Here is a 285,832-nt window from a genome sequence, read left to right on the forward strand (position 1 = left end):
GAATGTGGATTTATGAAGCTACAGAAGTGGAATACAATCACAGGAGTCACACAGACCTCATGACCAGGTAGATATTACCATACATGTTTTACATAAACACCTGTAAGAAACTGCTGTGTCAAACAGAAGAATATGATAAAGATGAGAGGATGTGTGTAGTATGTGGGAAGTAACTGCAGGAGGAGAGGAGAATAACTTTAGAGAAAAGTAGAGGGGAGAGCAGTCCTGTATTTAATGAGGAAACAGAAGGTAAAGCAGAGTTTAACTGGGGACAGCGGTAAAGTTAACTGAAATAGAAACTAGAGTTAAAACAAACCCAGGTAACTAACTGAAACTGAATTGTGTGTTTATGAATCTAACTAAAACTAACTCAAAATGGAGCGAAAATGTGCTTCTTTATTTTGTTAGACGTGTCTGATGAGGGTTATTTATCATTTTCATCTATGTTGTTATAATCATGTATGTCTTTAGTCTGCAGGCTGTTTGATTTTGACCTGTCACACTATAAGTCAGTGTTTCTCCGCCCTGGTCCTCGGGACCCACACCTGATTCAAATGAATGGCTCGTTACCAGGCGTCCGCAGAGCTGGTTGACGAGCTGATCGTTTGAATCAGGTGTGTTGGAGCAGGGAAATGTCAAAAAACACCATTTTTTTCATCCATCTTCTCCTGCTTTATCCTCCACAACAACCACCCACTCTCACCTACGGTCAATTTAGAGCAAGGGTGTGAAACATACGGCTCACGGGCCGGAACTGGCCCACCAGTGGGTCCAATCCGACCCCCAGGATGGATTTGTGAAAATTTCACAGTATGATTAGAATCTAATCATAATGAAATACTGACATTTTTCGGTTCCTGATACCTATAAGTGATCAACTTAGGCATAATATTGTTGAAATTGCACTTATTTTTCTCACAAAATTCCAGGTTGATCATAATGTTTTGTCAAATGATAGAAGGGAAAATGTTGTTGTTCATAGGTTATTTTGCTATTATTTTACTAGTCCGGCCCACTTGATCAAGTATTGTGCTGTATGTGGCCCCTGAACTTAAAATGAGTTTGTCACCCCTGATTTAAAGTGTCCAATTTACCTAATCCACATATTGCATGTTTTGGACCCCACACACACACACACACACACGGGGAGAGAACATGCAAACTCCATGCAGAAAGACGCTTGATCTAACTGCTAACCAACCTTATGGCGTCTTTTTGCATCTTGCACCTATCACAAAAAAAACTAAAACTAATAAGAAGTAGCCAAAAAATAAGGATTTACAAAAAATAAAAACAAGCAAACCCACTCTAAAAACTAATTAAAACAAACTCAAAACTAAAGAAAATCTAAAGCTAATGGAAAACCCCAAACCATTATAACCTTGGCTTGTGTGTGTATAAACAGACTGTGTGTGACGAGCAGGCTCTTTTAATCTGCATGAATTCACTCAAGTACCCCTGCACTGCACCCAAAACATGTCCCCCCTCTTATGTCATGTCTTTCTTTAATTCTACTCATTCTTCATTATTACAACTCCAGAGAGGACATAACATAATATAAACAAACAATAAATAAATAAATCAATAAATAAATAAATAAATGAAATGAAGTAGAAAATAAAGGTGCAGATGTTTAGGAGGTGCTCTGTTCTCTGCCTGTGTGAGCCCTCATGTATGGATGGATCCATGTTATTCCGCTTCAGCAGCCTTCCAGAAAAACCCCCTTACACAGAGCGCATGCGCGGCTATAGCGCACCACCGCAGACAGGGGGCGTCATCATGGCGCTCTGTACTCGACGACTGACCGCACTGACTGCAACCTGCCAGAGAGAGAGAGAGAGAGAGGGGGAGAGAGAGAGAGAGAGAGAGGCAACGTAGGCTCCCCGTCAGTCAGACCTCCATCCTTTTTCCACCCTTATGAATCCCTACATGTTTTCCGGAGGATAGGGTGATATAAGCGGATTCTTTTTTCCAAAATACTAAACTATTTTGTGTGTTTCCCCCCCCTCCCTGCGCACATCGATGGTATTTGTGCGGCAGCAGACGCCCGAGCTTGCAGAGCAGGTGTGAGAGACAGCGGCGGCCGCTCCTCTCCTCCCTTTTTCCGAGGGGAAATGTCGAGCGAGAAGCCGGTTTCAGCACCACCGGGCTCTGCTTCTTTGCTTACGGACACCGACCCGCATCTTCCGCCGGGCTCCTCCTCCTCCTCTGCCGCCGCCGCTCAGGAGCAGCAGCAGCAGCAGCAGGTCGCCGCGGGATCCAGCTCCGGCGGCGCCACTACCGGGGAAAGGATGGTGTCTGCAGCCGGCTCTATGGTCCTCCCGGCCGGGGTGATCAACCCCGCTGTCCCGATCAGGAATATCCAGATGAAATTCGCCGTGCTGGTGGGCCTGATCCAGGTCGGCGAGGTTAGCAACCGGGACATCGTGGAGACCGTGCTGAACCTGGTGAGTGGGGAGCAGGTCCACGCAGAGGTTAGAAAACACAGAAAAGGCAGAATCACTGCGCCCTCAGCCGCTCTATGTTTTATTTACGATGCTTCACTCTCCTGGTTTGCGTGGCTTTTCAGAGGATGATGTCATTTGTCTGTTACGGGGGATCGATGTGGGATTTTCTTGTATTTATTATCATTTCCTTCACATGAAAGATGAAGTCTTATACTGGAGAGTGAAATAAAGCAGTGATGTTGTAAAGAGGAGCTGAATGGAGCATGTGACCCCACCAAGGCACGCAGGGTTAGACCGTAATCACCGGCCATTGTTGACTAAATGACCCGCTTGCGGTGCGACAACAAGGGAGAAGGGAAAGAAATGCATTAAAACATTGAAGCAGCGGCGAATGATCAGAGAAAGTGTTTGACCTCGTTCCGTTCACGGTGAAGTGATGCGAACGGTCACAATGTTGCGCACAACACGCGACATCAAAACGGACATTTGTTTTCCTCTCGCGTGTGAAACGACGCTTCTGTCACACATCTGCGCGAGACGGACAAAGGCCGACGAGCCATACGCTGGAATCAATCGACATATTATTACATGTGTGTGTGTGTGTGAGAATTACGCACGGGCCTATTGTTGAAGGCAGGCCGCTGCATCCTGTGCGCAGAGGTGGAGATGCTTGTAGGGTATATATATATATTTATATTTATATATACACACACATATATACATGTATATGTAAGAGCTGCAGCGGTGGAACGGTCAATGCTTTGTAACAGGGATGATTTTTATTTATGGATCATATATGTACGTAAGCTGCATCTTTACGCGTCTGCATCAGAGGTTGTGTGTCGGTGATGTTGGGCCTGCGCTGCACAAAAACACCACAGGATTTAATTCTAAAGCCGGGGGGTTGTTTTTTTTTGTTTGTTTTTGACGTGACTTGTGTTTCCCGTTACGAAACAGATGAACAACATTTACAGCAAACAGACACAGGTCTGGAGAGCTAATGCCTTATAGGAGGATATGAAGTGTGTGTGTGTGTGTGTGTGTTGGATGCTACCCCCCCTTTCCTTTCCGCCCCCCATGCATCAGGCGATGGCGTTTACTGCATGATATTAAATACCTGCCACACAAAAAAAAGGAGGGAGGGAGGGTGATGTTCCTGGTGATGATTATTAATTTTCTTTAAGGAGAGAAGTAGGAAGATATAGGCTGTTCTCAGCTGCAGTACTTTGTATGTTCCGTGTTGTCAGTGGCCTATTTTACTCACTGGATGCTTTAAGAGCAGGACAGTCTACACACACACACACACACAGCTGGGCTCAACCATTTTCCTCTCAGTCAGACTGATGAGCTATCCGGATTCAGGTCGCCTCTCATCTCCCAATCGATTATTGGTACTACACGGAGGAGCAGGGGGTCTCTGCCGCCTCACGCCGACCTTGTCTACCTGCCTCATACACCATCATCATCACCTCGCCATGGCTTCACAGGAAGTGTGATAACCATCCGTCCTGCTCAGCGGCCTCTTCCTCCTCCTCCAGTCTGGAGGTGCTGGACACAGAGAGAGAGAGAGAGAGAAAGAGAGAGAGGAGTGCTGCTGCCTGCATAGACCGGCCTGGCAGGGCAGCAGCATGCATTTAAAAGCAGGTGGAAAAGGAGGAGGAGGAGGCGGTGAAGGGGTTGTGAGGGAAGGTGGGGGAGGAGAAGAGAGAGAGTGGAGGAGGATGAGGTGGTAGGATGCTGCAGTGGCTATGTGCTCAGAAATCACCAGCTGATGCAGCGGAAGAGGTAAAGGACTTGGGATTGGTCTAACGTCACATCAGTGAAAGCTCATCAGAGTGTGCAGCCTGAAATGTGCTCTCTCTCTCTTACTCTTATTTAAATACCTGCTGCATTTTTTCTAGATTGTTGTCCTGATGCATTAACACACAAATAACCCCGGAATGAAGCGTGTTTTTGTTTGCATTCACCTCTTGCCCACCAAATTGAACAATCGGTGCTCGTTGCGAGGCTGTCAATAAGCTAAAGTCTGTCAGGGAATTCAGGCCAGGGCCCGGCTCCTTTTTTAATTAAAAGAGTTGAAACAAAGAGGTGTGGAGGCAGGAAACCTCAGTGGTCACCGCTGCCGGTACAATGAGTCCACCGTGACCCAGAAGCTGATCTATTATTCCAGTCGATGTGAGAGACCACAGCAGCCACATTCTCCGTCCATGCTGGCTGTATTGATCCGATCCCGCTGTGGCTTGGAAGAACAGATGGTTTGTTGGCTGGATCAGATATGCTCCCTGGACTCTATGGCATGATCCTGGCCTTTGGCAAGTGATGAACCATAGTGTGTGTGTGTGTGTGTGTGTGTGTGTGTGTGTGTGTGTGTGTACAAAGAACAGGAAAACCAAGGACAATGGAAATAATCTTGGGCCAAAATTGGTGGCTGTGCTGATGCTGATACTGTGGCTGTGTTTGTCTCTGAGGTTAATAATAGTAACTTTTAAATAAACATGAACCGGTTGATGCAATAATAAACGTGTACATTTTGAGCTTGTCATCTGTGTGTGTGTGTGTGTGTTGGGGGTTGCTGGTGGTGATGTGCTAAGCTATTACCATCAACAAGGCATCACTGTTGTCAAGGCAACACTGCTCTTTGACTGCCTGCCTCCAGACTCTCCACCACCTGCTGTTGCTCTCCACTTCTGGGCTTCTGTTACTGTACTGTGTGCCACAGCGCTTATCTCTCTCTCCCTCTCTCTCCCTCTCTCATGCTCTCACTCTTCCTTTGTTTGTCCGTCTCTTTTGTTTCCTACCTTTTTTTTTTACTATATATATTTTTTTAAATGTTTGAGGAAGTCACAGAGAAACTGAACAACAACAACAGCAGCTCGATTTTTAGTGGGATCACCAGGGAACGAGCTTGTTTTAAGAGCAAATGGGCGACAGATCCACACTGGGTCACAACAGACACTTAATTGACACAATATTTTCTCATTTTGTCTTGAAATCAGAAAAAAATCCCCACTTAGATTTGTATTTATTGACCAAATTTGCGCTCTTGTTTCATTTCAGCTCAGTGGCGATCGGCTCTACTGTGTTATTTGTTATTTATGGTGGCTTCTCTTCTCTCTCTGCTTGCTGTTTCTCAGCCTCTTCCCACACACGTGGAGCACAGTTAGGTTTAAAGAAAACAAACAAACAAAAACAATCACTTTTAAAACCAGAGATAGACCCCAAATTCTGCACTGTTAAGACGAGTGGTGCTTCTCAAACATCCACACATTCATGCATTATAGTTCAAGGAGTTTGGTACCCACGACTAGTGATGATGCTTTGCAGCACATGATACTTTCGTATCATTGAGATAAAAGATCTCCTCTTCCAGGAAGTCCTGGTAAAGAACGAGACAATTTCAGATATAAAACGTTAAAAGGAGGTTATTAAAAGAGCGTTAAAATAAGAGAGGTATAATAAAGTAAAGTGCAGGAGTGTACAGGCCATACCAACACGTAAAACAACAGCAGGTTTCTTTTTAAACCTTTGAATGTGTTTAAAGTTTAAATGCCGTGTCTGTAGTGAAGTTGTGTCCACGGTACGACGGTGCTTTTCTGTTTTCCCCCACTTCTGTTTAAGTTGAAGTCAATGGTGAAATCACTTCTATGCTGTACGTCCATCTGGCTAAGCAATGTAATGCTTTTTTTGGGGATCAGAACCGCATGTTAATCTGGCAGCGAAAGCTGGTACGGTCTGTCGACCCCCGTCTGAAAACCTTTTAGAGGTCCCACCGAGTCTTTGTTGGCCACCGTCACTGAGGTCACCTGACGCGCATGCACCGAGTCCACGCACGTCCCTGTAACTTCTAACATTTACATGGTGACATTTAGGTCTAACTATAGACTATTCTTTGTATCATGATGTATTGAACACTCAGCTTCACGGACCCCTCCTCCCCCTGCTCCTCCCCCTGCTCCTCATTTCAACACACATTACGTAACTATTTGTTATTCTGCCCCGAGGTGGGTTTAAATGTCAGTACAACACTGTTTAATTTCACTGTTCAAACCACAGCTATGGCTTTGGCTTTGCAGGGGAATCACTTTCCAAGTGATGTATGTGCACGATGCAGAATTCTGTTGTTTTACCTTTTTTGTTTGTGTTGTTTTTAGCGAGCGCAATCCTGGTTTTTAATGCCCGAAACCATGAATCGATTCATTGCAGACGCTAAAGATGTTCCAATCTATTATTTAATTGTCAATTAACTGAGGAAAATAAGGAGAAGCATAATCAATAATGAAAATAATTGATGGTCGTGTCGTTCCTGGTCCTGTTGTGTACACAGATGTCTCGTATAGAGTATTAATCTATAAAAAAACTGCACAGTCTATACTTTCCTTTTATACTTTAGTCGGTAAAATTGTTAAAAACAGCCTCAACAAAGTCAATTGATATCCCATTTCTCCCCCAGTGTGCAGTAAAATGATGGAAAATAGTGTCGTAGTAGTAGTTTTATCCATTTCTAGCCCTAAATATGATATTAGCTATATCGTAACTATGTGTATTCTGGGGGGATTCTGTGTATTCTGTTTGTATGTGCGTTGGAGATTTGGAGGACAGAGGGTGTGGTTTCCTCAGCAAGGTCACCCATGACTTTGCGATCTATCACACAGCTGGGTTGTCTTCACCTCTGCATGAGCCCGAGAGACAGAGAGAGAGAGAGAGAGAGAGAGAGAAATCCTTACCTCAGTATGAGCGATGAAGAGTGAACTAAAGGGAGAGGGAGGTGATGATGGGAAGTGTCCAGAGAGTTTTAGATGGAAAGATTGGAAGAAAGGGTCCTGATTGTCATTCAGGTGCTGTTGTCCTTCTCGAAGGCGTCACAGGTCCAGCTGTAAGGTGTTCTGTGGGGGTTTGATGAGCTCCAGCTTCCTGTGGAGCCTCATCCTGCTCTCTGTGTCACTGTTCTCCTCCCATCTGCTGCCGGTCACTGCACAGCGATACAGGACGACGCGTGTTTGTTTAGGAATTGCTTATTTTTAAATTGTCAAAATGACCACCATAAACGGAGACTTGGCACCATTTTGCCATATGCCGATATATTTGGAATGCTTGAGCCTATAACTGATATATACGTCTTTCCTTTTAGTCTGTGACATTTAGGAGGCTTTTTAACATTTAATATTTCCTTTGTGTTGTGTATGAACCTCAGGTTCAGGGTCACACACGTGTGGCACATGTTCTACATGTGGAAGCTGGTAATTCAGTGTCAGTGGTAATTACAGTTATTTCTGTTATCCCGGAATAATACACCTCCAAATATTTTAGGGACCTGAAACCAGTGAAGTTTGTGGTGTTATTATTTGAATGTGAATTTCTGTTTTATTTACTCTCCTCTTTTGTGTTTTTGGTTCCTATCCACCTGTGTTGTCAGGTGGGAGAGATTTTGCTGACGGAGTGTGCGTGTTGTACAAGTTTTCTTTGGAACTTTCAGCCTCCTGTTTTAGTCATTAGTCATATTGGCGGATCTCGGCATCTTTGCCAACAGCCAATAATTCACATTAAAGCCAATATCTGCTGATACCGATATCATGCGTCCCTACATGTTCCTCAGAAACTCCACACGACCTGAATGATTCCTGCCGTTTTGTTTGTTTGGTCCATAAAATATCAGAAAACCTTAAACAATGTTGACCGGGAAATGATGATGTTCTCAAATGTCTTGTTTTGTCTGCAAACCAAAATGATTCACTTTTAATGATTTCTTTGTTATCCAGAGCAAAGAAATGAAGATAATATTGACATTTAAGAAGCTTAAACATTGGGAAATCTTGTTTTAATCATGAAAAAGGCTTCAAACCGGTTAATCGATTATCAAAATAGTTGTCGATAAATTGAGCCAATCACCACTGCTGTGCATCCACAAGACTTGAATGGAATTTATTTGTGAGTTAAGCTGTGTTGTGCTGGTGCGACGTCTTTCTGTTCACAGCTGACGCAGCTTCCTGCCTTCTTAGCCCCTTCGGAGTCCCGTGGTGAAGAGGAAAGAGTGACATTTTGAGGTTTAATGGGTCATTTTTCTTCATCAGTCAGTTGCGTCACACTGGGATTAGCTTCTGCGCGCTCACTCGTACCTGGTAAATGTTCCGTATAGTTTTGGTGCTCTGAGACAAATGTGTGTTTTGTTTTTTTTCATCTTCATCTGAGACTTTAACCCTTTTAACACCTCAGCCTCAAAATCTTTTTATCTTTTGCTTATTTAAACCACAAAAGAGCCAGAAAATGTCCTGTAACTAAGTGTTTTTACCCATTTTTCCAGAATAACGTTCAATACATGGCAGTTATTTACAATTGAATACAGTTTTAAAATGAAGGAAAACAAAAAAGTTTCTTTTAAAACAACACTGTTTTTGTGTGTTAAATGTAAAATTTGAACAGTATAGAACGTATTTAAAATAAGGTTTGTTTGAGTTTTTGTCTCATTGTCCAAATACAGGCCAAAATAACTATTTTTTTCCACCTCTTTCCTCCCTGTGTGTCTAGGCTTCCTGAAATTACCGTAATAACCAACTTCTCATCTTTCAGAAACCGTCGCGTCATTACGGTAATGCAAAGTGCGTTTGCGTAAATGCGTCATCTGCAGTACGCTCGGTGTTAAAGTTATTAATATGCTGATTCTTCTTGGTTTCATTTTCATTTCCATTGTGGGCTTAGATTAGAAAGTGACTTGTGTTAGACAGTAACTGGTCCGAATTATGTGAGATGTGTTAAAGCGTCCAGGGTAATGTTCAAAAGAGAGAGAGAGAGAGCCTCAACTCTGCTCCACTTCTCTAAATTCCTCCTCATCCATCGTCAGCTGCTATTTCCAGGTGCTGGGATTTCTCAGAGGGATAAATTGTGTCAGATTTCGGGCGAGGGCACCTTCTGGGAATGGGCGAAAACAGAAGAAGAAGAAAGAGAGGGAAAAAAAATGGTTCTGTTCTTGCTTGATGACACATTTTTTTTTTTTACCCTTTACTTCTCCATCACGTCCTCCTCCTCCTCCTCCTCCCACTCCCTTGTCTTTATCTTCGTCGAGCACATCCATCTCTGTAACCTCGCGGTGTAATCTCAGTCCTCCCTGGTTGGGGTAAAGCGGCTGCTGGATGAAAGTGGATGATCCCTATTGTAAGGAGGTAATGGAGCCATCTGTTGTACCGTTCCTCTCCTGTTCCCTTTCTCCTCTCCACTCATCCCCGCGCTCGTCTCCATATTTTGACTTAAATCAGCGACTCTTATGTAGCTTATGTAAAATGAATTGTGTTGAGTGGAGTAAGACGATACCTGCGGGGGCTTTTTACTGCCCTACATTTTCATATAAGAATGTTTTTGACCCAAAATGAAATATTATTTCGGCCATTTTCCTCGTCTTTCTTTAAGAAATCAGAGAAATTATACATCATGTAAATTATATAACCAAATATAACCATTATTCCTTCCCATGGTTATCCCAAATACTGACTTAAAAGTTAATATTATTTTTATATTTTAAACTTGGAGCTAGTGAAGCAAAAATATGGCACCTTTTTCTAATATTTATGCATCAAAAAAAACCTAAAACACTGAAATCTCTCAATAATTGGTCCTAAAAACTAAACCAAGCAATGGAATTAAACAATTGACAAGAGCTGTGTGTGTTGACTTTGTTTAACAATAAAAACTAAATTAATTTAAAAGCTCACCATTATTTTTTACTCAAAAGAACAATTAAATGAATTTGCTATTGTTCTCCTTATAAATAGTATAGGAGTCTAGTGTTGATAATGTTCTTATTTTCTCTGCCTGCTATTGTGGTCCCAAGTGATTTATTTTTAATCGTTCAAGTGTGAAAGATGGATCGGTTGGTCGTATCTATAGAATCTTCAATCTTGATTTATCACATTTGGATCAAAACACTGCTCCGGTCGGCTGTGTGGACCATTTTGACCTTGGGAGGACGTTATTTGGCTGCTCCATGCAACTTTATAGGCCTTTTTGAGGATTAAGACCTGGTTTTAGGCTTAGTTGGGATGGTTGAGGTTAGGGTAAGGGGTTAGGGAGTGTATTCGGTCTATGAGAGTCCACACAATAATGCAAAACCAGCATGTGTGTGTGTGTGTGTGAGAGAGAGTCTGGCACCCATGCAACGCACTGATCTCCCACCTGTTACAGGCTGCTTTGTTTAAATTACCTGCAGTTTGTGTCCCGGCGAGCGTCGACACGCCCCTCGACATCCCCGTGAGCTGATAAATGACTGTTCCTACAAAACCTCTTGCTTTAGTCTTCTACACCTTCATCTGCACATTTTCTCCAGAAACATCTCACACACACACACACACACACACAGTGCTCCCTTCCCTCTTGTATCCCACATTATTGCCTGGCAGGCGTGATCTTATATTCATGCTGGCCTACTTCGCCTCTCTCCCTTGGCTCCTCACACACACACACACACACACACACACACACACACACACACACATCTGCTTTACTGTGAAGTATAGCTAACTGTGTAGCTATTCATCATGCTGTATACTGCAGTGGCTGAAGGTTGCGTTGTGTTATGTGTGTGTGTGTGTAACGTCAGTATTCAGCAGCTGATGTGATTTTGCCATCCAGACATCTTGCATCTCAGCGTCACGCTCCTACAGGACAAAGTCATTTAACCCTTTAACACCGAGCGCATCGACGTCGGTTAATGAAAGCTGAAAAGTTGCACGTCAAAAACCAACATGTGGTTATTACGGTTCACTGTTTTGAGGAATCAGCGTCTTTTGGCCCTTTTCCACCGACGGTCCCCGCTCAGCACGGCACGGTTTAGGTTGGTTTTCCACTACAAAAATAGTACCTACTCAACGTGGGCGGAGTCATCACAGCACGGCTGCATGAAACTGCCGTGACTGCGTTTTACAAGCAACACAGCGAGTGACTAGTGACAAAAAAGCAGTTGTTTTCGGTGTAATGGAATCATTACACTCAACTATTTGTTCAGTACTTCCTCCATGACCGGAGCACAGACTCCGTCTGATTGAAGTACACCAGACTCCTCTGTTAAATATTGCGATTTTAACAATTTCCCTGGCAATTGTTGGAGATTAACCCACATTTTTAGGATTGTGAAGTCTTTTTAACTGATCTACAGTTCGGCATTGTTCGGCTTGATTCTTGTGTCGGACGTCGCTTCCTGTGACGGCTCTCTGACCAATCAGCGGCCGGCAGTCTGGCGACGTTGCGCATAGTATCGCCTCAGCTCGCTTGGCGGTACTAAAAGTACCTGCTCTACTATGCTAGTGGAAACTAGTGCTGTGCCGAGGTGGAGAGTTGGAGAGTAGTTGGGACAAAAGCTCAAACAAATGCTACTTTAAAATGTTCGTGTACAGCTACAGTGTTTTTATTATTTTTTTTTAAATAGAACTTTTTGTTTTTCTTCATTTAAAATTAATTAAAAACTTCTATGATCATGGTTAAAACAAGCAAAACAAAAGTCCAGACGGACATTTTGAGGCTATAGGTGTTAAAGAGTTAACACTATATTAAACTGGTTTGTGGAGACACTCTTTCTTTCAGACCAAAAAAAACAGCTTCTTCTTCTTCTTCTTCTTCTTCTCGTTATTCTCCTTCTTCTCCTCCTCCTCCTCCTCCTTCATTTCTTATGACGCCACACTGAGTGAAGATTGTGTCAGGACTGCGCGTTCTCACCGCGAAACAAGCCTCGACTGTAGCTCAGCAGACGAGAGTTATGATCGCTCAAGGATTTCGTCTCATAAATCCACTTCATTGGTGTCAGACGGTCGCAGACGGAGCGGAGAGTTAAACAAGGATGTTTGAACTTCCTGGCTGGGCTTTTTCAAAAGATGACACGGCTCGCTCAGAGAAGAGAAAGGCCTTGGTTACTGTTAGTGTGTGTGTGTGTACGCTCCAAAAACAACTCGTTAAACAGAGCAGACAGTGACACAGTATGCTCCTTCACTGTGTTGCTTGGACATGGTAATGTCTATCTCTCACTGCAGCAGCATTGGGTTTAACCAGTCTTGTATAAAGCACCTTAAAGGGATACTTGAGTAAAAGATGGGGACGGCACAATGCCACTTTTTTGTGTCCGATACCGATAACAAAAGCTTTATACCGATTATTATTCTGATTCCCAGTCATTTTAGACCATTTATGAACGTATGAAGCTGTTCACGACACACTGTGCCGAGTCAGAATTCTCCAGCTGTGTCACAAATACTGTTCTCCCAAAAAGAAGAAAATGAACAGCCCAAACATGACTCGACTAAAATGGTTTGGCTGGTTTTTATTTACATTTTAATAGTCGTGAAGCATGCGATTAGAGCTACAACTAACGGATACTTTCCTTCGATTTATTTCCGTGATGATTCACTTTTAATGATTTTGCTGTTATATGGAGCAAAGAAAGCAGAAAATATTCACATTCAAGAAGCTGAAACAACCCGAAATCTTGTTTTCATAATGAAAAAAAGCTTCAACCCGATGAATCAATTATCAAAATAGTTAACAATTAATTTAATAATCGATTAATAATCGATGAATGGAGTTATTGTTTGAGCTCTACATGCAATATATAGGATTTGTGAACTGCAACGGATTCTACGTTTGTATCTGTCCGATATCTGATCCAGTGATTTTGACCAGTATCAACAAAGATACCAGAAAATGAAGTAAAAGTCTTAAATGATGACATTTACTGTACTTATGTGTCAAAAGTATAATCTTCTGATATAAAATGTGCTTAAGTTTTAGAAGTTAACGTATTAAAAAAGTGAGTAAGTACAGACCATAATACCAACTCTTCTTCTTCTGATTTTTGGAAGTGTAGTTGAGTAAAAGCACCAGTTGCTAAAAATACAAATAGTAAAGTAAAGTACAGATACGTGCCTTTTGAACTTAAGTACAGTAACAAAGTATTTGTATCGACGCTGCTTTTAGCTCAGGTTTGTGTTCCGCTCTTCATTGACGAGCGAAATAAGAACATTGTGAAGAGTCGACTCGAGCGTTGGCTGTCATTTAGTCGTGTCGGCATATTTAACTACAGCGTCTCGTCTTTCATTTGGAACCTAAATCACCAAAGTGACTGCTGACGGATGTGCGTGTTTACCGTTGTACTAACACAGCCAGAGGCAGCAGAAAAAAAAACAACCCAAAAACCTTGATCTTATCACGGCAGAATGTTCTGGGGAAAACGTCAGAGATCCAATAAAAGTGAGAGTGACAGTATGCAGAGCAGTGTTTTGTGTCGAGGTGTTCATCAATCATGGCGCAGAAAAAAAAAAAGGTCGCGTTGTCAGAATGTCAACAGCAGCTCAGTTTGAGGGTTTTACCTCAGACGAGGTCAAACGACTGACGAGTTCTTAAAAAGACGAAATATCAAAGGGAAATTTAAAAATGCGCTGGTCATGAAACGTGGTTGAGGAAAGTGGGAAAAAGAAATCCTGGAACAAGCATTTAAACGATATTTTCGCCAAAATTGTGTGGGCCTATTCTTCCCAGGCTTAGATGGAAATCAGTTTAATATTGATTAATGTGTCACTGGTTTCCTCGATTAATTGATCGTTTGGGTCTCATTTTGTTAAAAAAACAAAGATACTTTTACTGAGGAGCAAAAAGGCAAAAATATTTACACAAATCTGAAATGGCGATTCATTCAGTGGTTGATTAGAAAACCATTTCTCTACACCCTAAACTCTGCTACTTAATCGTGAAAAGATGCTCTCAGCCTTTTCCCGAGGTCATCTTTATAACAAAAGTAATAATAATTGAAGACCAGTATATATTTATAAAGATATATATATATATGTATATAAATATGGGTGATTCTTGAAGGGCAGCTTGGTCCGGGGCTGATGTGACCGTGTCTGTGGCACCACGTCACCTGAGACGAGGTTTTCTCACTCAGAGACAGTGGTGGAGGAAACAGTTGTGCAGCCGGTACCTGGCAGCAGCGGTGACTCACTGTGCAGCCCCACCTGACATCACACTGCTCTCTCCTCCCTCCTGCATCCCTCCCCCCGCCTCCCTCCGCCTCCCTTCCACTTCCCTCGCTGTGCTCAGGCTCCGTTTCCAGGAGAAATATCAGGTTGAAATACAGATTATGGACAGAGTGCGGCCTGTAATCAAGCTAACGTATGGAGGTAAAAGTGTCAGCTGTTTAAAACATAATTAAACTTCTTGATCAAGAAACTTGATTTACACCGTTTTTTTCCCTCGCTACATTTAATATTTATAGTTTATGAAGGTCTATATTTGAATTGAGAATATACTCATTAATCTTCCTCGCACTTGGAGATTGTTTTCTTTCTTTTTAAATTAAAATCTTGTTTGTGAAATCGATGAAAGATTTGTTTTCCAAGGTCACACACGAGCTGCAACACTTACGAATGGGTTTCATGTCGATGACGATGTGAACGTCGTCTGAGAAGCCTCATTTTTATATGGTGGATATATAGTGATAAAGTCTACATTTACAGAAAGGGTTGGGTGGTGTCGTTTATTGCATCAGTTGAAATGCAAGCTTTTAACTTCAGCTACAACTCTTTATCCTCAGAAAACTTTCTTTTGATTTTAACCCTGAGATCACGGAGCATTTCAGCTGCTGTTTTCCCATCACTATGTTAAATGTACAGTACATACAGAGGCTATAAGAATGAACAACATAAAGTGTATTATATCCTTTTTTTCAGCACAATCTTTTGGCAAAATGATAAAAAAAAGGTAGCAAAAAGTGTTCAAAATGTTTAAAATCAAATTGGAATTGAAATTTGAAAATGCATCACGGTTCAAAGTTCACTCGGCTCGTTTTATGAACAAAAGAAAAGAAAAACAGTCTAATTTTGTCACAATTATCACTACTAAAAATGCGATATAAATACGTGAATTCATAACTGTGTCTCAACAACACATAAGAAGACACACAAAGCCTGAATATGTGACCTATGAACACACACACACACACACACACACACACACACCCAGGATGTCCATATAATAAGGAATTGTGTATTATTTCCAAGGCAATTTACCAAGAGTGCAAGGAGCAAGTTTATAATATATTTGGATTTTTCATGTTTTCAAATTGTAGTTTTAATTTATTTTGGTTTTTATTTCCTGTAAATGCTTTCATTTTAGTTTAGTTGAACGTTTTCATAAAAAAAACAGCAAAAGCTGCCATTTTTTAAATAAAATATACAGTATTAGGAAAAATAAACAACTAAGAAAGTAGACTGAAGAGCAATAGTGCTCAATAATGTGCTCAATAGTGCTGAGGTTGGATACAGTTAGTGTGAAAGGTAAACATCTAATAGCTACACATGAACATAAATAATAATTGAGGAAATGACGAAAAACAATCTGAGGAAAAACATGAGCAAAAAAATAGGTTTGATTCACTTGGATAAACCAACTAAACCCAATAAACCACATAAGAAATGTTATGATTGACATGCATCACCTGATGTCCCACATTGTGAACATTTTATTATGGATGAATGAATGAATGAATGAATGAAAAAGGCCGTTTAAAAAAATCCACTTCATATGAACCCGAAAGGCTCATTTGAAGTATGAAATACATTTACAAAGACGACATTTTCCCGACAGTTATTATAGCACAGTTAGTCGTTGGTTATTTTGTTACCTTTCTTTCACTCTGATGACCTTGGTGAGGAGGATTTCAACAACTGAAATGATAGACTTCCTCCACGTTATGAATAATATATGCTTTTATTTGTTGCAGATGTGAAGCTTTCACATCGTAACCAATTTAAAGTCACACTGAGCGACTTCAGACCCATTTGTCATCCATTAGCATCCGTGAACGCGTCCTCCAGGACGACGCCACCGCTTGTGAATTACACCAATGAAGTAGAAGCTGCGTGATCAATTATTAATGTTTAATATATTCCCCCTCAGGGTTTTGCAAATAAGGCAAACTTCAGAGTGGAAACAGTACCAGAATGAGCTGATGAGGGAGGGATTTGTGGTTTATGTACCAAACACACATGCGGAGAAGATCTGAATCTCCAATTGGCCGTTGATCACCGCGAGTGCACAACTTCAAATGACTCTTTCAGGGTGTGACTTCCAAAGCTTTGACGACTACTTCATGTCCACTGCTTCATGTCCACTTCAAACGAGCGCCAGCTTCAAACGCCTGCGTCCTCACAACTGTCCCCGCGCGGACAACGCGGTCTGACATAAATAGGATTGAAATGATAAGAACGCTCAGAGCCAAGTTTTGGTTTTCTGTTTCATCGCTTTGTCTGACTCTGTGTTGTCCAAGATGTGTGGTCCTTTTTTGAACAATAACATGCTCCACTAACTTTTACATACTGTGTGTGTGTGTGCGTGTGTGTGTGTGTGTGTGTGTGTGTGTGTGTGTGTGTGTGTGTGTGTGTGTGTGTGTGTGTGTGTGTGTGTGTGTGTGTGTGTGTGTGTGTGTGTGTGTGTGTGTGTGTGTGTGTGTGTGTGATTTGTGATCCTGTCTCATGATGATGGATTACTGCGTCTCGTTGGAGCTGCGTGCTGCCCCTTATCCTGCATCAGCTGTGACTCAGAGCAACAGTGCTCGCCATTGTGCGAATGGTGAACACATACACACAAAGTGTGTGTGTGTGTGTGTGTGTGTGTGTTTATCTATTGCAGAATATATAATCAACCGGACAGAACAAACAGATTAGTGATACTGAATTGCCACCAGCCTGGCCTGAGTCAGCTCTGCTGGACTGAGCAGCAGCTATGCAAACGCTTTATTCTTTTACGATGACATGTAAAACCAGTCGTGTACCGTACAGATGCTGTACGGTACACGATAACATTAATAACATTATTCTCTGTTATTAGAATAATGAAGGGTTCAGACCTGATGTGCAGTTTTAATTTAGTTTTAGTTACAGTATTAGTACAAAAAATAGATTCAGTAATCTCAGATGTTTTAGTCGACTAAATATAATCCTATTTAAAAAAAAAAAAAAAAAAATGTAATGGGGTTTGCTTGTATTATTGTATTATTTATGTTTCCCTATTGTCCTGTCTATTAATGTATTTAAGGTTTGAATTTACAACACAGATACGACTGTTTTGATATGAAACATTTTTTATCTGCCTTAATCAAAGCATTCAAATACAATTATTACATGTTTGTTTCCTAAAGCCATCATTTCTGCCACTTTCCTCGTGTTTCCTCCTCCCTGTGGACATCCGGGTAGATCAACCATCAACTAGTTTTTTTGTCACATCAACTTTATTTTTATTTACTTAACGAGGGTCGTGGACAAAGCTTTTTCCGTCATAGTTTCCTTTAACGAAATTGACACCGTTTTACATAGAGTTTACATACAGTTAAATACTCTGAATGCTCCTCCTTCTCTATTAAATGACAGGAATAGTCCGTATGAAGCTGCACATCTGTTGGTGCTGCAAATATTTCACAATAAAGCCTCCGTTTCCTCCACCAGTGACTCCGAGAGAAGCTGAGCTTCCCTGGAAGTGACGTTTTTGCTGTCGAGCTCCACCTATTCTGTGCCGTCCCATAGAGAACATTTGAAGCTGAGCGGCACGGTGGCACAGTGGTTGGTAGTGGATAGCACTGTTGCCTCACAGCAAGAAGGTGCTGGGTGTGTGGATTTCGTTCGGGCTCTCCGGTTTAGACACATTCGGTCAGGTCGATCCATACGTTTACAATGAAATCCTAGAGATGTGCGTCTCTCCACTGCCCTCTCCAGCGTATACTTTGATTTCTGATACGCCCACTGATGTGTTTGCAACATGCACGGTTCCCTGTAGGGGTTCAGTTCCTGTCAGGTTCTTTTGAAACAAGTGTGTTTGAGTGGAGACAGGATGAGACCGGGCGAGAAGGCCTTGTTAAAAGTGCCTCATCTCAGCCTCGAGTCCTTCCCTCCTTCCAAGGCTCCCGTGACATAACACACAAGGAAAGAAAATATGAAAAGAGAGCAAAATTGAGCTGCCTCTTGTCCTCAATAACACCTTGACACCACACTCCTACACTTCACCATTCAACTTGTGCTTTCTCCCCCTGTCTGTGTGTCCAAAATTTCGGCAGCACATCTCATTTGTTTTTTGCCGTCCTATGAACGCTGCCCTCTCCGTCACCGCCTCTCACTGATGCCGTTTCTCTTCCCTGCCCCTCGGTCTCTTCTCCCCTCAGTTTTTCTTCTTATTCCCTCTGTGCGATGCCTTTGACAATTTTGATGTTCGATGTTCTCTCACTCTGCTCCTCTGGACTTCTTTGTTCCCAGCTGACAGAAGTTGCCTTTTGGACTGGTTCCAACACGTTACTCGTAGCAGTTGCTGGCCCGGTGAAGCGTAGACATCGTGCTGTAGTTGTCGCCCTGCTTACCACCTTGGTTAGATTCCAATCAGAGAGGTTTGGTTGAGCTTATAAAGAAGATTGATCCGTGCTCATCGAATAATTGTTGCTGTATTTGACTCTCACTAGACCTGGGGTGTCAAAATACGGTGCATAGGCCAGAACCGGCCCAGCAGAGGGTCCAATCCGGCCCGCAGGATGAAGTAGTTACATTTTTAACTGGAATGTGTCATGATTAGACTCTAATCATAATGTGAAATACTATATTTTTATAGTTCCAGATAATATTGTTCAATTTGCACTTAAATTTGTCAAGAATTGTCAGGTTGTTCATAATATGTATTCTAAAAAGAGACTTTACATACATTCCTGGTCTGATCAATTTGAGATCAATTTGTGCTGTTTTTGGCCCCTGAACTAAAATGAGTGGACACCTCTGCACTAGACAAAGATAACTGTAGTTTTTTTATGAATACAAATGTGTTATTTTTACCATGAGAGTTAAATTTTGGGAGGAAAACTTACAATAAGTTCCTTTTCTCATAGTATCTCAACATATTGCATTGCCAGATTCTTGACAAATGACAAAAACTGTAGTTTTTTCAGCACGATATTATAGTAACTAATACTTAAGATGTTCCCTTTATCATTTTCCCCTAACGCAGGTTCCACTGTATGACTTATCAGCTACGATGACAATCGCTACTATTAATAGAAGTGTTAATGTCAAAGCTCTACATATATAATTAGCTCTTATTGTTCGTCCTTTCTGAAAAGAAAATCTTATGTGAGGCGACCGGTTGAACTCAATTTGAAAAGGTCTGTCGCTGGAGTCAGTGTCGTGTCACGTCGGCAAAGATGCAAATTTATTCATGAGAAATTTATTCAGTAGTTTGTTATGTTAGCTCGGAGGCATGATTCGAAGAAATCCGTTAATGCACGTCGTCTAAAGCACACACTTTACATACTTTACATACTTTACGTCGAGGAAAAATGAAATACTTTCTGCAGTGGATAAATGACTCAGATTCACACAATTCATAGAATTTACACTAGATTCAGCTTCTTTGTTCTTGACATGTTTCATACATTAAAAACTATTAGAAACTAAACGATTCCCCTCTGAATCATGGACCATTTATTAATATTAGTATTTTCTTATCCATTTTTCCAATTAAATGACAGTTAACCCTTCTGTTACCCTTCTGACTCATGTGTAGGATAAAGCGTTAGATGGATACCGGCAACTAACGATTATTTTCATAATCGATTAATCTGTCGATCGGTGTTTGTCAAACTTGGAAATGATGATGTTTTCAAATGTCTTGTTTTGTCCACAAACCAAAATGATTCACTTTTAATGAGTTCTTTTTTATATGGAGCAAAGAAAACTACATTTTAGATTTATTTCTCCATTTTTAACAGTAACACATTTATTTTGCATCAGAACTGTGCTTTTATTGTGAAGTGCACATTCCATATCAAAACAAACACTCTTTATTTGGAATTCTGTGAAATATCTTCATGAATATCTTCAAGAAGATATTGCGTTATAATTTTAAGCGACTATGAAACAGTTTTGTTTTTTTTCTAGACTGGCTGCCTCTTGATCAGACGAGACACTCATTGGCCCACAGCTCATTTGAGTTTGACACCCCTGATTTAGAGTGTTCAATTTAATAATAATAATAAATGAATAATCCCCATACTGCATGTTTTTGCACTGCGGGAGGACGCCGGAGAACCCGGAGAAAACCCACACACACACACACAGGGAGAGGACATGCAAACTCCATGCAGAAAGACCCTTGTCCCAGCCGGGTCTCGAGCCCTGGTCTTCTTGCTGCAAAGGCAAGAGTTCTGCACATTCTGTGGCGTTTGTGTGACGTTCACAGTCGGACGACCGGGGAAAAGCACATTTTTTTGTTTGTTGTCCAAAAGCATGTGACGAGGCTTAACCGCGAGATCCGACGCTAAGCCTCTTTGTCCAATCAGGCGGTCGACATTTTAGACGAGTGTTTCCTTGTGGTCCGAGTTGTGATCACCTGCCTGCAATCCCTGCAATCCCACGCCAATCCCCGCGGTGCACGTGCCCGTGTGTCTGAATGGCATTTTCCCTGTGAACAATGTGGTTCTGTTCTGCTGCGTCACCGTGGAGCTGCTCGCGCAGTATTTGCCGCCTCAGACTTGAAAGACTTATTGCCGTCATTAAAAGTGATATTGTTACAGTCGCCTGTTTGACAGTGAATTTCCGGCGTTCTTTATACAAGGGATTTTTCTTTATTCTAAGTGTCAGCCGAGAAAGAAAGCAGGGGCTGAGACTGTTGTGCTGAAAAGATGTCATTTCTCCCCCCTTTTTGCTTTCAAAAGCAGACGCCCACCGATCGTGACGGTGACCGCAGCTTTCTTCTCGGCTCAGTTTGTGACATCGCACTCTGACCTCACTCGCTCTTGTTCTCGTTCTCTGTGGTTATTGTTCTAATCCCTTTTTACATTATTACATTACTCCATGGATTTGCATAGACCACGTCCTTCAAAGGATGCGTCCCCTGAACCGTCTTCTCCTTCTTCTACTTCCTCTGTTCTCTCTCGTCCTCCCACCCCAGTAAACAACCTTTTTTTCAAAATTCTCTCCTATGCGAGTGCAGCGCTGCCTCATTATTATTATTATTGGATTATTTTGGGACAGTCTGCCGTGCTCGTCTTCTGTTCTCCTTTGTGTGCACTCCTTCTGTTATTAATGTAATTGCAGCTGCTGTAAGCATGTATGAGTGAGTTAGTGGTGAACTGACACACAGAGGGAGAGAGAGAGAGAGTGTGAGAGCAAATGACTAAGAACTACAAGACCCTTTTTTTGTGATGAATTGCTAGAAAGCTTTTGCCATTTGGATGCTGAGTGTGTGCGTGTGTGTGTGTTTGACTTTTTCAAGTGTGTATCAGTGTGGGAGTGTTGGTGCACGGTTTGTTTTAAGCTTGCACAGCACAGGACATGCTTTGAGTGAGATGACGGAGGCGTGAAAGAGGCACACTTTAATTGGTTTGTGATGAAGTGGAGAGAGAGAGAGAGAGACAAGGCTTTTCACAAAGACAGATCTCAGCAGGTATTACTCTGGTATCTCACCTTCTCTCGCTCCCCTCTTTTTAGGTGTATGGCCGTGGTTAAGTCAATCCATGGGAGCGCTCAATATCTTCTCCCTTTTTCTTTGATGTGTACTGATGCATGTTCATGGTGCTTTCATATTTCTTTGGGGGGGAAAGAGAAAGGATGTGCCACAGGGTGCAGCCAGAGAACACATTTAATGTCTGTTTCCAAGTGAAGAGCTTACAATTTCTTGCTAAATTGGCGGCCGTGGTTTGCTGATTAATTGGAAATTTTCATCTTTCCGACATGGCACCCTTGACGGGATCACTCAAGCTGATTGAAAAGTGAACCGTCTTTGCCCATAGGCCACACTTTTTATGCACACATTTCATTTTTGAAATGAAATGTGACTCACTCTTCGGCTCGTGCATAAGATACAGTATATTCTTAGCGTTGACCTGATTTGCAAGAAGGGAAACATTTACAATGCCGACGAGGAGTCTGAATTCATGTCTTTGCATTTGTGCAAATCACAAAACACTTATCATGTATGAAAAATGACACTTCTGATGGTGGTGAGTACGCGTTATAATAATAAAAACTGTTCTCCTGCTTTTTTTTTTCTCTGTTTCTCAATTATGTTTCTCACTTCTTTGAATGGGCTCGGTGTTTGGATGGCGTGTGTGTGTGTGTGAGTAATGAGAGCTGTCAAAGAGGGAAGTAAGTTTGCTGTGTGTCGCTGACAAATCAGCTTGTAATTAAATGCCATCTGCACTCTTGCAATCCATATATTATTATAAGAATGCAGTGTATCGTGCTTGTGCTTCTTGTTTTTGTTGGGCTCTGTTGCCCTTTGGTGATTTTTAATCTTTTGATAGTTGTTGTTGATAAAAATCTATAAAACAAGAAAGTCTCAGTCTAATTACTGGAAGTGGTTGGATCAGTCGGATTCCCGTATGGTATTAGATTTCTGTCATAAATCCAGGTAGAGCTGTGTAATTAACCACGTTTACAATGAAACTTGTGTTTCAATTACAGTTTTTTGGCCCAAAACAAAATGATGATGATGATAAAAGGAATGCTTTTATTCTGAGAAAAAACGTTGTAATTGTTTTTGACTTCCTGTTCCGGCGTTCAGTGGAATCCCTGTGTTAAACACGCAGCGCGAGTAAAGATATAATATACAATAGAGCTGCAATTAATCTGTTGATTATTTTCTCGATTAATCGACTAATTGTTTGGTTCAGAAAATGTCGAAAAATGTTGGTCATTGTTTGTCAAACCTGGGAATGATGTTTTCAAATGTCTTGATTTATCCACTAACCAAAATGATTCACTTTCAATGATTTCCTTGTTCTATGGAGCAAAGAAACCAGAAAAAAAAATCACATTTAAGAAACAGAAACAATCAGAAATCTTATTTTAATAATGAAAAAGCTTGAAACCAAATCATCCATTATCAAAATAGTTGACGATTAATTTAAAAATGGATTATTCGAGTAAAGTAAAGCCTCACTAATACTGTTTGACATGATATATATGCAGGTGTTGGCGGTCGATGTAGAGACAACAATGTGTTTTTTCTAATAATTAAAACAATCATTTTGGATTTTTCAGCTTCTTAAATGTGGAATATTTCCTGGTTTCTTTGCTCCATATGACAAAGAAATCATTAAAGCAAAATAATTTTGGTTAAGACTGGTACTCCACAAAAACACGACTCCAAAGCATCATCATTTCCACATTTTTCAACATTTTACTGCACAAACAAGTACTCGATTCATCGAGAAAATAAACCCTAGTGTGCAGCAAACTTAGGCTGAAAGTTTTATGGCTGTAATCAAAGTGTCTAACATTGTAAGATGATTGTCTCAGTGTTTCTTTTGTATTATAACCTAATTATTGTGATCGTGACATGCACTGAGGAGGCGGAGGCCCATTCAACACTGCCTGCACCCTAGGCTCGTGATTATAACCTAATTGTTCCAATTGATTCGTCACCATATCCATAATGAATGTAACGTTGCCTGCAGTATGGATCCATAATGCTGAAAAACACTCTGTCTCTGCAGATGATAGGATCTGCGATGTTTGTTTGAGGATTACTCACAAATCTGAGCAGCCGTGAACAGTTTGGCCTTGCATCGCTGTGGAGTTGCGACATTATCGGTGCATTAGTATTATTATTAGGATTATTATTATTATGGATTATGTGGAAAACAATTACGCTGTTGACCAACTTATACTGAACTGTGCACTCTGCTTGTGACAGAGTGCTGAAGTCAACTGTTTCCTCTGTTTTTGGACATTTGCGACAAAAACTCCAACAAATGTTATTTTAAATATGTCTTATGCCGTTTAAATTTGGTGATCATGTACAACTACTTTGTTTTTCTTGTGTAAATGCCAGGTATTGAAAGCTATTATGGAAAAATGTGCACAAACACTTACTCACAAGACATTTTCTGGCCCTTTTATGGTTAAAATAAGCAAAAAAAATGTCCAGATGGACATTTTGAGTCTGAGATGCCTATAGACAAGCACACGCCTTATACACAAAAACCTGCTTCTGCTTACCTAAACAAACTTTAGTGTACAGTTAATTCCCTCGTGAGGTCTTATATAATCACTGCATTTTTGCAGTGTCTAATGTGTGGGTGCATGTGTGTTTTCCACACTTTTGTGCGGTGTACCTTCTCCTGCTTCTTCCTCCTCCTCCTCCTCCTCCTCCTCCTCCTCTAAAGTCTACACATTATGCTGAACTCCATCCTCTTGGTTATTTTACTCTCTCGTGGCTGATTGTGTTGATTTCTGCTGACTCTCGCTCACGTCTTTTGTTAGAACACTGTGATTGTGACGTCGCCGCTCTGAAAGGGGCTGTTATGAGTGGGGGGGGCTGTGTGTGTGTGTGTGTGTGCCATCTGTGCAGACACTGGTACAAAGGCCCATGGGAAATGCAGTCCCAGGGGTGCCACCCCCCCTTCTCCCTTTCCCCCCGTGTGTCTGCAGGCTGCAGTCACTCGACATGTCATTTCAGATCACAGTCACAGAGCGAGAAATGCACACACACACACACACACACACACGCTTCCTGTACAAGATTGTACCATTATTTCTTGAGCCAGTGATTATTCCACCGATCATTAAGATTTAAAGAAAAAATGTCAAATCATGTCATTAAAGTGCTCTTAAGATCCCGCAGACTGAATTTACGTGTTACAATTGCTCGTTCTGAGCAAATTCAAAAGAATGTGATGTAAAAGCGTTTACGTTGATGTCCAAATTGCACAATGTATAATATAATGAGAGATGGACTTTTAAGAATGTGAACCCAGTTAAAGTAAAGTAGTTAAGTAAATGATCAAGTAAATCGTTTCAGTGCCTTAAATGAATCTCTCTATAAGGTCCTTGCTTGAAATACTCACATCAGTCCTCGTCCTTGAAACACACAGAGATTATAAGAATTTAATCCTGAGTGTAAATGAACTGCTGCTCTTATCAATGTTGTTTACAAAAAAAACAACAAGGCCGCGGCGGAAGGAGAATGTGGATGGTGGAGAGTTTTGTAATCCATGTAATCCATATCTTATTAGAGATTTGCTATGGTCATCATGGAGGGGACAGTGGCTGAGGGGAATGAAATGACTTTGCTGTTCTGATAAGAAAAGCACAATAAAGGTGCATTCAGCCGCTTTCTCGCCCTTGTTCTCGCTCCATCTCCTCAACACACTCTGTCTTACGCAAACACTTTCTAATCACCCTTTTCTCTTCTTCTTTTCTCTTCATCGTGCGTCCCCCCTGCCCCCCTTTTGCAGTTTACACCGTTCGTTCTCTTTGTTGGTTTTTCGTCCCCCTTTATATTCCCTCTCCCTCTCTCTCTCTCTCTCTCTCTCGCTCTGCTTCAGTTTTGCTCTCCTGTGCTCGGCTGAGCCCTCTTGGCGAAGCGTTAAGTGTATAATCTGTGATCTCATGTCTAGATGGGCCTCTCGTCTCCTCTCTCGCTCTGCACACAAAGGGACTGAATAGCCACGACTCACTCAGGGGACACAAATGAGTAATGAGCCCACCCCAACCACACACACACACACACACATGCTCGCACCTCTCCAGCACACTCACTCCCAGAGGCTTTGAAGTTGCATATTGATGATGCTGGCGGCTCCAAAAGGCTCCGCTTGAATGCGCAGAGGCAGAGAAGACCAGGCTATTGACCGTCCACTCGTCTCGCTCTGACCTGTCATCTCTGATGACTGTAACGAGCAACAGGTGCCTCTTTTGCCAGCGTCGGCCTTGATAGTCATCCAATATTCAGCAGCATCAGTCAGTCAGTCAGTCAGTCAGTCGCAGCAATCAGCTGTCGTAATTGCTCGTTTGATGCACCATCACAGCTTTACATAATGGGCTGCGGTGGGTCTGCCAGGGATCGATCTCTATTAAATAGGAATAATAATTATTATAATCATTTGGAATTGGTGCCACACTTCTCACTAATTCGAAAACCAAAAGAACAACAAAACAAAAACATCTCTGATTACAGTATTTTAGGCCCCTACTCCACGATCCCTAGGAGAACGCCAGTTCCAGTCACGACTTCCCAGCTTAGACTTTTTTCGGTAATGATAAAGTTTAAAGACAAGTACGTTACACATTATGTTTCACCAATTACCAGGGATGTGCAATTTATTTCCCAGCCGCTGACGGACACTCGGTCAATCATTAATCACTGGATAACGAGATCCGGGGGAGAGTTATCATGTGTAAAGAGCAGTAAAACAGTCGTCGTCGTCATCCCAGCACCTTCTGTCTCTGCCTCTCTGTCTGTCTGTCTGTCTGTCTGTCACGGTTGACTATCAACTGACCACGTCTCACTTAGGGTCACGGTTCTCAAACTGTGGTACGTGTGCCGCCAGTGGTACGCAAGCTTCCTCCGGTGGTACTTGGAGGAAAGTCCAGGGAATGTGAACTGGAGTGTGTAGAAAATGAGACAAATAACTAAAAAATAAATACATACAAATAACTAGTCGCTGTATCACTTGCCCCATCTTAATATTCTCATTCTAATATACCAGTGATAGTTATCCTAGGAAAAGTCCGTCGCTGATTTTGCTCGTTGGCGTTACTTTAAGCATCTCAGTGTTTTCTCAGGTGGTGCTTGGTATAAAAAGTTTTAGAACCACTGAACTAGGAACTCTTGTGCTGCACTTGTTTTCGATGCACCTGGTGTCCCATATTGAAATGAGGCAGAGTCATTTACCACGTTTCCATAACACGGTTAAGTCAGGTCAGTTGTAGCTTGACTATGCAGTTTAATCGGACTATCTTGTCCCAGCATACGAGCACTAGAGGGGATTGAATTTATTGACCGAGGTGTCGATATGCCCTCTTTCAGCTTGTTGTTATTCGGCCGTTTCTGGTTTAGGTTGCAGGCTTACTGTTAGTATGCCGGGCGCCAGTCCAAGTCTTCCATCCATGAAGTTTTAAAATGTTCAATTCCTTAAGCTGACAGTGCATCAGTCAGAGCATCAGTGCAACAAATGTACTGGTCTGACATTGGCCATGTTTTTGTCACTGTTATCCTCTGTGGAGCCACATGTGCAAGAGCAGAGTGCACAACGATATGTCAAGGTCAGATACCTGCCCTATCGCATTATTAGGTGTGAGTCAGACTGTGAGAGAGATTCGATTTTAGCTGCACTCACATGTTAAAAGTCTGGACTTTAAAAGTCTGCCTTTAGTCGGACAAAGACGGTCATTTACTTTTGTATATATATATATATATATATATGTATGTGTATGTATATATATATATGTGTGTATGTATATATATATATATATATATATATATATATATATATATATATATGTATATGTATATATATATATATATGTATGTGTATGTATATATATATGTGTGTATGTATATATATATATATAGATATATATATATATAGATACATATATATGTATATATATGTATATATATACATACATATATATGTGTATATATATATGTATACTGTATATGTATACTTTTGCACCCCCATTAGAACATGGTAAAGTTGTAAACTCAGAGTAAACTCAGATTTCATGTGATAATAAAAAGAATCATGGGTTCACGGCTGGATTTTCTGTGGCTGCTTCACCGGCTCACTGACACATGATGATGGTATAATGGGACAATCAAGAAGCATTGTTATCTTCATCAGTGCTGTTCACACTCTTCACCAACGGCAATCTGTAAAAAAGAAGCTGTGACCTGTCACATGGTGACAAAAAAACAGCTCACTTCCTGGGGCAAAATAAATATAATACATGTGTATTTATAGCACGGGCAACTTTCTGCTCATCTCTGACATTCCCAGTGAGTTTCTCTACGACACACAGCACAGTGGAGACGGTTCTCACCAGAAAAATGACAGAGAATTGTAATCTAACACTCAGTTTGTAGCGTCGTGACAGACGGCAGCGTAACACTCAGACATTTAATTATGCACATCATCATATTTTCCTGACCATCACTACTTACACTCAAATCTAACCAAACTGCACAGTGGGGCAGAATTGATATTTTTCCAGCAATACATCAAATGATGACGTTAATAACTTCATTGATTAATAATTCAGCTTGATGAAGCTTTTTAAAATAATTCCAGCTTGTTACTTAGCAACCTGGCCAAAAAACCTTTCGGCGATTCCGAGCCGAGCTGGTCTTTGTAAGCGTCTGTCAGAGAGAGACTCAGAGAGAGACTCGTAGACATCAGAGTCTTATACATGCTGCTTGATGTCATTTAATTAACAATATTGAGCTAATGCTGAATTAGACACGTCTCCTCCGTCGTGTCCTCGTCTCTTCAGGCGTCCTTGACTTGCGCTGTCTTTGACCATGCACATGTTTAATGTATTAAAATGCATTCTGCTTGGTTTTTTGTAATCAAGTGGGACATTTGGAAATTTCCATTACACAACAGAAAGCTTTAGGGTCAAAGCTTTAAAATCCAAAGTACATTACTTGCTCGTCTTCAAATGACACAGGCGTGAAGTAGAAAAAGAGCAGTTTTTGCTTCCTGACGGGGAATTGTGTTCCCACATTCAGCTAAACATCCAGAAATTCAACTTCACGATTATGGCGAGTTAAAAAGACTAAAAAACATCCTGAAAACACGTGTTAGTCCAACATTTAGCAAGGAAATCTCTAAAATCGGAGAAAAATAAACAATGAATATATTCACATTTAATAACTCGAAATATTTGCCAATTAATAATATATTTAGTAATCGATCATTTCCAGCAAAACAAGCTTTTTGGGGCCATTATGATGCGGTTTTTATCTTTTTCAAATAACTGTCCGATTTTCGAAATTGCGATTTTCACTATTTTGCGATGAACCGAGCGGCCCTAGTGTTGGTGAGGTTGCACATCTCTAACTAAGCGAAATGCCAGCTTCTGCTTTGTTGTGTTGCTCAGGTGTGACAACTTCCTGGAGACACCTATGTTGACACGCCGCTGTGAAATGCTCTTTTGTCCTCGGAGTAACTCGAGGCTTTTCCCTGAGCAGTGCGGCTGGTGAGAAAGGGTCAGCTGGACAGAGGAAGTGTTTGTTTTTCCAGCCTCTTATGTGAGCTGCTTTTGGCTGGATGAGGTGGCTCCGGTCAAATAAGCTCTTTTGCGGTGTGAATACGGCTTTGGCACTGACCCCGCGCCCTCCCCAAACCCTTTTCTTCCCTCCCTCCCTCCCTCCCTCCTCAAAGCACCCAGAGCGATGCCAAGATGAACACCAGCTTCCTTCAGGGTGTGAATGAGCAACACTGCAAAAGCTGCTCAGGACAGAATTAGGAGCAGGAGAGGAAAGGCAGCACAGAAGTGTGCGTCCACGGAACAGATTGTTTTTGTGAGTCCAGGCAAGAAAAAGAAGTGATACAAAGTCTGACAGACTCATTTTTGCACAAGCTGATAAATAATGCACAATATGAGGAGATTAGTCATCAGTGGGATATTAGAAGTATAAACATGAAAAGTTTTGAAGCTGGAGGTATCATTTCTATTAATAATAAACACAAGGGCAAATTCTCAATACAGCAGGCATGAATGTAAAAAAGTATCTAAAAGCAAAAACACAACCCAGCCTCAAGATCTCCCACAGATGCTTGGACGAATGAGCCTCATTCAACGACCTTAAACTCAACTGACAGGTAGTAACTTGTATGTAATGTTATAAATAAACATAAATAGACACAATTGTTGAATTTAAGCCGTAGGAGACTGGTTTGCACCAACATTTCTGTGATCAAATGTGCATAAATGTACTTTTGAGTTGAAGAGAAGAAAACGGGTGAATTTCAACGTCTTTAATAACTATGCATTATTTATTTATTTATTTTTTTTTCCCCCAAAAAATTCAAACTATTGGTCCATTGTTTTGATGTAGGAGCTCAAAGGTTTGGGGAGTCGGTGTGTGGTGGACAGTGTTGTAATGTAACAGAGTACAAATCATTTTCACATATCTGTCCTTCATTATTTATATTTCTCACAACTTGTACTTTTACTCCGATACATACCATCTTCATTACTACAAAATAATTTGCCGCTCGTCTTCAGCCCGTTGCCAAGAAGCCGGTGAGGTCATGGCATCAACAGTGTCCGCCTTATTTGTGTGTTCTTTACCACCAGTGAAGATCTTGAGGTATTAAAGTATCCTTGTGTGTGTGTGTGTGTGCTCATTGATGTGATTACAGCTCTCCCAGTCACAGAACGGAGGTTAAACGAGAGGTCGGAGGTCACGGGTTTATGCAAAAGAATCGTGTTACCGCGTAAAAACCTAATTAGTTACCTTTTGTCCGTGTGCACGGCGACACGGCGCTCGGGCCGCTCATGATCGCCCTTATTGCCATTTATGCATCATGTTTATTTATACACCAATTAAAGGCCCCACTGGAGCAAATAATGGCCACGGAAATGCTGAACGCACTTATCATTTTTTATGGAAGTGGCATGAAATGGAGGGAAGTAAATTTGACTTCTGTCTGAATGTCCTTCCCCCGTTTCCCCTGATGTTCTTGGTCCAGGCTGTTCTTGGCAGCGTCTCCCAGGTTTAGTTCCCTCTTCTTTTTTTTTTCCAGATGCTGCCTTTGCTGGAGGAGAGATAATAATGATCTGGGCACGTTATTTTTCTCCCATTCCACCCTCCCCCCCCTTTTCTCTCTATTGTTGGTCACAAGACTCAATTTGTTGCCGTTGTTTGCATCATCGCCCTCCTCAGCCTGCTGTGATGCTCTGTACATGGGTGGGAAATGCAGCAAGGAGAGACGGAGAGAGAGAGCGAGAGATTTCAACTCGTGCTGTTACTTGAGTTTCTTTACCGAGATAATTCATCGGTGGGTCCAAGCATCTCTAGAGCGGCAGGTCGTATACGTACATAATGTAGAACACCGCAGTCCCAAGTGGGTCCTGTAATGGGAAGCCTCAGAGGAGAAGGAGGAAGAAATTCGATGTAGGATGAATTCATTCTTCCCTCTTTTATTCTGCACCTTATTCAGTGGTCCACTCTAATCTGCGTGCTAATGCGTTCACAGAGTGCACTGGATCAATCCATTTTACCCAGAGAGAGGAGAGAAAGAGGCAGAGTGTGAGTGGGAAACGAGAGCACGTTAGAGTGTTTAAGGACTGAGAGGACGATCGGATGAGAAGGGGAGGGGACAAATCTAAAACCTGATCTAAAACCACAAGCCCACATTGTCGCAGCAGTAGAAAGAAAGGTGTTGTGGCTTAAAAAAGGCCTAACCTTTAACCTTTAACCTCAAAAGTCAAACTGGAGCTGAGAACAAGTCAGTCAGCTGAGCAGTATGTAACGTGTTCTGCACCACTGATAAGGAGCCAAAGTGCCATATTAGGGCTATATCACAATAGAACTACTTCGATTTCCATCGATATCGATAGTTATTGATCATTTTTCATGACCTATTAAAAACTGATAATAATAATAATAATAATAATTAAAAACATTTAAACCAACACTTTTATTCTAAACTTCATACACTTTCCTGTTATTTCAATCACTACAGGGATCAATCAGACCACACAGAGGAAAATAGTAACGTCAAGCACGTTCATGAGGTTTTTAAAACCATACTTCTCAACAAACCTACAGAGACGACGCTCACATTCTCACCTTTCGTGTCCAATTAACCTTAAACTGCATGTTTTTGGACTTTGGGAGGAAATCGGAGAACCTGGAGGGAACACACGCAGTAACAAACCCGGGTGTTTTTGCTGTACTGTGAGGCAACAATGCTAGCCAGTTCTCCACCACGTGAACCCTGAACTGAATCAGAAAATAGTTCTTATATTCAAGTACTTCATACTATTAATGGTTAAGTGCTCGACCGGCATTGTGTCATTGTATAACGTCGTCCTTAAAATCTTACAAGGCCGTGCGTATGATTAATGTTTCCACCGTGTCGTCATGTACATGAATGGTGTTGTAAAAGTCTCATAAAAAGGTCTATACGCTTGAAAATGAATGACATGATAATTATATACTTGCATGATTGTGTTTGGAGACAGTACAGTGCATTTTTCTCTCTCCTTTACATCCTGTTACTGCCTCTCTTTGGATTATAGATTCATTTCCTTCTTTCAAACACAGCCACAGTCGTACAGACACACATCATCACGGCCGTCGTCTTCATTTAAACTTGTAATCTTTCAGCTGACAGCTTTTATTTTGTCTCTTTTTTGTCTTTTTCTGGGTTGTTATGGATACTGTGTACCGGTGTGAGGTACAGTGTGTCGCAATGACACGAAGGCTGTACTTGCACAAGTAATTACAGCGCGTCCGCCGTTAAAAGGCAGAGCGTTTGCACTCGACTTTGAAAGAATGGTGTCCTCTGACTAATGCCGTCGGAAGTGACAGCAGCTGAGAGGTGTGTTATTCATTACCTGTGTGTGTGTGTGTCGGAGCAAGTGTGTGTGCAGCATTTTTAAAATGATTGTAGTTCACAGAGGAGAGTGATGCATTTCACACATTGCACAGAGAGAGACAACAGAAGGGAAGATGGGGTTGTGTATTTTATGCGCATGTGTGCACAGATGAAGGACGTTGATCTGTTGCCGTATGTGTGGCCCCTGGCTGAAGAAATTCATGTTGAACTACAATCAGCATCCATCAGAAGCCAGGTTTAAATGCTTTACTAAATCATTTCCTCTTTTTTGTTCTCTCCCCCTCCCCCCCTTTTCCTTCCCTTCACGTCAACCTCATTTCCCACCATCCCGAATGATGTCCTCCATCGTCTCCATTCTCCCCCGTCCTCCTCCTCCTCCTCCTCCTCCTCCTCCACCAGCTGGTGGGCGGCGAGTTTGACCTGGAGATGAACTTCATCATCCAGGAGGCGGAGAGCATCGGCTGTATGGTGGAGCTGCTGTCCCACTGCGAGGTGACGTGCCAGGCCGAGATCTGGAGCATGTTCACGGCCATCCTGCGCAAGAGCGTGCGCAACCTGCAGACCAGCACCGAGGTCGGCCTCATCCAGCAGGTGCTGCTCAAGATGAGCACCGTGGACGACATGATCGCAGGTGAGCGACGGGGAGAACTGTACGTTTATGAGCGTGTGGTGGTAAAGGCGCTGAATACTTGGACACACGGTGACAAAGGAAAGCAACTCTGATGTTAACAGTGTCAGTTTTAACTCCATGCAGGAAGGAAAAGAGTGCGAACCACTTGTAATCTATTTATAATCTAGATTAAACACCTCTTGATTGATATTTAAAATGTATTTAGCTCTTGCCATAGTTTTATAACACTTAGAATATTATTCATATGTTATATTTAACCAGGTTAAAAAGCCCTCATTGAGATTCAACAAATCTCTTTTTCCAAGAGTGGAGTGAAGGTCACGCTTATATCAGAAATAGATTTAACTGCCCTGCATCTTTACACTCACAGAATAATATATGCAATATGCCCCCGCACCCTCTTCAGTTTATGACGTTAAATACAAATAAAGACAAGTTTAGATGAAGCTGTTACTGCTCTATACGCTCAGCCTGATTAGCCAGGTAGTGATTCTCCATCAAAGAGAATCAGCGCCGATGTGTGGGCTGTGTGTAGGTAGACAAACTATTTAAAGTGCAATGTCCTTACGTTACCTCCTAACCTCATACTACTTCATCAAATACTGTAGTAATAGTTCAATAAAAAAAGGAGCAGAGACGACGACGACGACGCATTACGAGGTTTTGCTTGCACCAATCAAAATCCTTTAAAGATGTGTTGCCCTCTCGGTGTCCTCTCTGTCCTACAGTCACTGCCTCACCACAGCAGTTTATGCATCACCCAAATCACTTGATTGCTCGCCGTGATTTCCAAGTCTTTCCCAAAACTATTTAAAATGACCTACATGGATTTATCGTACCAAAAACAGAGCTTCGGGGTTTCAAATCTGGGACGTTGTGCACTGCGTTCTTCAATTTTCTTCCCCTCTCATAGCGAGCACCTCGGTGAGCTAGCCTTCTGCTTTATTCCCTGTCGCTGGTTTCTGGCTAATTAAATATTGTGGGAAGACACTATTCATATCTCACCAGCCTAAGAGAAAAGAAGAAGAAGAAGAACCTCAGTGAGCAAGATTACCTCACTCTGCATCTGTGCCATGCTGTGTGAAGTGAGAGTCGCAGTGTAGTCTTTTAACAAGCTGCTTAAATATTCACTGGGAAATCTTTCGGATGCCTTGTTTTTTTTTTTGTCGGTTTGTGGCATGTAGTCGCTAAACAAGAGCTTATGAGTCGCAGCCTGCTGTTACAGAGTTTCTGACTGCTCAGCATTAACTATACTGTATGTTTGATCATTTTAAATAAGAGTTTTTATGCATGTGACACGGATTAGGAGCAGCTGTTTGTGTCACATCGTATTCAGTGTACAAATTAGGAATGAACAAGCCATAGATATGCATTGGTATTGGTTTGATTCTGGCCAAAATCACTAGATTACTGATAGGGCTGCAGCTAACGGTTATTTTATTCGAGTAATAGTTTGGTCCATAAATGTTGAAAAATATTGATAATTCTTTCTCAAACCTGGAAATGGTGTCTTGTTTTGTCCCCAAATCAAAATGACTCAGTTTTGAATGATTTCTTTGTTTATATGGAGCAAAGAAACCAGAAAATATTCACATTAAAGAAGCTGAAACTGGTTTAAATCTTAAAAAAAATCACTTTAACCGATTCATCGATAATCAAAATAGTTGACGATTCATTTGGTAATCGATGAATGACTGATTAATCGAGTAATTATTACAGCCTCAATCACTAGATTGCAAAAGTAAAAAGAAAGGGGAACGTCTGCCACAACTGTCACAGATGTTTGCAGATGCCGCACAGTGGTAGCATTGTGTTGTAAACACCTTATTAACAGCTGTGTTAATTAAAGAAGGTAAGAAGGAGTAGATCAGACTGATGTCAGTATTGGTAGACGGTCATCGTCTTTGGAAAATAACTGTTTCCACTGAAACTTTAAATCAATTTGTCAGTTTTTAATTACACGTCCATGTTGACAGTGTGCCGCGTGAACTAGTCGCAGTCGCCTGTATTGGCTGTAAAGTATTTAACTCCGTCTCAGTCCGTGTTTTGTGTCACATTCCCTGATGTATGTATGTATTGAGAGTGTGGAAATAACAAGGTTTTACATCGTGATGAACTGTACGCTGTATTGTAACGCTGACTGCGGCTCTTTCTCCCGCTTCAAGGATGTGTTCGTTTTGTGCACAGTGGAGGAAAAAAAAAACCAGACCGAGTGCTTTAAATGTAACACAATTGACATGCAGTTTTTGTTCAAATGGAATAATGCTGACTCACAAAGGTACGTTTACACTCACTTTCTGTGTGTCTCTGCTTTCTCAGACCTGCTGGTGGACATGCTGGGAGTCATGGCCAGCTACAGCATCACAGTCAAGGAGCTGAAGCTGCTCTTCAGTATGCTGAGAGGGGACAACGGCATCTGGGTATGTTGGTGGACACCTGAAAACAAAGTGTTATGGAGATTCTGGAGCTGTGCAGGCTCATGAGTGGAACTTGTTTTTATGTCTGTGGAGCTGGAAATAGTACATATTACTGAAAGATCACTGATGTCACATAGTACATGGGGGTCACTGACCTTTTTGAGCTACCTGAAGGGTAGAGAATAATATATATTTATGCAATTTATCATTTAAATGATGAATATCATGCATTTAATTGTGTACACATTTATTCCAGCGCTTACTCCTAGCAATTATTGCAGTTTTTATAAATTATATCAATGATATTTGATTAAAAGTGATCCTATGGATGCATGCAGTTATCTTATGAAAACAAAACATGCACAATTATTGTTTTATTAAACCGTCTCTCTATGTCAGTCTTTCACACACAAACACACACATCTCAGTCGGGTCATGTAGCGACGGTAGCTTAGCGATAGAGCAAGTCGTCCATCAACTGGAAGGTTGTGGTTCCGCTTCCTAGCTCCGCTAGTCTACGTGCCGACGTGTCTTTGGGCAAAAGACTTAAAAGAATACTTCACAGATTTGCATTTAGCTTTGTATTAATAGAGTTGGGGTAGTATTTTTGAAAAGTTGAGAAATATCGTCATTATTTTCTGTATTACGTGCCCACCAGTGACACTTGGTCCTGTTAGCGTAACTGTTAGCAAAGATGGCGGCTTTAGGATGTCACGGTAACTGCCGAACGTGATCCGTTCTACAAATTTGAATACGCCAGCGCAATTATTATTTGTCGGGACGAAAAATGTGTTTCACACGGGATTAAACGCTGCGGCCTGAGTTTGTTTGCATGTCATTAGTCTGGATCGGATTTAATCAGATGAGTGTTAATAGAGCAGATTTATATAGTGCGTGTGTGTTTGTGGATTGATTTGGGATTGACTGTCAAAACAAAGGCAACTGTGCTCAAGCTTAACTGTTTCTCTCTGTGTTGTGATTGGCTTAATCATTGCAAAGGAGGTTTGACTGTGTTGCATTTGTTAGAGTCGTGAGTAATGGCCTCATCAGCTGCCATGGTAACACACACACACCAGATATCACCAGATACTCTCGCTGTACCTTTAACCACTGTTAATACATTCATCAGCTCTGGAGGAAACGTCTTGGGCGAGGGTTTTTATTTTTCTCTCCGTCTCCTCTGTCAAACATTTTCACCACTTGATCCCAGTTGACCGCATCATCGGCTCATTCATGACTTACTGTGGTGCTTTATTCATCTGATTTCTGTTGCTGTCAATGAGCCTTGGACAAAAGTACCAAAGTGCAGATTTGTTTCTTCTACTTTCCAGCAGATTTTCTTTAAAACCACAGAGTAAAAACCTATTTTCAACATATTAATGTTCATCTTATCTTTTACATCACATTCTATTCCATCTATTCCATTTCAAACATCGCACATTTGATCACTGAAAATGAGTTTTACCCTCGTAAAGGACTTTGCTGTTTGCTTTTGTTGCCGTTGAAATGAAATTAGCGGTTTGAGATTAAGGAAATTATCCTCGGCGCTTGGCGTGCTACTCGTTGTTGTCGTATTATCTGCTCCTTGTAGTTTACGGTCACTTAATCAAATCAAAGGGGACGTTTTAAAGAAGAACGGTGATGTTTCAGGTGGTTTTTAATGCGAGCGAGCCTTCAACTGCTCACTGTCGGGGTGCGCGATTCATCCTCGTCCACTCGCTAAGTCGATACACCCTTGGTCCTTCTCGTCAATCTCTCTCCCCTCTACTCAGGCTACAGGGCGACCGCCATCATCATCAACAACCTTTGGTCACTGATCACTGGTCCACAGTAAGACCATCATCCCTCCCTTCTGTCCACCTCGATCCACCTCACCCCTATTTCCACTGGCTTTTCCAATTTCTCTGCCGCAGCTGCCCTCTCCAGCGACCGATCAATAAAAGGGTTACCATGGTATTGATGAGGTGTCGTTGAGGGAGGGGCGGGCCGGGGTGATTGAGGGCTTATTGATCCAGTGGGGTTGTGGTAGAGATGTGATGTCACACCACCCATGTCTCTGATATGCAGCAACTGTCACATAATAATAGCAATCACATCTTTTTCCACTCCTTCTCCTTCTCCTTCTCCTTCTCCTTCTCCTTCTCCTTCTCTTCCTCTTCCTCCTCTCAGCCAAGACACGCGATCAAGCTCTTGTCCGTGTTGAACCAGATGCCTCAGAGACACGGTCCTGACACCTTCTTCAACTTTCCAGGACGCAGTGCAGCAGTGAGACACACACACGTACACATACACACACACACACACACACTTAAGCCTCATTAGCTACTTATTATTAGCCCAGTTTCACAGAACTCAGAACATCTCAATTACCATTTGGTTGTTTTTAGCCCAAACATTGAAACAGAAGTAAAGCTGTTGACTTATCGATCGCTGTGAACATGGAACGCCCCGCTCTGATGTGTTTCTCCTCCCTCAGGCCATAGCGCTACCACCGATTGCCAAATGGCCGTACCAGAACGGGTTCACTATCAATACTTGGTTCAGACAGGATCCACTCAACAACATAAACGTGGACAAAGACAAACCGTACCTCTACTGGTAAGTAGAAGGCCAATCATGTGCATTACAAAATGACATAAATATCAAATCCATGTAATAGGAAACTGTGACTGCATTACATTACACACTTAGATATCAGGGAAGCCAGCTCACGAGATATTTTTAAATCCTTTTACTCTTTTTTATCCCACCCTGTGTGGGTATTTTATTTGTATTTTTAGTTTATTTTAAAGTTAAAACAGGGTTTTAACCCCCTGACTCGAGACTTTTCCTATTTTAGTTGTGTTTTACTGTTTTAATTGGGTCTTTTGTTTTATTTCAAAGTTAAAACAGGGTTTTTACACTACTTGACTTTAGCATTTTTCCTTTTCATTCCACCCTGTGTTGTGTTTTATTGTTGTATTTGCATCTCTTTTCTTTTTAAATGTTATTTTCTTTTATTGTGGAGCACTTTGAGCTGCGATCCTTGTACGAAAGGTGCTATACAAAAAAAGTTTACTATTATTATCATCATTATTATTATTATCTGGTCATCTCATCCAAAAATGATGTGTTTTTTTTAGTTGCACTAAACTTATGTAATTTTGGCTCTAGCTGGTTTGTCCAAGTACATAAAGTATTTAAAAAATCTTTGGAAAACCAAACTATTTGTTCTTTTTCAGTGATTATTTAGTTATACATACATCTGTGTTTCTTCTTCTGCATTTTGCCAATTCATAACTTACATTACCTCTATCTATTCTATACATCTATACATTATTACTATCTTTACATCATTATTAAGGTGATGACATTACAATAGGAACACAATGAGGAAACACTCGGCAACAGTGGCGAGAAAGAAAACTTTGACAGAACCAGACTCGGCGTGTACAAACATCTGCCTCGACCGGTTGGGGTTAGGAGAGAGGAGAGAAGGGTAGGGGGTTAGTGAAGGAGAGGTGGGTGAAAACGGACCCTTGGATATTCTTAAACACATCAGGACTATATACGATTTTTGGTTTTCTGCCCTGTTTTCCTGACCCACTGACAAGTCGATATTTTCAACAACGCTGTTCTAGAGGAGTTTAAATAAAGGGAAAGTGTATTTGTGTCAGTCCTTTGACAATCACAGAGGCAGCAGGCTGGAGAAAGTGCAGTCAAGTTTTTCTTTACAAGGCCTTTCTGGTTAAAATAAGAATAATAAGCAGAAGTGAACAGAAAGAATGAAGGTTAAAGGAGAGTGCGCCGCTGCACTCAATCACACAACGAGGAAGCACTCGACACACTGCGAGCACAGGCGACTTTAACTGTAAGGGTAATGAGAAATTCACCTGCTGATGGACTCTCCAAGGTCAAACTCTTGCTTTGCTTTAGGGTTTTTGAACCGCAACTAGAAAAATAACAACGCTTTACATTAAACTGGGGCAAAATATCATTTTATTAGATTACTTATTGTCTTGATCTATACACGTCTTATGCTCCAGACCGACGAGAACATCTTTGCTACTCACAGATTTGCACAAACATCACAGAGTAGTCATTTTAAATATGTTTGCCTGAGCGAAAATGAGAAGAATGATGCCGTCAAAATAATCACAATTAAACCAGCAGTACGTGGAAATGGTTTAAAGGTTTCTTACAAGGTGATAGGTCTGTATTTACGCAGCACTTTATGCTACAGTGCCATTCAGATCTATATGTAGCACATAATATTTTGTCACACATCATTCACACCAGTCCACCGACACAGCTGTCGGAAGCAATTTGGAGTCTTTGGAGTATTTTGCCCAAGGACAATTTTTTTGCCACATGATCTGAATGAGCCAGGTATCAAAGACCTCACTGATCATCCCAGAGATCTGAAGTCATCACAGCAGCTGTGGTAAATAAGAATAATAAGAATAATAAGAATAATAATAATAAGAAGAATAACTCCTGGGATTCCTTTACGAGTAATCCAATATGAAGTTTCTCGACATAATAAAGATTTAACTCCGGACAGAGAGTGAATAGATGAACAGATAACGAGTTATAATTTAAGATGTCTGGGTGCTGGTCGTACAGCTCTGGACCTCACTGGCCACAACGTTAACACTGTAGGTCCAGGCTGTTAGCCTCATTAGCTTTGACCTTTAATTTAATTGCACTCCTTTACTTCGCTGCTTGCCTTCTTCCCTCCACGTTTTCACTTGGCTCCCCCCACCCCCATCTGATGCATCATTATTATATATTTTTTTAACCTGAATATTAAAAGAGGAAGTCGTCTACGGGAAGGTTGTCATACGTCCACATATATAAATTCTCTCATTACCGTCGCGGAGAGACATGCTCAGTCGTCAGAAGACGTTAGCGTGTAACCCTGTTTCCTTAGTGACCATTTGTCAGGTTGTCATGGTAAGCAAAGAGCCAGAGAGAGAGAGAGGGAGGGGGGAGGTGGGGGTGCACCTCCTCTTCTTCTTTGGCTCAGGTCTTATCATCCCTCCACAGCTGCGACTCACTCCGGCTACCTGTCTGAGACAGAGCCTCCGCGGCTGCCACGAAGGCGACGATAACGCGCCGTACATGCACTCCTCACGTATATCAGAGATCCACTTTAGTGGGATTTGTGTCTTGCCTTGTGCTCTGCGTGTGATCCTTGTGGGAAGTGCATCTTGTTGTTTCATGACACAGCTGTGAGACTGGGTTTTTACATGGAGGCTGCATGCAGCATGTGGGAAGACAAAACCTATAGGAAAAGAAGAGAGGTAAAGGGATTTATAGCGTGGTCCAGGACCCCCCGCTGCTGCTGCTGCAGAGGGAATTATGCTGCTGTGACTGATGTTGGCTTAAACAAAGTGATATGTGTAGGTGGTAAAGGTGTCGTGTTTGTTTGTTTTTGGGTAAGCAAGGTTTCACGAGATACCGTTTTCTTTGTTTAACTTCCTTTAAATGCAGTTGCAGTCGTAGTTTACAGAATCAGAAATACAAAGTAAGCCAGACACTGCGGTTTGACTTCATTTAACAGGAATACTAGTTTAAAAAATGTTAAATGTCTCAATTAAATATATTTCGCTGTACATAAACTCAAATAAGGGGCCCTCCATGAGGAAGTTTCATCCATCCATCTTCTTCTGCTTCATCCTCCACATGAGGGTCAAACGACCACGCACTCTCACTCTCACACTCACAGTTTAGAGCAGAGGTCCCAAACTTGCGGCCCTCCAATCGATGTCCTGTGGCCCCACACACAGAAACTAAAGTGATCATGAAAACTCTAACCTGATGATGATAATAATACATTAGGTTACATTAATTACCTTGTGTTTCTGTCTGGCTTTTTTTCATTTTGCATCATAATTGTGTTCTTTTTTACATATCAAAACAAACACTTTTACTTTGAAAGGGTGAGCAACATCATCCTGGAGGTTTTCAAATTCTGCAGTGTCATAATGGATTGTCAGGATATCATTTGAAGTGAATTTAGTTCTGTGGAACTTTTTTTACTTTGACCGGAGCCTGGCCCCCGTCCTGACCAGCCTAGAAGTTCACTGGCCCCCAGATCATTTTGAGTTTGAGGCCCCTGATTTACCTAATTCCCATATTAAATGTTTTTGGACCCCCCCTCGTGGAGTCTTCTTGCTGAGTATGTTTCATAAATAGTTTAAATGTATGAGCTTTATTTTAAACTCTTCGCCTCTTTGGTTCCCCCTTCAGTTTCCGCACCAGTAAAGGAATCGGTTACTCCGCTCACTTCGTGGGAAACTGTCTCATCGTGACGTCGTTGAAGTCGAAAGGAAAAGGTTTTCAGCACTGTGTGAAGTATGATTTCCAGCCGCGCAAGGTAAGCACACAAGCGAGCAACTCGGCCAAATGATGGAGATTTTTATGCGTTGCTTACGTTTCAGACGAGACAGCACCGGGGATTGTGTGGCTGCTCTCGTCCCTCTATCTCTCCTTGCGCTCACTCGGAGGGTTATTGAGTCTAGATAAGGTCTGTCAATTAAGGCCTTAAACACTGCCCCTGTGCTGCACGGTCAGCATTTTTGCTCAGGCCCTGCACCCAAACAGGCACATGTGCACACACACACACACACAGACACTTGATGAGATAGCCTTCCACAGTATTTGCTGACCCAGTGGAATCTCCGAAGTGCCTAACAAAGTTCCCAGTGGTCTCATTTGATCAATTTATAAGTCACCGTGTCGCACAGCACTCGCTGTGCATGTGTTAATGTGTTTATGTGCACATGAGCCTCCACGTAAGTGCGACTTATTATCCATTCACCAGCTATACTGTACTTGTATGCGTGCGCCTGGAAAATTTGAGCCAGCGTGACACCAGTGTTCCCCCCCTTCTTCATTTAAACCTACCTTCAGGCAAACCTGTGTTTACTTTAACCCGGGAAGACTTTTAATCAAGTCACACAAACAGACACGTTCATGCTCATGTGCTGCTGTAGACTCTTCAGTGTGAGGCGACCCTTAAAGAGAAATGTTGCATGGATTTAATCCACATTTTTCTTTAGTAAAGACAGAAAAAATGAATATGGATTGTTGCACAGTCGGGGGAATTGTCTCTAAACCCACAAATATTTAGAAATGCTAAAAAGTAAATGAGTAAGGCAAGACAGAGGCAACTTAAAATTCTTCACAGAAGAACATAAGTAAGGAAAATAAGACGATTTGAAATGGGATAATTCAGATCTTGATGGGTACAGCACTGTTTGGCATCAACATTTAAAGAAACAGACAAAAGGACATGCTACCATCTTGGATGGTTCTTTGATTTGTACCTTTAATTTCACTGAGAAGTGCTTTGTTGCTTTCTGTTCCATATGCCCGTGCCAAATTGGGCAAAAGGGCTTTCTGTTGCAGAAAGACTGGAAACTATTTCATTTTAAATTCAGTTTTAATTCCATTGCATGCTTTCAAATCCAAACTTGAGAGTTCTGGAGGTTTGGACTCCACAACATGCACTTGTTTTTCCATAATGTGCTTTTATATAAATGTAATCTGGATTCTTTTTTATTGGTTTTCCGCTTGTATTTTAACCCTATCTTGGCCAGGACTCCCTTGGAAAAGAGGTTCTTAACCTCAGTGGGATTTTTCTGTTTAAATAAAGGTTAAATAAATAAGAAAAATGGCTGCAGTTAATATAAAATGACAGTTTCTCCTAATGGTAATGTTCAAATGGCAACAGCTTAAACACAAGAATAAGAGATTTCTTTGTTTTAACATCATCATTCTGACTGTGTTTCCGTGTTTTTTCTTCAGTGGTACATGATCAGCATCGTCCACATCTACAACCGCTGGAGGAACTCTGAGATCCGTTGCTATGTCAACGGTCAGCTGGTCTCCTATGGTGACATGGCCTGGCACGTCAACACCAATGATGTAAGAGCACCGATACTACGTCTCGCCGTTAAAGTGGCGCGATGTCAGTTCTTTTATGCACTCATTTTAGCTTCTGTGGCAGCCTCAGAGAATCCAGTATGTGTCTGCTCTTCCTCCACGTTTCACTCCCACTGAGATACTGGCAAACAGTTGAGGTTTGTCCTCTGTATTCATTAGCTGCAGCAGATTTGCCCTTGGGCCTCCCTCCAGCACAACTTGCTCACAACTCCAAACTTCCAACTTTTCGATTTAGCAGGGGACAGGTAGTCTGACCTCTCAGTGGCAGCACAGCCTTCATTATACTTCCTGGCTGGCTTCTTCTTTTTTTTTTTTTTTTGCTGCCTTCACTGAAGGCTGGTTTTTTGCTTATGTCTAAAAAGCTCTTGAGTAAATATTATTTGACATCTTGATGAGCAGAAATGTCAATGATGAACGGCAAGTGGACGGACTGATTGTAATTGTAGGTGACGGCAAAGCAGAGTGCTCACTGTCAGCTGGAAAATGAAACATGTATTAAGTTTTCTGAGGTGATTCAACAAAGACAAGTGTTTTAACACAAGTTGGTGCACCTGTCATTTATACGGAAGAGTGCTCGGGCCACACGTAAAACAAAACAATTAACAGAAAGAAAGAAAGAAAGAAAAATCTGAATTCTGAGATTAAATTCAGAATTCTGACTTTCATCTCTCAATCCTGACTTTCTTTATTATCAGAATTTAATCTCAGAATCTCAGAATATCAGATCCTGACAGAATTTAATCTCAGAATTCTGACATAATTTAATCTCAGAATCTTGACAGAATTTAATCTAAGAATTCTGACATAATTTAATCTCAGAATTCTGACTTCCATTTCAGAATTTAATTTAACGTTAGAATTCTGACTTTAATCTCAGAATTATTTTTTTTTGACATGTGGTCCTAATAATTTACAAGTTCAGCAAAGCTTGAATTTATTTAGTGTCAGACTTAAGAATAAACTGAGTAACTTTGGTTTCTAATAATCCCTCTTCCAAAATGTCTCTCTAAAGAAAATGACTTTTTTTTTTTTTGCCTTCCATAATGTTAAATTATTCATGGATCCTTTTAAATGAACATGCTCTGAAAATGTTAATGAAATAAATGTTTAATCCGTGTTTTTCATCGTTATCATTTATTCCCGTGCTCCGCTTCTTTTCCGCAGAGCTACGACAAGTGTTTCCTGGGTTCGTCAGAGACGGCGGATGCGAACAGGGTGTTTTGCGGTCAGCTGGGAGCCATTTACGTGTTCAGCGAAGCTCTCAACCCGGCTCAGATCTTTGCCATTCACCAGCTCGGCCCGGGATACAAGGTGAGACGGAGCCCGTGTAGTCACCTCATCAACCACAGCGCAGTGTACACAGTATTCTCTGCTGTGCACCACAGTGAATCAACGTCACGCTGCATTTGCCTGACCGAGAGTATCCGGTGCAAACCGAGGATTACCTTGCCAGTGTTAGTTTTTGCTGCAGGTTCATATTAAAACATATAAAAACATAAAAAAATATATTAAAAAGCCACGGTGGTACCGTAGTTGTTTGTAGGGTTGAGTTTATCCTGTCACTTTCACATCCTGCAAAGTGTCCTGTGTGTGTTTCATCACAAATTCTCAGACACATCATCCATCTGCTGCTTCTTCTTTTTTTCCCATTTAGTTGAGTTACAGTTTTTAGGTTGGTCAGATTTGCTTTCCTACCACAGCAACATTTTAACTGAATTTAAATCAGCGATTAACCCTTAGAACACTCGCTTCTTTCCGTTTTTATGTTAAAACATACAGTATATACAGAGGCTGTGAGACTGTTTTCATTTTCACCAACTATATGAACACACCTGAGCAAAAAGTACTCAAAATGTTTCAATTTGGATTGAATTTGCTTGTTTTATGATCAAAAAGAAAAGAAAAACAGTCTAATTTTGTGACTTCTGCACAATTATCGCTACTTTATGTCACTACTAAAAATGCGATACAAAAAACGAATCATAACTTTGACTCAACAACACATAAGAAGACGAAAAAAAAACCACACTTTTTAAAACCTGAATATGTGGCCTATAGACACACACACACACACCCCAGGATGTCCATATAAGGAGTTGTGTATAATTCCCATGGCAATTTACGATGGATGCACCTCTGTTCCGCGTGAGCACTCAGGGTTAATGTGAACTCTTTATCTGTTTTTTGCTCTTTTAATTGTTTAAAATGTAACCAGAAGAGATTTTTGTATGTTGTTGTATCATCTGCACATATTATTTTAGCCAATACGGTTTGTTGTTATGAGAAAATGTTCTTATGCTTCTGCACTGAACAAAATATAGTAAATAAAAGCACCATGTGTCTATTACTGATAGGTATTTGTTTAAACCTACCTACGTTACCTTTATCAATAATCTAAAACAGTCACCACTTTAAACTTAACCAATTATGAGCTACTGTTTTGTTATTCTGGCCAGTATTAAACACAGTAATAGTTAACGTAACATATGAAACATAACTTTCTGTACAGGTCAAAACTATAACAATAAAGCTTTCCACTGTAACTATTAGACGACATCATGGTTATGTAATAGGTGCAGAGCTGTGTTTTCTTTGTCGTCACTTCTGTCTCTGTCAGAAAATATCACAGTGATTCATTCATGTGTATTTTTAGAAACGTGAAACCAGCCCTTGCACGTTGCAAAATCTTCAGATAATCTTAAACTACAGGAAGCCATGAAAACAGTAAACTATTCCACTATCATTAACCACTTCCTGGAAAGTCCCAAGTTGAAGTAACGACGCTTGTTTCGCCGTTAAACCGTCGTCTAGACTCGCAACACCTGCGGCAATGACAATTAATCAAATGAGGCTTAACGTTTAAGTCGGCGATAAAGCGCTGATGACTCGAGAAAATCCTCGTCGTCGACGCCGCAGCACCTCGCCGGCGGCCTGCTTCTTATTTCTGGCTGACTGACGCGCCTCGGGCCACTTGTTTATGAAGCTGTCTCTGTGAAACTGTCTGGATACGCTCAGTGAAATGACACGGGCTGCTGTTGTGTGTGTGTGTGTGTGTTTTTGAACAGCTCCCGGTAAAAGATTAGAATGGAATGTGCTCTAATTTACTCAAACAGGTGACACTGATGGAGACATAATGTCAGCATGCACAGTGTGCACTAGTAGATTGTCTGACGTAGAGTATGACAAATCAGCACTGGATCATACTTTTCTTTTTCTTTTTCTCCCGAAACTCGTATAACGGAAGGTGCAATAAAACGGATGGATTGTCCTCACATGTTCCTCCTGATGGTCACATGCTTGTGATGTGATTTGATCCGTCTGTCTGTCACAGCTCACAGTTTCTCGGGACAGATCAGTCAAATGATGGCCTCACTACTTGGCGCGGAATGGGCTCCTCTGATGCCCAGAAGAGACCATTAAACGGCTCGGTTGTTTCAAAGCTGCGGGGCCTCTGCGCTGGCGATGTCATGATGAGTGCACTGGGTTTTTTATTATTATCATTATTCAGTTGAGTTCAGGAGAACGCCAGTGGAACATAGCTCCTCTGTGTATGTGAATGTTCTTCACACAGAAGATGGAGTTTGAGGAGAGTTGCGTCAGTGTACGCTTGTATACAACATCTCTTGGACTCAGCCGCTGTCTGCTCTTCAATAACGATACAAAAGGCAAGACAGGGAACTCTGCTCACTCTGCTAAACAAGCCTTCAGCATATGCACAGCGAGGTTGTTCGACGTCTTCTAACTCGATGTGACTCATGATGGCACCCGGCACGCTTTGTGCTCTGAATATCTGTCTGTCTGTGTATGTGTGCAGCGCGTCGCTTCCATGCTCTTTAGTTTTTGCATTATGTTACGTGTTTTCCTCAAGTGGCAAGATATGTCGTCTAAAATAATAATTACAATAATAACAATATTGGGATTGCTGTTTCAAAGATGTGCAAATTGACAGTATTGAGAATTTAAATGAGTGAAGCCCTCCTTGCTGCAGCAGTGAGCAGGATTCACATGATCACATGACCACTAGTGGGCTTACGTGATCACATGGCCTTTACCTTACAGTAAAGCATCTGAACGTTTACCCAGAGTTCAATGTTTCTACGCTGTAGTTTAGTTATAAGTCTTTGAGTTTTGACTTGAATGCTGAAGTTTAAAGGCTGATCTGTAAGGACATTAACATCCTGGTTTTCAAAATAAAATACTGATAGCACTGTGTCTCTGAGTGCACGTCTTTGAATTGGAAAAATAATGAAAATCCCCACAGTTGTTATGGAGACCGCATAACTGGACTTTGACCAACGGTATAAAGCGAGTTCTCTAAAGAGTTCTACTTAATAAGAATGAAACCTACTAGTGTACTGGATACAAGACATTTTACTGTACAGTTTTAGAGAAAGTTCAAGTTAAAAGTCCCATATTTGCACTTTTTAATCATAAAAATGTTTTGATGTTTTTATAAGGAGCACCCCTGGTGGCTATTCAGTATATTTTAAGTTAATGTAGTCTTCCAGTTTGCCAAATCAATCAATTTGGACACCTGTTTTGTACGTCTCTTTGTGTGTATATGCCCATACGAGTTCATGTTAAGTGAACTCGTAGTAGAAGTGAAGTCAGTACTCGGTACCTTCTACACTGACCTAAAAACTGGCCTCAGATGTCTCGAAAAGCATTTATTTAATTTGATCATATGTTATTTATTGAAATGTTCAGATTTTATTCATGCACAGACGCACAAGCTGAGCTAAATTGAATAAATGTGGGTGTGTTGTTGTCGTTGTTGCTGCTGCGAGCCACCGCCGTATCTGCTGCTGTCAGGTTTGAGATGGGCACGAGCTGTTTTGTGACTGTGAGGACACGTGTGTGTGTGTGTGTGTGTGTGTGTGTGTGTGTGCACGTCCCAACACAGCAGTGTCAAAATTTACATTTTTTTTTCACTCTTGCAAATTCTTGCCACTTGAACGCCACCATACATCTTTTAATATGGTATTTTCACGGAGTCAGCAAAGCTCTTTTACACTTGCGGCTACCTGCCACACACACACACACACACACACTTCATAAATGCACCACAATAAATAGGCTTACACTGCAAAAAAAAATAAAAAAAATGTGCATCTTAATCAGAGCATTAATTTTACATTCAGACTATTCAGTCTTTTCTTTTTCATGCCGAGGGCCCACTAACCTTGGTAGAAAAAAAAATAAACCAAAGAGCAATTTGTTTTTGTGTTTGATTTATTATCCCGGCACATGGCTGCTGCACTACACTCTTTCCTTTTATAAACACAGCTGTTTAATGTATTATCTTTTTAACGCTGGGTCATCATCACCCCTTTATATAACGAATGTAATTTGTTTTGGAGTCTGTAAATGTAAACTTAGACAAGGGTTATTATGATGCCATTATTTACCATTTGCAAGACAAGAGAGTGTGCGTAGGTGTGAAGGAAAGTGTGTTTCCGAGGAGGGAGGAAAGTTGAGGCGAGGACGATGAGGGACGAGGATGTTTGACTACAGGAAGGCTGCTGTTTTCAGACGTCTCCACATTGTGCCTCACTGTGAAATTTACTTCTGTACGGTTCAAACAGCTCAGGGCACAGAGAGACCACAGATGAAAGGTTTCAAACAAGACAGGCCTGCAGGTCTCTGAGCAGCGGGCATCTGGGGAGCGTTGGGGTGGGAGTGTGGGGGTAGATGGGTGAAGGGCACACCTTGCCGGAAGAAAGTGCAAATAGTAGCAGAGCAGCGTGCTCGGGCGTTCATTTTCTGGGCTGTTTGTGCACGTCAGCATTGCTGCGGGATATAATTACGGTTCCGCACACGGACAGATTTAGACGTAACAGACTATTGTGAATACCGGCACAAGACATGTAAGACAAAATATGGGACTTAACTAAAGATTTCTCTAAAACGGACAGCTGTGTGAGGGAGCACATTGAATATTACATTAACCGCTAGTGTGGTAAATTGCTGTGGGAATATTACATAACTCCTTATATGGACATGCTGGTGCATGTTTGATTATAGGTCACATATTTAGCCTTTGAAAAATTTGTTTTTGTTCATCTTCTTACGTGTTGTTGAGTCAAAGTTATAATTAATTTTATATTGCATTTTTAGTAAAGGGATATAAAGTAGCAACAATTGTGCAGAAGTCTAAGAAATTAGACTTAGTTTTCTTTTCTTTGGAGTTAAACATTTTGAGTTTGACTTTTTCCTAGGTGTGTTTATATATTTGGTGAATATCATAGGATATAAGACACTGTATCCACACAAACATGCCCTCAGTCACGTCTGATAGTTTTGCTTGACAGAGGCCTGTCTTTTCAGATGAAGGACCCGGCATATAAGTAATAATGCAACATCAATATAGTGCAAACAGACAAACAGAGGCAAAATAAGTACACCATAAATCAACACGCGCCCAAAGTGACGCACTGCAGGTTTTTACATTGAAAATGATGAGTACAGTGAATGTCTGTAATTCAGCTATTTTTGATTTAATATCACATAAATATTTAGCAGCTCCCGGTGAAGGATGATGTTTTTTCTTTTTTTTTGTTATGGGCCAGAAAATTGTAACATGAGACATTTAATTTCACTGATGCGTCATTTTGTGTCTGAAGTACTTTGTTTTTTTTGTTGTTGTTGGCCGGCGACGGAACGAGAAGATAAATTTGAGGCTCTGAGTGTTTCTCTCCCACACATCTGCTCCCTCCCTCCCTCCCTCTCTCTCTCCCTCTCTTTGTCTCTTATTGTGGCGTAATTGAATTAGCGCTGTGTTCATTAAGATAATGCTGTGTTGTTTACACGGGACACATGCTGCAATTAAGCACTCACCATTTCGGGTGTAATGTGGACCCCGTGCACACTCTCACTCACTTCCAGTACTTTTTGGATAAGTCTGTTGTCATTTTTCCATTCCTTTCCTTTACAGAGCACTTTCAAGTTTAAGTCAGAGAGCGACATCCACCTGGCAGAGCATCACAAGCAGGTGTTGTACGATGGTAAGCTGGCCAGCTCCATCTCCTTCACCTACAACGCCAAGGCGACAGATGCACAGCTCTGCCTGGAGTCGTCGCCCAGGGAGAACCCGTCCATCTTTGTCCACTCACCACATGCGCTCATGCTGCAGGTCAGTGTGACTTGATTCTTCTGAGTGGTTGTTCATCACTGCGCGCAGGCTCCAGACCTCTGACTCACCGACGCTGATACCAATCTGATTTGTTATAACGATCGCATTAAAAGGGGAAACGGTCCAGAGTCTGATGATCGGGCTCCTTGGTCACAGGCTGAGTCACACGTTATTATGGGAGGTATAAATATGCAGTAGATGTAAAGGGAACATGGGCATCCAGTGACATGGGTTCAGGCTCTTTTGACATTTAGTTAAAAGCTCTTAAAATAAGAAAATATGGCTTTACAGTAAGTTGTTAAGTTGGCTCTCTGTTTTGCTTTTTTTTTTGTCTCATCTGGATTTGTAAAAAGTGCTGGAAGAGACAGTGGTGACTGTATTTCACTGCTACTGTACAATGAGTCCTATTATATTATACATTAAATAGATTTTTCTTCTGTTTCAATCAGCTCTGGTCATTCAAGAGTGATTTGAAAATTACAGACGAGTATTAGGGCCATATGTAAAAAATAAATACATTATAAAAATTAGAATTCTGACTATATATTCTGATTTCAGAATTTATACTGGGTTTTTTTGTTTTGTTTTTTAAATGTGGCCTGAAAAAAAAGTCAGGGTTGACCTTTTGACGAAAAAATGATTTAAAATTATAATTTTCCCCTGGATTTTACAGCATCACGGCGATGAGTAGAATCTTTCAGTTCCTGAGAAAGTCTGCTCAGAGCTACTGAGGTACATTTATTTCCGTGTCGTCACTAACAGTACGTCCCTGTTCCCACAGGATGTGAAGGCAATTGTTACCCACTCGATCCACAGTGCCATCCACTCTATAGGAGGCATCCAGGTTCTGTTTCCTCTCTTTGCTCAGCTGGATTACAAACAGCTCAACGACAGCAGCGTGGACACCACAGTCTGGTGAGTGTTCTGCAGAAGCAGTCGCACACGACTTCAACCGATCTCATAAACAAACCGGACCAGGACCTTAATGCAGCTTTTAAATTAGGAATATTAGAAATAAATGGTGGTGAAATGTTTGTGTTGTGTTGCAGTGCCACTCTGCTGGCGTTCCTCATGGAGCTGTTGAAGAGCTCAGTGGCCATGCAGGAGCAAATGCTGGGAGGAAAAGGCTTCCTGGTGATCGGGTACCTGCTTGAGAAGGTCAGTATGGGTTTTTGAGTTTTGCATTTGCTCTACAGATTAAAAAATGTTCAATAATGTTGGGTTTTTTAGGGGATGGGTAGCTACCGATACCGATGTTAATCCGATACGAGTCATTTTAGACCATTTATGAACATATGACACTGTTAACGGCACAGTTTTTGTGCTGAGTCATTTCAAGGACATAATTCTCTAACTGTGTCCCAAAAAGAAGAAATACACAGCTCAAACATGACTCAGCTAAAATATTTTTGCAGATTTTTGTTTACATTTTTATATTTTTTAACAGCGACGTTTAGAAATATACGTGGGAAGAAAAAAGATGTCACATTCTGTACATTTATTTCACCACTTTTATTGCTTTATTATTAAATTACTGCCACTTGGCATTTTCTCACATCGGCACCGAGATTGCTGAGAACGGAAGTGATTGCTGGTTATTTAATTGTCTGTGCTGTGAGTCGACGGCAGTATTTTTTGTCTAAGTTACACTGTATTTCCACCGCTAATATTCCTTGTATTCGCCTCAGTCATCCCGGGTTCACATCACGAGGGCCGTGCTGGAGCAGTTCCTGTCCTTCGCCAAGTATCTGGACGGTTTACCTCACGGGGCGCCGCTCCTCAAACAGCTCTGCGACCACGTCCTCTTTAACGCCGCCATCTGGATACACACCCCTGCCAAGGTCTGTTTATATACTCTATGTGTGTCTGTGTGTGTATGAGATGGTGATATTGAAAACAGCAGAAGAGAGTCGCTCTGTACTCTTTGTTCGAGAGCTTCGTCAGTATGCATGAGGAGAAGCGCCTGGCACGTCATCCATGGAGAGGATGGAGCACAAAGACGGGATGTGATGAGATGTGTAGTTTTTTTCTCGATGTAAGTATTCCTGGCATTCCTGCAGGGTAAATCAGCTTTTTGCCTCCCTCATTTTCACAATTTCCTGGAGTCCCTGTGGTTTCCCACTCTGACCCCGAGCTGTGATCGGCTCCCTCGGCACATTCACAGTCAAGACGAAAAGCACAAATGTCAGAATCCTCCATGATTTGGGTTAGGTTGTCCACTTTGGCTTGACATAAAAAACACAATACGCAAAGACAGTGGACAGAGATGGCAAAACGGTGGTAACTAAGCGCTTCATCAGATCAGATCAGGGCATGCTGGGTCATCAAAGTGTAAAGAGGCAGTTAAAAATGTGAGTGCAGTGCACGAGAGAAGTCCCTTGTTATGTCAAGAGCGAATGAGTACCTGTCACTTAGCAACATCAGTGGTTTCCCTTTTAATTTGACCTGCCACATGGATCTGTGCACTCTGAATAGAAAAGAAACCTCAGTTAACTGTGACACCAAGCAGTTCAAGTGTCATTTTTGGCTAATTTAGTGGCAAAAACGGGACATTGAATGTATTTGTTAACATTACAACAATTACACAGTGTAATAATGATAAAATAGCATAGAAGAAGAGTTCAGTTAACATAGCAACAGGATAAAAAAAAATCTCTGTACATCCCTGTGTTCCGCTGAGCTTTATTATTTTTCTGCCCTCATGGTGTTATCATTACCACTATTATTCGCCAGAATAACCTTGCTCAGATGTTAATGAAATCTCATCTCCCGTCTTGCACAGATTCTTTTATCTAAAAAAAAATTAAAAAATGCAGCTCTGGTTTTCTTCCGTCCGTACTTTGGTGCCCGAACCTGTTGCACATCTCTCGTGCAAATAAACATGCGCGCTCAACACATGAAATGCAATGTAGTGAAGGCGATTTAATCCCGCTGAGTGTGTTTTCCCCTTCTACACGAGCTGTGGTGTGGTCGGGCTGCAGCACTAATTTCATCCGCTTAAACAGAGCTGCCTCATTATGTCAGGTCCTCGGTGTCATGGTCACTGTGATGAGCTCAGAGGTTTGTGCCGCAGACTGGGATCTGTGCACAGGTGATGAAGAGGAGGACCGCTCCCAGAGGTAGAGAGGAGACCGACAGAGGCAGGGAAACGGGAGAAGAAGAAGAAGAAAATGAGCAATCGGAGTACACTCTCCTTAAATGTCAGCGCTGTGCACGGAGCTCCTCGCATGCCTCTGACGCCTCCAGGCGAGGAAACATCAAAAATAACAAAAGGAAAACAGTTTCCTTCCATTCCCCCCGTGGCTACCTTTTCACAATGATTTTGTTTGAACACCGTGAACACGCACGGATTATTGTGCAACGAGCAAAGGTTGCAATTTAGGACAAAACCCGGTGTAGCATAGGGTTTATATTTTACTGCCAATCAAAAACTATAAAAATGTAGTAATGTGCTTTCATGTTTTAAATCCTTCAACCCTTCTACATTGCGTGCAGTGTATAAATGAATACGTGTCAAACACAGGTGCAGCTGTCGCTCTACACGTACCTGTCGTCGGAGTTCATCGGCACCGCCACCATCTACACCACCATCCGCCGCGTCGGCACCGTCCTGCAGCTGATGCACACTCTCAAGTACTACTACTGGGCCATCAACCCGCTGGAGTGCAGTGGAATCTCCCCCAAAGGTCTTGGTGAGTTCACACGCGCACTTGTAATGTTCTTGCAGAAAGGCGACGACTCTTCTCCTGGTTCTGGTTCTGGTTCCCACTTTGTTCTCTCTTATCAATTCTTCTTCTGCACAGTCTCTCTTTTGCTCTTGTGACTCAGCGTTTTTTCAAGCGCGTCATTGAGAGATATTTTAACTCTGCATTCATCACGGACACAAAAGTGTTGCTGTTGTTGTTGTCTGTCTCTGACACACTGACAAAAACTGACATTGCAGAGAAATATCAAGGCTTTAGCTTTAATTACATCATTACTTCTTGTTATTCCCCATATTTAAGTCTTATCTGTGTTGCCTCTCAATTAGTTCACTTCCCAGTGTGGTTTTTAAAATCATTGGACCGTAACTGACGTGTGTGTGTTTGTAGGAAATTGGGAGAAATCACTTAAACACAAGCAGAACATGCACATTTCTTTAGCCCAATAATCATAATTATATTAAATACACATTACATATTTATATATGTGTGTGTACATAAAGATAACCTATATTGGTCTTTTTATTTTATTTTATTTAGACTTATTTGTCCACCATTGTGAGCCAATGAGACACTGCACAAGACTTTTAAAATAAAATAAACTTGAAGTGACTTACCGTGCAATTCCATTAAATCAGCAGCTCTTTGAAAAGTAGCCGTTGTCCTTCCATTAGTGTAATTTACAGGCGCAACTGACCTTTTCTAAAGCAAAGATGTAACCGAAAGAAAGGTTTTCTATTGATTAATGCGTAGTGTAGAGCATACGAGTTTAGCATTTTTGGTTGTGAATGTTTCTTGGCTTTGTCGACGTTATGTATTCACATCGAGGAGGTCAAACACCAGAGGATCGCCCCTGAAATCAAACCAAAGACCAGTAATGTTTTCATGCATGAAGTAAATAAGAATGTACGTGGTAGTTAGAGTGCCTGCCTGCTCAGTAATGCTGTTGTCATTGGTTTGCATTGCAGGATCCAAGATGATGTGCTATGACTTTTCTAAGCGTTTCAAGTAACCATGGCGACAGAAGTTGCCACATACACATGAATGGGAAATGGTCAAAAAATGATCACAACCCAGTCCATTTTGGAGCCTCACGGTGTCGTCATACTTTAACGTAGAGACGTGGTTGAAACTTTAAACGGGTCACAAGACTCGGGACTTTTGTCGCCTAAGTCAAAGTTCTGATACCTAGTATGTTTTGAAAAAAATCTCAATTTAAGTTTTTTACTTTTTTTGGACGTTTTCAGTGTGTATTGGGCCACCATGGGAGTGCCACCATGAAAATAATCACAAAAATCTCTAAAAAAATCTCTTCTTCTGCTCACAATTTCCAACGTACTCAGCCAATTTTTACATAAAAACCTTGCTATGGTTGTTGTCTAACCCTGTGTTTTGTTTTCATTTTCATAGAACTTGCAGTTTTTCTTAAAATCAGAGTTCTGGTTGAACCTCCCATTAACCCCCATGTTAAAACTCAGCTCTCTTTAAAAAATGAAGACGAGGGTGATATTAAACCTGTCATTTCTCTGTCAAGTCACACTCGTTTTTCCACAAATTTAAATAGGGAACCTCCAGACGCTGACAAACCAAAAATGTAATCTCTATCATCAACCGTTTTTGAAATACGACAACTTTAAAACACGTTGCTTTGTCTGTTTTTTTTACCAGTTTTGGACAGTTAGAAACACAGGTGTTTGGAAGGGGGAGGGGGGGAATCGGGGAGGGGCTTGTTAAAGTTTTAAAGGTTCAATCCACCCAAATTGGGTAGTTCTATCTGCATCTAAAATGAGGTTTACAGAGATTAAGCCTCAAATCAATTTCAGTTTTAGGTTAAAGCATAAAACCAACCTAAATGAGACCCCAAGTCAATAATCAATAAGGTAACGGCTCTGAATGTGTTTGCAAATTAGCACAAACCCCTCGGGTGTCGTAAGGTAAGAGAAAGATGTCCTGATTCTGCCAATTCTGCGTTTTCCCCTGTAAATAACATTTAGGTGTTCCGATTGAATAAATAAATACATCTTTAAACATTTTTGATTTGAAACGCGAGTCCACGATGACTGAGAATGCAGTCGAGAGAAAATGTGCCCGCGTGTTGGAAGGAAAAATTAAGCAATTAAGTGAAGAATCATCGTCAGAATGAAACACGGCGCAGAGAGCGGCGTTAACACAGCCGCACATCAGAGTTTCAGAAAGGTCAGAAAATGCCTTTTGCTTTAATAAACCTCTTCCTACCCTGGCTGATTACATTTTATACCACGTTGCCATGACAACAGACGGTTTGGATTGGCACATTCAAGAGTTTTTTGGGGGGCGAATTTCTAATGAAGAGGCTGCCTGGTTTCTTTTGTGTTTGATGGTATTAAGTGTGATTGCTGTCCCATAAATGTGTATATTATAAAAAATATCATACATAAGATAAACATGAATTTAACTTAGTCTCAGTTTGGAGTAATAAGGTTTCTTATTTGTTTGTACAAGTGTATTTTTGATCTAGTTTTGGTTAGAATAATAAATAATATATGTTCTCTTTGTCCTCCGTATTTTACACATAATTCCATTTGATGTCGGCAGAAAATTGCTTCTAGCGCGCCACGGAAAGTAAAACACTTGAGGTCTTTTGTGCCGGCGCGCCAGTACATTGCTTTTGAACTCGGGCTAAATTATAATTGAACAAAAGCGATGCGATTATTACAAGAAAGCATTTATGTCGTCGGGATTTTATTTATTCATTTATTTATTTATTAATCTATTTCTAAAAAGGTTTTCTTGAGCTCACCTTAGTGACAATAGCGTCCATGCATTGTACTGTACAAGCCTCTCTCCTATTGTCCATATTGACATGATAGCATCACTCAGTGATCCAGGGGATTGAGATCTGCTGAGAGACCACTTTTGAGATGGTGTGGCTTGTGAGACATCATGACATCATTATTATGCAGGGACACTGGGGTCATAAAGGTCAGCAACGCTATTTTTTTATTTATTTTTTCCCATTCTGTGTAAACATTAAAGATATAATAAGCCTATAACCTGCACTACACACACATCTACATGATGAATTGCATACAGTCGGTCAGATCAGACTCACACAAAAACAAGCAGAAAAGAAAACCCTCTAATTTGTTTTTGCATTATCTTAATCCAGGTTAGCTCGTACATAAAGTGCACACGAAGAAGTAAATGAATTCCAAGGAGGAAACCGTCATAATTGCACCTGCCCCTGGGAGGCAATTAAGATGATTATAAGCATTATCCAAAAATCCTCTCTTCACAAACGACTCACAGGAAATTGGCCCTCGCACTTGCTCACCTGGTGCACTCGTCTGACACGAAGCTGCCGCGTGACCGTGACGGATGGCGACTGTCGCCGCGTCCCACCAGTGTGTGTACCACCTTGACAGATACGATGATGAATTGTCTGCTTCGGCGTCACGTTTAGAAGACGGCCGGCCGACTGAAACGTGTTCAGAGTCTGACCGGGGAAGTTTCAAAAACCCTCCAACTTCTCTGTGTCTCTCAGCCGACGTCCGCTGGCTGAGCAGCTTTGGGGTCAGATATCGGGGGTTTAGCGTTTTTATTTGGCGAGCAGTAAAAACACTGAGGCCGATTTCCGGCGTCCTGACGCAGCAAAGTGAGCGGTGCACACTAGCCGAAGATCATAAATGTTTATCGCTGCCTTATAAATCTGACAAACCTCTGTCCGGTACTTAGGACACTGATGAGAGCCGTTAGCTGATGAGAGTCGTCGTGTTTGTTTGTTAATGACATCTGTGGAAGAGCAGCAGAGGAAGGAGGATAGGTGGGGAAAGCAGGGAGGACAAAGTCAACTTTAATGGTCCCAGTGGCCTCTGAGACCATTAAAGGAAGATGCTGCAGACTTTCAGCAAACTCATCAGCGAGCACAAATGAATAAAACACGATTATTTGAATGAAAGTGCCCTGCAAATGTTTGAGCTGTCAGTTTCCCCCTCACATTTTTAAAACGAGGGCTGCCGTGCCGCGGCTCTGCAGAGGTAGATGTTTGTTTGTTTGTTGGAGCCTCCGTTCTTTCTGCAAAATGTCAGAAACCAAACAAAGGTAGTCGTGAAGGAGAGAAAACATGAACGCGAACACGAGAGATAACGCAGGACACTGGCATTTACAACGAGGAGCGACGAGAACGGCACAAGATGTCGGACCTTTAGGAAAGAGCCTATTCAGTGCGTTACATATCTTAATTATGGGAAAATTGCATTACCAATAAGGCCTGCTACCTAATATGTATTTAATCTGAAGTGGTCATTCATCTTCTACCGCTTCATCCGCCACATGACGGTCGCTGGTGCAAATCCCAGCTGACATGGGGCAAAAGGTGCGGTACACCCTGGACAGGTTCGCCAGTCCATCGCAGGGTCAAATATAGAGACAAAGAACCATCTACTGTCACACTCACGGTCAATTTAGAGCGTCCAGTTTGCTGGACGCTCTAAATTGACCGTGAGTGTGACAGTAGATGGTTCGCTAATCTCAGATTATACAATAATACAACTTGTAATGCCTGGCTTGTCAAATTGCCAAATAAATGGACCTGACTGTATTCTTATTATAGTGTGTGTTATGTGTTTCTGCTCTCTCCAGGAAGCCCAATAACACCCGGCATCAGTAAACAGCCTGAACTGCCACCAATGTATTCGTCTGATCGGTATCTCGTGTGAGAAATGGATTAATTGCGGCAGGAAATGATTCTTTTGTTGTGCTTTGTGTCTGTTCAGACGGACCACGGCCGTCCCAGAAGGAGATCATCTCGCTCAGAGCCTTCATGCTCCTCTTCCTCAAACAACTCATACTAAAGGTAAAGCGGGAAAGAAAATAAAAGCCATTTCCGATTATTTTGTTTTCTTAATCTGAAATTGTTTTGTTGAAAGACGCCGTGTCTGTCTGTCTGTCTGTCTCGTTTGTCGCAGGACCGGGGCGTGAAGGAGGACGAGCTGCAGAGCATCCTCAACTACCTACTGACGATGCACGAGGTAAATTCTACCGGTGTGTGTGCGAGCGAAGCGGGGCGAGATTGGAGACACAGACAGACAGACAGACAGACAGAGGCAGTGAGGGAGCAGTTGGAGCTGGTGGCGAAATGGGCATTTTAATTTGCAGGCTGGAGTTATGGTCCACTTAAACGAGCGAGAGTGTGAGTCAGCTTGGGTGCTGTGACAGCATGAAAAATGGTGCAACAATGGACTGAACAGAATGTACTCCCCCTGTAACAATTACATCTATTCTTGCTCTGTAATGCCACATGCTCCTCCGCAGTCTCCCCCCTCATGTCCACCACGACATCTCTCTCTCTCTGTCTCTCTCTTTGTCGTCTTAACTCTCTATTCATCTGTTCCCCGTCCTCCTTTGTTCACCTGGGCAACTTTGCTCCCTTTCTTTTTTTTTTTTTTCCCACTCTCCAGGACGAGAATATACACGACGTGCTGCAGCTGCTGGTGGCTCTCATGTCCGAGCACCCGGCGTCCATGATCCCCGCGTTTGATCAGAGAAATGGAATAAGGTGAATTCTGTGCACGCTCTGATGATGCAACGGCAGATTCCACTGGCAAACACAAGATCTCTTTGTTTATTTAACAGGATTTTACTTATAATTGCAACTACTCGCGCAACAAATGACTTGAATTAATCCCAAAAAAACAAAGCCCTTGGATATAATTTCACCGTGTATGCACAATTTCCTTATTTTATACTGACGTATGTTGATGCTAATGTGTAAAATTGTAATTGAGTGAGGAAAAGCAGCAAATTCACTTGAAATTGAATTGCAATTTCTGTAATTTCTTGATCTTTGGGCTACAGATCATGATTTTCTTGATTTATCATGCAGTTGTTTGGAGTAGAAGACCATGAAATGATGACACTCTCACATGATTCAGTTTTAATGAATTCTTATGTCATATGCAGCAAAGAAACTAAGAAATATTCACATTTAAGAAGCTGTATTTCTGTATTTGTTCACATTTTATTTTAGATAAACCTTCAGGCTATAGTCAACCCTTCTGCTAATATTTTCAGTTATTATAATAATAATAATATTACAAACAGCATGCAGTCTGAATTATTTTGGTATTTCCCCCAACATGACGACTACCCAACGACGGGTCTTTTTGGTAGCTATGGTAACTCTGCTGTTGTGTAAGAAATCCTCCTCCTCCCATGGTGTTTGCTCCTCACAATAATCTGATGTAGTAACTAGGTGTTAACCTTCCACGACATCATCACTGACGTGTAATCCGTGTTCACAGAGTGATCTGCAAACTCCTGGCGTCAAAGAGCGAGAGCATCCGGGTTCAAGCCCTCAAAGTCCTCGGCTATTTCCTCAAGCATCTCGGTCACAAGTGAGCACCTCTTTTTGTCTTTCTATCCCCTTCATGTCCCCCCTTTTTTTGTGGTGTTAACGGATAAGCGGTGAGGTAATGGAGGGAGGATAAAACATGAAAAGCCTTGCAGTTCCGTTCCGTCTGAACTCAGACGCTGTAGGGAGACGGAGAGGCTTCACGTTTAAGGTGCGAGAGAAAAACACGGCGCAGTAATAACGCCAACGACAGCGGCGCCGTCTCCGGTGAGCTTTAGAGGGACTGTTTGTGTTTGTGTGTGGAGATAATGTCCTCATCATCACATCCAAGCGGAATAATAATTCTGACAGCATGCTCTGGCAGGGAGGGAGCGAGGGAGGGAGGGAGTGGGGGAGTGGGGGAGGCGGACCTTGCTGAGCAGCGATGAATGCTGGGGGATTTATTCATCCCATGTGACGCGCACGTCTCTCACTGCACATCATGAGAGGAAGCTGCCGTGCTGCACCTGAGCCCCGCACCATTAGTCCCTCACACTTGATGTCTGTTTTTTTTTTCAGACATGTATGAAGGCTCCTTTTTTTAATTTAGTCGTCATTTCCATAGTATTTATTTATTTATTTATCAAAATACATGTTTTTGCGACAGACTAAAATCATTTTAGATTTTACTACGTCAGTGTCCAATTAAATAAACGCCTTTTATTTTGAAGGAGTACATGAAGAGACTTTAGATGTTTTGTCAATAATTTATAACCAGTCAATATTGAATGAGACATGAAAGGCTTATCTTTACCAGCAGAATAATATTGATTATTTATCTAAACCAGGGGCCACATACAGATCTCCAGTGAGCCAGGCCAGTAAAATAATAGCATAATAAACAATAAACAAGGTCAATTAATTAAATTAACCCTTTAACACACCTGAAGTCTCAAAATCTTCCGGCTTCCTGCAACAGTGCAATGAAATTATCATAATAACCACATGTTGGCTTTGACGCTTTCAGAAACCGCTTGCGCAAACTTGTCATCTGTGTTAGTCTAAGTATCTTAAACTATCCTGAGAAAAATAAGTGGAATTTGTGGAGTTACATTTAGTAAACATTTAGTCACAGGTATCTGGAATAGAAAAATAGTATTAGTATTTCACATCCTGCGGTCCAGATTGGACCCTCTGGTGGGCCTGTTCTGGCCCGTCGGCCGTACGTTTGACACCCTTGAGAAATTAAAGTATACGCAGGTATGTTTTCAGCAGGTGTTCTCGGGCTTGATTGAGTATCAGCCATGCATCACATACACCACAAATGAGATGTCAGGGATTAGAGTCATGGATTAGAGCTGCTCACCAAGTTTAAGCACTCATGAGTGCAAGATTATTCGTGTTTGTAAGTGAAAATAAAACAATTGCCCGTTCCTTTGACAGTTCCAACAGCTCAAATTGACTTAGAAATGTGCAGATTAATGTCCTGGATGTGACAGCTTCTCTGATATCTAATTTATTCAGCCTTGGCCCGTAAGACTCGGTGACATAATACATTTGTCTGGTCGTGTCCCATATACAGTAATGATTTGCAAAGTAAAAAAATTCCATTTTTCTGCTTCAAAGGTCATTGCGTTCGATATAAGTCATCGCGATGTCTGAGCCTCTCAACTTCCACAGTCAGAGTAAACTAATTAGCTGTCATATGTTTTCTCAGCGAGCCCTGCAGTGCAGTGCCGTGCTGCACTTTTGGTTCATTTTCCTTCTTGGTATTAATATCTCCTTGGTCCCATCGTGATTGACAGGGCCATATGTCATCAGGACAGTGACAGTTGATGCCCGCCTTAATTGTCAAATGTTCTCTAATGAATGACAACCTCCCTCCCTCTCTCTCTCTCCCTCCCTCTCCCTCTCTCTCCCCCTCTGTGTGTGTTTGTTTCTCCCCAGGAGGAAGGTGGAGATAATGCACACGCACAGTCTGTTCACGCTGCTGGGGGAGAGGCTGATGATGCACACCAACACCGTCTCCATCACCACCTACAACACCCTGTATGAGGTAGGTGATTGTCTGGCAGCCGCTCTTTCACACTCCCCGTTGGTCACTTTTTAACTCGGTGTTTAATGAAAGGCTGTGGCTCTTCTCTCTGTGGATGTCTGGATATTTGGGCCTGCAAACGATGATGGTTCTCCAATAATCATGTCGTCGTTTGGTGTAGAAAACGCTGAAAAATGTGCATCGGCGTTTCCCAAACCACGAAACGATGACGCTATTATTCAGTTTTTTATGATTTCTTTGTCACACGGAGCAAAGAAACTCAAAGTATCAACGTTTCTATACTAATATCACAGCCTGAGTATAAGGCTGTACAATATGAACATTGTCTTTTTTAAATCATCAGTCAATAGTGATAATGATGGGGATAAATACAAGATGATAACGATAAGATAAGTCCTTTATTCGTCCCACAATGGGGACATTTACAGTGTCACAGCAGCAAAGACAATTAATATAATAAATAGTAAACATTTCATGTCTGTGATTGTACAATATAGAAAAATATTTACAATTAGGCATTTAATGTACATTATAGACATTAAATTACCAGAATATAAACAATATGGGCTTGATATTTACAGTATAAACAGGACTGAACATGAGATTTTGCAACAAATTGCAGCTTTAGACTCTTTTAGAGCTTCAACTAATGATTATTTCTATAATCGATTAATCTGTCAATTATTTTCTCGATTATTCGAGTAATCGTTTGGTCTATAAAATGACAGAAAAAGTTAAAAAAAATGTGGAGCAAAGAAATGAAGAATATATTCACATTTAAGAAGCTAAAACAATCAGAAATTCTGTTTTAATCATGAAAAAAAGCTTCAAAATGATTAATCGATTATCAAAATAGTTGTCGTTTAGTAATCGATTAATAATGGATTACACAATTTGTTTTGCACATCTCAGCACATCAACATTCGTTCGTTTGTTTGTGCAACGCAAACAAACTCAAGATCACTGGCTCGTGTCTTCTTCTCCCTGTACAGATTCTGACGGAGCAGGTCTGCACTCAGGTGGTCCACAAACCCCACCCTGAGCCCGACTCCACTGTGAAGATCCAGAATCCGAGTAAGTAGGACAAATATGTCATTCTTTGTTTTATTTCAATGAGAGCAAACACACAGCAAAGCCTGAATCTTATTATTGATCTTCTCCATTGATTTGTCACTCACATTTTATGAAAAATACTCCTTAAATATAATGATTCTCTGACACTTCCTCGCTCCATGACCCAACGTGTGCCTCCCACTCAGTGATTTTAAAAGTGGTGGCGACCCTCCTGAAGAACTCCACTCCCAGTGCCGAGCTGATGGAGGTCAGGAGGCTCTTCCTGTCCGACATGATAAAACTCTTCAGCAACAGCCGCGAAAACCGGCGGTAAGAGCGCGCCGATGACCCGACATGGTTGTATTTAGTATGTTTCCACATCCCTGTGACTCACGTGACGTGCGTTGTGTCTTGTGCCAGCTGCCTGCTGCAGTGCTCTGTGTGGCAGGACTGGATGTTCTCCCTCGGATACATAAACCCAAAGAACCCCGAGGAGCAGAAAATAACCGAGATGGTGTACAACATATTTAGGATCCTGCTCTACCACGCCATCAAGTACGAGTGGGGCGGGTGGCGAGTCTGGGTCGATACCCTGTCTATCGCACACTCCAAGGTGAGAGGGGACCTTTTTTTTGCTTATTTTAACCATAAAAGGGTAAAATAGACGTTATCCTGTGAGTTAGTGCTTTTGCCCATTTTTCCAGAATAACTTTCAACATCTGGCAGTTATTTACAATTTACTGCATGTTAAAATAGTGAATTAACAATTCAATATTAAGAAAAACAGAAAAGAACACTGTAGTTGTACACGAACACCAGATTGTGCGTGTTAAATTTGAAATTTTAACAGTATAAAACATATATAAAATAACATTTGTTTGAGGTTTTTGTCTCAATGTCCCAACTCTTTCCTCTCTGGCGACAAAGACGCTGAATTGCCGGCTTGAAATTCCCGTAATAACCACATGTTGGCGCTTTGACGTACAACTTCTCAGCTTTCAGAGATCGTCAGAATTTCTCCGATAGCACAAACAGTCCCGTACTTACACTAATGCAAAGTGTGCTTGCGCAAAACGTGTCGTTTTTACGAATGACTGTTGAAAATTTTGACAACTTAAGGTACTGATTTGTTATAATTGTTGAATTTTTGCAAATCGTGACCAAAATTTTTATTTTTTGACTAGTTTTAATGCTAAGTCCACTGATAAACCAGGTCGGGAATGATTAATTCTCGATATACGGAGCTGTTTGGCTGCTGTCCTAGTTTTACTCCTGCTCATGATCTACGAGCCCTACGAGAATCACCTGATGTATTTGACGTGGAGGTTAACTGTCGCTGCTGCTGCTCGTGTTCTGATCGCATTACCAATTACACGCCCATCATCTGTCACAGGTGACCTACGAAGCCCATAAGGAATACTTAGCCAAGATGTATGAAGAGTACCAGCGACAGGAGGAGGAGAACATGAAGAAGGGGAAGAAAGGCTCCGTGTCCACCATCTCCGGACTTTCGGCGACGGCGGTCCCCGTCGTGAACGGCAACCTGGAGATCGACGACAACTCCCAGACGCAGACGCCCGAGAGCGAGGCCGAGTATAGCGAGGGGGCCGCGGGAGACTCGCGGAACCTCCTTGCAGAAGGCGCGGTGAAGCGACCCAATGGAGAAGCTCTGACGCCGGGGGAGCAGAGTGCCGGTCCGGGAGTGAGAGTGGAGGTCCACGACCTGCTGGTGGACATTAAAGCAGAGAAGGTAGAGGCCACGGAAGTGAAACTGGACGACCTTGACTTGTCCCCAGAAGGCCTCGGTGGAGGCGGAGGAGGCGGGCGAGGAATGGAGAACGGACCTCTGGTCGAGGTGGACTCGCTCCTGGACAGCGCTTACTGCGCCGTGGTCCAGAACATGAACGGGAATCTGGCGCCCAAAGATGACACGTCGACCTCGGGGGTCGGGATGGGGACAGGCCTCGGGCTCTCAGGTGTCAGCCTGGAGGACGATGGGAACATGGGTCCGCTCATCACACTGGCTGACGAGAAGGACAGCGTCCCGAGCAACAATGGGTTTCTCTTCAGCAAGGTTAGGATGTTCTACGATGAAAAATAATCCATAACTCTCTTTCTACTTCACCCAAAAGAAAATAAGTTGGAGCTGAAAGGTTTTCCTAATGTTTGGAGCTCTTGTAACATCTATTACACCATTCATCTCTTTCAGGTCGATGAGAAGCTGCTCCCAGCTCTGGCTGCCACAGATCCCCTTATACTGTCGAGTCCGGACCAGCCCGCTCCACCTGGCCCGGTCCCAGCTCACTCCAGCACCAGCGCCAGCGATGACCTCAGCCTGCTGGCCCACATGACGAGCTGCGGCTCTGATTTACAGAGCCAGAGTCACACTTCTGGGGAGCTTCCGGAGGACGGGCCCTTCAAGATCCAGAGCCCCCTCGCTGACATCAGCTCCATCGCTGAGGCCGAGAGCCAAGCCCAGATGCAGGGAGCCTCCAGGCCAGACTTCCCCGAGGGAGAGGGCACTGCCGGGGCAGAGGGAGAGGACGGTGCGCTCAAGACGGGTGGAGACACGGCCAGCACCACCTCTGACACAGAGAGGTCGGATGACGGGAAAGACAAGGACACCAAAAAGATCCAAACTACTGCAACTACTCAGGTGTGTTTTTACTATTGTTTTAGAATAAAAATTATGCCAGATTATCCCCATTTAGATCAGTTCTGCCAGTTAGGTTGGGTCAGAACTCTTGGAAGACTCTCCTGTGCTTTCTTTTACAAAATAGATTGAATATGCTCCAAGTTTTTATGCATTGAAAGACCTAATCTCCCCGTTGCAGGCCCTCCACGGTCGCACCGCGGCGCAGTTGGAGCGCGACCTGCGCGTTGACCTGGGCTTCAGGGGCATGCCCATGACGGAGGAGCAGCGGCGGCAGTTCAGCCCTGGGCCGCGCACAACCATGTTCCGCATCCCAGAGTTCAAGTGGTCGCCCATGCACCAGAGGCTGCTCACCGACCTGCTGTTTGCCCTGGAAACCGACGTCCACGTGTGGAGGAGGTGGGTTCCGGGTGTTTGGATGCGTGTTTCCTGCAAAATGAGGCACAAAAGTACCGTCTGACAGCGTCGTGGTACAATCTTTGATGTCTCCCTGGTTTTCCCCGTTTATTCCAGCCACTCCACCAAGTCCGTGATGGATTTTGTCAACAGCAATGAGAACATCATCTTCGTCCACAACACCATCCACCTCATTTCTCAGATGGTGGACAACATCATCATCGCCTGTGGAGGCATCCTGCCTCTGCTGTCTGCCGCCACCTCCCCTTCTGTAAGTGGCTCCACTACGCCCCTCTGTGGTAGGAAGGGAAACTGCGGGCGCACAAAAACCTGATTGTGTTCCAGCATTGATCTTAACATGATTTAATAAGTTAAAGACTTTGTTTTGTTTTTTATTGCATTTTAAAGCCTTTTTTAAATTATTAAATCATGATAGGTAAACCAACTAATTTGACAATGATTTAAAAAAATATTTGAATCAATTAAAGTTTAAAGAGCATTTATCCTGGATTCCTCTCACTATCAATCTCACTCTAATATTTATAACCTTTATTTGATCCATGTTCTAACCCCGTTTGATTAGCAATAACTTTAATTTAATCCGCTTTCCTTTTGTTTTTCCTTTTCTTCTCTGTGTTACGTGTATTCTCTGTGTTTCTCTCTCGTTCCTTTTCCGTGTCTGTTCCGTCTGTGTCATCTGTTCTTTTGCATGTACAGAGTTCTAAGAACAGTGCCAGCACTGTAAGTTGTGCTTTTCCTCTATTTTCTCCTCCACTAATACGCTGTTTACTGGTTTATTTTTACCATTGTGACCGACACTAACCCTTGCCCGTCATGCCGACATACATTTTGTTTCTGTTTTGTCGTGCAACCTTTTGCTGGAAATCATTGCGTGGGTGTGCATCGGTAATACTGTTTTCTCATTAATGTAATATTCTAACACTGTTGGAATATTATACCAATAAGGGGGATTAAAAAAAGAGGTCGGTCTGTGATAAGATGATGTGTTTAGAGGTTAAAAAAAAAAAAAAGCATGAGAAAAGGTTTGCACCTGCTAAGCCTGTCCCCTTTGTATCAACACTAAAGAAGGTGGGAGGAGCCAGACCTCAGAGGGGGTCAAAGGGAGAGGAGGTGACCCCTGTTCCTGGGGGGGGAGGCACGGGGCAGAGGTGAAGAGCCTGAGACTCTCACCATCACCTGAAGAGCTAAGAGCACCAACCCGAGCCCCTCTGTTGCCACCTTGTGTGTCTGTTATACCCTCTCCCCACCCCCATCCCCCACCCCCCACTGAATGTCTGTGCTCACTCGTGTGGACGAGCCTCCAGATGCTTGTTGCACTTTTGTCAGTTCTCCACGTCTCTGCACACCCCTGCTCGCTGAAGCAGAGACACGGCAAACTACACAATCGCTTTGGGGTGTTAATGCTGCCTTTAGATTTAAGTTCAGTCGATGTCACAAAAGTTGGGTTTTTAATTTTCGACAAACAAGACTTGGCCGTCTCCACGCCGCTGTTAGACCACGCCGCTACTGTCACGATCCCACTGTTGCCATTATCTGTGTGTCATCACGCTGTCCTTCCTGTGCATTGTGTAAAGCACCTCATGTTACCAAGATTATATTAGTGTGTATTTCAGCATGACACGCAAGATTGTGTGTGACTGCTTTCTTATAAAGGGAGGAGACTAAAGTGTTTTAAATCATCTGCTTCCTTGTGTCTCCATGCCTTTGTTTTAACTGGTCGAGCGTGTGTGTGTGTGTACATTTGTGTCCTCTCCCCCTCGTCAGACGGAGTTGGAGAACATCGAGGCGACGCAGGGCATGTCCTCGGAGACGGCGGTCACGTTCCTCTCGCGCCTCATGGCAATGGTGGACGTGCTGGTGTTCGCCAGCTCCCTGAACTTCAGCGAGATCGAGGCGGAGAAGAACATGTCGTCAGGAGGCCTGATGAGGCAGTGTCTGCGTCTGGGTGTGTGCCAGCTTCGGTTATTCTTTTCAGTCGATTGAGTTTTCTGCAAAGTCTTGCCTCGATTTTACTTTTCTTTTCCAAGATACAAATTTCAGCTACTAGAAATAAAGAATTCTGCATTTTTTTCCTGAAAGAGTTTGTTAATAAAACACTAGATTTAGCACTACTGATGCATAGACTTTTCCCAATATGTATGTTTGATTCATTCCTATGTATATCCTTTTTGTCACTCCAAATGTCCCTGTTTTGTGTCTTTTGATCGTTCGGTTTAACATGAAATAGTGGATTTATTGTTATTAGTAGTATTAATTAATAAGTATTATTGTTATCATTGTTGCTGTTGTTATTATATACAAAAATATCCAAATAATACATTAATTGGATAATTATTTGAATGATTTTTCAAGCTAAAATATCAAATATTGCATGTTGCCAGGTTTTAAATGGCACATAATCTATTATTAACATAAAGTATTAGCTGTGTTGCAATCCTGTAGGATTAATCACGTATATATAGTGTTTAAACGTATTCATAACACGCACGTCTCCTCCACCAGTGTGCTGCGTGGCGGTGAGGAACTGTCTGGAGTGCAGGCAGAGACAGAGAGACCGCAGCTGCAAGTCGTCCTTAACCAGCAGCAAGTCCCAGGACAGCCTCCACAGTGCCTCCACCACCAGCAAGGTACCACACGCACACGCACACACACACACGCACACACACGACACTTCAAACCTGACAAATAGAGACACATCTGACCTTCTGTCTTCCATTTTTTTTAGCAGGATCCAGACAGACTGTTGCAGGACGTCGACATCAATCGTCTCCGAGCTGTTGTTTTCAGAGATGTGGTGAGTGCGCGCGCACACACACGCACACACACACATGTGTTTTTATATTATTTGTGTGGTTGTAACTGCAAGACAAATACCATCGTGTTTTGTCTTCGGTAGGATGACAGTAAACAAGCTCAGTTCCTGGCGCTGGCGGTTGTCTACTTCATCTCGGTCCTCATGGTGTCCAAGTACCGAGACATTCTGGAACCCCAGCGGGAGATTGGCAGGTCCACCAGCCTATCAGGGAGAAGCATCCGCCACGAGATCAACTCCCCGACCAGCACAGGTGATTAACATGTTTTTTTCTTTTCCTCTGCTGCAGTATTCCCAGCATTAATAGGGTAATCTCGGGTAGCTGGTGACTCATTACAGTCGCAGTGGTGGAGCTAACCGCGGGCTTCTGTGGGACAACTAAACCTTTGTGAAGAATATTACACAGCAAAACACCGGAAAGAGAGAATTGGAATGACTTGCCAGGGAAATTAAAGCTCAAAGAAAACAGAAAATTTGATTATGAAAATAGACAATTTGTTCATTAAATTAGTGATTATCCCGTTGTAAACTAATTTTGCTCTCCATTGTCTTCCTTGTTCATCTAGAGCACCCGTCCACGGCCTTCTCTGACAAACAGACCCCCACCCCCGTGGACGACTCTCCCAGGGCCGGCCTCCCCCACACAGACTCTGGCATCGGCGACGAGGGCCATGTGGCTGGTTCCCTGAACGGCTCGGAGATGGGTCTCGGGCTCGGCCTGGGCCTGGTCGGGAGAGAGACAGACAGAGACCGAGACAGAGACATGGGAGGAGGGGGAGGAGGAGGAGGCGGGGGAGGGAGCACAGATCTGTTGTGTAGCCTGTCTGATGTCAGGAGGTCGCAGGAGAGCCTTCTGGATTCTCCTCACAACCCCAGCTCCGCCTCCAGCCAAGCCCCGCCCTCGTCCATCTCCAGCATTAGTCAAACAAACAAAGGCATCAATGTCAAGGTGGGTCCGTCCATATACACGTGTACATATATATATATATATATATATATATATATATATATATATATATATATATATATATATATATATATATATATATATATATATATATATATACATATATACACATACATATACATATACATATATATTTATGTATGTATATATATATATATATATATACATATAGTTATAGCTATGCATATATGTATGTGTATATATATATATATATATATAGATATACACACACACACATTATATACTTTATATATAGGTTGCAGCTAATGTGCATCATCTGACTTTTAGGTCAAACATTATCTGATTTAAATCAGAGATTACTTCTCAAAGAAACAGATTTCAGTTTAGTGATCAAACTTCTGCGACATGAGAAATATTAAAGCCTGCATTAAAAACAAATTGAAGAATTTTAGAAGGTCATAAAGGAGCTACTAAACATGGGCTGCTGCTTCTGCTGCTGCTGTTGCTCTCTCTCTGAAACACAGGAGATCCTGAAGAGCTTGGTGGCTGCTCCACTCGATGGTGGGGACCTGGGCCAGGAGTCGGGGCCAACACCCTATCACCCAGACCCGGCTCTGAAGACGCACCCCATGCTGCCCATGCAGTTCCACTCCTTTGACAGGTCGGGTCCCAGCTACTGTCGCACCCTACAAGAAACATGCAGAGATGTCTGTAACAGTAACAAGAAACCACTGTAATGCACAGATGAGTGAGACAAGTGTCTCCTGTCCTTTATTCTTTTTTTATAGGAGTGTTGTGGTTCCCGTCAAAAAGCCGCCACCGGGCAGCCTGTCCGTCAACACGGTGGGCACGCCCACCACCAGCGGAGCGGCCAATGCGGGCAGCACGCCGAACATATTTGCCGCCGCGACGGCAACTCCCAAGAGCATGATCAACACGACAGGTGGGAAGAACACCAGTTGTGCTAATTCTGTATTTTTGCATCTACAAATCTATGTACCTTTTTTATTTTTCATTTTTTATTTATACACACAGTACAAATTTAAGGAAATGAAAAGCTACAAACAGAAAAACTATGAATATACTGTTTGTTTATTTATTATTTTGGCGAACAAGTTCCAAAATGAAAAGCACTCCAGGTAACGTGTTTCTAAGCAGCGGAGATTTGTAACCAAGGCCTTGGTCAGCCTGTCAGACATTTTGCACTGCATCATACTGTACATGCATAATGGACAGAGACAAGGATTTCTTTCCTGGACTGGATTCTGGTGTATTGATTGCTAAAGCTATTTTAGGACACAAACGGCTGCATGTCCAGTGAAATACTCTGCTATTCCCACTCTCTCTTGATTCATCTTGCTGTGACGCTCGCCCCGTTTCTCCCACGTCGCTCATTTGTCACTTCTTGGTTCCCGTCTCAGGTGCGACAGACTCCGCCTCCTCGTCCTCGTCCTCCTCCTCGTCGTTTGTCAACGGCGCGACGAGTAAGAATCTGCCGGCGGTGCAGACGGTGGCGCCCATGCCGGAGGACACGATGGAGAATATGAGGTCCTAAACGGCTTCAGTCACTTACTCTCCTCACACTCTTTCTTTTTCCCCCCCTCTCCTTATGGCTTTTCTTTTTTTTGACACAGATTTGTCTTGTTTTTCTTGGGTGCCTGTCCCCTTTTTCCATCATATATCCTTATTTCATTTTGCACTTTTGGTCATCGTCCTCCCACAGATGTCTCATTAGCAGTCCACGCTCACGGACATTAAGGTTATGTGGGTTTTATCTGCAATTTGCAAACATCTTGCAATAACTGATATTAGTACTCGATATTATCACCTAAGATTATAAGGAGTGATGTAGTGAGACTCAACTCGCTAATTAGAGAGGATGACACAATTAAGAGACACAGAAATAGCAATAACACTCATCCAGCAATATAAAAAGATATCAACTAATATTAATCTGACAGAGTGTTTACGTCCACATTCACGTAAAAGCTGCTCCCACATCTTCTCATCCGTCACACGGCCCCTTTTGTTTTAATGTCACATTTCATAGAACACTGTAAAAAAGAAAGAGATTGAATTCAGTGAAGTGATTCCATAAACCCATTAGTCAAAGATAGTGACCGTCTCATGTTTTTTTTGTATGTTTCCATACTGTTTGAAGGTGTTCAATAACGTAAAGTAAAGAGATAATATCTGACGTTGGCAGTTTGTACTGTAGACTCTCTGTCCATGTTAGACAGTATGTTATGATGTGTGCAGTTACGTGTGCTCTGAAGCAGGTGCGGCGCGTGTGCACGTGTTTCTTAATCAGTGTGCATGTCTGTATATGTGTTTGTGTGTGTGTGTGTGTGTGTGTGTGTGTGGTTTGTATTGCAGTGCCTATTGTGAGGTGGCGCAGTGTGCGCTGCGCAGCGGTCAGACGCCCCCTGAGCTCAAGTCTTTTAGCTCTCTGGCAGGCTTCCAGGCAACCCCCCGAGATGCAGGACAGTGTTTTAGGCAAGGAGATACTCGTCCTGCCCCCGTCCCCCTCACCCCTCTGCCCCACCTCCACCACACACACACACACACACACACACCCTCTGCACGCCCAAGATTCTACTAAAACTAAATGTACCCACAATGCCATGCAAGAAGGGACAGAGCCCCCACCACCACCACCACCACCACCTCCACAGCCCTTAACATCACCTTTGTTTGAGTCCATTTACAACACTCAACTCTGTCACTTCTGGCATGGCTGTCCCCCCTCACACTAACACCCCCCCCCACGTCCACCCCTGTTTGCAAATAACTTGTGACATCTGTTTGCTTAAATGTGACTTTAAAATGAAATTTGTACACACGAGCACGTCACGGCTCCATATTGAAGTCATTTCTTAACTGGAAAAAGCAAGAATTTTCACTCTACACGTGATCTTGTGTACACATAAATACATTAATATAAAGATGTTTAGTATTCACACAGCACGTCACCATACAATACTCTATATTAAAAACAGCTTGTTATTCAGGTTTAAGCATTTCCAATTCCAACTCACGAGATGAGCAATAAGTCTTTAAACTGATACTAACGCAGGCATCATTGTGCTTCCATTCCAAACCACGACACACTCTTTGATTCTCTTTCGTTTTGTGTTTTTCGTGACCATGGTCTCAGCATGCCCTCCTCCCCTCGCACCCCTGTCTCCTTCTCGCACGACTTTGTTTCCTCACTCACTCACTCGCTCGCTCGCCTGCCGTAAAAACCCCCTGAGTTTCCCCCTCCCTCACACGCTCTTCTACCCTCATCTCCATGTTCGCCGTTTAACCTTCACTCCGCGGCCGTTTGCATCTTAAACCTCTCGCTTGTATCTCACACCACAGCATCACCACCAAGCTGGAGCGCGCCCTGGAGAAGGTGGCCCCCCTGCTGCGGGAGATATTTGTGGACTTTGCGCCCTTCTTGTCCAGGACACTGCTGGGTAGCCATGGGCAGGAACTGCTCATAGAAGGTACAGGTGCTGTACACGGCTCCTTTTTCTCTAACTGGCGTCTTCTCTGTGGAGTCTCCCCCCCCATTAAGTGTCCCTCACCGCAGTGTTTGGGTGTGAGTGGGTGAAAGCTGGTGTGCAATAAAGATGTGACTGAGTGACTGAGTGTCTTGCTGCTTCACGCATTCATTGAGCAGGTATGATGTCACGTGATGTTTTTTTATAAGCTAGCGAGGGCCAATGTTGACATGATTTGTAGATCAGATTATTATTATGAATTCTGCCGGTGGTTTAGATTGTGACGCATTCCTCCCTCTGCTCACCCGCTTCTTGGTGTCTTGGTTTTGTGATCCACCGTCTCCATGTTGATCTCTCTCTCTCCTTCTCTCCTCCTCTACCTTTCCTCAACTGTTTGTTCCTGTCTTTTCTGTGGCATGCTTATTTATTAGAATAAACCTGACACTACAGTATATTTCTGTGGGTAAAAATAGTGTGTGTGTGTGTGTGTCCGGTGCATTAGGGGCATTATTGACTTCTCATTTTTTTTAATAGATCGATTTAAGTTGAGTCGTTTGATGACGTCGTCACATCGACACAGCGATGGAACACAGCTGTACAACGATGAGCGACTTTTATTCAAGTTCTCTGTAACCTGAGCGGTCAATACGCCGCGTTCCAAATGATTATGCAAATCATATTTTATATTTATACTTTTCCTAAATAGTCGATGCAAAGGTTTCACTGACAGTCTGCATCATTTTCAAGTCATCAACTGATATATGGGGGTAGGAGATATTCTGACATCCTGCAAAGAAATCCTCCTATGTTAAAATGGAACTCGACCTGTTAAGATGTTTTTGATTTCAGTAAATTTGACCTCCTAATGCTGCCAATTCAACAAATGACCATTTTCAGTTCAGTGCTTCCTCCCTCCCCGATCCGCTTGTCCAAAAACCCTCCACCCCGGGTACAAACCCCCTCCGTACTCGACCTGCTGCCACGCTCGGACCACGGCCCGCCTGGTCTCCGCGCGCCAACCGGTTATCCAGTCAGAGAGATTGTGGAGAGAGAAAAACACTTTCTGTTAATGCCCTAGTGTGCGTGTGTGTGCGTGTGTGTTGAAAAGCACAGGACCCTCCTTGACTGTGCTGTGTGTCTTTCCTTCCTCTGCAGGTCTGGTGTGCATGAAGTCGAGCACGTCCGTGGTGGAGCTCGTGATGTTGCTCTGTTCTCAGGTCGGTTCCTCCTTTCATTCTCTCTGATCCAAATGTCCACGTTCAATATAAAAGTTTTAGTCTTCCTTGCCTCGTCCCCGCGGTAATTGACGGGAAAGTTGACTGCATTTGAGGAAGCGGTTGACTTATGGCTCCGTCCTCCTGTGGCGGGGTCAACTACGCAGTGAGGACACTGCAGATGGAATATAATCTCACTGCATCATCACACCCACAGTTTGCCTCATCAACATGAAGGCCACAAAAACAGCTTTTCATGTCACTCGCGTGCCCACGGCATTTTCCTCCCCGTCCTCGTACACTTTAAAGCATCTTTAAAGGATTTACTCGGATCTTGAACTTGGATTCGAAGCCTGAATGAGCCTTAAAAGAGCAGCAATAGTAGAGAAGCACTTACCACTATAAAGCTTTCCCCTGATGCCAAAGGTGACCAGTGAAGTTTTCTCTGTTTGCATTCAAGAGTCCAGTTTTCTCTGTTGTCTTTGCTGTCTTCTCTCCCTTTCTTCTCTCCTCCACCATCATCGTCCATATCCATCAGACATCTGTGCTTTTCTGGATCATTTCAACACTCTCCCCTCTGCTTTGATCATCTACCTCCCCCTCTGTACTCTGCAGTTTCCTGTCCTTTCACCACTCCCTTTCCCGTCCCACCACTCTCCTGGCTGGCTGCTCGTCAGCATGTATAGTATTACCCCTCCAGTCTTTGTCTGACATTAGAGGCTTCGGGGAGTGAACCCTAGCCCAGATATTGATCCTGCGGATGGGTCGGATGTAACGCGAGCCGCTCCCATGTGTCCTGCGCGGCCCTAAGAGCCAGCGGAGCTAATGGAGCTCTTATAGTTTGTAGGCTTTCAGCAACTCTCTGATTTCCACTCGCGTGTGCATAACCTTGGACAAATGCACTCTTATTGACACGTAGGGAGCTCCTAATCTGTCTTTACCCTTATTAAGGTTTATGCTGTTATATGTTATATGCTGCAATATTTCCCTTTATGATTGAATGAAGCTGTTGTTTTTTTTGTTTTTAACTCCGTTCATATGCACATAAATAAGCTGATTAACCAGAAGCTTACTTCTTTCAACCTGGATTGGATAACTGGGGCGATAAATGCAATGAAACAATGAGAGATTTTATTGGTCAATATGAATCGACATTGCTTTGGTATTTTTTTATCAGTATCATCTTCTTCTCCTTATCATCATCTCTGTTACACCAACTGTCCTCATGTCCTCCTTCACAACATCCATGACCCCTCTTTGTGGTCTTCCGCTTCTCCTCCAGCTCCATGTCCAACATCCTTTGTCCAAACCGTCTCTTCCTTTCTGTCTCCCAAACCGTATGCACACATGTGTCTCTGTATTAATTCCGTTGTGTCCTCTGCACGTAGGAGTGGCAAAACTCCATTCAGAAGAACGCCGGCCTGGCCTTCATCGAGCTCATCAACGAGGGAAGGTAAATCCATCACGATTTACGACGGCCATTATTGACCCCTGCGCAAATTCCTCCCGCGATGCGCACGCTAACGCAAACAACGTTCTCAGTGCTTAACAACTAATGACAGAGGCCTAATGAGAACCTCGCAGGGATAAGTGCACGTTGCCATGTGTGTTCAGTTGGAAGTCAAAACCATTAGAGTGCAATTAAGTTTACGGCTGATTTGTGCTGCTCTATTTTCAGTGCCTGTAATCTTGTTTTTGTTTTGTTGTTTTTTTTGGAATCCAAAGTGTTTACTGAAGCGTTGGCAACAAAACATTCTTCAAACACAAAGAGTGGATATTATTTACAGCCTCTGCAGCAAATGATCGATTGATAGGATTAGCAAAAGGTTTGCAATACATCGGTGATTTCACACACTCTTCTTCCTTTCCCGTCACCAGGCTCCTGTGCCACGCCATGAAGGATCATATTGTGCGCGTCGCTAACGAAGCGGAGTTCATCCTGAACAGACAGAGGGCGGAGGACGTTCACAAGCACGCTGAGTTTGAGGTAAAGCCTCACTGCTCGTCTCCGAGCAATAGAAATGTATACCATGTGATTTTCACTCGGATATTATTAGAGGAAAAAGCAGATTTACAGCTCAACGTATGAAACACAAGAAATCGTCAGCCAGTTTGTTTGTTCTGTGAAGAAAATGAATTATTTCAATCCTTTTTTTTGCACCTTTATGTCCATAAAGAGTGTGAATCTGAAAGTAATAGAGTCTAATACCCTGATCATTACATCACCATAATATTATATAGTTATAAACAATATAATATTTTATTATAAAGCATAACAAAACATCTTAATATGATTTTTTTTGCCTGTGATTTGACTGATTGTCTCCTACAAATACACAATAATGATTTTCATCAGCTGCAATGACGAGGCTCTTTTTTACACTTTGGGGAAAAGCAAATTTAAAAAAGCTAAAAGATTGAAACACAAGAAATCATCAGCCAATTTGTTCGTTCTGTAAATTTAAATTTTATCTTTTTTTTGCGGGTTTACATTCATGAAGACTGTGAATCTGAATCCAATACTCTGATCACTATATTATAATAATATAATATGATTATAAACCAATATAAAATGTTATTATTAAACATAAGCAAGCGTCTTAATATGATTTTTTTCTTTTTCTTTTCATGTCTGTACAATTTCTCCCCATTTTCTTTCTTTTTTCATTAGTTATTATAAAGTGAACACTTGTTTTTTTTAAGGATTCAAAGCGATAAATGAAAGTGGTTTAATATTTTGTCCACGAAATGTAAATAAACATGCGTCACGTCCTATTATCAAATCGTCAAATCATCCCAGAACCCGAGAGTCATTTGTCCATGAAGACGTACACATGTATTAAGCAAGTTTTCTCAAGCATGAACAATATAAAATCCAAATAATCTTTCAATATTTCTTTCAAAGAGGTAAAAACAGTAATGAAATGCATGATGTTGTCTTCATTTTATGGATGAAATAGGTTTTATGGCTCCAGATTATGTCTATTTGGGTGGAGAAAATGAATCTTTTAATACTAAAGGTTGCAGATCCCTACACTAGAACTTAGTCAGTAGGTTTTACAAGTGAAAAACAAAGTAATACTTTAACATGATTCCCTATTTAAAAGCTTTATCAATTATATCAAAAACTCTATTTATGCTGTTAACTCTCGACCCATCAACTCTCCTCCAGTCCAACTGTGCCCAGTACGCCGCGGACCGCAGGGAAGAGGAGAAAATGTGCGATCACCTCATCAGCGCCGCCAAGCACAGGGATCATGTGACGGCGAACCAGCTGAAACAGAAGATCCTCAACATCCTGACCAATAAGCACGGCGCCTGGGGGACGATGTCGCAGAGGTGAGAGGGAGCAGCCGCGTGTCAGATTATGCCAGATTACCATTTATACACAGGATGCCGTTTGACAGGAGGCATTACTCTGGCCGAGCGTGTTTCAGTGCGTGTGTGTGTGGCGATTATTATTATTATGCAGCAGCAGCTGTCCGTCATGTATGGTCAACGTCACCGTGTCATATCACGACTGCATGTTCTTATTTATTTGTGTAATCTGAGAGACCTCTAGTTTAGAGTCACCAGTTTACCTAATCATTGACATATTGCATGTTTTTGGACTGTGGGAGAAAACCCCCCCACACACACACACACACGGGGAGAACATGCAAACTCCATGCACAATATTCCTAATATTGTACACCAGGTGTGGTTATAAACTTAAAGTTGGCTGAAGATTTGCATTTTCTCTCATAGTTACTACCATAAATTAAAATTACCTTCCATTCCCCGTTTAACTTCAACTTTTTCCTTTCTTTCTTTTTATGCCCGCAGCCAATTACATGACTTCTGGCGTCTAGACTACTGGGAGGACGACCTGAGGAGGAGACGGAGATTTGTGCGAAACGCCTTCGGATCCACTCACGCAGACGTGGCGCTCAAGGCCCTGGAGGATTACGGTGCCTCATGTTTACCAACGCAAACATCATGCGTCGTGCTCGCTCTGTCTCAGAAGGGTTTTGGTTTTTTGTTTTTTTTGTCTGCTCATATATGTTCTTCATATCCACAGGTACCGAGGAGGAAGAGGAGGGCGTGAAGTCGAAAAAGACTTTCCGCAGCCAGTCGGTCGTCGCCCAGAACCCAGAGGCGGAGCTGATGCTGGAGGGAGACGACGACGCCGTCAGCCTGCTTCAGGAGAAGGAGATCGATAACCTTGCAGGTGATTGACACACACACACACACACGCACACACACGCACACGCCTGACAGACGTGATACTACAGCACCATTTAAAAACTGTCTATGACTCTTGTTTGTAGTTCGTTTCCGTCGAAGACTTTTTACCTCCAAAGGCAAGTTTTGGCGCCTGCAAGTTTTCCAACAGCTTCTTTTAACCTTGCAGCTGAAGTCCTAATTATTTACTGACAAAAATCAGTCTAAACAACTTAATTTAATCCAGAGAGGGGAACTAGATGAACCAAATAAATAATCAACCATAACTAACATGTGCCTTTTAATTGTCTGTATGTGATGATTGCTCCCTGCTAATTCGAGACGGTGAATAAGTCACTTTTCCCACCTGTGACGACCTATAATATTCCCTCTCCTCCCTCCCCAGGACCCGTGGTTTTAAGCACTCCCGCTCAGCTGGTCGCTCCAGTCGTGGTGGCTCGAGGCACTCTGTCCATCACGACCACCGAGATCTACTTCGAGGTGGATGAAGAGGACTCTGCGTTCAGGAAGATGGACGCTAAAGTGCGGGCAGATCGTCTTTATTCACGTTGTTTCGTCTCAGAAATAGATTTAGATCCCGGTGTCTGTGAAATATGACAGACGGTGTTATTCTTTTGTCCCGTTCTCGTCGTCAGGTGCTCGCCTACTCGGAGGGTCTGCACGGCAAGTGGATGTTCAGCGAGATCCGAGCGGTGTTTTCCAGACGTTACCTGCTGCAGAACACGGGCCTCGAGGTCTTCATGGCCAACAGGAGTAAGTCACTGCGCGTTTATGATTGCTTACTTACATTTTTAACACTCACTCATTGATTGCTCATCTCATGTATGCACACACTGCTACAGGCTATTGATTTTTTTTTTTCCCGCCAACACTTTGATAAGATCGTCAAACCCAGCAGTTAACCGTGTAGTTTTTAAGCCCAGGTGAGTGTTATTGATCCACGAGGCCAAGATAATAATAATAATAATACACTCAGAATTCCACTGTGATATGAGATTATAATTTATTTATTATGTTTGTGAATGTATTGTTTATTTTAACTGATTTGAAGGTGTATTTTAATGTGTTTTCAACGCATTTGTAACTATTTTGATCATCGATTAATTGTTTTAAGTGTTTTTTTCAATAATTAAAACAAGCTTTCTCATTTTTCAGCTACTTAAATGTGACTATTTTCTATTTTTCTTTGCTCCATTTGACAAAGAAATCAGTAAAACTGAATAATTTTGGATAGTGGACAATATAAGACATTGAAGAATATCATCAGATCAACATTTTTCAAAATTTTCTGACATATTACGGACGAGAAAAGCCCTAGATGGTTCGTCGAACTTTTTATCAATGTGCAATAAAATCAATGCACCGGTCCTGACTAAAACATGCCGAGTTGAAACATTGTGAAACATTCGAGATGTCATTATCAGAAAGAGTGAAATTCAAATCAAATACTGTGGATTGTGAATAGAAATAGAAATAAATGTCCAAATTATGATCATAATTAGATGTGAATGATGGTAAAAGCACCAAGTATAATATTGGAGGAATAAAGATTTGGGTTTTTTTAATAGATACAATTATTTGCACTGCCATTCCTTGTAATAGAAGTTTAAAAAAAATAAAAAACTTCATTCATGTGCAAGCCGTTGAAATGAGAGCCCAGTAAAATGTTAAGGTGAGAATAAGTTTTGTTGACATGTTCACTGTCATGTTGCCTCTTCCTCTCTGCAGCATCTGTGATGTTTAACTTCCCCGACCAAGCCACGGTCAAGAGAGTGGTTTACAGTCTGCCGCGGGTCGGGGTGGGAACAAGTTACGGCCTCCCACAGGCCAGGTCGGTGCAGCTTGTTCACGTCCGCACTTGTGTTTTCATACATTTTGTGCAAAAAAATGGAAAGGAATTCAGTGTCGTCGTTATGTTTCTTTACAGGCGGATTTCCTTGGCCACGCCTCGTCAGCTCTTCAAGTCGTCCAACATGACGCAGCGCTGGCAGAGGAGAGAGATCTCCAACTTTGAGTACCTCATGTTCCTCAACACCATTGCAGGTGAATCTCAGTCATTCATGACGTAGTCAAACATTTTCTCCAGGACCAGGAACACGTCCTCGTTTCCCTCTCTGCTTTCTGTGTGATATATTTATTCTTTTTCTTCCTTTTTTTTTTTGCTTCACTAAAAACATTGCTGCTCTGACAGCTCCTGTTGTGCTGCGCTGTTTAAAAATAACTGCAAAGGGCAGAAATTGCAAACTCACTCCATGTGTGTTTTCTCTCCTCGTGGACTCGATGCGTGATACACAACGTTACGTCCATATGTGACAAGAGTTTTGAATTAAAAGGTTAACCGTTTATATCTTTTTACTGTCTTGTTTTGTGTCATTCTAATACTTCTAGTCTGGTGTGGAAGTTTTAATCTGGGATTTATGTGGTGCGTACATCACAGCAGAGTTTGGGTGAACATATTATTTTGTATATTAATCTGGTGACGTAAAACTTGAAGTTGTTTTTCAGTGCGCTCTCATTTCAAGTCAATAATATTGTGTATTCATCCCTCAGATGCAACTTCTGCACCAAATTAAAAGGAGATTAAATGTCACTTTATAGTGTTTTCCTTGTGTCTGTGCAGGGAGGACCTACAACGATCTGAACCAGTATCCCATCTTCCCTTGGGTCTTGACCAACTACGATTCCGAGGAGCTCGATCTCACTCTACCTGGCAACTTCAGAGACCTCTCAAAGGTTTGGATGCTGTGGCACTTTTCTCTCCCCCCCTCCCCCTCCCTCCCCCCCCCAGAGTATTTGTATTTGTGCTTTAAAAACTGTACTTTTCCTTCTTGGTGTGGTGTCCTCTAGCCGATCGGTGCACTGAATCCCAAGCGGGCGGCGTTTTACGCGGAACACTACGAGACGTGGGACGACGACAGCACGCCGTCTCACCACTACACCACCCTGTACTCCACCGCTCATTCGACGCTGATGTGGATGCTCAGAATAGTAAGAGTCGTTCACTTAAACCGGCCGCAGCATTGTTTGAGTGCAGGCTGGACACACAGTGTTGTCCACTCTTGTGCCCGCAGGAGCCTTTCACCACGTTCTTCCTCAACGCCAACGACAACAAGTTCGACCATCCGGAGAGAGCCTTCGCCGGCATCGGCCGCTCCTGGAGGAACTGCCAGAGGGACACGGCTGACGTCAAGGTAATCCTGAGACGCCGGAAGAACCACATACTGAAGTAACATCGAATGTTTTAATTTTTTTTAATGCAGCCAGGCTATATTTATTATATTTGTATTTGTTATTTATTCATTGTTTTATTGCCATAACCTGGCTCTTACAGCTGTTTTCATACAGAAGTTTACTTTTACAAAAGTGCTTTTTAAGTTGAAAAGAATGGTTATTCCATAAGATGTGTGCACCTAAAGTTAGTCTTGAAAAATTTATGTATCTGTTAACCTGTTCCATTACATGACTGAAAAGCTGGTTGTATTTCTATGTTAGAATTTCATATTAAAGGTCCCATGACATACTGGCCTTGGAAAAGATAGAAAATAAATCTCTCAGGTCAAACTCCATGAATAACCGGAATCGGTGCATCCCTAGTTTTTACTGAACGTACATTTGCTGTGTCCATCAGGAGCTGATCCCAGAGTTCTACTATCTCCCCGAGATGTTTGTCAACAGTAACGAGTATGAGCTCGGGGTACGTGAAGACAGCGTCCCCGTGTGTGACGTCGAACTTCCCGCCTGGGCTAAGAAACCTGAGGATTTTGTCCGCATTAACCGGATGGTGAGAGACAGTCGTGCGCGTCTTTCCTGCAATATGAAACAAAGTCTTTTCACATAGAACATATTATTATATTGTTTGTGTGTCTCAGGCTTTGGAGAGCGAGTTCGTGTCGTGCCAGCTTCACCAGTGGATCGACCTAATATTCGGCTACAAGCAGCGAGGGCCCGAGGCCGTCCGAGCTCTCAACGTCTTCAACTTCTTGTCCTACGAGGGAGCGGTCGTCCTGGACAACTTAGATGCTGCACAGCGGGAGGTCGGTTTCCGACACATCGCTCTTGTTTGTTAAGATTATTACTCGTAATTTAAATGACTTCAATTTAGGGATGATTGCATATAGAACATACATGCACACTCCTCTGTCACTGTAACCTTGTTTTCCTATTTAAAACCCGGTTTCTTCTCATCCGCTTTAACTTTTAGTCAAATTTTGTATTCTAAATGTTATTATATGTTCTAATTTTCCCAGTTTCTGATCAGAATGTGTGTGTAACGTCGTGTCTCTCTGACGTACGGCAGGTTATTGAGATGCAGATTCAGATGTACGGTCAGATCCCCTCGCAGCTGCTGATCGAGCCACACCCACCGCGCTCCTCCGCCATGCACCTGGTGAGAAAACCGTGCAACGTTATTAAGATCATTTTATCTTGTTTATTTAGTTATTAGTCAACAATAAAACAAGGTTAAAGGTTGTCGATGTTGTTGAAAAGGTTCAGGTTCAGTGGTGTGGATGTAAAGATCTGAATATTATTTAATCCCATACACCAGTTAATCTACGTAATCCAATATTTGTGAAAGTACAGTACATTTGATACAAGTATGGTGTCAGCCTCTCTGTCCTCACTGCTACTCTCGGGAGAACAAGGCCTCAGTGTGTCCAACTCAAACCTGTCAATCCTGAACCAAAAAAAACAGTGCCTCCGCCCCCCCCCCCAGGCCCTGAGCCCCCCCTCAGTGTGTGCACCTGCTCTGACCCTGTGCTCCCACTAATATACCTTTTCCCTTCCCTCCCTCGGTCTCATCTGTTCTGTCTCTTCCTCGCCCTCCGTGGCCATCCCCCCCTCCTCCAACCCTTCCTTCCTTCATTCCTTCCTTCCTTCCTTGCCCCGCCCTGTCTCTCCTCCCCTCCTCTCTCTTTCTCTCTGTCTGTCTCACCAGTGTTTCCTTCCCCAGAGCCCTTTGATGTTTAAGGATCAGATGCAGCAGGACGTCATCATGGTGCTCAAGTTCCCGTCCAACTCGCCCGTCACGCACGTCGCCGCCAACACGCTCCCGCACCTGAGCATACCGGCCGCCGTCACCGTCACGTGCAGCCGCCTGTTTGCGGTCAACCGCTGGCACAACACCGTCGGTGAGCGCTTGGGCTGCAGCTGACGATTGGTTTCATAATCCATGAATCTGTCGATTGTTTTCTCGGATTTTATGATTTCTTTGTCATATGGAGAGATAGAAACCAGAAAATATTCACATTAGTGAAGCTGGAAAATCACAGAAACTGGTTTTGATTCTTTAGAAAACACAAACTGTTTCAGCCCTAGTGAGCAGCTGTTGTTCTGAGTTGTTTTCTATGATGATATTAAGCCATCTGTACACTTATGGATGATTTATTTATCACCTTTTTATGAGATAGCATGTGATTTTAGCACTTTTCTCACACAATATGTCTCCACTGTTAGTTAATTAGTTAATTGGTGAGTTGGGATTTGTCATTTAAATTGACACACAATTAAGATTTGAGAGTTAATGGAAACCTGTAATGTTTATAACATCAATGAGACACATTCTATGTGTTCTTTGTTGTTTTTGTATTATACTACTTGTAACTAGTAGATTATATATGTATACACCCTGTACCTTGACATCGGAGTATTTCTAATTAAAACCTCAATTAACCCCCGGTTAATGGACTCATTAGCACAGCAGGCTCGGCTTTTAATGAACTGCCAAAGTGATAATTGAGGGTCATGATGCAAATGGCTTCTCTTGTTTATCGCCACGTTTAGGTGTCAGTGTGACTGTAAAATGATTTATATATATGTATATAATGTATATATAACATTTGACCCTGCGACCCCTCAGGCCTTCGAGGAGCTCCGGGATACTCGCTGGAACAGGCTCATCATCTTCCCATCGAGATGGACCCTCTCATAGGTCAGTGCACAGAAATCCCCTCAACAGATTTACTGGTCTTACCTTTTATAATAAAGAATAATAATAATGATAATGATGATAATAATAATGAAGACTTCCACCATTAAAGGGATGGATCATGTGATGTGTGTCATTTTATATCATATATAAATAAGTATATAATGAGAGTCACTCGTGGGACTGCATCAATAACCTGAGTAATGAATAAACAGTAAAGAGTTAGAGCTCTAACCTCATTAACCTTTGACCCCCCCGCAGCAAACAACTCGGGCGTGAACAAGCGTCAGATCACAGACCTGGTGGACCAGAGCATCCAAATCAACACGCACTGTTTTGTGGTCACCGCCGACAACCGCTACATCCTGGTCTGCGGTTTCTGGGACAAGAGCTTCCGCGTCTACTCCACCGAGACCGGTACGTTTCTGTGTTATTCATGAGAAACGTGTCGGATTAACTCTAATTCTGTCAGATTGGAAGATCTAATATGTTAACCGAGAGATGAATGTTGTACATTTTTGAGTAGTATGCTCAAATCAGCCTTCTTTAAATCCATCGAGATTTGTATTAAAGGCAGCAGACTGTTCTTAGCTGCTGCCGTGTATTACATCGTGTTAGCCTGTGATAATCACCATACATGTCGTACTGTTGGTGTTAAATGTTCTTAATCCTCCTCTGATTCTTCAGCGCGAAGCCATGCATCTGCTGCTCCTGCAGATATTTCACAATAAAAGCCTTTTTTGAAAGGGGGGGACATAAATGCTTTTACTTTGAAAAAAGATACAGGACGTGTTGTGGTCGTGACATGTGTCCACTCATGCGAGAGAGAGCGGGAAGTTGGGGGTGTCACTCAGTGTCGCACTTTTTAATCAGCTGAATCACGTAATGAGGAAGTGAGCCGAAGCTGCTTCCTGACATCAAACTAGTCTGTTATTATTGTTTTGAATGAGAGTGAGAGAGAGACCCCTAGCTGCAGTAATTGAGAGTTTAATCATCTGTCTTCCCTCCTCCCTCCTCTCCACAGGAAAGCTGACCCAGATAGTTTTCGGTCACTGGGACGTGGTGACGTGTCTGGCCCGGTCAGAGTCCTACATCGGAGGAGACTGCTACATCGTGTCCGGCTCCAGAGACGCCACTCTCCTCCTGTGGTACTGGAGTGGACGACACCACATAATAGGAGACAACCCTAATAACAGTGAGTGGCTTGAGTGGTCAGGACTTCAGTTCACACAGCAGAATAAACCAGACAGTCTGTGGTCATGTATCTCTGTTGTGTGTCTTCTCTTCCAGGCGACTATCCCGCTCCCAGGGCAGTACTGACAGGACACGACCACGAGGTGGTGTGTGTGTCCGTCTGTGCAGAGCTGGGACTCGTCATCAGCGGAGCTAAAGGTTTGAGCGTCTCCATTATGTCTGCGCTAAAGAGAGAGAGATTTTAAATGTTACATTTGAATGAATAAAGTGCGCATTGGACTGGAGAGAGATGAGGAATGAAGGTCAGAGGTAGAGAAAGTGTTTAATACCTGAGGAAAAGAGAGGAGAAGACGAGTGTCGGGGGGTCTACAAGACTTGAGTGAGGCCAGCTGTGATGTGTGGCTCAAAGAAAGGAGGTAGGAGGCAGAAGATACTGAAGATTTACGTCAGGATTAGACGTGAGCATATTCAAGGCACAGCTCAGGCTGAACGTTTTGGAGATAAAGTCAGAAGAGAGGCGAGGATAAGATGGTGTGGAGAGAAAGTAGTTTTTTATTGGACAAAGGATGCAGGAGGAGAAGAGGAAAAGCACAGAGAAGGTTCCTGTGAGGTGAGGTCCTAACAGGAGAGGACGCTGCGTGTGGTCGCCCCTAAAGGGAGAAGCCGAAAGAAGACGGATTCTTGTGTGGTGATGTTTTGGTTTTATTCACTTTGCGACACAGAAATATAGCAAATTAAAGAAAAGGGAGAAACTATTATTGAAATATTGAATGTTGCATTGATTGATTCAGCACGATATGCTGATCCCTCTCCTCACGACATGTCGCTTAACTTCACGATCACTGTGACTGAAGCTGTGTGACTGTGCACATCTCCCTCCTCAGAGGGCCCGTGCCTGGTCCACACCATCACCGGGGATCTGCTGCGGGCTCTGGAGGGGCCAGAGCTCTGCCAGAGGCCCCGTCTCATCTCGGTGTCCAGCGAGGGCCACTGCATCATTTACTACGAGAGGGGCCGGTTCTGCAACTTCAGCATCAACGGGAAGCTGCTGGCAGAAATGGAGGTCAACGATTCCACGCGGGTGAGGCAATGAAACGACGACACGAGTGCATCCTTTCGTCTTATTTGACAATAAAAATGTTGTTTTATGACACAACGGAGCTTGAAGTTGACCCTGAAATGAACAAATATGCATATTTTATCCTCGATTTAACGGCTTTTTCTCTCTTCCAGGCAATTTTATTGAGCAGCGACGGACAGAACTTGGTGACGGGAGGCGATAACGGGGTCGTGGAAGTGTGGCAGGCGTGCGACTTCAAACAGCTTTACATCTACCCAGGCTGTGACGCGGGCATCCGGGCCATGGACCTCTCACATGACCAGAGGTAAAAACCTGGACAGTCTGATGGTTTTAAGTCTGTTGTTTTATCTGAAACTCCCCTAATGTGACGTCCTCTGTGCTCTTCACCCAGGACTCTGATCACTGGAATGGCCTCTGGGAGCATTGTGGCGTTTAACATAGACTTCAACCGCTGGCACTACGAGCACCAGAACAGGTACTGAGGTGGACCGCTTTGAGGAGAGAGGATAACGGAGAGGAGAGAAGAACAAAAGGGAGACGGAGACGATGCATTCTTCTGTGTGGGGAAACTGACAGGTACTGAGAGAGGAAGGAGAAACTGGATCTTAGGCTCTATTCTGTTAAGAAGTTTACTTGATTTGAGGAAATGCAGCAGCAGCGCTGCGCTGCGGGGCGGGAGAATAACCTCCTCCATCCACATGTGAAAGAACACGACCCCGTGTGTAACCTACAGACACATAAACACCCAGAAGACACGCGCCCCAAAAATCTGCTTTTAAAATAGACAAGACTGCAGAACCCGGAGGTCGCTCGTACTCGCACCACTCGCAGGACCGGTACGCTTTAACGCTTCACAGGTAATGAAAACCCTAAACTTTTGCTTTCTTTTCTTTTCTTTTCTGTTTCACTGTTTTAAAATCTTTGTTGGATACTTTTTTTGAGTTTGAGTAGAGGATTAATTCAAATGGGTGGACGATGAATTTAAAACTCCTTCAACGTGATTTAGAACCGACCCACCCACCATTCAAACATCGGTGCTATTGGCTATTGGATTTTAAATTCCCTCTTGAAAAAAAAATTGCCTGGGGTTTGATTTGATCTTTTTTTGTTTTTTAATATATATACATATATATATATATATATAATTATTATTTTTCTTTCTTTTACCCACAGCAGGGTTAGGTTTTAGGTTGTTTTTTTTGTTTTTTATGTACATAAGGCTCTGCTTCCTTGCAGAGTCTACATTTGTTCTTTCACGACACAAACTGCGCTTATCACCTTTAATTTATTAATGACTTGCTGTATGTAAGATATTGTGTAATAATTATTATTCTAATGTTGACAAGGCTGATGGTAATAACGGCAGTGTCAAAGGATCGGTGATTGTTTTGCCACCCGAGATGGCAACGATGGGGTCTCGCCAGTGGACGACAACCACACAACTTACAACATAATTTCCTTTGTATATTTGGTGATTGTTTTGTCAAATATGTACATATAGTCTTGGTCCGGGCTCGGTGGGAGACTTTAATCAGCTGAATAAGACTGAAACCGCAAAGGAAAAACCTTCACTTATCCACACTTGTTGATTATTTTAAAGAAAAAAAGGAAAAAAAAAAAGAATCACATCAATGTAAGAGTTTGTTTTGTATTTGCACTTTGCACCAATCACATATCATTATTTATTCGCTTAGTTCTTTCTGGTCGGCTGCCATTTTGTTTAGGTCCATTTTTTTCTTTTCTCTTCACCCGACGGGATTATTTGTGCATTGATGTTTGTATTTAAAACGTTGAGCTCATGTGTGATTATTAAGTTTTACAACCTCACCGTTGTAAGCAATATCATGATTCTGTAGCTGATAGTGGCGGAAGGGGGAGGGGTGGGAGGAGTCAGGAGGAGGAGAGAGGAGGGGCGGCGTTACTGTATGTGTGAAGCCATCTTGATCAAATCCACACATGCACATACTCTATCATCACAGGTTATGTATCCAAAAAAAAAAGGTTAAATATTTTTGGATCTATGAAACCCTTAAAAAAAACTATTGTATTCATGTTTTATTGCAAAGATGTAAAATATGACATGTGTGAGCTGAAAAAAAAAAAAATCATGATAAGAAAAATAAAATATGCAAAGAATTTCATGGCTTGACTTTTCTTTCAGGGAGCGCCACGCGGTCGGTGCAGCGGTTCGCACCCGGGTTCGCGTCCTGGTCAGAACAAGGGCCTTTCTGCATGTTCTCCCCGTGTGTGCGTGGGTTTTCTCCAGCCTCCTCCCACAGTCCAAAAGCATGCATTATGGGTATTAAATATTGCATAAACCAGGGGTGTCAAACGTACCGCCCGCGGGCCAGAACTGGCCCACCAGAGGGTCCGATCAGGCCCGCAGGATGAATCTGTTATCTAATCCTAACGTGAAATACTATATTTTTCCACTTCCAAATACCTGTGACTAAATGTTTGTGTCTTTATAGATCCAGTGTGATGCGTAAGTGGTACATTTATGCGTAATATTGTTGAAATTGAAATACTTTGACTACTCCGTAGACAAAGTATTGTCGTCTGGCGGTGCCAACACCCCGCACGAGACAATCCAGACCCTACCAGTCTATCAAGAAGCTCTTGAAGATCCAGCGTCCTATAGCACTTACCGAACCCCTCTCCTTCTGCACTTGGATCCAGCTCTGCACTCTCACCCTCTGTCAGTCCACTGTAATGTGACCCCGTCTATGGCCCTACGTCAGCTGAGATTGGCACAGCACCTCCCCGTGACCCTCATGTGGAGGATAAAGTGATAAAAATGGACTTTTGTGGTTTTTCCCTCTTTTTTACTTGGTGCTGCACAGAGACGATGAGACATCAGTGACGTGGTATTGCAGCATCTTATGACTCATACTCTATGACTTATGATAAGAGGCTGAACGCGTGGCATATTTTTATGCCCCACAAACATCTCACGGTGTTTTATTTCTGTTGTATTTTCTCTGTTGTCTGGCATAGACACAGTGAGAGTGACAGCTTGCACAGAGCTCTCATGCCTCAGATGCCATGTGAGCTGACAGGCAGTAGAGGCAGGATAATCCGTCACGCCGGTGGACCCCGTCTTTCAGGAGCAGAATTTAATCTTGTCGTTTCTGACACTTTTGACCCGCTCTGTCCGTCTGTCGATCGCTCCGTTCCTTTCTCAGCTTTTCGAGTCCACGTCGCCTGCCTTCGTGTCCCAAACCCGGCACGTCAATCAAGCCGTTTGGCATTTACACACTTTTTATTCAAGGTATCTGTCTCTTTTTTTCAACAAGTTTTGATATAAGCATGCATTTCTAGTACAAAGTGATGAAGTTCATTATTATTACGCAGTGTAATCTACAGATATTATAAGATAATGCAGTACAAAGATTTAACTTTAAAACAGGATATAGACAATAAAAGAAGGTAGCTTTTACAAAAAGTGGTTTATCCCTGTGCCACACCTGACTTTCTAGTCCATAGGGAATATTATGATATGCTTGCATGGAGAGTAAAAGCCATGACGTCAGCTCTTTTGTAGCTGGTGTTGTTGTGTTTGTGTGTCACAGTGAGCGATGAAGAGTGTGCGTTCTGTCCTGCTGTTGGCACTTATCACATCTGTCCGTGTCTGATCCAAGCCCATCGCCCTCTCTCTCTCATCTCTCCCTCAGGTGGACAGTGAGGAGAAGGTGGACCGCTGAGATGAGATGCTGCAGATCTCCATGTTGGTGAAGGAGCTGCCGCCCTCGCTGCTGCAGTCGGGGACCGAGGACGAGGAGGAGATGATGTTCTTCAGCCTGTGGAGGGAAATGATGAGCAGGCTCAGCAGGAACACCAGCAGGCCGAGGAAGAGCCACACGTACACGTAGACGTTGCCCGGACGTCCCGGCAGCGAGGCGGCAGCTGAGGTGGACGCCAGGGTCGGGGAGAAAAGCAGGAAGCTCCCATTGTCTATTGGAGAGATTCCAGTGTCGTTACGGTCGACCACGGCGACATCCATCCCAGACATCCTGGCTCAGACTCTGCATGAGAAAAAGAAAGAGCACAGTTAATATAGGTAAAAAGGGTATTTTGTCTCTCCAGTTGCTGACTACTGTATACACTTATATGTACCTACCCCCATTCCTATTACACACAACACGATTTATCGACCACTTTTTGTCCCATCACATATTTACAGTATTTTATACGACGTTCTTGATGTTCTCAGTGCAGAACAAGAACACGTCTGACTTAAAAACCGACCATTTCCATCACCATCCTGGATTAAACCGCTTTCTGTTTATTCAGAAGGTTTATTTTGTATATTCTTTCAAAGTGATTTATAGTTTTACTAATGTTTTAATCTTAGTTAGACACCCTCTCTCTGAAAACAACAAACCGGCACGGCACTGCACGGCACGGCACGGCACGGTGCCGACCCAGTGGAAACATGCCATATGCGTGTCGGGAGTACAGAATCTTTAATTAATTAAAAAGAGTTAGCTAATCAAGTTTTTGGTCTGTAACATCAGTGGAATAATATTACTTATATTATTAGTAACTCAAGTAAGTTGAGTAGGGTGAATAGTTATACTAATGGTGTCCATGTACAGACTGAAACAGAGAGAAGTTCACAAGGAGAGGTTTTGATTGAACACTAACGTCAGCAGCAGCAGGGGGAGTGCTTGCCTCACTAAATGCCTGGCAGACTTGCACCGCGCCCACCCCCCCCTCCCCCCAAGCTGTGTCTGTTCATAAATGAAGGCAACGTTATCTGATGAAATTAAACTCCTCATAATCAGCTTTCACAAAGACAGCAGAGACCCGAGCCTCCTCCTCCTCCTCCTCCTCTGCATATTAAGGCCAATAATAATGTTCCACTGCGAAATTACTGCAAAGCCAAGCGAAGAAGATGAGCCCGAGAGCAGGAGACAGACGAGATGAGAGAGAGAGGAGGGGAGTAAAGCCTTGTATCTTCACTCGATCTGTGAGAAAAAGACATTTCAAAAGGCAGGAATAACTGACCATGACCACAATGAAAGAAAGAGGTCAGCACACACACACACACACACACTGGGCCTCACAGCGGGTGGTTCTATCTCCTGTCTCCACCTGTCATCTCTCTGCTTTCCACTTTATGGTTATGTCTTTCACAGGAACAGTTTATTAAAACAGCAAACATCACACACACCACAAAAACTACTGTAGCACTTAAGCTCTCAGAGAGCTGCTGTGCTGTTGTAGGTTTTGGGCTACGTTTCCTTTAATTGGATGTGAAATGTGATTTGGGGGCGGTTTAATTTTATTTTTGTGGGACTTGCACTTGAGCACAGTTGTGTCTCTTTATCTGCAGAGGACGTGCAAGTAGGAAAAACATGATGCAAGGGCTTTTACTTAGGGGCCGTCATTAAAGTTACCATTGATGAGAAAAGAAAACAGTGTCGCTCTCAGCTTCCATGTGGTTCCACTGATTAGAATCCTGTGACAAACACACATGTCTTTAAACTTCTTTGCTGATTTAGTTAGATAGTTAGTTAGTTAGTTAGTTAGTACTAATTTGGTTTTGTATAGTCATAACTGTAAAATACCGTATCATACTGTAAGACCGTATTTGGACAATCCGCATCAGACTTAAAACTGTTTACAACAAAGGTTCAGTGCTGGCTAAAGGAAAAACAGAGCTGTACCCGTATATTAGGTTTTTTAGCAAGTTTATTGTACTGATTGTGTTTTATATTTATCATTTTTTCACAAATGTTATTAGATATTGTGTAATGCAGTTTCGCTTGTAGTTGTTCTGTGTTTGAGTGCAGTTTTAACGTGTTTGATCGAGAGTTGCAAACTAGCTCTAAACTCTACGTACAGCACATCTGTTGCATTATTTGTACAGTAACTATGTTAACTGTATTGGCCCTATTTAAATAAAAATTCTTATTCAAACACATAATCAGTGATCAATAAGTAAAAGCCATGTGATCACATTGAACGTCTAAAACTAAAAACTTAATGTGTTGTGTATGTACTCGTTCAGCAGTGTCCAATCCCAGCCCTCTCATTATCTCATTAGGTCTCACATGCATCATCCAAGTCCTTTTATATTTATCTACTCAATCTTCCTCCATTTCACCACCTTTTTTGTCATCTTATGCCCACCGTCCTCCTCCTCCTCCTCTCTCCTCTCCCTCCCACTCTCCTCGGCTCTGTATAGGTTAATGATTTGTTGTTTTGAAAAGCTGTTACGAAGCTTGTTCATTGCGAGCAGAAGTGGCTGATAATTGTGCTTAATGATGCTTTTTGTATCCAGGCAACGCGGTACATTCGGCCCTTTTTATTTCTAATCTACTTTAAGAGGGCAGGCCGTGCATTCCCACTGAGGCTGAAGAGGTCAGATGTACACACCCACCTACGTATAATAAATACCAGGGGTTACTTTGTTCAGGAATGTACATGCACGCATTATAGAGAGCAACTTGTGTGCATTTATTAAGGGAAATATGATGATTTCTATCCACATGTCAAAAGAGCCAAATCGCGGACTTCTTAGTTTGTTGTCGAGATATTATCGGTGGGATGTGAGGCTGTGAGGATTGCAGGATTGAAGAGCGGAGCCATCAGCGACAAGTCCAACTGCATCTACACACGTCGCAATAAATGCTTTGAGTGCATATACAGTAACCTCCTGTGGAGGATAAAGCGGTAAAGAAGATGGATGGATGTTGCAACGTGTACTCGCAACTTGTTGGAACCATTTTATTGGTGTTCCAAACTGACAGACTCTCAGTGGGAATAGGCGTGTCATCACGACATCCTTTTTTGGCCAAATTTTTGGTGCATCTCTAATAACTCCATAAAAAAAACCGCTTCATTTTAATCCAGAGATCTCAGAGATCAACACGTCTGCTGCTCTTCTGGGCTCCGTTTACAGCCTCGCTACTAAAGAGAAAGAGCCACAGGGCTTTTCACTGACTGTACGCTTAACTATACTCAGCATTCAGGTGCTTTGTGAGTGTGTCACTGCAGAGGAACCTAAAAAACACAGATCACGTTGCCTCAGGCCGTACCTATAACCCAACAGGCTACTTTGGTCATCTCCCGCCTCGACTACTGCAACACCCTGCTAACAGGCCTCCGGACCTGTGCTGTGCAAGCGCTACAGATGGTCCAGAACGCGGCGGCGCGTCTGGTCTTCAATCAGACTAAAAGGGCACAGGGTTCACATGTCGCCCCTCGTGGAGCTCCACATCAAATTCAAATCACCGCTGCTGGCCTACAAAGTGCTTCCTGGGTCTACTCTCGACAGCTCTGGTGCCAACGCCCCGAACAAGACACAAGCTGGCGGAACAGGGGGCGTCTTCCAAGAAGCATCTTCTGTCCTAGCACTTACCTTAACCCCGCCTCCCCCTAACCATCTCTCACCCTCTGTCAGTCCACTGTTCCTATCTCGTGGAGTTCTTTCCAAGACTTCTTCTTCGTGGCTTATTCCTCTTTTTTAACTCACGTTGGATGTGCTTAAATGTTAAATGTAGATGTAAATATAAATGAAGGAAGAGCGTCAGCTATTAATTGCAGTTAACGCGTGCGTCGGCATCAACAGACATGGAAAGCTTTGCAGAACAGAATCAGTGCCCTGCGTTCTCTCTTTCACTCGCGTCATACGTTGTTTCACTGTCCTTCCTCTTGCTGCAGGTTTCGTCCTTGTCTCGTGACACCCGGCAGGAGTTGTGATCCAGTGTTTTCTTCGTTGTACCCGACAGCGAGGGTCACGTCTCCTCTGACACTGCTGATGAAATGTGAGCATTTTAACAGACTGGAGTGTGACTGGAGTGCTGAGTTTTTCTTTAAAGGATATTCTTTTTCTGGCTGTTTTTACTCGCTCTGACATTTTGTTTCTCTCTAAGATGTCATTTTCTTTTTCTTTTCTCTTCGTTCCCGGGGTGTTTAATCCACCACTCCCCGCCAAGTGCACATCCAACCGATCCTTGCCTCCCTGCTGCTTCCCTCCACTTCCTTTAACGGCATTGCTTTCCTGAGACTGAGGAAATAAATGGTTTTTATCTCTCCCCCTGCACTGTATAATCTCATTTGTTCCCTGAGTCTCTGTTACAAGAGCCGGCTGTAATTTCAGCATGTGCTGCACCCTAATTATCTGCGTTTAGGTGTTGGAGACGTTACTGTAGGTCATCTTTTTTGTTGTGGGTTTCCAGAAAGACTGTTTCCACTTTATTGTTGTTGTTTCGGGAGCTGTGGGGGTCTTTGTCTGAGTGGCTTTAACACTGTCAGCTGAGCCTGCCGCCGCTTTTAAGGTTAAGCTAAAAGAATTTACAGCACCCGCTGGTTCTTATTACTGTCAGTGTCCGTCCCACTGAAGAAAAGACGTCTGGCTTCATTAGTCTCAGCTGCTTGTACTCTTCCCTCGTAGGAGATACGGTGTTTTGAAAGCATGAAAGGCCTCTCTGTTGGTCGCCTGCTCCAAGGATAACTGAATGTGGCAGTGGCCGTTTCTTTCAGGGGCAAAGGCTGACGGCCTGACTGGTCTTTATCATTCCAGACTGGGCATCACCATGGCCTGTGGCTCATATTTAGAGGATGCTCTCCAAGGTCTCCCACTTTTGGAACCAATATTCACTCCCCTTTTGAGCGGCATTTTGCTATTTTTACGTCTTTGTGGCGTACATTCAACAAAGTTTTTGGAAACATTCAGCAGAGATTCTGGTCCACGTTTCCACGATAGCATCGTGCAGATGGTGCCATGCTGTCAGCTGCACGACAACGTGGCACATGATGATGAGGATGATCCAAAAATCCTCTGTTTCGCCACATACCAGAGGAGATAAATGTTCAAGAAGACGATTTGAGCTTTGCGACATTGTGGCACATTATCCGAATGAGCCATCAGAAGGTGCACAATGTTCAGGTAGACATGTGGCATTGGCATTTATTGGAGCTAAGAAAACATCCTCCAAACCATTACACCATCATCTGCTTGAATCATTGATACGTTCTTCAAACCAGGCAGCCAAGTTCCGCTTGTTTTTCTCTGTTTCTACACCACCCTTAGTGTATAACTTCCCCTCGAGTCGAGTGCAAGCCCCTCGTCAAGCGGTCTCAATCGTCTGCTGGTGCTTGTTCAGCCAAACTCCTCCCGAGACTCAGTCGCTTCCTCTGCTTCCACTTTCTCAGTCTGCTCCTCGCCCTCTTTTGATTTTCTTAATCATCACCCTATAATAAAAATGTCCTTTCTCTATAATACTCACAGTTACAGCATAGACAGCTTTATAACCTCACTGCTGTTTCTTTTGATGACAGAGAACAAGCCCTGGCAATTACTGGACAGTCTGGGCGTGCGGCCACGTCAGATATTTACCAAAGCTCAAACAGAGGTGCCTGGTGTCTGCTCAGTTCTGGCGTGATGTCTTCACTTAAATGCATAATGGACAATGGCCAAACGTGTGGCAAAATGTCATGGCATTTAAGCATGTGTGTGTGTGTGTGTTCACCGTCTCATACTTTATTCATAACACGTTTGCACGCGTGCATGCGCTGAGCCACGAGCAAACTCCCGCGGCACAGATTGACAGTGGATAAGAGTGTGAGCCTGAATTTTAAACATGTTTAAATTCTCCTTTCGGAGCCAGAAGAGCCGCAAACAGACCTGAGAGGCTAACCAACATGAATTCCAAATCACCTCTGCAGAGACACATACCACAGATAACCCACACAGAGGTCAGAGATATCCCAGGATCGGGTGTTTTATCTGAAATTCTCACCCGTTTTCCTTTCAACGTTCTATTTTCCCTGCCAGTTTTTGATTGTTTTCCAGTGCAGGCAATGCATGTGATTAACTGTTGAATGAAAGAATACTTCAGTATGAAGAAGTAATGGCTTTATTCAATGGACCCTTACATTGGAGTGACAGGATCTCACACCTGAGTGCACTCGAAGCAACACCAGCGGCCGAGTGGCCACTGTTCGGCTGCTGCTGCCCGTCTGATTCTCTCTCTCCTGATTTTTCAGAGCATGGAAGTGGAAAAGATTTCATTAAGCCAAATAATAAGGGTGTTGCAAAGGTCCTATTATAAGTGGCAGGAAGGTAACGTGATTTCAAACCAGAGCAGACTGTGAGAAATTGGGATCATTATGAAAATTAAGTATGGAAGGGGTTTTTTGATCAGTGGCCAGTGTAGATAATGAGCTCTTTGCTTTGATGTCTCTGTGTGTGTGTGTGTGTGTGTGTACACTGTCATGCTGTTCCTGATCTTTTTTTCAGAGGCTGTGTGTGTGCAGCTCATTTTTACTCTGTTTACAAGCACGGAATAATAAATCTAAATATTGGAATAGGAATATGCTCTAAGGGCATTATCAGTTTTTGTTTTTTTGTACATGAAAATGAAAATGCAAAAAAATCCCAATTATAATCGTGACTCAAATCTGATGTGGGTTTTTTTAGCACAGCATATAAAGCCTTGTATTTATTATGACAAGCAGGGGTGAGTCACACACACACACACACACACACACACACACACACAAATAAGGCTGTTGTTCTCATTAACACGGTCAGCACCGTTCATCTTTCATCTCCTCTCGTCTCGGGGTACAATGAGTCCACTCATTACTCTTAACTGCCACACTGGAAGCCTGAGTGAAGTTGATGAATGAAAGTGTTACCACCACCCCCATCCTGCTTTACTATTAACCTTGTTAACTGGACTTGTCAACTGCCGACAAGCGTTGAAGCATTTATATATTTTAAGCGTCCTTTATTTCATCTTACATGTTTTCCTTTCCTCAATTTGTTTTCTCATAAATCACTGACTAAAGTTTAAAGAGTGATGCCTTCTTATTTTAGGATTTAGCCTTGAGCCCTTTCTGACAGATCAGAATACATACATATCTATTCATTTAAAAAAAAAAAGGAGATAGTTACAGACCTTTTTTTGGGGGGGTGTGAGGGATGCGTCCCCTCGACTGTGCTCACGTCGTGCAGAAATCCATCTCGTGTTTGCTCTTTCCAGCCGAGCAAAACAGATCTGCTGCCCCTGAGATTCTCTCTGTGAGTCTCCCTCCCTCTCCCTCCCTCTCTCTCTCTCTCCCGCTCCCTCTTTCTGTCATTCACTGTGACCCCACACACACACACACACGTAACAATGGCACGACAGCAGCAGCAGCAGACACTGTGGGATGTGAGCAGAGCAGAGCTCCCATTCAAAAAAGGGGAAACATGCATGAACACACATGGCCTGAAAGAGAGAGACACTTTAACTAATGAATAACACTGTTTTTGTCTGTGCTGGAGACGTGAGGAAGAGGGAAAAGAGAGGAGGAGGAGGAGGAGGGGGGGAGTGGAGCTCCTTCTGTCTCCTGCCTCTCACTCCTCTGCTGCTCATCACCTTTGACTGATCATAATGATCACATCAATCGTCCAATCTGTTCTGTGTGGGTGTTTTATACATCTACACACACACACACACACACATATATATATATATATATATATATATAGATTCTCACTTTCTTTGAGAAAATAGTGAATTATTATAGTATATAATATATAATATAATATATATATTATATTATATTATTATAGAACCATGTAAGTGAGCAAATGAACAGCCCAATCAGTGGAGACAGATAAACAGTTTGTGAATGTGACCAATAAAATGAACACCTTTGTCCTCGTGTGTCAAGTGTTCTGTTTGAGAGAGACACAGCCTCACTCTCGCTCTGCTCTCGACAAACTGCGTCAGTAGACAGTATCCAGCAGTGAGCAATAACCCACTGACGGCAAACTGAGCTGTTCAGGCGCGACCCCCAAACCGGCAGATAAATGAGAAAAGGGAACAGCTCAAAATAATTCCCTCTCTCTCTCTCCGTCTTATCTTTCCTCTTACGAGTACGTCTGTAAGCAGCAGCCGAACAAATCTGTTCCATTTGTGAAGGATTTGAATGTGAACATGTGGTGAAATACATGTCTTCTGAGACAATGGTTTGTTTTGAGGAGAACTAAGAGATAAGTGAACTTCATCAACGAGGAGCATCCTCTTTTGTAAAGCTAAACTTACACATGTCGCTGTATTAAACCATGAGGATGTTTTTGAAAATATTTGGACAGATATAATGCAATAGTTTGCTATTCATTAGTATAGTATGCTTATTGTGCTAATTAGTGGGACACACAATGGAGCAACAGCTGTGGATGTGATGCAGTTTTTCAGATTTGGTGTCAATGGCTCTGGATAAAAAAACTCCAAGATAAATGTTTTATTAAAAAAAAACAACAAAAACAAATCCATTCTCTGTGAATCATGAATTTTCTGTGAAATCGGATAGAACTTCACCACATGCATTCACACCTATATTCATATGATCCGATTGCTATCCAATCACGGTCACCTCCCCCCTGTGCACTGCCATATCAACAACAACAACAACAACAACAGCAACAAAGTTAGCTGCACGTGAAGTTGCACTATTGTATGGACTCCATACGATGCAGTGCGGAGACACTTGCATTTACACTTCTGTTCAATGTGGTCACGTCACAAAGAGTCTCCGACCACATCGGACCTGTCAAACCATCTGTCCTCAGGTGTGTTTACACCTGTACTTACATGCTATCAGGTGTTGTCCGATTGCAATCGGATCACAGAAAACACATTTTAATGCCAGGTGTAAAGGGGGCCAAGATGTGGCGAGTGGCCCCCCTTTTCTCCCTCCCTGCTGTAGCGCAACACTGCCCAGCTGAGCTCACCTTGCGCACCGCATCAGCTGATCTCCCTGATCGCAGGGCCGTGTGTCATGCGCAGTTATATATAAAGGTGTGGTCAGCGTGCTCTTCCTTTCTCCCGTTGTGTAGCGTGGTCTGCGCATGTGTTTGCGCACTTTACCTGTTCATCTCCTCCTTTGCATGCGCAAAATACGCATTTTGGTAACTTGTAACCTGTTGCTAAATGGTCCGGTGGTGGCTGTGTGGCTCCGCTGGAGGCTCCTAAGAGTGCAGTCGTCTTGTAGCCGGAACCCGGAAGGTAGGTCGGCGTTTTCTTGCCCGTCTGTCTCTCTGCCTGTCTGTCGCTCCCTGTTCATTGTTGCTGTTCGCTTTCTGCTGCAGTGGTTGAACCATAGCCTTAAAGGCTTCATCCTCCTGTTTCCAGTTGGTGGAGTGGGATGTAAGTGAGTGAGATTGTTAATTACTCAATTTACAATTCTTAGTCATTTATTTTTCAATTAAATAACATGGATATATGCCTTTGTTTTGTCAGAGGCTCCGTACCCTGGATTTGGCTGCTGTTTTGGCTCTGTTATCTTTCCTGGTCCCGGTTGGAGCTCGGGCAAAATGTGAAAATCATTTTCAATCTGCTGTTAATTTTGCTTTTGTGTATATTTTGTTGCAAATTGTAATTTGTTTGTGTTCGTTAATTGCCGATTGTTTGTTGACTTTTTGTTTTTTTATTATTGCAATTGAATATGTCCTCATTATTTCCTTTGAATATTACTTTATTTAATTTGAAGTTTGCTTTGTTTGCTTATTTTTTGTTTGAACGTTTTGTAGTTCCATGTTAATATTTTTTGGTTTGGTGTCTCGTGGCATGACATTTGATTTGTCTCTCTGTGCTGTGGGTCTTTTCCTCACAATCCTGTTTTTGGCTGGTGTGCCATGTGACGAGTCCTCTTTAAATTGTGTACTTTGAGATTGATTCCTTGTGTCCCTCCAAAACCTGAAGACTCTCGCCTCTGCCCAGTGGTATAAACCAACCTGTGACTTTCATTACGTGAATACATTCCCTGGGGTGATATTTTCACACTTATAAACATATATTTATATACAGTATATCCCCGTCTCGCATGAACAAAAAAAAAGTGAAAATTCTGAACTGCAGGTGGAGCAGTGGAGAAATCTGAAGATCATCCTGAGGCTGTGTTTGTGCCGCTTTATCCTCCACATGGGGGCTTTGTGGAATACAATGGGGCAAAAAAGTATTTAGTCAGCCACCGATTGTGCAAGTTCTCCCAATTAAAATGATGACAGAGGTCTGTAATTTTCATCACAGGTACACTTCAACTGTGAGAGACAAAATGTGAAAACAAAATCCTGGAAATCACATTGTAGGATTTTTAAAGAATTTATTTGTAAATTATGGTGGAAAATAAGTATTTGGTCACCGACAAACAAGAAAGATCTCTGGCTCTCACAGACCTGTAACTTCTTCTTTAAGAAGCTCTTCGGTCCTCCACTTGTTCCATGTATTAATGGCATGTTTGAACTCATTATCTGTATAAAAGACACCTGTCCACAGCCTCAAACAGTCAGACTCCAAACTTCACCGTGGCCAAGACCAAAGAGATGTCGAAGGACACCAGGAACAAAATTGTAGACCTGCACCAGGCAGGGAAGAGTGAATCTACAATAGGCAAGCAGCTTGGTGTGAATAAATCAACTGGAGGAGCAATTATTAGAAAATGGAAGACCATTGATAATCTCCCTCGATCTGGGGCTCCATGCAAGATCTCATCATCAGGGAATCAAATCCTGCAGTGCCAGACTTGTCCCCCTGCTTAAGCCAGTACATGTCAAGGCCCTTCTGAAGTTTGCCAGAGAGCATATGGATGATCCAGAAGAGGATTGGGAGAATGTCATGTGGAGGAAGAATGTGTTTGGAGGAAGAAGAATGCTGACTTGCATCCCAAGAACACCATACCTACTGTAATGCATCGGGGTGGAAACAGGACGACTGATCCGTGTTAAGGAAAGAATGAATGGGGCCATGTATCGTGAGATTTTGAGCCAAAACTTCCTTCCATCAGTGAGAGCATTGAAGATGAAACGTGGCTGGGTCTTCCAGCATGACAATGACCCCAGACACACCGCCCGGGCAACGAAGGAGTGGCTCTGTAAGAAGCATTTCAAAGTCCAGGAGTGGCCTAGCCAGTCTCCAGACCTCAACCCCATAGAAAATCTGTGGAGGGAGTTGAAAGTCTGTGTTGCCCGGCGAAAGCCCCAAAACATCACTGCTCTAGAGGAGATCTGCATGGAGGAATGGGCCATAATACCAGCTGCAGTGTGTGCAAACATGGTGAAGACATACATTAAATATTTGACCTCTGTCATTGTCAACAAAGGTTATATTACAAAGTATTGAGTTGAACTTTTGTTTTTGACCAAATACCTATTTTCCACCATCATTATTCTTTAAAAATCCAACAAAGTGATTTCCAGGATTTTCTTTCACATTCTGTCTCTCACAGTTGAAATGTACCTATGATGAAAATTACAGACCTCTGTCATCATTTTAAGTGGGAGAATTTTCACAATCAGTGGCTGACTAAATACTTTTTTGCCCCACTGTAGCTAGCAAACAGAAAATTATAGGCTGTTCTGTGCCAGTGTGGACATTTAAGAGACAATTACACATGCTGTATTTTCATGTAGCCAATTTAAAAAGAAAATGGCAACCGTTGTTTATTGAACTGGCTGACCAGGAGCTCTCATGTTTTCCTTTAAAATCAATTTTCAATTAAGGCCGTTTTAGCTTTTCTTCATGCTTCTTCCTTTTAGGGGGTGACCACAGTCGATCATCTGCCTCTAATTTGACCCTCTCCCTTGTGTCTTCTCTTGCACCGACTGTCCTCATGTCCTCCTTCACAACATCCACGATCCTCCTCTGTGGTCTTCTTCTGTTCCTTCTGTCCAACAGCTCCATCTTCAACCTTGCCTCTCTTTACTTTATCTCCTTAAACTGTTCAACCTGAGCTGTCCCTTGAATATGCTCATTTGTAATCCTGTCCATCCATACTAGTTTAAAGCAATTTTCCAGTGGAGGACAGTGTTGCACATCACTGAAACAGGTTTAGGTGCACACGCATGCCTTTTTTTCGGAGAGGCGTTTTAGGACCTGACATGGAGTGGGAAAATCTCATGCCGCAACACACACAAGTTTGTGTGTCGCAAAGTCACTGCAGTTTCATGCAGCTGTGCTGGGATGACTCCGCCCACATTGAGGAGGTACTATATTGTAATGGAAAACCAACCAAACTGCGTAGATTCGAGCCGTGCCGTGCAGAGGCGGTACTATGTAGTGGAAAAGTGCCATTAGAGACGAGCACAAATTATGCCTCCTGAAAAACTTGATTTTAAATATGCTTTCTGTCTTTCTCCTTCATGCAGTTGGCTTTAACTGGTTCTCCTCCAGGTTCTGAGATTTACAGATGCATCTGCTGAAGATGGGTATCTGTTAAGCGCAGTGCTCGCACTCATAGAGGGAACCAAATCAGTGCTGAGAAGTCCTGTGTCCATAGTATTTTTTTTTTACAAAATATGAAGATATTTTCACTTCAACAAAATACAAAATAATATTTTGTAATTGAAATATGTATTTTAAATACACGCATCACATAGTGTGACATTTTCAATGCCTTGGAATAATAAAGTTATAGTATGACGTCAAAATATCAGTCATCTTTTTTTGTTTATCATCACAGTGTTTAGAACTAAAATAAAAACTCATTAAGTAATGTTCAAGAGCTTAAAATGTTCTCAAGTGTGTTAAAATTAATTATTATTATAACAGATGTGTGTGGACGAATTCCTCTGTATTTTATACACTGCGCTGTGGATCTTAAAATGTAGGTGTAATGAAGTCAAGGGTTAGGGTTAGGGTTCATGAAACCTCATGAAACACTGTAAACATGTCTGAGCAGATAGCTCAATTGATTAAAGTGATTCTAGAAAGTCCTGTGATAGTGATTTCAGTTCTTAGATGAGAAACTTAACTTTAACTTTGTTCAAAACCAAAAGGTTGTTCGACCCACAAGGGGGCAGATTTAATAAGATCAGGGTTATCCATAACCCTGGGGTTGTCCCAGTCTACATAGTGGTACTTTTGGTTTCACACTGGCAGCCAAAATTTCAATAAATAAATCCCAAACTTGTCACCATGTGTACTGGAACAACCTTTTGGGTTTGAACAAAACCACCACACCACTAGTTCCTAAAGAGTTTAGGACTTCAACTTGTACAGCTCTAAATGTTTGACGTGGACTCTGCTAGACCTGGAAACTTGGATTCAAGTTCTGAAAGTGTGAATGACGAGAACCTTATTAAGAATTCCAAGACCAAACTGTTTGTCAAATAGCTTTGTCTACTAAACATTGATTTGAAGGTCTAAAGTTGTAGGTTCAAATCCTTAATTCGCTTTTTTTGTTAAAAAGAATTTGATAAAAACACCTAATAAATACACTGTTACATGTTGAGTTGTTGATCTTAAAATATAGGTGTAATGAAGAGCGAATTTTCAAAACGCTGACAAGGATGAGAAAGTCAAGCACGACAAGAAATGCAGCATGAGAACATCAGGACAAATAGCTCACTCTTGTATCTCTGAGATTATAAGTTTGAATCTCACAATGCAAAACTTCACACCAAAAACACCAACAAAGTGTTATTGAGTACTGTAGTATAAATAGCTCATGCTGGAAAAAATACGATGTGTTATTGAGGTTGTGCGTTCAAATCTCATCATGTAAACTCATTCAATGTAAACAGTTAAAAGCTCAAAGAAAACCTCAGGAACTGTAAGGAGTCAGTAGCTTTGTTGGTAAGAATACTGCTGTCTAATTCATATGTCACAGGTTCAATTCTGATAAAGAGCGACATGTTCAAGATCCAAATTGAAGATTCAAAGGAGACCAAAAGTCCCACATGGCCCAGGAATATGTGGTGTGATGCCTTTGTTCACAAGCATAAGGTTGTTTAGTCCACAGGGTTGCAGGGTCAGTTCCACATGAATGCACAAGAGGACTGAGGTCTTTCCATTTTAAATGTTGGACATGGTTGTGAAGCTCAACCTGGCGGACCAGAACAACCTGGCTGTCGTGAAGCATGTGAGTAATAAGGTTGAGAGCAATGGCACGGTCATGGAACAGAACCTGCCAACTGCCGCATAGGGGACAACCTCTCAGTTGTTAAAGTCCACCAAGTGTGGGGTTGTCCCCTATGGGGCAGTTGTCAGGTTCTGTTCCACGACCATGCCATTGCTCTCAACCTTATTACTGACAAGCGGCTTGGACTGTTTGCATTGAAAATAGGATTCTAAACTTCATCACACAACAGTTGAACCCACATGTTCTATTACACATGACAATATATAAAAGAAAACTCAAAAAGCTGTTGGAGTTGTTTAGCTCAGTGTGTTTGACACTGACTCATAGATTGGAAGACTGGGGTTCAATACCCAGGAAGACCACCTGTGTATTTTTTTGAACTTCAGAAGTCCAATATTCTATGAAGTCCAGAGATCGTGGGGAGATTTTTGAAAAAGTTCAGAATTCTAAAATATCTGACCTAGATGAAAAAGTTAAGAATACCAAGAAGTGTTGACTATCCATCTCAGGACAAACAGCTCATGCTGTTGGTTTTGGACTTGAATATCTGAGGTTGTTAGTTCAAATCTCATGAGAATCTTGAGATTTTTTTTAGGTTAAGATTCAATGTAAACAGTCAAAGCTCCACCAAAACCTGAACAAGTGTAAGACCTGGTAGCTCAGTTGGTAAGAACGCTGCTGTCAAATTCTGACTGTGTGGGTTCAAATCTTACAAAGAACAATACATTTTAAAGTTCAACATGCACAGTTAACATTGAAAGGAGACCAAAAGACCCACATCTGTAAGGAACTTGTGGCGTAGTGGCTTTGCTCTCAACCAAGATTGCGGTTGTTGTTCGGTTCATGAGGTCGTAGGTTCAGTACCACAACGGTTGGGTTGTGGGAATGGTGACTGGCTTGGGTTACACAACGGCTGGGTTGTGCGAAAGGTTGATTGGTTACACAACGGCTGGGTTGTGTGAGAGGTTGATTGGTTACACAACGGCTGGGTTGTGCGAGTGGGCAGGGATGTGGGAACTTGGCAGTGTGGGCAATGGCTGGCTTGTGTACACTGTAGTGGTGGTCAGATTCAAGTGGATGGAAAGAGGGTTTTTTTGCAAGGGTTGCCAGGTTGGGTCCAACAGGCTGCTGGGTTGCATGCAGTGTGAGGGTTGCCATCAGTGGGTTGCCAGCGGCTGCTGGGTTGCGCGCAGTGTGAGGGTTACCAGGTTGGGTCCAACAGTGGCTGCTGGGTTGCATGCAGTGCGAGGGTTGCCAGGTTGGGTCCCACAGCAGGTGCTGGGTTGCGCACAGTGCGAGGGTTGCCAGGTTGGGTCCCACAGCGGCTGCTGGGTTGCGCACAGTGCGAGGGTTGCCAGGTTGGGTTCCACAATGACAAGGTTGGGGGTTTCTTTTGGCCAAGGTTGTAGAACCAGACATGCTGGACCAGAACAACCCAGCGGTTGTAGAACCGAACTTGCCGGACTGGCACAAACCTGCACCACAAATCTGGTGGGTTTGGTTCCACACCGCAGGGTCGTTCTGGTCCAGCACGTTTTGGTTCCACAACCACGGCATTGTTTCAGTCCACAGCGCGACAGTCCCTGGCTCCCCGGAAGTGGCTGAAATTTTGGCTGCATAGTGAAAAGATTCCTGTTCACTAAAATTAGGTTTTGGGTCCAGGTTCTTAGTAACTACTGCTTAAACAGGATCAGCACATGACTGTGTGAGCATCACTTTTACATTGTTAACACATGAAAACTAGTTCTCAAGCTTTGACTCGTCTCAGTTAAAGGTATAGTTCAAAGTATCACTGTTTAGGCAATAAAACATTTTTTTAGCTCCTCCTCCTCCATGAAGTGCACAGACCTCCCTACTCCTATTTCAATTGCAGATAAAGTTTGCTGTCCAATGTTTACTCTTCACAGTAAGTCGTTGCTTGGTCTTTCTTTCTGTTTTACTTGATCCTGGTTTGAAACATTACATTTATTATGTAACCTAGCTTAATACTGAATTTTGTTTGAAAAATCTTATTTCCACAACAGTGTCAATACCTCATTCAATCATGCTTCTAAAACACCTGGACTGTCCCTTTAACTGCAGCCATTTGTAGGTCATGGCACATGATGAGACAAAGTAGTAGCCACTTTAAAATGTGGTCATTGCAGTAAATGAGTGAAGAAACATGAGAAATATATGAAAAAAACTTTTTATTTTTATTAGTCCATATCAACACAGACACTTTTATATCGTACCTGAAGTCCGACATACTATGACTTTTACAGTGATTTTGAATAACATACTATATAGCATAACTTTTTTGTTGTCATTTTGGACAACATACTGTATTATGACTTTTTTGAGTGACTTTGGACCACATACTATACTATAACGTTTTTAACAGTTTGTATTTGGACATTTTTGGATGACATACAAAATTAAGAAACATTTTGACAGTTTATATTTTGACATTTTTGTTGACATACTATACTAAGACTTTTTGACAGTTGTTGACATAATATACTCGTACATTTATGGCAGTATGAAGACATTTTTATTATGTAACCTAGTTTAATACTGACTTTTGTTTGAAAAATCTTATTTCCACAACAGTGTCAATAGTACCTCATTCAATCATGGTTCTAAAACACCTGGACTGTCCGTTTAACTGCAGCCATTTGTAGGTCATGGCACATAAGACAAAGTAGTAGCCAGTTTAAAATGTGGTCAATGCAGTAAATGACTGAAGAAACGTGAGAAAAATATGTAAAAACCTTTTTATTTTTATTAGTCCATATCAACACAGACACTTTTATATCGTACCTGAAGTCCTACATACTATGATTTTTTAGTGATTTTGGATAACATACTATATAGCATGACTTTTTTGGTGTCATTTTGGACGACATATTATATAGTATAACTTTTTTTGGGTGATTTTGGATGACATACTATAGAGCAGGGGTCACCAACCTTTTTGAGACCGAGAGCTACCTGAAGGGTAGAGAATAATATGGAGAGCTACCATATTAACATTTTATGCAATTTACCATTTAAATTATGAATATTGTGCATTCAATTGCATACACATTAATTCTGTGTTTACTCCTAATGGTTATCACAGTTTCTATAAACAATATCAAGGACATTTTACTCAGTGATCATATGGATACATGCAAGTGAGGTGAAGTGAAATGAGCCCGCGGGCACCTCATTGGTGACCACTGCTATAGAGCATGACTTTTTTGGGTGATTTTGGACGACATACTACACCATGACTTTTTAAAGTGATTTTGGATAACATACTATATAGTAAGACTTTTTAAAGTGATTTTGGACGACATACTATACTATGACTTTTTAAAGTGATTTTGGACGACATACTATACTATGACTTTTTAAAGTGATTTTGGATAACATATTATAGAGCATGACTTTTTTGGGTGATTTTGGATGACATACTATACTATGACTTTTTTGGGTGATTTTGGATGACATACTATGACTTTTAAGTGATTTTTGGGACATACTACACCATGAATTTTTAAAGTGATTTTGGATAACATACTATATAGTATGAATTTTTTGGGTGATTTTGGGCGATATACTACACCATGACTTTTTAAAGTGATTTTGGATAACATACTATAGAGCATGACTTTTTTGGGTGATTTTGGATGACATACTATACTATGACTTTTTTGGGTGATTTTGGACGACATACTATACTATGACTTTTTAAAGTGATTTTGGATAACATACTATACAGTAAGACTTTTTAAAGTGATTTTGGACGACATACTACACCATGACTTTTTAAAGTGATTTTGATATAGTAAGACTTTTTAAAGTGATTTTGGACGACATACTAAACTATGACTTTTTAAAGTGATTTTGGATAACATACTATATAGTAAGACTTTTTAAAGTGATTTTGGATGACATACTATACTATGACTTTTTAAGTGATTTTGGACGACATACTACACCATGAATTTTTAAAGTGATTTTGGATAACATACTATATAGTATGAATTTTTTTGGGTGATTTTGGACGACATACTACACCATGACTTTTTAAAGTGATTTTGGATAACACACTATATAGTATGACTTTTTTTGGGTGATTTTGGACGACATACTATACTATGACTTTTTTGAGTGATTTTGTATGACATAATATACTATGACTTTTTTTTCAGTGATTTTGGACCACATACTATATACTAAGACATTTTTAACAGTTTGTATTCGGACATTTTTGGATGACATACCATACTAAGACATTTTTGACAGTTGTTGACATAATATACGAGGACATATATGACAGTATGAAGACATTTTTGACAAATACTAAATTCGTTTTTGAAAACAGTGAGTTGTGACAGTTTCAGTGACAACACACACATGCATGGTTAGACGATGATCGTTACATGCGGACTCGTGTCGTCACATTAGCAGTAGCAGTCGATGTAATCTGAGCACCTGTGATCGGATCACTCGGGTCGGATGTTAACAGCAGGTGTGAACAGAGTTTCAACAGAAAATCTAAGAAATGTGTGGATCATTAAGGCAGCAGTTACCATATGGTTGTCCCCGCTGTTCCTCGTCCTCTTCCTGCCTCTGACTCCGAATGCTCCGACCGTCCATGGCTCTGACTGGTAAACACAAAGTGGAACCTCACAAATAGGTCCACACAAGAGGGGGAGGAGCGGAATGTACCAAGTCATGGAAAGTATACCGTGGCCTTCAAATCTGTGTAGCCTTGTGCAGGAGCAGCTCCAGCTGTAATTAATCAATGTTTATGTCCAAATTGAACAAATAAAAAAATGGCTGCTGAATTTGTAGTCAGTTAAAAAAAACCACCAGCGTAGGAAATGCTGCCATCTGCTGGATGGAAAAAAAACTTTCCCACTTTCTTGATTAACTTGTTTTAAGCCACTTACAGTGTAGTACAGTATATTTTTTAATAACAATATTAATAAAACTGCAAGCCTACTTGTTTCGAAGAGGTGAAAAAAGACAGCACTGCACATCCACAGCTCGTCTGTGGATGTTTATGTGCACTGTGTGTGTGTGTGTCGGTCTCTCTCTCTCCACAGTAAATACAGTTAGATGGATCTCACTCGTGTGGCAGAATTGTGCATTTCCTTCTTGTAAAGTATTTGGATTATGACAAAAATTCAGTAGATTTGTCGTTAGTTGCTTTTTAAAACAAATAAAGTTGCCGGGGGTCTGTAAAGTCGCTAAATATGTACGTGGAAACAGCACCAAACTAAAACAGACATTATTTCCCTTTTATGTCTCCTGGCTCAGTTCATTCTGTCTCCGTTTCTGTTATTATATCTGTAATGTGTCTTTTCTGTTTTTTTGGTGTAACTCCATGTACTCCAGCGTTTTTGAGTTGTTTTATCTCCTGTAACGATGGCGTCTTCACAGGGGAGCTTTTTGAAAACACCAAAGGAAAAGGATGGTTAACGTTTCGTGCCGTTTCCGTCTGGACTTGGCCTCAGTGTGCGCCAACCTTGACGGGAAAAGTTTCAGGAGAAGAATCTCTCTGATCCAAAATGAATCTCAAACGCGAGCTTGTTAGCACGTTAATGGTATTCATGAAAAAGTGTTAATTGTGCAGTGGGTGACACCTGTCCCTGCTCTGTGACTAGGAAAAGGCACCCCCACCCTCTCCTCCTGCAGATGCCACTGTCTTTTTGCCATCTGTGCACCTGACACATGCAGCAGCAGCAGCAGGAGGTAATAACAACAGCAACATAAGACGAGAGACAGTAGAGATGAGAGGAAGATGTTGCTTCACATCTACATATCACGTGTTTCAGGCAGCAGTGTGAAATGGCCTGATGACTGTGCGTCCGTTTGTGACCATTTAAATGTAAATGAGCGTTTTGTTGACGCGAGAAAGAAAAATAAACGTTAAATGTTTTAATGAGACGCCGCTGGCAGTTCCACTGACAACGTCGAGAAGAAACTCTGCACATGAAGTCATTCCCCCTCCCCCCCGAAGATCAATTCTAAACCAACGTCAGGGAATTGACGCTCATACACACACGGTTCGTATTTTGCAAAAGAGGAGAATATATTTGGCAAAGCTAATTAAGCCTTTTTGCGAGTACATGTGCTCGTGTGCGTGCAGCAGACTCAAGTGCCCTTGTGTGCTTTTATGGCGCCCGTGTCTGTGTGTGTGTGTATGCGAGAGAGGACTGCGGGATGGAGATAAGAGCTTTGGCCTCAACTGGCTTTTGTCACTAATCCCAGACGGCAAAGAAGTGGCTGCCGATTCCATGTAATTTCCTGATATCCCAGCTGTTTCTGACTCTCTGCCCTTGCGAGGACACCAGTCTCTGCTGCCGCTGCATGTCAATGAAGCAGCAGAGACTCGGGGAGCAGAGGCGGGTGTGCGACTGCATTTTGGCGCCATTTTGGGGTGGATTATTCTTTTGACAAGTTCAATCTATGAAATTCATGAGAACACCTTTTAAACTGTAGGATAACAGATAGATATTAGTTAACAGATCCTCATATGTTTAGATTCAGTGACACTTTCTGTCTTAATCTGAATTTCCAACACAGTCTACTGAGAAAGTGGCTCAAGAAGACTGAATTTAAGAGCAATGAGCTATACTCCCAATCCAGAATAAATCTGCGGTTAAAGCAGCCTATGCTGGATTATACCCTGGGTATATTATGGCCTAGTCCGCTTTGACCCCAAGAGTGTAAATTAGCCTAGGCCAGACTTTACCCCTCTTGTGTAAAGGTTTGAATTGCATTTACACAAGAATTAGTGTTGTCGTGCGCTTTTGGCCTTGAAGCTAAGTTTTAGATTATATGAAATAATGCCGTCCACCAAAAACTTATTCTAGGGTATATACATGTTCCTGCTCCTGTTTATAAATATTAGTGAGTGACTATACTGTATAAATAGAGGGGTATTCTCTGGCCTGGGCCAAACTATACCCGGGTTTATTCTTGGGCAGGGGTTAATTTGATCTGTTACACCGGGAAACTTAATTTACATTGCACGTCATCTCTTGAAGAGGCCGATGTTTTGTCAGTGCCGAGGGAACAAAACGAGGTGTAACACACACTCACACACTGACACTGTCTAGAATAACAACGAGAGACATGGAAGTTTGATATTGACAAGAGTCTCAGAAACGTCACCCTTGAATAAAGAGAGAACAAAAACCAAGCCCGACTGTATAAAAACACATCTGTGCAAACACTAATAGACTTTTCTGACCCATCTCTCTGAAGACTGCACTCTCAATCCATGAAGGAAGAAGAAGAAAGGGGGGAATATGTCCTCGAAAATCTGATTCATTTGTATAAATGAATAATTCAGTGCACCAAAATAATTTGGGTCCTCACAGTAAATTAAATTGCAAGGTTTTTTTTCTAAGCCTTTATTCTTCAGACATTCATAATTCATACATTCCAATTTTCGGCAATAATATTGCAAATGTGCGTAGACGGTGCGCCGCAATGCCGCAACGCAACACTTTGCCTTTCAGTGAAATTATTGAGTCAGTTTACACATTTGGTGAATAAGTAATGGGCAGAAGCTCTTCCCCCTCTTTCATTTTGCTCCTAACTAAACTCATCAAAACATTGGAGGCTTTTAATATCATTTGTCATATTTGTTCCATTTTTCTGGCGTAAACACGGACGTTGTCGTGACCGGTGTGTGTTGTGGTGTCTTGACTTTAGGGAGATAAATTGCCTGTTGGTTGTTTTTTAACCGGTGATCACTACGCTGCTCATATTTGATGCAGTTTGTTGTCGGGGGGGCTTTGAGAATCTTTCCCCAGCACATTTCTCTTTCGGTTCACTGACACACTGCAGATGATTTTGCTCTCTTTGGAGTTCTGTTCGTTGCTTTGATAACTGGGCCAACTGCCAGCCGCCCTTCTCTGAGACAAAACTGCTCTTTAAACCAAAGTGACCCCACCGTATAACAGTGTTCATGAAGGAAAATAAACAACTAACACACACACACACACACTGGCCTACAGACCCATAGGGAAGGACATGAGTTGGCAGATTTCTCAATCAATCAACATCTTAATAGATGATATGAAATACATTTACAAAGATGAAAAATAAGCACATTTTTTTAGTTAGTTTTATAAACACACAATTCAGTTTCAGGTTGTTTTTTCCATAAATTTTTGTTATTTCATTTGTTTTCATTAACTATAGTGACCTTGGTCAGTGATGCTGTCTTTTCATGAACTTCCTGTCCGTCACTCTTAGCATTCCCCCCTCTCTGTGTCACCTCCTGAACACACCTGGTGAAGCGGCATTTATTTATTTATTTATTTAGACAGATTCTAATAAAAGTATTTGATGGAGAGCAGCTTTAACTTTGGCTACAATCATCTTAGTCTACTCCTCTTCTTGCAACTATACTTAGAACACACAGATGCACTCTTTATACAGTCAAAACTGCTGAAATTCACTGACATAGTATCTTCCCAAACAGCAATCATCATGTACAAGGCAAAAAAACCCAGAAAAACAGAAAATTACCGGAAAATATTCAAAATGTATTTAGGAATCGGGAGGGAGGTTATCAGTCGGGGGAACATAAATTCAAAATCTATGTTTTAGACTCAAGATTTAGACTCTTTTTTATCATGTCATTTCTTTTCTTCTTTTTTCTTTTTCTCTTCATTTCTGTATTATGTTGTGCAAAGAATTTGTTTAGTAGTAATCAGGAAGCCTTTTACTATTTGCACTGATCTTTCTGCTGATTCCTTATTTCTATCCAAGGCACAGGACCATTTCAATGTGGTCACCTTTTAATGACATCATCCAATTAAACCATCTCTAATATAAGATCCGTAACAACCCCCCGTATGAACATTAGAGTGAGGAAGGAGACTTCAAACGAGACAGCACTTCTTTTTTTATTACTTTGACCGAGAGATCCCTAATGGAAGAAAGTTTAATACTGTACGTTTAAATCTCTGCAGGTTGTCTTTTCACCTCGCTGTCCGTCCATTGACTGATTATTTTACTGTTGTCAGCTGTCGCCTCCATCACTTGTAACATTGACGGCTGAAGACTTGAGAGATGTCCATCCTCAGTTGGGGGGATGAATGACACTCGATGCTCAATCTCTCAGCCCATCTGGCCCAAGCGAGCCTGTCACAAGGAATAAATCACGCTAATGAAATGGCACCAGCCCAGTGCTATCTGTCATAAGCAATCTGCATCTACTTAGGGATTGAGCGGAAATGAGGAAGAGAGATGTAAAAAAAAAAAAGACAGAGGAAGATGGAGAGACTGTCTGTGTCCCTCGAGCAGCTACCATGTGTTTTTGTTTTTGTGTGTGCCTCCGTGACCTAGTTCAGCACAGTATCAACAAATATTGATTAATTGTATCTTATTTATAAAAGAGGAATTTGTCACCAAACCTTAATTTTCTTTATTTATTTATCCATGGCCATTAGCGTGACGTTTCCCGCAGAATTATTGTCTTGCACGTCATTAAAAATATATTTAAACAGGTCTCACTAGTACGTGTAAGACAGAAGGGACCTATTTTATTGTAGATTTTCCCTTTATGATTGTCACACTGAGTTGAGATGTTCTTGAGATGCTCTTTTAGTCCTTAAGAAAATAAATAAACAGCAAGTTGCAGGAAAATGTACTTTTTGTAAAAAAAAAAGAAAACGCAGGTTGATTAATACATATACTATATACTATAACATTTTACTTTTGTGAAATAGTATACCCTATATTAGGTGGTGTATGTGACCTTTTCTACACCTTGTTACAATAAAGGTATAGGATGATGTCAAAATATCAAAAAATGTCTTTCTTTTGTTTGTGTTTAGAGCTAAAATATACTCATAGTGAGGTGAAAGGGCTCGATAAATTATGAATTTCACACCAAAAAGAGAGTGTTATGTAGCTCAGTAAGAATAAGACTTGTATATCTGAGGTTGTGAGTTCAAATCTCATTATGATGTTTTCTTAAGTTCAAAATTCAATGTAAACAGTCAAAAGCTCAGAGAAAACCTTGATCGCTGCTGGAGCAGGGAGCTCAGTTGATAAGAACACTGTTGTGAAGTTCTAATGTCACAGGTTCAAATCTTATAAAGAACAAGTCATTTTAAAACTTCACTTTTTAGATGTTGAACTTTAAAATGTATTGTTTTTGGAAAAGAACAAACGTAACCTTTGCCTTACTTTGGACAGACAGATCTTATATTTTGTAATGACATGCTATACTGGGACATTTTTGACATTTGGGTTTGACGTATTATATTTGGACATTTTTTGACGGCACACTAGGACATGTTTGACAGTAGGAAGACAGTTCTTTGTTGACATACTCGGACACGTCATACTTTATGTAATGATATATTTGATACCAGGTCTGTTGTCTCACTGACGACACATGTGCATGGTTAGACGGTGATACCATTGCTTTCAAATCAGTGTAGTTTTGAACAGGAGCAGCTCCCCCTGCAATTAATTAATGAATGTTCATGTGCTTATTGAACAAATAAAAAATGCCAGTTGAAAAAAAAAAAACCACCTCCTTAGGAAATGCTGCCATCTGTTGGACGTACTTTCCACCTTCATCCATCCTCCATTTAGAAGCTGCTGGAAGGATCCAGTTTTCGTTCTGATCGTAAAAATAACAACATGGACAATTAAGTCAGTGTTGAAATTCCATATGTTGTGTGTAAATTGCCACAATTGTTTGCCATGAGACCGAAATGTTAGAGACTAAAATATACGTGTGAATTTCTCTGTCAATCCTAATATTGTACATTTCACAGTTGGACACGAAACAATAAAGCACCCCTTTGTTTCCAATATTTGACTGTAGTTAAATTGTAATTTACTGTACATTTCACCACTTTGCACCGTTTCCATCCATGAGAAGTTGGGCCGGGGAAAAAGTACTTGTGGTCAGTCGTGAATCACAAAGTTATTTTGGGGTTGTTTTTTTCTTTTCTAGGTTAGACGCTGTGTGAGTTAGAGTGGTTACATAATCTGGCGAGCTGTACAATATTTATGTGACATGACAACATGTCAAAAAGTCTGCTTGACTGCACTAATAAACAGGTTACAGAGGCAAGTCTGCCATCTAATGGATGAAAAAGAAATTGCAGGCTGTCACCTTTCTTTTGCTATTATCAGTTGCTGCTTTTGTCCCTCATGCATCAGTCCTGGTACTGTCCAATTGCACATGGACAGTTTGGATTATTTTCATTGTGTGTTTCATTGTATAACAACAAAAGGTATTTGATAACACTGTCATTCTCCTTCATCCAGTGTTTCCTCCACCGAGGACACAATCAAGTCCCGTAAGAAACATCATTTGATCTCGATGAGGTCGGAACCACTGAGTAATCTTTGCTTTGTTGTGATTAATTTCTTATATGCTGCTTTGCGATGGATTGTCATGCTCCTGTGTCCTCTGAAACCATTTTTGCACCGTTGCCTGTCCTCTACAGTACACTGGCAGTGGTGCAATCGACCTGCGTCACCAACAGGCAAGAGTGTCAACAATGCAGCTCACAATTTAACCCCAGCTGAAGACTTTTAGTCAGCAATGGCATTGCTTTAATCCTTTCTTGCCCTAAATGTCCTTGTTTTTCAAGCTGGAGGAGCTGGAAGCACATTATCAGGGGAAAACGCAGCTTTGTGGCCTCACAGCACTAACACGTTGACACAGCTTTGATAATGAAAGCATTAATCTTGGAACTAGTGATGGGGGAAAAGAGGCTGAATTCAAAATTTGTATAAAAGGACAAAAAAAAACACCTCCTGACATCATATTCTAATTTAGTCACTTTCACTGCTCACTTGTGCAAATTTGCCCTCACATATTTTTAGCCGCAGGTCATTCACACTGACATTGAAGAACAGAGTAGAGGAAGAAGCATGACCTTGTGTGTGCATCAAAAAATAAGTAAATAGTAAATAATTGCTTATGTGTTTCGGGTCAATCTATAGGTCACATCTTCAGGCTTTACAAAAATGCGTTTTATCGTGTTCTTATGTGTTGTTGAGTCAAAGTGATGATTAATTCTATATCGCATATTTAAAAATGGACCGTTTTTACTTCATAAAAACGAGGCAAGCACATTTTGACACGTGGCATATTTCTAAATGTCACACAATCAATCAGATTGTCTATAGGTTGTACTGAGAAAAAAGGATATAAGACACATTCTTATAGCCTCTGTAAATATAGCGTTTTAAATGAATAAAGAATAAAGAATAACATGGTAGGAAAGTATGTTGTTGTTGTTGTTGCCTGCGCTGCTTACCCATTAGAAACTACGGTCTCTTGCTGTGGACAAACACAACAACATCATCTCAGGTCGTGAGTGATTTCTGACGCGTGACGTCACCGTGACGCGTTGACTGATCGTTGGAGGCAAACGGCTGATTCACAAGCTGCTTTCATTCGCTCCATCGCAATGAGAGGTCGCTGTTTTTTTTCTCTTTGTTCGTAACTAATAAGTTAGTTAGTTAGATAGATAGTAAGTTAGTGAGTGAGTAGTTTCTCCGGTTGGGTCGTTAATGGACGTTGATCGTCGTTATGGTGAGTTTGTTGTCACTGGAATGATGCAGTTAGTTTGCATCACTTTTTAAAAATCATATGTTTTTAACCTGGATTGTTAGATTTTTTTTGTATTTAATGTCTTGTAACCATGTGCACCTGCGTAAAATGCTGGTTTGATCTTGTACCAAATTATTTGAAATGTTACTTAGTTTGGTTTCTGTTGGTAACAAATGTGTGCAGATCATTCACTTTATTTTGTCATATTCATTTGATATTTATGCTTTCTGAATATGTAAACAAGACATTTGAATGCATCATCTCTGACGTTGGGGAACTACAGTCTGATGTTTAACTTTTACTTTACTTTAAACAACTAAACTATGCTTAATGACACTTTCCAACGTGTATTTTACCTTGAAACCTTTTAAATTTAAGCAAATTCCTCTTGACTTGCTTATTATACAGTGGCTTCATGCTGTGTATTTTTGAAATACAGTTTTTTGAATCTTTATAGTGTTTATAATGTCTAATATTTGGGGGGGCAGAATTACAACAGACCCATATATGCAATCTAGTTATATTTTCATGTCTAACTTTGTTTTACGAAGGCACCACAAAAAGTGATTTTTAAGTGTTCGTTTTCCATATTGACCACTTAATTGTCCCTGTTTCCTTGTGTTGAAGATGAATGCGTCTAACAGCAGCCCCAGGAGCAAAGAAAATATTCTCCCTGTGATTAAAGTGCATGCAGCCCAGCAGCGGAAGGTGCTCGGTGTCTTGTCAGAAAATCAGCAGGTACTGTATGGGACTGAGAGTCATGAGGAGAATAAATCAAGGTTATTTCCCTGTTCAGTTTACACCTAATTTTGTCATTCTTCATCACAGGGAGGCCAGTTTTCGCACAGTTCAGTCTCGGGCAGCTCCCATCACGCCAATGTCGTCTACACCTCCAGCTCCACCTTGGACATCTATGCCGATGAGTCGCGTGAAGTCGTTCTCACAGCTTCGGGTCAGGAAGTGGTGTCGGACGGCTACGACCCTGTCCTGCAAAGGGAAGCCTTGAGCCTCATCTGGGAGTCCATTTCAAGTGAGTGTGCCCTTCACAAAAAAAACCCCCATCCATCTATCAAGACTTTGTTTTTCGTGATAATCATTCAATCCATTACAGGCCCATACCAGGAATCCTCTAAGCAATCTGAACTCGACGACTCCATCTCAGTGGAGGTGCTGGGTGTGTGTGAGTATGCAGAGGACGTCCACAAACACCTGAGGGAGAGTGAGGTGAGGATTCACTCAAACACTGAGTGCATTGAATCCTTTGTCATGTTACTGTCTGCAGAGGCGCTGCTTGCCAACAGGCAAGGCAGGCAAATGCTTGGGGCCCCAGGCCACTGTAATGCCACTGTTGGAGGGGCCCCCTGTGAATATTTGCCTAGGGCCCCGAGAGACTCCAGAATCGCCGCTGACTGTGTGTGACTTATTTGTTTCTGATGCCAGGTGAAGTTCAGGCCCATGTCGGGCTACTTGGAGAAACACCCAGAGATCACCAGCGACATGCGGGTCGTCCTGGTGGACTGGATGGCGGAGGTGGCTCACGAGTACCACCTTTCTTCCGAAACCCTGCATCTCGCCGTCAGCTTCCTGGATCGCTTTCTGTCCTGCACGTCACACGTGAAACGGAGCAAGCTGCAGCTGGTCGGCACAGCGGCGTTGCTGATCGCTTCGTGAGTGCAAATTTAGATATTGAGTTTTGAAACTGTGAAAGTGTGTGCTGTGGTTGTATAAATGCTCTATTTTACCATATTGTCACACTGTTAAAGCCAAATATATATACTGTATATATATATATATATATATATACTATGCTGTGTATATATAGTGTATATATATACTATATATACTGTATATAATATATATAATTCCTGTATAAATATTGTGTCATAAATATATAAACGTACATTTTATGCTTAACAAATTATTTAGACCATCTGTCGTAAAAATTTGGAAATCTTTGAAAAACTAACTAAACTAAAAACTAACATTCAACCACTAAAACTAACTTTTCCGTTCAGGAATGCATGTAAATAACTATAATTTGACATTTTAACCAAGAAATAATAATCTGCTTTACTATTTATTTATTTATTTAGTTTTTTAAATAATAATTATATTTTAGCATTAAAAATAATTTTGGTTAAAGAGCTATTAACCATTACAGATCATTATCAATGCGGATAACGATGGTCTAATACATTTGTTAAGCACTGTATATATAATCTTCACAATAAAACACAAAAATACAGGATTTAATACAAAATGATGCCTGTGAAATGATAATAATATAATTTATCATGACATTAACAGCTGTGAATTGTGAAAATAGCCACCGTATAGAGCAGCATAAGGTCGACTGTCCTCGTGACCTTTCACCTTTTGTAGAAAATACGAGGAGATCTGCCCTCCCGACGTGAACGAGTTCATCTACACCACGGACAGCACCTACACTAAGAAGCAGCTGCTTCAAATGGAGCACATTCTCCTGAGGATATTGGCGTTCAGGGTGGCGGCACCCACCGCGCGACAGTTCCTTCGTCTCTTCACATCCATCCAGTCCGTGTGTGCCGTCACGGAGAGTCTGGCCCTGGTGAGTCAGTTTTGGGGTTTGTGCTCGCTGCCTTTGAACGATGAGGCTCTGACCTGACCTTGATCAACTTTTAATGTTCCCTTCCTCTAGTATGTCGCTGATTTAAGCCTGCTGGAAATAGAACCATTCCTACACTACACTCCATCAATAGTCGCAGCTGGAGTCTACTGCCTCGCCTCGTACACTGTGGACAGATCTCTCTGGGTGAGTATGTAAGGGTCTCTCCGTGTACAGGTGTAGCCTGTACACAAAGTCTGACTTTTAAAAGATCTTTCTTTTCTTCTCTTTTCATCATCATTGATATTATTATTATTTTAGCCAGATTCCTTATCTGTCTTTACTGGCTATACCCTGGCTGAAATTGAGCCCTGCCTCAGTGACCTCCACAAGCTGTACATCAGTGCAGAGAGTTTCCCTCATCAGGCCATCAGGGAGAAGTATATGAGTTCAAGGTAAGATGTGATGTCATTATTTTTAATGTTGTTGTAGCTACACTGATTCATACTGATGTCTTTATTAGTTTATCTTTCTTTTATGGCCGTCAAAAGTTTTGCACTCTTTGGACACCATCTACACCGTGAAAGCTGTAAAATAAAAACAAAAGGTAGACGTACAAAGTTCACTTGTTTTTATCACAATGAACAATATAAACATATCGACTATCCGAGGTTCATTATTAATTACAACAAAAATGAAAAAAGTAAACGGTTGCCACGTGCCTCTTGAACTAACCAACCAAAAAAATGTTTCATCAGATTGCCTATAACAAGGATATAAGACACTTATAGCCTCTGTGTATACTGTACGTTTTAACATAATGGAACGTAATGGAAATACTGTGTTCTAAGGGTTAACTCAAGTGCACAAACTCTGTGACAATAAGCACAAATTTCACAACATTTGAAAATAAAGTTACATATTCGACATTTTTTAATATTTACCACTCTTAAACGTCACATTTATCACAGTCTCTTTAAACAGTTGCAATTGTTGCTGTACATTTTATTATTATTAATAATAATAATAAGAATAAGAATAAGAATAAGAATAATGATAACAACAATAATAACTAGTATGCAGTATGACTGTCCTTCGTGCTAGTCATCATTTTCCATTTTTGCCTTTCAATGCATAGGTACTGCTGTGCGTCAAAGATTGCTCCACCTGCTGTTTTGCCACAGCTCCACCCTTCTTCTGACACATCTGCCACAGCAGAATTCCACTGAGAAGAAAACAAACAAAGCAAATTCCACTGCCTGTCATAGATGTTTCCAGACACGTTTTTTTTTCATACATTTTTGCCCAACACAGTGATTTCTTTAAAAATGAAGACTAATAATACCTGTGATAGTGTGATAGGATGTAAAAGTAATGTGATGTTTATTTTTGTTCCAGATGAAAGAAAACACATGTTAAATCATACATTGCAGAAATAATCATATAATATAAATCAATTTAAAACATTGTGCCTTTTTATTTTATTTTTTTATCTTCCTTGTGCGTCTCCGTGTAATGTACATGTACTTCTAAATAAAGATTTGAATTATTTGAAATGCAGCTTATTGATTTTATTTTGAAAGTCCCTCAAACCTTTGTTTTATCTCACAGGCACAAGTAGGTCTAGCTGCACCCCGGGGGACGACACGCCCCCTTTTTCAGGGCACACCGACACACCCATTCTCAGGTTCCCCTGGGGGGGCGTGTCTTGTCCTGTGTCTGCGGCTGCAACAAACCCGGCAGGTGAGATCGTGAATGCACGTTGACGTGAGAGCCACAGAAATGACAGCACAGAAGAAGTGACGAAAAGTGAATTAAGGACTTATTTATTTGTATTTATTACTTTTTATTTCACATTATATTCCATTTTAGTTGAAGGTAAGTCAGTTTTATGTTGGTACTGTGCCTTTTTATTTAGTTATTTATGTATTTGTATTTGTCAGGAAATGTAACAGGCAGCGTTTTTGTTGTGACGGGACAAAAAAACATGAATACTTTTATTTAAAGTGTGGAGTCCATGTGCAGAATATAATCCTACTCACACACAGGTCCATGGATCTTGTTGTGCAGGTAAAACCTGATTTGTTGTCTTTTTCTGCAAAGTTTTAAAGCTGCCAGCAACACTTAACATTTCAGAGATTTTTCTGACATGAACTCATGTAATTACTGCTCAGTCTGAGTCGTGAGGATAATTCAAGCTGGTTTCCCTGTGAAACTTCACACCTGATTTAAGGCTGCAAACCTCACACTCTCACTGACTGTGTTTACATTGGGAACACTATTTCTCTGAATAAACAGTGATGAACAATAACCAGATTAAAACACATGGAGTTACCTGATCTTATGTCACGTTGTGTTGTCATAGGGCTGCAACGTTTATGTTCTCAATTAATCGAGAAATCGTTTGGTCCATAAAATGTCAGAAAATGTTCCCATTTAAGAAGCTGAGAAATCCAAAAGCGTGTTTTGATTCCAAAAACACAAACATTCAAATTGATTCATGGAGTATAAAATTAGTTTAGTAATCGATTAATAATCAATTCATTGGTTAATCGCCAATCCCAGCTGACATAGGGTGAAAGGCAGGGTACATATAGAGACAAATAATCATTTACTCTCACCTATGGGCACTTTTATAGCATTCAATTGACCTCTGCTGGACAAGACTTCAACAACTATTGGAGACAAAACTTTGAGTGTGTGACTTGAAGGCAGAATAACTTAAGATAATTACTATTAAAGTATTATTTATATTTTTTGTGTCTGTTTCAGTATGGCCGAGCCTGCTGAGCTGCTGATCATCAAGGACCAGTATAAGTTGGCGTTTGACTCCCTGAGTCGTGGGTTGAACGCTGAAGAGGGTGGGCAAACGGACAAAGCCCTGGAGTATTACCGGAAGGGCCGACAACACCTTTCCCAAGGTGTGGAAGTACCCACTGGGGGAGAGAGGCAGCAGGGACAGATATGGGACAAGGCCAGGCAGCTTCAGCTGCGAATGAGGGACACTCTGCGCACTGTCAACGCCCACCTCTCTGACCTCGCAACCTCTCAGCTGACAATAGGAGGCCAGAAGCGGCAACTGTTAAAGGATCTTCCTCCCACTTTTGATCCAGAGCTGGCACCCAACAGTCAGCCTCTCCCTGGCTCCCTCCACCCCACCATACCTCCTAAAACCCAGGACACAATCCTAACCCCTAAGAGAGCCCCACCTCCCAGGCCTCGGTCCCCTGCTGCTGCTGCGTACGGACTCACATCTCCTGCAGTGGCTCCAGCAGCCATGGCTAACTCAGGGGACCATCCTCCAGCATACACACCAAAGCCCACTAATGGGCACAGCTGCCTGGCTTATGGTCCTGATGGACTCTGGTCAGGAACTCGGACTGGGGCAGACGCCGGACGGAACGGGAGTGAGCTGCTTTTCATTCCCGCCGGGGTGCAGTTGTTTTTTGTGGCTCCAAATGGACAGGTCACAGCCCTGTCTAACCCGGGCTACCTTCGCATCATCGCATTTGACAGCGACAACAAGGAGTCAGCCGCCGCTGCAGGACAACCCTCAGCTTGTCTCCATGTAAGTAATACACTGTGTCATAATTCTACATATTTGTGTGCTGTGTCAGCAAAGCATTCTTGTTGGGTGGAGGCGTCCTGGAGGTGAGTAAGGCTCACTATACCCCTTTAGAAACCACGACAATGGAATTAGACCAGTTATGGAACTGACTATATGAGTCACTGTGTTGTCGTCACAAGGGAATTCTGTTTATAAATAATGGCGTTGTCATGGTTATTATCAACGTAGAGTTTGACAATCCTCGTACAGTATAGGAAAGCCGTTTAATGTCCTGTACTGATTTATTATCAGCTGGTTTAGGACATTAAAGTAAGCCAACTTTTCCTTTGCGATTCATCTGATGAATATTTTCTTTATTTATCAATTAGTTTGTGGTTAAAGAAACAACAACAACACACACAGGGAATGGTGAAAATATCTCTAACGTCACAATTTCCCAAATTCATCTCACCATCTCAAACAGGAAGATATTAAATTTATAGAAATACATCAAATCCTCACATTTGGATAATAGGGATCAGTGCATTTTATAAAAAATAACTGACCCCAGTGGCTTAAACATAGTTTGTGGTGGTTTGTTTTGTTTTGACCAGCAGTAATAATGTATTCTGGCACCTCTACAAAGAATGTCTGTCCCATGACTGTGCAGCCTGGTGGGCAGCTCTCTTGTTTTCTGGTCCTGCTTTTGTTTCCGAGCAAGACAATGGTTCTTTTAAGCGATGAGTCTGCACTTCTGTTGTGTTTTGTCGTCAGTGTCCTGCCTGAACCCTCACACACAGGGGTCATTATGTTTGGCGGCATACCGATAGCATCAAAGTCTGTACAGTATGGATTATTATCTGTGTGCATGATGGACATTACAGTAAGTCCTGATGTGGCAAATTCATGTGAACATTTGTAGGATGCTGTCTGTACCTGCTGGGAAACAATGTCCTAAAAACTGAATTAAGATCAGAAATCGTCCTTTCCAGTTCGTTACTTGTGTCTTTGTTTGTGGAGAGAAAGACTCAAAAGACTTTTCGGTCTGATTTCAAAAACCTGAGGTCCCTCGTCAAGAAATGAGGATGTTACGAAAACATAATTTGATTTATTCTCCCACAAAAAGCCTTTAATGCCACTATAAATCAACTCAAACTTGTAAATCACACATTATGTGCCATGCTTAATTGCCTTAATGCTTATCTCAATAGGAATAACTGACACTATGTTAATTGAAGAACACCTTGGATCAGTGACTGAGACCATTAACTCCTCAGGATGTTATTAATTGAGTGAGAATTAGGCTCATTTTTGGCTCACCTGATACTACTTTATCCCCATTTCCTGTGCTTCACTTTTCAAACTGGAAAACTATGGGATTGCATTTTCACATACATTCTTTGACTTGAACTGGTGATCGGTAAGAAGGAATACAACCGGTATTATAATGATGGATAACAACACCTTATTCCAATCTTGTTTTTCCGTGTTTTTTTTAGGTGTGTGACTGGCTTTACCCACTGACGGCAGACACTCCGGTGCTCTTGGCCAACTCTGGGATCTTCATGTTCACCGACCCCTTGGCAGTGACACCAGGATCCTATGTGGGCATTGTGTTGTCCTCTGACTTGCCCGCCGCCTGTCGAGAGTTGTTTCGGGACCTCCTGTCACAGCTGGCTGATCTCAGGATCCAGGTCTGTCTTTACTGACCTCACGTAAGGAGTGATGTGCATGCTGGCAGAGCAATGACTAGTTTCTGACTGATTGTTTGTGCCTTCGCTCTCTATTTTGACAAAACGTTTCCTTCCTGGTGCTGTTATTTTATGATGTTATCAGGAAGTTACAGAACACACCCCCTCTACACCTAAGCCGGAACAAAATAGTTTAGTTGTTGCAGGTGTAAATGTTACAGGAATGTACAGACACATGATCGGGGTGTGTGCTTATTTTTAAATGCCATATAAAAATGCTGTTTTTGTATTTGACACTTTTGTCTTGACAGAATCCTGAGGAGACGGGATCAGAGGTCATCAACCTGAGCACCAAAGTCCCCCTTGGTCCAGCTCTAGAGCCTGGACTGAAGGAAGCAACTGGGGAGAAGGAAAGACCACTGCTTCCTGGATGGAGTGAAAAGATGGCACAAAAAATCTTGTCAGGTGTGTCCAAAAAAAGAAACATTGGACAAGTTTGTTTATAGGCTGTATACACAGTTTTCCTCTTTCTACAAAATGACCACTAGAGGGCAGTGTTAACTGATGCAGCAGGATTCAGTTCTGCACAGAAAATGTTCCACCTCTTGATGTACAGCACATCTTACAACAATATCTGGCTGTTTTTAGGGGCTACGTGGTTGGGTGAAGGGTTACTGAAAGGAGCAGACGCCACGAGTCGGGCCATTCACAGAGGAGGAGGAAAGATTCGAGACAACTTAACACCTGAGGAGACTCCTTCAGAGGTCAGCCCCCACGTCACCAAAAGTCTGCTGGTGACTAAACAGGCCACCGGGGGTGTTCTGCGAGTCAGCCAGTTCTTAGGTAAGGAACTGAGACGTACAAGGACCCATTCCACACAAAATTCAAGATTCTTCACCTTGTGCATACCTGTGTGTATATTTACAGTGAATGGAGTGAGCACAGTGGCAGGACATGTGGCAGAAAAGGTGGCGCCGCATGTGAAGAAACATGGTGCCAAGCTCATCCCAGAATCTTTGAAGAAGCACAAAGAGGGTGAGCCGTCAAACTGGGAAGGAACCAAATATGTGGCAGCCAGCAGTGTACAAGGTGTGTACCTGGGAAACTGTATACGTGATGTTAAATGTTCATTTTCAAATGGGACACAAATCGAATCTACTTGATGGATGAAGATGGACAGCATTTAAAGACACGTTATCAATGTCTTTTCAAAGTATTGAACATTTTTTTCATTTACATCCAAACCAGGTTTCTCTACTGTCTGGACTAGTCTAGAGAACGGAGCAAAGCTTGTTGGCAAAAGTGTTAGAGCAGAGACTGTCACAAATGTGACGTACAAGTAAGTGCTGACATTTTTAACACATGAAATGCATTTTTATTGAGAAGAACTATTCCAGTCATTAATGCTTGGTTGATTTTATTTTGATTCTAAATCTGTGTGCTCACTTTCAGCAACAGAAAGTCTTGAAGTTGTTGACTCTGTTGTCTTTCTTCCCGGTGTGCTGGGGACCTGACCTGCTTTCAAACCCTGTTTCTTTTCAGATTTAGGGGCTTAGAGAGTCTGTTTAACATGCCCAGCAACAAATGACTGCACGGGGGAGCAAAGGCAAATACTTGTGAACTAACTTGTTCAATGCTTTCTTTTAACACTCAAGTCAGAAAATAACCCTAAATAAGACATCATCCAAATTACATGCAATAGCTAAAGCAGAAAGTGTACATGTCTGTATTTTGGGTTGTTTTTTGACAAGTTTAATTCTCTGGTGTGTGTGTTTCCTTGTTGACTGCAGTGTCGTGTTGTTTGGGTGGTGATGCCATCTGTAACCCTCTTTTCCCTGGTTTGTAACTAATAAAAATACAGCACACCCACAATACGATGTTTTTTTTTTTTTTTTAACTCTGGTGTACATACACAAATAATAAGCATTACCTACAAATGTATTTTCTCACACCAAGCCACCATTTCCTAATCCCACCATATTGTTCACGGTGAAGGTACGGTGACCCCACAGGCCAAGCCACAGACACGGCTCTCCAGTCAGTGATCAATGTTGGTGTGACTGCATACAATATTGACAATCTGGGCATCAAAGCGATGCTTAAGACGACAGGCAAACAGACGGCCAAGGCCATGTGCAAATCCCGTGAAGGACAGACAACGGCAACTGAGAGGAAGGAGGACCAGAAGAAAGGCGACGGAGAGATGAAAAAATAGATTCCCAGTTCCAACAAGGAAGAGTGTGTATACCTCAGTAGAGACAGTAGCATTTTATTTCATTAAATTTAATGTGGAATGAAAAACAAAAGGAAAACCACAAAATACAACAGTTAGTCACAATGAAAGTGTACATGTAAGTATTTTTTGTGAATGAAAAGACAAGGTTTTGTGTCAGGTAAATAAGACAAGATTATAATACTATCTACCTTTGACTTATATGTTTAAATCAATGACTAAATAAACATACAATTGTATTATATTGCTACATAAATAAGACGCACCTCTTTTGTGGCCTATAATAACCCACTGGTTTCAAGCCACTACCCAGAAGTAACAGAACATAATTATTTGTATTGGTGTTTACAGCATTGGAGTTTATATATCCTTTAATATGCATATAATAAAAGTATATATTTTTCAATACCTTTCATATTTTTTTTTTCCATTTGCTTCCTGTTTTATTTTGAAGTTGTTCCCTTGTGTGTACCTTATTTAGTTTTCCCTTCCTGTCCTGTCTTCCCTGTTGATTGCTTGCCCCGCCCTAATGTGTTCCACCTGTGTCTTGTGTTTGTCCCCCCCTGTCTCTGTGCTCCCCAGTGTCTTTGTTGGTTAACTTAGGGTTTTTTTGTTTTGTTTTTTATGTTTAATTCCACATGTTCATTCTTTTCTGTTCCTTGTTTTTTGTCTTCCCCGCACTCTGGACTTCATGAGTTCCTGGTCTGCTCCCCGTAGTTCTCCATGTTGTTTTCCTTCGGTTTGACTTTGACCCTTTGTTTAAGTTTAATTTATTAGACAACCGTTCTGTTAATTTGTTTCCCCCCACAAACTGCGTTCTGTGACCCACGGATTCTAAACAATGCCAAATTGGATTACTACCACGAGAGGTAACAGCACACACACACAACACAACAGTATATAAACGCGAATTTATTGACGGTCCCTTGATGGAAGTCGCGTGATCGAGTAGAGTCGAACCGAAACGTAATTTTGTTCTAATTTTTAAACTGAGCAGGAGATTTAACTCAACATTTGAACGTCCCGCAAAAAAATGCTCCGTCATTTCCGACGCAGACGGAAACACTCGTCTCCATGGAAACCCTCGAGGAGACACAGTAAACATGTCTTTAGTGTAATTAGAATCAGAAACATGAGTGGAGAAAGTGACTACAGCAAACATGACCTGACGCGTCTGCAGGCAGACCTTGAACAGGAGAGGGAAATGAGGTGAGTTTGTTCCAAAAATAACTAATTTATCCATCAAGAAGTAAAAACTTAACACCGTGTGGCTCTTGGTGATAGAGAGATGCTTGAAGATTCAGTGTCTGACCTGCGCAGCACCATGTGTGAACTGCAAGGAAGACTTCACAGTGTTGATGGAGAAGGTGAGTACATTGTTGTAGGACACGGTTATCTATAAAGCCTAATTTAATTTCATTAAATGTTGTCTTTTAATATGCTTACAACATGCAGTAAAATACCATTACCTTTTATTTGTCCACACTGGATTCATCTTACAAATGTTCTCAGCTTTTGTATATTTCTTTTGTTTATTTACCCAGGAAATGTCCTTTTTTGAGATTAATAATCTCCTTTCCGGAGATGTTCTGGCCAAAATGAGCAGCAGTTAATTTTGGATAATAAAATACAATCGCTTATAAGCATTAATACCATTTTAACATTAAGTTGTTAAAATATTAAGAGTAAAACAATGCTCCACAGCTAGATGTTACATATGCAACTAGTGACTAAAACTCACATTTTATTCTGAAACCAGACAAGGGGACCTCAAATGGACCTGTGGGTCATTCCAAGACAATGGACTGAATAGTATAGTCTTCTTCCCTGACTCCGTCCTTATGTCAGCACCTTGAATCAGTCAGCTGCTGGGAAGCTTTGTGTTTACCACTGACCACTTTTCTTTGTAATGTGTTGTGACTCCATCTGCTATGTTCCAGGTAATGAGTGGAAGACGAGGTATGAGACGCAGGTGGAGCTGAATGGACAGTTGGACAGACAGATCTCACTCATTCACGAGAGGCTGGAGGACATGCGAGGCAACCCCATGGGTGAGCTTTTATTGTGGTAAATACAGGATGTGGTGAATTTATTAGGTTTTACTGACGTGCATAAACTCTGAGTACAGTATGGTTTCCATTCTCTACACAAAGAGCTGCTTGGTCTCTTGAGTGAACCCATATATGCTTTTATTCACACGATTTCATTAATCCTCAATGTCACCATTTGAAACCTAAAGTATATGTTTGTTAGTTTCTTGCAGCATTTAGTTATTCACTTGATTTGTTTTTGTCTCTGGTTCCTTGTTGCTGTGTAACAGTTTTCTGCTACTTTTCAATGTCTGTTGGTTTTTGCCAGTAAGTCAAATTTGAAGACTGTCCTTTTGAACCGTCCTCCCTTTTATGGTTTTTAAATCTGACACAAGCTTCCTCAGGTCCTTTTAAATGCTTCACACCAGATTACGTCTGAGATCAGTCTTCATTTTCAGTAGTATTAATCAGCAAGTGGAAAAATACAGACTTATTCAAGCGAGGTGATTTGTGTTGCAGGCACACTTTGTTGCTCACATACTCTCTTTGTTTCTCACAGATCGATTGGCCTCAATCCGCTCCTTTGATGACATGCCAGTAGTGAGTGATCTGTCTTCATTTACTGATGTTTCTGTGTAAGGGGTGTTATTTCAAGTGCATATTCGAAAAAAGAAAAACTCATTACACAGAGCTGGGAGTGTGTGTATATGATTGAAACACATACAAACCAGCAGAGAGAGCCAGAGACACAGAGTGGGGGAGAGAAGTCAGCAGTAACACTCACAACACGTCCTCCAACTAATGCAAGGATGAATAAACACATCACAGCACCGTAATCACTGGATTACAATCCATTGGACAGTAATGCACAATAATTACAGTTTTAACACACACATGACTGCACACCACACCCTGAATGTTGACAAAACACAGTCCAAACATGTGTGTGCCTCTGTGCCTTAAGGCAGAACTAACAGATGCTCATTAGTGTGTCCATGAAGACTGAACTGAAGCTCTGTAGGCAGACTGAGTATGTGAGGAGAATATATATCACCATTAATTAATGCAATGTATTGTTTATTGAGACCATGTTGTTGAAGAACAATCATGCCATCTCTGATACTCTGTAATTGTTGAATACTTGTATGTTACGTTGTTAAATATCCTCTATTTTGTAGAAACAATGTCAGCATCATTTGCGTGACAATTACTTATGGGTAGCATCTTGCAAAATATGAATATGTAACTGTAGCCATCTACAAAGTACTTAATACAAATGAATAAACCTGAACTTGTATTGGCCCAATCTAATCTTGTACACATTGTGTTATGGTTTAATCCCAGCAGATGTAATGCCAATTTAGTGGAAATGTAGCTGGTTAATGGAAACACTTCCTTTTTCTTGCAGGAAATTCTGCGGCAGCGTGTGAAGCTCCTGAGTGAAGAGAAGTCTGACCTCCAGAGTCAGCTGATGGACTGTCTGCACAGAACTGAGCAGGAGGGAAAGGTTTCACTCTCTGATGTCCTTGTTGATTGAGCACGTTTAGAGATGTTGTGTTTGTGTACTAATGCGATTCACTGTGTCTGCTGGTCCAGTTTTTATTGTTTCTTTAGACGGGCAACTCTCAGGTGATGCATGTTTACAATAATTAGCGAAAGATTGGAAAATATGTGTTTATTCTTAATCTTGTGCTGCTTTGACTGGGCCAATATGATTTCCTTCTTTTGTTTATTGTTCTGCTCAACAACAAGAGAGATGTTCAATAAATGGAGGTTTAAGGGTAGCATGTGCCACCACTAAATCCGTGTGGTAATCTGCTCATTAACATTGCAGACTTCAGGAATACACAGAGCCAGCACTTTAGCCATGAGCAGGCAGATTACTGACAGCGTCTTTTGTTTCTCTCAAATGTCAGGCTTTTCACAAGACCAACGACGAGCGCCGAGCGTATCTTTCTGAAATTGCTAAGGTAGGCGTTCACGTTAATCAACCCTGGCACGTCAACTGTGTAGCTTTCAAACCAAATCTTGTTTTTTTTACTACGAATATTTTATGTGTGACACACTGAGAAACTGCTGCCAAGTTCTTCAAAAGGACAGTGTAGCATAGAGAGCACAGGCAGCTTTTTATTCACATCTAATTATGATTCTCATTCATCCTCTTGAAGTGCTGCTCTGTCGCATGATGTCACAGGTGAGTCCTTGTTAAATTAAAGTTAGTCAAGGACTTTTACACCATATACTGCATCAACACTGTTTCCTTTAGGACTAAGACAAAGGCTGCTGCAGGACAAACTGTTCTACATTTATCTATCAGCACTTTTAGAGATGCATTTGACAACATGTGACAAAAGCCCCACACATACAAAGTACATGATTGGTATTTTCAAACAGCTTGTGAACTTGCTGTGATAATGAATTATCCACTGCTCCTCCAGCTCTCCTCCACCATTGAAGGCCAAAGAAGACAGTACTCCACTCATCCACAGAAAGCAGCAGAGAGCAAACTGTGGAGCTCAGTGAGACACAGCAGGTACAGGTAAATGCACACAATATTCATGGCGTCACAAATATCAACAGAATATTATTGTGTTCTCTTTGGTAAGATTTGTTTTATGGTTTCCAGATTTCATTTCAAACATTTTATATGTATAACTTTACACTTGAATCCACCTATACAATATTATCACACTACGTAAATCAGGCACAAACTTGCATCACTTGATGAAACTGTTATTAAAACAGAATATTGACTTGCATCGTATTGTAGATCTTTAAAAGCGTCAGAATAAAGTAATGTAACCCGAGATGAACCAAAATCTAACAATCTAACAACTGTTGCTCAAGACACTGAAATGACTTTGTCGACCTCAAACTCAACTGCATCTACTTTGACGTATTACGATTTAATATTGTGGTAGAGTTTCTGTGGTAACTGTGTGTTTTTGGATTAGACTTCATTTTGCAGTTGGCAAAAAAAGTCATGCTGAAGAAATTTACTCCACATTCAATGTTTTATCTTTTGGCAAATAGAGGAAAGCAGACCAGCAGGAATGCAGAGGCTAATTTAAAAAAAGGAAACGAGAGAGCAGAAGATGGAGGAGGAGGAGGAGGAACAGCTGAGAGACGAGAAGAGGAGAAATCCCAAAGGGGGAGCAGGTTACCCACCCTAAAGCACTACCTGGAACACTAACACTAATTGCAGTAGAAAGTGTCCATATATGGTTAAATTTTCATTGTTATATTATTGTTTACTTACACGCCCACCACCTTCCTATGGCTTTGTTTGGCATTTTCTCAAAAGCCAATTGTGGAGAAACAATGCAGTTTTTGTATCTAGATTTCTCAACCCACGTGCAACAGTTCTGTGTCCTAATCCAGTGTTTATTTTACAGCTATACACTGAACTCACTGTGTAAATTGTCACATTTATGATGTGGCAGGAGCCTGTTGAGGCAGTTTTTTTTTTTTTTAACCAACCACCACCTCCAACTTTCATTACGTAAGAAACACCACGTCCATTACTTTGGTTGCACTTCGGTTACCCACCCACTGGCCTCCTTGATACTGTGGGTGTAAGAAATCTCTGTGAAGGAGTTGCGGAGGATGGGTTCACTTTCTGTCAGCTTCGTAATTCTTGAGTAGAAACAATAACTTGTAAAAAAGAGGACGTGGTTTTAAAGACAACCAGTTGGAAGTCATTATTCAGTTTCATGTCTTTTGCTTTAATTTAGCCTTAAATACTTGATTGTTTGCACCTGTGCTCTCCAAATCGTTATACTATATACAGTATAATCACCTTGTTACTTCACTCTTTCCTCGTTTGTCTCATCGTATACATAGCATCCCAATTATTTTTTTATTCCACTTTTTCCCAGTGTATGACCTAGTTTTTCTGTCCCCTAAATCTGCCTTTTTTTGGTCTGGTGATTCTATTCTGTTGCCTTTTTCTCTACTGATTTGGTCTACTGATCATTTTGCATATCCTCTGTCCTTCAATTCCCAAGAGTTCCTGAGACAAGACTGCCAGGATATAAAAAGATAACTCAAAATCAAGCCCCAAGCATCAACTCCTTTTACACTAACAGTGTATTTTTATTGGTACGTACATGCTATAAGGTATAGTTAAAGCTAAACTAAATAACTAAATGCCAATATATCACCTATTTAAAAGAGAGGTGTTTGCCGTCACTTTTTTTAGCATCTAAAATCATTTAAACTGCTCACCATCAGGTCCATTTTACCGTTTGTGGCGTTCTACTTGTATTTCTGTTCCTGCATGCTCGGCTGGGTTGGTGCACCGTCCTAAATGTGCTGCAGTGCCAGTTTGTTTCACTTACAAAAATGACTTAACTTTAATAAATAAAAATGGCCAGTCCACAGACTGAGCACATTTCCCTCACTGCGTGCTGCCCCCATGGTGCTGATAGGTGAAACATGGTAACAAATCACCATGTCAAAACACCATGAATCACAATATTACTGCCTGTCCAGGGTAATTTAGTTGGCTCTTCCCAAGCGTTTACTACAGGAAAAAATGCTAATTTGAGTCAGACTACGTGTGGTTTGAAAGCGATAATTGTAGCGCTTGGATTCTATGATTACAGAACGCATCTGTCAACAAACGGGAAGTTTTTCGATTTGCCACAGTATTAATCATCACATCGTGATTCCACTTGTGAGTAAACCCCAATTATGTTTATTATTAACCTCACAAAAGGGGCTTTTAGTTGGGATTTATTGTGTCACTAAAACGGAATCAAAAAGTGGAAGTTGTATTGCATTGAGAAAGATCTTGGAACAAAATACTCTATGATAAATAGCAGATTGTAAACCTGCCAATGTGCTCTATGTAGCTTAATTTGCAAACTAAATTAATTAGATATGAAATGAGATTAAGCCTAAATGCCGTAATCTATCTTTGAATAATATCACTTGATTTATTTCATGTATTTCATAGTCAGCTGCAATACTGTCACAGATGAAGCTGCAAATAAAACACCTAGATTTGGTATGTTTGTTTACTTTCCACAGAAATGCTACAGATTTGTGAATTAGCAAGGCCAAAATCCACCGTTGTTAAAATACATTGTTACTTTAAAGGACACTGGTAAACGTCAGCACTGACTTATTTTGGAAATTAGACCACTACCTCCCCCTTCCTGACTATGATGCCCTTGTCCTCTATCTTTCACCTAAAGACAGTCTCGGCTGTATGTGTCCTGTTTCCCCTCTTACTTAATTTACACAGGAACTCCTTGTCAGCCCTCAGGTTGTGATGTACAGTACATGGTTTAGGAACATACAATACACCGTTTCCCTGTGTGTTTCTGTGCGTCACTGTCGTACATTTTGATGCATGACAGAAGCAGATCTGCTTACAGAAACCATTTAAAAGATGCAATCACATACCCTGTTTGACCATAAAAATGTCAAATGTACTAATTCTAATACAAGCATTAAATGTCTCCAATGTAATGAAAGGGGGACTTTGGTCGAAACTGTGCTGTGTTCAACACCTAGAACATCTTCTACCTGCTAAAACCAACCAGACCTTATATACAGTGACGGGATATCATTGTAAGAGACTGCGGCTGTCACTATCACTGGCACAGATAAATGCTGCTGGGTAATGCAAGCTCTATGGGTCATGAGGGAGTGGTGATGAAGTGGAGTAGCGGGGTCTCTGGAGGCCGAGATGTAGGTCACGATCTTTATCTAGTACGTATCCTGCAATCGCATGTAAACAAACTTCAGATCTTACGTAAAAGCAAACTTGTTATGTTAATGAAACCGCAGCAGCATCCTTTCCTCTTCATGCAGCTCTGAGCTTCTTTATTGCCCTTTTATGTTCACATAGTGTTTAATAAATCAACATTTTCATTTCATAAAGATTTGCCATCCCTCCTGAAGGCAACCAAGTAACAAAATGAAACATGCATGACTACGAAGCTGCCTGTATCGATGGAATCATATAGGGTTATTTAGGTTTAAGCTGCCTTGATACTCCCAGTTCAATGTGTTGCATAAGATATCACGTGCAAATATTCTTGTGGGTTAATCATAATGCTGCTTTGTGCTGAGTCTCACAGTTTTAGTGTGAATGGCCCCATACACTAAACTAAATCTGGCTACAGCTTATATTTGATGTCTCAGGTATAACTTCCAATCATGGGGTTTTTTTTTCCCTGAAGATTGTCACTAAAATTGCTCAGTAAATGACAGAATTATTGTACATTAAAGTAGGCGACGCGTGTCTTCTGTGGGGGAGAAGTCCACCAAGCTTGGTTTTGCAACAAAATGAGGAGAGGGGGTGCTCGAAAGAAAATCACGACGGATGACGTGGAGGAGGAGGAGAGAGAGAGGAGGTGGGTGAGAAAAAAAAAGGAATGGGAGGGGAAGCAGCTGCTCCTCTGCTCCATTCCCAGTCCATCCAGACTCCAGCCTTCACGGCGCTTACGCACGCACATATAATAACAAACACACGCACACTGGTGCAGCTGGTGGTGGTGGTGTGAGACCACATCAGCCGGACAACAAAGGACAGGGACCGGGAGAGAGAGAGAGAGAAGTGGTGGTGGTGGTGGTGGGGGAGACACTGCAGGATCCAGAACAATCCACCAAACCAGTCAGTCACTGAACACTTTCTACGTCTCTGCGGGGAAATCCACCATCAGTCAAACTGGAGGTGACCGTCAGAGAAGCGTTAATCGCTCGTGTGGGTAAGTGTCCTCTTTTGTGAAGTTATTAATTATTCAATTTTTTTGTTGTCATCCTTTATCATATTTACTTTGAGCATGACAAAGTAAAACTGAAGTGTGATATTTTAATAATTCAAAATCAGTTTAGTATGAAGGCTGCAGTTTACTGGGCTGAGCACGGAGCTTCTGAATATTTATAAAGATGAGAATTAATAGGTTATTATCGACTCGTGACTGTGGCCCTGTCTCCCTCCTCTCTGTCCACCTGTGTCTCGGGACTTCGCTCCTCTGGCGCAGCCGGTGGGTCCTGCACGTCATGAAGCGCACTATCCACTCAGCTTAAGAGAACTTAATCTGTCATTAGGGAGTTATTTTCAGACGCCGACAGGCTTCACTCTGCGGTGCGGATTGTTCCTCCTCCTCGCGTTTCTTTTCTTTCCTTTTTATATATAGTTTTTGGTTACTTACTCTCCGCTGCTGGAAACTTTCACTCTGCTGTTTGTTTTGTTGTTTTTTTTTGTCTCGCAGACAGCACATCCGTACTTGCGAGCTTCGGCATCGACATGGAGATGGAGCATTTCGACGACCGCGACAAAGGTCAGAGGAACAGCCGCTCCGCCGCGAGGATGAACGGCGTGCCGAGTCCCACGCACAGCGCGCACTGCAGCCTGTATCGCACCCGGACCCTGAAGACCCTGACCGCGGAGAAGAGGGCCAAGAAGGTCCGCTTCTACCGCAACGGAGACCGGTACTTCAACGGGATTGTGTACGCCATCTCCACGGACAGGTTCCGGACCTTTGACGCACTGCTGGCGGATCTGACCCGCTCCCTGTCCGACAACGTTAACTTGCCCCAGGGCGTCCGCACCATCTACAGCCTGGACGGCTCCAAGAAGATCACCAGTGTGGACCAACTGGTAGAAGGTGAGTTAATAAGAAGTCTCTGAGGACCACATAGATATTGGGGTCATGGTTATATCTCACCTGGTGCATAAACATAACCAACACATACACTTCCTGTCTGTCTGTACATCTCCACCTTCTCACAGTGGTTCTCAAACAGGGGTCCGTGGGACCCTGATGGTCCGTTGCAAATGGGTCTAAGATAACATTTTGGATCCATTAGTGGCAGGAATGTGGTCCACTGCTGCTGTCAGTGTTGTTGTGCCTTCAGAGATGATCTTCTACATACCTTGGCTGTGGTTATTTATTTAACTGTTGCAACATATGGTCGCCTTTCCATGATTTGATGATGATCTGTTCTGGAAATTCTTCTCCAACTACTGGCATCAACAAGGTCTTGTTCTGCCAGCAGACACTAGATATTTTCTCTTTTAACCTAGAGATGGATGTGCATGAAAAGCCCAGCTGATCAGCAATTTCTGAAAGACTCAGACCAGCCCACAACCAAACTGTAATCACCTTTCTAACTCATTTTGATACTTGGGTGCCTTGCGATTGACCCATTCAATATTTGTAGCTACCAATTCAACTGGTGTACCTAATAAAGTGGCTGGTGAGAGGAACGTTTTGAGGGAAATACATATTGGGGGTCCCTGGATTTTGAAAAAAGTAGCTTGTACTATTGCCTAAAGAACAGTAGCCAGCCTTTGCTGCAATATCTATATTCCTTTACAATTCTGAATTTTCTTCAGTTTGCTGATTCATTTTCCTTTCCCCCGCCAGGTGACAGCTATGTATGCAGCTCCATCGAAGCGTTCAAAAAGTTGGATTATACAAAGAACGTGAACCCCAACTGGTCAGTTAACGTCAAGGCCTCGGCGGCATCCTCCCGCGGCCCCGCGTCCCTGAGCAGCGCTAAGCCTGGCTTTCCGGAGAGCCGCGAAAACAAGGAGTTCATACGTCCGAAGCTTGTGACGGTGGTGCGGAGCGGCGTGAAACCCCGCAAAGCCGTGAGGATCCTGCTGAACAAGAAGACGGCCCATTCCTACGAGCAAGTCCTCACCGACATCACCGACGCCATCAAGCTCGATTCTGGAGTGGTGAAGAAGATCTACACGCTGGAGGGCAAACTGGTGAGAAATCTTTGCACATGACATCAGATATGGCTTTAACTTGGTACAAGAAGGCTGAGGTTTAGGCCTAATCCTGACCACAAGCCTGACTTTTTCTACCACTGTCTTACACGTGGATTTGTATGCAATAGAAAGGTTTCATATCCAAGTGATTACAAGTATTCTTTTGTGAAGGTGGCAGTTTTTGCTCTGGTTTTGCAAGGGAAGGAGTAGAGATCAACAGGCTCATAGAAGGGTCTGAATAGATAAAAATTTAATGACCGCAGGCTCATTTTTCTTTTATGAACGGAGAACATATGTGTTCGAGTTGTGGAAGACAACATGCGACACAGAGAATTAAAAAGAGGCCCGGAGAAGGTGAATGTGAGACGAGTCTATGAATGGATTGCCTGGGTTCTTACCCACGCTGCAGCGATGTGCGCTTTGCCTCCGAACACAAAAATAAATCACAGTCTCGGCCCCCTTGATAGTCCACCCACCTTTTTATCTGGCTTCCTCTCTCAGCTGTGGAGGGAGATGGTATAAAAAGATCTACTATAAGACATTAAGTATTAAACATACACAGTAGCTTATGAGAATGAGCTTGTGCTATTACTGTATGTTTATCGAGGGGCACCTGAGGTCACTATTTATCCCACTTATAAAGATTAATCTTCATGTGTTTGTGCTGGCGTGTCGTGTCTGTCAGGAAGTCACTTGAGATTTCCTGACCTGACCTGACCTGACCCACCACCAGACCAATACAATCCCCCAGGATTGAGGTTTTTCTTTGAGAAAACCTCCTGTTGGGGATTAAACTCACATCTTTGCACAATACCCTCTAACTCTGCGCTTTACCGCTCATTAGAGTTACCCCGAGATTACGTAACAGACGCTGCTCTTGCCCAGTTCACTCCCTCTGCCATGGGAAGCAAGACTATTATGGTGATGCTATTTTTAGTCCTGATATTGATTGGGCCTGTCGGCATGGTAACACACTCACTGCCATATTGGCTGGGCTGGGCTGAGCACCGACTTGTTACTTTTCATGTGTATGAATGTGAGTGTGGGTTAATGCATGTGGGAGAGTTTTCTATTTTCTATTTCTAGCAATGCTACCAAGAGATTTTCCCCCACATTTTTTTTTTTTAGATAACGTGAATAAATGTTAAAGGCACGATGTAATTAGGTGTGTCTACGTGAGACACAATATTTTTAGCACTCTTTAAATCCACAGCAATCGGTATTTATGTTCAGGGTAATGGACCGTTTCACCGAAGCGCTCTCTGGACAAAACCTCCCATGATTCCATGCTGCAAACGATGTCGTCAAAGTAGATTTTGTGTTTTTGTTTTGATTGAGAGACCCCCATAGTGGTAGAAGTCACAGGAGAAGTTGACACATCATCCATCCACATATGTCGATGTAAATTTATACATATATCGTAGACTCGGTCTATTCAAATGGCGGCCCGTCGGTCACATGTGGCCCATAGCCAACTTCATAGTGGTGGTTCCACCAGAAACACTGTGAAAAAACTAGAGAAACACTTTTCATTGTCCCTCAAAAATTCATACATTCCTACTGTGGTATTGACAGGTTTGATAGCATTGATAGTTCTTTTGTATTCTGTGAAAGGCTCTGTGAGATGTTTGTGGGTCATATAAGACATAATGTTTACCTTATTTCAAAGGGAAACAAATGCGAACATTATGCACCTTTTTTGATTTCATGCACTTTTGCAATGCAAGCATGTCCGTCACTGGGCTCGCAGCTGAATTAGGTTTCTGGGTCTGCAGGGCCACCAGTAATGTAGAGTCCCTGCTGTGCTGCAGAGCTCAGAGTGAGCACCTGAGAGCTGGAGCTCACGCTCCTGGCCTTTATTAACCCCCCCGTAATGAGGCCAGAGACAGAGGTGCAGGATGTCTCTGTCATTATTATCATTATTATGACCACTGCTACTTATACATGACTGTGAATTTAGGGATGCGCAATATTGTTATCCGCTGGTAACATGTATTATCCTATATCAGCAACCGGTATGATGAATGACTAATATATGCTTTGCACCCTCTATAACCATTATTAATTATTTTGCTCACTGAAGAACATTTCTATCTACGTATGCTGCAACATGAGTCGGCAAAATATTATGTTACTCTCACTACAGGAGAGACGGAATCACCTCTGCAGTTGGTAAATGGTCTTTTCTAGTTTACGCTACAGTTTTTATCTTTCATACCCACTCTCACGCTGCTGGCACAGCCATCAGGAGCAAGTGTCTTGTTTAAGTGTCTTGCCCAAGGAGACATCGGCATGGAGACTGGCAGAGCTGGGAATCAAACCCACTGAGCTACCGTCACCCTTTGAAAATCAAACCGTGATTTTTCTGCCAGATATTATGTCAAAAGTTAAGCTTTAGTATAATTGTATTGTGTAATAGATTAACTGCAACAGATATGTTTCCAACATGTATTAAATATAATGCTCTAAGACAGGGCTGTCAAACTAATTTTTGTTCAGGGGCCACATACAGCACAATTTGATCTCAAGGGGGCCGGACCAGTAAAAATAGTAAAATAATAGCATAATAACATATGAACAACAAGAACCCCTTTGTTTTTTCTCCTTTGTTTTACATTTACTGAAGGATAATTTTACAAAACATGAAATTTCTTGAGAAATATAAGTGCAATTTCAACAATATCATGCCTAAATTTACTATTTACACAGCACACTGGATCTATAAAGGCACAAACATTTAGTCACGGGTATCTGGAGCGTTTGACATTACATTTAGATTAGTGTGAAATTTTAACAAATTCATCCTGTGGGCCGATTGGACCCTCTGGCGGGCCGGGCCGTATGTTTGACACCCCTGCTCTAAAAGGAAAAGCTTCTGAGGTTCATAGAGTTCATCCGCGTGTCTCTAAGAGTCTGATGTAGCTGTTGTCAGTTCTCTTCATTTGTTTGCGCGTGTGACTACTCAGGTTTTAGTTTTGATACCACAACAACATTGTGCTGTGAAACTGTTTTTCACTGTCCCAGTTTTTCCCTTTCGCAGTATTTGTGCTACACCAGATGATAATGAGATGTCAAGAGGAGACGACGTATGACAGACTGCAAACAGTTTGTGTCTGTGAGCATCCGATATGTGCCACAGACTCAGTTGGGAGCTTACTGTTCTGTGATCATTTTGAGTATTATATTTCTGCCTGTAATACGAGCATCTGAGTGAAAAAAAAACCCCAAACATATATCAAGTTCCACCCCCACCTCTCTATTGATTCTCCCCCGTCTCAGGTCACATTGTATCTGACAGGTGGTTCTTTTAGTTCCGTCCCCTCTCCTGTGGACTTGTAACAACCCCTCTCTTTATTCCTTAGTAATCTCTTCACTTTGGCCAATTTTTATAATGATTTGATCTCGTTGCCTAGGAACAAGCCTGACCTGCTGCGGTGTCGTGGTGATGGTGTAGCTGGATTTAGGTCTGATCAAGAAGGTAGACGACCTGTAAGTGGCTTAGGACGGTTACTGGCTGTTTCTATTAATACATGTAATCTCTGTTTACACACACAGACAAAGACACGCACACACAGAGAAACACTGACGGGCGGACCCCCCAGCTGCCAGCCTTGAGCTTTTGCGAGGCTTATGCATACTTAAGCATGAATAGTGACACACACCTTCCTTTTTAATGGACTCTGGATTTCTGCTCATGCATCAGTGGCCATTAACTGCAGGCAATTTTTTTCTAACCAGTGCATGAAGTGATGCCACTTATTCATCTTTAAGGTTGGTCCCTTTCTGTTTTGGAGTCATCAGTGGCATCCTGTCGCGTCTCAGTGAATCCGAGTATTTGCAAAAAAAAGCTTTTGAGACATGATGATTGAATGCCCAAACAATGAAAACCTAATATAAAATCCTCAATAAGCGCATTTTATATACGATTTAATGCTATCCATCAATTTTAGTCATGTTTTTATTAAGATATCCTGACCTAAATTATCTTTTTGTCCTGTGCATATTGTCAGTGTATGAGTTATGTTGTTGGATAATAATATAAGTTACATCATGCGTTACAATTTCTGTATTATTAAATACAGAATGTGTTGTCCTCGTCATTGTGCGTCACATCTTTGGAACAGGTGTTGCACTGTTTGCAGGAGAACAGTTTGTGTGAGCCACTTGTTCGCTCTCTGCAGTGCAGCTCTCACTTCTGCATTGTTGGCGTGTCCTCCATGTTGGCACCACTGAAGAGCTTTTAATATCCCTTTTATCTTCTTGGTTTTTCTCTGCAGCCTCCTCCCCCTTCTTCTACTTCTTCTCAGTGTCTAAAATTTTTATTTTACAATTTTCTTGCCAGTTGCCAGCCGTTACTGTTTCTGCTTCCCCCTCCCTCTTATCTGCATCATTTCAATCTCTTTCCCTCCTCTCAATATGTGTCCTCAGTGGCATCTTTCTCTCACTTCCCTTTACTTCATTTTCCTTCACTCTGTCTTGTAATGTCACCATGCCATTGTTTTTACGGCTCTTTAGTCCTCATTTAATTAGCACACCCAGCCTGCAAGAGCTGCAAACATATGGCATCACTCTTTCGCTCTCCTCTCTCCATTTGTCCCTCCACACCACCCTGCCCTCCTTGGCTTCCCAGTTTGTCTTAGTTTGTCTCCCTGTTCGTCTCTTTGTGCAGAAACTGTCCACCCGCTGCAAAACAGGTCTTACGTTCATGGTATTGAGCAGCTTTTTTAATAAACCTCAGATTGAGACGTTGTCACTTAATTGTTGCTCATTGGACGACTGTGGGAGGCAGCGTCCACCTGCTCCTGCTGATCTGCTGAGTCACAGCTAGTCAGTGCAGCACTGTCTGTGTGGGTTTTTGGGAAGGAACCAAGTCGACTCTAGTGCACACTCTAGTATATTTACAATAAATGGCCTTGATAAATGGTTCGTATGACGTCCTTCCACCTCTCTCTATCTCTCTGTATCAGTCAGTTAGTGCGTGTGTGTCTCTGTCTTCCAGCAGAGAGGGGACTGTGGCAGAGCTGTCTAGTCGGAGGACATGCAGCCAAATTAGGATTGATGGCAGACGTTTCGGGTACTGGCAGCGGACTCTTGAGAACCTTGTTACGCCATCGCACACATCACACACGCACTGACTGACTCATGCCTTTTCCTGACTCCTGACTAACTCGTACTATAATCTCTGTAATTCAGCCTCTGGGCTAACGGCTCTGTCCTGGTACCTAAAGAGCAGAGTTGCCGCATATACAGTAGAGTAGTAGCTCATCTGTCAGAGGTCTAGTTTAATTATGACTCTGACAGCAAGGCACTGAGAAACTGTAGGTTGTATAAAAAGCTTGTATGAGTTGTTTTCTTGTACTACACTAATGTTTTGAACTAATAGGAAACTCCTGTATATTTGTACACACGCAGTTTCTTTTATAATGACTTAGTTAGCAGCCCGTGGCCAAGTGGAAAGGGAACTTGACTTGTAACCGGACGGTTGCTGGTTCAAATCCCCACCCGGCCAAAAAAGGGCTGGGGTACTGCAAAACAAAGTTATGATAGTTTTTGGAGGATTTTTCATTAGTTTGAGTTTTTAATTCGTTTTGACTATTTGTTTTTAAAATTAGTTATTTTTCATTAGTTTTAGTTTAGTTTTATTAGTTTTAGTGTTAGTTTTTGGTAATATGGAGTATTTGCAAGGTGCAAGATTCAAAAAGGTCATTAATAGTCATATTAAGTCATAAAAATCTAGCAAAAGACAAAAACTGAGCACATTTTCACTACAATTTGAGTTAGTATGAGTAAAGTTTTTGTAAACACACAATTCAGTTATCAGGTTTTTATTTCAGTTAATGGAATAGTTTTTCTAACTTTAGTTTTCATTATTTCTCGTTAACTGTAATGACCTTGCTGCAAAATGAAGATTTCTTTTTTTTTCTTTTGTTGTTTTTGTTCATTTGTTTCTAATCTATGTCCAATTAACAGTGTTTAGTGCTCATCCCTTGCAGTGATGGAGAAATTAGACATTTAGTAGACCAAGTGATTAATAATTAAAAATCACCCATTAAAATAATTTAGCTGCAGCTTTTATTTCTCAATTCCATCTCTCTCTCTGTCTCTTTGGTAACACGTGAACGTCCATGTGTGCTGATGCATTCAAAAAAAAAAAGGAAATAGTTGGAAGAGGAGAGGCTGATGTCATGTAACATACGATTTATGTCCGTGTGGGAGCAGTGCTGCATAATTTCTCTTTTTCTTTTTATTCGTGTCGCGTCTGTAAAACGTTGGTTCCCTGTCGACACATGAAGGACAGGCTGATGTCTTCAAACTTTGAAACAAACACAGACATGGCTCTGAAAGAAAGTTTGTTATCACCCTGTGGAGAGCAGCAGCTTGTTACGTAAGCTGTTGTGTAACAGCAGCCAGTCGGCCTGGTTGTCTCCTCTGCTGGAACACCAGCGCTACTGTCCTCACTGTGCTCTGTCCTTTTTTAATTATTGTTTTTCGAATTTCTTTTTTTAGCCTTTCTGTTACATGAATGCACAGGTTTGTGTTTGAAGCAGCAGACGGTTCCTGCAGTGTGTGAATTCTCCCCGGGGTCCAGACAGTTTTATCCCTCCTGCCGCTTCCAGATCGATTTCTGTCGACTTCATGTCAGCCAGTGTTGCTCGTTGCCTGCCTATTTATCTGTCTACCTTTGGACCAGGGGGATCAAGAGTTTAAGGAAATACATGTTGACTGTTTCATTAGAACATTTTTGTTTTAATATCCCTTATATTGTTTGTTCTTGTGTGGGTTGAACACCCTGTAGAGCTTCCAATACCATTTGACACCATTTTCACATGACTGCTCTATGATCAATATGGACAGTAAATATGTGCTCTTCACTGCGTATGCTAATGCTACACTACATACTAGGTGTCTATGACAAGTTCTTTGTGATAAATGGTAATCCTTTGTAACATCTTCATGCTGCATGTCGCTTACAAGATACTTTGTTGTTGCAGCCTCAACATGCTGGTGTGTGCATATTAACCCTCTTATGACCATCATGGTGATTTATTTTGATTTTATGGCTGTAGAATTGTCAAAAAAATGTTCAATGATAACTTTCACTTTCAATATCTGGCAGTTATTCAACCGTTTAGAAATGACAGTACTGAGAAGCTGATGTCACAATGTGATGTGATTGGATGCTCGTCGGACCTAAATTCCGGCATCCATCCATCCATTCTGGTATTGTACCAATCTTAGCTGACATAGGGCGAAAGGCGGGTAACACCCTGGACAGATCACCAGTCCATAGTTTTTAAATTTTCTAGATATCAGAAATGGTCTAGGAGTTACTGAGTGGATGGTAACAGAAGCATTAAAGCTTCTGTTCATTATTCTCTTCATTTCTTTACCTGAGTGTTTGCCATGCAAATGCCATGCTTGTTCCGTTTCCGTCTTTCCATCCGTCCGTCAGTGGTTAAGCTTTTCAGTGCATAGCACAAGAGGCCTCAGCTAAGGAAGCTGCAGGTGATTCAGCACCATGGACAGCTCCACTGAGCTCAGATCCTCCAGCAGAGAGCAGTGAAAGCTTCATCATCATCATCTACTGCTTTATCCTCCATCAGAGGGTCGCGGGGGGTGCTGTGCCAATTTCAGCTACATCGGGCGATAGGCGGGGTACACCCTGGACAGTTAGGGTCCACACAAAGATAGAGGCAACAAACCATTCACTCTCACACTCACTCCTATGGTCAATTTAGAGTGTCCAATTTACCTAATCCCCACATTGTATGTTTTTGGACTGTGGGAGGAAGCCGGAGAACCCAGAGATCAAGCAGAAAGCCCCTTGTTCCAACTGGAGCTTGAACCCGGGTCTTCTCGCTGCAAGGCGAGAGTGCTAACCACTACACCACCGTGTGGCCCTCAGTTAAAGCTTGGCTCTCTAAAAACATTGTCTCTCTCTGTGTGTGCTGGATTATGTTAACCTCACTATGTCCTCTGTGTAACCACAGGGTACATTTGAAAAATGTCTGTGTCACTTGTACAAAAACTTGAATTGCTGAGTTTGTTTAATCCAAAACCCAGATATGGTTATTCCAACACAGTACATGACATAGAAAAGCATCATTATCATCCTCAAATTTGAGAATCATCTGCAAACTTTGGCTCTGGAGCCTCATGTGGTTCCTAGTAGCTTTGAAGTAAAAAAACGATGTGTTTATTTTTATTTTATTTCCATTTGTTTCACCCTTTTTGAGATGCAGGCGTAAATAAAAGTGAATTGATATTTTGTGCATCACATCCAACGTCTACGTTAAAATGCGAAATCGAAAAACCTTCCCCGAAAGCCATTAATTTAAAGTAATGTGTACATGAAGAAGTACACATGTCCTGTCCATATTTGGAGCCATGTACTTATGCCAAGCAACTACATATAATCCAAATATTGTTTTAATTCACTTCAAAGTAGTTTTTTTTTTCTACAAACGGCAATGAAATATCAACAATTTTCTTTTTGTAGCTCTTAAATTTCATAAATCTTAATACATGATATTATATTCATTTAAAGGCTCAAATAAGTTTTTTATAGGCTCCAGATGAATTGTAAGGGTGGAGAAGGGACAAAAATTGCTCTTTTCATTCAAGTAAGATTATTTTTCTGTTGAATAACTCGGTACTGATGACTGAAACTATTGTTTTTTATATTATTTTATTGTAAATTCATTCATGCACTTGTACATTTACAGTGGCTTATGAGTAGCTGTCAGAAAAGCACAGATATATCTGATCAGTATGATTAAACTGAGCAGTGTCTTCACTGTTGACAACCATGCAGTTTTTATTGCATGGTGTAAGTTCACATGCTGATGTGTAGCTGTTGAATCATGCAGTGATAGTGTGTATGGACAATATAGTCTATGGTAAAATAGTCTTCTGTTTCTATTATCGCTGTCTTTTGTTGTCGAGCGCCCGGGCTACAAAAACAAAATCTGCACGGTCATCTCATCGCCCCTCTAATATTCACAGACACTGTGTTGCCAGCTTTAGAATGTATCCATGAGTCTGTTGCTATGGTTTCCTCTATTTTCGCCCTCCACTTTAAGTCCAGTCATTATTTCAGGTGTCTCCTTTTATTATTTCAAGGACACATTTACCTTTACACCAGCCTCCAGACTGTGTCAGCCCCGCCTTTTGTGATCGTACTGTAAAGCAAATGTGTTGAATCACCGTGAGCTCCTTGTGTGTGATTGTTAAACAGCGCCACCCTGTGGGTTTTTAGCAGCTCTGGCTCTTTGTGGTGATTTGTTGCACGGACATTGTTCGAGGTGAAGCTTTGTGTGTGATTGAAAATGTGATTTGTTTTCAATGTCAAAGGAAGAAAGAAGAAGAATTAGAAATTATGGACACATAGAGAGCAAACAAAGAGAGGGAGACTAAGTCAGGATGGAGCTTGGACTTGGATTGTACACTAGGTGGCGTAGTGAGAACGGTATTTCTCATTCACATGAGTCTTTCTACATTGTTTTCTGGTTTGAATATCAGTCACATGTCCCTTTCTCCTTATGTTTGCTCTATGATGGATTAATACCGAGATGTGAACAGTGACCCAGTCTTTTAGAGTCACTTACTTTAACAAAGATTTGTGAACGGTGACAGCAGGTGTGTGATTACGCCCGTATCTGCACTCTTCTTTGTCTTATACTTTAGTGTCTCTTCTCTTTTCACTCACTGTCTTCTGTCTTTTGTTCTTTTGCGCGCCTGCTTTAGCAGCGGTGGTGGATGTTGTGTAACGACGTCTGTTCTGTGCAAGATTGGAGCGTCAGCGACATCAAAGCGGCTTTTTTGTCACCGAGCTCAGAGCAGCAGTCAGAAATAGATCCTTTCCTTCTATTACTCTGTTTTCCTCTGTCTCTTTTTTACGTCCTCTCTGACATGGAGCATATGGAGGATTTTTTTTTTCTCTCTCTCTCTTTATTTTTTGCCAGCACTCTGCTCTTCATCATTCACTGGTCCATCTGTCTTTACTAGCATTAAAAAAAAACATAAGGTGTTTGTGGATTTGTGTGAATGTCACAGTTCTTGTGTCCGTAGTAGATAAAATATGAATGATTGAGCTCTCTATCACAGTGCCTTAAGGGCATGATCGCCATGGCAACCATACTGTTTCACACCCCTCCTTTTCAGCACAGTGTACTGTATGTTGGCTCCATATTAGTTCACCCTCAGCATTAGAGGCCGTCCTTTATGAAGTCTATCCTCTCCTAGATCTTTCTCTTCTTTTCTCCCCATCATCACTGTTTACCTAATATTTCTGCTGTACTACAGTTTCTATCTTGGGATGAGCAGCCTCAAAAGAGCCTCATCCTCCTCATGTTTGACTCCAGCTGCAGCAGCAGCAGCAGCATCACTGGGCCAGGGCTGAGGATGTGGTCAGACTGACTCACACAAACATACAAGCTTTTAACAGCATGAGTGTCCTGATAATAAAAGCCATAGCAGCTGAAAAATGAAGAATTGCACACTGAAATGTAGAAATTATGTAAAATTTTACATTTTACATTGTAACCGAAGTTACTTTTTTAACAAGGTTGGGGTTCTTTCTTGGGTCGTGCAAAAAGCACAACGGGACACAAATCTCACATGAATTGTTTTTAATTAAAGGCAAACCTGTACAAATTAAAGTGCTGACAAAATAAAATATGTAAACACAATGTATCAGTATAAATAGGTAAAAAGTGAGGTAGGTCAAAATTGAAACTTAATATCTTTGGTTTTTGGACAAGATGAGCAAGATGGCACTCTAGGAATTTAATTATAAATGAAATAGAATCAGTTAAAAGCATTATTATAAATATTATTACTGAGTAGTTGTTGGACATCAAAGCACTTAAGGACAATGTTTTAACCTAACGTTTAAGTGTCCCATGAAAACATTGTCACTAAATTCATCATTAACATATGGTTAATATACTGTGGAAAACTAATGACAGAGCGACTCCCTTTGTAGCTCCCGATGACCGTGGGAATTTATGACATGCGATAAAGTGTAATGTAATGTAAACAGATGTAAAAAGGCTTAAAGGTCGAGCGAGAGATTTATTGTCCGCTCATTAAACATTAAACTCTGTCGACTCTCTGTAGATCATATACAGCCTGTGTACGTTTAATAAAGTTGTCAGCTTAAGTTAAACAAAAAAAACGACGGCCATTACACACGTCACTTTCCACCACTCTGAGGTTATAAATCACAGTCACACATGTACTGTGTCTCAGAGCATTTGCAATATAATGACACACAGGTTATTAAATATGTCTGGTAGTTATTCATTACTGTCTGTCTCCTTCTATAGTTTATTGTCCTTGACTAAACAAACCAGGATACATGTGTTGAATAAAAATAGTGTCATTTTTAAGAAACAGAAACCAGAGAATTCTTAATATTTCATCCTTAAAAATGGCAAACGCAACAGATTGCTTGTCAAAATTAGAGTGCAACAAATAAATATATGGCGACAGCATGACTTTTTCAAGAGCTAACGATTATTTAACCCTTAAACACACCAAGACACATTTTTGTGCTTTTGGCTTTTAATTTCTGAAATATTTTATCCTTTTTTTCATGCATATTGTTAAACATTTATGCCAGGCAATTTTAGGGTTAAAATGGATTAAAAATCCATTCATGTTTGATTTATTTATTTTTTTATGAGCACACTTTGGTGCTCTAGGTGTGTTTTATTTGATGAAATATGACATTGCAACAAAATAATGTTAATCTTTCACATATGCCAAGCTACAATAATCAAACCAAAAATAATTCTGTATGTATATTGAAAATGAATAATTTGTGTTTTTTAGACCATAAAATGAAGGTGCATTATGACAAAAACATGGCAATGTAAGGGTTTAAAATTTAAAAAAATCATTCATATTTGATATGATGAGGACTGAACGTTTATAGCTTATAGTGTGTTAACATAACTTTTTTGAAGGCATATCTAAGGGTTAAGTTATTCATTAATATGTTGAGTGTTGTTTTTATGGATGAATTATGCGATTGGGACGTCGCCATTCAGCAGAGTATGTATGATAAGTGACAACAGATCTATGAAAGCATCGATCACAAAGAAAATAGCGTGAAACTACAGTCAAATTAAAACAGCGGGATTTGAGACGAGGGGATGGGGACGTGTCGGGGAATAGCACCAACAGCATCTGTATCACAGCTTCCTTGTTAGGAAGTTGAGACGCTTGTGTCTTAAAATAATCACTAACACAGTATCAGGGGGATCATGGGGAACAAAGCAATATGCACTCGGTCTGTTATGAAACCTGAATCTCTTCGTCACAAACGAGAATCCACATGGCTGCAGAGGCCTTGATGTAAAAAAAAAAAAGTTGAAAGAAAACTTGTTTTTACCACACCACAAGAATAGCCTCTTTGCTGTTTGCTGACTTTCCTATTTGAGGCGAGCTGATAAGAATTAAAAATGGATCCTTAAACGATAATTGCTGTTAAAAAGGCAGTTACAGCTTTCTGTTTTCCTGTTACTTCCAGGCGGTGCCAGACGTGCATGCGGCCCGAACTCTAACAGCTCTTAATTAGGTTTTGTGTAGCGGGAGATTTGTCACAGTGGACGAATTAACTATTGTCTTCATGTGAAATCCTTTTCTGCCTAAGGTGAAGTATAATTTGAGATGATATTGATGGCCTGGAATTTGAGTGTGATGCTCGTGGCCTGTGGGGGTGTAATTAAAGTTATTTGTGTATGTCGTGCCGAGTTTGGATCAGACGGGGGAATCGGCTGTCGACGAAATCAAATACAAAATAATAATGAACAGCAGCTTAGCCAATTTGTCATTTTAAGCATGTTATTGCGGAGACTTCTTCCCAGGTTAGTTTACAGATTAGAATTGTGGGAGAACTTATGACGGAGTGAATGGGAAAAGAAAACAGTTAGTATTCTGTTGTAATTTTAAAAGTACACGTCTGTAGCCTCACAGTAAGGAGTCAGAAAGACTTTTGACTTATTTTAACCATAAAAGGGCCAGAAAATGTGCTTTTTCCCATTTTTCCCAGAATAACTTTCAAAATGTATGATGTAGAATTCAGAGAAGTAGATGCTCAAAGGGCCTTGAACAAAGAACAAAGGTTTGATATGTAGGAATAAAATATTTATTCATTATGCAGACTTTGAGATGTATTTCTTTTCTATCTAATAAGAAGGTGAAAAGCACAATTCACTATTTCTTCAAATTCTTCAACATCCCTTTAGAAGCAAAAAAAATATTCATAATCAGTGAATATAAATTAGTCATTAGTCACTGAACTCATCATATGTGTCTCTTTGTTTCCAGGTGTCATGTCTGCAGGACTTCTTCGGCGATGAAGACATTTTTGTTGCGTGTGGACCCGAGAAGTTCCGCTACCAGGATGATTTGATGCTGGACGAGACAGGTGTGTTGACATCTTGTACATTAGTTTATAAAATCACAAATATCTTTATTGTACACAAAAATAAAAACAACCACCGAATGTGAAATGAAATGTACTCCTCTCCTCATCCCTGCGATACTTAAGCCAGCGTCTGTCCTGTTGTCTCACTGCTCCTCGTCTGCTTCGTTGTTTACTGAGGATTCGTGTTGTCCTCACTTCACCCACCTGTGTTTTGCTCTCTGTCTTGCTCTTCTCCTGCATCACTGGCACAGGAGAGCCTCTCTCTCCCTAATCTGCATTCTCATCCTCTCATCTCTCTTTCTGTCTCTCCTCTACACAAATGAGTGTGCATGGGGCTTTTGTTCAAAAGGATTTTTCAATCATTTGCCCCCCCATCCCCTCATCTAATTGATAATATCTATCACACCTGGGTCACAGAAGCCCAGCTCCTCACCCATTTTTGCCTCCCATTATCTGTTTTTCCGCCTCTCCCCTGTCCTCTTGCTCTTTTCCTTTCATTTGCAAATTATAATAAGTGAGCTGCTTCCATTAAGCAGTTTTCCCTTTGGCACTGATTTTCTGTCTTCTATAAGACCATGAAAAGACCAATCCACATGTGAGAAGGCCTTCAAATATGAGGGAATCTGCAGGTTCATTAGTCATTGATGATTTTCTGCTTAGCATCAGTGGTTTGCTGTAGCATTAACCCTTTAACGCCTCAGCCTCAAAATGTCCGTCTCTTGTTTATTTTACCCAGAAAATGTCTTGTGAGTGAAGTGCTTTTTGCCCGTTTTTCCAGAATAACTTTCATAGTCTGGCAGTTAGTTACAGTTTACAGCATGTTAAAATAGTGTTTTAACAATTTAAAATGAAGAAAAACAAAAAGTTGTTCTCGGACACTAGACTTAACGTGTTAAACTCAAGCTTTGAACAGCGTAAAACATATTTAAAATGTTTTTTATTTTGAGGTTTTGTCTCAATGTCCAAAAAAACATACAGTATGTAGAATAATTAATCGATTATTTAACTATTTTGATAATCGATTAATTGGTTTAAAGCTTTTTTCATTATTAAAACCAGATTTCCGAATGTTTCAGCTTCTTAAATTTTAATATTTTGTAGTTTCTGTGATTTTTCAGCCTCTTAAATGTGAATATTTTCTAGTTTCTATGATTTTTCAGCTTCTTAAATGTGAATATTTTCTAGTTTCTGATTCAAAGTTAATGATTCAAAGAAATCATTAAAAATTGAATCATTTTGGTTCTAGAATTGACAATTACTGATTAACGTTATTATTTAACGTTGTCTGACATTTTATGGACCAAACGATGACTCGATTAATCGTTTGGAGAATATAATCAACAGATTAATCGATGGTGAAAATAGCCCTTAGTTGCAGCTCTAAACTTATGTACAGGCGTTTTTCCACACCTACTCTCCTCTCTGGTGACAAAGATGCTGATTCGCTGGTGTCAGTAAAATTACCGTAATAACCGCGCAACTTCTCAGCTTTCAGAAACTGGTGGATTTTTTACGACAGGACAAACTGTGGCGTAGTTGCGGTAATTTGGAGGGGACGGTGAAAAACATGGACTTTAATGGACTTTATTATAACAATAATAATAATAAAGAAAGAAAGTGGTAGAAAATGACACTGACTCCCAGCTTATTATAACTAATAATAGATTGATAATGGATGTTCACACATTGTGGAGACTATAGTTACAGAACATATGGACAACAACACGAAATAATACAGAAACACACACTTACACAGCATAGTTCTCCTCCTCTCAGTGGACAGAGAGCAGGCTTTGACACCTACTCACGTCTTGGAGCACAGAGAGAGAGGGCGAAAGAAGCACAAAAGGCAGAAGCAGACAGACACGGGAGCAGAGCGACACATGGGACAGAGAGAGACACGGTCGAGAGTCGGAGCTGCAGACACCTTTTCCCTCCTCTCAGCATCACTATAATTATCGCCTCTCCGCCTCAGCTCTGGCACAGTGTCATCATGTTAACTCTCTGAGTTGTACATTACTCAGTGGGCAACACAAAACACACAAATGCACATAGACAAGCCTGACATACTTATACACACACACACACACACATGCAAATAAAGACATGTACACATGTCAGACTGTGTATAATCTTTCCTCCCACTGGTGTTAAATGGTAATGAGCTGTAAAGGGGGCTGTGCTAATGAGCAGAAGTTTTCAGGATGTAAGCGCATAACATAACTCATTTATCGCGACTGTGTCTGTGAATATGAGACCTGCAGCCAGAAAAACCAGAGAGGGTCAGAACCTGAGGTGTAAACCCAAATACAGCTTTGCTAATTCAAGAATCAAGAATTGTTGATTGCGCGTAACGGAATTTTGTGCAGTAGCTCTTGGCTTCGGAGCAGATCTTAAATATACGACAAACCGAAATAGTTATATAGTAATATTTACAAAATTAGAAATATAAGAAGAAAATAGAGAGAACTGAAATGGATCTTGTTTGGTATAGCAGCAGAAATAGTGTTTTAAAGTGCATTTGTCAGTGGTTTGGTGTCAAACACATAATATACATAAGGGATGTGTTTTTGCAAGAATCCTGCTATAGGATACATGTTCTAATACAGGGGTTATGATACTTATCATCATAAAATACAGTTTTATATGCATCAAAAAAATAAAGCTTTTAATGTGGATGGAGAGGGTGAGAGCTTGCAGCAAACTAGTGGTCAAAGGATTAATTACAACCCAAATCCCTCATTCACTCTCACTTTATCCGCTGGTGACAATCTCAGCTGACATATGGGATGGGTCATATAAAGACAGACAACCATCCTCTCATCCGCTCAAACCTACGGTCAATTTAGAGTGTCCAGTTTGCCTAATCCCCAAATCTGCATGTTTTTGGACTGTGGGAGGAAAAAAATCCACACACACACACACACACACGAGGAGAAACATGCAAACTCCATGCAGAAAGACCCTCGTTCCGACCGGCGTCACAACCCAAATCAGTCAAGATTATTGCTGCGATATCGATATCTAAGACGAATATTGTGAGTTTCAATGTGTTGACATAGAATTGTTGGCTACTACACCAAATAATATACATTTAAATCTCACAGACTCTGGGTTTTTATGTGTCAAACAATGTCATGTAACAGTTAACACTCAGTAACACACAGTGTGTGTCCTCTGTGCCAGCAGCAAGAGCAAACTAGTTTTCTTCAAATCAGATCAAATCAATGTCATTTCTGTAGCCCAGAGTGCTCAAACTGGCGGCTCACAGGCCACATGCGGCTCCCCCCAATCAATGTCATGTGGCCCGGCCACAGTGTTTCTTTTTTCTTTTCTTTTTTTTAATTAATAGATTCACGTTTTATATTGGGGATTTTTTATCTGTCCATATCAAAACAAACACTTTTATTTTGAAATGACGTGAAATATCATCATAAATATTATTATTTTGGTGTCTTTTTCTCATAAAGTTTGACTATTTTTTCACTTGACCGACTCCCGACTGACTAAACTAGACACTCGGTGGCCCTCAGGTCATTCCTTGTCCTCCAAACACTTCAGTCACTAGTTCCTTCTCACATGTTGTCTTTTTATTTTGGAGAGCATTTGAGAGCCGTTCGTATAGTAAACCATGTAGGTTATTATGAACACACCAATATACTGTTTTTAAAATGACACACCTTAAAGTTTAAGGAGCTGGTAGAATTTAAGACTGCGCAAATAATATATAAAGCAAAAAATAAGCTGCGACCTGTAAACATACAAAAACTGTTCAAAGACAGAGAGAGGGGGGTTATAACTTTAGAGGCAACATTTTGCTCCGACCACTTTAAAAAGTATGTGTCATTTTGTTCTTTTTGTTTTGTTTATTTGTTGTTTTGTTTTATTATTATTATTGTTTATTTTTTCTTCATTTGTTTATTAATGTTCATCTATTTTTAATCGTTTCGAAATAAAGAGATCGATCAATCAATCAATCGATCAATTAGTGTGTGAATAAATAACAGTTTCTGGACACGTGTGTATTTGCAGAGTGTCGTATGATGAAGTCGGTGGCCTATGGAAAGATGTCGGGCTCTCTGAGCCGAAGCTCCCCCAGGACAGTCGTCCAAACAAGATGCAGCAAATCCCCCGTGTGTGGTAAGAAGCCTCCTCTTCCTCTCAGTTTGTGACTAGAATTTCTTTGTAAGAGGCCGTTCAAAGCAAAAGAAATGTATTTTCCGAGTGTGCGAGCGACTTTGCATCCGTGTGTGCGTTTGTGCATAGATCTCCTCGGGTCTAATGGACCCACTTAGGAGTTGTTTGTGCCCCAATACTTCCGCTTGTGATTGTGTAGTATTTTCTAGCTCATTACTTAATCAGTGCTGCTGCAGACTCGCGGCAAATGAAAACAGTATGAATAAACACTGCAATGAAATCAGAGCTCTGTGGAGTGTCTGGCAGTGTGAGCTGTGTCGCTTTGCATTCAGAATATGAAAATGAGAATTATTTTTTTGAAAGGAAGCAGAGAGGAAGGAGGGAGAGATAAGATGAGAGGGGAAGGGGACATAAAAGGAGTTAGTGATGCAATCCTGCAGCCAACCCACAAGACGTTATTCACCTGAAACCAACAAATGTGGCAAAAGGGTTGGAGTACCTGCATAATAATACATAGAAAATGACAAAGAAAAAAAAGGATTTTGTGGCAACAGCAAGTGACAAAATCATGTTTAACCCTTTAACACCTAAGACTCAAAATGTCTGTCTGGAGAAAGGGCCAGAAAATGTCCTGTGAGTAAGTGCTTTTGCCCATTTTTCCAGAATAACATTCAATGTCTGGTAGTTATTTGCAATTTACTGCATGTTAAAATACTTTAAAATGAAGAAATAATTTGAAATTTGAACAGTACATGCGTTTTTTCCAGCTACTCTCCTCTCTGGCTTACTGCAGCAGCGCAAGTGAAATTACCGTAATGACCACACGTTGGCTTTGACGTGCAACTTCTCAGCTTTCAGAAACCCTGTAATGTGTCGTCGTCTACGATGCACTCTGTGTTAAAGGAGTTAAAAGACTGACGTCTTTGTTTTAACTGTGTTTATTTTATGGGACAGTGCATGTTACTGTATGTTGTTGTGACTTGTTGAGACTGACAGAGTAAAGACACCTTGTTCTACATCAGAAGGCACAGCAAGTAAATCACTGGCTAGATCCAGCTTTGTGTGCGTGTGACAAACAATTAATCTGGCTTGAAGCTGCGGCGGCCGAGGACTTTATTTTATTTATTTATTTTTTTTACCAGGTTGTTCTTTATCTGACTGCACAGCTTGCAGTGGTGAAGTGTGTGTGAGTGTGGGGTGGTGGGGGCACTGTTATGCAACAGCACACTTGACTTTTCATTGTCAGTGGTATTTTGTGATTCGGGTGCACGGTGACATGTCAGGCTGGCGATGACTCAGAAGCTAAAGCGGCTTAGACAAACTTCCCCTCGAAAGACGTAATTCCACAAAACCACTGCAGTTTAATCACTCGAGCACATACAGACACTCTTTTATTTGCAGATGCCTTGAAACGGCTACAGACAACAGAAAACAGTGTTTGTTTACATGTTTTTGGGTTGAGCTGGTGCTGGAGTGAAAGAGTCCGTGAGAGGGAGAAAGTTCTGGATGTTTATGGCTGGAAAACTTTGGCAAAAGGTTATAAAAAAAAGAAAAGTGAGTCATCATACACTGTTTGGAATGAAGGTTAAACTAGTTTGTGTGTAAGAGAGAGAGCGAGAGGGGGTTGCCATGGAAACATAGCACAGCAGGAACATGTAGACACAATAGTCTGTGGCAACCAAATATGGCAGTGACTTCCTGTGAAAATGGCCTGCAGTGGAGATGACTGACGCTCGGTCCTCGCCTGGATTCCTGAGTCAGACGGTGCCTGCGTTTTTTTGGGTTTTTTTTTCCACTCCTGAGAAATTCCCCTTCCAGCGATGCCTCATGTTGCCATGACGACATCATCACATGTATTCCATCCCGGGAAGCTGTTGACGTATTTGTGTGCAAACACAAAGCAATTTCTTACATTTAAATTGCAATTTACTGACTCAGTCCATGGAGGAACTAGACTAAGTGAGAGCGCAAACCACACCGCCAATGTATGTTGCAAGGTTTGCACAAGCCCACTTTGCATTACCGTAATTATGCAACAGTTTCTTAAAGCTGAGAAACATACCCCAGTAAATACTGTATGTCCTCCAAAATCTGAAAAAAAAAGTCATAGATTTGTATCTCGTCCAAAATGTGAAAGAAGTCATAGGTTAGTATGTCGTCAATGTTCAACACCTGATTCAGATGGTCAGCTCGTCATCAAGCGCTGCAGAAGACTGGTAACGAGCTGTTCATCTGAATCTGGTGTGTTAGAGCAGGGCAACATCTAAAACATGCAGGGCAGTGTCCCCTGAGGACCAGGGTTGGGAAACACTGAGTTAGTATCTCGTCCAAAATGTGAAAAAAAGAGTCACAGATTAGTATATCGTCCAAAATGTGAAAAAAAGTCATAGGTTAGTATCTCGTCAAAATGCAGTATGTCCAAAATATGAAAAAAAAGTAAAAGGTTAGTATGTCGGGTTTTTCATTTTAAATTGTTAATACACTATTTTAACATGCAGTAAATTGTAAATAACACTTACTCACAGGGTCATTTTCTTGCCCTTTTTATGGTTAAAATAAGCAAAGTGTTAAAGTGTGTTTAAGGGTTAAATAATAACTACAGAAATCAAACCATTCCTTCTTTTAATCACAACCTGCACATCCCCCCAGATAATTTCATTATGCTGCTCAAAGTCGGAGGTAAATATCAGCCATTTTATAAATCCATATAAAACAAATGACAGTGAAATCTGGGTCACATGTGTCATAACTCTGCAGATGAATACTGGTTATTAAATATTTTAGTCATATTAATTGCAGCTATATTCTAAACCAGTTTATCTCAGGTCTTGGCGTTGAAGTGAGAAGTATAGACAGCAGATAAGAAAGCTCTGTGTTTGCAGCAGCAGCAGCAGCAGCAGCAGTGGCGGCAGGGTTTTAATATATCCTTCAGGTTCTCAGGTGTCCTGAAACAACCTCAAAGCCCCACATTCATTTTTCATTTGGCCAACACAGCCTCGGAGAATAATTATACGCTTATGAATTCCAACTTATTAAATCCTATCACATAAATTACCTCTTGACTTTTTTTTCTCATCAAGGACAACAACAACAATAATTATAATAATAATAATAATAATAATAAATCTTTCTTTACAATTTCAACAGAGCAACAAATAGACATTGAAATAAATCCATAGGGTCGAGTGTGACAGTATGTTTTCTCGGGTCTTGTTTGTGCGAGTGTTTGCGGGCGAGATCTCGTGTGTGTCAGCCCGACACTGTCATCACTCGCCGATGATCTCACAAGCCCCGGCCTAGTCTCTGTGTACACACACACAGACACACACAGACCCACAAATAATGTGAGAAAACAATTTGCACTCATACATTATAGTTTCACTCTCTGTACCCGCCATCTGTCTCTCTCTCTGCTCACGTCTGCTAAAATTAACAGAACGGCACATGATGCCAACCAGCGTCGCTGTGACTTTACGTCAAAGCGATGCTGGGCGGCAGTGGAGCGCAGTAACGTGTTATTCAGTAACATATTATTGCAATGGGCCCTTTGCACAGCAGCCATTTTGGTGCAAATCCCAGGTGACATAGGGCAAAAGGCGAGGTCACACCCTGCACAGGTCGCCAGCGTTTTCTCTGGCATTTGACAAAAATAACATTTTGACACAGGCCTTTTTTGAGGGGAGAAATAAAACACATGTATTTGATGTTGTAGGTGCAATTTTAGATTTTTTTTACGGTAATAAACGTGACACAGTGGAGGATGGAGTAGATTCCTATTAGTTTTTGTTGCATAAAAAGAACCTCAAAATGTCCGTCTGGACTTTTCTTTCCCGCTTATTTTAACCATAAAAGAGCCAGAAATTATACTGTGAGTGCTTTTGCCCATTTTTCCAGAATAACTTTCAATGTTTGGCAGTTTTTTTTATCTCAATGTCCATAAACGGGCAATTTCTATGAGAAAAACAGATGATAAAGCACAGCACATATGACCTGACATCTGTGAACCTGACTATTTTATATATTATGTATTTACTTTTGATACCAATTAATACATAAAGTAATAATATTCTACTGCACAGCAGCTCACAAATAACTCCAGGATGCCCACAGAGCCACAAGCAGCTGTTCTGTGACACAGAACCTAGAGCAGTTTAGTTCAGTTATTTGCACCAAAGGCAAGATAATAACATGCCTCCAGTCTCTTTTATACACAAGTACTGGTGAAATAATGCGTGATACTTTACAGGAGAAACACATCGTGTTTATCGAGTGTCATAAAGACGCAGGAGTATAAAGATGCCAGTAAAGACCACAGGTACTTTTCCTCTTGTGTCGTTGTCATGATAAGCACCTCTGTGTGGAGAAAACACGGTTGATGTCGATTGAACGCTCATCTCTCCATTGTTCTGGGATTTGCAATAACACAGATCCTCAGTGCTGTAAATTGAGTTGAAAGAAAAGAATCTAGTGAAAGTAAACGCGATATGAGATCAATAGAAACACAGTTGGTGTTGTTTTCCCATCACAGTCGTATCACTGTGCAGATCCTTTTTTAACACTGTAATGATTAGTTTTGAAGCCCAGATGTTGACTATTATTTCTGCTTTAAAATAAGGTGTACAAGAATGTAAGAATCATTCAAAATGTGTTTGTTTTCTCCGGGAAAGTATGCAAACAAATGCTACCACAGTCAAAAGTGTTGGCACCACATTGTGTTATCATGTAAGTGTATTTGTTGGATTTGTAGCCACTGGCTTTGGAATTGTATCCAGAAATTTGGAGATCCCCAGAGGATGGATGTTGTTTAAAAGTGGTGGGTTTGTTGCTACTGTATATTCACACTTCATGATGAGCTTTCAAACTTGAAAGACAATGTCTATTTTTATACGCAGTTTATGATGATGGGGGGGCGGGGACATGGACATGCGAGCAGCTGATCTACTGCAGGTGAATTTGTGTTGCTTACGTCAATCCAGATGAAGCTGATTTCAAACACCTCATTCACATACTAACACATCTGAACGTACTGCTAGGCGGCAGTGGATCAGTGGTGATGTAAAATCCTCCAGTTTCTCTCGGGACTTCAGTGCAGGGAGAGTGAGAGTTTATGAAGAGACGCCAACTTCATTTACCAGTTGTCTCAGGGCAAGAAAAAGCAGCAAATATTCAAGTATTCTTAAAGTATCTTATACTTAAGTGTACACTTTTTTAGGTGGCTTTTGTTAAGTGACAAAATCTGTCACCGGCAGCCATGTTTTCAGTGAGTCATGTCAGGGCCTTTTTAACATTCAATCACCTATCTGTGATTCAGTTTTTACTAGTCAGAATCACGTCACTTTTGTTGTTGTTTTTATTTACAGATATCTACAATTCAATATATTTTATTATCCGAAACTGAATCTCTGATTCCCATGTCAGATTTCTACAACAACGTCTTTATGGGTATCTGACACTCAATTCAAGATATCTTAAAAGGACAATATCGATATCTTCAATTGAGGATAATTAAAGATATCTTGAACTTCAGTTATGACTATTTGTAGATATTTTAAACTGGAATTTGAGATTGGAGACTTAATTTATTAGATTATTATAGATTATAATAAATATATACAAATAACAAACCTCATACACATGAAGGCTAAAGGTGACGTCTTTTTGAATTACTGATTTTTTTGACTAACAAATATATCGAACATATATATAGAACATCAGCTCTGTGTTGTGTATAACAGATACTGTTAAAACTATTGGATGACTGGAAAATATTACAAAAAACTTAAAATCGTACAAATTATTGAAAAAAGACAACTACGATTATTTTTAAAATGTTTCTGAACAGATTCATATGTGGCCCTAATCTTCTTCTGTAGAAAACAAAACAGAAAAGAGAAGAGCAATAACAATCCAACAAAAAACAAAGTCCTTCACAAAGAGAATATGATAAATATTCAGTTTTGTCCACTCAATGCTCTTGAGGGTCTTAATATATATATAAAATCTTCAAATTTGCAGTGAAGTGAGGAGAAACCCTACATTTATGTATAACAAGTTTTTCCTTACAAGATTTCATTACACTTCATATATATGTAGCAACATGTTGGCAACTTCTTTTTGATTATTAGACAATATATGATTTGTTGGATGAGCTCATAATGAATTTGAGTTCTTAAAACAGAAGAATAAATGTAAATGTGGGAGATTATAGTTCCATGTCACAAAGGAAGGCTACATTTACTGAATCACTGGTATCTGCAAGTGTATGTTTGTATCCTGGTTATTCTGATTAAATATTAAAAGCGCTATCGTGTCAGTACCTCATGCAACCAATATCATTCCATATCTCTCTCTCTCCCCCCTCCCCCCTCCCTCTCTCTTTCTCTCTCCCTGGCGCGCGTCACAGTGTGAGTGCGCGCGCAGCTTCCACCGCTGCCTTTTCTCTCTCATTCACTTCACTTTACTATCACACTGACACGGAGCTCCATCACAGTCACTGCTCTTCTCCTCCTCCTCCTCTTTATTCTTATAATCATTACTATTACCGTCTTTTTAAGATAAATAAATAAATAATTAAATCCCTTTCTTTTGGATTATCACTGTGTTTTCCGTCATGCTGGAAGTGGAAGGTAAGAGAACCGAGGAGCGCGACATCGTTACATTCTCCTTTTACTGTACCATGTTACACAGTGAAGAACGGCGTTTATTGCCGTTATTTGTGCTTCATCCAGCTGCGTAAACTTCATCCTTTCCCTGTAGGCACAGTCACTGACAGTCCGTACTCAGGTTATTCTGTAGCACATTATTCTTAGACATGTAGATATATATATATATTATATATATATATATATATTATTGTTTTAGATGTTAATGTCTATCGTTGTGTAACCAGGCGGGAGGAGTGTCTGTCCGTGTGCGTAACGCTGATGCCGGTGTCTGAATTTCATCAATGAATTGTGTTCGTGATTTGGCACGCAGAAGGGGCTTTTTATTTATTTATTTTTCTGTTAAATAAAACAGATTTATTTGATGTTGTCGGTGCAATGTTACATCTGTTTTCTTTTATCTTTTCAGTAAAAAGTGAATTGATCTCTGCAGGGTAATAAACACAACACAGTAGAAGATAGGATTTTTTTTGTTGCATCAAAGAAGGCAAGGCTCTCCTCATTTAAATAAATGTTTGTTTTAATGCAGCTAAAGGTTTTTTTTATTGTCAGTGACCATGTGGTTTGTGAAGTATTTGCAAGAAAAATATGAAATAATGAAAAAATAACAAAAGGCTGGTTAGTGGCAAAACATACTCATCTTCTTTCATTTAGATTGCATGCAATCTCTGTGTGAGGATTATACCTGGATGATCTTTATTTATTTATTTATTTATTTACCTACCACTGCTTTTTGGTGGACCTGCAGTTCAGTCAGGGCAGCGGTGAGTTTACTTGAGGTGAGGCAGTGTCTTTGCTGCTGGGGGGAAAATGGCCCTGGTCTGCAGTCAAAATGATAAACGGGCTCATTTGGGTGAGCAGCTGAGTGATGCTGTCTCGCTTCTGCATGGAAGCCACACACACACACACACAGGTTCAAGCATCCTATCCTTTTAAGAAGTGACATTTTGACATCCTAACCAAAGTATTATCCATATTGATGCCTAACCTCAACCTCAAACATAACCACGACTCAAATCTTGGCCCCAAACTTGACTCAGCTCATTAGGATCAGGTTTTGGTGTCTTTGAGGACTTGAGGAAAGCTCTTAAAGAGACAAACACACAGGTTTGCACAGTTAGGACTCGGCACTGACCTTTACCATAACCAGTTAAAAGCTTAACACAAATCTAACCTTAAATAACTCAGAAATGAGGTTCTGCCTCTAGTCCCAGTGCAGACAAGGTCGTGTTTGTTTGTGTGTGTGTGCTTTGTTTCTGCTGTGTTGATTAATCTGATGTTCTTGTTAAACCGTGAGGTGATGCTGCCGCTGGGTTTCTGTGCTGTGCTGCAGCTGTGGAAATCTAAGCCCGAGCTCAGGTCACAAGTGTGTGTTTTGTTTTTTTTTATTTCATGGGAGGCAGGGTGAAAATGAGGACAGCCTGTGTGTGTGTGTTGTGGGTTTTTTTATATGCTCACTCCCAGCCATGCACGAGAAGCCAAGGACATGCTGTAATTATAAGCTGCTCATGTGTGTTTGACGAACAACAGGTTAATGCATTTAGGCGACAGTTGCACTGCTCCCGTCCTCCTCCTCCTCCTCTTCTGCCTCTGCCTCACACATGTGAATGGATGCACGGTGGAGGGCGGAGGTGTCGGCTGCTGCCAGACACCCAGAAATATAACTGTTCTAGAAAATATGATTTCACACTGAAAGGATAATCTTTTTCAATAATTTTCTTCTCTCTCCATTTCCTCTACTTGTAGTGAATGGGACGCCGGCCAGTCAGCTCTCCACTCCTCACTCGGGAAAGTCTCCCAGCCCCTCCCCACCAAGCCCAGGCAGCCTCAGCCAACGCAGGGTAACGCAAGAACACGCACGCACACACATATACATACAACCACCCATAGCATTTAAAGACACAGCGTCTATAACACGTCCCCCCTCTACTGTATGTTCTCAGGAAAAGGACAAAGCTGTGACCGAGCACAGACCAGCTACATCTTTTTAGAGTTTTTAGAATACGAAGGAGCCGCGGCGTCCCCCCAAGCATCTGTACTGTAGTGTGACCTTGTGTAGTAGTTCTCTGGAAAATCCAAGCATGGCAGGCTCATGTTATGATGTCACAACTTTTATCCCGTGTTGATTTAGGACAAAAATTCCCACAGTTTTTTCTCGTGATGTAGAGCTCCTTCGTTCCTCAAGGAGAACTCTGTCTGAATGATGCTACGGTCATTTTGTGCAATATCTGATCAATGATTGGCTTTGTGCTCCAATCACCTATTTAGCCACCAGGCGGTGTTTTTGTTGCATGTTTAAAGGTCGGGTTGGGAGATCCTGGAAAAACAGTTATGAATTCAAAGGTCCAATCCTCGTTCTTCAGACTTCCAGCATTGCTAACTTTCGGTACTTTTCGGTGACACTAACTTATCTTTGGATACTTGTTTGATGCCGAAAAACAACAAAGACGTAAAGTTAACCTACCGGTCCAGTAGAAACAGCTAGCATCATTTTGCAGCACTTTCTGTCGTCCATCGTTCACTCTGGTCTTCGTTCTGCATCAGCCCTTTTTCTTGGCAGTAGCTTTTCTCTCGTTTGCACCTTTTCTTTTCTGCCATGTCGTTGCTGCAACTGTCTCGATGGATTTTAGCGAGCTAGCATAAGCTTTGGCACTGTCTTCTGAGCATGCACAATGAGTGCACAAAGAGGAATTCAAAAACCATTAATTAATTAATTAAATTAATTGTTAATTAGTTGTAACCAATGCTCCAGAAAATGATCTCCCACCCGACCTTTAACATAAGACCTAACTATTACTGATCAAATCTGACCCCTTTTTTTATTGTGTTGTGTCATTTGGTTCCACGTCATGTTGTGTGTGTTTGTGTGCGAGTGAAAGGTCGAGCAACATTTAATTGCAGCGAGCCATTGGTCTGGGTTTAAAAAAACATACTAAAAATGTGTTTCCTGTCGCTGACGGTCGAGGATGATGATGCAAACTCACTGTTTAAACTGTAAACCTTGTAGTTACTGCAGAGGAAATAGTGTGTGCAGAGCGGGAGCATGCAAGTCCAAACGGGAAAAAAACCCAACAACCTTGAATTGCACATTAGAGACGATGAGTTCATGCGCAGGGTATTTGCGTTTTTTGTCTGCGAGAGATTGTGTGCGTGTTAATCCAGGCCTTGACAGCGATGATGGTGAGCTTTTAATATCAGGCCTCAGTTCTACCTGCCGCTCTTTAAACGTACCGGAGCTCCTGAGCTTGTAGCTGATGTAGTTTCCTTCTCTGTCTCTGTCTCTCTCTGTGTTGCAAACAAACACTCACACTCTCACGCTCCGCTCTTCTCACAGGCAGCAGACAGCATATGAAAGTGTAATGAATTCATACGGACGCCCATCTGCATCTCACTGACTGGAAAATGAAAAACCCCTATATGTGTGTGTGTCAGTGTTGGTGTAGCTTTGATTTATTTTCTAATTATTTAGCAGTTTCTTGGTGCAGGCATGCAAAGCTCATTCTAGGGCAGTGGAAGCGAGACTGTGCAGGTCAATATCTTTTAATAGGACCCCAAAGTGGTTGTTAATTATTTGTGTGTGTGTGTGTGTGGGAGACCATGTACACACTACAGTCAGCATAGCAGATTAACAGGGGCACATCATCCAATTTGGGTTGAGGTGCACTGGAGCTTCCACAGTCACCCCGTGTGACGGAAGTGGGTCACCGTCGATCCTAACCCTCGTTCTCTAAGTCTCCGTAAAGTCATTATTCAAGATTATGTAAAAGTAAAGATTAATTGAAGACGGCACAGTTTCCACATGACGCCACACTGGCGTGACAAATTGTCCGTGTCATGCCGCTCTGACCTCGACGTGCGAGCGTTTAAATTCTAGTTTTACACGACGATGAGCCGAGAGTGTGTGTGTGTTTCTCGAGCCAGAGATAATTCTATGCTTTATACTCCTCACATGCTCCATACTAAGCTCGCAGTGGCTTGGTGTGAAGGAAAGGGAAGGGAGGAAGTCACACAAGCCCATTATCTCTCCTCTGCTCTCCTCTCCACTCCGCTGCCTCTCACTCTTCAGCTATATTACACTGTAATTCTCTCCCGCACTTCTTACTTCTCTTCTATCCGCTCTCTTAGCAACTTCTTCTATCCTCCTTCTGTCCTCCTTTTCCCTTCCCTGGCAGCTTCTAATTCCTGTCTCACTTACTCACCCATACTCCCCACATTTCTCCTACCCATGTAAAATAGAGTATTAACTATCAGAGGGATCAATTAAACTCCCTCAAGCCACGTCTCCTGTGTGTAAACATGCATGAACAACCATAGAACACTCAAGGTCAAATCCTGTTGTTCCACCATTGTGCCTAACTCACTCAGACATATATATATGTGTATGTGTATATATATGTATATATATATATATATATATATATATATATACATATAAAAATATAAGCGGTTTAAAAACAGCCAAAATCTCTCTTTTTGAAACTCAAGCTTTCCACAGGGAAGCCTCCGTGACCTACACTGCTGCTCTCTGGACCCCACATTTAAACACTTACGGGGCACTTTTTCCCTTCATCGCCATCATAACCTATATTTTCCCTGAGCAGAAATTACAGATATAAGTTAACGTGGCACATAAAATGCCAGTGCACTCACTCTTGTGTGTGAAATACTTAAGAATTTGCCCATCTGTGCAACTTTTTTTTTTTTTTTTATGCGACCACCGCCTGGAGCAGTGTGAGTGTGACCCATTTTTTTATGAATTAGCGATTGAAAGCACGAGGGTCTACAGTACATTCATGAATGCATAACATTCCCTGTCCCCATCTCCTCCTCCTCATCCATCCTTTGTACATTTTCATGATCACTTTCCTCAAGTCCGCTCCACCTTTTCTATTTTGCATATAAATACATATATATATATATATATAAATACATATATATATATATATATATATATATATATATATCTGCTACTGCTATACACCGGCTACTCAAGCACATGGTGGGTTCAGATAAGCATACACATGAGAAAATACACTTTTAAAATATGAATACACAGAGAGAAGTGACCGACAGACGGAGGGACAGAAGCACATGTTATTTGTCAACAATAGGAGAAATGGAAAGACAGAACAATCACCCATATCCTCCGCATGGATTCATTTCATGTCCACACTCTGTTGATTTGCATGCTCCATCTCTCATTTTTTTATTGTCCATATTTTGTGTTTGGTGATTCATAATTAAATTATGTGTATGTGTGTGTGTGTGAAAGAGAGAGAGAGACAGAGAGAGAGAGAAAGACAGCAGACTGAGGAAGAATGTGTGTCTTATGAACTTGTTAACTGTTTTGTCTCGTCGTCGCTGAGGCTGTGTTTGTTGAGCGCATGTCGTTGTTAGATGGCTTGTTCACTTTTTGTTCCTCGTGACTTGCCAAAGAGAGACTTGCTGCTGCTGCTGCTGCTGCTGCTGCTGCTGCTGCTGCTGCTGCTGTGGCGGCGGCGGCACATAAGGAAATGGGGAAAGTGTAATGAGTGTTTTAAATTATTCCGATTCACTTCGTATTTACACGTTTTCTTTGAATCCAAATATCAGTTGCACCGCGTAAAAGATGTGTAAATATGAAATGTGTCGGTGTAATATTATATTTGATAATCTGGTGTGTCAGCTGTTGTGATTTCTCATGTCTGGCTGCCAGATCTCAGTGGCTCATTTGTTTTTCTTTGTATTTTCCATGTCTCATGTATTCATTTCAATTAAAATCATTGACATTTCATTTTCATTTTCATTTTGTGTTTTTTTGTTTGTTTGTTTGTTTATTCTCACGCTTCATTTGCATTCATTAATGTGTGTTTTTCCATATACAGACACACCTCATGCTCATAATGTTCAGTAAATGGTGAGTAATTATGATTATGATTCCCTTTTATTTACATGTTTATCTTGGATGATTTTGCTTCCTGTATGCAGCAGAGCAGACGTAACGACACAAACTGGTGCTTTAATCTCCCCTTTATTGCTTCTGTTCTTTCGCTTCCTTTTTTTTTACTTTTTAATTTCCCCTTAATCCTTTAATCAAACGTCTTGCAGGAATCCTGTGATTGAAAAGCCCAACGTCCATCTGTTGGAACATAAAGCCCGAATAACCCCAAACACTGTTATCTCTTCAGATCAGAGTGAAATAGATTTCCTGTCTTGACGAGACACCAAAGTAAGTGCCAGAGAAATTCTATATCCTGTATTCATTCTTACGAGAGACGGAATTTGATGCAAAAACAAAACACCCGTTTCTATCAGATCTTATTAGGCTGTTGCACAGAAGCAAACACCAATAAAACCCTGCTTCCACTTGATATTGCATGACAGTGACAGAGATGCTGCTGGGAGGGAGGGAGGGAGGGAGGGAGAAAAAAAAGCTCACTCAGCTTAGGGGATGGAGAGAAAGGCGGCTTTAGGAAGCATAATCAGATTCAAACCCGGAGCACTGAGGACAAATCTAACATTAGTCTTAGCTCAGTTATGTAAATTCTACCATAGACAGACCAGCAAAACAAAACTCAGATGATGCTCCACGTTTAAGGTCAACCGCGGACGTCCTGTTTAAATAACACTTATCAGTATTCGGCCACTGAGTGTTGCCCTTGCGGGGCTCCAGCTTTTTTAGTGGCGTGAGTCACAACCAGAAAGTGGGAAAATGGTGTGTTGTGCAAAAAGGGAGGGAGGCAGAGAGAGAGAGCCTGATGGTCACGTAATAACAAGATAGTTGCTGTCAAATCTCATAATCAATATAAACAACTCCTTCATTTCCCGCTCTCCGCCTCTGTCTCTCTCTGTCTGTCTCTGTCTCATTCTGACTGTCTGTCACTCCATCTGTCTCGCAGCTCTTCACACGGCAAAGAGACACAATGTTCATCGAAGGTTGAGCCCTGCCTCCCAGCGCGCAGACAGGAAATGGCCATATATAGGCTGCAGACCTCTCATAAGCTGCCTTTCTCTCTTCTTCTCCTCTCTCTCTCTCTGAGCAGTTTCCATAGCAACAGTATTTTGTTTCCCTTGGTGGCAGGAAGAGTTCAGAATGGGAAGGACGAGTATAAACAACGGTGCTGTGTGATAAAGGTCGACGAGGGGAGTGAACACTCGTGGCGAGTTGGGATTAGAGAGATAAAAGAGTAGAGGGTCAGTGGGTATTAATGGGTTAAAATTTAAAAAATATATAAAAATTTGATATACTTCAAGCTGAAGTAGCTTGAAAAGATCTCATTTAAGTGGAAAAATTGTTTATTTTGCAGCAGTTTTTTGGGAAGGTGACATTTTCTGCCGCTAGGAACAAATTAGTAAAAAAAATTTAAATCTGATATTGTGAAAAAATAAAAATAACAATGCATCAATACCAATATTTCTGCCAATCATTGACCCATTTTAGGGCCTAATAATAATTATCAAATTCTCCTTTAAATGTATTTAATGGAAAATATTGTAGTTTTTTTGTTATTTTAAATAAAACAGTGGAGTTTCGTAAACATTAAAATCCTTTTAAAGGGTTAAAATTGAACAAAATGTTATTAATATTTGATATGTGCATTTCAAGCTGAAGTAGCTTTAAAAGACTGACTAATTTCAAGTGGTAAAAAATATTAATATGTAATGTTATTACAGCAGTTTTTGGGAAGGTGACATTTTCTGCCACTAGGAACAAATTAGTAAGTTTTTTTTAAAGAACTCTTAAGGGTTAAGTTTGTTTTCTATTTACCAGATGAGCATCAGCACAAAAAAAAAACAACCTTACATAAATCAAATTGTGCCTGACTCACTGCTACACTCATCCGAATGTCTCTTAGATCACAGCAGTGGAGATTATAAAGCAGGTCAGCTCTGTAAATAGTCTTCACATCAAAGGTGTTTACGATCGGTGGCCTTTTCCTCTCTGAGATACAGAGTGAAAGAAACACTGGGAAAACAACCTTGCATTATAGGCTGCACGATTTTAAAAGATGAAATATAGCTTAAAGAAATAAAATGACATATTGTTCCTTGATACAACTACTGAGATTTGATCACTCACCCTCTGGGTTTAACCTTTCAAAACTCACTGGTTAATAATTCACACCTGTCAAGAGTCTGTGCTTTTATTGTAGAAAGAAAATGTGCCCAAAAAAAATGCCTGTGGGATTTATTGGAGTACCGGAAATCTCCCAAATCCCAAAGGTCTTTTACTCTTTGTCTTCAAGGAAAAATAGCAAGGCAGGAGAAGAAAGTCTGAGCAGATAATATGTGAAGAGGAGAAAGACAGATATTTGACATGAAGGAGATAAATGAACAAATACGTTTATAGAATTTGAAAGCTGTTGACAGGAAAGAAGAACACAGGAGGAGAGAGGAAGGGGAGAGGGGTAGAGTCTCATTTACAGTCTGGACTCCATCCTCTCTCTCCATCCACATTGCTTCCATGACAACCAGACGGAGGGTTACAAGGTGGAGGCCGTAATGAGTTTTTGTTTTCAGACGGATGCAGAGGCCACATCTCTGCCGCTCTCTTAAATTCCCCCCTTAATGATCCCCTACTTAGCCGAGTAAATGAAAGGTATAGCATTCATGCGCATTTATTAGCATCACCGACACCCCACATTGTTAAGTATCGTCGTCGTTATGTTCACTCGTGGACTGGAGGTGTAGACGCAGAGAGGAAGTGCATTCTGTGAATGGAGAGGAGTTTGCCGGGATGCAGTTTTCATCCGTCTGTCAAAGGGATGGAGTCTGGTTTATATTCAGCTCAGGAGCTGAGGCGAGCGTGTTCACGTACATCACAACAGAAAGACATGGAGGCAGTTTTCAGGAAGAAATGTGTTGGTTTTGAGGGACAAAAGAAAAAGAAAACCGCATGAATTATGAGATTAAAGTCGTAATTCTGCCTTTTTTCTCAGAATTCTGCCTTTTTTCGATGCTGACTTTAATCTCAGCCTTCTGACTTTTTTCTTAGAATTCTGACTTTTTTCTAAGAACTCTAACTTTTTTCTAAGAACTCTAACTTTAATCTCAAAATTCCGACTTTAATCTCAGAATTCTAACTTTAATCTCAGAATTCTGACTTTTTCTTTAATCTCAGAATTCTGACTTTAATCTCAGAATTATTGTTTAGTTATTACTTTTTTTACATGTGGCCCTCATACTCTTCCGTCCATACTATAATAGACAACACTACTGATTAAAATGACCCTTCCTCTTACCACTCTGCTCTCTGTCTAATCCCCAACCCTCAACTCCTGCAGGACTCCCAGGGTTCCTCTGCCTCTCTGTCTTCTGCCAAAGTTTCCAACTCAGTTGAAGATGGAGACGGACTTGTTACCGAAGGTGAGGAAACTTTACGTTGCAAGCATCAAGCAAAATATCATACATGTCTGAATCAGGCTCATGATATTTAAATCTCACTCATCTCTCTCCCAGTGTCACCGCTCTATGATGACTCTGTGATACGCTGTCACACGACAAATGAAAGTGCTGTTATTATGATAAGTTTTTTGTTTGTTTGGCAAGCTATGAGCCGTTAAACTGAAAATGAAAGAAAACAGGAAGAAATGCCAGGGTTATTAATATAAATGTGACATTTGTTTAGAGAGAAGCCGGGGAACCTTCCAATCACTGCATTGATTTTTGTTTTTTCTTTTCGCATTAGCATTTTGATTTACCACCTGATTCCACATTTTCTTTCCCTCCTTGTCAAAGTGTTTAACCTTTACTGAGCGTGTGACAAAATGCCACCTGTATAATCCCAGCCCCAGTTAAATATTCCCTCTTATAATTTACATATGTATATATTTATGAGCAGTTAGATGTCCCAAATCTGTCTTTTCATTTGATTAACTATGCAGTATATAAGTAAAAATACAGAGCTATCTTTGCTGCGAGGCCACCATGCTTAGTCTTATGCAGGGCCATTCCTAGCTTTGTGGGGGGGCCTATGCAATATGCTGTTTTGGGGGCCCTGAGTTTGCCAAACTATGATGAGAGATTCTTAACCCTTTAGACGCCAGTGTATTACACTTCATGAGAAAAACAGGCTTCAAGGTCCGTTCCCTAAAGGATAAACTTGTTTTTTGAAGAATTTATCCTCTTATACAAACATATTAATGGGTGCCATATAAAACATTCTGCCATAACTGTTTCATACTGGACCTTCTTGTCACTACTGTGTAAACTGTGTCAGTTCTTATCAGTCTCAGCTGCTCAAAATGTCCCTCTTCCTGCTCCCTGCTTGCTGCTTCTTGCTTCCTACAGCTGAGGTTCTGGTGGACGAGGTTCCAGCTGTGCCGCCCTACATATCGGAACGCTACAAGGTGGGACGCACGCTGGGCGACGGCAACTTCGCCGTGGTCAGAGAGTGTGTGGAGCACTCCACGGGGCGGGAGTACGCTCTGAAGATCATCAACAAGGGGAAATGCAGAGGCAAGGTAAACGTGATACTGATGCTAGACTCGCCCCACACTGTGTTTACTTCATTTAAATAATTCATTTAAAGTAACTCTTGAAGAAAATATTTCTTTCATTGAATTTTTTTTTTTTTCCCCAGGAACACATGATCCAGAATGAGGTGGCCATTCTCCGCAGGGTCAAACATCCCAACATCGTGCTGCTCATAGAGGAGGTGGACACTTACAGTGAACTTTATCTGGTCATGGAGCTCGTTAAGGTGCGTGTATATTAAAACGACCTCTTTATTACCTTGAGTATTCTTCATAGGAGCAGGAATGTCAGAGGTTCAATTCTCATAGCAGCCCGTGGCTACACAAGGTACCCAACACCCATTGCTTCCCGGGCATTTACTGTCACTCATGTCATCTGATGAGTGACATAATGAAGAAAATGTCATCATGCACAATTTAAAAAATGCATTTTATTAACGACTATTATCACGACTATTATCACAGAATAATGCAGAAACTTAGACGACATTTTGATTCCATTAACCAGTCTTTTATCATCATACGTTATGAATAATAACTTCATTATGAAATTAGAATGACCTGACAAAAGTATATGATTTTTCTTTAATCTCAGAATTATGACTTTTTCTTTAATCTCAGAATTAGGACTTTAATCTCAGAATTCATGTGGTTTTATTTACTTATTTTTTATAAGCTACTATAATAGACAACATTACTGATTAAAAGACAGATCCCAGTTCGTGAGTGAGTTCTCTTTATCCCCAAAAGACTGTTCTGACAGAATAATGCAGAAACTTAGACGACATTTTGTTTCTATTAACCACTCATTCGTCATCATACGGTATGAATAATGACTTCATTATGAAATTAGAACGACCTGACAAAAGGATATGAAGCTTCTGTGCTCTATCGTCATCGACTGAGCTTCTTTGCCCAGCAGAGATAATGAATACAACCACTGTCTCTACATGACAGTCATCATTATCTCCACTTTCAGAGTGATAGATAGAGCAGAGATACACAACAGGGTCCCAACCGGTCACACGGTGTGGTGTTGGGGATTGAGAAAATCGCTCCGTGGCCCCGGCGGCGCTCGAGTGTGGTGTGAGTCAAGAAATATCTGTGCATAATTCAGGAGGCAGGAATGCGATCCATCTGTTCACGTTGCAGCGTGGAGTACTACAGACTATAGATGAGAGGCAATCTGTGTGGTTTACGCAAAAAGTGGGAGGATCAAGAGGAAGCTGAGGATGAATGAGGTGGGAAGAGTCATGACAGGGGGCTGAGAGATGATGCAAAATGTGGTTTGATGTAATTTCTAAAAAAAGGGAAAGAGTGCATCATACACTCAGAATATAATGTGCACTCTACAAGGAACCCAGTGGATTATGTGCTTATTGCATCGTGACTGTACAAGCCAACATCAGGGATGGGATTTTTGGTCTACAACCACACGGAGGTGTAACGGCCGGCGTGTCTGTATACTTTTGGCCACAAAGGTAGAAGCTAGAGAAGTGCAAATACACTGAGGCTGAGCCGCGGAATTTGACAGCTCTCATATTTAACTAACTCGCTGACAGTGTGTCTGAGCCCGTGCCAGGAAGAGGAAGAGATTCAGCCCTATTTTAAGCTTCTGTTCCACTTTAGTCCACTCAGAGAGGGGGGGGTGGGACACACAGTAATGTGAAGGCAGGTGAGAGAGAGACATAGACAGGGACAGGTAAGAGTAATATGTACGTCATATGATTAAGACTTAATGAGAAATATGAGAAACAAGTGACAAACAATGAAGAGAATTAATTAAAAGCATTACAAAAGGGGGCATATTTAAGACAGCGGGAGGAGATGAGGACACAGTTCATTCCTCCAGCTGCTGAGCAGAAGAAAACCCTTGTCACGGCGTTGACTTGTGAGCCTCAGAACTCACCAGGAAAAAAAATAGAAAAAAGATGAGCAACTGTGAAAACTCACACGTTCCTCCATGTGCCAAGTTCTCCGGCGTGAAAAGCGCCAAAGGAAACTTCTCCATGTATGTGACATTGTTCCTGTGACTTATAAAACCAACCCACCCGTCCATCATTCTGTCCACAGGGGGGCGATCTGTTCGACGCCATCACCTCTGCCAACAGATACACGGAGCGAGACGCCAGCGGAATGCTCTACAATCTGGCCAACGCCATCAAATACCTCCACAGCCTCAACATCGTGCACCGAGACATCAAACCAGAAAACCTGCTGGTGAGATTCGGCATGTGAGACTGTAAACATGGTCATATAACCTGCCTCTTTGTCTGACGTATGCTCCCTTTTTTTTTCTGAATGGATATCACTCACTGTGAACTCAACGAGATGACTCATCTCTGCTGCCCTCACACCTCCTTCCACACACACACACACACACACACTCTCTTCTCTCTGTTCCCTTCTCTCCTGATCCCTGCTGTCGACTGCCTCGCTGTCTGATATACATCCTCATCCTCTTCTTTACCCTGTCTTCAACACCCCCCATTCTTTTCCAATGGTTGCCATGCCACTGATCTAAGATGCAAATGCAGCCTCTTCACTTTATAACAATTCTCTGCATTCCCTTCTGCACTTTCCAGCATCTTCAATAATCATGACATCTTATGGCTCCTTCTCAGTTGTAGTCATCCATCCATTTTCTACTGCTTTATCCTCTACAGGAGGGTCACCCTCAACCAACCAATGCTGTCACACCTTCATTCAATTGAACTAATCCCCATATTGTATGTTTTTGGTCTGTGGGAGGAAGCCGGAGAGAACATGCAAACTCCATGCAGAAAAACCCTTGTTCCGACCGGGTCTCAAACCCCCGGGGTCTTCTTCTGCGAAGGCAAGAGTGCTAACCACTACGCCAACCGTGTGGCGCATGTAAATAATTACTTTAAACTTTGACTTTAAAGTCAATTTTTAAACCTTATTAGTCAATTTTCTTTGGTCCGTGGGTCACACCATCAAGCCATGGTGGAACAGTGGCTAGTAGTAGTTAGCACTGTTGCCTCACAGCAAGAAGGTGCTGGGTTAGATTCCCAGTCTGGGACCTTCACCCTCCATCTGACCTCGAAATTTCATTGTGCAATTTCACTTGTATAATGACAATAAATATGATTTCCTTTCCTTACATGACATTAGAGTTTCACTAGTGCCGGCAAGAGTATATACAGTATAAAGCTACACGCATGTGATGCCCTGTCACATGCATGTAGTGACCTGACCTGTTAATATAATAAAAAATGTCTAGGTTAAAGTCTGTGAAGCAGTTGTAAGGCTTGTTGTAAGAAGTGTGCTGGCCGCCTTCATTCAAAAGACACAGTGTTAGATTTGAAAATGCTCCCATTGCCAAATGTTTAGTGTGTGTGTGAGTGTGAGAGTGTGTGTGTGTGCACCACGGTGACACATTTGCCTCGAGAAGCTGGTCTCTGAACAGATTGACAATTTATTGCATGTCTCTCACTTTTTTTTCCCCCCGTCTTCCTTCACGATGCAAAAAAACTATACTTACATTTCAAAGAAATGTGTCAACCTGGGGATTTTGAAAATAAATTCCTGAGACGACATCAATCCAGCCCAGAAATTGTTTTTTTTTTTTAAACCACGAGTGCTTATCCAGTGAGCGGCATTTGTCATAGTTATTGTATTATTTATTTTCCTGTGCTCTCAGGTGTACGAGCACGCAGACGGCAGCAAAAGCCTGAAGCTGGGAGACTTTGGTTTGGCAACTGTGGTGGACGGACCTCTTTACACTGTCTGTGGAACCCCGACATATGTAGCACCTGAAATCATCGCAGAAACAGGGTAAGAGCATTCATTCGTCTCACGGGTCCCAATGAAGAATTCTTGCTGAGGAATCTTTAAATATTTACGTCCCAGCATTGCAAACCCCTGTCTTTTTCCTCTATCTTCATCACATTTATTTGCTGTATTTGCAGATATGGCCTTAAAGTGGACATCTGGGCAGCTGGAGTCATCACATACATCCTGCTGTGTGGTTTCCCTCCCTTTCGAGGGTAAGCGTGCAGCAAAAGTTACCTCATCAAGTGAAATTTGAGAGTTTTTCACTTTTTAATCCCATGAATGCGACTTTTTTTCCTTGCAGGAGCAGTGACGACCAGGAGGTGCTTTTTGATCAGATACTCATGGGACAGCTGGAATTTCCTCTCCCGTACTGGGACAATGTGTCAGAAACTGCCAAGGTAAAGGTCCATATTGGATGTGGGCATCGACTGTTTGTGTTGCATTATGAATGGAAGGAATTAAAGGTCACCTGTGTTTCCTCGCCGGTGCAGGAGCTGATCCGATCGATGCTGGAAGTGGAGGTGGATCAGAGATACTCCGCCCTCCAGGTGCTCGAGCACCCGTGGGTCACTGTGAGTACAGTGTTCATTCATTGTCCTCCTCTCAGTTCATTCAGTGGCTACATTTTACCTCAAACATCAAAACGTTTTCTCCTCTTTTGCTCGACACAGGACAAGGGTCTTTGCGAGAACGACCATCAGTTGTCTGTAGCAGGGAAGATAAAGAAGCACTTCAACACCAGTCCCAAGGGCAACGACACGACTGCAGGGGTGTCCGTTATTTCTGTGAGTCACCACAAACTAACTAACTAAACTGTCTTCTCCTGTGAACGACCTCTTGTTTAGATTGATTGATTAATTGATTGATTGATTGTGCTGGTTTCTCTTTTGTATCCAGTTGGATGACAGCTTTTCTATGCAGAGATCTGGGTCATTGGATTTCTACCAGCACCCGGCCATGTACTGGATAAGGTATGCCAGGTTTCCATAGAGACACAACTGGGTAGATGGTCAAAAAAAACCACAAAAAAACAGCAAGGGAATCAAAATAGACCAGCATCGATGTCTCCTCTCACCCTGTTGACCCGCTGCTGCTGCTGTGCTGCTTTGACTGCTTCATGTTGTCCCCGCTGTGTGATCCTTGTCCTTGTTTCTTTCAGCACCCGCATCGTTGTTGTCTATTTTCCCCTGTGAATGTGTTCTACAAGTATTGACGTAAATGGATTTGTTTAGGTGCTTTGTGAATGCCGCCTTTTCAAAAAAAAACAACCCTCTTTTGCTTGTCGTGGTGATTGTTGGCGGCGATTTTATTTTGGCTTGATGTGCTCTGATGCTCCCCGCCCCGCTGCTTTCATTACATCAGCTCTCATTGTTGTGTGATTTCATCCACTGATTTACAGGAGGACTTAGAGGTTTGCGGTGTTAAACGTTTAAATCTAGCATTCAAAACAGGTTATAAATGACAAAAGTAAGTCAATAATTGAAATAAAATAGGCTGATATGTGCCTAAATACATTTTAGACTCTTAAAGTAGATGCTACAAAATAAAAGAAAGCAAGGGAAGTGACTCTCACTCAGTGATGTTATCTTTTTGGAGGTTCTCTGTCATGAGATACTGTGATGTTACATTCCCTTTTATTTTAAGAAATGTTTAGGTAAAATCTTCTACACTTATTTCCACACTGTGTGTGTCTGAGCAGAATGCAAACACATCTCTCTGCAGACACACACAGACCGTCACACACCTGCATCCCACATTTGACTGTCCTACCTGGGGTATTTTAGTTTTACACACTGTTGATGACATTTTTTGATCACGCAGACCTCGTTCTTAATGATCCTTGCAATGACCAGAGGTGGAAAGAGTTACTGAAACATTCTACTCAAGTAAAAGTGCCACTGTTTTGGCCTAAAAATTTACTTTTTGCACAAAGTTCGTGCAAAAAGGGCAAGGGGACACAAATCTCACATGATTTTTTCTTTTAATTAAAGGCAAACCTTTACAAATTAAAAGTGCTGATAAAATAAAATATGTATAATGTATCAGTCAAAATAGGTCAAAGGTCACAAATGCTTGACTTTCTCCCTAATTGGCAACACAAACATTTTTTACTCAGTATTGGATGTGATTTAGAACGTAGCGAAGTACTGTACTTCCAAAAAACATTCTTAAGTTAAAGTAAAATTACAAATTTTAAAAAGTACACATAAAACCAACTCGATTACAATAAGTATGTAAGTATGAGTAAGTATAAGTATAAGTATAAGTATAAGTATGAGTAAATGTAATTCATTACTTTCCACCTCTGGCAATGACAGCTTTATTTCAGATCATATAAACCACCTACATTTACTAATTCATCTGGTATTAATCCCTCCTTCACTGTCCAGTGAAATAACAGTGTATACTGTAACACACACATGCGGGCAACATAAGGCCCCGGGGCCAGATGTGGCCCGCAAACCAGCTTTATCTGGCCCGGCCACGCCCTCCGCATGGGTTACCTCAAGTTACCTTGGAATGTTGCCAATGTTACATCGTCAAGAGTGGACATTAAAATATTCTTTCACAAAAATTGCTCAGGACCTTAGTCACATGAAAGCACACGCATCAGTGAGGTTACATGTCACATTTTGTTTATATTTTTATTGCATGTTTACTTACAATGTTACACATGTTGATTGTTAATATAGGTAATACTAGATTATTGTTTCCTTACTTCGTTAATTACAGTTTTGCCCACACTGTCTTATCTCCCGTGCTCTCCTTGTCTCCTTTCCTCACTCAGGCCACCGCTCTTGATAAGGAGGGGCAGGTTCTCAGACGAGGACGCCACCCGCATGTGAAGCCGCTGCCTTTGACGACGACGACGCAGCCAACGACACCAATAACAACAACAACAACATCGACGACAAAAACACAACGGGCGGAGCCTCCCAGTTGCCTGTCCGTGGCCCCTCCTCCCTCTCTGACACTTGCTCTGACCCTTCCCTGAACTCCAGCCTCCCATCCGACCCTGATGACATCTCCATCAGCTCACCCAGCACCGTCGACTCCCCCAGCTCACCTTTCTAGAGACCACATGGAGAGGAGGAGGAGGAGGAGGAGGAGAAAAAAATCCTTATCTTGCTACTCCTTATATGAAGGAGGAGGAAGAAGAGGAGGTGTACACTACGGCTGGTAGTGAATACTATAAAACTATAAAGAGGGGGGAAACAGAAATAATTTTTTTTATCTTTCCTGAATCTGTCTTTTCCAAACTTAGAGGAGAGATGGATCAAAAGGAGGTAGACACAAGAAATCAATGACTTGAGTGGCAACAAGACAACAGGGATCATGAGGAAGAGGGAAAGGGCAGAGTGATGTGAAAGACTTTTTCTTTGATTTATTCTTAATGCTCTCTCTTGTCTGAGCACATGTTACCGGGCTCAAGGAGCGAGAAAGGGGGCGACAGCGTTATTGTTCACCCTTCAGTGATGATCTGGGCTCGACATGGAAACTTCCTTATGGCAGAGCGGCTCTCAGAGGCAATATGAGAATATGGACCAATGTTCATGTTTTATTGAACTTTATTTCATTATTCATTCTTAATTGATTTAATTTATTATTATTATTAGTAATATTTTTATGACTATGTGTTTTTCCTTTTTCATAAAGGCTTGTGGACTGAAATAATAATTTGTAGAGCTGAGATTTAGCGACTTTAGGCGTGGTGAAATGTTGAAAATACATAGAGAAAAGGACTTTTTTTGACAAACGTGTTTAAATGAGAGGAACAGATCAGAGGAATACACACGTGTGCTAAAATTCTGTGCCAAACACCGTATACTGGCGTTGCCTTCCTGTAACATTGGACTGCGTTATTACAGTTTACATTTTACAGACTGCTATTGAGACCGAAACGGTGCATTAGATTTGCTCCTCGTCACTGGGTTCTGTGCTTCATATGTCATGAAACATAAAATTCAGAAGAATCTGGGGGGTGCTTGTGTAGCAAACTCGACATGTCAACTTCTTTCCCTGAGCGCACACGTTTTCTCCGTCATCGTCCCGTATCGACATCATACTGAATTCTGTTATTTTGTAATACACATACAAAGCCTTGTTTACATTTCTTTTTTCTCAACACAAAAGGGATAAATTCATCGACCCTGTTCCAGCAGCAGATGGGGGTGTTATCGTTGAAACCCAGGTGTATCATTCGTATGGCTTCGGTTACGTGTTTTTTTAGGGTAGTAAATGTATGTAACGTTGAATTAAGAGATTACGAGGAACCGCTTATTTGCACAAAATGCTGCAGCTGTTAGGCTGCAGTCAGACAAGGAAGTCGACGTGAAACCCGGACAACCAGCAGCACTCTTGGATTAGCAGCAGTATGGTTTAAAAAAAATAAAGAAGAAGAAGAAAAAGGATTTATTTCAGCTCTGTGAAACCTCATTCATGGCTTCATTTATTTGGATGAGAGCATGACAGACATACAGTAGCTTATTCTTATAAAAAACAAAATGAGGTATTGTTTATATGTTATGTAAAAAAAACAACAACAATTTTCTTTATTTTGATAGTTTCCAATACAGTGTATTTCTTACTAGTAGTATGAGAACTATATTGTGTGTCAGCAACAACAAATAACAAAAAAAGAAAGAAAATAAAGAAAATAAACAAAAGCAGACCATTAGGTTGAAATAAAACGAACTGAGTTGAAGAAAAAAACATTTTAACCTGATGCTGTTCTGCTTAGATGAATCTCCACAGGTGACATCTTCATTTTTAGCTTCTTGCCACACTGGGAATGATTTCCCCTCTGCAGAAGCAACAACAAGTGAAGGGATTTCCACGAACTGAGACATGAGATGAAAGAGAAGAGAAGTCAGGGGGTGTGAGAGAAATACATTTTGGCTTCGCAGACGACCTCCTCTGCAGTTGTCACATGTGTTACGTGTAATTTTTCTGTATTTATGCCCAGCATCATCATCATCATCATCATCCCGCAACCACATTGGCACATGTGGTTTACCAAAGTGCTCCCACAGCTGCACCACGATGTTACAATCTGTTGCAATACCAATACCTGTACCTCTGTTCAACAATTGTCTATCAATAAAAATAATAATGATGATTAAAATATGTTTCAAAAACACATGGTTGGTGTTTGTGTGTAGAGCTTTAACATAGATTCCCTGTGGCAATAGACACCGAGAATACTGCAATCTGTGAGTGTGCTACATGCTGTTTAATTGTAGGTTTGTTTTTAAGGTTTTTATTTGCTCCCATCATTAAATGTTACTCCTAAACTACTTGACTAAAGGGACTATTGTTATATTATATATATCCTCTGTACTTGGGTGGGCTGATAGAGTATAACAACATTTCACTGCCTGATTTCTTCATGATAATTTGCTTTTGGCTTTCCAATGGTCAAGGGCAACAGTTATCAGAGAGGACGGCGTTTAATATTTGATTTGCAGTATGTGTATATAAATATGAAAAGGCTCCATGTCAGGCTATGTAGTGGGGTAGTTTGGAAGCCACATGGTATGAGGTTAAAGAATTGATTATAAAATGCTAGTGCAATATTTTTTTATGTCAGCTTTCATCTTGTATTTTGCAGAGAAAACTTGAGGAAAATTAACACATTTGGTGAGGGTGGAAAAGACAAGGTCATTATATTGTTAACGAAACTTAAAATCAACTTGGTTGTATTTGTAAGAGCGATAGATAGATAGATAGATAGATAGATAGACAATTTGCCAAATTATTTGAAACGAAATCTGATTTACTAAGTATTTAACTATTAATATTTGACCAATAATAAGACTGATTACTTGAGATCCTTAATTCATTTCAATGTTGTGCTACATTCTACAAATACGAGTCATCAAACCCCAAAAAGTTTGGGAGGCTCTGCTCTCTTGTTCCAGTGTAGTGTCCACATTTGAACACTAGGGGTCAGTGTATGCGTGTAAGTGCCTGAAACCAAAGCAGCGAAGAAGAAAGGCTTCCCAGCGTTAGCATGATCTATCCAGTCAAAATCTGACAATACGGCAGGCGGTTTTTTTTACATTTAGCCTACAATTATTGCGTGTTTGATGACAGTTACGAGCGTAATAGGGTCATATTTTTACTACCATGGAAAAGCGAGTGAAGACGTGTCCAAATATTGCTAAATTAGCCTAAGTTAATTTAACTTGCCAAGCAATGCTATTTAGCTAACTCGCTAGCTTGCCGCTGTTTACTATTTGTGTCCACCGCCGCAGCCATGAGCGAAGATGACTGTCCACCATCGACAAATAAAGACAAAGACTCCACTCTCCTGTTCACCAAAGACGGACAGCGCTACTACGTGAGTAAGAGCGGGGTGGTGGACAGCAGGAACGTGATAACGCCGCACGAACCGGACAACAACGTCTCCTCTTACGAGATGGACGATCCGGACGAGGAAAGCGACGTGCTGGACACTTCGGATCCCAGGGACAGCGCCGCCAGTCCGGAGGAGCCCAACGACGAGGAGACCACCGAGGGCGACAACGCCCCCAAACAGTGCACTTATGAGGGATGCACGGTGACCACGACGCAGGTGGCCAAGCAGAGGAAGCCGTGGATGTGCAAGAAACACCGCAACAAGATGTACAAAGACAAGTACAAGAAGAAGAAGAGTGACCAGGCCATGTCCAGTGGGAAACTTGACGTAAGATTGAGCTGCTTTTTTTAATCAAAAATGTTTAGTTTTATCTGTGTTAAATTCATATATTAGACTGTTTGTAGGGCTGCAACCAGAAATTAATTTCATTATCAATGGTTTTCTCGAAATATCGATTAGTTGTTTCATTCATGAAGTGTCAATCATTGTTTACCAATCCTCAAAATAATGTCCTTTAATGCTTTATTTTGTTCAGAATCCATAAGTATTCACTTTACTGTGATAGTAAAGCGAGGAATTGCTGTTTTGCCAGCAGGTGATGCTATAGCCTTGATTACTCTTCATGTGCTGATGTTCTCTGAATTTCATTATGTCCTCACACTACTGTGTTAGTGCTCTGGCCTGAATTACTTTTGTGTGCACCAATACATGGCTGATGAAGCCAATTCTTTTATTAAAGACTTGACTTGTGACTAGAATCACAATCAGTACACCCTCTGTTTTGTCTCATGTTTGTCGTAAACAGGAAAACTCAGAGGAGCGGCCTGTATCTGTGAACAAACAGCGCCTTAGTGCCATGGGGGACCGACCTGCCAGACCCTCGCTGATAGAGCAGGTCCTTAACCAGAAGAGACTGGTAAGTCACAGCAAGGTGCCTAATGCAAGTGCACAAGGGTGACAAATAACACAAATTCAAGGAAAAATTAGTGTAAAGCATCTTCGGAGGGGGACACCACAAGCCTCCTGGCCAGTTCTGTTGCTTTTCATGCTATTACGCCATCATCAATCATGTCCTGTATATCACTGGACACAGTTATGCCAGGAAAACATATTCTCTTTGAAAGACAGATTCATTTATTTATTAAGTTTTCCCTTTAATGTGTCACCTATGTGTGTCTTTCTCCTGTACCACGGTCAAACAATAACATGCATTTGCTAAGAATCTCAAGTGAAAGATTGTGTGTGTCCTACTCTGTTCTATTCTAATTTAACTCTTATTGTTGCTAATGTTACTGCTATCTTTTGTGCTGTTGTGTCGATATGAATTTCCCCCATGACGGATAATAAAATAACACTGACGTCTGGATCTGTGTGTCCCCCTCAAGTCACTGCTCAGAAGTCCGGAGGTGATCAGTTTCCTGCAGCAGCAGCAGGAGCTCCTGGCCACACAGAGCCGCAGCCAAGCACAGGGGCAGTTCCACGGTTGCTGACGTCGGCTGGTAAATGTAACCACTGGTGTTTGGGGGTGTGTAAATAGATTAAAAAAGGCTAAAAACATGCACTATAAAGAATCTCTGCAGTCAGCCATCACAGGCTAAAAGCCCAACATGAGATTTCTCCTCTTTTTTTTTATTTTTGTGTTTTACTGTATTTTGTCTTAACTGTTTTGGCTGAAAGAATTATTACCCTTCTTCTCTCTATTTTGTTTTCCTTTGAACATCAATTGTTGTTACATGTGACAATCAGTTTGTGTAATGCATGTGTGTGTGTGTGTTGCCTCTATCAAGTCTCCCAGGACATGTTGAACATTTGAATCATCATGAAACTGAAGCAGAAACACAAGCGATGTTTGATGGAACGTACACTGTTCAGGTTTGCACTGTTTGTCCCCGTGTTGAAAAAGACACGGTGAGGTCATGGACTGTTTGTTTGTTTTTCGCCTGAAGTGTAAGTAACCCTTGCTGTGAAGATTAAATGAAAAATAATGATGTCAGCATTGAGAAATGTTGTTTTATTACCTCCACAATGGATGTTTTGTTTTTACCTGGTGTTGTTTTCATAGCAGGATTATGGAAGAACACATTTGCCGTGAAACTCTGCAGAGGAATGATGTATGGGACCGTGGAAGAACCCATTAAATTTTGGTGCATGGGGTGGGGTCCAGGAGCTTGAGTGAATTTAAGGAGACTGTCGGGTTTTGGCCGAGGTATGTGGATGATATAAACTTAAACATTAAAGAAAAAAACACTTTAATGGAATGAAGAAAAAAAGCAACTAGTACATTCAGTAAAACATCAGGAAATGCATACAACAGCAATAACATTCATAATACACAATCTTGAGTACCTACATATCCCAAATTCTTCATGTCTTGGAGTGGAGTGAACACAGGGAGAAGTTAAATGTTCTTATACTGAAATTAAAGAACATTGATTTGTAAATAACGTAAATCAATTTCAGTTCTGCTGCACGATATGATGAAGCCGTAACTGATATCCCCCCCTTATTTAGTGTGAGATGTCAAGAGGAGGACAGTAGGGACTGAAAACCCGGACATAGAAGAGCGTACAGAATCTACGACTACCTGTGTTGAGGACCAGGAGTACACACTTTCGAAAAGTGTGCAAGTGTTTTCGTGTTAGGACACCGAGGAAATGGGATTGTGTGGGGAGCCCATCTGTGTGAGGACCTTGTCGAGCCACTGCAGGGGCCCGTGCAGATGCACCTCGATCCAGCAGGGGGTGCTGGTTACGTCTTGACGATGGTATTCGGCGCCCCAGCCCTGAGGAGAAGATGCAAGCGTGAATCTCAGCTGTGCAAGGTGGCAATTCTTTTTAAACCAAAAGTTCCAAGTAGAAATGGGGGTTAAAAAAAAAGGATAATTATCACTACATTCACAACATTTCCAGCTCTACATGGCGTCGTCACACCAGTGGGCTCCATCCGTACCTTGACGAAGCTCATCCGAATGGTGCACATCTTCGTGAGCTCGTAGACGACCTCGAAGCCGTGATTGACAGACTGCGCGAGGAGCTGCGCAAACAGCTGGTTGTTGAAGATCTTCAGGCTGCAGCCGCTGGGGATCTTACACACGGTGGTGGGGTGGAAGCCGTGTTGGAAGTTACAGTTGCGGCTCTGGACGAAGATGCTGCTGTCGCTCAGACACTCGGCGTACACCTCGCCGCCTACGTAGTACAGGTGTAAACCTGAAAGAAAACCAAATATACTTAAGTGAGAGGGACCAACTTGAATGTCTAAACTTCACAAAAACACCCTTCTGTGAGCACAGAAACAAAAAGTAGCCAGTAAAACAAATACAGCAAGAGCTAAATTCACTTCATCGTACACAAACGGAAATAGTTGCATTTTTCTCATATTCTACCAGAGGGAAAAACACACACAAGGCCATCTTTATACTTGAAAAGAATGAACATCATTAGTGTCTGTGAATCGGAGACAAATAACCCTCAACGCTTCGTGTCACCCCTATCATTTTAAAACCACACTGGACAGATTTGTGGAACCCACAGATTCCTGATACGGGTCCAAAAACAGCAACTCTGACACCACAAGAAGAAAAAAACAAAAAAAAACTACATGTGGCCTGAAGGATTCAGCACAAAAAGATAGAAATGTTTGTGTGTTTGAAAGGCAAGTGAGACAAATCTATGACCTGACGTGTGTTGGCTACAGTTCGTCAAGAAATGAGTTCTCCGATGTGAATTACCTGCACGGGTCGTCCAGCCTACCTTTGCCTATGTGCCTGCGTGTGTGTTCGATGGTCGAGTTGCGGTTGACGTTGGACAGCAGGCCGAGGCAGAAGCGGTTCTTGTTGTTGGACGGGTCCGTGAAGCCGTCCACCAGGACGCTGCGCGATGACGCGTGGAAGGTCTCGCCCACGCGGTTGTTGAGCTCGTAGTACGCGATGGAACACCAGTACTCCGGCTCCTCGTAGCACACGGGCCGTAAATCTGGAAACGGGGAAGGATGGCGGAATTGGAGGTGGCCAGTGTGCGATATTCAATTTCACATACTTTACCACATTGCCATAAAAATCCCATAAATCTGTCACAAGGCATCCTGCCATTGATTTGCAACACAATCTCCAGTAGCTAATACAAGCAGAGCTACTGTATCGAGGAATCAATGCCTTGGTATGAATCTATTCACACATTTTTATATTACGTTACAACATATTACGTTTTCTATCTGTGTGTTTGTTACCTGTGTGTGGGGCGGAAAACATAAGTTTAGTGGTTGCTGTGGAGTTGTTGGGCTTCACATCCTCTGGAGGGCTCGTCTCCATCATGCTGTACGGAGGTGGAGGAGTCTCTGCTGGAAAAGCATGACAACAAAGGGGTAAAAAAAAAGAGGATTGAGAAAACAGCTCTTGATGCAATAGACAGTGAAGGTGGACGTGCACAAACGAGAGCGAAGATGAAAATATTGAGCAAGATCTTTCAACATGTCCTTTGATACTTGGGGACAATGGTGCAGGTCGAAAAGTATTTTGTTGACTCTGAAATAAACTCTGAACCTCCATCGTCCAGATGATACTCGCGTCTATCTCTACTTGGGACTTCTGCTGCTTAATATGCAAATAAGCAGCAGAGATTGCTGTTCTCGTGCTGTGTCCGCACCGGACGCAACGCAAATTTATCACAACTTTGCATACAAGTCAATGCACAGATTTTCTTTCCCGTTAATTCCAACTTTATTTGAACAGGCTGTAAAAAACCTTAACTTCTCAAATGAACACTGGATTTTTTTGTGTGTGGACACGCTGTACGACACTTGTCTTGTGGCGTTTCAGTAACACAACATGCCGAGATTCACCGTTTCCTAACATTTGTGAGCTCTGTATTTCTTCTCTGCAGACGTTTCCACAGCAGAGAGAGCAACAATGCTTTGGTTGATGGTGAAAAGAAATGCTTTTATTTAAAAATGGACAGTAACACTTACAAAGTGTCAAGTTTTCTTGTCAGGATCCCTACCTGTGATGTGATACGGACTGCCAGGTTCTGTCGAGCTGTTGGGGGAGCTGGGGTAACTCTGTGAGGCGGGAGACTGGGCGAGCGAGGACGAGGTGGTGGTGGAGGAGGAGAAGGTGGAGCAGGGCAGCGGAGGAAAGGAGTCCGGGTAAGTGGCATTCTGGGGCATCAGAGGCTCGTTGTGCAAAGAGGCGTTCCTGAACTTTGCCAGTAAACTGTGCTGAGGGTTAAACTCGCTGTGGCGTGGGACCAGAACCGGTGGCAGCACTGAGAGGAGAAAAAGAATGTTATAAAAGCTCATATTACTGCCAATCCTTTTGGCAAAGGAACACTGTATTGGATCAGACGTTCTGCTTTCTATTTGAGAATCCATAAAAGCTTTACAGACAAAAATTAAACTTATTACCCTTTTCTGAAGCAACAAAAACAAATTCAGAGGATATTCTTTGGCATATCTATCTATAAATGCAAGGAACTAAGCGCTCGGTGGCGTTTGGATCAGAAATGCATGATATTGAACAGTTGCCGCACTAGAACAGGACATACCAGGTGTCTCCACGCGCCTGTAGTGGTACGGGTTGACGCAGATGTCCTTCTGCTTGGAGCCGAAGGGGAACTCGCAGCACTCCAGGGCTTTGAGCTCGTGGTGGGACTGCAGGTCGGGCCAGCGCCAGACTCTGCAGTAGATGACGTGGGGCAAACCCTTTCTGTGTGACACCTGCAGCCTCCCGTCCAGTGACCGAGGAATCGTAACGCACTTGCCTGAAGGATGAAAAGGTTTTTATTTTTCTTGTGGAGTACAGAGGAGTCACAAGAGGACAAGGGATTTGATTTAAAATCAGGCCCTGCAACGTGACCAAAAACAAAAAGTGGTCAGAACGTTTTGTCGCTGATAACAGCTGCCACTCCTCTGCTTCCTCCTTCACACTAAGTTAAGATTCCTGCAGATGACACAACAAGGAGAAAGCTGTGTGTTTGTCAGGGAGCAGAGACGTCAAAGTTTTGCTTTCCTAAACCACTAAGAATTCATTTTCATCACTTCATCATCACTATATCACAACAAGAAAAGACATAAAAAAACACAGAATGGCGATCTTAGTTAGTGAGGCCTTGATTACAATACTCCCAGCACTGAGCACTTTATATATATACTGTTGCGTCTTTTTGGGCACGAGCTGAATGTGGATCACGTGGAGATTCTACCTCTAGATGTGTGGTTTGCTTTCAAACTACATAGAATTTATGTGCATAACAAAACACATGGTAAATGGCCCTCGGCTGACTAGACCATACAGTGCCTCACACCAGTCAGTTTGACCTGAGTCCACCACAAACCGGATTTTCCATCTTAAAGGTCCAGTGTGTAAGAATCTAGTAATATCTAATGGTGAGACTGCAGATTGTAACACACCTCCGCTCAACCCCTCCCCTTTTATCATGTGTCGTTGGATGTTGTTCCACTAACATTTGTGTAGTAAGCCTTTAGGCATTTCTACACTGTATAGCACCGTCTCTCCTCTCGTCTCTACACAGTTTGTTTGGTTTTCCATTACTATAGTCAACGCAGCACGGCTGCATGTAACCGCCGCGACTTAGTGACTTGTAAAGCAGTTGTTTTCGGTGTAACTGAATCATTAGAATCAGTTAAAGATTTGTTCAGTACTTCCTGCATGACCTAAAGCACAGACTCCGTCTGACACAGTCACTGGACTGATATACACCGAACTCCTCTGTTAAACGATGAGATTTTACACATTTCCTTTGCTAAATGTTGGCAATGAACCCATGTTTTCAAGTCTTTTTAGCCGTTCTACAGTTCGGCATCGTTCGGCTTGATTCTTGTGCACTCTGACCAATAAAGCATCAGCTCAACACACTTGGCACCCTCGCCTTAGCAGGTACTAAAAAAAAAAAATGCCAGGAACCAGGTACTATCGCTGACAGAAAAGCAAAATAGGTCTAAAGTACCTCTAAAAGTCTTATACTAAGGCTACAGACAATTATACAAAATATTCAAGGTCCTAGTATTTAGTAAATCAAGGTCAGGTTCATTGCTTTAGTTCCTATATCCACTTCATAGGTGTTACTCACTGGGCTGTCCCGGGCAGCTGAGCGCCCTCTCCAGCTCCTCCATTGCCCCCTTCTTCTTCTTCAGCTTCTTCACCAGAGAGTCCACGGCCTTCTCCGCCCACTTCTCCTCTTCATCACCTTGCTTCCAGCCCAACAGGCGCTTCACGGCCGGGCTCGTGAAAGAGAACAGCGACGTGATGGAGTTGGAGGAGTTCATATTGAGATGAGTCGACGTGGGTCCAAATAACAGGAGTGAGAACTCAAACACGTGGCCAGGACGGTGAAGAAGAAGAACGAGGTAAGGTTTTTACAGAGGTAGCAGGGTAAAAAAAAAAAAGTCTGTGTAAACGGAGCCCTTTTTTTGGAATTCCGTTGTTACTTCCGAGCAGTGCTGGTGGAGGAGCTGGACTCCCGCCCAAACCCTAAATCTCCACTCTGCGTTGGCACAGAAGCAATCGTGTAGCTCTGGATTTGAAGTCTCCTGTAAAGGGGAGGTGACTCCTTGCACGACCACAAGTCCAGGTTTCCAGTTTCAATCACCTGGCAAGAGATGTGACAGAGTATTAACTTGCTAATTTACTTAAAAAAGTGAAGATGGAGTTCAGGGGTCAGGTAGAAAAGAGATTGGGGGTTTACTGTTGTGATTACTTGGGAGTGGGTTTTCCATGATAAGGAGGCACTGTTACAGAGAGACACCCCACATACTGAACAACAAGGTTATTATTCTGCGATGTGAATATGAAACATGCACCCAAAAAAAAAAGGTAGAAAAACAGCCCAAGCTCATTTCTAGATTCACCAACAATGAGGAATGTCCTTTCTTTCTGGCCTCTGTTTCTATGATCATGCCACTGACGCCCAGGAGCCATACTGTCTGGCCAGAACACATCACAGGACAGGAGGGGGAGACAGGCAGAGAGAGAGAGGGAGGGAGGGAGACAGACAGACACACAGAGACTCAAAGAAGGGAGGGAGGGAGGGAGGGAGAAAGAGAGAGATCCCTGTTTTTGTGTTTGTCTTTCTGTCTGCCATAAAAAAAACTAGTGAACATCACACAAACGTAAGATGGTGTGAAAATGTGAGGACTAAACCATGATCAGAATGTCCTCACAGTGAAGTATGTCTCACACGTATCATATTTGACCCATGTGGCACAAAAGCACCTTTATTTTGGCCTGTGCTGTAAATCACTCATCTACAGTTTACTGTTTACTTTATTTAAAAAAAAAGAAAGAAGGTAAAATCCTCTATTTCTCTTTAATTATATGTCACTTACAGTCCACCCAACACGTGTAAATAAGCTGTGATGTGAGCAGGAACACGCGGACAAACACGCGGACAGCTGGGTTTCTTTCTTTCTTTTTTTTTTTACAATGACAGCAAAAGCGCACAAGCTCAGTGCGGCATCAAGTCTTTTGCGGAGCCTGGCGTCTCTCAGTCTGCAGGCTCAGATAGGCTAATTACCTAATGCTTTATCACTACGACACCCGCCCCCTCCTTCCCTTAAAAGTAAACACGCCAGCTTCCTTTAATAAGACTACACCGACGTCTTTTTCTTTTCTTTTTTTGGTGCCGTTGCCAAAAATCCAAACTTGTGCGCCTTTTTCTTTAAAAAAAAAAAAAAATACCATTAACGCCTCACCTTTGCTGTAGGTGAGCGCAGACTTTGTGATTGTTTAATTACGTCACCGTAAACACAGTCAACTTATACGTCAGTGCATTTTTCACGAGTTTAATTCATTTATTTTCAATGTTGTTTGTGCAATTGCGTCAAAACTACATAAAAATAATAAACAATAAACATTATCACTATATTTAATCCCCAATCAATTCTGCAACAGTACCAGCAGAGACATTTTAACATTGTTTTGAAACTTGTACAGGGCTATATATATATATATATATATATATATATATATATATATATATATATATGAGAAATCCACATGTTTATTATATATATGCATATATATATGTATATATATATATATATATCATATATATAAAAGTATGTTATTATTTGCTCACCTGTGTTGTGATAACAAGTGCACCGCAGTCTCCGTCCTGTGCTGTGCCTGAGAAGGTTTCCCTGCCTGTCCTCCTGTGGGTCAGACCAGCCGAAAGGTGTGTGTCGTGCAACGTGTGTGTGTGCGAGTGTGCAAGCATGTGTGTGTGTTGACGTTAAAACGTCAAGGCAGCCTCAGTCACACTAACATCCGGTCGTGGCTTTCAAAATAAAAAAGCGAACTGCGCCGCAAGGAGTCAGCTGAAGATGACGCGAAGTAAATACATTTAATGTAATGTAATGTCCTTTTATTGCTATAGCTATTTACAACAACCCACACGTGACCAAAGTGCTTTACAAAATAAAAGATGATGCGTGTACTTACATACATACATCATTAAAAATACCAATTAGAAACTCACCAGAATAAAAAGTAAACTAAAATAATAAAATGTATGTCACGAAAAAAAACTGCAAGGCTAATGGTTGATTTAAAAAAATAAATAAATTATATTTTATGTTATTATGTGAATAATTTACTGATTTTGTGTGGTAACTAGCTTTAATTCATTAAAGATTGACAATTCTACTAATTGCATGCCATCTTTTTCCGATTTATGTTCCACAAAGTTGGACTGTTGGTACATATTTATCTTTTTATTTCGCTAGTTTTTATTTTGTAGGAAAATTGAGATTAATAATTTGCTAAATGTCATGTATACATGTTAATTTATAGAGTATCAGAATCAGAAATACAGTACACAAGTGTAAAGAGTCTAAGTAGTATAAAAATACCTTTAAAATGTTTTGTTTTTGTTTCGTTTTTTTAATAAAAGCGGATGAACATGTGGGATTGTTTACTGTACCTTCTTGGCCTCTGTTGGTTGCCCTGTGCTGTTTTTAAATAGCACAAACTGTGGACAACAAACATTTATGATTATTGCTTTTAAATGGCCACGAAATTAGATTTGATGAGATTAGACTTTATCCCACATGGATGAAATGAATTTGTTACAGCAGCAAAATGGCAGAAGCAGATAAAAGGAATAAAGTTGGAGTAAAATATGAAAGTTGTAGGATGGAGGACTATCTTATCTTATGTGACAAATAGTGCCAAAATAGAGGTGGCAACAGCGTTACAGTAAGTTTTCATAAACTACTCTTAATTCTACATGCAGCTGTATTCGTGTATTTCTAACCGAACATCCTCTCTTTATTGTGAAATCACAGTGCCATCGTGTTCCGCGTGTTGCTCCGCTCCTCTGCGGACACGTTATTGACGCAGGTCTGCCTGAAGAGCCCGGAGCCTCCACTCCTCCTGCAGCCCCAGCAGAGAGAGCGCCACACAGCCTCGGCGGCGTCAGCTTGGCTGGAACCGCAGCGCCTGCATATGAGATCCCTCCGCCGACGCCGCCGCTCCCCCCCCTCTCCTCATCCCCGGAACTTTCCCAGGATTTTAAGGATTTCGCGGTGAGGTGAGGCTCCTCAGTAGTAGCAGCAGAACCGTGCGCGTGCACACACACACACACACACACACACACACATACCTTTGTGCGCGACACCTGAGTCCGACCTATAGTCCTTCTTGCCACAGTTTGTTCTACTTTAAAACAACAGCACTGGGCTCTAACCAACAGAGACCAGGAAGGTAAACAATCCCACCTGTTCGCACTCTTTTCTATTCTTTCAAACACACTTTTTTCCATTTAATTTTCCTAATATTTACTTATACTTATACTATACTATAACACTTATAGAGATTACAGTGACTAATGTAGCATATGCCAGGGCAGGGATATTAGTTATATTTCTAGGTGCTGGAATACTATAATTACAGTACAATCAATATGTGAAGTTATAGACCTAGCTGTCTGGTTAATATCTCTATTACATACACCTATATATATATATATATACACATATGTGTGTGTGTGTGTGTCTATATATACATATGTACATATATACACACACACAATATTATTACTGAATGACTCTTAGTGGTTTCACTATTTGCTGATGAGACTCCCACTGAGGTATTGCTCATTGCGGATGGATACGATCCTTGTATTGGGGAGTGTGCCGGTGACTGGTCCAGTTAATGACGCAAGCCCGGCTGGCGACAGTGAGTCTACAAGTTTGACATTTTCACAGTTTACAGCAACTGCTGTGGAACGTAACAATACTCCGGAACACGGAGAGAAACCACTCTGGGGATCAGGTCGAAAAACCCTTATGATATTTATATTCCAAACCACCAGGTGGATGATGAGAATGCGCACCACTGGGATATGAATGATGCTGATGCTGATGTGGCCTTTTAATAGGTGATCAAAAGCCAGGGAAGTCTGGAGCACAGAGCCTTTAGAGGAGGGCTAATGTATGCATTCATTTTCATTTTTAATTAATTATATCATGATATGAATTCCCTTCAGTGGCATTGACAGCGTTACCTGCAGAAGTGATCTAAGACCCCTTCACACAGCAGCCATTTGAACGTGTTTTATAGCAGGGAATGCACAGGTGTTACTGATCACAATAAAAATGGCTAAATGGAACCTGGCCATCGTTTATTATTATTATTTACACCTGTGACTTTCTCAGAACTGCCACCGTGCAAAGCGCCCATTTCATATTTGTTAAGGGAAGACCGCTCACTCCCATCAATTATCCATACGTAAAAGTTAAACATTTGCATAAGTCACATCATTCTATAGTGACAGGAAACTAGACATGAGAGACAACAGAGCATCTCCTGTTTGTTTTGTCTGGTCAGAAGAAGGCAGACATTCAGGCAAAGCACAAACAGGATGCTCTTTCCCTGTGGCTCCGGGAGGCCCCAGAGACATCCGCATCACATCACACAAGCTGTAAAAAAAAAGAAAAACCTCAGACAAACAGCTCCTACACGATGAACTTCACATACAGAAACTGCTGGACACTTTCCAGTAACATCCATACGAGGGGAACGAGGCAGGAGGGGAGACGAGTCTGGCAAATGAGAATGCAATCCAGGGTTCCCAGCTCTCTTTCATGTCAAGGAAAACCTAATCTTGTGATAAATCCCCCTCACCCTCTACAAACCCTTGTAATCCTGATCCCAGCTAACTTCATTTCAGGACTTTAGATGTTGAATCAAATTTTGCCCTCAAGTAAAATAAAACCATTGAGACAGATCCTGGAGATTTCTAAAAAACAGTTTAGAGTTGAAGACACATTATCCTGACCAAAGTATTCCCCGTTAAATCTAGTGTTGTAAACAAGACCACATTAACCAAAACTATATACTACACTGTATATCAGTCAGGCTCTGTTCTTACAAATCAACAGTCATTTTTTCTTAAACTATAAAAATAGCAGTGAACTGAAATAGCAAACCACTGGAAATGTATAAATCACAAGTGCACTTTATGTAAAAACTCGGAAGATTTCAGTACTGATACATCTGTGAAGGACCAAAACATAATCTAACAGCCTAACTGCATTGTAGTGCATAGTTTTATTTGTTGAATTTTATATTTATTACCCTATTTCTGCTATTTTTCAGAATTTGCAATAGTAAAATAATCCATCCTGTTTGCCGCTTACACCCGATCAAAGCGGCCCAGTTGACAGGATAATTAATCATAGAATTAGAGGTGCAATAAATCAATCTTCACTCTCAGCCGTTACATCTCCAGCTCGCTCTCCTCCCAAGTGTGGGAGTGGTGCCACGGTGTGTAGTGTTTTTCTTTTTCAATGTCTGATAAAACAAACTTTCAGTCTTTACAGTTTCATCTGACTCTGCATCAAGGTTTTTAACTAATATGAAATGTACTGTAGATCACAGATTATACAGGTTACAATTTTAAACGTGCTTTGCTTCCTGCAACATTGTGTGGTGCTGTCCAACTCCTGGTGGGACCCTCAGGTGTTTTATTTTGTTGCGGCTGCTGCTCATTGACTCTCTAATCCTCCCACAAAGTCAGTGCAAAACATGAGACTATGAGTTTTAGAGTAATCATAAACAATTACATTTCTGTCATAGGCTTAAATGTTTTGTTCGTAAAGACTTTCAAAGCATTACCCATTGACATTCTTTTATTTTGGTTTCAGTCATTCATCAGCCATGTTTCCTCAAAATACAATCCCTTAGAAAATATCAAACAACAACAACACGGTGTTCTCTTCCACCATCATTTCCTACAAGTCTCTGTCACTTACTGACTGGCCACAAAATACACATGAAGTTGACGAATCACTCACACAGGCTTTCTGTAACCCATGGCAACAGAAATGTGCACGTAACAGTGGCTATCACAAGCCAATAGCTGAATAAAAAAAAACAAGGCAGGACCATGAGGACCCCACAACTGTGCCACTACTTTTTTTTTGTTGTTGGTTACAGTACATGATGGACACAGTTGTTTAATCCCACCTCTTTCTTTCAAAGGTTTGATGGTCCTATCACAGGCTGTCTCCAGGATACCAGGACCTGTCTGATTGGCTAGTCGCTCTTCTGTGATGATTCCAGTTTCCAGGCTCCGGTGAGGTAGCGCAGGCGAATGAAAATCAGATCTCGGCCCATCTGCAGCCAGCTCCAAAATGGGACTAGCTTGGATCCTGGCAGAGCAGATGAATATGCACTTAATCCTCAAATTATAATTTTAAGAGACAGACAATGGAAATATACCGTTTTACCTATTAAAAGTGGACAAACCCTGCAATAATGTTATCAGTCAAATATATAGAAAATACATCATGTCAGGAAAAAAAGATATGACAATAAAACCCACAAAGATAAGCAATTACTGTATAAAAGTGTGTTTATTAATGTTAATTAATATTAGAGGTAATAATCAGACTTTCAAACCCACCCCAATAGAGATATTTATAGAACTATAGATATGTGGAACAGTGGTAGGAGGACACACGCCCACATATTCCGTGAAAAACCTACCCTCTATTTCAGTCCAGTTGACCGCCACTTCGGCTATGGGGATTTTAAAACACTGCGCAATAAACAGAAGCTCCACATCAAAAGCCCTGTGAGAAGAAACAAGAACAGTGTAGAGAGGTTTAATTCAGATTCAATCACATTAAAGAAACCGAACAGTTAAATTACAAGTGCTGGGTATGGGAAATATTATTTAACATTATTGTAATTGGCACTGAATCTGGGGAATAGTATTAATTGTATTGTTACATTTCAAACAAACACTGTCCTTCTAGTTGCAATGACCTTTATCAGAAAACAAAAAAGTTCCTACACCAACAGTCTAGAAAAACAAATGCTTTCATTCATGCTCACACCTCCTCTTAGGAGTGTTCTTCCTGTTACCTGAAACACACTGTGTAATAATTGTATGACATTTTCACAGTTTACAGCATTCATTTATATTGTCAGTAAAGCAGATTTAAAACTACCAAAAGTGTGTTGCTGCCAGCATTACAAAGAATATCTGGAAAATCCCTTTCGGATATGGCTGCCATACAGAACGGCTGTCGGCGGCATCAAAACCCTTACCATCGCTCTACATGGAGAGAAGAGAAGGTCTTGATCGCAGCCTCGCGTGTGAAAAGCTTGAAGCCACACTGTGTGTCCTTGATGCCCCTCACACAGAGGAACCACACCAGGAAGTGAAAGCCATACATAAGGAATGTACGAAACGTGGATCTCTACAACAAAGACACAAGAGTGTAAGTAAGTTCACGATTAAACAGACATACAATCTCTCTCAAACAGAAGGGAGACAATTACCTCAGCGACGGAATCTTTTTCCAGGTGAGCTCTTGAACCACAGGCTATTGCCATGTTCTCCTAAATGTGAGCACAAAGATATTCAGACAGGCCTTGAACAATCTAATAATTTAGAAAATTTAAAAAACAAAAGCTCAACATGGCCTCACTGGTTTGGGGTTGACGCTTTGAAGTGCGGCTTCTACTTTGGCAAGGTCAGAAAACTTTGTGGCTCCGTCAGCATCTGCCATCAGGATGACTTTACCTCTGGAACTCAGAGTTCCCTGCAATTGAGACGAAAGAGACGTTAAAAAAGTGCATGTGTGTTTACAACTAATTAAAACACTTAAATATTAGTTTTGTGCTCCAGTCAGAAACAGCATAATTTGACACTGCTCACCATCCGCACAGCACCTCCTTTCCCCTTGTTCTTCACCAGCGTCAGGACCCGTACTTTGTCAGCACCATACTCTCTCGTGTACCGCAAAGCAACCTGGCGGGGTCATCACAACAGTGTTCACTCAAAGCAAAATCCCACCTGCTATCATCTTAAAATGTTAAGTTAAGCACAAGTTTTAAAAAAATATTCATAAAATTATCTGAAAAAGCTGAAAATGATTACCTCTGTTGTTTTGTCTTTGCTGCCATCATCAACCACAATGACCTCATATGTAAAAGATGAGTTTTGTTTCTGCAGTAAGGCAATAGAATGAGTTATTTCACATCAGGCACTTTCTTAGTTGAATACTGCCACCTACTGACCACTTTAAGTATCACTGAACTTGACAAAGCATCATTTTTGTCTTTTCAAAGCATAGATCACTAAAAAAACACTTACTTGTCTGTTTTCTAGGTACTCCATAGCTTCATCCAACATCACAGGCACTGCCATAACACAAAGTCACACACATATGAGTGTCTGCTATGTTCTACTGTAAGTTCTATGCAAATTATTTCAAACTTAACCAATGTGCAATTTGTCAATCGAACAAGAAGTAAACTATAAAGCAATTGTAAAGACATCAATCAACAGCACCCCCCACTCACTTCGGAGCTCCTCATTGTAGGCTGGTATCACCACAGAGAGCTGCCTGGAATAGGGATCGTGCAAACTGGGAAAAAGCTCCTTCTCTCCAGAAGCAGTGAGGAAGTATTTCTCCTTCTCATGGCGTGTCAAGCTCACCATTCCGGCCGTGACGTGTGCTATAACGAGCACCTGAAAAAGGAGAATGACATTTAATTAAATATATAACTTATAAAGTGCAAAAGAAGCCTTTACCCCTAAAGTGTACTATTGTATTACAGAATCCAATCAGGGGTTTCTCTACATTGTGATCTCCACCTCAGTTAATCCTGTTGTTGCATTACCACATTATATTTTAATTAAATAGACAAACCTATGTGGTTTGTTAGCAGAGACAAAGAGAAAAGCTAGCACTAGGGCTGCAACTAATGAATGATTATTGTGATAATCAATTAATGTGTCGATTATTTTCTCAATTCGAGTAATCGTTTGGTACATAAAATGCTGAAAAATGTTGGGCAGTGTTTCCCAAACCTGGAAATTATGATGTGCCCAAATGCCTTGCCGAATGAAATACATTTGTAATTGTTGCACCCCTAGTTAGAATGATAAATGTTTGACATTTAAGGAAAATACATGCATGTAAGTCTCAAACCACAATACTAAACGACGTATTACACAGAAACAGGACACTCGGGTGGAAATCCAGAATAACAGTATCTGGGTAAAAACACTGACATACAATTTGACAAATTCTACTTCACACTGCAAAAACACCAGTTAAAAAAGAAGAAGCTATTAGTTTTCCCATTAACTACTTACCACAATAAAACCTAAAGCTGCTAATGCGACCAAGGCTTGAACTATTTCACAGAGGAAATCCATTTTCCATATGTAACTGTGCAGTCACCTCCCAGAGTGGCTAGCTAAAAGCTAGCTCAATTCAAATTAACTTTAGTTTGTTTTGCTTCGTGTCTCGCGGTCCGTGCTCCAACTTACTGGGGTACACGGTGAAATACAAGATTATGGTTGTTGTTGTTTTTTATGAATAAAGAACCAAATTAAAGCCCTCGACAGTTCCCTCAGTCTGTGTACATGTCAGTGAACTCCAATCACAACTGAACACAACGCGGACAAGGAAGTGATGAGTTTTTTCTCGACACGTCATCAGTGTCGTTTGAGGCAAGAGAGTATCGAGCCCTGCAATAAAACCTACACTGACACCTAGAGGACAGGAGTGAAAACAACCATAAGACGGGTGACGGATTGTGTTTTCAAAACATAACAAGACTCCAACGATGGAACTAACCAGAGGTGGAAAGAGTATATCCTGAAATATCCTAAAAGCACCACTATTTTGATAATTGTTTTTTACTTAAAGTAAAAGTACTGCTCTAGAAATATACTCAAGTTACAGTAAAAAAGTAGCTCTTTAAACCCACTCAATTACAGTGACGTGAGTCAATATCATGTATTACTTTCCACCTCTGGAAGTAATATAATAATAGACTGCCATTGCCTGTTGACTCGTTCTTTATCCCAGGCTGCACCCATACGTTTATATGGAATTTTAAAATGTTTATTTGCTGGATATATTGTTTCTTTGTAAATATTGATTATATGTTATGATATGTTGTTTTTTAAGTTCAAGCCTTAATAACAGTGAAGTTAAATACACAGATTGATAGATTGACTTATTAATTCATATTATTACTTTTATTTGATTACTCAAAAGCAAATTTATTATATTTTGCCTATTATTTATTGCTCATTCATCCCGTGCCTTTGACTACAACAAATGTTGTAACATTCTCCACATCAGATTTTCTGCAACACCATTCTCACTATAGCTTTTTGCCAATAGACTAAACTGTAACAAATACTTTAAAAAAATAAAAAATAAATTTAGGCTTTATTCCATAACTTCAAAGACTGTGTCGGTGTTATTATTTCTGTCATTACACCAACTGCATTTGTACGTGCTCTCAGGTTAAACAGCTTAACGGCTTAAACTGTTTTTTCATGCAACAAACAAAACATGTTGAGTCTTTAATTTGTATTCACAACAAATAAGAACAAGTTATTCAGGTAATATTTTTCAGGTTCTTGAATTTACCCATTTATGAACAGTGTATATGTAATAGATGGTCTGTAACACATTTTAATGTTTAATATTTATTAATATGCATGCAAACAGCTCCTGTAGGTACCTTTCTCAATAATTGTCATTTCATAAACAGTAAAGCAGTTATTAGTTACTGGACATCATTTTAAAACTTACAGCATCTGATTTTATGATACAGTCTCATGCATTATTCATTATATTAATACATGTTTTTATAGTTTGTTTTAAGGGTTAGGGTTTTTGTTTACTGTCGTTGTCAGACAATAATAAAATAATAACAGACATATGATGACATGATCAATGTAATTAATCATGGTTATCATTGGTTATATATAATGCATTAACACCACAGCCAGTGTGCTGCTTTTGTTTGCCATATCAGTCGTTCCGAGGTGTGTCGTGACTTGGTAACACATGACTTCATACTTTAACACACCCTTATAGCACAGTCTATTTTTGACATCCGGGTGAGAATTACATTATCTTTGGACATATTTATGTATTACGCTGTTAGAGTGAACGATTGACGCTAAAGTACAAAAGAAAAGTCTGGAAAAGCACATATTCTCCTCTACACCCTCGATTATTGGAGAACTGTACCTCACATGGTTATAGAAAAGTCCAGATATATCTAGAACTATGGATCTCGCGATAACTCCCCACGAGAAGTCAATAACCACCTTGCCACTGCAGCTTGCTCCCAGCACAGATCACAGACACCGGTCAGCGGTGAGGATTATGTGTACTAGTATCCCGTCTTAAAACGCCGAGGAACAACTGACTATCCCACTGGGCTTTGACATCTTTTCAACGCCATTGCCATACCTCTTACTTAATTTTGTACGCTTTTCTGTATATCACGCGGAATATTGAAGACAGGCGTATCGTAGAAAATGTCAGTGGTGGGATTTGACTTGGGCTTTCAAAGCTGCTATGTAGCTGTAGCCCGAGCAGGAGGGATCGAGACAGTCGCTAATGAGTACAGCGACAGAAGCACACCGTAAGTACATACAATACTGATATTTAATATTTACTGTACGTGTGGTGAGACAGCTACAGAAAGTGATTAACATGGGACCGATGTAGTGCACGTGAATGCTGCTTCACTTACTAGCTACCATTTTGCGCAAGTTGTACCATGTGCCGGCTTATTAATTGAATTTCGGAATAAGTGAATTACTCGAGCAAATATTAGTCTTTCAATGTCGAAAGCCTTCATAAGTTAACATTTATCACTCACACTACCTCGTTGTGTACCCTCCAGCTAGCTATTAAGCGAAACCCAGTTAGTACTGTGCGCGTAAGCAACCGTTGTTTGTTACCCGGCTCTCACAGGCGGACGGTGTTTCCCCTCCCGCATTGCTCAGCTTGTGAAGTCGAAAGCTCCGTCCATCCGGTGTGCGCCGTGTGATAAAGTGAGCGTCCTCGATGACAACTGCAACCAAACGCTTGTTTGGTTTGTGGAACGTTCTAGAAATGAGATTACAGTAGTTTCCCCTGGATGGGTTCACTGACTTCACACACTCTTTATGTTAACATGTATAATTACTTTGTATAAAAGAAAGTTACTATTTATGTGGTTAATATTGTACAAATATATATATATATATCCATTCATCTCATTTGACATACCAAGAGTACAATAGGCTAAACTCTGTACCCATAATAGTTGAGCTTCCTGCAATAAACTGAAAAAGATCATCTAATTAATTGTAATCCTCATCAATTGTATGTTTTTTGGGGGGGGTATTGTACATTTGAAATACATAATTCAGACCTTTATGAATGTTTTTGTATTTTAAATGCACAGGAAAAACAGTGTGTTGAAGGATGATTTCTAAAACAACCATGCAGAGAATTCATTTTATGACTGAATCTAGACTGCTGGATAAAATATGTAACATAAATATGTCTGATCACATTTCTGAGATTTCTCATTTATTTAAAAATTCAGCCAATTACTTCATTTTGCAATAGTTGTGGGCCCACACTTGTGGTGAGGTTTTTCCTCTGAGAGCTGATGTATTGACCAGTCTTAGATGCCACCATCTGCCTGTGTGTGTTGACAGCGACTGTCGCTCTGACATCTGTGTTTGATGGGTCTGACTATAACAGGCACGTGGAGACCACCACAAGCCACTGAGATACTCGGATACTGGACCACATCACTTCACTTTGTTTATCCACAACTTAATGTTGAGAGATTAATTTTAGTGAGACTCTGTGCAGCTACAATTTCATATTTTTCGATATTGCAAAAGGTTTCCTTTGCTGCTGCTTTTGAGCAAAATAAAAACTGAAACTATGATATTTTGCCTTATTCTAAACAAAACTAAATGTTGCTACTGGAGATATTGAAAATGGTATCTTTTGGTTTATGTGGGTTAGCCTTAGAAGTGCTGTGTCATGTGTGGGCATGAAATATAAACCATACAATAAATAAACTGTTAAGGAAATATCTGAGGATTTGGAGTGTATTCAAAAATAGGTTATTGTTTTATAGTTGAACACAGTTTTTTGTCTCCTTCAGGTCATTTGTATCGTTTGGACCAAGAAATCGCTCTATCGGAGCAGCTGCAAAGAGCCAGGTAAAATATTTTTTTCGTGATGATAAAATTGGAATTGTATGAAGGTTAATATCGTGATAGTAACTTTATTTGATTTTGATTTTTCTCCTCTTCTGCCTTGTTGACAATGTCCAGGTGGTGACCAACTGTAAGAACACTGTTCAGGGATTTAAGCGTTTCCATGGGAGGGCATTCACAGACCCATACATCCAGTCAGCCAAGTCTACGGTTGTGTATGACTTGGCACAGATGCCATCTGGATCCACTGGTATAAAGGTAAGACTAAGAATATGAACTGTTACATCTTAGTTAGAGATAGATGCTATGTTTCTGTCATAGTACGGTTTGTTTTGGTACAGTACAGTACAGTCTGGAAACGGTTACGTCCAGGGTCAGGCTTGCGTTTCGAATGATCTGAACTGATTTATCAGCAGTTCTCAATATTGAACTAACCAGTCAAACATGAAAAAGGAACAGTCATAAGAAAGAAATACAGAGAAAGCACAGCAAAACAAAGCAGCTTATTAACGACCATATTGATTTATTGACTGTTACTTCCTGTCCCCCCTCTGATGAAATACAAGTTTAATAACAACAAATGATACACAAACACAAAATCGTCAGATATCACGACAAAATAAAAGGTTTAGTGACTTGACAACAGTGATTAAGATTCTGAGAACAAAATGTATATAAATACATTATACAATACATCAGCCAGGCAGTATTTGTCTACCACTACCCCCCAAACCTTCAAATTAGTTAAATGCTTGCATTAAATATGAACAAGTTAAAAACATTGGTGTTTGGTGCCCTCAGGTAGCTAGTGGAAGATCCAAAACATGCGTTAATATTTTGCAATGATGCCAATGATGATTATATGAATAGTTCTTGGTTTTGACCCTGCAGGTAAACAGCCACACACTGTTACACCTGTATTTCTCTGTTAGCCACATAAACAATTTGCCTCTAATTATCTCTGTACTTCTCTTGAACTTAAGGTGATGTATATGGAGGAGGAGAAAGTATTCAGCATCGAGCAGGTCACTGGCATGCTGCTGACCAAACTGAAGGAGACTGCTGAAAGTGCAATGAAGAAACCAGTTGCTGATTGTGTGATCTCTGTAAGTATTCCCATGGACATCTAACCATTTCACAGCTTCAGAAGAGTGCATTATTTCTGAAAATCTTTTCTTACAAGGGCTTTGAGTAAAATGAAATTTACTAATGAAAGCACCCTCTGAAGTGTATAAATGTATCACTACCTGTCTATGTGGCATGTGCTTGAGGCACTTAACAGATGTCTTGCCTGAAGCTTAATTTCCTCTCTTGCACCTTGTCTGTGAAGAGTGGGAAGTGTGTGTTTCTGGCTGTGCCTGGTGTATGAACAGCATCTGTTATGTAACGTTATGGGTCTCACACAGTGAGGCTTTTATTTTCACTGGGTCTAAATCTGTAGTTTACATCAGCACAAAACATGTTGTTATTATTACTGAGGCCATTATCTAAATATAGCTCTTGGGCCTTTCCACAGGAGAGATGTTTTGTTTTGGCACCGGGAACAAACATGGTAGAGTTACCTAAAGATCTTGTGACGCAGACCGTTTATGCATCATTAGGGTTTAAAGTGATTATTAAGAAAAAAAAGAAGTGATTATTAACATCCAAGAAATGACACATACGATGTAGCACTTGGACACGTGGTGCATTAATGTGTATTGCAGTGGCCACTCTATGTATGAATTTTTTATTATTGTTTGTTCCAGTTAAAACCGCTTTCCAAGACTCTCAGTGTTAATATCCTCACTCGCAGACACTCAATAATACTCGTTAATACAGTTTATTTTCTTCATTTCCAGGTCCCAAGCTATTTTACTGATGTAGAGAGGAGGTCTGTCATGGATGCGGCTCAGATCGCAGGCCTAAACTGTCTACGACTAATGAATGAGACGACTGCAGGTACCTGAATGGGTTTCCTCGTAGTCATTTAAATGTGTATCTAATGTTTATGTTATTTTGTGTTAGGGCTGTCTTCATCTCATGGAACAGTTACACAGATTAAAATAAATCTTTGAGGGAAGGATAATGTTGTTAGCTTCAGTCCAAGTGTGGAATGTCACATTATTTACCAGTAATTGGTTGTGCCAGGCTATAGCAGAAAATCTATATGACATTGTAGAATTTACAGTGCAGTAGATGTCAGATCTAGGGCTACATTTTTTTGTTCTACTACAGTTCGAATAGAGAATACTAACTAATTTGGCTGGTATTGTGGTGAGGAGAAATCTAATCTGTTCTGTTGGTTTGTGGCAGTGGCTCTCGCATATGGCATCTACAAGCAGGACCTGCCAGCCCCAGAAGAGAAGCCCAGGATTGTGGTGTTTGTGGATCTGGGCCACTCTGGTTACCAGGTGTCGGTTTGTGCCTTCAACAAGGGAAAGCTTAAGGTGAGTGATGAATAATTTGTCTCTAATTCGTAAAGCAAAATTGGATCATCATATTTTGAGGACACAGCTCAATGTAGATGTTGGACAGGACCAAAAGGGTAAAAAGTGCTGTGTAACAGTGCTTTGAACAACTTTCAGTCATTGAAACCAGGAATGTGAAACATTATATTACAAGAAGTGTTATTTCTAATTACTAATGTATTTCACCCATATACTGTGTGAGGTCTGCCTAGCAACAAACCCTAGTCCCAAAACATTGTCACTTAAAAACACAGACTTGATTAGACCAGCTGCTGCCTCAGTTCAACGAGTGAGAATGTGACGCTTTGTCTTTGACTTAAATATAAATATCAGTTCTTTTATCTTGATACCTAATGTAGCTGGATGGCTCGATACTACTTATATATACCATTTATGTTGAGTATCGTATTGGCTCATCTCTACTTTTATATGAGAACATATCCCCACTTTTATTTTATTTGCCTTTTTATTAATTTTAATGCTTTTACAATCTTTTTTTATCATCTTACATCGCTGGGATTGGTTTTATTGTTATATGTCAAGTTGGGTTTTATTTTGCTGCCCCATTTTAGGACTCCTTGTGAAAAGTGCTAAAACTGCTCATCTTTAAAAGTAAGTTTCACAATGAATCCTTTTTCTCCATCCGTCATCATCAGATCCTGGCTACAGCGTTTGATTCTGAACTTGGCGGGAAAGACTTTGACAACATCTTGGTCAACTACTTCTGTGAGGAGTTTGGAAAGAAGTACAAACTGGATGTCAAGTCTAAGCCCCGAGCACTGGTGCGGCTCTATCAAGAGTGCGAGAAACTCAAGAAGCTGATGAGTGCCAACTCCTCCGACCTGCCGCTCAACATTGAATGCTTCATGAATGACATTGATGTTTCTAGTAAACTAAACAGGTAAACCACGAGAAACATTTCTTTAATATATTATATATTTTTTTTCATATGTTTATAGTCTGAAGGCTGGTAAAAATGTTTTGATACAAATAATTATTACATGTGCAGCACATGTGGGCTTTCCCTGAGTATGCACCTATTAATAATGTTTGACCATGTGTCCCCAGAGGTCATTTTGAGGAGATGTGTGCGGGGCTGCTGGCCAAAGTAGAGGGTCCCCTGCGCAGCATCATGGAACAAGCCAGTGAGTACATATGACTTGAACAGAGCACATGCACACACAATTAGGCGGGGCTCAGTCATGTGCTCTGCTGAAACAGCCTTTCCCTCCAGACAGTAGTGACATGCCTGCCTCCTTTCAACCCTGCTATACTCATGCTCTATCACTTCCTGTATGCTCTTGCTTGTCCATTCTAAGCAGTTGTATGTCTTACTGTGATAAATGTCAGATTATATCATGTATGCTATTTTAACTAGTTCTAAATCAGTGGATGTTTTGAGTTTTTAAATCTTTTTTTTTTTTTAGATAATCAAATTATGAGAGAAACATGTTTTTTTTATATTGAAGAAAAAAATTAAGTAGTCTCACGCCGCCAATCTGCCCACGTTTTTTTTTATGACGCCACCTACTGTTATATGCACTGTGAATTGCTTGATATCCATAGACTAGGCCTACGCAGAACAAACATCAAGTCCTAATTACTAGCGGTGTTGTGGACACTGTACACTTGTCTCTCTCCGCTATTGACTTGAGATTCCATCCAAGCTGTGTAAGCACATTCGGTCCTTGAATTTTAGGGTATTGGCCCTGGAAAGTCCATGAAATGTCCTTGAATTTGATGTCCTATATGTTTTATTTGTCTGCATGGGTTTATTGCATCAAGACTTTAAAGCTCAATCACAAGCTGTGATTGTGTAAGCTTAACAGGCATCTGTTTTGCGTCACACTAATTTCCTTCCTGTTTGCAGAACTGAAAAAGGAAGACATCTATGCGGTGGAGATTGTTGGCGGCGCTTCCAGAATCCCAGCCATCAAAGAGCGTATCAGCAAGGTCTTTGGCAAAGAGCTGAGCACCACCCTGAACGCAGATGAGGCTGTGGCCAGAGGCTGTGCTCTGCAGGTACAGCTATCATATCTATACAAAACACACACTACGTTTACAGCCAGATATTGAAAGATTCTGGCTATTCTTTTATACCTAAAACCAGTTGAAGGAGCCATTGTTGTGTAACTAAAACCAGGACCATTGATCTACTCCTGCTGTTTGGTAAAGGTCACAGTTCTGAATATGTTGTAGCTGATTTTTCCCACGAGTTGTTATCGATTGTAATGACCTCTCTTCTCAGGTTGAATAATGAGTTTGGTTTTGTATTTTGTTTTCCTCCACAGTGTGCCATCTTGTCACCGGCCTTCAAAGTTAGAGAATTCTCCATTACAGATGTTGTCCCCTACTCGATTTCCCTGAAATGGAATTCAGCCGCTGAAGATGGCGTGAGGTGCGATTTCTGTCTTGTCAACATTTCATAAGGAAATGTAGTTAGGACTTTGATTTCTTAGAGTTCAATAGAGAACATGGGGAACTTTACATGCTATAGATACCAGCTATTTAAGAGTTGTCACTTAAAGCTGCACTTGGCAGGAGTTATATCCATAGGTCGCTCAAATACTTGTAGGGATAGATGTTCTCAGTCCTGAGCAAGTACGTGCAGATGCACTTGTTTGGTAAGCGGCAGATGACCCGAGGCAATCTCTGAATCTGTCTATTGACACACATTTTACTGTTTTTAAGTGTCTGGCTCACTTTGAGTCATTAATTTTTTTCTAGGTTTCTTTGCAGTTTTGCGAGGTGTTGCCAACGGACATACTGTATATAGATGCTGTTAGTGTAGTAGAACAATTCGGGAGGTCACGCTCCTTCAGAACTGCTCTGTGATTGGTTGAATCCCCCTATGACACTTCAGGTTTAGTTGTGAGGCTATCAGTATAGCCCAAAGAAGGTGCAGAGTGTGGACGCAGCAACTGGAACAGCTGTAATGTTACATTCCTGTTGTGCTATAGGTTTGAACTGAATATTTTTATTTCAAACTCCTCTCAATATTAAATTATGTCCACCCACGTGACAAGATTAAGGGTTTTTATAGGACTGTTGGGAATAGGGGTGCAACGGATCAAAAAACTCACGGATCGGATCGTTCCGCGGATCACAATCACGGATCGGATCAGCAAAAAAAGTCTGGCACAATCTTTTCGCTGAAGTGGGTGCGCGACGGCGCACCGTCGTAACGTGACTCAAGCACTTTCAGCATGTGTTTAAAGCCCTCGTTTTGCACAACCAAATATGGCCTCATGTCTTCACCTATAAACACACCGATAGCGTTTGTGATGGCTTTAGCCCAGTCTGATTGTGCATCAAGGGGCTGCTTAAATGCCGCGGTGATAAGCTTTTGTTGAGCAGCCTTCGTTTTCACTCCTGTCAGTGAAACACTAGTGTGATGTCGCTTCAAATGCATGGTCATGCTTTATGTGTTTCCACTGACATATGGCTTTCTTGTGCCACAGTGCCTCCACACAGTCAGGGTTTTATCCACTAACTTCTTTCCTTCGTCATTATATTTGACAGGGAAGCCAAAATGCTCCCATATTGGGGATTTAAATGACGCGGGGCATTCAAGCTCCTCCGTTCCTCCACTCGCCATGACCACAGCATAAATCAATCCGCGGATCACGTGTGTGCCGAACCGAAGATATTGATCCGAACGGATCGCGGATCAATGATGATCCGTTGCACCACTAGTTGGGAACAACACCTGTCATTGTGTTTTCTGAGGCATTCAGTCAACCCTGTAGGATTATCACACCACCAATATGATTATGACTTAATTTTCTGATTTATCTTTGAATGAAAAGTTTTGTTAACTTAGAGAGAGGGAGAGAGAATCTGCGCAGCTGCTAAAACAGTTTTAGAAATATAATATTTGTTTTTGTCATGTATTCAGATTCAGACTAGACAGTAAAACTGCAATGAGAGGTGTCACTTTTATGTAATAATGCTGGTAGAATGTCGATATTACCATCAACATATTTTCTATTGGTCTGTTTATGCTGGGATCTGAATGTGTCATGTGTTAACCAAAAAAAAAAAAGGCAAGACGCATGAGGTTAAAAATAGACGTGTCTCTCAATGTAAACACAGCCACAGCTCACTCCATGCATATCTCTGGATCTGCTCTTGAAAATTCACTTCTCTTTTTGACCTCCTCCGGTTTTATTTTCAGTGATTGTGAAGTTTTCCCAAAGAACCATGCAGCTCCCTTCTCCAAAGTTCTGACCTTCTACCGGAAGGAGCCCTTCACCCTTGATGCCTACTACAACAACCCCAAGGAGCTGCCCTACCCCAGCACCACCATAGGTACTGCAGGTTCACTTTCTCTGAGAAAAACTTACTTGTAAGAGACCAGTGATTATTTTGGGAATAAAACACAATCAACACTAAATGAATAAGCTGTAGATACAGCAGATGTTTTTGTATTGTAATACAAGCTCATGTCCAAAGCAATCCATCAAATATAGTGTGTTCATTTTTGTTGCCTTAGCTTTGAATGGCTGCATTTAGTGGTGCAGAGAGAGACAGAACCTTTGAGTATGTGCATAGTAACCAACTGACACATTTAGCTTTTAGTTTATTATGTTAACTGTTCCGTTGTCTCCAGTGTAATTACTTTATTTTTCTCACATATTAAATGTTATAATTTAGAGAAGCTTTGTTACATTCATTTTCCTTGCTCACTGATAATGTTCTAACATTTTCCTCTTTCTTTGCCTCGTAGGACAGTTTAACATCCAGAATGTGGTTCCTCAGGCATCTGGAGAGAGTGCAAAGGTCAAGGTGAAAGTGCGGGTCAATGTCCACGGTGTGTTCAGTGTATCGAACGCTTCGCTCGTAGAAGTTGTGAAAACTGCTGAGGGTGAGGAGCCAATGGAGACAGACCCGACAGTGAAAGACGAAGAGGTGTGTATTGTTTACATTGGGATTATGAGTATGTGTGAGAAAGAAGTGACTGGTTCTCCTGGACAGTTATGTGTTTGCAGAGTCCTCACTTTTTAAGATCCCTTTTACAAAGTATGCTGGTCTGGCCACACCTTCTCAGTCATGTCATCACAATGGAATTGAGATTTCCTGTCATAATAAGCTTAAATGTAAATAATACATAAAACTGTTTATCTGGTTGAATCTAAACTCTAAAAGCATACAAAACCTAAAGTACAAGACAGCTGCAATAATCACAACGTATAAGAACATAATTGAGACAGAGAACAGAAGTTTTAATGCAGAGAAAATTAAACCATGAAAAAGGCTCAAACAGAAATGGACAATCTAGAGGTAATCAGAGTTAAAACTCCTTGCAAATGTGTGTATAGTGTTTGCTTTTTATCCATTTTCAAATAGCCCGAAATGAGACTATAGATCACCACAAAGTGGTAAATGTGGGATCATGAACGCAAGCCCTTTGTTTTGTTTACGGTGTGTCAGAACAAAATGCAGGTGGACCACGAGGATCAGAAGCATCAGTCTGGAGAAAATGGAGACAAGAAGTCTGAGGCTGAAGAGATGGAGGTAATTATGTGCTTGGCGACATTGGCAATATTATATTTTTAAGATGTTTTATACAGAATTGCATTGGCAACGCAGAAACCCAGTCAATATTGAAAGGTCTCCTTGTTTTCACTATAAACTATTGCACAATTAAAAAGAGGAGAGCCAGCAGGGAAACATTTAGTGTAGTTGCCAATCGCTGTCGCCAACAAAAAAATGCTGGGTCAGCAAACCTTAATGAAAAATATTTTGCTGTCTGTCAGCTTCTTTTTTTTGTCATCCCTAAGTTGTATGTAAATGTTAACATTGCCTAACAGAAACAGATGTCTGAGAAAGTGGCACTAACGTGCAAGAATGCCGACATCTAAAAATGATCTAATAGCGTAGATACAACACAAATAAGTGAAATGGTTGGGAAGCTTTCGGCCCTCAGACTCATTCAGGTTCAAGACTAAAAGCATGACATTTGGTTGAAAATGCCAACATGGAGCAAATTCTTTTCAAATTCTTTTTCAAATTCAAATTCTTTTCAACAAAGTGAGAGTGAACGTGACAAGAGAAGAGTTCTGATCAGCCAGAAAAACACGAGAAGCTTGTACATAAAAGAGTGGCTGCTTACAGGATTTGTGCTCATATTACACACTCTTATCCCTTCACTAAAGCAGTAGCAGCAGTTGTCCAGACAAATATTTGTTCTCTCTCCCTTTCCAGATGACAGAGGAGGCCAAGCAGGAGAAGAATGATCAACCCTCTCAGCCAAAGAAGCCCAAAGTGAAAACTAAGACAGTGGAGCTGCCCATAGAGAACAATTTGCACTGGCAGCTGTCCGGTGAAGTGCTTAATATGTTTGTGGAGAATGAGGTAATGCTAATCATCAGGAATGTCTAGCATGCACACACAGTATTTCCCCCAAGCAAAGTTCTACTGAGGCTTTATACTGCGGTTTTGTTTTTTGTTTTATTGAAAACAAGATTATGTTTTCCATCTCTTCTAATCATCAATTTGTTTTTGAGTGGTATTTTTGTGCACTGCAACACTGAAGCTGACCCAGCCACACTCCACCTTTTCCAGGGCAAGATGATCATGCAGGACAAGCTGGAGAAGGAGAGGAACGATGCCAAGAACAATGTAGAAGAGTATGTGTACGACATGAGGGACAAACTGCATGGCTCCCTGGAGAAGTTTGTGAACGACACTGTGAGTAGTGATCCCCGCAGTTCTCTAGAGGGCAGTGTTAACTAACTCATCTTAGCAGGCGAAGGGAGCATTCGGCGTTCATTTAGGCTCCACATAAAAGGTCCAGTGTGTAACATTGAGGACTGTATGTTGGCAGAAAATGAACATGCTACCCATAGGTTTTCATAACTTTATCCTTAGAATAAGCCTAAATTTATAGAAGGACCTTCTTTAACAGAAGCCACCATCATGTCCGCTCTGTACTGTCAGCTGGTTTATGCCTTTAAATACAAATTTCACGCTTTGTATTGTTAATGAAATCATAATTTACCTTTTGTCCAACACGTAGGATCGGGATGCATTCTCATTAAAACTGGAGGATACAGAGAACTGGCTGTATGAAGATGGAGAAGACCAACAGAAACAAGTGTACATTGACAAACTGGCTGAATTAAAGGTAACCAATGACTGCAGTTTCAACAGCCAACAATTTAAGCAGCAAATGATATTAGTTAACTGATGGAAAACAGAATTGTAGATCTGATTTGTTTTTTGCTGACTAAATGTGACGCTACCTCCAACAGAAACTGGGTCAGCCGATCAAGGAGAGATACATGGAAGCCGAGGAGAGGCCAAAAGCATTTGAGGAACTTGGCAGACAAATCCAGTTGTACATGAAGATTATTGAAGCGTACAAGGCAAAGGTAATCTGGCACAGAAAGCAAGATTCTTCACTGATAGTTTGATTGTATTTGAGCAGTGACCCTCACTGACCTTTGACTATTAACTGTACTTAAATGGTTGTTTAGTTGAAATGTAATTACTGTATGTAGATGCACTAAGATTGCTTTTAAGTGGTTTAAGGTCACCTTATCCTCACTTTGATTCACAGGTGCTCAACTAACCCATGTTTACACTTGCAAATTTACAGTACTATATCCTGTGCTTTCAATAGGATGAGCAGTACGATCACCTGGATGAGCTGGAGGTGACTCGGGTGGAGAAGCAGGTGAATGATGCCATGGTCTGGATGAACACCAAGATGAACCTGCAGAACAATCAGGACCTCACCCAGGATCCTGTGGTTAAAGTCGAGGAGATCAAGGCCAAGTCTAAGGTACTGAGAGAGCGAATGATGCACACAGTTGTAGGTTTTTCATCAGTTACATTCAATATACAAATATCTCAGTTGTCATCAGTTGTCATCAGTGTGTAGTCTCTGGGGATTGTAATGTGTTAAGCCCATAAACATACTCTCCCCTGATTGAAATGCTGCCTAGACACATTATTATTTTTTCCACATGTAATTTTTGTAAGGTTTAAATTCTGTTTAAGCAACATGGTCAGGTTTAATACAGTACTTATTCTTCTGGAATATGTGGAGTTTGCATGTTTATGAGTGACTAGTTGTAAGTCTCTGTATGTTGGCCCTGTGATGGACTGGCGACCTGTACCCTACCTTACACCCTATGTTGGCTGGGATTGGCACCAGCAACCATGCAGCCCTCAGGTGGAGGATAAAGTGATCTCCTTAGGCCTCCAGCTTTTTCTATGCCCTGCTGCATCTTTGTAGTCCCAGCAGTTAAATGTGAAACAGCACTGTTTGTAGAAATGAATATAAGCATGGTCAAGTTCTCTTCTAAAAAAACAAAACAAAAAACACTTAATTTTGTTCAGGAGCTTTATCAAGCCTGCAATCCCGTGGTATCCAAACCCAAGCCCAAGGTGGAGCCTCCCAAGGAGCAGAAGACGGAGAATGGACCAATCAATGGACAGGAGGGATCAGAGAGCCAGCCGTGCAACCAAGACAAAGCCACACCTGCAGCAACGGAACAGGACAAGGCCGACAACAAGCTCCCTGAAATGGACATTGACTAACAACTCCAGCTGTTTCCCCAAGGTTCAACTCTGTTTGTCCTGCTACTCGCTCCAGATTCTGTTGTTTTCCTGAGATTGTTGTTGTTGACACAGTAGCCTCTCTCTCTTGAAGACAAGACAGCAGCAGCATCCTTAATCAGTGCAATTCATCCATCAGCCACCTCGACATGTCGGTTCTTGTTTCCTTTTAAGTACTAAAATATTGCATAATATTAATATTGACTGGACTACTTTATGAAGTAGGAGTTGTGTCTGTGGGATGATAACTGCTTTCTCTGTGTTTCTTTGATGGCCATTAAGTTTAAGAATGTTCAGTTGTTCTTGAATCCATTTACTTATGCTAAGAATATCAGGTTTAAAGAAGCATGCAAAATGCCTCTGGAAAAACAGTAACAATCAAAGGATTCATGAAGATGTAAAATAACACAGTGCGTCTAAATAAGATGTAGATACAGTGGCACTTATAGACAAATGTTTCAAATTGTACATGATGTTTTTTTTCTCTACAAAACAATGTTGAGTGCTGGATTATTACATAAAAGGACAGGCTGAGTTTTTCATGTTACTTGTACTGTATGTTGCATTTAGATACTACAATATACTGTCATGCAGTATTTCATGATTTGGCTTTTCTCATTAGAAAGCTATGGTCCATAGCTGGTTATGTTCTCTGGTAGCCTTGTATTGCTTTTTCTACTTAACTTTGGATGCTGGTTTAACAAATCACCTTTGGGTGCTGCTGTTGTTGCCACATCACAAAGCAAAAATAATACAAAAAAATCAATAAAAAGACAATGTGGGAAATTGATTATTGAAATATTTTTTTCCTGTAGACATTTTGCTTTTCGTTTTAATGATAGTCCAAAAAATGGCAAAATGTCCTGGTCCCAATTTTTCAAATGTGACTACTTTCAAATTAAACTCTTGTCAGTCTCAGCTGTGGGACAGAAAAGGGTAAAAACATTTTTTGGTGCTCCACCTTGTTCCTACAGCAGGGGACAAACGCGACAACATGTACATTTTGCATATTGAAGGAGAAGCTGACTAATGCAACCAAAGAATGACACTTTTTGGTATGCAAAGGCCACCCATGTCCCCGCTTGCCAAGAGATTGGTCTTAAAATCTTAGAAACTAGACGTTTAAAGAGTGGGAGAAAGAAAACAACTGAAGGGTCTAAGCTCCTCTCTTTAAGAAATTCAGTTACTGTGGTCAAATGTGCCTACATCAGCTATGTTATGCTAAAATACATTTTGCGAAAACATGAAAAGCACATACAAATATGTATTTAAACATGAGAATTAATCCTCAATAGGTGAATCCAAGACTGTATTCTTCCCCACTGTCTAGCAAGGTGATTATAGTTAACAAAATAACAATAAATTAAAATTGAAAAAAGTTTTTGTTAATCGAAATAAAATAAGAACTAGAGTTTAAACTAATAAAAAAAATAAACTTTAAAAACTAATTAAAACTAACATAATGAAAAATCCAAAACGAATTTAACCTTGTCTGATTGTTTCAAATGTTTCAAGCCATTATAGTGCAGACATTTTGAGAAAAAAATAAGATCAGTTTTGTCCGACGCCGTAACATTTTGAATAGATGAGCGCAAATATTCTGATGTTTTATTTTGAAAACCTCCACATAGTAGCTCACTTCGTGTTTTAGTAAATTACATCCATCATTACGGGACTTTCCTCATGACCCAGTCAGGGGCCAGAAGTCAGTAGTCTGTGTGGTTCGACAAGAAGGTAAGGAATGTTCTATTTTCTGTGGAACAGTGACGCAGCACTTTCACCCCTTTATGGTCGCTTTGATATTTAGTGCAGCGGAACGACAGCGTTCTGCGCTGCTGTACAGTAAAAGTTTACAGCAGTATCCAGCTACCACTGTAGCCATGGCCACTGTTTACAGTAGCTAACAATGCTAGGCTAGCTGTCTAGCTAGCTAACGCATAAAGTTATTTAACTACTCCCCCAGCTAACTGTGTGTTTTGTGCGAAGAGTCGTGTGACCCTGACGAAAGCAACAGCAATCACAGTAATTTGCGAAATTGTCATTAATCTACGAGCACGATTGAGCAAGTTGACTTGTGTTCCAGAGTCCGCGAGCTAGCCTGCTAGCATAACGAGAGAGCGACGAATAAGCTGATGTCAAGTCACGACAGTGTTACGTGTGTCGTTTATCTTAGTTAAGTTACAATAATAATAGGTAGTATATTGGACTAGTTTAGATGAAACTAGTTAAACACAGTCTTACATAATAACATAACTTCATGCTGGCTTATTGTTCATCTTATATTGTAGTTTTATGGACAGTTTTGTAACCTACATCTGTGACGTTGAAGGGTGTTGCGTTATTAAGCCAAGTGTTTCAATTATTACTTATTTTTATTATGACAAGTTGCTCACACGTTTCTGACATGAACCAGTCAGTAAATGGTTATTGAGAAAACAATCGCTAGATTAATTTATTGTGAACATATCTGTTGGTTACAGTCATATATTAACATATCAGCACTATAAAAAACTGAATGTTGAAATGAAATTTAAAGTATTTATCTACAAGGCTGGTGGTTGATTGCATGTACATTATTTATCTTTGCTGTATACTTAAAAGAGATCCACCAGTATTATAAGTTATGTGGCATTTGCTGACTCTTGTGAGTGTTTTTGTGTTTGTTTTGATATTATTACCTACAATGTGATGTGAATCTGCTATCCCCCTGTGTTGCAAGTGTTAGACTTTTTGTGATGATTAAATTATGTCACATGTTATTGCTGTTGTAGGAATGTAAATGTCTGAGGACAGGGAAGCCCAGGACGACGAGCTGCTTGCTTTAGCAAGTATTTATGATGAGGAGGAGTTCCGCCAAGCACAGTCTGCACAGGGAGGAGAGATCCAACTCTGCCTGGAGCTTCCTCCAGATTTCAAAATTGTTGTCAAAGGTATACATTCAAAGTGAAGCTGTGTAATACCAGACAAAAAATATGTGCAACATCTGCACAGATCAGTTCTCTAGTAATGCTTTCATTGTGCAACATACAGTACCCTTCAAAAGTCCTGCTCTTTTAAAACATTTTAAATTCCTTCATTCTGCATTTTTTAAATGTGAAATATTTATGCTCTCATATAACGACACTTCTATTGCAGGAGAGAAGCAATCTGAATATGATGTCAGCTTCTTACCTCCTTTGGTGCTGAACTTTGAGCTCCCTGCAGACTATCCTTCTATAGCCTCACCAATCTTTACTCTCAGCTCAAAATGGATGACCAGAGCACAGGTAACAGTTTGCCTATATTAACACACAGTCACCAATTGTTAGACTATATTTAAACTTGCAACAATTCTAATCTCTAATCTCTGCAGTAAAGACACATGTAACATGTGGCAGCAAGACATGTTACCTAAGCCTTTACTTACTCCTGCTAGTCAGGACTAGGTCACTATAAATTGACTTGAAAACCTTAGAACTTAAAGTTTACCAACAGTACTTGATACAGCGCCTGAGAAGAATCTTATGATTTAATTTTTGAATACAAGATTACACCTCACACCTTTTCGGCTCTATGTTCCAGAATAAATATCATCTGCCATTATGTCAGTTCTTTATTTGATTTCTTCACAAAAAATTTGGCGCAAATTTAAGGCTGAATTATACCCATTGTATCTCCTCAGATGAGCACTCTGTGTCGGCGCCTGGATGAGCTATGGGAGGAGAATCAAGGTTGTGTGATTATTTTCACATGGATTCAGTTCATCAAAGAGGAGGCTCTGGATTTTCTGGGCATCCAGTCTCCTCTTGAAGTCATCAGAGGGGGAAATAAGCCAGGTGGTGAGCGCAGGAAAACTGACCCTGCAGCTACAGGTACAGAAAGTACATGTATGCTTTTTTAAATTTTGATTGTGACCAGTCTGCTGTGGCAAATATAATAATCACCAAATTGTATCTATTTTTTTATTAGTTTGTTTTATTTAAAGCAAATTCTCAGATTTTTAAATGAATGTTTTCTTGTTTCTTTGCTACATTTAACATTTTGTGAAAAATGGACAAAACAACTAATCAATTAATTGAGAAAGTGATCACTGCACTGTGCAAACGCTTGGGGCATGTGTGCAAATGCTGTAAAGTCATAATTCTTTCACAAACATACAAATATAGGCAGTTTGTTCGCCTCAGGGATGGAGAGCAGTACAGTAATGACTGTCTGTCTGTCTGTCTGTCTGTCAACAGTGAAGCATGGGCAGGTTCTGTGCAAGTTTGGGGCTGCATTTCTGCAAATGGAGTTAGGGATTTGGTCAGAGTTAATGGCGTTCTTAATTCCGAGAAATACAAACAGAGACATAAGGGAGATATCTGATTGGCCCCAAATTAATTCTGCAGCAGGACAATGTGATGTTATGGCCCACACAGAGCTCTGATCTGAAGGCAAAGGGTGGTGTAGTGGCGACTGTACACTGAATTCCAAAGCCACCGGAAGTCATTAGCTGTAGGTAGGTTCCTACGGGCTTGACTTGTAGGTACAAGACAAGAAAGAGTTACGTGAAGGGTTTGCCGTACACCCAGGTTACATTTTAACCTACATGTATCCAAGCTTCTTTAGGATCAACAACACATAGAAATATTCCCTTGATGTTCCACATCATAATTGGTGATCGATTGATTTAACAGTCATCTAACGTAACATAACCTTTTACACCAAACCTTGTACAGCTTCTGATGGACACGTCAACCTACTAAACTGCTAGATATTTTCCAGTACATATCCCCCAATCCCTCTATCTATCATAGCTGTCAAAGATCAGTGTCCAAGGTACCTTTGACATCAAAGATCCACAAAGCCACATTCCTTTCTTGCAAGATTATTTAATCAAAGGCTTAAGGCCAACATTTAACTAACTGTTCACAAATTACACTGTAACAAGTAATGCTGCGCTAATCATTTAAACTAACCCTAAACTAAATTAACTCAATACTGGCTCCTACAGGTGGACATACCAAATATTGATTTAGATTTTTCCTCCATGAGCTCACTCAGCATTTTGTAAATTGATAAAAAAAAAATACAACAATTAGAATTTATATTTGTGAAAGCATTCTTACTGTACAGCATTTGTTCACAGACACCTGCTTAAAATCTTTGCACAGTAATGTATGCATGCAAGTATATGTCTGTGTGCAAATATCCCTCCTCTGTTCTCTTTTGACTGTTGCCCCAATCTTTGATCTTGAGTCCTGGTTTAAGCTTAAATAAAAATACTGATTTATATATTAAATATTGTTTAATATTGTTTAGCTCTAACACAGACTGGGAGTCAGTCGGAAAAAGCCGAGGAGAAGATCATTAAAGAGAAGAAGGAAAAGTCTGAAGCGCAGTTGACACCCTGTTCTCACCTGGACCAACGGGCCGTCCTTTTGAGGGAACCACACGTCGACATCCTACCTCAGCTCCTTGACTTTGATGAGACACAGCGCCAGAGGGTGTTTGACAGCAAGGTGTTCTGCTGCGGGATCTGCTTTGCAGAGAAGATGGGCGCCAACTGCCTTTGCTTTAAGGAATGTCAGCATGTCTACTGCCAGGCGTGCATGACGGAATACTTCCAGATCCAAATACGGGACGGCAATGTTCAGTGCCTTAATTGCCCTGAGCCAAAATGTACCTCTGTAGCCACACCGTTACAGGTAAGACAGGGGGTTTGTTTGGTACAGCATGTGATTACACTTTATCTCTGGAGTTCTGAAGCCTGACGAGTTGAATTCACTTCATTTTCAATTTCCCCAACCCTGTCATTTTTAACTTAACATCCAAATGTTCCTTTAAATTTGTCCGTTTACTTTTTCAGTTATACTGCCCAAACATGGCTAAAAATGTAACCTCTTATTTGAGGTAATAAACAAGTTCCTCTGCTTTTCTTCCTCCATTTTTCAGGTCAAGCAGCTTGTGGATGATGAGCTGTTTGCTCGTTATGACCGCTTGCTGCTACAGTCCACTCTGGACCTCATGGCCGACGTGGTCTACTGTCCCCGTACGTCCTGTGGCACCGCTGTCATGGTGGAGCCGGACACAACTATGGGCATTTGCACTGCCTGTCAGTATGCTTTTTGCACACTGTGCAAGCTGGGTTATCACGGGCTCTCGCATTGTAAAATCAATGCAGGTAATATAAATGGAAAAATGTGTTTTTCTTAATAAGAAGTTTTAAAACAAGTTAAGTTTTAAAAAGTTATTTTACTTTCATGTTAAGCATTTTATTTACATAATGTCATGAAAACATTTATACATGGGTGAAAAATTAGTTACACCAATTGAGGAATTGTTGCATTTAGTTACATTTTCAAAGAAGACATTTTAACTGTCCTATCGACCCTGAGATTAAAACTTCTTTTCATCTTCTCTTAAAGATGAATTGCGTAACCTCAGAGATGAGTACCTGTCGGCTACAACTCAGGGCCAGAAGTTCATGGAGCAACGGTTTGGGAAGAGAGTCATCCAGAAAGCAGTGGAAGAGTCCTTTAGCAGAGACTGGCTTGACGAGAACTGCAAGGGCTGCCCACGCTGTGGAACCAATATACAGGTTTGGCTCCCTCTGCTGGTTACAGGATAGCAGAACATCATCACTGGGGATGAGTTAACTGTGTTACCGCATGTGTTTGATGCACACTTCTGGTGAAATTGACGCACATGATTGAAAATGCTACTTTTAAACTGTGCTAAGATTTTTGTTAATATCTGTGATGCACTGTAGCTTGTGTCCTGTCACTGAATATTTCAGCAAACCTCTGATATGACTTGAGTTCTGGCTGAAGCTGAGAACTTTTCAAAAAAAGTCAGTACAAACAAAAAGCAATCATTCCCCATGTTTTTATAACCAGCTGTTTTCTTGTCTCTTACTAATGACATAATGTCGTGTGTTGTCCGGATCAAAAGAGAGTAAGCCACGTCGTGTGAACTTGCCTTTAAACCTCGACTCCTGTGTCTCTCTCTCTAGAAAGTGGACGGCTGTAATAAGATGACATGTACCTCGTGTAAACAATATTTCTGTTGGCTGTGCCTGGGCCACCTCAGTAGAGTCAACCCATACGGTCACTTTAACAACCCAGGGTTGCCGTGTTACAATCAGTGAGTATAAACAGTTTCTCTCTCAACAACCAATAATAATAATCCGAGACCTTCTGTCCGTTTGCAAAGACAGTTGACCGTTCATTTCCTTGCTTGTTGCAGACTCTTCCACGGTGTAGACATAGACGATGATGAAGATGACTTCTGGAGTGACGAGGAGGACTGACACCAGTGCAGTGGCGGAACACTGTTTGCTTCTCATGAATGCACTTTAACTAACTTAACAATTACATCACCTTCCCCGTGTCTGGGTTAGCCAAACAATCTCCCTACAGTAATGTGTCAGGGCACAGAGAGTTCTCACTGAGGTTTCTGTGGTTATTGAATCAGGATGAGCAAGAGTGGCTGTAGCTTTTATGTCAAGAGTGAAGCAGCTGGGGTGATTACAGAATTCACAGTTTTCCACCTCCCATCGACACAAACCCCTCTAAATATGATAATGTGATCATTCAAAACTCTAACGGGATATGGATTTCTCTTTATTTTACAGTAGATCATGTCTACATATTTTTCTAAATTGTTTCATAATCGGTTGAAGTGTTTAATCTCAGTGTAGTCCAGACAGATACTGGACTATCCACGCTGCCTGTCGGAGGGAAAAGTTAGAACTCTTTTCACTTTTCTTTCTGTGTCATGTTACAAAAGTTAAGTAGCAACTCTTTGTCGAGCATTTTAGCACATGTTCAAAGTATGACATGGCTAACTTTATGAGGAACAACCCTAAAGGTGGAGGATCATGTATGAATGTATTTATCCAACACTCTTAATACACACAATGAACAAATAGGAATAAACCGACGGAGGCCAGCCAGGCCGCTAAAGCAGAGGTTTCTATTTTGTTACCATTGTTGGGCTTTGTTGGGGTGAATACAATGGGTTTCCCATTCTTGTTGGTCAATATACACACAAAGTGCAATGTACAGGGTATGTTCTGTATGTTACATGTACAGGGCAGGGTTGTCTTCTCCTGTGATGCAGTTTTGCCAGTCATGTTTTTTTCCCCTTTTTCTTGAGTTTTACAAAAATGCTTCTCGACATTGTTGAGCAGGTTGGAGAGATGAATTTCGTTCTTGTCCATACATAATTTAACCAATTGAGGACACTACAGTAAATATTAGTGCCAGCAGAGCATCCCAATGGTTTACTGGGATTTCGATAATGATGTTCAGGTCTTGGTGAGCAGCCAGGACATATCAGTACGATATGGAATAGTTGAACACTCTCTCCTTTGTCATGTTATCGTTGCCAAATGTTAGTGAGGCCATTGCATTGGACAATATTTACATAAATATATGTTAATTTATTCTATGCCACCAAAAGTTAATCGGGGAAAAGGGCTATTTAATGCTAAAAGCGTTGTTTGAAATTGTTGCAGACTTTCATCAAATTTGCTTTTTCAGATTAAATATTCTCTAATTCATTCATTCATTCATTCAGTACGCACAGTTTATCTGTTCCATCAATGCAGACTCTGTAATTTCATGCCTTGTATACGATGATTTTAAATAAAGGTCATGCAGAATTCTGTTTAAATGCATTTGTCAAAGAAAGGATTACCTCTAACCGTGTTGTTTATTTTATTCGCTGCATCTAAAACTGAACCATAGCCTTTTAGTGTGTTTTTCATCGTTCCTCTGCCTCAACTGTGGGTACAAATGTACAGTCTTACATCTTAGGTTTGCTGAACACAACAACAACAAGCCTTGAAGCAGACGGGCTACAGCAGCAGAAGACCACGCCGGGTTCCTCTCCTGAGTCTTTAAGTGTCCTGTGTACTGCAATGAAGTGGCAGGTGAGTGTATTTAAAGGTTTTATTCTGTAAATGTAAGAATAAAGCACATGTGTTAAGGTAAAAAGTTGTTGTTTTCAAACAGATGCCATTCAGTGCTTTACTCTCCAGTAACAGAAAATATACCTTTTCCTTGAAGCATACAATCACAAGATCTTTCAGGAAAAAAACTGTCACCTAATTAAGATGAGTATTTTGTGCTTGATTGGAGAAAAAAGTGCTGTAAGTGTTCTCTCTCTTTGTCTTAAACATGACCCACATTTTCCCCTGTAACCCACAGGTTATACTGTGACAGAGAGAGAGAGGAACAATGAAACACTAAAGAAACAAAAGAGTCCCATGTTTTAGCCTGAGATTGAAAAGAGATGGCGACACGGTGTAATCCCTTTGGCTAGAGTTGCTGACGGGGGATAACCCTTTAAAAGTTCTCTCTCTGTGTTCACCCCCCACTCAGCTCCTGCCTTTCCCCATACACACTGACTGACAGAGTGACTGACTGGTCGGACTGTTATTGTGTCTCCCCCCCCCCAAAGACATCTGCTCTCACTAACACGGGAGAGTGTTACCAGCAGCATCTGAGCAGCCTGGAGGAACTTCACTGATCCTTTTAAACCATCATCCTTTACACCTCACAGACTTATCAAGTAGGAGGTGAGACTCAGGTCAGTGGATCTTGATGTGATGTGGTCCCAGACACTACGAGGCCCTGAGGCCTGATGATGTTGTTCCTGGACCTCACTCTCATGGATGTGTGTGGTCTGGATGTTGTCATGGTTTTTGTGGAATGCAGAGTGAGGGTGAGCTGGTCATGTATAAACTCTGCCTCTTGTTATGTTTTTAAACTGCTTATGTGTTTCAATATTGGTCATCTTTATGGTGGTACAGGTAGTGCACACACTTTATTTAGCTAATTACGCATGACTACGTAAATACACACAACTACTACTGGGACCCTTTGTCCACAGGGTGTCAGTGTAACATCAAATATAGATGTGTCATAGAGCAAAGTGAATAAAGAGTATTTTCGCTAAAGAGTCGTTGATTACATCCCTTTCATTACTACCAGATAGTTTCTAAAATAATATTTTGAGTATTAATGATGCCAAGTCTGTAGATGGTTATTAATGATTTAATATTCATGTAAAATATGAAGTGTCAATAGCAAGTTTTAATTTCCAACCTTTTTTTATTCAATGTCACTGTAAAAACACACTTCATTAACTACAAATTGATCTCTTTTTGTTAGAGTCACACAACCGAGCGGCCTTATCATGATCGAGAGTGACCGAGAGCTGTCGGCCATGGTGAAGGAGCTGTGGGACAGCGACGTCAACAGACTCCAGCCTGGAAGAGACTACAGGATCTCTCTGCAGGTTTGTCACACGCCTGTCGCTCCACTCATGACCTAAAGCAGGGGTGTCACTCTCACTTGACCTGGGTGCCAATGAGCTTCTAGTCTGGTCAATAAAGTGGGCAATATGAGCCTAAAATCATAACATAATATCACAATAAAGATATTCCTGGTGACAATTTGGCTGCGATTTATAAGCCTCGTCTTGAGTTTGTGCACCATATTATGACATGCAACTTAAATATAGCACTAACTTTAGTCTAGTAATATAGTTTGAATGATAACAGTCTGTGGGTATTGGATATTTTTTTTGGTTTGCTTTCGAGCTGCATACAAATCTGTCACCTTTTGTAAATGTAAATACTGTAGAATGGAGATGTGTAAATTTGTCTCTGATTGAATGCAAGTCAGATTTTAACGTTTGAATGGTTCTCTTCACCGCCACAGGGCAAAGCTGGAGACAGCATGGCCAGTAACGACGACAGTGAACGCGCAGGTTCTCCTCTGTTTACATTTGTTGATGAGAACATTTTCAAAAAGGAGACCTTTTTAGGTGAGTGCATAAGTGTGAGCTTTTCGCCCCTTACTTCTGTTGCATGAGGTGGATTTCTCTAGATGCTTCTTACTCACAACTACACCATCGAGAAGTCTTTGCACTGACAAAATGTCCTCTACTTTTTCCCTACCCCTTAGCCAGTTTGACACTATCTGTCTCGCCATATCCAATCAGATCTCCTTAAATAAAAAAGGTTCCATGTTGCATAATCACAGAGTATGCAGAGTTCACTCTCCACTGACGACTGGCCTCTGGTTCAGGTCTTGCTCTGCACGAGGCAGACGTCCTCCTCCTCCTCCCGGATGATCCTCGTCACAGATTTGTGTTAGGCAGCGTGTTAGACAGAGTGGTGCCCTAATACAAAGGGAGCCAAGTTATGTAACAGTCGGTATTAAGAGTTCAGTCTGAGGCTGACATCAAATTTGGGGGAAAAAAGGAGGATTCTTCCCTCTGCACTATTTTTATACTTGCCTCATCTGTAGTCTGTCACCATCTCCCATCTGTTTAAACAGCAGGTGCTTTTTTTTACATGAATATTAACAGTTTGTGGTGCTGAAATTCAGGCTTCTCACACCTGTTCAGCTTTGTTTAGCTGTCGTCATGGTCCTGTAGATCTCCTGCAGACTGACAGCACTGCACAAAATCCCATTTTTGATAAGTGTACGCATCTGTTTCCTGCAGCCTTTATATCCCTGTTGGATAACTACGTGAGTGACACCGGTGAGCCAGAAATTGTAACCCCCGAGGAGGTGGCAGAGAATCACAAGTTCCTGGACGCCATCATTCAGACTCCCACTATGAAGGTACCCCCCAGCCTGACGGTTACAGTTAAGGTCTTGAGAAAACAGCTGACACATGCTCAGCAAACCACTTCCACCTTATTTAAATCAGTCAGAGGAGTGGTTGTTAGGTTGACTGAAGGAGTAGAAATCAGGTAAATATAAGTTGTAACATTAAGTTCATTCAAAACTTTGTTTGAATCTGATTTGATGATGAGACTGAGGCACAAATCCCGATTCTGTCTGTTCGGTCTGAGGTGCTTGACATGTTAAATGCCATATGGCAACTATGTATAAGAAAATAAATTGTTTGTCTGCAGATAGCCCATAAATACCTGGCAGAGAAGAACCTCTCCCCTAAGGATAATAAAAAATTCAAGGAGCAGCTGTACAGGATCTGGTTTGAACTATATGCGAGGAGGGGAGCCAGCAAGTAGGTGGAATCTCTCTAGCTCAGCAGTAAACTCACCAGTGGAAATTGGCACCTCGATGGTAACCATTGTACTCAGTCTGTGTACATATGTAAATGTACAAAAACAAGATCATTCACGGGGTGAAAAAAGAAAAAGGCTGTGAAGCATTCAGTACATTGGCAAGAAAACATAGCTCCACTGTGTCTCCCACCAGGCCGGACTCCTCAGGGTTTGAACATGTATTTGTGGGAGAGACGAGGGGAGGACGGACTGTGATTGGCTTTCACAACTGGATCCAGCTTTACCTGCAAGAGAAGCTAGGACACATTGATTACAAAGGCTACAGCGTCAGTGCAAATTCACCCCAGGTATTACATCCCTCTCGCCATCTCCTGCCTCCATCACTGCCTATCATGTCATCCCTCTCTTTGATCACATGTCATATTTCTCTCTCTCTCTCTCTCTGTCACTGCAGCCCGATGAGAACAAACACATCCTGGCACTACAGTTCAGCTGGAAAGACGGCATAAAGCCCAAGGGCAGCATCTTTGTCGGCGTCAGCCCCGAGTTTGAGTTTGCCCTCTACACTCTCTGTTTCCTCACCTCGCCAAATGAGCGCGTCAAAGTCCAGTTCAGCTACTACGATGTGGAAATTGTTTGCCATCACTACAACCAAAAGCACATAGGCACTACTTATCCTGTGCTCATCAAGTACCAGAACCACGAGTAACCCGACTGGAAGTATGTAACTTATCCAAGATTCAAAAATGTCATAGGCATTGTTGTTGCCTTTTTATTTCTAGATAAAGATACAATAAAACCTTACAAGACCTTCTTGCATTTGTATTTGTATTTATTGCATCTTCTGAAACTCCGATGAAGAACATGTGATGGGTTTTTATCCAGATGTTACAGATGTTTATCAGTAAATTTTATGATTTCAGTCAGCTTTGGGTTTATTATCATGAGCGCAAACCAACATTTCATGATGATTCCAATAATCCCAGAGACCCAGTATTGGTATCGGTGCAGATGTTAGATAAAGGCATCAGCACAAATGTGACACAGAGTTGTTGTTTTGTTTAAAATGTATTTACAACTTAGGCTGTACCAGAATGATGTTGGTAGCAGTGGATACTCAAAGTTGTGTTATTGGTATTGGACACAAAAAGGTATCAAACCATCCTAATGTCTCATTCAAAACAAGTGGTATCTATGTCCTTGTAGGCTACTGAACATATCCTCAGTGGTATATGTCTGTTAGCATATTATTGAGTCTTTTACAGCATCTTTTAAACTTTAATTCAGATGTTCAGATTGAAATGTTTACTAATGGTTGATGGCACTGATTTGCATGGATGTTTCACCAAGTTTCAAAGGGGCGGCGATGGTGGGTTTGTTATTGCGATTGACGTCACGAATTGCGTCACTTCAATGACGATGTGGAAGAAACTGTCAGGCAGTTATTTCAAAATAAAAGCATCCATTATTTTTTCTTTAAAAAAAATAGAAGTAAAATAACAATAATACAAAGGACTGATATATTGTTTTGTTTCCATGTACAGAAATAGCTCAGTTCATTAATGGAGAAAAATAATTAATAATTCACTATTTCTAGCGCTGACCTTCTGTTGGGACTTTATTTTGAAAAGCCTAACAGGAAGTCGTTTGTTTTGTATAGACATACTGTCGCTTGACGGTAGTGTGAGCAGCACTAAGCAGTCGAGGAAAAAGCGGCTGCTGGTTATTTGTGGCGAGGTTAGAGTTTACAGTTTGTACTGTTATATCATTTTCGTTTTCGCTGGCTGTTGCTCCGGCTTCTCTCTCATTTATCCGCCATTCAACCCGGAATGGCTGAACCCAGCGCCAGATACCAGCAGGTACGACAGTTTCCACACTTAATTTCAAGGCATTACATTAAATACTGAATATATTATCACAACTTAGCGTCGTTTGACATCGTTTAGCTGCTTTTTCTTGTCGAGTGTTATTATTGTTGTCAATTATAGGTCAATCGCGTTAGCGCGAGCAATGTTGATTTCGTGGGTAGATGTTAGCATGCTAGCTGCACGGACGCCAACGCCTCCATGCTAGCTAGCTTTTCAGAGTTACACATAATATAATGTGTATATATAAATATAATATTCGGATGTTTGTGAACGTGGCTTTCTGTTGAGTCAAAGTAAGATATTTCCAGTACGTTTACGTACGTGTTAAATGTTAATTATCAACTCCTGAACCAGTGTAGGACTATCTTCTATCTTGAATCAGTAAAATATAAAGTGTAAAAACTGTCTAATGTACACTCAAATTGATTACATATTAATCCGCACGCATTAATTTATCCAATGTTATCAGTGCGCAGTAACCTCAAAATATAGTTCATGAAATCAAGAAATGCACAGACGTTTTACAATTATTATATAAATGCTGTGAGATACTTTCCACTGTTGGAAAGTGTTCTTGTTTGCATAGCACATGATCTACAGCAGTGGGCGTGTTGGTCGTGTAGATTAACTGCCAAATCTGCCAGCTGACCTGCTTATTGCTGGTGCTGCAGAAAGGAACGTATAAGTCCGCTCATGTGGCTGAGTAGAAATGTGGCTTGCAGTGTTTTTGGCATATTTACTAGTATATCAGGGTCAACCACAAGCTCTTCCCCGTGTGATCTGTACTCCGACAATGTTGTTTGTTTGGTGACACACAAGAACTAAATCCTTAAAGCCTCAAAAGGTTCACTTCACAAATGGTTAGCTAATGCTTCGTATTATTATTTTTTTAGTGCTATTGACAAGTTTCCTGGGTTGGATTTATACACTGTTTGTATTTTCCAGAGGAATTGCCTTGACATACTTGCTTCATTTTAACACAAGTAAATACAATGTTTGTTGCTCTCTACCGTTAGGAATGATAATATTATTGAATTAATATTACTTTGTGATACAAATGCATCTCACGTGTATTCAAATTGTAATATTTTCACATGTTAAGGGGTTTCAGTTAACATTAATGGCCCTATAGGTAACACACAGTATTCTGTTCAAGGTAAAACATTTTAATAATTTACTTGAAAGCATAGCAGTTGACCATTCCTCCTCAGGTCATTGCTGGATATAACCTACTTTCTACAGAACTGTATGAAACAATTGGCTGTAAAAAAAAAAGGTGTTACAACCTCACCATAAGTAAAGTGTTGGTTACCAGTAATACAGACCTCTGTAAGACCCCTGATTGGTATTCTGTACCACTTCAGTGGCCTTTCCTGGAAAATGCCAGTAATGCTAATTGATCTTAAATCTGGTTTCCTGTAGCTGATTCAGCAGAAGTTTGACTTCTGGTGACCATTAAACACTGTGATTAGTCATTTAGTCTGATTTAGTCAGTTAAGCTACTAACTTTCCTAACTTCAATAAAACAAATAAATGGGCTGGGGTTCATGCTCATATCTGCTTAAACATCTTTGTCCATTTTCCATTCCTCTTCTCTGATTCTGCATGTTTATGTTTATTTGAAATACTTGTGTGACTCTTTTTACATCATTATTCTCATTTTCATTCAAAAACACATTTAAAGTGATTACTGTGTGATATTTGTGCAGATTTGTGAAAAACAAAAATGTTCCATTCAGTCTGTAGAATATGATGTATATAGGGCAAGACAATAATTAATCTAAAATTGTATTTTGGCACAATTTTGATAAACCTTTGAATAATTATTCAGCCCTATCTCCCACAGCTGCCGGATGAAGAGGAGGAGCCTGAAGAGAGTCCACAGGTAGCAGCTGACCCTCCACCTCCGTACAGCAGCCTCACAGCAGACAGTGCTGGTAATCAGCTTTAATTTTTCTGACATTATATAAAATAATTTTGTTGAAATGATCAGCACATTATTTGATACCAAAAATAAATGCTAGTTTGTTTTTGATTGTGTCTGTTTGTATTTTTGTACCTGATAATGTGGCAACTTTGTGAGACCTCTTTTACTCAGTATTTTACTCTGTAACTGTGCTCATCTCTCATCAGCCTTCTTTGACTACAAGGAAGATGGTGTTTTCCCCAAGCCTCCATCATACAATGTAGCAACCACGCTACCTTCCTATGATGAAGCAGAAAGAACCAAAGCTGAGACTACTGTTCCCCTGGTAACCGGAAGAGTGAGCTCAATTTTTTTTCCTTTTTGCAAGTAGTGACATTACACGCACACACGCACAGTCATGCTCAAAGATGACTTCTGCTGTTTGCAAGGCAGGAAGTGCTTGCTGTACCACCACAGGGAGTTTGTTTTTTTCATTTTCTTTCAGTCTTGTAGTATCTGAGCCTTCTGAATTTGGCTTTTGTTTCTGGTTTGAACAAGCAAATTCCATGGCTCCTGGACTCCCTCAACTGTCCTGTATGCTTCTGGTTTAAAAGGTGTACATGCTTCAGAATGAAATGGAGTTTCTTGAAGTCTGATACCACTCCAAAAATACCATATAGAGTATTAGAAAGTCTCAGGTTTAGTTTTAATACCAACTGACCTGTAGTGAGCCAAGAAATGAGATTGTGTGACTACATATTTGAATAATTTAAACTGAATAATTGAGAGATTCTGAGAAATTCTGAAATTGCATTCAATGTGGTATTAAGAAAAAAACAAAAACAAAATGTACTGAACATGATGTGAACAGAAAGTTATATAGTCTGATAAGCTAAGGTTTATCTGGTGTCCTGATTATTGGCTCCTTTTTATTGCTTGCCAAAGAAAGCTTTTGTGAATTGTAACCCTGTTATTTCTGTACCTCTATATGGGTGATGTATGGCAAATGTATTTTTTATTTAAAAATTAGAATTTAAACATTCAAAATCCACAGTAAAATGTATCATCAGCTCTTTTGTTACTTGTAACTGGTTAATTGACCTTCATTTAAAAAAAATACACCCTGCACAGCTGCTCTTAGATTAATAAGAGCACTAGCCTCATGTGTGGGCATGTCAAAATTCACAGAAGCCATCTCTGTGGGTTTTTTTTGTCTCTTGTAACAGCAGACATCCATTAATTTCTCAGCAGTAGAACTTGTTCTGAGATCATGACAGTGAAACAAAAATGAGTAGTTAGTTAATGTGTGACCACTCGTGGGCCACCCTGTTTGACTGTTGGTGTTGTGTTTCTCTGCCACCCACTGCCTGGCGCTCAGCAGCAGCCTCAGCACAGGGAGCGCCTGGAGACTTTTGATGATGTTATTCGCAGTTCACTGGAGGTAACTGGGAGGAATGGGAGGAGTGTGTGATGAGAGCAAAAAGTGTATTTGTTCCTTGTTTGGTGAAGACAGATTCACAGACAGTTTCTATGTACTCCACCTTTCTTGTGTGTGTGTGTGTGTTCATAGAGTAATAGCTAGTGTTTATTTGATAGTGAAACAAGAACTTCTGGTTCTATGTGAGTGTATCCTGCATCGTATTTGATCAACGCTATACCTTTGACTAACTGTGTTGTGGTGTTTTCATTGGTCTGCCGGATGTTGGTGTATTATTTACTTTCTGTTGTCAGCACAACTGGTTTTCATCAACAGGTGCTGGCCTGTGCTTGATCACATTCACTTTGAGCTCCGTCACTGTGTCGTAACCGTGTAATTTTGAATAAACCGTCTTGCATTGAGTTAAAGTAAGACGTGCATTTATCAGACAGACCGATTTGACTGACTCACGCTTTCCATCACAGGACGAAGACTTTGTGACCAGAGACGACTTTGAAGATTCCGATCAGCTGAGGATAGGAAATGACGGCATCTTCATGCTCACTTTCTTCAGTTAGTAACCCAATCTACTCGTCTGTGTTTTTCCTCCGTTTGAGCTACAGTTAATAAAATGAAATAACCGGCCATTTTAAGGTAGCTTTTTGTAATGACATCACACACTTTTTTTTTCCTCCAGTGGCATTCCTCTTCAACTGGATTGGTTTCTTCCTGTCTTTCTGTCTGACCACGTCTGCAGCTGGCCGCTACGGGGCCATCTCAGGCTTTGGCCTCTCTCTCATCAAATGGATCCTCATAGTGCGGGTATGAGCCCACACACTAGGCCTGGCTGGCTTTATTACTATTCTAATTAATACCAGAGCGTTTTCAAACGGCAACATCATTTCAGTAGGAATCTTTTGTTAAAGATGACATGAAAGTTATATATATGCAGATATGTGTAATGCATGCTGATATCGTTTTATTTTTGGAAAAGCAAATACAAAAACACAAAAAAGATTATATTATTTGCACCTTTCTGTTGTTTACACAGCTGTACGTTGTTCAGCAGGATATATCTCGATATACTTTAAGTTTGTGCATGATATTTGTGTGTCCATTTCATATAAAGTACTGCTGTATGTTGCCTAAAATACCAGTGTATGAATATTGGGTCATTATTACCCACGCCTACCACATCATACACACAGTATGTGCATATACTCCACGTGAGCCAAAACTAAAAAAAATGTGGCTTTCTGTTTGCATAAACGACCTAGAAACAACACTCATTTTAATGTTGTTTCTGTAGTTGTTGGCCGTTTGGTACTTTGGAAACTTACTGTTTCCTCAAACATCTATCGAGGACTTTTTTTTTTCTTTTTTAAAGTGCTGGACTCATTTGAGTGAAACCACTGAAAGCCATATTTCTTCTTACCAAGCCGTATTTCCTCTAACCAGTTATTTCTGTCCTTTTGTTTGGCTTTTAGTTCTCCACATACTTCCCTGGTTACTTTGATGGACAGTACTGGTTGTGGTGGGTGTTCCTGGTGCTGGGTACGTAGCTAACCTCTGCATTTAAATAGTAGGACGAGGACTCGAGTGGTACAGTTTTCCTCTGTTTTCAAATGTTTTATTAAAGACTCGACCGGAGGCCTTTTCATATCTCTCTAAAGTGACCATTTACATGCTGCAAACGTGTGTTTCACAGTCTGCTATAAATGCTAGTTTGAACGATCGGTCTCATTTCCTTCCTCTTCAGGCTTCTTGCTCTTCCTGCGAGGATTCATCAACTACGCCAGAATCCGTAAGATGGCCGACACCTTCTCCACCCTGCCGCACACCCGCGTCCTCTTCATCTATTGAGCCCACAAATCGTCACTGTACTCTCTTTCTTTCACTGAGGTGTAATCTGTGGCTTTATTCAATCATAACGGAAGAAAAGACTTTTTTTTTCTCCCCCCTTCCTTGACATCATTTGGACAATATGTTTATTGTCCCCCCCCCTTTGGTGTAAAATAGTAGTGAATGCTGAGAATTCTGTAGTTATTAGTGGTGAACTGTCAAGTGCTGTTATGCAGTTAAGAAGTACGTGATGTATAAATCAATGCCTTATTTGCAGTTTTTACTATATGTTGTTAGCAGCTGCATGCGCTGTCTCCCTGTTTATCCACCAGGGGGCAGGCTTGTCTGTATTAATTTCTTCAACCTGATGAAGTCATTTTGTCCAGAAAAATGGTCGCTGTGGAGTCAAACTTAGGCTTATAGAATTGATATAAACACGTCAAACAGTGGTTCTCGGCCCAGGAGCCTGTGAGCAAATCTAATCTTGTAGATTGATTTATCCTGAAATCAAACATATATATACTTCAAGTAACAATTTCATGTGTTTTTAAACTTCCTTGGCCATATTTTTGTTGAAAGGGAAAATTAGCTCTTTTTGGGTTCAGGGGCAAATTTAATTTAGAACCACTTGTACAGAGGATCAGGGGCTGGGATTTCCCTGGAGCATCTTTTTCTTGTGTGTTTAAGTTTTAGCCTATGCACTCACTATAATCAGGAATGTCATTTCCTTATGTATTTTAGCATGGCCATAAAGAAGCACTGTTGGTCCAGTGGAGTCACTGCCTTGCACAAGGGCAAATTGATGTGAATGAAATTAGATGATAAGTTTGTCACTGGATTCACATGCATTCAGATGATTTTTGGCCAAACATGAGTCGATTACATCATTTTTAATCAGAGGCACCTCACTGTTTTCCATTGAGGAGAAAATGTGAGTGTTTAAAACCAGACGCGACACGGTAAACTGTAGCTTGTGAAGAACCAAGGAATAATTCAGAGCACAGATTGTTTTTCTGTTCTTTTAAGTGATAAAATATCTTCTTTTTTTATGTTAACCCATATTCTAGTGAAAGTGGAATGATTCTTTTTTATTAGAACATTGCAAAAAACATATTTGGCTTGAACAAAGTTTGGAAATAAATCTATAAAAGTCTACATTTGTGCTGAGAGATTCATCAAAAATAAATGTGGTTCCACTTCTGCTACTTTATTAAAATGTAGGGCGTCACTTTCTGTCCTTTTGGGTATAACATTTTCATCTTCATACAAACATTTCAGTCCTTTTGTGTCTTTAACTTACAGAAACAATGTTTTGTCAATAAATTCTGAGGCTTTGATGGAGTTAATTTTGAATTCATCCTGCAGATTGCTGTTTAAATAATAATAAAAAAAGACATCTGTTAAGTGCTTCAGTAAAGGGTTATTCAGTCAGAGGGAGAGGAAGCATCACTGTCACTGAGGTGAGACATACATTTAGCTGCACTAATTTTAGCACACAGGGTGTGAGTGCATGTCGAGATGATGTTGGAAATGTGTTTTTTTTTCTTCCTTTAAGGTAGAACAGGAAGTAAAGATCACCCCACCTGGAAGACACGTCCCACCAACTGAATCAGTGTGGTTTCATTGCAAACATTTTTTGTCATCATCGCTGAAGACTTTCCTCCTGGTCTTTGCTGGATACTGGCCTCTAGTGGTGCCTGGCTGAAATGACAGGTCAGTGAAGTAAAAAGTCACCTTTTTTCTTGTCATTTTTCCTTTTATTTCTTCCATACAAGTTATAAAATTCTAATTTAAGTTAACAAATCTCTGCTTAGTGTAAACAACTAAACTAGTATACACAGTTTTGGGACTGTGGGAGAAAATCAATTCATTATGCAAACTTCCCACAGAACTGGCAACCTTTTTGCTGTGAGGCAACACTGCTAGCCACTGCTCTGCCTTGTGGCTTGCAAATTATATACATGTCCCAAATACCAACAACTAGATTTTAAGTGTCAAGCTTACAAATAATACAAAATTATTATCATTTTACAGCTTGTGAATCTAAATAGCTGGCAATAGCAGAACAGTTTAATCGAGTTGCATGCAGGAGACGAAGCTAAATGTAAAATCTTTATATTATCTTAATTATAATATGTTTAATGAAAGGACACTTAATACAAGTAAAGTACATGCTGCACAGTCTGCGTTGCCGCACCACCGAGACCTCTTAAAAGTCGAAAAACAGAACCAGCTGTCAGTAAAAATGTACAGATGTGCAGTTGCTCTGGGCTCAACAGCTGAACTTTGAACTATCTCTTCCTTACGAAACTCATTTGAATAGCCTTTGTTAATGTCTTGCGTTTAACAAATGATATAATATAACCATAAAAGTTGAAGTTGGAAAAAAAAATTACAAATGGGACAAAGGGCCCGTGCAAGACCTTAAAACACTGGCCCAGTGAACCTCCACCTCGCGGTGACCTTGGACAAACAAGTTTCATTTTGCCAGGTGCAGACGGGCTTAACTGATTGCTGTCGCTCAGCTGTAAATTCTGGCAGAGCACATAAACAAAAAAAACCTAATCATCCGTATCGCTCACAAATTCAGCCTCGGTACAACTCGAATCCCTAAACATTACATAATTCCTCCTCTGCTCCAGCGGGGTCACCCGGTGCAGGTGTGCTTATTATCCAGATGTCGTTCATGAAACATCTCCACTGTGCCAAGAGCTGTCTGTGTCTCATCAGCCAGAGATGGAAGTATTTCTCTGAGTAATTGATGGGAATTGTGAGTGTTTTCCAAAGCGGCTGCACTGCTTGCATGTTTTGGCTATCTGAAGATAAGAGAGGAGACTTTCTGATTCGCAGAGAGCCTGGGAGTGAGTCGGCTTTCCAAAAGCTTTACTTTCACTGGCTTCTGTTAAGACAACAGTTCTTTTATTCTGTGATGCAGTGAATTTATAGTTGGCCGAGCTGATGAAGTCATGAAATCATCAACCTTTGGCCTCAAGTTTGCTGTATATGAAGTTGGGGGTCACATCCCAACCTGTTCTCTAAAATCTCATTCATATCAGGATGGGCTCTGTGTGAGGCCCTGTGATGGACTGGTGATCTGTTCGCGGTGTGCCCCGCCTTTTGCCCTATGTCAGCTGAGATTGGCACAGCACCTCCACGCGGCCATCATGTGGAGGATAAAGCGGTAGAAGGTGAGTGAATGAGAAAGCACATTTAGCTTAGACTGAATTATATCCTGATTGAAATAATGTTTTGCTATTTGACACGCCACCTGGTTCTGATTCCAGTCATTATGCTTAGCAATAGTGATTATTTATATGTATATATATATATCTACATATACTGTATATATATATTGCATTGTATGATCACCACCAAGTGGAAAGAGTAGAAATACCACTCTTTTGATAAGATTTCACTTCAGTACAAGTTCCGGTCTGAAAAATGTACTCAAGTTAAAATTAAAAAAAAAGTTAAAAATGTACTCAGAGGAAAAGTAACTTTTTCCTGTGTTGTGCAAAAAGGACAAGGGGACACATCTCTTATTAACTATTTTTAATTAAAAGCAAACTTTTAGAAAGTGCTGACAAAATAAAACATGTAAACACATCAGATACACATCATATATCAGTCAAAAGGTCAGGAATGCTCTCACTTATTCAGGGACCTTAATTAGCGCCAAGTCACCTGTCCTCATTGTTCACTGCCAAATATCTTTATCTATTTATTAAATTTGCGATTACTTTCCGCCTCTATGGAGACAAACACTACAGTTTTCATCCTTGAGGCACATTCATACATTTTAATAGCAAAGAATAACAACACTTGCATAACTCACGAAAGCACCGGGGGAAGGTCAGAGTCCAACAGGTGCCACTGCATTTCTTAATTGGATCAGATACTACAGTGTTGCCCAGTATACCAGTAAAAAGACAAACTCCTTTTGTTGACAGGAAGGGGTTTCATGGAAATATGGTTGATGTGGTTTGAACAATCAGTAAAATGAAAAAAAACAACAAAATTGTTTCTTGCTACAATAAAATTTTCAGATGATGAGAGGATGGAAGGCCAAAGACGACCGCGCGACTGCGAACTTCTCTCACATTTATTGAATTATTTCAAGTTAGAATATCAAGGCCAGAGAATTTTTCATCACCTTAGACAAACTGTGTTTGGTCAGAGGCTCCTGCTGTCAGTCTGCGTTTCAGATGGGAGGTTCCCTCGGATGTGGGGAGGATGTGGGTTGCATCCAAATGATATGTCGTTCTAGTGTGTGTGTGTGTGTGTGTGTGAGTGTGTGAGTGAGTGAATGTGTGTGTTTGTGTGTTTGAGACAGAGAGCGAGAGAGAGAGAAAGAGAGCGAGAGCAGGGGGAGGGGTGTCATCATTGATGTGTGAGTCATCCTGATGCTCCCTCTTCCTCTTTCTGCACTGTGATGTGTGTGTGCAAACATCCTAGTTGTGTGTGTACTTGTATATAGATTTGTCTTATGTCCAGATTGTATTGAAATATTTTAATGTCTCTCCAGTGTCCTCATACCACGTCCGTCCATTAGTGTCTTCTTTACTGGTTAACGGCTGTTACGTTGAATGTGTGGAGCAGTTGCACGCGATTACCAACATGTTTGTCGTACGTATATTATTTACTCTTGTGTTAAATGTGGTCACGTTCAATCTGGACCGCCTCTGGAGGTCATATATCTGTTTTCAGAGCATCATGGATGTGTTTACACCTGCAGCTTTAATGCCACTACTGTCAGGTGCACTTTCTGTCACCTTTTCTGGCATGAACACTGCCGTTGTCTGGACCGGTAGACCTCATTGAGACCAGAATGTGGTGGAACTCTTCAGATTTAGGGCCAAGATTTTAAGAACTGTTTGTTTGGGCTGTTTAAAGAATGGCAGCCAGGACGGTGTCCTCAGAAGAATAGCTGCGCAGACATGTGCGTATGTGTGTAAGGCTGGTAAAGCAGTGGTGAGTCATCCACAGGCCAGCATTGACTGTTACCATGGGTCACACACAGCAGGTACCCCACCTCCCTATATACTCCTCTTTTTTCTCTCTCTCTCTCTCACCCACCTCTCTTCCTTATCCTCTTCCTACACCACCTCGTCTTCCATCTCCTCCTCCTCCTCTCTTTTTCTCTCTGACTCACGGATGACTCCTCCACCACCACCACCAATGACATCACCACCCCCTCCCTACCACTTTGTTGTGGTGAATCATACTGTACGTTGAGATTTTCTTTGCTCATGTCTCCAGTCAGCCAGCAGGGCAGACCTGAACGTCAGCCGCCCGTTGATCAATTCGACCCAAAACGCTGAATGACAACTGTGACGACGTCAGTGATGGTTTGAGTTTCTTGACCAATTGGATTTTAATGCTAAGCAAAGTAGCACACACTCGTACTGCATAAGGTGATACAACTGTTTATTCAAAAGCTAAATAATCAGAAGCGTCTCACGAGAGACCAGCCGAACAACAACGTCATCGGGCCAATGACACAATTTTGACGCGGAGTAGCCATTACTGAAAACAGCAGGTTGCAGATAACCAGATAACCAGAAAATGCCAAAAAACAGAAGCTTCAGCACCACCATTTTGTGTCCTTTAACACATTGCAAAGAGTTGTAGCTTGCAAATTTATATTACAGAGCAGATGTATGAATTAAAATATGGACCAGTAACCTCTGAAAAGTGGACACTTAAACACAGAGACACTCCTCGTGAAGTAAAGGCTCATGTATTTCCCTGTCATTTGAATTTAATAATTGTTTCGAGCAGGCGAAAATGTGCAGGTTCTTCTGGGCTTCGGTGTCATCCTTTTTAAAAAACAAAAAAATTTTAAATTGTGCTAAACTTAAAGGCAGGAGAACATGGAGAACATGAATTTCACTGTTACATGTTTTAAAATGTTTGTTTATTGAGAAAATCAGGCTTTTGCTTCACCTAAAAGATACACACAGTTTGTTATACACGACCCTTTTATCAAGTAATAAGAATATTTTCTGGATAATGTCCTTCATGGATGCTGTGGTTCTGTTTCCATGTCGCTGATCACTGTAAATGTATCATATCCAGATTCTGCAGATTTCAAATATAGCCTACAACGTGGTTTACTGTCCCCCATCACCCCCCCTCCCGGTGTGTTTTCTCATAATCATCAATTATTGTAACGTCATCAAATCCTATACTTTTTTTTTCCTGCTGTGTGGCATTGTTTTTAGTCTATGATATGGAAAAATGAGCCTCGTCTCTCACGTTACTGCTCACGTCTGCAAACTGCGGACAAGTTGAAGTTTTGCCATTTCAGACGTTTCTGAATGTCATGTTAAACAGACGTCACGTGTGTGTGTGTGAATAACGCCAAGCTCGACTTAATTCTGTAGGAAGGAAATTCCTTCTCTGCATTTAACCCGGAGGTGTCAAACTCATTTCAGTTCAGGGGCCACATAAAGCACAATTTGAGCTCAGGTGGGCCGCACCAGTAAAATAATAGCATAATAACCTATAAACAACAATAACTCAGAATTTGTTTTACATTTAATAGAGTATTTTCGTTTTTTTTTAACAAAACATGTGATTTTTTTTACGTGCATTACAACCTGTAGTGGATCTACAGAGGCACACAAATTTATCTGAACATGAAAAATATTGTATTTCACATGATGATTTGATTGCAATCATCATATGAAATTTAAACAAGTTCATACTGCGGGCCAGATTGGACCCTCTGGTGGGCCGGTTCTGGCCCGCGGGCCACACGTTTGACACATGATTTAGCCTTCCTTTGAGTTTTGCCACATTTTAATTTTGTTCCCAAAGAAATACATGCACACAGATGAATGGAAGGCAAACCATTCTTTTCGCAAATTTTTACCCTGTCTATTTTCTTCATCCTCTGCTGGGACACACATCACACACAGACACACACATATCTCCTGTCAACAGTTTAATTACTCTTACACATCGGTGCTCTTGGCATTCTGGCTCATATTTTAGTGCTTGTGCTATCACCATGGCAACAATAAACCTTGAATAACACCAAACTATTGGTGAAACTGACCCCTCGAAAGTGTTGCAGAGTTGCAATCCCATTTGCCAGGATTAGGATTAATATAAGCGCGGAGGGTTTTACTTCTACAGTGCAGCTGTGTATGTTCTGCATTTGTCTTATTCTACTGGTGTGACACAGTTCTGCTGTGAATCACCTGCCGTCTCTGCCGTTCTCTCCGCTCACAGGTTTTTTTGTGAATGGAGACTCGCAGTGCTTTATGACGAGAGAGGGGATGGGATGCATGAATGGGAGGTAGCTACAGACGGATGAATGGGAGAGATGGAGGGATGCGCGTGGTAACGGAAGGTGGGATGGTGGCTACGTCATATTACGTTTCCGCAGTGCATCAAGGGAACTGGTCTGTCTGTGACTCATACCGTCAGGATGGGGAGGGGGTGTGATGGAGAGAGCGTGCAAAAGAAGAGCAGGGGGGAGGAGGAGGAGACAGAGATGAAGAGGATGAAGAGGAGAGAAAAGGGAAAGGAGGGGTCTGGTCTTTTTTTATCCTGTCTATCGTTCACCCCCCCCCCTCTTTCTCCGTCACTCCCTCTCCCCATCAGTGATGTAATACAGGTGACCTATTCATCACGGGGAGGGAGCCTCTCTCCTCTCCTCTCCTCTCCTCTCCTCCGTGCTCAGCTGACTGGCTTGAATGCGTGAATGAACAGGCCTCTCTCCTTTTATTGTGGCGGAGGGGAGGAGAGGAGAGGACACAGGAAGCTGTGAGGCAGATGCAGAGCAAAGGAGGAAAGAACAAATGATAAAGAAGAGAAAGAGGGAGGAGCACAGAGAGGGAGCGAGAGAGAGTTCCCATGGGATCTGAGCAAATACACATTGACTGCTGATCTCATTCTGTTTGTGTGGATCTGTTGCGTTTGTGTGCCGTGTGTGTGCAGGTGTACATGTGCGTGACGTATGAATGGATTCAGCTTTGCTTTGCGCTCATTGAGAAATTCCCGACCTCTGTCTAACTGAGACACTTCCTCACTTCTGCACTCTAACTATTAGAGAGCTCTCGCTCTGCACGGCTCACAGTACAACCACTTCCTCCTCCTCCTCCTCCTCCTCCTCCTGAGCAACCCCAATGATAGCAGCCATCTGCGAGGATAAGTTATTGTGTTTTGCTTCCTTTACGATTGAGTCGTCACTCTGTCCACAAGAGTCTTAAATAACACGAGGACTAAGAGAAGAGCGCTGCCTCCTCTGTTTGCTGCCTAATGGCTGCTGACTGCCGTGCTCGGTTTGTAACAATCAAGTGCGATTATTGCCACCCACATGACACCTCTGCACATGGATCACAGGCCGTCCTCCTCAGTGTGTGTCTCGTATTAAAACGCCTGTATATTTTTATGCGGTCAAGCGCCATTCCATTGCAATCCAGTCACTCAAAAAAAGCACATTTTAATGCCAGGTGTAAACTGAGTCATGGATTAAGACTCTTAACTTTGTATCACCTTCATAAACGGCATAGGATTTTTGCCAGTCCAGTTCTTTGTTGGCTTTCACAGAACGGTAGAGTTTTATTGACGAGGCAGAGGTGAATATCGCAGGGAGCTAAAGCTGTAACACGTGCTGCTCGGGGAGTGTTTGACCTTTGGACCTCTGGTTGCCTCCGGTAACAGGCAACTGCTTAATTTGACTGTTTTTGCTTGTGTATGCGATGACTGAAGGATCTTGTAATTACTACAAAATAGTTTTAATACATTTTTGTTTCCTTTTAAAGGAAAATAGATGATTAACTTAGCACATATGAGTGGACACCTCTGTGATTGACAGGTGACATCGTCCAATTGGTACCCAGTTGCACGCCAAAACGCAAATATTGAGAATTCAGAACAGGAGTTCACTTGGGTGCATCACTCACAAGCTAACATCATTTTTTCCATCCAATAACAATTTTATAATTCATATTTTATTTTATTCCAAGATTATTAGTGGAGGTTAGTAGCATTTACAGATTTTTACTTTTATAAGACTGAGTGAACGAATGCTCATCTTTAAGAGGGGAAAAAAGATGAGCGTGAGCGAAAGAGGAGAGGAAGTGCATGCGGGACGGTGAAGGAGATAGGAGAGGAAGGGCAGATAGTCCAGGATTAGTATAATGTCCCTGTGCACTTCAACAAAAATAAAAATGGACTGACCTCATTACACTCGAACGCGGTAGACCTCGCAACCACAGCAGTATATGTTGGTAAGCTGTATCTTTAGGACTCAAAATGTATTTACAACACATAAAACTGATTCAATTGCACAAATAATTGATGCCAGTGCGTACGTACATGGTTTTAAACGTATTATTATCATCCAATGGTTATCCATTGTTTGTTTAAGATGCACATATGTAGATTTTAGACCTCTCACCCTGTGTATATGTCCATCACGCTCACACACACACACACCAGTCATCATCAAACCCTGGTCGTCTCTGCCTCCACCTTGTATGAGTCAGAGCTGCAGTACAGTGTAGGAGGGGCTGGGATTGGATATCCTGATGGTGGCTCATCTACACACACACACACACCGTTATTATAGAGGTGAGGATGGAATACATTCATAAAGAAGTGAGGACCAGACGTCACCTCCGAGATATGAAACTCCAACTGATCCTCGCAGATGTTCAGGAACACACACACACACACATGTGATATCACATGTGCACATATCATCCATGTAATTACCCCATGCAGTAATACACGTGTGTGGAAAGACACGGCAACAGCACATACATGTGTGCACTTAACACAAATAAGCACTCACATCCATACAGCACACACACACACATACACACACAAACACAGCATGCTGTCACATCCGGCCCTGCGCTCCACAGCATAGCCTATAATTAGCTGCCTGCAAAGCTGACTGCCTAGAGATGAGATGAGCTAACCAGAGAGAGAAGCAGAGGAAGAAAAGGAGATGAGCTAACCACATGGAGGTAGATGCTGCTCCACTGAGAGAGAAGGAAGGATGGGGGGGATGGGGGAGAGATAGATGAGGATTGTGAGTGTTTGGCGAGGGGAGTAATAACCAGAGTGAGATGAATACTGAAAAATGTAAAAAAAAAAGTATGTGTTGTGGGTGACCAAGCCTGAGTAGTGACATGCTCTCATCCACAACCCATTCAGCTATTCAAGACAACCAAATAAGGGATTTGGAGGTGTGTGCATGTGTGTGTGTGCATGTGTGCGCATGTTCCATTCTCTACTCAGAGACCGGACAGTTTTTATGAATGGGGCTCGGGCATCCAGCGCAGTAAAGTATGTCAGCACACTATAATGAGAGCTGCAATGGTCTCTCTTTCTCTCTCTGTCTCCCTCTCTCTCTCTCTCTCTCTCTCTCACTCTCTCACTCTCTCACTCAAGTTGCAGGATTTCAACTGTATGACAAAAGTAGGCTCGAGACTCGGCTGTGAATGAATGAGTCAGGATCGACGTAACCCATCTTCATTGTCGGGGGTGGGAGGGAGGGAGGGAGGGAGGGTATGTATGTATGACTCATACTCTCTCCTCTCTCATTGTCACTCCACTGCAGTAGCAGTAGCCGAGGACTTCTGGCCCACTGTGGGCTCTCCCTCCTTTTTCTCTCCATCTCCATGTCTGCCTCTGATTTTTGTTCCCCATCACAGTCAGCGCCTCTTCAACTTTGTTCGTCCACGGTATCGTGTTATGAGGATGCATGTAACGATTGCACTTACTCTGGCCCCTGGCCCCATCATGATAATATATACTTGTGCTGTGCAGCCAAACATTATCAGATTGAACCATTACACAAAAAAAACCTCAGAATCGATGCAACAAAAGTCTCTGATTAATGGAAACTGGGGTTTTTGCTAACAACAAATGCAAAAGCAGCAGTATTATAGCCAGAGATGAAGTAAACAACAACAATAGTCTCCAGGTCCATTCAGAAATGCATAAATCCTGTATTTTTTTCTGTATCTATTTCGTTACGTCTCACTTGATTTATACCGTCAGTAAATGTTTTTCTTAATTGGTCTAATGGGCTAATTTGACATCTTACTCAATACTGCATGATATCTTGGTTCTGTGGACTCTCTCTCCTGCGTGTTTTAGATGTTTTCCTGCTCTAAAAACACCCGATGCAAATAGTCAGCTCATCAGCAAGCACCTCAATGTGGACTGTTAGCCTTACTAGCCTTACAAGACTCAAGCCTAGTCCATATGTGGATGGGTGTAATGCAGAGCTTCCCAATCCTGCTCCTAGGGGAACCCTAGGATTGGTAATCACTGGTACTGTATAATGAAAACCTCTGGTTCTCTGGTTTAAAAATATAATCCTGTACATGCATGAAAAAACAAAACCCTGCCATGTCAACAGGTGGCAATATAACTGTAACTGTAAAGCCTTGTTGGCCAAAAAACCTCAGTTTTCCTCATCTAACACACAGTTGTGTGTATAAAAAGGCCAAATTGCGGAGGAAAAACAAGAAAACAAAGATGGAGCTGGCCAAATTGTGGAATTAGAGGCTTTAAAAGGGTAATTTATAAATGAATAAAACTATAATTCTTATCTAACAGGCGACACTTAACATACAGTTTGTTCCAGTGAGATTCTAAATGACGTTACCTCTGCACCGGAACAGAGACGACGTTCTGTACATCTAGCTGTGTACTTCACAGACAAATATATACAAAAGGCTTCTGTTTATCACAGACTGGCCAAACCTTTGTGTGCAGTGTCCAGCAGCTTCCTTCAAATTCCATTATTTTCCCTGTGATGATGATGACAATGGAGTCAGGACTCTTCTTTCAAATAGTAGCTTACAAAAACTGATGAAGCCAGACACAGCATGGAGCCTGGCAAGACATGGGAGAAGAGTACATGGCTGCAGACTGTTTTCCCCCCCTCCCCCCTGAAGCCACAATATTAGTTTATTTGCACAGCAGTAAAGCATGACATCATATATATTGTGGGAAAACAAAACCGAGACGGGAACTCTTTCACCTCAGAATCAACAAGATGTGGGAAGAGGAGGGAAAATATAGTTGCGTTTACCACAAATGACCATGATAGAGATGCACTGCCATTTCAGTCGGTGAACGTCTCCAACTGCTGAAGTGGGAGGGACATAGGTCATATTTTACATGATGGAATTACCTGCTGGAAACTCACCAACAGTTGTGGTGAAGGGCAGTACTTGTGTTGCTGTTATTATTATTATTGTTATTATTATTATTCCATGCCTTCCACAGCTTGACTAATGGGTGCACTGGGCCCTGTGCTTCTTCCCCTGCTGGGATGCAGGAGGCATGGAAATGAGATGCAGTACGGTGTGTGTGAAGTCAGCTAGCGGCAATTACAAATGGACAGGCAGCTGGTTCCACTGTATGTAAACCAAAATGGCAGCTCCTTAATTAGGGAAACGGAAAGTTCTGTCCTTTTACATGTGATTATTATTGTTACATTAGCTGCAAAGTGGTTGTACTTTAGTATAGGGAGCTGTTTTTACTCGTTAAACCCATTTCTCACATCTACAGGTAGGTTTTTATGAGACTTTGTCAGTTTGGTAATTCTAACATGAACATAGTAAATTTAAATAAGTCAAACATCACATGTAATCGACTTTTTTTTTTTTACACATCATTGCGCAATGTTTAAAACACAAAATATGTCAATATCACTGCATTTTAAATGGGTTCACTCTCATTTGTCACATTTACAACTCACTAATGTTGAGAAGTTCAGATCAGAGATTATTTTTATGTTGAAAGAAGTAAATCATTCATGTTTTGTGCTTTGTTCGAATGGAATTTGTTACCTTTAAAAAATCTGTTCTAAAGCATAATTTCCTTCCTTTAAAAATGTTAAAACCACTGCTTATGTTTTCAGTAATGCTGTCTATATTATTTATACATATTTATCAAACTACAAGGTTGTGATGTTTTTTTTGTGTCGTTTTGTGTGTTTCTTTTGTTGTCTTGTTGTCTGTTTTATAATTGTAGTGTCTCTCTCTCTCTCTAAGTTTCCCCTTAACAACAACTGACTGGACGATAACATGCCGGCTTATGTCCTCTGCAGAAGTTGAATTTAATGAACTGGAGACTCTAAGTTGACCGTAAGTGAACGTGTGTGTCAAAAATAGACTTTTCCAAACACGGGATAGAAGTGTTACTGAGCCTTTAATTGTCCTCCCCTTTTCCATAATGCGTGTCGCGTTTATGAATCGACAGGTCAGCAGCTGACAGATGTGAAGTGCCCGCCACAGGAACAGCGAGTCATTGTGAAGCTCTGACCAAGAGGAAGGAGAGGAAGACGAGAAGAGAAGAGAGGAGAGAGGTAATGAAGGTGTAATTTGCTAACCATCTGTGAGGTGCCTGGTTGCCCTGGAGGTTTCCTCTTCTCCGGAACTCCCCCTCTGCAGGGCCACAGGTGCTGGAGAGAGGAGGAGGAGGGTCACATGTAAGGAGGGAAAGGAGGGGTTAAGTAGTAAATGTCATTGAATAGAAAAATAAAAATAAAGAGGGGAGACAGATGAAGAAAGACATCACTATTGACAAAAAAGGTTTGGTGATAGGTTTAGGGACAAGGACAACTGGATTCGTCTTTAGGAAAAGGTCACAATATGATTTAAAGCTGTAGTGCGTAACTTTTTGGTGACTTTATTGTGCTGTTGATGTCATGATTTTGCCTCGCTTTGGTCTTCATGAACAGAAATGATGTAACATTACTTGTATTTTGCGTCCTTCATCTCAAAATGGGTATCAAGGAAAATGGAGTTCATGACTTTCTTTCTGTCGTGAACCCAAATACTTTAAGAAGGAAACACACAATTCTACCACACGAGTGAGATCCATCAAACTGGTTGATGAATTTTAAAAAAATACCGTTATCCCCAAAGAAACAAAAAACATTCCATGTGTATATGCCTGCAGTGCAGGGCTGTGCGGGAGCACTAAGTGTTTACCCCATTGAAAATGCAGAATGACTGGCATTTTTGAGAAGTAGAATTCACTTCTGAAACTTGCTGTGGTCGCTTGTTTCATGTTCGGTCAACCCGTTTGCAGAAATCACTTCCTGTGTGCGGCAAGAGAATGTCACCAGGAGACACGATATCTGAACGCCGCTGTACTGAGAAGTACACAGAGAACAATGGTTTGAAAACTTGTACGTGTTTGGTTTTAGGGCATTTGCCGAACCAACCAATGTTGCCTCACACGACTGGTAGTCATGGTTACAATGAAACATAACTATGGGCTGTAATAAGCTGCCTCCACAAACGACCTCTGTGGCTGCTTTTTATGGGAGGACAGCCTCAGAAATTAGAGAGCAAAGGGATGTTGGCACGGAGTCGCCACCAAGCAGAGGTAACGGGCAGAAATATTGGGGGAAGACAATGTGGTAGAAAAGGAAGGAAAGGGCATCATTTAGTGCTCGCCGGACGATCATCATGTCATCCTCTATTGAGAAAGAAGAATTTTTTAAACATATCTGGTGCTTTCTGAATGTTCTTGCATCCGAAAATAGGTCAGGAAGTCTCCTGTTTCACGCCGCTTTGTTCTGAACGGCTTGAGAAGTTCAAATCGTCCTTGTGTTTATGGTTCTATTACCTTACAGCCAAGCCCCCCCCTTCTCTCTTCATCCTCCTTAAGCTCCGCTGTAACTCACCACCAATCACTTCCTTCCTTTACACTCCATCCCATCCCACAACAATCATCATTTTAGAGCATTCCCACCCATACACTCATCCACTTTAAGGCTTTACATTTAAGAAAAAAAAGAAAAATAAAGAGCAATGGTGGCCCTGAAATGCAAATCACAACAACAACAACAACAATGACTTACAAACTACACACTTTATTCACACTGTGGCAAATCAAAAAATCACAAATAAACCTTTTTGTATTTCTTTATTTTAAATCATTAATGCACTACTTTAACATGCAGTAAATTGTAAATGAATGCCAGATATTGAAAGTTATTCTGGAAAAACACTCACAGGATAATTTTCTGGGCCTTTTATGGTTAAAATTAGCAAAAAAGTCCAGGCGGACATTTTGAGGCTTAGGTTTTAAAGGGTTAAGCTGAATTTACTGAAGAATCTTCTGGACTTCTGTGTAAATATGTGAATCAAATATTTATTCAGAATAACTTTATTAAGAAAGCGGTTCCATTCATTTTTTAAAAAGTTACCACCACTAAATCCCTAAATCCATTCTTCTCACTAGATGAATTCAAAAATGACTGAACTCCTCGCTTCCCTTCCCTTGAACGTGTGCGCTCGCGGCGGTGGCCGTCGGGATCTTTGCCTGCTTTGATGCGCTCCGGTCAGCCGTGTTGCCTCTGACCGTCTCTGCCTCTGAGGGGCATATAATGGTTTTAAGACGCCCTGGCTTCCTCCGTAATGACTGCTTCCTCTGCTCTTGTCCAGTCCTCGCTGGCTGGATCGTGTGGGTGGCTGACTGGCCACCTGACAGGCCGACCGACCAACGCTCGGCCCACATCTGCAGAACCGCTGAAAATACTACACAAATCTATCTTTGTGCACTCTCTGCTCATATCTAACAGTTTCTCTCCGTCTAATTAGACTGAACAGCTGCCCTGCTTGTTGTCGCACGCTGCAATTGCAGATTATTTCAGTAGGAAAACGTGACCTCCCACTAATTCTGAGTGTTTGGCTTTGAGAATGACTGGTTAGTTGTGTTGCTGATTAACTGTTGGGATGGATGGCTGCTTTGCTCCCCGCCTCTTTGACTGACTGGCTGATTTAAAGCTGGCTCCTTAAGTAGCTGACTTATTGGCTGCGGAATGCAGCAGGTGGTTCGAAATCTGAATGGGTTTCGCAGTTGTGTGTGTGTGCGTGTGCTTGTTTCCCATGGTTGGAGCTGTTGAGGTTATCTGCAGACCCTCAGATTTCTGCTCTAATCTGGCATGTTTCACATTCCCAATTTCCTCCGCCGATGCATGACTCCTCCACTCTGTGTTCACTCTGTGGAAAAGTATGGCAACTGCGCCGCGTGTGTCTGTCTGTTTCTCTAGTTTTGCTGTAGTTTGCTCTCCCAGGTCGCTGATGAAACTCACCTGTTGTGTTTTGTTCACTTCTTTCGCATCATCTTCATCATCTGTGTGCCTGGATTTAGCCTCACAGCCCAAAAGCTTGGTCGGGGGGGTGGGGGTGGGGTTTGTTATGATTTGTACATTTCTATGTAAGTAAAGTGAGGGCCAGACCATAATAGCAGGTTTGGTTCTGTGAAATGGCAACAATGGTAAAAATGCACAGTCGCAAAAACAAAATCAGTTCTGAAACATGTTACACAAACAATAGCAGATCAGAGGTCATGTCCATTCACAGGGTTCAGGGAAGGACACGACTTGACTGATAAGATCCGTATCAGGACATGGTTTTTTCCAAAAGGAACTAAGTCAAGGGGCAGCTGGAGATGTTTCAGCTCTCACACTAGAGACAGACTAAGTCCTCAAAATCTTTAAAACTCTTTAGAACTTCTAACAAACAGAGGAGTTTACTAAACTAAATTATCAGTACTTACACATGACAAAGTAAATAACTATTTACTGTATTATTACATGTTAGTTCTTATATTATTTACATTTAATCTTTCATAACTCTTCCTATAATAACTATGATCAAATTCCAACTTCATTCTATAGTTTCGGCAGCGTTACTTTAATAACCCTGACTAGCTTCATTGACCTAATTTCACATATGGGTTTACTTCTTCAAGATGGCGGACGTTTGGCTCAGTGAGGCTAGAGAACCAGAGTCTCTGGTTGTGTCACAATGGAAGGTTGAAACGCACACACACACACACACTCACGAACACACACACGTTGATTCACTTGATCATTAGGTAAACAAAGGGCAGCGGAAGCTAAAGAACACTCTATCTGCAGCGCTGTTGACTCTACCGACCCTTATCTGTTATATGAACTCTACACTGTCACATAAACATGCTGGGTGTGTGTGTGTACACTGCAGATTTGACCACACATAAATATATTAGATTTGTGTGTAAAAAAAAAGTGTTTGCATGTATGTATGTGTATGTGAGTGTGTGTTTTACTGAAGTTGTGGTCATGTGACGCAACCACGCCGCTGGATTCGTGCCTGTTTGTGTTCCGCGCTGTTGTGAAACTTTTCCAGTGATTCAGGATCATAATTGTGTGTCGCCGCGTTTTACGTCTTTGAGTCTTTGACTTCATTCAGAGAACAAGCACTGAGAGGAACTGTGGTTCGATCTCATGCTGTTTACCAGTTAGTGAGTGGCATCCTGGGTCAGGACGTCTAACCTTTGACTGTGTTTGATTTGTGAAGAATGATGAGTAATGTCTTCTGGAAATGCCTGGGCTGACTTCAATAAATAGATTTTAATTAAAGAAAAACAAAAAAACTTCTCTTATCGGAGTTAATTTAAAGTAGTTAGAATTCCCTTCCCTTCCGCCTGTAAATGTGGCAGAGAAGGATGAGGCAGCAGCGGAGCACACACACGCCTGTGCCAACTGTAAACCATTTAGATTTGAAATAAGTGGTCAGTTTATCACAGTTGATCACCGCTGCCTCTGTTGTCTGTATAGCGAATGGATCTATGATCACAATTCCGTCTGATCGTCAAACATGCCCTCGGTTGAAATGCAAGGAGAGGATGAAGCTGAATCCATACTAAATATGATTTGTAGAGTTTAACGGCAGCAGCGTGCAGTGTGTGCCGAACGCCAAGTCCGACTCCAGTCCTATTAAGCGTACACATGCAGGAGTAATCAGACTATGAATCGCATTATCCAGGTATGTTAGTCCGATTATTACTAGCAGGATTTTAGTTGAACTAAGAAGACTGGACTTTTAACTCATCGAGAACTTGACAACACAGACAACACACTGTGACACACAGAGGACGTGTCAGGGGTCTTTTGAGGATATACTCAAGAGAACCCGACTTTGTTTGTATGTAAGTACTTTCCCCTGGACAACAGGTTATCAGCGTGAGGTCACCAAACCAAAAATAGCAAAGGGAAACTGGGTTAACCTTTTTTTTTTTTTATTCCAATTCTCATTCTGTGTCATGGTTCACTTTCAAATCAGTTCACCGTCAATAGTAACACCATTAACACCAGTTATATATAAGGTTTAAACCTCAAGTTCACCACAATCTAACCCAATCTTTTGTGTCCTTCTCTTCCTGCCTCGCCGTCTCCTTCATTCCTCACTTCCTTTTTACTTTCCCGTCCCATCCTCCTCCACGCTAAATGAAAACCAGACGTTTAGCCCGCCCTAATCAAGATGTCCTCCGCTGAATGAGCTGCATTATGGGATGTGTAAACAGCGAGATGGGATATTGTTCACAGATAAAGCCCCGTTACAAAACAGGCAGTGATTGAGAGGAACGATGCGCACTCAGATGTCTGTAGGTGTTTTCAATGGAATGGCCTGAGAACAGTTGGCATAGGAACTATAGTGCATAGTGATCAGCATAATAATCAAACACCTTGCTTATTTATTGGGTGCATTAGGCTAAAACTAACATGCCTGCAGTAAATTCTACCTTCATTAAAGTTACTTTATTCAGTCATTTTGGAGCAAGAATGTTTCTGTTATTCCTAGAAGTTTTGATATGAGAAAATGGAAAGTCAATACTTGGCTTACATGGATAAATACTGTTATTTTTAAATGTTGCTAGCTTCTTTATGTGACACCAAGATGAAATCATTTGGTCTAAATGTTACACATAGTTTACTTAATAAGAACAACTCTTACTAACTAACAACTATTAATTAGTATTTGTGACAGTTGTTTATTTTTGAGTCATTACAGACTACAGGCGAGTAGTATTGATACGTATGTGCTGTGGTCGACAACAAACACTCACATCCTCGTGATAAAACAAAAATCTTTATCCCTCCTCGTTTGATCCTGGTCTTCAGTTTGGAGCTCCAGACCAAATTCAGCTAAATCACATAGGTTTTTTTTTTTATTTTTTTTATAAATACCATGTTCCCTCCGTGGCCTCTCTGCTGACTGCAGCTTAACTGGTAGTCAAACAGAAAGCCCTTATCGTAGGTAAACAATAAGTGGCCACTCAGCCATCCGGGCTACAGCGATAGGCAGGGGGAGAGATAAACATCTGTGTAATGCCATGCCTAACTGCAGATCGAGTTCCCCTCTCTGATTTAAGGCTTGTTTTTGATCAAAAAGCATCTGGAATATTAACGTGACCTTGTAAGAGTTTCCTGGCTCGCCTCTCGCGGTGACCACATACATCTCTGAGTGCCATATTAATGCTGCGGTCACCTACACCCTGAGGAGGGTACTATGCCGACACACACGGTAAACCGCACGACAGTGACTTGCCTGGAAAAAACATTTCTGTCTGTTCTCAACAAGGTTGTCATCGCAGTCGACGGCCAATGTGAAAAAGTCTTAATGCGGTGTTACAGTGTGAACGTAGAGATGCAGGACCAACTCCATTATCTCTAAACTTGTGCTGACTCTCCCCTGTTGATTTGGAGTGATTATTTATAATACATTTTTGGTAAGCTGCTTTATTAATGATGACCGTTATGTATGAGCATAACCACGATAACCTACGACCTTTGGTACCCACGTATTTGTGTGTCTCATTTGAACTTGTTCATTCAGTGTTTGTCACCATTCGTTATTAGCGCCTGAAACGGGGTTGGAACGGCTCCTGGCACGAATTTGTGCGAGGACCCTATTGTTATCCTTCAGATTGTTATTATTATTATTATATCTGTGACTTTCCAGTCATTTTTGAGGGGGTTAACGTGCAGAAAAACTTTGCACGGGGGGTCAGGTCTGGCGAAAATGTGATATTGGCATAAGGTTTGTTACTCAGGGTTCAGCATTCTAAGACCTACTCAAAATACAATAATATAATCTTTGGAGAAAGATAGGATGCGTACTTATAAATGGGTAAATATCCCATCTGCTAACTCAGAGAAGAAGGGGTTTATGAATTTTACTGCTCTCAGCCACCAGGGAGCGATACAAATAGTTTGGCTGTACTTTTAAAAGCTTGTGTATCTTTACAGTGTTAATGTCATAGACTGTCTTTAAAAATGGGCGTAGTCGTCTGGTTTGAAAAGTGATGCATGTATAACAGAAGTAGCATTTAGCCTCCAGGAATTTTCCCGTAGACCTCCATTCATTTGGAGGTCTATGGGGAAAATGATTCTTCCTCTCTCTTCATTTATAACATCAATAAATATTTTCCTCAGGAGTTAACAGACTCACTTGCTAGTTTCAGGTGCTTCTTTTCCAAAAGAGCATGATGTTTATTTTATAAAGTATGTACTATACTTTTAGAAGAAGCTGTCCAATAGGTGACGTTTGTGAATTTCTACTGGCAAAACTGTCAGTGGCTGCAGTCAATTGTGAATCTTGAGGCTTTAAAATGGGAGTTGAGTTTATGTCCACTTATGGTTAATGCTTATTATGCCTCTTTTTCTGTAATTAAAGGCACATCCTTGCTGGGATTAGGTCGTAGTGATGGTGGTATAGAAACCAATGAGGTGAATCAACATACCTCGTAAACATGTAGATATGGAAGTGTGTGGTCGATACATATAGATATACAGTAGATATACTAGAAATTACTTTTAGGGCATAATTGTCGCCACACAAAGCCTGCACCTAACAGTGAAGTTGACCCCACAGCAGACAGGAGAGAGAGGATGTTGTTCGAAATCTAAAAACAACTCCCTTGCATGCTTATTTTGCTCTTGTTTTCCAGCAGCATACCAGTTTTTCTTTTTCGGGAGGGATGGAGGGATGAAGCAAGGAGTGGAAGGAGCGGGATAGAGTGCGTAGCACTGACAGTATTTATAGCCCGGTGTTCTGACCAAAATTATCAGTGTACCACAAAATAACTTCCTCTGGCCTCACCGCCAAATAACAGGAAGCCTTCAATTGTGCGTATTTATTAATTTTACACACAGACTGACACACACGCTGAAAGTGCACTCATACAAACGCAAACACCACTTGAAAACATACTCTCGTCTGCATGTACGCACACACGAGGCTTTGCTGCTTTTATAAATAGTGCCGCTCCTGGATCGCTGCAGATTCGGCTGTGTAAACTTCCTCCACTTTCTGTAGTTGGTTTTTCTTTGTACTTACAAACTCTCTCTCTCTCTCTCTCCCCCCCTCTCTGTCTCACACTCTCTTGCACATATGGCCACAGACGGATACAGATGGACACATGCAACCGAGTACGAGTGCACGTGGAAATACACAAACACAACTCTCCGAGTCTGGCCTCCATTAGGCAGACATTCAGTGGAGTTTGGGGCGAGGGGGTCAAAGGTGGAAGTGTGTTAATGGATGACGTGGGGGGTCTTCGCCGCTTGACTGACCATCATTGCCACGTGCACTCTTACTCATGAAACACGCATGCATTTATAAATTAGGTATTTCGTCATTTCACCTCGTCTCCTTATTCCGTCTGTCTGTCTGTGTGTGTGTGTGTGTGTGTGTGTGTGTGTGTGTGTGTGTGTGTGTGTGTGTGTCCGCGTGTGTTCGCATTCTACCGCTGGGTCAGTAAATTACAGGTTGGAAGTTTCAACACGGCTCAAAATACAATCGCAGACGCTGCACCTGGTGGACATGTTAGCGAGCGTGTGCACATGTGCATCTGTGTGTATGTGCATGTAAGAATGTGCAAGAGCGTGCCTGCTATCCGGAGACGCAAAATCTTATCGGCATTTGCGTGTCGTACATGTTTTTTTTTGCTTTTTTGTTGTTTTTCATGCAATTTATTCTCACATTACTGTTTTTCAAAAGTCAGTTTGAGCTTTCACATTTTTTTGGACCAAGGTAGACGCCTGACCAATCAGAATCTGTGTTTTTTGGAGTGGTAAAGTTTAAATCTTTTAAAGCAGAGGTCTCAAACTTGTGTTAAAAGTTGTTTCTGTACGTTTTTTTAAATCTTAATAGAAAAAAAAATGTATTTAATACATTTTTATTGTAAAAACATGCTTTCATATCAACAAAAATGCTTTTATTTAGAAATTCTGTGAAATATCATCAGAAACAAATAATGATGGAAAAGGCGTGATATAATTTTAAGCTCACCTGTACACTGAAAAGTTGCTTTTTCCACAAAAAATTTGATTTTTTTCCATTTACCCAGCGCCCGACTGTCCAGACTAGATGCTCAGTGGTCATTTGAGTTTGAGACCCCTGTTTTAAAGCAAGGAAGCTCTCCTATCTTCTTCTATTCAGTAAAAATTACCTCTTTCTCAACATGTCTTGAGTTTTTTGTCCTGGTCCTTAAATTCATAAATTCATCTCTGAAATCTTTCCTGCCATTTATTCACGATGCTGTTAGTGTACAAACTCACTGAATTCATTTAATTTAATCACGTGTTCATTAAATTTTAGTTGTGGCATTGTGGCAGCACCAGAGTTAGCTCAGTTTTGATCTCCGCTAGAGACGTCCAATTCCGAATGCTGCACAAATTACATTTTCTCTGACCAGGCTGTTCAATTACCAAATCCTTAAGTGTCAAGTAATGAGAAACCTATTATTACTTCTAGTGCACGGACACCAATTCTGCCAAAAACGTGTCGACAACAAGTGAAACTTATCTAGAGCGTCCGTGTTCAGGTGAAGTGAAGCCATTTTGTCGCCGAGGGTGCCGCCGGCGCTGAGTTTGTGTGAGAACCCTTGATGCTTGCATACTTGTGAACGTGTCTGTTTTCTCTATCTAGGTGAGTATATTATCCATGTGTGTGTGTATTTGTGTGCGTGTTGAAAAAGAGGAGTTGGCTGGATTGCGTAATCACCATGTGTCTGGGTGCCTGGAGCCGGCAGCTCGTTAACCTGCCTTCCTTCCTGCTGTCACCTCAAACTAAATAAACACAGAGGCTATCTGCTGTGCATGCACACATGGACACACACACACACACACTTACATATGCATTTGTGCATTTCTTTCTCTTGCTTAAACACCGAGTTGTGCTTGTGTACGTCATGGGAGGCCCGTTCCTTTGAGCTGGATAAATCATATACACATACACACACTGTTTGTGCAGCATTTGTAGCGAGGACACTCGTAGACATAATCCTATCCCTAGCTCCTTACCCTAACCCAAACCCAATAATAACCATAACCTCAAAACCAAGCCCTCAAAATGCCCTAGAACACCTTCGCTCCCTATGGTTCTTCAGTTTTTGGTCCTATCACAGATACCCATACAAAAACACACGCACTTTACCTTTGAGGTTTTGTTTACCCTGTGGGGAGGATGTTACAGTTTGGATGGGATACAACATGTCACTGAGGAATCCTTCCTCCCTGACGGTTGAAAACAAGCTGCCGGGGTCTGTGCGGACTTTAACCTCGATCTGCGTGGTGTTTTTCAGCAGGTGGCTCATTGGCACCCGACGGAGGTTTGCAGATGTTTTGACAGTGCGGCCAAAATGTTATGAAAATGAGACGTGAAGTATTTGACGGGGGTCAAAAGTGCGCGGAACCGTGGCCTGCAGGCACACACGGAATTGACTTAATAATTTAATCAGGAGTTTTTATATTTACAGTATATGTTAAGTAAACATCGCAGTAAGAACTTTGTGAGTAACCCACGACAATTATTCTTACCTCATCCAAGCTAAAATGCAAGGCCAGCTTTCCCATATGTACCCGGTTTTGAAATGTGGAATTGTTGTCTTTGTTTGTCTGAAAGACATAAGAAGAAATAGTATATTAAAATCTGATAAACACAACATGGCTGATGTGCGTGCATAGCTGCTGTGCTGGCCCTGTTTCTTATAAACGATAAAAAAAAGAATAAAAATGCATCCCGGATGTTTTTCCTTATTCTTTTTTTTACCCATTTCCTATTACCAGACACGGGTCCATGTGGAGACACATAACTTGGTAAACTTTGACCTCATCTGATTTCAACTTTTCACTTTCTTTGTCCCAGGGCCCTTTAAAGTCTGTTTATTACCCATGCACTGGGGAACTTTCGGCTTTTCATTCCACAAACGCAAAACACAACAAACCACATGCAACGAACCCACATCAAGGCCTCATGTTTGTTTCATTAGAAAAAATAAAACAAAAATAAAAAATTACATTAACATGCCCTCCCCCCCTTTCTAGTTTTTCTTTTTTTCGCTCGGTTTCAAACTATTCCAACATTAAACTTAGTCGTGCCTCCCAGTCAGTCAGGTTCGTATTAGGTTTTTGTTTTTTTTTTCTCCGTAAAAAAAAAAATAACATGAGGAGAAGTGGGAGGACTGGCAGTGGAAGTATTAATAAACAAAGAAATAAATAATGTTTATTGCGAGCCAGACATCACAGTGGGTTTATGGTTGGACTGTAAACTAGAAGACTCAGCTTAGAATTTACATAATTACTTCCTGGTGTAAATTACTCACCCCCCCTCTCTCTCTCCCACACTGCCTCTCTCTCTCTCTCTCACTCTCTCCTTCTCTCCTTGGTCAAAACACCATTATATATTTTTTTCTTCAATAGACTTTCTCAAAAGACTACGTATTCTCCTTTTAAGTTATGCTCTATATTTAACTATTAAAAATAGACTGTATGCTGACATTAAAACAAACAGCCGTTTAGATGTTGAGAAAGAAATGTTACAGTTGCGCAACAACTCAGGAAAACAACAATAATATTAAAAGGCAACAAAGTCGCGGCCAAATATTGTTATTTACTAACTTTAACGACATTGTTCTCTGACAAGAATGAGAAAAATAATCACGCTTTTCTTTTAATAGCCACTTTTCCAGAAAGCTGTTATCATCGCAGGCACGTTATGTAACTTTTTTAATTAAGCCATTTTTTTAATTATAAATTTTCGTTTTATTTCACGTTAGTCAGGGTTCATGTGAACGGGAGACTTCCCACTTGACTTCTATAAAAGTGTTTGGTTAGCTCGCACAACAATAAATGCCCTGGAATGTAATCTAACGACAAAGTTTATTTCTAAAAAAAAACCCTGAGCTTATAAAAACATACAATACCTGGATTACGTCACAATCCTGGGAAACCTTTATTGTTCTTGCGTTTTGCACACGGCGTGCTCGACAATCAAACGCTTCAGCTTTGAGCTTTGCAGGGAGTGTTTTCTGTCTCTGATCCAGCATTGAATTGTAAAGCACAGGGTTGGGTTAGTTTAGTGGAGGTCAAGGAACACAAGGACAAATTACTAAATGAAACACTTAGCCTTCTTTGGGTCAGACTCTTTGTCTATGTGGTGTTTATGTCCTGGGCCCATGAAAAAGAAGGATAGGAAGTGAGGATGACATGAAAGAAAGAATAAAGCTCTTTTATTTCTGCATCCAGTTAACTGGGAGCACCAGTGTCACACACTGTGGTCATTTCACTCACTTTATCCTCTTTCTCCCTCTTCCTGTCATTTCACTTCCCTTTTTGTCTTTTCATGTCCTTTTTGTCATTCTTTCACCCCCCTCAATCTTCCTCTATCCTTCTTTCCCACTGAGACAGCAGCCATGTGCTTCGGAGGCCCTCAAAGATGAAACCGCACATTGGAGCTGTAGCAGGGGGTAGAAGAAGAGGAAGAAGAAAAAAAGGCTCCAGAATAAGCTCTGCCGGCGCTCCCAGCCAAGACACTCGCCAGAAACCAAACTGGATGTGGTGAAACTGTCAAATTACTTAAGGAAACTGCATCAAAACCTCAGGAGGCAAAAAACAGAGAGGGAGAGTTTTTTAAGTGCGTTGGAAAACAAGCAAAGCAAAATGGCATTTGGAGAAGAATTTATTATTTTTTTTAAAAGTTGTCTGTGGGGAGGCCTGCCTGTTTCAGTGTAATTTGTCAGTATCTTAATTTTCCACTACTAGGATGGAGGATAAATCAAGTCCAATCATCCTCATCCAGATTACTGAGCAAATACATTTTCCATTTAGTCCAAAATATGTGAACTGTGCTGCCTAGGTGGCCTTACAGGTCTTCTAATAATTTACCAAGCCGTTCTCTCCCGAGAGAGTCATATACCATTACTCTGTCACGTTCCTTGGCGTCACCTAACAGGCAAACAAAGTATACTTTAGTGTCTGAAAAGTGGAGTGGTATAGTATGCATTTGTTGCATTTCCATTAAGAAAAGTACTAAAATAACCGGCCCTAACTGTTCCATTTTGGACACCCTTCCTTTGGGGTACCAGAGTAAACTGGTATGGTATGGTGAGGTGTGGAGCTAGACTGGCTCCACCTACGACAGTCAACTGATTGGGCGACAGAAAAAAAACCCAAAACTTTCTTTATTTCTCAAATCGTCAAATCGTCCTCTGCCATACTAGACATAGCCCACTATGTCCCAGTGCTGCAGAGCAGATTTATTTCCACCCCAGCAGCTGCTGGGTCTTACCTTCTCCCAGTGGCCAGGGTTGGAGTGACTCCTCGTACCATGGGGTCCCGGGATTCTGTTAGCGTCATCTCCAGTGACAGGGTTCCATTACCACTGAGTCCTATGCTCCTGAGGCATCTCAGTAGACCCCAATTTCTCACCTGTGCGTTGACCAGTCTCTGCAGATGACGAGCATGACACAGGCTGACCTTGTTGATGGAAACTGGCCACATGTGTAATGTAATGTAGAGTCCTTGTAAAAACCAGTCCTTGCCTGTTTCTTCTTTCTCAGCCATTCTGCTGTTCTGCAGTGTTGCCATTTGATGTTCTAACTCCAGCTACAATGCCTCAAGCCCCTTCCTGTCCTCCTCAGTGGCTTTCTCCCACTGTTTCTTCAGCTGTCTCCTCTCTTTCATAAGTCTTTGCATCTCTTACTGTATCCTGGACTTGGACTGATGGTTCTTTCCACACTGTGTGGCTCTTGGACTTGATTCCCAATCTCTGTGCCCGATGTAAATGGCATCTCCCTTCTTATCCAGCCTTTGTTCCAAATTTCTGTGCCGATGGTCTGGCTCTCTTTCTTCTGACTGCACTGGGGCCACACAATGTGTGGTGTGGTTTTCTCCCTTCCTTCTTCCTCTCTGCTGTTGGCTGCGGTTGGGTGGACTCTGGACTCTTGTTGGTTGGCTGGTCTGTGCTTGGTTCAGCTTCAGCCGAGGTGCTGATACCATGTGGGCTGTGGTAGTTGTCCTGCCACTGGGTTTCACTCAAGTGATTTGGAACGACCTCTTGTGGGCCCCTTGCCTAGCTCTCCCGGACATCTTTTTCCTGCCTCGATGAATCTTCAGGGTCCTGGATGTCACTTTTGACCATCCAAAGATGCACTTTCGAAGCCTGTGTCCAGGCAGCACTTCTGTTCTGACAGTTACTGTGCTGTGGATATTGTTAGAAAACATTTGCAATACTCATTCCTGTGAAACTGCTAATGCAGTGTCAACATTAAGAACACCACACTCGGTTGTTTTGGATACAAGAACGAGGAAGAAAATTAAGGCTTTTACTTTGACATTGCTTCAACTGGACTCAGGTTTAATGTCATTTAAGAGGGAGATGTAGCACGAAAGCGCTGTTGACATGAGTAATGAACGAGCTCAAGGGCCAAGTGGCTCATTAGGCCTCTATAAATCAAATGCTATATGTTTCAAAATGAAGTTGTCAATTGTGACTCTGTGCCCTTGCACCGTGCTCTGGCTCCACTGAGACTCCATGCCCAGCAGTTAAAGACAGCAGAGACGACTATAACTTCCACTGCCTCTCTCACTCACACACATGCACACACACACACACACACACACACAACTCTACCTCCTCCTCACTCCATAACAAACAGCAAGAGCCCTGGGCCCCCAAGGCTTCCTGTATCCTACACACAGCCAGCAAGTAAACACAATCACATTCATTTACCCCTACACACACACACACACACACACACACAGAGCACACTGCGACTGAAAGAGAGGACTCAGACCAAATGGGTAACCACTGCTATTTCTTCCCTCATTAAGCCACAATATTACGAGCTGACACTCCGAGAGGCCTGTGGGCTTGGACTCAGTGTCTCGAGGTTTCCACTGTTGAGGGGTGAACGTCTCCTGTTACAGGAAGAGGGAAGAGAGGGAATCAGAGGAGATAACCAGTGATTCCGCAGAGATTTAATGTGCATATTTTAGATGTTAATCTGGAAAATCAAGGAAACTGTGTGTCCACAAGATGATTAAGGCCACAGGGAAGCGGATGGCCTTTCTTTTTGGTGTTCTCAGACTATGTGCTTCTTACAATTAAGTATTGCAATTGCATAATATTGTTTCCATTCTCTGCAGGTTTTTCCTTAATTACAGTCAGACTTCTCAAAACACTGGCAAACCAAGTGTCTGTAATAAGCCTGTGAGCGTTTGAACAGAGCAGGACTTAAAGGACTCTTTGTTGGCTCGTTGGTCACGTTGGACAATGATCTCTCGGCAGCACAGCCATGCTGAACACTGTCATTTGACCTCAGTTTACATGAAAATAACGGTTGGAAAACACAGAATAATTTGACATTTAGGGAATTAGCTTCTTCTCTTTTTTGATCTCATCAAATTTAATCTCACAATTCCTCGTAAAATGATGTTTCCTTTTTTTGTTTTTGTACAGATTGACCAATTTGTGTTGAACTAAGTGTGTTTTACAAACACTAATACAATTTTAAACCTTTGGCTCGAGTTAGAGAAGTGTCAACCCGAACTCCACTTGGGTTCTGTAAATGAATTAACGTATTACATTTCCGGTGCGGAACCTCGAGTTGCCCCTCGCGGCCCTCTGAGTAATTACCACAACACTATGATTCACTGCATTGTATTGATTTGACCTAGTTTTCCTCCCAGTCACACACACACACACGGAAAGAGACAGGAAGTGCTTAATTGCTGTTGGCGGAACACACATTTTCAATATCGGATTGCCACTGTTTGTGACGAGCTGAAATCGTGATTGCAATAAAATGATCATCGCAAACTCCTACTAAATGTTCATACAGTATTAATAGCTGTAGAATCAACCTCTGACATTTGTTTTTAGCTATCGGGCAGCTTCATGATGCCGTTGAACGTAACGGGCGAGCCATTTTATCTTTAAAATGTCACAAACTACAGCTTTAAGTGGAAAAAGCATATTTCTTCTTGCAGCTATAAAGTTAATGAGGCTAAAATCCACCACCCCCGTTAATTTAATGCCATGTAAACACAATTAAACTAACGTACGACTTAATAATAACTGTATTGCACCGTCACAGACTCCACTCCGTGTTTACACTCCGTGAATATTCAAAGTTTTCAGAAATGCATGACTGTCATATTGGCTTTACTCACTATAACAGTCAAGCCTTTTCAAAATGTCAAATATTCATTGTGCAAATCTGTGCTTCTCTGTGTCTCGTTCATTGTAATCGTTTGTGCAGGGAAGAAGATTGCGTGGTGGTCTAAAACGGGACTAAAACAAACAATCAAAAGGTAAATAAACCCGAATTATGAACATATTTGCTTTTTTGAACGTGATTACATGGTTTTATAGCTGTGAAACGATCCGTACTGTCTGTACATATTATGTTTTTGGTGCGTGTCCGGGCTTGTTGGGAGTTGTTGACAAAATATGGTTCAAACTTTATTGTGGTGAACTTTTGATATGTTAGAGCTACAGCATGTGGTGTAGAAGTACCACTCGGTTGTTTCTAGTTACCTATAATCATTTACAGTTGCTTAATAAATTATTTATAAAATATTGACATCAGAGCGACTGTTGAGGTGCAAGAGCGTGGAAGCCTCTCATCACTAGTCTGTGAATCTTTTAGCTTTTGACTAAAACTCTTGTCTAATTTCTTTATTAGCAGCAGAATTGATGATTTTTTTGTGATTTGTTATTATCCCTTAAACAAGCCTTTACTTATTTCCACTTATGCAGAGGATCTTCATACTATTATTAACCCTTCTGTGCCACCAGGGCACCCTCTGTAAATTGCAGTGGGAATATAGGTCACATCTTCAGGCTTTACAAAATGAATTTTTTTCTGTCTTCTTATTCATTGTTGAGCCAAAATTACGATTTTTTTAGTGGGAGTATAGTTGATCATTGTGTATTAGCCAGAAAACAGAGAATTTTTCATAAAAACGAGCCAAGCGCACTCCAAACTTCACAAATTCAATCCGATTTCAAAGAAATTTGGGCACTTTTTGCTCAGGTGTGTTTTATATAGTTGGTGAAAATGGAAACATGAGATTGCCTATAGGTCGTGCTGAATAAAGGATATCAGACACTCGTCCTTATTGCGTCTGTATAGATATAATTAACATAGTAATGGGAAAAGGCAGCCTAAATGCTCTGTGTTCAAAGGTAAGTATGTCCCAAAAATAACCTCTACAAATCTCTCGCTGTGTAGTATACTCAAATAGCTTCTGTATTTTTAGCTCTACCGACGATATATTTGTCCCCTTAACATACAACATGTGTTTATGACGTCCTCTTCCTCCTCTCGTGTGTGTGTGTGTGTGTGTGTGAAAAGAAGACACCAAGGTAGCAAGAGAGAAAACACAAGCGACCACATAATTGGTAGCCAGGATCAAACTTCAGTCACACTGTCCTACTATCGGCAAGGTTCCATTCCCTGATTCTTCCCATATATATATATATATATATATATATCTTGTGCTGCTGTAATGACTGTGACACCACACACACACACACACACTGGTACTAGAGGGTTTGGCTGAGTTGGACGGAAGTTTTTAAGAACCAAAAAAGTAGCTGCAACATTGTAATCACTGAGCAAAAATTAGGGTTAGCATATCAGTTTGCATTTTGTGTTTATAGAGTTTAAAGGTATATACTTGAAGTGGAAACAGACGTTGTTTTGTCTTTCTTGTTTCTTTACGGTCATAGATTAAATACATGTAAGAGTTAGATTATAAAATACATTTATTTATAAAGAGATTTAACTATGGGAGTTCACATACATTATACCCAGGCCTTAGTTTTGTGTTATGTCAAAAATAGCCGTTGCTTCTGGTCATAAATTATTGATTAAAATTGTTTATTTTATTGTAGCATTTTAAAAGGAAATCATTTAAATCCACAAAAACAGCAGTTTATTTTTTTCTTCATGTCTCTAAGCAGGATATTGGAGATCAGAAATAGTTTTGCCTTGATTTCCTTAAACTGTCCTGCTGTTTAAAAATAAACCCTAGGATTTGTTGATTTTCAAAAGTTTGACTGTCCTTCCTGTTGTCAAAGGCACAGACGTTATATAACACTGCGTTATAGACCAGACAGAAAACAAAGGCAGAGAGGAAGAGGAATGCTTTGATGTCAGCTTTCGTGCATTGTCCCCGTTTTCAAAAAAAAAAGCTTTTCCCTTTTCGCCCTTCTGTTGGTAACTACAGTATTTAAGAAATGCTACCTGCTTTATGGTTGTTGAGCAGTTTCCATAGCGATGGAAAGTCTCAAGTTGAGCCTCCAAAATGTGTCTCCGGAGCCAGGATTGTTGCTAATCCTTATTTCCTTAAGTTCTTATTTCTTTGTTTCCTTTTTATATACAAAACCCAACTGTGTTATGTAGTGGACTTAGTATGAAAAGGACCAGCAAAGTGACTTTAAAAGTGTAAACGTGCAGAATATTTAACAGAACTGAAGAGTCCAGGTTGCTGTTCTGGAAAAACAAAACAAAACAGAAAGATCAGTGAAGCAGTTTTGTGTTTGTGTGTGTGTGTGTGTGTGTGTGTGTGTGTGTGTGAATAGCTTCTGCTTGCACAGACAACTCGGCTCGCTGTGCTGTTTGATTGTCCCAGCAGAAAGAGGAAGTGACAGTGTCCCGGATGTCATTGTACTGTGGGACAGAAGTGTCTTTGTCTGGGCTGAGGTTGCAGAACAGGTGCTCTCTCTCTCTCTCTCTCTCTCTTTGTTCCGTCTGTGCCTCTCAGTCACTCTCTCTCTCTTTCTCTCTGCCTCTCCGTCTTTCTCCGTCTCCAAATCTCGAGCCGCGTTTTTCCCTCCGAGCGTTAAACTCATGAAATTACAACCAAATTAAAGATTATCTTCCCGATGTGAAACCCAGTAAGTGTAACTTTAAACTGGAACGTCTTATTCTCTTTGTTCAGTTTCATCTTCTTCTTTTTTTTAATAGGTTTGCAGTGAAAATATCTTTCAGGGCAACTTTAAATTGTAACGTTTAAATGTAAACATGTTAGATAAATTCACTCAGTGATGATTAGTGATCTGTTAAGATGATCGGAGGCAACAGCAACATGGCGCTAGTAAAGTGAGACAGCTGCAAATAGCTTGGAGTATGACTGACAGCACTAAGGCCTTGTTTAGACTTCAGCCCAAATGGGATATTTAAGTATATCCAGATTGTATATGTCTTTATTTTTTTGGCCGTCTGGACGGCTAAAAAACATGATTTTTTCCAAAGCTGATTCAAACCACATAACGAGATGGTTTTGATTACGATTCTGATTGGATTTTTTACAGATCTGTTTCAATCTGAACGTGTCGGTTGCTTAGATAGGTCTACAAAGCAGCTTCTACCTCACGCTCAGTGCAACACTGACGTAGATCTGAAGAGACGGACGTTATTTGGAGGTGCGTTAAGCGGTAGATAAAGTGGAAGAAGACAATATTTAAAAAAAAAAAAATCAGGATAAAAGCATGGAAGACCAAATTGCATCATCTGCATCACTGCATCATTGTACCATGTTCCCCGCCCAGTGATGGCAGCACAAAAGGTGGCACAACTTGGCGTTTTTTGTCACTTCCTTTCTATGAAAAGAAAAGGGACAGAAACAGGCACAGATTTCTATCGTCCATTTTGTTTTGTTTTTGATCAAACTGCTTGTTTTCCTGATCTGATCACTTGCAATATACAGTATAATGTGAACAGTTGGTCAGGGCGATCAGATTCTGATCAGATATGCCTGCAAATCCAACATTTTGGATGCAAAGTAAACAAGGCCCATAAAAAGTTTAAGAAGTGAATTATTTTGCTCAAAATAATTGGTCATTCAGCAGGAAAATGGCGCCACTCGCCCTCTCGATGCCAGTGTATGCACACAAACTCACCCTCAGTCGACTCTGATAGTATTGCTCGGCAGAGTCCATTTTCAGATGAGGGGGCAGAATTATAACATAATCAACAACAACAACAAAACCATCAGATGTTACACACTGTAGCTTTAAACGGCATAATGTGCCTGAGTGTGTTTGAGACTCTTGTTTTGTGTAAATGTAGTAATGAATGAAACGAAACATTTCTTTTCTGAATGGAAAATGATATGCAGATGTCTCTGAAAACCAAATTCATAAGGTCTTTAGAAATATTTAAATAAAAAGTCAAACTTGTCATTTGCTTTATCGTTAATCACTTGCAACAACACCTGTTACTTAATGTGTCGTTCCTACTGTCCTCACAGAAACATCTGAACTAACTGCTACCTCTCAATGACTTCCTTCTGCTGTCGACCCAGTCATGTTTAGCCTGCAAACATTAAACATTAGTTTTATGAGTCATTAAAAGGCCACAAAAAAGATATTAGATCATCTTTTGAGAAAAGAAGCGAAAAACATCAACTTTGTCAGCCACACAAACTGTGGAGTGTCCCAGGGCTGGATTTTAAGTTATTAGCATAGAAATGTCAATCTTGAATTTGTTTTGTTTTTTTCACTTTTGAAACCAACTCTGGAAGTTCTGGTTTTACTTTGGCTCTGTCATTACAACATGAATCTTATTTGTAGCTCTGTTCTTTTGGTTATGATTAAACTCTGCTCCTCGTGGTGATTGCTGCTGCTCATCTCAGAGTCGCTTCATGTGGTGGCTTTAAGAAGCTTCACGAGGGGTCATTGTGACTAAAACTTACTGTCCCTGTTAACTAAAACTAGTCAAATCAATGAGGGTTATATTGTTATGGCTCATATTTGCGCTAAAAAAAAACTTTTCTTCACATTATTGTTTATCTGACCCTGAGCAATGAGCACAAGGAGGAGGAACAGGCCTCAGGCTGACTGTAGTATCATAGACCACTGCTAGATAAAGACAGACCAGGACGAGAGGGGTTAAAGATTGCAATGACACACACTCACACACACACACGCACACACACCCTGGAAAGAGCAACGTGAGAAAAGAATGGGAGGGAGATTAACACTAATCCAATATCCGATGCTCCTGGATGGAGGAGCGGGTGTTGAATGATGCCCCCCTCTCTCTCTCTCTCTCTCTCTCTCTCTCTCTCTCTCACACACACACAAACTCATATGGGGGGGGTCTGAATGATCCATTTTGTGAGCAAGACCACATCCTTGACACACACATGCATACACCACAGGAACAGTATTATGGGCCACATTGAGCTCCCTTCACGAGCCCAGACCACTTCTCACACAGACAACACTAAGCCGCCGCAGCAGCAGCAGCAGCAGCTCTTACGGTGCAGCTCTTACAGTGCAGCTCTTACAGTGCAGCTCTTACTGCTAATACACACGTACTGTACGTGTGCGCACACATGTGTGTGGTTCAGAGCTCCAAAACAAAGTTCTGTTTCTTGGAAACAATTAACTACATCACGTTTCACAATGGTTGGCAGGAAGCGAGTCCAGAGGGGGTTATTATTCATTCAGGTTCTGCCTGTTGATTGACAGCTGTATACAAGGCTTTGGTGAGTAAAGTGCAGACTCACACATGTAAAAAAAGATAATAAGATATCTATCTGTCTGTCTGTCTGTCTGTCTGTCTATCGATACCAGGACATACTGTAACTGTATGTCATATCTATGACTTTGCCTGATTCATTCCTTTGTTCTACTGTCATTTCATCGGGTTTCAGACATGAAAACAAATGCAATTTTGGATTCTTCAGCATTTACACACTAAGAAACACACAAATACCAAACTGCTTTAAATATGAACTGTGAACAGAACTGTTCTGTGGCCTGTGTTGAATAAAACATAGCAGGTTTTCACTTTTTTTCTTCAGTTGTTTTGCTCTTGCTTCCTCTTTTGTTAAGATATTTCCCTCAGGCAGTTGTAACATTTCCAACTTGACATTCTTAAATGAATTGTGTTGAACTTTAGTCAACTATTACACATGTATTGTCCCTTACGTGTTCCAAATTTGCACCGTTTCATTCTATGTTTTCACATGGTTTGCTGGCATCCTGTGATTTTGTTAAAATAGGCACTATATGTAAGTATTTCTAAAAATAGAAATAAGTTATAAATAACATTTTTTTTATCACTTTGTAAACTTTTATTTGCAATGTATTTACAGGGTTTCCTCCATGGTTATTTCTTGCTGGATATCGATGCTTTTGACTCCATGATGAAAAAAAATCACCGTTGCTGGACTCGGGTGAGTGAACTGTAAATTACACTTTCACCTTGACGGTCACATTTAAAAACATGTATTTCTATTATCCGTGGCTAATATGGCTCTGTGGTCTGAACTATTACGCGGCACACATGGCTTCAGCTGAGAGATGTGTGACCTTCAAGGAGAGGAGGATGCATGACAGGAACTTCACAGGAAGAGAAAAGGTCAGCCAACAGGAACATGAGAGTGCCAACAGAGCTAAAAGGAAACATTGACCCATAGTGAGACATGCCAAGATACCCCACCTTACAGTCCTAAACATGCATGTGCAAACACACACACACACACACACACACACACACACACAAATCTCACATAGCTGAGAAAACATAACCTCTTTTCTTTTTGTCCACAGGTGCACCAGTGTGAGAGAAGGTGAGTCGTCGGTTGTTTCTGAGGGGTTTCCATGGAGACGTTCCTTGTTGCTCACGATATTGACTAAACAGATGTATGTTAACAGGAAGGAAGGAGGGCATTTCAGGGTAGAGTTATGTTAGCCACAGAGTGCAGAGTGTGAAAAGTGTCTCCTCTCCTCTCTTCTGTGGTAAGTTTATCACAACACATCACAGCACTTCGATTCTTCCCTGAGTATATGTTGTAAGTACATCATTTATGTTTCTTTGTTCACACTTTAGGCCAACACGTGTGCATAAAGCCACCTGAGTCCAGACAAATGTGTGTTCTATATTTCTTTCTTTTCTTTTTTAAAGGTTTGTGATTTTATTTTTACAGCATAACTCATGAACTGTAGCCCAGCAGAGATACATCCCACCATTTCCAGTATTTGCTGACTTACATTTACTAATTTGAGCCAAAATGGACGCCGATTTGTCCATTTTTCTCCTCCTCCCACCTAAGCCCGACACAAAAAGCTGCGTTGCAAAAACAAATGTGCTCGCACTCACTCACGTTTCACCCTTTAAAAAGCTGCTGATATTTACACTTCACAGATATTTTAACCCTTTAACACGTAAGCCTCAAAATGTCCATCTGGTGCCCATTTTTCCAGAATAACTTTTAATATCTGGCAGTTATTTACAATTTACAGCATGTTAAAATAGTGTAAAATGAAGAAAAACAAACACTGTAGGTGGACATGAACACCACATTTTGCGTATTAAAATTTAAATTTGAACAGTATAAAATATATTTAAAGAAACATTTGTTTTTTCTTCAATGTCTTTTACACATTGTGTGGTTTTTGTGCAGGCGTCTCTCCACTCTGGTGAAAAAGACTCTGATTTGCTGGCTTCCTGCAACAGCGTGAGTAAAATTACCGTAATAACCACATGTTGGCTTTGACGTGCAACTTCTCAGCTTTGGGAAACTGTTGGGATTTTCCCAAACATGTCGTCTGTGATATGCTCGGCGTTAAAGGGTTAAATCAAATTAACTATGAAGGTAAAAGTAAGAAAATGAAGAACCTAATCAAAAGTTGGTTGCTTTTTCTACCATGAAAAGCTTCAGTTGTGCAAGGTTTTCATGGCTATGATAGCAGCTCTGTAACAAGTGTTTAACTTTAAGATGATGCTATTCACTATCTGGTGAAAATTGTGAGACAGGAAAAACTGGCTTACGTCAAAAAAAAAGAAAAAGAAAACAAGATTAGGAGGAAGAACATAGAGAGGAATACTTGGAAATAGAGGAGGAGAGGGAGAGAGATGTGAGAGCAAAGATTGGAATCAAAACAGTGTTTTGCAATACTCTTCTCTGGGCACGTGTGCATGCATGTACACGCAATCTTAACCCCCCCCCCCTTGTGCGTGTGCATGTGTGTTCACTGTTTGTGTCAGTGCTGAGTGTAAGAGACTCGAGCCAAGAGATAAATGTATGAAATGTTATTGTGGTGGGGCTGGCTCCGCTCCAGAGGAAGTGCTTGGCTTTGACAATGCTCTCACCAGGAATGCACTGCAGGCCGCCGCCAAGTGGGCGTGTTGCTGCTCCGGGGTCGGAAGCCAAGTTTGGTCGGTTCAGTTTTTGGCCCCTCCGATGCCTCGGGGGACCGTCCCGCTCCACTGTTGCTCAGTTAGAAGAAAAAAAAAAAAAAAGAGGGAACAAGAGAGAGAAAAGAGGGAGAAAAAGGGGGGATCGAGGAGCGTAGGTTTGTGTGTTCTATAAGCTGAGTTTGTATCAATCTGAGTGTGTGTGTGTGTGTTTTCTCTTTGAGAGGAGGATCTGAAAGGAATGCAACTGTTTCTTTACACATGTGCACCCCCCTTAGGCAGCCACAGGGCCTGTTGAAAAAAGACACACATCCGTGACACACACACACACACAGAAAGAGAGAGAGAGGTTGTGGAATGGAGGGAAGTATCGAACTACACCGGCAGAATACTTATCAAGACCAGGGAGCACAAGCTGCCCATTAAGAGTCCACATTTCCACTGCTGCACTTCACGTTCAGTAACTGACCAACGATCGGGATCATAGTCGAAGTGAAATGTGGAACTGACGTGACTGTTTCTACATGGGTTGTAAATCTGTGCTTTCTTTTTGCTCGAGCCTTTACGTATATAATAGGAACATTATGTAAGACTGTGCGGGTTTTTTTCCCCCCTGTACAAAAAATGTTGATATCCAATAAAACCATGGGTTAAAAAAACCTTAAAACCTTACGTTTGGAGGTCAGGTTAAATTAAATTACAGATGCCGTTTGATGGATTTAATTTGTTTTGTGTCTTTATGTGCTGCCTCTTTTGTTGACATACAACCCTCCCCCTGGGTACAGGCCGAGCACAATGGTGGTATAACAGGAGAGGGCTGTAATAGAAAGCAGTAAAGAGGTATGGTGTGGTGTGGAGGCCTCAGTGTGCTGCAGACTGGCAGTGCCTGGTGATAAGAGGCTGCGGCCTGGATGGCCTCTCTGAGGGGAAGTGATGCAAGACAGTGGCTCTTTGTTTAGTGGCATTACTTGGTCCCGTGCCAGTGGCCCCGCTGAATGAAATGGACTGGTTGGCTTGTTTGCTGGCTTGGTGACCGGCTTCATGGTGGACAGGCTGACTGCCTGGCTGACTTGCTGGTCGGCAGGCAACTGTGGCACTAAAAAAAACTCACAGCTAATCTCCCCTTTTCTCCTCTTCTTTCTCGCTTTCTTCCTCTCTCGCCTTCCTTGGGCCCAAAGGAACCCTTTGCCGTTTAACACGAGCGCACTTTGCATTAATGTAATTACGCGACGGTTTGTGCTATCGGAAAAAATTCCAACAGTTTCTGAAAGCTGAGAAGTTGCAAGGCAAAGCCAACGTGCGGTTATTACGGTAATTTCACTCTGTTGCAGGAAGCCGGTGAATCAGCATCTTTGTCAAGAGAGGAGAGAGTAGAGAGTTGGAAAACATAATTATAACATTATTTTTGTGGCCTGTTTTTTGGATATTGAGACACAAACTCAAACAAATGTTACTTTAAATATGTTGTGTGCTGTTTATCTTCATTTTATATTGTTAATACACCATTTTAACATGCAGTTAATTGTAAATAACTGCCAAATATTGAAAGTTATTCTAGAAATATGGGCAAAAGCAACTTACTCACAGGACATTTTCTGGTTAAAATAAGCAAAAAAAACAAAATAAATAATTTTTTTTTTTTTAATCTAAAACATACAACTGCTAAGCTTTTGGGAATAAAATACATGTTTTTTTTAAATATAATATAATATTCACAGCTCTCTCTGACTGTTTTATCAGCTTTAAACCAGACAGTCTTCCTGGAATCTCTAACTACTCCCTCCTTAGCTCCCTGTACTCCTCCTCCTCCTCCTGTCCCACCAGCTCCAGCGCCTCTCTCCTCCCTGCCTTCTCTGCCACTTCCTGAGTGTTAAAGTGTGTGTTTTTCCTGCAGCTGAAGCCATCCTGTCACACTTATAGGTTCATTTTACTTTTGAATTCCACCAAGGGGGAGAGGAGGGAGATACTGTGTGTGTGTGTGTGTGTGTGTGTGTGTTCCGTAAGGCAATAGGATTTTGCAGTCTGCAGATCTAAATGTCAGGGGTTCCATTTTCAAACAGCGTGCACTTGCCATTTCTGCTTCATGTACTGTATCAGCTTTCATTACAGACGAGCATTATACACACACGCTAACCCTCACCCAAACCTCAACCTAACATACATGCACACATGTATACACTATACAGCCATTAAAGTCAATAAAGTGTCAAAATATTGCATTATATTATTGGTTAATGATTTAATTACTAAGGAGAGAAAAACAGAATGGTTTGGAAATCTGGATTTCTGAAACTTTAAAACTGACCAAATTTTTTTTTAATATACGTCGTCGCAAACGTGACTGAAAACATCAACATTTCCAGATGTCACTGTGTCCGCTCAGCTGATCGCGGCGTCACTCAAAGTTGGACAGGACACGCCTCAGTCGCCTCCAAACTGTAAAGCATGGCCAAAGAATCAAAAACGACAAATTGTCCGTGTGTCTGCTGTTAATTTAAGAACCCGCCCCTCGCGCCCCCACATCTGAAGGTGTGGGTTCATTTTCTGTAAAGTTTCCTGCAACAATTTGTCAGAGAATGAAAATATCTCGTGCAATTAAAGACAGATGGTCCAAGATTTCACCTCGCATGTTTACGCTCAGTGTATCTGCATTTATATATTTAACAATAACAGGGCTAACAGGAAAAGAACTTGTGTGTGTGTGTGTGTGTGTGTGTCTGGGGGCAGTCATGGTGCAAAGAGGTGCGGTTAAGCACTACACCAGATGTGAGAATGACTTTTGCAATATGTCATCTAAACAGCTAAACTGCAGGGGATTTACTCGCGCTAACGTGATGCACATAAGTGCTGGAAAGTCAAGAACTGCAGCTAGCTTCTTGAAATTCTCAAAAGATCTGCGAGACCAGCTGAGGGTGGGGGGGTGGGGGGGGGACATTATTAATTGCAGGAAACGGGCATGTGGTTCTCCCCACAGCCTTCGGAGCCGCTATAGTCCCAACACATGTTACTTCAATGCAGGTTCACACTGAAAAAGTGGCAGCTCGCCACCGTCGAGTGCTATCACAGGTCACGTCGATGCACAGCAGTGTGACTGTGTACGAGTTCTGCCAGTTGTGAAACGTGGCAGATAAGAAAACAAACAGGGAGATGGGACGAGTCAGATTATGTCACACGGAGGTTCGCACCTGATGATACTTTGGTCTTTGTTATCGCGGCACGGCGACTGCTGCTGTTCTCAATGCAGCTAAAAACGAACACACTGGTTACTAGTTACTGTGTCCTAACTGGAACAAAGTCCCACGCAGCCCGAGGGCCTCTGGCACACTTTAACAGAATGAGATGACCCCACTCTGACTCTCTCTCTCTCTCTCTCTCTGTGTTCCATCTGCTCTCTTTGTTTATTTCCTCATTTCATTCATGTCCTGTTATGAGATCATTTTATCATTTATTTATTTTTTTACTCGTGTGCATTCTTCTTGTAACACTTGCCATGTTTGAATAATATGTGAAAAAAAAAAAGATCAATGCAACGAAATGTTTTTTTGCCATAACAACAGTCCATGTGTATCGCAGGGCCGGGGCGTGACGACCTTATTCCTGACATTGCACAATAATGCTGCAAATGAAGCGGAGCACAAACATGCGGCAGCTGACACACAAGCTGACACTGCTGCGTATGTTATTATTATTATTGTAATTTAAAAGTCTGTAACATTTTAAAAAAGTAGTGATATGAGTTTGCTGCGTTGTCTTTTGTGGTAAATTCAACCCAGTGAGGCCAAAACCACAGCATAAACAATTCTTTGTGTGTACACACACAGGCTTTGACCCAGGACTGGTTCCTCAGCCCTGCCATAATCGCGTGGCTGATAATAAACGGTTGCTTCTTCACCTGCCTGTGCCGGAGCTTCCTGAGCTGATGATATATATGTGGGACAACGGGGTGGAGATGACAATGTAGGTGTGGAGGAAGTCAAATGCAGGTGTGTGTGTGTGCTGTCCCAGGTGGGTGCTGACAGACCGGCAGGTAAACAGGCAGGTTGGTCTCTGATCTCACCTGTTGGAGCAGACACAGCAGCGCCTGCAGGGCCTCTGCAGCGGAAACGTGTTCTTTATGTGATGCTGGAAAAGCCAGATCAGCTCTTCTTCTCTTCTCTTGTTGAGCAGTGAGGTGACTGCAGTGTATTCTTTTCTCTTTTTTTTTGCCAGTAAACCTTGAGTTTAGTTTCCGTGAGATGACTTCAGATACGGACGGTTTCGGTAGCACTTGGGGGTTTTGGTGGGGTTTTGTGTACAGCTGCTGATCCGTCACTAATTCTTTAAGTTTTGTAATTAGATTTCGGGTTATTAAAGGAGTCTTCTCTTCTCTTTCTCCCAGGTGCAAAAGGGGGGCGGGCCCCAAAGGGAGGAAGAAGAAATCCTTGGGACCACGGCAACGCAGGTGGGCTGGGGTTTGAGGGGTGACGCACGCACACACACACTTAAAATCATGTATGGTTTAGATTTGGGTGCGAATTAGGCACTAGTAGTTATAGTTAAGTGTTTCAGAAGGAGGTGCTTCGGTGAGGAAAGGAATGCTTACACATACCACCGCTATAAACTGACAGGAAGTCTACTTAACCTGCGAGTCCAACGCGACGAGCAAGGCAGCCTTCAGGGGGTTCATGTCTGATCTGTGAAATCGCCATCGTCTCGACTGGTTTGTGTGCTCCGGAGGAAGTCCGTGAATTATTTCCTGTTACTTATGTAATGTTTACTTTCGGGCCTAAGGTCAGGCCGCTGCTTTATTTGGCCTTTACTGCCCGACCCAGTGTTTTATGGAGCGCAATCCAGTCACACACACACAGGAAGGGCCGGGGACCTCAGGAAGTCGAAGTGTTGACGTAAAAGCAGGAATGTTGTTTTATGGCATGTTTATTAGCTCAATTAATTGGGTATATTCACAAAGAAGACTATAAGTACTGCAGTGAAGGTGCATCGTAACGTTTAAATAATAATTGATTGCATGTTTGAGCATATTACACAATGAAATATGTCATTTGAGTGTGTGCGTGTGTTTGTGTGTGTATAGACAAAAATAAAGACACAACAGCCGGGTATATTTAACAATATATATTTCCATTGTCAATGTACATTCCATTTCGACATAAGCTTTCTTCACAAACAAAAAAAAGTTGGCATCTAAATAAATACTATATAAAATAGAACTTCAAAATAAATATATCTATAAAGGGAACCTTTTATATGAGAGATTTTTTTCTTTTTGTTATATCTAAACAAAACAATAGCACGTATCTCGGTTTTTCGTTATCCCCAACATTGACATTGCAAAGGCATAAAGGAATGGAGTAGCATCACCCAGCTTATGAGACTTATCCTCTTGTTTAGGCTGAAAATAAGGGGGTGGGTGGGGGGGGAATATGTAATCTGTGCTAAAACAAGGTTTTTAAAGAAAAATAATAATCACAGCATTAAAGCAAAGGAAAAAAAAGAGCGACAAGGTTTTAATCATTGTATTATCCTTGTTGGTAATGCTTCCACACCCTAAACAGGCTAGTGAGCACATGTTAAAGAATAAATCTGTCGTGAAGTGACAAACACTACCACTTGAAGTGAGATATCTGAGGAATTAAAGAAAAAGAAAGCAACAACTGTTGTTGGAAAGAAAAAAAAAAGATGGCACTGAACACAACTCGAGAGGAAAAACAAAGGCAGGCAGTAAAAAAAAAAACGCAGAGGAAGGGCTTGTGGTATGACAAGTTCATGCACAGCAGCTGCGTATGTCAATCAAGGCCGGGGTGTTTGTTGGACAGTTTTCTCAGGGAGGAAGGAGGGAAGAAGAAGAAGAGAAAACCGAGGAGGGGAGAGGGGGGAGAAAAGGCAAGAGGGAGAAAAAAGAAGGGGAGAAGGCTGAGACACTGAGCAGTAACAGCAGGAAATGGGTTGATCCGGATAGGGGTAGATTGTGTTCCCCTGTGTGGATTCAATGAGTCCACAGTCTTTAGGACTCCAAAAAGGAACCAGGGACTTAGCTTAGCCTCATGACTGCTAATGAGCCATAGATAGCATAAGCAGCTGACTTTGAATTTTTTTGGTTGTTGTTAAATTTACCGGCTACACTTTTCTAAATCAAGTGCTCGTGATAGAAACATCGGTCATGTTTTGTTCCCCCCCCCTCTCCCCGAAACCTTCCATTTGCCACCCTCCCTCCCCCCCTTTTTTTTACTTTTAACTCACAACCTCAAAAACGTCTTTATCCTACCCTCAAAATATATATATCTAATATACTCTCTATATATCTTGTACTGAATTGTAGTTATAATGTACCATGCAATCGTCCGAGGACATTTAAAAGTCTCTTCTAAAGAACACAAATGTTGTGAAACTATTTACAGCAAATAACATTTCACCTGCATAGCTCTATTACTAAATATATTGTCAAAACATTTGTGATTTTTGCTGCCCACCTACGACGACGACTGGGCCTTCGCCCGGTCACACAATCATTCTCAAGTTTTGGCACCTTTCTCTCAGACTGAATTGCTAGGTTTCGAAAATATTGCCTCATACATTCAAGACTAAGGACAGTGTGTTTTTTTTCTTTCCTCCCCCACCTCCCCCCCATATGATATCAACATTGTGCAACTAGACAAAAATGGTTATGAGCAAAAAATAAAAAAAATCTAATATTGAGATACCCTACTGGAAGTTAAGGGTCCCACGTGAACGAGAGGTGTGTGTTATGGAGCAACAAAGGCAGTATGCCTTTATGCCAAACAGAAAAAGGCCATTTGTATTAAAGGGCAGCGTACCTTTAACAACCAACCGCCGTCGACTCCATTTGGCAAGAGTGCATAACAACTGTGATCACTCAAGACAGCGACAACATGCTACTGTATGCTAGCTTCCTTTGGCAAAGTCCTAAGACTATCATGCAAGCCACAAAAATAGACTTTTGAGGATAAAAGATAGACTATCTGACTAATGCAGCTATGCAGCATAATGATTAGACTTTCATGAAGACACTGTGTGTGTGTGTGGAGGGAGGCTGGGTCGGGTGGGCTAAATGCAGTGCACACCGATGTAACGTGAGATAGCTGAGGTGGTTAATACTGTGCTTTAGTATATCCTTTAACAGGTTTCTGTCTTCCTAAAAAGGTTGTGCAAGTGGCAGGTTTGATTTCGACAAAAGGCTGAATAGATACAAACACAACTACAACACCCCCTCGCCTCTTCATTCATTATCTCTTGCATCCCCTCTCCTCCGGAAACATTAATTTTCTGGCCAGTTTGTCTCTCACTTAGCTTACTCATTTTAAATTATTCAGTACTGCCTTTTTGCCCCTAAATATTACTTTGCCTTCTTGTGCAAAGAGGAAGCAGACCAGGCTCTTAGGCAGTTTAGAAATCAACATGCAGTACGCCAAGTTCTAGAGAGGATTTCTGTAACAGTCCCTGAGAAGGTTGGGTGTACTTTTTCACACATTTTCTCTACGACACATCGACCTCTAGCACGATGGGAAACCATTACACTAGAGCATGCAGGTCATGACATGCATTACCTCTGAGGTGACTGGTGAAAGACTTTCAAAATGTTTTAGAATGTCTGCGCTTCACCCTCCAAATGTCGTTCAGTGATTATCTCGCTCTCTCTGCTTGGACACAATACAGAGTATGAACTATAGGAAAATGACTACTTGTTATTTAAGTCGTGTGTTTACAGACCCTCCGTGGAGCTCAAATGTTAGCAATAACCCCGCTAGCATTTTTAAGGAAAAGGAGGAACAATAGTGACACTAAGAGATGGTGATCATCGTAATAGCATAGAGAGAGAGTAAGTGGTGGTTTCACTCTTGCCGTGGCCTCTCATAAAGTACACAGTATAGATAATCATGTATTTGAATGTTTGTTCAGACAGAGGGGACACGGGGGGAACGGGAGGGGGTTGCACAGATCCATATCTCCATCATTCCAACTTCTAATGTTATCCAAGGATCAGCCACCAGCTTCTGATTAGTTACCGATACAAAAATTAGCTGAGAAATACAGAGCAGCAGAGAGGTACAATGACTTTGTGCCTTTTGCCATCTTTGCAGAACAACACAAACACCATTCCCACAATCGAGTCTCTTCCTCATCTTCTTCTTCTTCTTGGGTCCCTCTTACAAAAACAGTTTAAAAAAAAAAAACATCTCAGAGGGCCTGTTAGCTATTTCTCCTAGCCATCTCTCTCGGATCAGTCCCGTCGTGTTCACCACCCATTCAAACATAGGTCAAAAAGCCATTTAAGTACCTTTGTTTAACATAAATCATCTTCCAGCAGAATAATGGGGTAGTTTAAGGGGTTGGTGTTGGATTGTCCTATCCATAGAGAGTGAGCGCGTGTGGTCCTGTCCATACTTTTGCAAGGCCACTGCCAGCCAGTTTAGTCCAGTATCATGACCCCTGCTGCTGCTTCTCTAGTGTTCCAACCTTTGCCTCCACACTCCCATTTTTACACACAGGGACGCTATTGCCACCCTGCAAGATCTTGCAGCGGCAGCCAGGCCTACTAACATTGTCATAACACTTCTGTCCAAGTTTGGCCAGGCCCATGGCTGGAAGATAGCAGACCAGGCAAGGCAGGACAAGGGAAAGGGCGGCCATGAAGGACCAGCGAGCGCAGCAGTTGGCCTGGGAGCATGAGCAGGGCTTGTCAGCGCAGGAGCCCTCGTCATCCTCATCCTCGGTACAGTGGTAGAAGATCCCTTTGACCAGGCACATGCAGGTGGCTGTATCCACCAGGCTCTGGGCAGAGCACAGGCACTCCTGGTTGCAGACCCAGCAAGAGGGTAGGGCTCTGGGAAGTGTGCACTCTGTGCAGCGGCACTTCCCGCAGTGCTCACAGAGAAGGAGGTGCTTCTTCTCGGCCGGGGAGGAAGGAATCAGCACCGGCCCCTGCTGGCCACCGGTGGGGCACAAGCCTCCTGCAGGCATCTTTGTCGCCTTTAGGTCCAGAGATTTGGAAGAGGAGCAGGAGGAAGCGGAGGAGGAGGAGGAGGTGAGGACTTTCGATTCAGAGGAATTGAAGCAGCCTGGAGTCCTGGTAGAGACTGGGTTGCTACTGCCCTGATGGGGGTGCAGGTTTGGGTGATGGTCCACCGTTGGAGTGGGTGCAGCATGGTCCAGCAGCCTCTGATCAGACGAGGTGCTGCTGCTGCTGCTGATAGAGCTGGGCCTCCCACTGAAGGAAATCCAAGGGTGGGTGGTGGTGTCCTGTTGAGGGTGAGGGTCACACCTGCCCTGCTGATGGTGCTGGTGTTGGTGATTGTGATGGTGGTTGTTGTTTGCGCCCAGGAAGGCCTCCTGATTCTGACCGAGCCAAGTGATTCTTCGGTTTACAGACTTGTGGCTCGCGGGCTGCTGGGAGATGACAGCGGGGCTGTCGATGTAGTCGTTCTCCACATGCGAGGACTTGATCTGGTCGATGGGGTAGATGGTGAGAGGGTGCTGCAGGCGGCCGTAGGGCACTCGACTGTCCAGCAGGGGCTGGGATATGAGGGAGGAGGACACTCCGGGGATGTGGTGGGGAACCCTGGACTCCATGTGTCGGCTCGTGCCTTGCACGTCTTCACTCTAAAGCAGCATTTAGCAAATACTGCAAAGACAGATAAAAAAGACAGTTAAGACTGGCTGTTCTCACTTTGTCTATGCATTTAATATGCCTTTTTTCTAAGAGCCTTATCTTAATCATCAAACAATGTAAATATTAAGTGACGTGGGATGAAATGGCATGAACACATATTTGTATTTTCTTCCTTTCATTGTTTATGCACTTTGATGTTCCTGCTACATTTACATTGTCTTAGTTGGATGACTAACCGGTGCCTTTTCTCAACTGCTTCGCCCCCGTGAGACTTGTATGATTATATTAAAACATACAGTGACTTAAGAGCAAGAACAAAGGCGATAACACAATGTTTAAATCAACACATTAAACAGCAAGTTCTTCAAATTACAAATCTTTAAAACCAAAGTATTTCCGTCTCTGATCATAGATCCGGTCTTAATGATAATTTTGTGTTTCCACAGATGATTTTTTTTTTTAAGAATGAATACCAACAGGGTTTCAGAACCTCCTCCATTCTAACTTTGACATTAGAACAATAGAAGTTGGGCTCTCTTCTCGCCTCCCTTCCAAAGAGCAGGGAGCACCAGAGAGCAGGGCTTGCATGCAAAAGACTCAAAGATGCAAAACAAGTCAGAGCAAAAAGAGGAGAAGGGTTTGCCTGAATGGGGGACTTTCACTAATTCAAAACTGAGCGCACAAGGCAAAGAATTCAACAGTAAAAATGATTGTCAAAATAGTCTACATGCATTTTCTCTCAACACAATCCTGCATGTGTGCATTATTAATGAATTAGAGCAACAGACGAGGAATTTGTGAATGAAACCGATTTTGTGACCTGCAGGTTTTTTGTGAATGAAAGCTCCAGCGGCTACGTTCGTTTTTTTTTTCTTCTTCTTCTGTGTGTGCGAGCACGAATCAGTGCGCGCCCCAGTCGTGATGAGCCTGAAAGTAGGTTTCATCCATTTCTTCAATGAGCTCTCGGCAACCGTAGCCCACCTTGCATGAATTTAAAGAAGGGTGATTGACGACAGTATCGCCGACATGTCCACACTGACTCATATCTGCAGGGTCGAGTTACCTAATGTGCGCCACAAAACAAACCATCTTATCGCCGCGTTCTCTCTGTTCTGGTGCAATTGTGTTTATATTCAACCAAGGACGAGGAAAAAACAGCCGCGTTGCGCTTAAATAACGCACATTGGCCTACTTATTAATGGTTTCCTGTCGTAATGAGGCAGTGGTCGTCACTGCGCTCTGTCGGCGTCCGCTCGCGTTGTTCGCCACCATTTCCTCACATTTGCAAAATGCCTGGCCGAGAGACCTGTTGCGACATCGCTGGCACAATCGCACGCGCTTGAGCGAACGTCGAATCTGGATCATCACGAGCTCAAAGTCAGAACTGTGCGTGCGGGTGTGCACGCACGCGCGCGCGCGTACGCGTCCCTTCCTTCCAATAATGTGAATGAAACTGAGTCATAAAAACTGGGGGCGGCCGCTCGACGTACTGTGTCTATATAGACATTGCAGCGACCGAGTCGGCGACTTTTTAAACAACTGTAAATCCACCAGTGTTCAAATCAACGCCGTCGATGGAAACGGTACATTGTGTGCCACCGAACGGAAACACGTCGTTCTACTCGGTGGCAGCGAAGTGCGTAATGTAATGCGTAAAGACGAGTCTTATCTGCAACTGGCAACGAAGGGAAGCTGGTTTTAAAACAATCAAACAAAACACGGGGCGTTTTATTTGAGCTAAACCGGATGCGATAAAACAAATATGCATCTGAGTCCACAGCAGAAAACACCTGACACAACCAGCACGGCGTGCCAACCGGGCGGGCGCCGCAGAGCAGAACGAGACACGCAACCAAACCACCCGAGATATAAAATACAGGTTGGATCTTTCAGAGTTTAAAACGCAAATGTTGACGTGAATATGTCTTTTTTTTTTAACCCTGACAATTCTTTTTAAAGACGCCACACACACGCACAGAAAATCTATTTGCTGTCAAGTTACGCTTTGAAACACGACACGGTTTCTTCTCCTCCGCGCTCTCAGCCTCGCTTTCGCCACGAAATCGGTGGTTAAATATTGACTCTGTGTGCAAACACTGTCACAGAAGCAGCTTGTTGCAAAACAGAAATGTGCGAGCGCGTTTGACGGTGCCTGCGATCCAGGACAGCGAAGCGCGCAACGAGGAGACTCTCGGGTCTGCGTGTGAAGCCACACACACACATACACACACACACGCGCGCGCGCGCTCACAAGCAAAATAAAATACAAATAAAAAGAAACAAATAAAAACATGTATAACATCACCAGGAGGCGATCACTTACTGTGGTTTCAGGATAAATCGTTCATCTCTTCGTTGCGCACGACGTTTGCGCGCAGGTTATAGTCCAGTCCGAGCGAGTTAACTCCAAAAAAAATGTTAAGCAAATATTAGTCCAAATATTGGGTAATAATATGAGCAAAGCGGGCGACAGGAGAAGCACGTCTCCAGCACTAATCTCCACTCGCTGGTGCGTAAATTGCGACTGCGGTTGTGGACGCAGAGCTTTTGGGTATGATGTTGCAACCACCGAGGGGGAGGGAAGTGAGTTTTTATGAATGGGAGGGCAGAGGGAGGGAGAGAGGACGGCACTGCGCAGATGCCTCCGCGTTTTCCTTTTTTCCTTTTTGTGAATGGGAGGGCAGAGCGACTCGGGAGGGCCGAAATGCGGAGGTTACATTTTTATGAATGGGGAGGACTCAGAATGGCATTGCGCAGGCGCGATGCCGAGATTTTTATGAATGGGAAGAAATGGCGAATGAGGCGTGTGTGTGTTAAAGAGAGAGAGAGAGAGAGGGAGAGGTGGGGTGGAGGGGTGAGGGGTGAGAGAATGAGGAGATGGGGGTTTTTTATTGGTCACAAGGGCAATGTCAGGCCTGATTTACTTAAAGAGTCATCGGCTGTGGTGCTGTACTCTGCTGCACTCGTTCTATTTTAGCCCGTGAATTCATTTATTCACCCTCCCTGCTACACGTGAACCCACATGTAAGAGGACAGAATCTAATATTCTTTGTTTTTATTCAGGTGCCATGTTTATCAAATGGAAGCCACGAATACTGCGCTTTGGTTTTCTCGGAAAAAAAACCCAAAACAAAACAAAACACAAAACATCCACTGCTTTTTATTTAACAAATAAAACCAGTGGATGTTTGTGGATATTTTTGTCTCGATGGAGATCACAGGGATCACATGCCTGGACTCGATTAGGGCAAATAATAGCCTTCCTGTTCTATCTAAAGCTGTTTATTGCGAACAAGGACGTGTCCTTCCGTCCTCTGCAACAATGTGAGGTATGACTTCAGCTTCTATGGCAGTGTAAAAAGAGAGAGAGAGAGAGAGAGGGGGACGCAGGGGGAGGAGAGGGAATGGGGTTGTAGAGGTGGTGGTGGTGGAGGCGGGGGCGATAACGCCTACTCTGAAACGCAAACCAGCATGAGGGCAGGCAGGATTCACAAAAGGACAGGATGTTGTTGATTTGTACCGAAACCACACGGAGGAAATGAGTGTGAATTTCCTTTCTCTCTGACATCCCAGTGTGTGTGTGTGTGTGCGTGCGTGCGTGCGCGTGTGTCTGTGTATTTCCCTGCGTCCCCCACCTCCCCCCGCCAACACCACAGCTTGGGGCTTTTAACCAGTCAAAGGTTAACAGTTGCCCTATTATCCGTTTTCGCGCATCGCCATGGCAACCACTACATCTCCAAATTGGGATTTACTGTTTTCGGAGAGAGAGAGAGAGAGGAAGAGGAAGAGTTTGATTTATTTGTATTGTCATGGTTTAGGGGGAAAGGTCACTGTCAATGCATATAGTGCTTAGTTTTAGGTTTAATGCAATAATATTATTGTCTTTATCAGGACATTATTGAGCAATAATACAACTAAAAGATAGACTGACAGGAAGTAAATGAAACTAAAGGGTGTTTTATGTTCATTATAAAGTTTCTAGGGGCAATTGTGAGCCAATTTATAATATAATATTGTTGTAATACTACTACTAAAATGGCTAAAAACACAATTTTAGAAAGCAGCCTTCCTGGTTATTCTAAGTAAGTAAAGTATTTGTTTTTTCATTTATTTTAAGTAACTGTACGTATTTGAAAAGTTGCTGCATAAGTAAATCTTTACTTACCTATGTATTTAATACAACTACTACTACTTTATATTTTTAATAATAAAAGTGAGTATAGGTAAAGCAGGACAACTAATTTAAGTGAGTGTA

At 41.4% G+C, this 285,832-nt stretch overlaps 16 protein-coding genes and 2 long non-coding RNA genes across 54 annotated transcripts in view; 13 read left to right on the forward strand and 5 right to left on the reverse strand.

The window, feature by feature from the left end:
- Positions 1-1,854: 1,854 nt before the first annotated feature.
- Positions 1,855-89,735, forward strand: nbeaa (neurobeachin a). 14 transcript variants are annotated; one of them, XM_044041209.1, is made up of 60 exons: positions 1,855-2,447; positions 33,208-33,439; positions 35,759-35,859; positions 38,026-38,121; positions 38,333-38,454; positions 42,091-42,217; positions 43,651-43,770; positions 44,953-45,099; positions 50,723-50,920; positions 51,702-51,835; positions 51,970-52,078; positions 52,609-52,761; positions 54,444-54,612; positions 59,376-59,455; positions 59,568-59,630; positions 60,060-60,157; positions 60,903-60,995; positions 62,879-62,987; positions 63,980-64,061; positions 64,247-64,370; positions 64,461-64,653; positions 65,434-66,114; positions 66,250-66,696; positions 66,875-67,092; positions 67,207-67,360; positions 67,807-67,830; positions 68,875-69,055; positions 69,613-69,737; positions 69,836-69,904; positions 70,007-70,175; positions 70,489-70,871; positions 71,375-71,511; positions 71,639-71,793; positions 72,272-72,398; positions 73,227-73,346; positions 74,214-74,347; positions 75,494-75,555; positions 76,941-77,005; positions 77,431-77,539; positions 78,725-78,891; positions 79,378-79,502; positions 79,613-79,762; positions 80,162-80,298; positions 80,412-80,529; positions 81,505-81,607; positions 81,704-81,819; positions 82,397-82,509; positions 82,624-82,764; positions 82,848-82,967; positions 83,405-83,557; positions 83,646-83,810; positions 84,074-84,163; positions 84,713-84,905; positions 85,634-85,705; positions 85,964-86,119; positions 86,727-86,897; positions 86,993-87,094; positions 87,781-87,977; positions 88,130-88,281; positions 88,369-89,735. In XM_044041209.1, the coding sequence occupies exons 1-60, from the start codon at positions 2,115-2,117 to the stop codon at positions 88,457-88,459; spliced, it is 9,075 nt and encodes a 3,024-aa protein (XP_043897144.1). In that variant the 5' UTR covers positions 1,855-2,114; the 3' UTR covers positions 88,460-89,735. The 14 variants fall into 14 exon arrangements, with proteins under 14 accessions (XP_043897144.1, XP_043897149.1, XP_043897147.1 ...); XM_044041214.1 differs by having other exon boundaries at positions 84,728-84,905; XM_044041212.1 differs by having other exon boundaries at positions 74,214-74,341.
- Positions 89,736-91,220: 1,485 nt separating this feature from the next.
- Positions 91,221-99,014, reverse strand: LOC122779255 (serine-rich and transmembrane domain-containing protein 1). The gene is made up of 2 exons (XM_044041425.1): positions 98,894-99,014; positions 91,221-92,002 (listed from the first exon to the last, which is right to left on the reverse strand). Exon 2 carries the CDS (start codon positions 91,987-91,989, stop codon positions 91,648-91,650), a length of 342 nt encoding a protein of 113 aa, XP_043897360.1. The 5' UTR covers positions 91,990-92,002; positions 98,894-99,014; the 3' UTR covers positions 91,221-91,647.
- A 1,775-nt stretch (positions 99,015-100,789) lies between these two features.
- Positions 100,790-122,565, forward strand: ccna1 (cyclin A1). Of its 9 annotated transcripts, none has more exons than XM_044042371.1 (12): positions 100,790-100,987; positions 101,071-101,132; positions 101,222-101,297; positions 117,129-117,188; positions 119,053-119,163; positions 119,254-119,455; positions 119,537-119,649; positions 119,866-120,092; positions 120,808-121,012; positions 121,103-121,216; positions 121,331-121,464; positions 121,561-121,792. In XM_044042371.1, exons 5-12 carry the CDS (start codon positions 119,053-119,055, stop codon positions 121,736-121,738), a joined length of 1,284 nt encoding a protein of 427 aa, XP_043898306.1. In that variant the 5' UTR covers positions 100,790-100,987; positions 101,071-101,132; positions 101,222-101,297; positions 117,129-117,188; the 3' UTR covers positions 121,739-121,792. The 9 variants fall into 9 exon arrangements, with proteins under 9 accessions (XP_043898306.1, XP_043898307.1, XP_043898308.1 ...); XM_044042372.1 differs by having other exon boundaries at positions 101,071-101,128; XM_044042379.1 differs by lacking the exon at positions 117,129-117,188 and having other exon boundaries at positions 100,983-100,987; positions 121,561-121,794.
- Positions 106,653-110,683, reverse strand: LOC122779734. Its single transcript, XM_044042322.1, has 2 exons — positions 110,402-110,683; positions 106,653-107,452 (listed from the first exon to the last, which is right to left on the reverse strand). The coding sequence occupies exons 1-2, from the start codon at positions 110,466-110,468 to the stop codon at positions 106,653-106,655; spliced, it is 867 nt and encodes a 288-aa protein (XP_043898257.1). The 5' UTR covers positions 110,469-110,683.
- A 271-nt stretch (positions 122,566-122,836) lies between the features above and the next one.
- sparta (spartin a) lies at positions 122,837-128,886 on the forward strand. Of its 2 annotated transcripts, none has more exons than XM_044042369.1 (8): positions 122,837-122,887; positions 123,782-124,577; positions 126,056-126,250; positions 126,559-126,712; positions 126,896-127,090; positions 127,175-127,336; positions 127,496-127,586; positions 128,243-128,886. In XM_044042369.1, exons 2-8 carry the CDS (start codon positions 123,783-123,785, stop codon positions 128,460-128,462), a joined length of 1,812 nt encoding a protein of 603 aa, XP_043898304.1. In that variant the 5' UTR covers positions 122,837-122,887; position 123,782; the 3' UTR covers positions 128,463-128,886. The 2 variants fall into 2 exon arrangements, with proteins under 2 accessions (XP_043898304.1, XP_043898305.1); XM_044042370.1 differs by lacking the exon at positions 128,243-128,886 and adding an exon at positions 127,790-128,119 and having other exon boundaries at positions 122,847-122,887.
- Positions 128,887-129,064: 178 nt separating this feature from the next.
- ccdc169 (coiled-coil domain containing 169) lies at positions 129,065-135,522 on the forward strand. 4 transcript variants are annotated; one of them, XM_044041628.1, is made up of 9 exons: positions 129,065-129,349; positions 129,537-129,689; positions 129,765-129,847; positions 130,421-130,531; positions 131,070-131,110; positions 131,919-132,017; positions 132,427-132,480; positions 132,949-133,049; positions 133,544-135,522. In XM_044041628.1, exons 2-9 carry the CDS (start codon positions 129,613-129,615, stop codon positions 133,701-133,703), a joined length of 726 nt encoding a protein of 241 aa, XP_043897563.1. In that variant the 5' UTR covers positions 129,065-129,349; positions 129,537-129,612; the 3' UTR covers positions 133,704-135,522. The 4 variants fall into 4 exon arrangements, with proteins under 4 accessions (XP_043897563.1, XP_043897564.1, XP_043897562.1 ...); XM_044041629.1 differs by lacking the exons at positions 129,065-129,349; positions 133,544-135,522 and adding an exon at positions 132,679-132,704 and having other exon boundaries at positions 129,476-129,689; positions 132,949-133,014; XM_044041627.1 differs by lacking the exon at positions 129,065-129,349 and having other exon boundaries at positions 129,477-129,689; positions 132,949-133,043.
- Positions 135,523-135,594: 72 nt separating this feature from the next.
- Positions 135,595-180,841, forward strand: dclk1a (doublecortin-like kinase 1a). 3 transcript variants are annotated; one of them, XM_044041622.1, is made up of 17 exons: positions 135,595-137,232; positions 137,740-138,135; positions 138,898-139,247; positions 152,589-152,688; positions 156,721-156,828; positions 165,234-165,328; positions 172,751-172,832; positions 173,757-173,929; positions 174,049-174,168; positions 176,015-176,161; positions 177,606-177,739; positions 177,874-177,951; positions 178,041-178,137; positions 178,231-178,311; positions 178,411-178,524; positions 178,637-178,710; positions 180,528-180,841. In XM_044041622.1, exons 2-17 carry the CDS (start codon positions 137,775-137,777, stop codon positions 180,583-180,585), a joined length of 2,172 nt encoding a protein of 723 aa, XP_043897557.1. In that variant the 5' UTR covers positions 135,595-137,232; positions 137,740-137,774; the 3' UTR covers positions 180,586-180,841. The 3 variants fall into 3 exon arrangements, with proteins under 3 accessions (XP_043897557.1, XP_043897558.1, XP_043897559.1); XM_044041623.1 differs by lacking the exon at positions 135,595-137,232 and having other exon boundaries at positions 137,583-138,135; XM_044041624.1 differs by lacking the exons at positions 135,595-137,232; positions 137,740-138,135; positions 138,898-139,247; positions 152,589-152,688; positions 156,721-156,828 and adding an exon at positions 163,303-163,451.
- A 2,870-nt stretch (positions 180,842-183,711) lies between these two features.
- Positions 183,712-186,093, forward strand: LOC122779557 (regulatory factor X-associated protein). Its single transcript, XM_044042031.1, has 3 exons — positions 183,712-184,427; positions 184,906-185,016; positions 185,486-186,093. Exons 1-3 carry the CDS (start codon positions 183,999-184,001, stop codon positions 185,588-185,590), a joined length of 645 nt encoding a protein of 214 aa, XP_043897966.1. The 5' UTR covers positions 183,712-183,998; the 3' UTR covers positions 185,591-186,093.
- Positions 186,094-186,332: 239 nt separating this feature from the next.
- On the reverse strand, positions 186,333-193,338 carry smad9 (SMAD family member 9). 2 transcript variants are annotated; one of them, XM_044042029.1, is made up of 8 exons: positions 193,190-193,338; positions 191,183-191,701; positions 189,638-189,853; positions 189,095-189,358; positions 188,325-188,432; positions 187,850-188,071; positions 187,050-187,306; positions 186,333-186,882 (listed from the first exon to the last, which is right to left on the reverse strand). In XM_044042029.1, exons 2-8 carry the CDS (start codon positions 191,376-191,378, stop codon positions 186,739-186,741), a joined length of 1,407 nt encoding a protein of 468 aa, XP_043897964.1. In that variant the 5' UTR covers positions 191,379-191,701; positions 193,190-193,338; the 3' UTR covers positions 186,333-186,738. The 2 variants fall into 2 exon arrangements, with proteins under 2 accessions (XP_043897964.1, XP_043897963.1); XM_044042028.1 differs by having other exon boundaries at positions 188,325-188,435; positions 193,190-193,337.
- A 305-nt stretch (positions 193,339-193,643) lies between these two features.
- Positions 193,644-197,950, forward strand: LOC122779558. The gene is made up of 2 exons (XR_006361580.1): positions 193,644-194,641; positions 197,596-197,950. It is a non-coding gene; the product is annotated as an uncharacterized LOC122779558 (long non-coding RNA).
- alg5 (ALG5 dolichyl-phosphate beta-glucosyltransferase) lies at positions 197,226-201,059 on the reverse strand. Its single transcript, XM_044042030.1, has 10 exons — positions 200,729-201,059; positions 199,930-200,098; positions 199,721-199,767; positions 199,505-199,573; positions 199,283-199,375; positions 199,053-199,166; positions 198,904-198,963; positions 198,670-198,821; positions 198,103-198,188; positions 197,226-197,765 (listed from the first exon to the last, which is right to left on the reverse strand). Exons 1-10 carry the CDS (start codon positions 200,789-200,791, stop codon positions 197,650-197,652), a joined length of 969 nt encoding a protein of 322 aa, XP_043897965.1. The 5' UTR covers positions 200,792-201,059; the 3' UTR covers positions 197,226-197,649.
- A 1,652-nt stretch (positions 201,060-202,711) lies between these two features.
- LOC122779982 (heat shock 70 kDa protein 4-like) lies at positions 202,712-216,230 on the forward strand. The gene is made up of 19 exons (XM_044042727.1): positions 202,712-203,031; positions 204,562-204,619; positions 204,734-204,874; positions 205,600-205,722; positions 206,458-206,557; positions 206,912-207,045; positions 207,723-207,967; positions 208,135-208,211; positions 208,937-209,088; positions 209,358-209,464; positions 211,244-211,377; positions 211,796-211,977; positions 212,500-212,583; positions 213,274-213,423; positions 213,634-213,759; positions 214,088-214,195; positions 214,323-214,442; positions 214,694-214,855; positions 215,416-216,230. The coding sequence occupies exons 1-19, from the start codon at positions 202,925-202,927 to the stop codon at positions 215,614-215,616; spliced, it is 2,511 nt and encodes an 836-aa protein (XP_043898662.1). The 5' UTR covers positions 202,712-202,924; the 3' UTR covers positions 215,617-216,230.
- A 1,062-nt stretch (positions 216,231-217,292) lies between these two features.
- rnf14 (ring finger protein 14) lies at positions 217,293-224,260 on the forward strand. Its single transcript, XM_044042924.1, has 9 exons — positions 217,293-217,368; positions 218,406-218,564; positions 218,770-218,900; positions 219,296-219,485; positions 220,915-221,300; positions 221,548-221,776; positions 222,021-222,193; positions 222,608-222,738; positions 222,841-224,260. The coding sequence occupies exons 2-9, from the start codon at positions 218,414-218,416 to the stop codon at positions 222,902-222,904; spliced, it is 1,455 nt and encodes a 484-aa protein (XP_043898859.1). The 5' UTR covers positions 217,293-217,368; positions 218,406-218,413; the 3' UTR covers positions 222,905-224,260.
- A 721-nt stretch (positions 224,261-224,981) lies between these two features.
- On the forward strand, positions 224,982-228,461 carry endou2 (endonuclease, polyU-specific 2). 2 transcript variants are annotated; one of them, XM_044042925.1, is made up of 7 exons: positions 224,982-225,189; positions 225,774-225,900; positions 226,326-226,431; positions 227,116-227,237; positions 227,534-227,646; positions 227,841-227,994; positions 228,102-228,461. In XM_044042925.1, exons 2-7 carry the CDS (start codon positions 225,799-225,801, stop codon positions 228,354-228,356), a joined length of 852 nt encoding a protein of 283 aa, XP_043898860.1. In that variant the 5' UTR covers positions 224,982-225,189; positions 225,774-225,798; the 3' UTR covers positions 228,357-228,461. The 2 variants fall into 2 exon arrangements, with proteins under 2 accessions (XP_043898860.1, XP_043898861.1); XM_044042926.1 differs by having other exon boundaries at positions 224,982-225,178.
- An 851-nt stretch (positions 228,462-229,312) lies between these two features.
- Positions 229,313-236,021, forward strand: ndfip1l (Nedd4 family interacting protein 1, like). Of its 6 annotated transcripts, none has more exons than XM_044042904.1 (8): positions 229,313-229,506; positions 231,347-231,452; positions 231,649-231,779; positions 232,800-232,862; positions 233,324-233,411; positions 233,536-233,660; positions 234,326-234,392; positions 234,598-236,021. In XM_044042904.1, exons 1-8 carry the CDS (start codon positions 229,477-229,479, stop codon positions 234,699-234,701), a joined length of 714 nt encoding a protein of 237 aa, XP_043898839.1. In that variant the 5' UTR covers positions 229,313-229,476; the 3' UTR covers positions 234,702-236,021. The 6 variants fall into 6 exon arrangements, with proteins under 6 accessions (XP_043898839.1, XP_043898840.1, XP_043898842.1 ...); XM_044042905.1 differs by having other exon boundaries at positions 232,803-232,862; XM_044042907.1 differs by having other exon boundaries at positions 231,362-231,452.
- Positions 236,022-263,753: 27,732 nt separating this feature from the next.
- Positions 263,754-270,209, forward strand: LOC122780005. Its single transcript, XR_006361642.1, has 3 exons — positions 263,754-264,105; positions 269,908-269,988; positions 270,109-270,209. It is a non-coding gene; the product is annotated as an uncharacterized LOC122780005 (long non-coding RNA).
- Positions 270,210-271,180: 971 nt separating this feature from the next.
- The window catches only part of LOC122780004, a 30,187-nt gene continuing 15,535 nt past the window's right edge, over positions 271,181-285,832 (forward strand). For 2 of the 3 annotated variants that reach the window (XM_044042755.1, XM_044042756.1), the window contains exons 1-2: positions 271,181-271,272; positions 276,331-276,393. In XM_044042755.1, the coding sequence (XP_043898690.1) occupies positions 271,186-271,272; positions 276,331-276,393 (150 nt within the window). In that variant the 5' untranslated portion in view covers positions 271,181-271,185. Of the gene's footprint in view, positions 271,273-275,463; positions 275,627-275,773; positions 276,394-285,832 lie in introns of those variants that run through there. The other variant, XR_006361641.1, reaches the window with a different exon arrangement.
- On the reverse strand, positions 279,180-284,133 carry spry4 (sprouty homolog 4 (Drosophila)). Its single transcript, XM_044042754.1, has 2 exons — positions 283,901-284,133; positions 279,180-281,589 (listed from the first exon to the last, which is right to left on the reverse strand). The coding sequence occupies exon 2, from the start codon at positions 281,535-281,537 to the stop codon at positions 280,389-280,391; it is 1,149 nt and encodes a 382-aa protein (XP_043898689.1). The 5' UTR covers positions 281,538-281,589; positions 283,901-284,133; the 3' UTR covers positions 279,180-280,388.

Source organism: Solea senegalensis, linkage group LG13 (genome assembly GCF_019176455.1).
Source record: "Solea senegalensis isolate Sse05_10M linkage group LG13, IFAPA_SoseM_1, whole genome shotgun sequence".
NCBI classification, from domain to species: Eukaryota; Metazoa; Chordata; class Actinopteri; order Pleuronectiformes; family Soleidae; genus Solea; species Solea senegalensis.

Excerpts from the sequence above, each read along its gene's own strand:
- smad9 (XM_044042028.1), bottom strand. The coding sequence starts at position 191,378 with ATGAACTCCTCCAACTCCATCACGTCGCTGTTCTCTTTCACGAGCCCG. Across the intron at positions 188,436-189,094 it reads CAGTCCGTATCACATCACAG|CAGAGACTCCTCCACCTCCG; the intron begins GTAGGGATCCTG and ends ATGCTTTTCCAG. Across the intron at positions 188,072-188,324 it reads GTTTTCCGCCCCACACACAG|ATTTACGGCCCGTGTGCTAC; the intron begins GTAACAAACACA and ends CCCCGTTTCCAG.
- LOC122779734 (XM_044042322.1), bottom strand. The coding sequence starts at position 110,468 with ATGGACGGTCGGAGCATTCGGAGTCAGAGGCAGGAAGAGGACGAGGAA. Across the intron at positions 107,453-110,401 it reads ACAGCGGGGACAACCATATG|CCAAAATTTCAGCCACTTCC; the intron begins GTAACTGCTGCC and ends TTCACTATGCAG.
- rnf14 (XM_044042924.1), top strand. The coding sequence starts at position 218,414 with ATGTCTGAGGACAGGGAAGCCCAGGACGACGAGCTGCTTGCTTTAGCA. Across the intron at positions 218,901-219,295 it reads AATGGATGACCAGAGCACAG|ATGAGCACTCTGTGTCGGCG; the intron begins GTAACAGTTTGC and ends GTATCTCCTCAG. Across the intron at positions 221,301-221,547 it reads CTGTAGCCACACCGTTACAG|GTCAAGCAGCTTGTGGATGA; the intron begins GTAAGACAGGGG and ends TCCATTTTTCAG.
- LOC122779255 (XM_044041425.1), bottom strand. The coding sequence starts at position 91,989 with ATGTCTGGGATGGATGTCGCCGTGGTCGACCGTAACGACACTGGAATC.
- LOC122779982 (XM_044042727.1), top strand. The coding sequence starts at position 202,925 with ATGTCAGTGGTGGGATTTGACTTGGGCTTTCAAAGCTGCTATGTAGCT. Across the intron at positions 209,089-209,357 it reads CCAGAGGCTGTGCTCTGCAG|TGTGCCATCTTGTCACCGGC; the intron begins GTACAGCTATCA and ends TTTCCTCCACAG. Across the intron at positions 213,424-213,633 it reads ATATGTTTGTGGAGAATGAG|GGCAAGATGATCATGCAGGA; the intron begins GTAATGCTAATC and ends CACCTTTTCCAG.
- LOC122779557 (XM_044042031.1), top strand. The coding sequence starts at position 183,999 with ATGAGCGAAGATGACTGTCCACCATCGACAAATAAAGACAAAGACTCC. Across the intron at positions 184,428-184,905 it reads TGTCCAGTGGGAAACTTGAC|GAAAACTCAGAGGAGCGGCC; the intron begins GTAAGATTGAGC and ends TGTCGTAAACAG. Across the intron at positions 185,017-185,485 it reads TCCTTAACCAGAAGAGACTG|TCACTGCTCAGAAGTCCGGA; the intron begins GTAAGTCACAGC and ends GTCCCCCTCAAG.
- ccdc169 (XM_044041625.1), top strand. The coding sequence starts at position 129,514 with ATGCTCCGTCATTTCCGACGCAGACGGAAACACTCGTCTCCATGGAAA. Across the intron at positions 132,018-132,426 it reads GAACTGAGCAGGAGGGAAAG|GCTTTTCACAAGACCAACGA; the intron begins GTTTCACTCTCT and ends CTCAAATGTCAG. Across the intron at positions 132,481-132,948 it reads ATCTTTCTGAAATTGCTAAG|CTCTCCTCCACCATTGAAGG; the intron begins GTAGGCGTTCAC and ends CTGCTCCTCCAG.
- sparta (XM_044042369.1), top strand. The coding sequence starts at position 123,783 with ATGGCCGAGCCTGCTGAGCTGCTGATCATCAAGGACCAGTATAAGTTG. Across the intron at positions 124,578-126,055 it reads AACCCTCAGCTTGTCTCCAT|GTGTGTGACTGGCTTTACCC; the intron begins GTAAGTAATACA and ends TGTTTTTTTTAG. Across the intron at positions 126,713-126,895 it reads GGCACAAAAAATCTTGTCAG|GGGCTACGTGGTTGGGTGAA; the intron begins GTGTGTCCAAAA and ends GGCTGTTTTTAG.
- nbeaa (XM_044041209.1), top strand. The coding sequence starts at position 2,115 with ATGTCGAGCGAGAAGCCGGTTTCAGCACCACCGGGCTCTGCTTCTTTG. Across the intron at positions 45,100-50,722 it reads AGCTCGGCCCGGGATACAAG|AGCACTTTCAAGTTTAAGTC; the intron begins GTGAGACGGAGC and ends TTTCCTTTACAG. Across the intron at positions 50,921-51,701 it reads CACATGCGCTCATGCTGCAG|GATGTGAAGGCAATTGTTAC; the intron begins GTCAGTGTGACT and ends CTGTTCCCACAG.
- spry4 (XM_044042754.1), bottom strand. The coding sequence starts at position 281,537 with ATGGAGTCCAGGGTTCCCCACCACATCCCCGGAGTGTCCTCCTCCCTC.
- endou2 (XM_044042925.1), top strand. The coding sequence starts at position 225,799 with ATGATCGAGAGTGACCGAGAGCTGTCGGCCATGGTGAAGGAGCTGTGG. Across the intron at positions 226,432-227,115 it reads CAAAAAGGAGACCTTTTTAG|CCTTTATATCCCTGTTGGAT; the intron begins GTGAGTGCATAA and ends TGTTTCCTGCAG. Across the intron at positions 227,647-227,840 it reads GCGAGGAGGGGAGCCAGCAA|GCCGGACTCCTCAGGGTTTG; the intron begins GTAGGTGGAATC and ends GTCTCCCACCAG.
- ndfip1l (XM_044042904.1), top strand. The coding sequence starts at position 229,477 with ATGGCTGAACCCAGCGCCAGATACCAGCAG. Across the intron at positions 229,507-231,346 it reads CCAGCGCCAGATACCAGCAG|CCCTATCTCCCACAGCTGCC; the intron begins GTACGACAGTTT and ends ATAATTATTCAG. Across the intron at positions 231,780-232,799 it reads TTCCCCTGGTAACCGGAAGA|CAGCAGCCTCAGCACAGGGA; the intron begins GTGAGCTCAATT and ends CCTGGCGCTCAG.
- dclk1a (XM_044041622.1), top strand. The coding sequence starts at position 137,775 with ATGGAGATGGAGCATTTCGACGACCGCGACAAAGGTCAGAGGAACAGC. Across the intron at positions 173,930-174,048 it reads AGGGGAAATGCAGAGGCAAG|GAACACATGATCCAGAATGA; the intron begins GTAAACGTGATA and ends TTTTTTCCCCAG. Across the intron at positions 178,138-178,230 it reads ATGTGTCAGAAACTGCCAAG|GAGCTGATCCGATCGATGCT; the intron begins GTAAAGGTCCAT and ends TCGCCGGTGCAG.
- alg5 (XM_044042030.1), bottom strand. The coding sequence starts at position 200,791 with ATGGATTTCCTCTGTGAAATAGTTCAAGCCTTGGTCGCATTAGCAGCT. Across the intron at positions 200,099-200,728 it reads CAGCTTTAGGTTTTATTGTG|GTGCTCGTTATAGCACACGT; the intron begins GTAAGTAGTTAA and ends CTCCTTTTTCAG. Across the intron at positions 199,574-199,720 it reads AGTACCTAGAAAACAGACAA|AAACAAAACTCATCTTTTAC; the intron begins GTAAGTGTTTTT and ends GCCTTACTGCAG.
- ccna1 (XM_044042371.1), top strand. The coding sequence starts at position 119,053 with ATGAATGCGTCTAACAGCAGCCCCAGGAGCAAAGAAAATATTCTCCCT. Across the intron at positions 119,456-119,536 it reads CATCTGGGAGTCCATTTCAA|GCCCATACCAGGAATCCTCT; the intron begins GTGAGTGTGCCC and ends AATCCATTACAG. Across the intron at positions 121,217-121,330 it reads CTGTGGACAGATCTCTCTGG|CCAGATTCCTTATCTGTCTT; the intron begins GTGAGTATGTAA and ends TTATTATTTTAG.